Raw genomic sequence first — 288,358 nt, 5'->3', positions numbered from 1 at the left:
GTCATGTATTATTAGTCCTTACTTTTATAAGCCTATAGAAAGCTTCTTGTTTCTTGCTCTTCAATTTATTTTTTTTTTAATAAAAGTGCAAATATCTGATGTAATCTTGCTGTTTATCTCTGTAGTTGTTCTCACACACAGTACCACAACTGTTACTCCTGTAATGGTGCTAAACTGCAGAACAGTTTAGATTAGGTGGTATGTATGGCCACCAGCGGCATGTGAGGCTAAATTTGTGCAGGTACATCAGATAGTGAAAGGCCAGACCTCTGGCTCTGAGGGCAACTCATGGGTAGCACGGATTACATCTACCTAAATAAGTTCTCTTTTTACCACAGAATATCTGGCTTTGCCTTTAATGCCAGCTGGAAAGATTGTGCTCTTACCCAACTTGTGATGGGCGCTGTTTAGTGGAGCACTAGTTGATACAGGCTAAAACTGCTAAAAAGCACATAGCCAGTGTGGACAATCACAGGCTAGTCATGACTGTATGATGCCATAGACCTGTTCCACCTAACAGTAGCTCTTAAAGTCTAGGTCCTGAGTGAGTATAGATAAGGCGATTCAGGAAATTTACACACATTCACTGTAGTCAAGGATTTGGTACACACTGGCACAGATCAGCACAGTTTAGGAAAAAAACATCTATGGATTTGTTTCCATCATAAATTTGTGTTGCCATTTACAAATAAATCACGTGTAACACAGACTTCAGAACCTCTCATGGGCCTCACAATCAGTTCCTTTCTCTTGGGGTCTGCTTGGGATTAGAACTGTGCTGTCATTACTCTAGATGTTATTAATCCCTTCTGTTAGTTTCATTCAATCTCTATTATAGTCATGTTTGATTTTATTGGTTGGAGTTTTTGTGGGTTGAGGCAGAAAGGGGAAAAAGTACCATCTCTGTGAAGCAATTGCATTTTAATAAGCAATACTGTTGCTTATCACAAGAAGAAGAATGCCTAATGTGTATGAGCTAGACCACACCATGTATTTTTATCTCAGTGGGACAAACTACTGAAAGTTTAAAGGTAGTATGTCTAAATTTCAAAAAAAAACCTGCAAAAATATTACTTTTCCTAGAAAATTGTTTGTTTGGTGTAACCACAGATAACACAAGAGATTATTGTAATGTAGAGGGATGAAAAATCTTGGACTTGGGCATGGTTTCTTTGCATATACATTCCCATTCATGCCTTGTGGAGCATATAACGTGGGTGACAGCATGGCCCTGCACCTGCTGGAGTTTCTGGCTAAGTGTGCCTCCACTTGAGCACTACAGGATAGTGCTGAACTAATAATATTCAGCTTGTATACATTTTTTATATGAGAAAAAGGAAAGGAAGAAGCTATAGCTGAGTGGGAAAAAAAGAAAAGAACCCAAAGCATCAAGTGATAGGAATTGTGAGTAGCTACACTATCAGAAAACACTTTGAATTAATTTCTGAAACCTGAATTAAAATGAGTGACCAGAGTAAAATGAAGCCAGAGTTAAAATGCTCTTCAGGTGGCCAATGTCTCTACAAGAAGTGCCATTTACTCCAAAAACCATTGGAGGAAAGAAGCAAAAGTCTTACGGCAATGGTATCAGTAACGAATGAAGGATAATGGCACTGTATTTCATCACTGCCTTTTATGGCAGGAATTGTGTTTATTGAATGGAAAATCGTAAATAATAAATATGTACTGAGCTTCTATAAATAGCACCTTTTCGTCACACCAATCATTTTCAGTTTTCTGTGACTTGCAGATGCCTCAGATTTTGCAAGTGGAGAATGCACATAGATAGAGTGGAAGCTAGTGTATGACTAAAGGTGAAAATGCCAGTCTGATTACTATAATTTGAATTTATATTTAATTTCAGTTTTATTTTAATCTATAGTTACAACACAGTCATAGGAACATTCATTTGATGGGCCAAATTGCTTAAATTTTTTCTTCTATTTATAAGCCAGCTGCTGCCTAGACCTGCACCAAATTCAGTAGATTCATAATCTGTTCCTTAATCTAATTACTAATAAAGGTGTCTGTGGAAAACTTTTTTGGATTGCTCAGTTTTACAACGTTTAATGTAGTTTTACCAGAGATATAAGTTAAAGGCTTCACTGGTTCCAATGTCTGATACAATTAGGTTAATGGCATGAAGCCACTGGAGTGTGGGGATGCAGGCAGACTGCTCTGTGCCCAGGAGTCAGAACCATGGTCATATTTACCCTTGCTGTCAAAGAGAAGAGAATGGCAATGACAACAGTCGCTAGAAGGATCTTTCTAGAAATAAAAACTGTCAGGCTCTCCTTGTATACCCATGCCCATAGGCAGCTGTCCTACAAGTACTCCCACTTCCTAGAAATTTCAGCAGGTTTTTCTGGCCATGGATAGAGAACTTTTCATTAAAAAAAAATAATAATAATTTGGTCAAATGAAAGATATGAAATGCTGTGCTCCTCATGTCTGAGTCCTTCCTTATGTACGTAATAGATGAGAACATAAGGAGAGATCAGAATGAGGTCTCTGTGAGTGAGAACTCATCTCAAACAACTTTGACACCTCTGGAAAAGTCCCCTAACTTGTTAAACTTCTTGCAGTAGCTTCCTAAGTATAGGAGTTTTCTCTCTCATATTTCTTCCTACTCCTTACCTCCATTTTTATGGAGTTTTTTCTTAGTTTCTATCAGCCTTCTTCCAAGCAATGTTTTAATTCAGCTGTAACAAAGTCAATACTAGAATGAGAGGGTAACTGTCATCCTCAGCCACAGTTCTGGCTACGTAATAGCTTACCACACTAACCCTTCTAGTTTGTGATCAAGATCAAAGATGCCAAGTTTGATGTCACATCTGTGCCCTCCTGCCATTACTGTTTCTCCTCTACAAAGATGTAGATACAGGCACTTTACACCTTGAAGAATACCCTCTGTCATGTGGACTTGCCTATGTATTATATGGAAATTTTTACTAAGTGTTACTGAGAAAGAACCATATATATATATATATATATATACACATGAAGCCTATTTTTATGAGGGCAATCAGATTTCAGCTGTTCATAGACTGGTTCTAGATTTTTCTTTTTTCCACAGGGGAAAAAATTACTCTCAGTCATAATCCTGTTCTTGTGTAATATAGAAAAGGAGGTGACAAGGAGGGACTAGAAAACACAGAGCAGAATAGGTGGAACGTCCTCATTAGGGAGATGGATGATCACCATGCAAGGGTCAAATGCTTATTTCTCACTGGCACTGAGGGTCAGATTATCCACTCTGTTAGGGATGTGATATGTTGCATAAGCATGAAAAAATTTCAAGCAGAAGCTTAAAAGAGCTAGAGATGCCTAGAGAGAACCTCTTAATGTAAATGTATCCTGGTTTCAGCTGGAAGAGAGTTAATTTTGCTGGAAGGTGGAAGGAAGAGTATGTGGACATTATATGGCTCGGGTCCCACAGCAGTCTGTGTTCACATGGCACAGTACCCAGTTTCAAAAACCTTGTTTCAGATGCACTGTTACATGACTTCAGTCAGTGTGATTTAGGGCTTGAACTGGTAAGTCCACATGGATTGGGACTGTCCCCAGTAGCTGGTGAATGTCAGTACTGTGCTCCATTTCCTGGAACAGACACACCTTCCAACGTCTTCCTTCCACAGAAACAGATGGAAAGATGTCAGACAAGGACCTCTGTCAGCACCACAAGAGTGGAGGTCACATTAAGGACATTTAATTGTAAAGTGGGAAAGGAAGCACTTAATAGCTTTTTAGCACACAGGCTTAGGATCACATTGACAAAAGCTCAAGTGGATTTCTAATGCTCTACAAGTAGTCCCAGTCTTCTCTTGCCCATGTGTATCTTCAAAGCAGTGGAAAATGAAGTCCATCATTTAAAAAGAGATATTCTTACCACAAAAAAACTCTTGAGCTGCTGTAACTCGAATGCCTCCAGAAGTTCTGGCATGTATGACTCCTTGAGATTTTTGTTGTAAAATGAAATTCAGATAAACACCAGTAGCACCTGATCACACCACAACTGGCTTCTCTGCAGTTGCTTTCTGTTTCCCCTGGCGACCTTGCTGGAACTGACTGGAGACCCACGAAGATCAATAACAGTTCATGTAATAACAGTATACATACAACTCAGCATCTCAACAAACTGCGTCTTTGGTCATTGTCATTTAGACCTGAATCACGTGAATTTTCTGGTTTAGGGCACAAAATCCAGCTTGCAGGTACATACACAGGCTGTTGATTCTACTACCTCTAAGTGTTGAAATCAGTTAAGATACCACCTACTTGCAAAAAGCATGCTGCCTAGTACTTGGAAGGGAACAAATTCCTCTAGAGGTGACTCAGAGGACCTATTTCTCGCCCCTGACTTCGAAGGAAGTCCAGAGGGATAAGTTGCCCAGTCTAGGTGCCTAAACTTCAACAGTTGGACCACTTACCCATGAATCTTCTCCAAGAACCTCTGCTACATGGGAGAGAGGTAGATCTTCCAACACACAGCCAGTCCTCCAGCATTATGTCTCCAGTGCTCTTCAGGGCAGCAGACAGGCAGCCTGCAGCCAAGGGTGTAACTGCAAAAGCCACAGTGATACCCCAGCCCTTGTCCCATAGGCAGGGCGCTCAAAGTCAGGGGAGATCCTTTCTGTTCAAGGGCATTTTGCCAACCTGAGATGTAGAGAAGTGAGGGCTGGCCTCCAGACATTTCATAATTGAAAAGAAAAGAAAGCCAAGCTGTAACCGAGAAGCAGTTCTAAAATTAGTTCAAAAAACAATATGATGAATATCATGGAAAGGTTTCTCCTTATAACCATATCTGTGAGAAAAGCAAATAGCAATGTCTCTTGTTATAGACTAAATAAATATTCTGCTACTGAGGATGCTGTTGAAAGCTGAGCTTTATTTGCAGATAAAGATATCAGATTAGCAGAAGGATTCATAGCCTTTTAGATTTACTAACATATGTGAAAAACAAAGGCAACATTCTTGCAGCAATTTGTATCTTCTTAGCACTGTGTAAATGTTACCCAGCCACATACCTCAATAAACCCCTCAATCTTCTCAATGCCCCAGCAAGATCAAACTTCAACCAGGCAACTGCTCTGTGGGAAGGTTGGCTTCCCTATGTTTCCAGCCTTTTGCCTCCCCTACGAGGATATATATGGCTATGTTCTTCTGTCACTCACAGTAGAAGAGAAACTACAGCAGATAAATAACTATATAGTTATTGGACTGCAAACCACTGCTATTTTTTGTTGGGTGTTGAAATAATCTAGAGCCCATACTCAGTTCCCTGAGCCATGTACTATACTTTCCACAATCATTGCAAAATTAGCCACAAGCTACACTGTAAGCTTCCACCATTATCACCCATTAAAATTCTTCCTTCCTAAAAATTACAGAATGTTTAAACATGTGTTATTATATCATGGTTGATATAATTATGGCTGACGATGTGGGTGAGAAGGTGAATAAGACTTTTGTGGTCCATTTACTTCTTCCCCTGCCCAAAAGCTTTGGCAAAAATACAGGAAAGGAAGCAATCACTCAAACAATCCAATAAACATTTTCTTCATGCGGGTGATCTCATGATACTGCAACCACAGTAACTATAATAGTTACTGAAAGAAACTTTTCTACCTCAGACAAATGATCTTATCCCACAAGAAATGTTTACCTAGCATAAGAAGGCAGTATGCTAAGACAGTTACATTAACTGCAGTTTATAGGGAGCATTACAAAGGTCCTTTAAGAATAAGGAATTTGGGTGTATCTGTAGAGAATACTATCATAAGTCTGGACACAGTTTCCCTCCTATTCATGTGTAGGCTTCTTCTTTAATAATGAAGAGAGATGCCATGCAATGTGAATCAATCACCCTGAAAGTGCCTGTCTTTCTCCATTGACTAAGGAAGGTAGACGACCAGGTCAGCTAAGCTACTTCACCTAACACTGCAAAATTCTGACCTTGGTAAGGTCACTGTTTCCCTCAAATACAAAATTGAGCTGCATACATGTCTTCACTCGATGAACAGCTCCCTGCTTTCACAGTGAGACAATCTCTCCTCTACTCTTTCAAATCTTCTTTCAGACAAATCATTGCCTTTAAATTTTTTCCCAAGTAGAAGATTTTCTTCTATCCCGTGCTTGTCCTCTGCACTGGTGATTCATGCCTCTGATCTTTTATCTTGAAGTTAACACTATTAAGTTCTCTGGACAAAAAAAACCCCTGTTTCTCTCATGTTTCTCACAGACTTGTGTAGATGTAGAATGGAAGAAAAAGGTGACATAGCCCTTGTTTATAGCAGTACACATTGTCCTGTACTGCCTTATACTAAATATTCTCCAAACTTCAGCTGACTTTCTGAGGACAATATGCAGATGATAGAACTCATAGTAAGAGGTATTTTTGCTGTGACTTCCTGAGAGCACCAAGAAAAACAGTAGCATTTTGAGGAAGATGAAGAAACAGGATAGGTACACTGAAAATGAGGTAAATGAGGTCAAGTTGTGGTAGTTAAAAAAATAAAAAAGGATACTTCTAAAAAAGTAATCTCCTTAGGGACAAGAGCCATAATAAAGAACAAAAGATGGCAAATCATATGAAAACTGGAGGAAAATAGAGGACTGGTGTAATCTTGGATGCTGTAAGAGCCTTCTCTACTTTTCTATTAACCACTCCATCCCTTTCTTACATGCTCAAGAGCTTCCTTATCCTCTATAACCAACATTTGAACTAATGGCTCGTATATAGAGCAATAGAAGAGTTGTAGATTTTGAACAATGCAGGGCATCTGCATTGCCTGTTGACAGTAAGCACTGAAAATCCAATCAGTTTTATGTGGGAACCTAAACACACGAGTAGATACCTAACTTTAAATGAATAGGATTGAAAGTTATTGTCTACATGTGGGATGGGATTTTATTTGATAAATCACAGATGAATACAGTTGGCATATTTATCATTACTCCACAAACAGAACTTCTGAGGAGTAGTTTTGGGAGCAACTTCTGTGCAAGCAGAAATAACCTGTAGAACTTACCTTCATATTATTTGAGCAAAGGCAAGTGCTTAAAATAATGTATTTGACTTTTTCCTTTGACAGACTTGGAATAAAATGTTCATAAGTTTTGAGATTTTTTGTGGGGGGAGTTCTCTTAAGTTTTTCTTAGGACTTTTTGTGATCTTCATATCTATAGCATTATCATGGAAAATATCCGAAAAGGAACTGTTTCTGAGATCAGTCCTGCAAACACAGAATGCTGTTCATAGTGCGTATTGAAGAACTACTGGACAGATCCAGAACATACTATGCAGTAACAGTTCCCAGAAGTGCCAACATGCACACACACACATATACGAGGTGCATATATTCAAAATGAAATTTAATATTTTTACATGGCAGTACCACTTTCTGAACAGATCAAAATAATAAATAGTGTTGCCTTATGATTAACAGTGCATTTTCAGACAATGAACATAAGTGTTCCATTGGTTTCATGAATTTCCACTTTGCTCAGAATCCATATCTAGACCATTTCACGTAAGTCACACACCATTTCTTTGAGCATAAACAACATTCCTGAGAGAAGAACATGCTGATCAGCTTTCTCAAATAGCTACTTAAAGAGAGATGATGAATTTATTCCCTATTCTCTGTGGAGTGGCATTTTTTTACACATGGCCATGCTGTGATGAGCACTTTATGATGCATAGCAGACTGGCTCTAATACCACTTGATCCTTCATAAATTAAGAAGCAAGAGGCTACAGCCTATCGTGTAACTCCATTACTGGGATTTGGATTAAGAGTGCCTTGCACATGTTATTGTCCTTCTTTTAGCTGCTATATATTAGGTGCCTTGAGAATAGCTTTTGGAAACCTTTTCTCAAGTCATCCTTTTACTGCCCATCTGGCTCTCTGAAAGGATCTGTTTGCCAGTGAGCTTCATGGGTCCGAGTTTGGGGGAAAAACCAGCAATCAGCAGAGAAAAAAAGTAAGTTTAGAAAAAAACTTTTCTATTTAATTTCCATCTGCATTGCAAAACCTAATCCTGACTACTAGAATAAATTCTTTTATTTTCATCACTAATTCTAAGTTCACCTTTAAAGATTTTACCTCTTATACTATGGCAGTGACTGTTTTCATAAGAGCTGTATTAAATAGGTATAGCAGTGGGTACAATAATAGACCTTTTTCTTTCATCTTTGAGAGCTGGTGTGGTTTAAAAGTTTGAATACAGCTTGCATTATCCTGGGCTATGGAGGCTTTACGGTCCTGTGCAGGGCTAAGGGTTGGACTCGATACGTCTACACTTGTAGGTCCTTTCCAACTCAGCATATTCTGTGATTCCATGGGTTATGGGTCTTTCTGTGTCAGCATAGCCCTCCCACCCTGGATCACACAGCCCCTGTACACCAAGCCTATCAGCCATGTGAAATTTTATAGGAACAAGTAAAATAAATGGTGAGGACAGAAATGACAGTTTAGATCTCCTCCTCTCCGCTGCCACAACAGAGGAGCCAGACTGATGTTGTTATTCCAGCTATGGCCCAAGGGAAACAAGGCAGTGGGCCAGTGGGACTAAGCAGAACCACGCAGAGTCAGGACAAATAATCCTGTAGCATGATGGAGAGAAGATACATTTCAACCTTACTGTGGTGAACAGGAGCTTCTTCCTGAAAGGCAGAATGTTTAAATACAGATGGATTTCCTTGCACTTGTGGGCAAGTTCATGCATCAAATAGCTTAGAGCTGAGTGGTGCAATTGGTGGCTTTGATATCTGGGTGTTGCCTCTTGATGTGTCTTCTATGATGATCTATGTACAGGATGATACGTACAAATCACTGGAGGCCAGCTCCAGGCAGTAGTATTGCCAGTTACTAATGTGGAGGTTTTGGTAGACTCATCAACAAGTTCTGCTACATCACAAAACTCTGAGACATATCAGAGCTGAGGACAACAGCCATTAGATGCTCTGTCACCTACACAGTGCAGAATTGCATGGGGAATGCAATCAGTGTGTAACTGTTACCAAGAAAGCTTTATTATTTCATTAAGATTTGTTTCCCCATCACTAGCTATAACATGATACTAGAATGCTGCTAGAATGTGTAGCAGTCACCAAATCAGCCATATTCTCATAGCCAAACTGTTACCATGATAAGAGGTGGAATAAGTGTACCTATGTTCTGATCCACTTCATGCACTCTTATGATTCCTGGCCTTCTTACATATCAAAGTTGCATCTTGAGACAAATCAGTAAAGTATCATTAAAAGTTATGCTTTTCTTAAACATCTGGTTTTGGCTACTGAATGAGATAGATACTGGGCTAGATGGATCTTGGATATGACCTAGTACAACTATTCTAATAGTTGCTAAAAAAAGAAGATTGCAGAGCAGCCAGGGAATCCAGGAGGCACTGCAGTTCGAAGGAAAGGCATTCATATGCTTCAGTGATGGGCAGCCATACAAAACACTATGGTAGATGGGAGGCAATAAACTCTGGAAATAAGCATATGGCTCTCAAGCTACACAATGAGTTTACAAAATACACTAATGGAATGGCCTTAAGCTATTTTATGTACTTCTTGCAAAATGCAAGAGCCAGCTATTACATGTCCGAGTTTCTTAAACATCAAAGCTGTTTTTCAAAGTTGATTTATACAAGCCAAAAGAACTTATGTAATTTTCAGTTAAAACTTGCAGACCACAGATATAGCACGCAAATTTCTTTCCTAATAATCCTTTCTGGCTAATGGATTTTTGGGCTGAGTTTCTTCCCTTTATACTTTTAATTGGCCCAGTTACGGTTCTACAAATCTTTCAGTGCAGTTTGAGAACAGCAGCTGAAGTTAAATTGAATTTGGGCTGCTGTGGTCCTGTCCTCTGCCCTGGAGGAGCCATCCACTGCCAGTCATGTTGTTCTGTCCCTCTCTGTTGTCTTGCTGCTGGAATTTGTGCAAGCAGAAGCTGAGTCTGTCCAGGAAAGGATAAACCACTTCTTTTTCTGGCTGAGCTGGTTTTCAGTCAAATCAGCTCTTCAAATTCTCCAGGTAGTGTGGAGATGAGCAAGTAGACATGCATGGTCAGGGATAGGAGAGAAGGGTAGAATTTGCAGTCCTTTAGCTGAGTATTAGTTGCTGAGGAGCTCCGCTACTAGTAGAAGAATGAGACATTCTCTGTGGGTCACTGGATGATGCAGCTTTCACGTTTAGTTGAGAACTTTAATTTGATCCATAAACTCTCAGAAAAGACCACCATGGTACAAATGGATGAACCAGAAAACTGGGAAGGTTTACATTCTTTCAATGATTTGCCTGCTCTGATAGGACATGAAAAAACTGCCTAGCTCATATTATGGGGGCAGAGTGTTTCTATTTAAGTCCCAATGATTTTCTTTCTATGGTTCCTGTACAAGACTCTGCCTTCATTCCTTGCCAGTTTTTGGTAGAATCAGAGAATCATTGAATACTTTGGGTTGGAAAGGACCTTAAAGATCACCTAGTTCCAACCCCTCTGCCATGGGCAGGGACAACTTCCACTAGACCATTTTGCTCAAAGACTCATCCAACCTGGCCCTGAACATTTCCAGGGACTCGACATTCACAAGCACACATTTATATCAAGCATGATTTCTCTCTTGCACCTGCCTCTCGCCATGCTGATCATCAGCAATGATGCCTCTGAAACAAAACACTCATGATTCACAAGTCATCGGCAGTCATTGCCTCCTAATATTCTCAGCAAAGGTAGAGAGATCATATACATACAAGGCTGCTCCCAACATGAGAGAAGGGATATAGTAGTCTCAGCCTCAGTCTAACAAGGAAGGGGAAAGGAGTACTGTACAAAGCCACTGGACACAAGATCTCCTACACCAGCCAGAGCAAATGGGACTTTAACATCTCCCTCTACACCAGTAAATTTACTCTTGCTTACAGATCTCAGAAGTGGAAAGTGAATGAAATATCTTCTAGCAAAAACTGTTTAAATTCTTTTTCTGTGATCTACTTCACTATGTTTACCACTGTTTAGATTATGCATAAAAGAGGCATTCCTGCTGCTCATTTGATAAATAAGCTGTTAAAATTCACAGCTACTGAATGAAGAGTTTTAGTAGAAATATTTAAACCTAATAGGACCATCAGACTGCCAATCTTATGATCAAAAATTTGTATCCTGGATTTTTTAAAGTGTGGTAGAACTATTAAGAAATAAAATCTCCTTTGGAGATCAAACACTGTTTTCACTGTAGCTGCTTGCCAGAGTAAAATTTTTTACTCTCATGACCAGCTGAAAAGGAAAAAAACTGAAGATCATTTTCACCTTCAGAAGAGTCCACACGTACAAGCTGCTGTAATATTTACTGCTGCTGCCATAGGGGCTTAATCCTTCCTCTTTGAATACCAATGGGTACAGGATTGGTCCTTGAAAATAAATGTTTTATCTACCTTGTAAAGCATACTATTAAATGAAAAACTGCATTTAATAGGAGTTGTGATGGCTACCAATATAGGTGTGAAAATCATGAACATTCACTTAGTATATATGAAGGGTTCAGAATGCTCACCAGAAGCCAGAACTGACTTATTGATCTCATAAAAGTGACACCAAATCCACTGTTTGCTTTCCTGGTATACTTTCCACGTATGTAGCATGCCATGACACTGGCTAGCACTCCTTTAAATGTGTCAACTGAAACATTTCCACTGTGCTTTAATGGAAGTGTGCCAATACACTCTTAACATTTCCATTAACAGACAAACCATGCAAACACCTGAGCATCACCAAACTCATATTCTGGCTCAAGCACTGCCTCCTTACCTCAACAAGTCCACAGAAGACAACTACATACTCTGTCCATCAGCCTGCACAGACCAGAGTAGTCTCTGGCCAAGTGGGCTAAGAGTACCTGGAAATGTGTGCAAATTTGTAGGCCTATATCCAGCCATTGATATCTTGAAAGCCCCTCTCCAGTCCCAGAGGAGGTATAGACAGCCTTCTTTGGATTGTGCTGGTGCTCTCTCTTATAGGGCACCAAAGAAGAAGTGCAGCATCACCAGCTGGTGACCAGAAAAAGGGGAATTCAACCACATGACCTCCACATCCCTTCAGACAACGGTGGCACATAGCCCTCGTACATCAGGCTTCCCACCTTCAGGGCTGTCCAAACTGGTGCTAAGCTCTTCTACGTTCCCTCACACCAGTAAGGACTGGGTCAAGGTTTAGAGCAAAGGCTCACCTCTTATGCTTTATCTAGGATGTCAGTACTGATCAGTGCACTCACAGAGTTTGGGGACTGATTCAGTATTGCTTGGCACAGAGCTACCGCCCTAAAGTCCAGGCCTGGGTGTTGATCCTGGCACCTACATGCAGCAAACCACTGATTACATCAACTGGAAAGATCTGCCTGAATGGGGTCATTGCAATGTGAGAGCAAGATTAATTCCTAATAGTCCATGATATGGAGTAATCTTGACTTATTTCCCCTGGAAAGGACTTTCCATCATCCAGCTTGGTCAAGCCTCCAACCAGGAGCTTGCACAGAGATAGGGTACAGCTCTGCTTCCCCTTGTACTCCCATTGAATTCTGGGCTTCAGGATGATACAGAAAAGGATTCCAAACAGTCAAGGTTTTATAGCAGTTGTTACTGAGTGCTAGAAGTTTTCCATAAAAATATTAGTATACTAGAATTCAAGTAAAAAAGAGCAATATGCTTATAAAATGCATACTTACTGTACTGTACCATGAATTTTGGTAGGAGTGTGTGCATGCTATGGTTTTCAAATGCAACTTAAAAGAGTGGGACGTGGGAACCAAGCTCCCTTAAGCTTCACTGAAAACTCTTGTCTCGGTGTTTTGAAGAAACAGCTTTTTATTGCATAGTTGTATTTTACCTCAAAATTGTAGAATTTTAGGAGGTTGGGTGTCTGGCTTGAGACCTACCACAAATGAAACTGACCTCATCGTAACCCTTCAAAATCCCAATAACCCAACAGTCTGTGTGAGAAACTGCCACAAATATTTTGGCAACATTTACCAGTCTGAAAGTCAGGGCTGCTAGGGCTGACCTAGCATGAAGACTGAACCACATGTCAAGCCATAATTCTCTTCCTCCTTCCAAAACTGCAATTGTCTCAAGTTTTTTAAACCACAACCCAGTGTCTTAAGTCCGGTAGTGAATGTTAACAAAGCCTTGACCTGCAGAGTGCTAATTTCCACTGGGATCATTAAAGGAAGAAACCTTTTCTATAAATGCCAGATTCCGTAAATTGGGAAGTTCATCACTGCAGCATCCAGAATAGGCTAAAAAGTGCCACGAATGGAATCTAGAATCCTTTATCAGAGATGAGATTCTGCCTCCAGAGTCAGGTAACAGAGGGTGGAGACAGCACAGTTTGAAAAGTTTTAGTTGGGAATGAAAAATCCCATCCATAGACTTTGTCTATGGTACTGAATCCTCTGATAAGCTACATTCTTGGTCTGTCTCTCAAAACTAAGAGGAATCTCTAATTTATAGCATGATGCCAGAAGGAACTGCAGTGGTATTTATCCTGTCTTTTTGGAATTGCACAGAAAAAGGGAGAGATCCCAAATGCTGCATGAAAAGAACAGAATTCAGTGCTTTTTTCCCCAACAGAGTGTCCTTATCACCAGAATTTTAGTTACACAAAAAGAGGAATATTTTTCTCCTCTCTCCCTACCTTACTACACACTTTCGCTCACATTCCATCTTCAGGTTGGCGCAGGAAAGATGATACCCCAGCAGACAGAACTCAGGGAGCAGAAAAGGTATTGAAATTTGAATCCAAGTGTAGATTCATCAGGGAAATGGATGCTTTTGCTTCCTCTTCTGTTTTAGCCCACGTATGATCTGATGCGGTTCATATTTCAGCTTTCCAATCTGCCTTTCTTCAGCTCGAGGCTGCAGCTATCACTCTCCTGCACTGTGTTCTCGGTTACTGAGACCATTATGTGATGGATGAGGAGGAGGTTCTGTTGCCTGTCTTTGCTTCTGCAAGGACAGAGATTACAGTAGCTGGAGGTTGCAGTTGGATGATGCTTGACTTTGCTGATACAAGCTAAAATGGTTAACCTTGTGCAATTTATACATACAGCACCAGATACGTTGGAAGTTTCCTCTGAAAGATAGATATCTCCTTATCAGTGCCTCCTTATCAGGCACTGTGTAGGACTTACCAAGTAACAGATTTGAACACAGTCATAAAAATTGTCTTTACATCCCCTTTTAAGTACCTTAAGTCCTATTTTAGATCTGACTCTAGGTAACTAGGAATAAGAAAGCTGCCTGCAGAACTAACATTAATTTCATGTCCTCAGCATTTGGTTTTGGCAACAGAGTGCTTTATTTTTTTGGCATCTTTGAAGATGTCTCCTGATACTTTTGTGTCTGAGTTCTTGTGACCACTGCTGCTAAATAAAAGGCTTGAAATTTGCAGAAATTTAACCTAGAAATGTTTTCATTATTATCTTTGTCTTTAAACTGACATCACAGCTTCATAAGTATAAGAAAGTAATTAAAACTTAACTTCTTTTTCTTTCAAGAAACCCTACAGAGGAACTAATGTGAAGTACAGGCAACAGAGAAAACCTAAATAAAGGCCAGGACTTAACACCTCATTCATTAAAATCTCTGAAATGCTTGGAATTTAGTGCAGAGAAGTCTCCTTTTCACCATAATTATGTGAAAGACCAGAATAAAACAGAGTTAAATGGGGCAAATATATAAATAAGAGAACCTACACTTTGTGGTAACTTTACTTACTATCTTAATTATATATTTCCTTTGAATGTTTCTTTTTTCCCTATCTGGGACAGATGGAATAAATTAATCTTAAATGCAGCAAAAAATCTATTCCAGATCCCGTCATATGCCAGTGTTTAAACATAACTAACTAGAATAATAAAAGTCAGAGATGGAAAAGATCTATCAGCTGACCACCTAAAATTTTATATACAGAAATGTATCAATTTAACTAAACCTATTTCTAAATATTTAAGGAAGTATGGTTACATCTTAAATCAGCTCAATGATGGCTAGAGTTAGTTTATTTCACTTTGAAATCACTCTTAAAAGCAAATGGAAGTGACCTGTTCTTAAGCATAGTTGCACTAGCCAAATAAATGCATGTGTGCAGACTAAGGATCAGAGAGACAGCCAGGTCTGTCCAATTCTGGTAACAGAGACTATCACACACCTTCTTGGGGGGGGCTCAGAGTCGTCCATGGCCATTGCAGTGATGGAGAATAAAATGTCTACTCAAAATAGAGGTCCAAATTGGGAATCAAAATATACTGACTTGTTGTCTCAATTTTGCCTCTCTCTAGCCTTGGAGAAATCTCTTAATGACACACTAGGTCTGAAAACACATTAATGCCTCCTACCTGAATATGATTATTCAAATACTAGCAAGCTGGGTACCAGACAGGCACGGCATTTTGGTCGCAGTCCTAAAAGAAATTATATTAATTTAATTTTGTGAGTAAATCGTTCTTGATGGTAGTTTACCATTCACAAAGGATAGAAGAGTTTGTTTCCATATGTTCTGAATTACTGTGTAGGTGCCTGTACAGGACTATACTGTATGAGCTCTATTATAGTCTTCTCTCCAAACTAGCATTTAACAACTTGCTAGGGGAGGGATGGAAGAGGAATTGTAATTAAGGGGTCTTATTCCATACCTAAAGCTTTATATTTATGGGAACGTTAATGTGAAATCCTCCACATAAAATGAGAAATCATTTATCTGCTTTCAAAATGACATGCATGCAAACCTAACCAGACAGTCAAAACAGATCAAATACCAACTTTTCTATGTTTTGATTTTTTTTCTAAATCTTCATGAACTTCAGTAGAGGCTGAAAGTTTCCTCTGAAGATCTCTGGAGACACACAATGGTCTGACCGTCTGTGATGCTGAGAGGTTACAACACAGCACATGAGTTCAGTGTCTCTCCTAATAAAGCAGTGGGAATTCACTAGTTTTATAAAAAGCATTTTGGAGTTTAATGCTCATTTGTTGCTCCTATAATATGCCCACAACACCTTGACAGCTCTTCCCAAGGTGTTTTCTTTTTCTTTGATTTTACAATGGTCCTTCTTATATCTAGATTATTTTAGAGAACTTGGACCATACACTATTACAGACAATAGTAGCGTGAACTACACCCAGGCTGTTAAACAATGCTAGATGTCACTATTTGTGCTACTACATACAACTCGACAGGTCAATGGCAAGCTTGAAATGAGGGGAGGGATATCAACGCCATGCAATGTAGAGATACATATAAAAGCACAGGTAGCAAACTAAACCAGTTTAGCACTTCTTATGCCAACGAAAGATTGTTTTGTGTGGTATATTTTTATATTCTGGTCAATTTTATGTCTTAAATGTTGAGATTTTCACTAGTTTTCTTCCTTCTTGTAAGACACAAATAATAAAAAGTAGAAGAAAAAGCTTTTTATTCAAAACCTTTTTATTCAATTTTTACTTCTGATCACTTTCTGCAAGTGGCCATCTCCTGCAGCTGCTAGAAATTTGGTAGTTGTTAGAGATTTTTTAAGAGAAAATTCCAATTCATCAAAGCATTTTCCACAACACATTAATGGAAGAGGTTTCCAGTTGTGGGGTAGATTTAATTATCCCACAATATCTAGATTGTAGGGAACACAGCACCCCATGCCAGTTTTGTGCTGGAAGCTGATTCAGAAGAGACAGAGAGTTGGTATCCCAGCTTGGAGAGACAAGGTAACAAATCAGTTCTACCACCTCCTCTTGTAAAATCTGCCACAGTCTGAATGAGCAGATTAAGGGAAGACTGATTTATTTTTTTTTTTAGCTGAGCAAGATCTTGGTTCACACTCACATGGGTGGATATTTGGATTTATGCAAGTGATGGAGAAAGAGAGGTGTTCATCTCCAAATACAAAACAAGCAGGCATGCACGACATGAACAGAATATGGGAACTCAACCACAACTTTTCCCTGCGTTCTCATGTTATTGACAATACCAGTCAGCTGTCCTTATATCAGCATTTCTTCACAGGCAGCATTCAAAATGCTCCTTTTGCACCATTACAGAGACTCTGTGATTGGAAAACCATCCCCTGCCCGGTTTTGTGTGTAATTTCAAAATCATTGTATTCAATATAATGAGCAAGTGCCAGCCAGGCAGCACTGAAGGAGGGAGACTGGAGAAAGCTCAGCACAGTGAAAGATTTCAAATTAAAAGGCTGCAACAGCGAAATGTTCCAAAACCGGACGGGTAGTGAGGACGTCCATACGCCCAACAGACTCTCTTAACTTGCGCTGAATATGGGGCACCGCACCTTTAGCCCATCTTCCGACTGGAAACGCGAAAGTGATAGAGTGGAGGTGCTGAAGTAGTTTCTGAATTACGAGCCCCTAAAACCCCGTGTCCACGCGTGGATGAAAGGTCTTCTCTGCGGGCCGGGAGTGCTTCGAGGGTAGCGAGCGAGGCGGGCGGTGCCTTCCCCTCGGAGCGGGTGGCGGGAGGGCGGTGGCAGCGGGGCGGGGAAGGGGAGGCCGGGCCGGAGGAGCGGCCCCGAGCCCCGGGCGGGTCGGCCGGTGGCGGCGGCGGGCGCTGCCTCTCACACTCGGCGAGCGGCGGCGGCGGCAGAGGCGGTCGCGGCAGCCGCCGCTCCCAGCGGGAGGGCGGGCTGGAGCCCTCTCCACCGTGCCGCCGCCGCCATGGAGAAACAGCCCGGCGGCGAGGACGACTGCGTGGACTCGGGAGCGGAGACGGGCGGGTGAGTGGCGGGAGTCGCACCTGCCCCCGGGCCGGGGGCGCGGCGGGGCTCCCGCGCAGGCCGCGGGGCTGCACTTGTTGCGGGCGGCCGCCGCTGAGCGCGTCCCGGCAGCGGCGGGGCTGGGGCGGCGAATTCCAGTGCCCGGCGCGGCTGCCCCCCTACAGCGGGGGCCTGCGCCCCGGCACCATCCCGCTCAGCGCCGGGTCTCCTCTCCTCTCCTCCCTTCCCCTCCCCTCCCGGGGCTGGGGGTCGGCTGTGACCCCGCGGGGAGCGCGCCTGCCGCGGGGCATCACGCTCCGGGGAGTTCGCATACCCCTTCGGTGGAGGTCCCCACCGCCCTCTTGCTACACATGGGGAGGAAGACGCAAAGAGATCGTGGCCATGGGCTTTAAGTCTGAGCTCCAAAGCACGCTGTGCTGCCTCAGTTGTGAGGCCCGGCGGGCTGTAGACACACTGGTTAGGGCTTGATGCCCCACCATCCCTGTATCCTAGGGATAGTGCGGCTGGGGATAGTCTGGAAGCATGCCCAGGTACGTGTACTGTCCTTCAGGCAGTGACACCCAGACAGCATCAGGCAAAGAGAGCTGTCCTTAGAAGGACCATTAGAGAGCCACCTGAAAAGCAAATTAGATTTGTAGGCTTCCTGAAATTGAGTTGCTTCTGTCATGATACTCATCATTTTGAGTAAACTTTGCTTATAGTGTCATATCAGAATCAAGGAGAAAGGCTTTTTTTCTGACTTCGTGACCCTACTGCCAGAGGTGTGCTATGTTTGTTACTTGGATTGTTCTCCTAAGTTCATGGAGCTGCAAGTGTGATCCATGGCATCTGCTATTCAGCTTACACCTTCAGCCTATCTCTGCTGGAGAGAGAGGAAAGTGCTTTCCAGCCCGTCCTACATGCTGCTGCCATGGCATCTTGTCAGGAATGGCAACAAGCCTTTGCTCCTTCTCAGTCTCCAGATGAGCAAAAGAAGGTTGCATGCTCCTGTTAAGGTTGTTCTTTCCTGAGTCTTCATTCTCCTCCCTTCTTGCTCTCCCAGTTGTTATTCTCCAACTTCTTGTCTCATGTATCTCCCTTGGCCTCTAGTCTAACTGTTGCAAAACTGTAAAGCTAATTCTCTATACAGTGGTGTCAGGAGCACCGAAGTAGCAATATTGCAAATAAAAAACAAAAAGGTGAAAATTGAATGTGGTAATTTTTTTCATATATCCAGTTATTACTTCAAATTTTTTTTTAATCTCTTCTGTAGTCTAAGGACTTTTTCCATAACTTTGTATTGTGGGCAATACAAATCATTACAATCATTGTAATGATGAAAGTCATGTGACATGAACTTAAAGGAAAAAATCCAGGCCAATTTTCCAAATATTGATTAGTCCCCTTTGGGGAACCTGGTTAAAAGGAAGACAAAGTAATCAGTGAACTCTCGGCCAGTTCAAAGCTCAAAAAACCCTTATGGGTCAAGTCACTCTTAATTTGCTGTGTTTACCTTTAATAGAAAAACCTCGGTTTCCTTGGGACAGGCACTTGGAAGGATTTGACCCAGCTAGTAACATTAGCCTTTAGACCTCAGTGGCCAGCATGACAGCTGCTTGTGCCTGGCGTTGATGAGGTGCTAAAGCTGATGATTTTATGAAGCATCTCTCTCCCGTGCTTGACACTGGAAACTCGAGGTTGGTGTTAGAGTCTGTCTGAGGAATTTGAACAGGGACATATGGCAATTAGTAATTGCAGTGCTTTGCACTGATGTTTATTTTGAAAAGCAATGGGTCTCTGCATTTCAGTTATTATTTTTAGTTCTGTTTAGCAGCTATTTAACTCTGATAAACACGTTGCGTATGTCTCTTTCACAATGTTTATATTTCAGCTTTCTCACCAAACCAACTGTTCACAACACTTGCTTTTCCCTCTTACCAGAAGATCTGCTATTTGCTTTGTCTCAGTCCCCTCACAGCTATTGCTAAATTGATCTGTTTTCCTTTTTCTCCAGTTACTCAATGGTTAAAAAAAAAAGTAACTGTTTTGAAGTTCAGCTATCATGCTCTGAAAGTATAAGGAGAAACAACTGTCAGAGTAATTCAGTAACAGTTTTATGTCGAGTGGTCCCTTTCTGTCACTCGGGGAACAATAGTGGATAGTGACTCTAGTAAATCCAGGCACTGCAAGCCCTTGTCATCTCAATGATTGTATGTAATGATGTGTGAGCTCTAATATAGAGCCTGTACTGCTGAAGCTGCTTACAGCAGCTACCAAATTGAACATATCAAGTACTCCACAGGGCATATGTTGCTTGAGGTTTTGTTGTGGCTGCCAGCCACAAAAGCAAGCAAAACTCTGTGCTAAAGGCAAGATCAATTACAATTTGAAGACTTCATTTTCCTCATCCGTTGGAAAATATGTTCCTCCTACTGCATTTGCCTTGGTAAATAGGGTTGCAAAGAGTCTGATGAACAAAAATAGCATATTTTCAGTTCCTGAATCCAATAAGAATGGATTGAGCTGGTGTTGTCAAGTACCTAAATAAAGGGTGTAGAACATATAAGCCAATTAGTTTATATTGGCTATTTATTAATGAGATTTGAAATTGTTTGTCCATCCTTGGCCTGAGAGACTCTGCCTGTACAAATTGTATCTTCTTGGGAAATGTATTTTTGGGGGGATTTAGTATAAAAACCTAATTTCATCTGCTACTGAAAACTTGTAGCCCCAAAGTATGGGGGCTAGAGCTTTCTCTGGTAATAATTTTAGTAGTGGATTTGTATTATAAACCATGACATTTTAGGAATATTAGAATAGTCTTTTCTTTGGACTTGTATTAGAAAGTGAACAGAGAAGAAAAATAAGTGGAAGAAAGACATTGAAGGGAGGAGAAATATGTAAGTTTACAGAATTGTAGTTAACTGGGAAAGAAAACCAAACAAACGAGGAAAAAAATACTGAGTTACTTAAAATTAATTGTAGAAACCTGAATTTTAAAATTTTCTTCATTTTACAAGCCATGCTAATGCAGTCATTTCACTCTTTAGAAAAGAGCAAAGGGGTTTGAGGGCTAAAACACCCAAGACAACAAACTAAGGCAATTTTTGAAGTTGTTAGGCGTGCCTAATTTTGAAGCAGATTCTTGCTACCACTAATATCAAGCGCAAAGCATCTGCTGAAGTCACTGTATTCAGGACTGATATCCCAAGTGATACATAATGAATATAGAAAATGGGTATTTTCTCAGTTCTAAAGTTCTTAATTTTTTATTCCTGAACTTTTATTGGCTCGTGTTAGATGTGTTCAAGGATTGCTTCTATAGGAATACTCTCTCCTGTTTATCAAGCATACATGCATTAACTGAGCATAACACTTCAGTAAGATAGCTGACATTAATGAAGATTTCAGCATATGTGACAATTCCCAGCAGAAACTTACTTGTTCACTTAAACAGCTGTAAGAACCTAGGCCTTAAAAGGTTCACACTTTAATCGTTAGCTTACTTATTGTCTCAAATTTTGCCTAAATACATAGGTTTTTTTCTTCAAAGTCATTTAAAGATTTCAGAAGTTGTAACTTTTAATTTGTTTGAATTTGCAATTTTCCACTTATATTTCCATTGCTCTTTGGTTATAGCTAATACTCATGGTGCTTGTTCCCTCCTTTAGATTTTCTTCTGTGTTTCTATTCCTCAAATTAATTTTGCAGAGATTATGCTAATTTTTTGACTGTGCTATATTTGTTTGTTGGTTTTCCTTATGGCTCTCACTAGCTGTATGTGTGATCCTGGCCAAATTGCAAATTATTTGAGCCTCTGTTAACTTATCTCTTAAGCAGATTTAAAAAATCCTTTATTTGTTGCAGCTCTCTAAAATGTTTGAGATTCTAAAGCAGAAAATGCAATTGTTAATAGAAGATAAGGAAGCCTATATAAAAAAAAGGTGTTCCTTACTTAAAGGTAAAATACTAAGAATACTGTATTGTGTGTCCTCAGTCAGAATGGGTTGATAAATTATCAAATGAATAGTGGAATGGTTGGGGTGAGAGGTTGTTTTCATGTCTCGTGTTTCTAGCTTAAAGGGATTCAACATTATGACTTTGTCATCGGTATAGTGGTCCTTCAAAATGACATGTCAGTCTCTTGTCACATATTTCATCCATCTATGAGAAACTCTCAGGAACACAAACCAAGGCCCCTTTTTTTTCAAGGCCTGTTTTTACCTTGGGGCTTCTTTTGTTTTTTGCTGAGACTTTCACTTTATGTAGACACATCAGTCCAGATATGTCATGGTACTCAACTTGTCTCTGATTTGACATTGGAATAATGTAAAGTTGAGCTGCTTGTCACAAATTGGGTTTGAAGCACCATTTCTAACCAGATTTACTCACTGGAGTGAAGCTGTTTGGTTGAACCTCAGGGCAGGCATACCTGCTAGTGCCTGGCACTGGGGCTAGACTCTGAAAGCAAGGTTGAAACAGACTTTAAATCACATTCTGGTGGCCATGGGCTCTGTGCTGACACCCCTGATGGCTAGGTCCCAGCAAGCAGTGAGGTTCACTGCAGCTGTGTATGTTTGATGTTTGCTATAAATTAGGCTTCTTCTGTTGCTAATTAAGAGAAGGAGGACCTTGGGAAGATGATGGAGCCTGGCTTTGCATATGTAGATACATGACACCTGATCTGTCCCTCTGGGAGTACTCTGTGAATGAGTGGTGAGCAGAGTGTGCAGGCAGGTGTGTTCACTAAAGCACTGAGTGGTCCTGTCTCATCAGATGCTTTTTGGAAGATTACAAACAACCTTTCATTCTTATATGATAATGATGATGATGTCTCTCATGTGGAGTCACAAACATTGCTGCTGGTAATAAGCTCCTGAGTGTAATGGTTAGAGCTGCATGATGGGAATCCATCATCTGACTTTATCATTCTACTAGAATTCTAGAGCAAGGATTTTGAGACAGGTGGCTCTGAGTTATTCCATTTCAGTCATCTTGATTACACGAGTAGAAGTACAATGAAGGTAAGAGATTTGCATTGGACTGGTATTAGTGAAGCAGATTGTAATCCAACCTACAGGAATTTGGTAAGAAGAAACCCAAGGCAGAGCTACAAAGTCAAATCTTCTAACTTGTGCACGGGGCTTTAACTGCTATTAAATACTCGCATGTGCCCTCTGGAGTACTTTGTGAGGAGGGAAGGCAAAGAAGCTGTTAAACATAGCTCTTAATATGTAACAGTGAAATCTGCAACAACTCTATGTAGAGAAGACATGGGAAACGTGAATCCAGCAGATGCCGTTCCATCAGTCCTGGGCAAGTGAAGGATGCAGACAGCAGAAGAGATTGTAAACTTTTCACTATTTCATTTTGGAGGGGTAGGATTAGGAGCCCTGCTAATGGAGACCATGGGCATATTGGGATGTAGTATTATGTTAGAATTAATCTGTTTGTTTTACACAGCAAACTGCCTTGTGGAAATGCTGCATGGCTCAGAAACCTTAGTTCCAGCCAGTGCATTAAACAGCATGTAGGGGTGTCCCTGAGCACCAGGACAGAATTGTCCATATTGTTGAATACTTAAAATGGTTGATGGCATCAGTTTGGATGGGCCCATCTAGCTCTCTCCCATGTCATTCCTGGGTATGTTTTACCATGGGCCAGGGACTTGTTTTGCCACATTACCGTGGTTCAGGGATCGTTCCCAGCAGGACACTCACCAGTATGTTTTGGAAGGCAAGAGGTTTTAATGATACAGGTGCAGACTGTTTCATGGCAGTTGGCCTTGGTCCCAGACAGTTCTCTTGGGAATATTTGTTTATTACCATAGCTGTCAGTGCTGTATGTCTTAACGTGATGCTGTGCCACAGCTGATCAGTGTGCCAAAGAAACACAAGCACAGAGCAGTGCTGACGTAGCTACATTGCTTGTGTGATTCAGAGCTGTAATATAGCCATGTTTCTTACCCAAAGAAACAGTGTTTTCATATACTGTACTCAATAACTGCAAGCTGCACTAGCAGCTACTTACTGGTATTCCCTTGGTTGTTTCCCTCTCTTGGGTATTTTCTCTGTATCACAAATCAGCAATGAGCAGTGCACATACATCTCAGAGGATTGCTGGAGATCTTTTGTGCTCCTGATGCTATTACCCTCTCTGATAGCACATAGTTGTCATCTTTCAATGGCACTAATGGGAATCGAGGTCCCACCTTTATCTCAAGCTTCTACATTCCTATTTTAGTGTCTTTTGACATCTTCACAACTCCTCTTTGCTGGTGGACTGCTCATTGAGGACAAATTCTTTGCTGACTGGTGTGTTTTTTGACTGATCAGTGAGCCTTCCTTTTCACTACCTCACACTGTTTCAATACCCTTTTTGATAATTTTTATTTTTCTCATTATGTGCTTATAAAAGGAATAGTCCTCTATTTGTTCAGTTTCTGTCCTGAATGTCTCTTTCCTTTTATTTATAATCTAACACCTCTCAGAGGAAATAGCTTGCTTCAAGACCATATAATTAGCCTGGAAACCTCTGAGCCCCAGTATGGCCCCCATCTGTCACCATTAAGGACCATGAGTGTTTTACTCTTAAGTTATCCTAATGGGAAATTCCTCTTCCAAGGGAACTGATAGAAGCTGATACTTGGGATGTTTAAGCAGGAATGCAAAGAACAGGAAGGACCAAAGTAGTTTGATGTCCAGAGAGCCTATATGCCCCAGGTTTTAGACATGTGACAAAGGGTCCTACATTAGGAATGCTGGTTTTGTCGCCTTCTTCACTAGACACAGCTAGAGAGATACACTTCAGACCTCTCCTTTTATTGACAATAGAGGCAGCTTAGTGAAGGTGCAGTCCTCATTTCAGTGTCTGAGGTTGACGTATGCCTTTGAGCTTAATTATCCTTTTTTTTTTTAATTATGTGTATGTCAGTTATGCAACAAGCATGAATTAAATATTAGGTTGAACAATATTAGAATTACAAAAAAAAAATTCTAAAGCCTATTAAAATGTGTCTGTGCAATTAGTCTCCAAGCACACTATTGTCTCCTCCTTTCTCACTCCCCATCTTTTTATTTTTCCTCTTGTCTCATTTTTCAAGTCCTTCATGTAAGGACTGCTTCTCCCTGAGTTCAGGACTCATTAGTTCTCCATGTCCTATAATGTGCCCGCAGCACTTTGGGATAATAAAATAACAGTGTGAAGTAATAGAATGCTGCTACTACTCGCAGTAAGCAAAAGGCAAAATGTTGTCTCACTTCTATCTGAAATACAAGCAGTGCAGGCTCATTTTGAATTAGCTGCCAACTGCTGAACACAGATACATTGAAGGACAGCCCCAGGCTGTTTTGAAACAGAAGTGCAGAGTAAATGAATCCTTGCTTGGGATGCTTGGAGGCAGCTGGATGCATATTGCTTGCCTCTAGGCTTATGAGGAGTGACATGTTACACAGTTTTCACACCCTTCCAAATATACATGGTGCCAAATGACACTGACGTGACTTGCTGCTGAAAATACTATGCAGTTTTATGGCCTGCATAGCACCTTAGCCAGCTCCTGGGATCACTTCCCCTTGGCCCCTGCCCAGCGCTGGACCAGTGATGTGTGTACGTTGCCCAGCAGTAGGAAGAAGCAGGTCTCCTTCTCTGCTCATGCTGATGTGTTAAAAAGATAAATTACTTGTTAGTAGAATTGGCTTGTTAAGGATTGGGACTTGACATGCTTCAGTGATCTCCAACCTAGGGGAAGGTTAGCAAAGCTTGGGGAAAGGGATTTACTGCTGATAGTGGGCACAAAGAATGCAGAATTTGTGGGCCACAAGGACATCTGGCAGAACTCCCAAGATAAGGAAGAAACTAACAAAGCCAACTCAGCAGCTGTGAAGAAATGAGGAGATTGTGAGCAGCGACTCACAGCCCACTGAGTCAAGAAACCCACCTACGCAAGAGAAAAACTGAGCATGTGGACTAATTAGCATGAGATGTGAGAGAATCATTAACCAATAGAAGGTAGAATACTAATCAATAAGAGAACTCTGTGACTTGTAGCCAATGAACAGTGATTTCTTTGTTTACTACAATGTATAAACGGTGTAAAGTTTTGATGATTGGGGAGCCAGCCCATTGCAGGTTACCACCAGCTGCTACTTTGTGCAAATGAGAAGAAATGGAAATACCTTGTCTTTGTGTGTAAATTGGTGCTGTGCACCAGGCAGCGAGCCTACATTTGGAACAACAATGTTATTATTGCCTCTGCCTTTCTCAGCTACACCGGAGTCCTGGAGGCTATAGGTTGAGGGATAGCACTTTATTCATGGAGAAGGTGCTGTGTAACAGGTATTCATGGGTGACTGATAGTGACTACTAATGGCCTAATCCTGTGGTCTCTGCCAGTGTGGCAAAGATGTTTGCTTGCTCCCTGGCATTATCAAAGTGGCTGGGGGTACAGGATTAGCAAAGGAGAGTGAGCGAGGGAGAGCTGCAAGCCCCCATCAGCAACTCTCTCCCCAGCATTGCCCATATCTTTTCTGAAAGTTAGGATAACCTCATGGTACTTGATGGTATTAGTGGATCTTTCTTCTTGAGTATTGCGGAAAATTCAGATTGTGTCATCTTTCACTGATCCAGCAGGCTTGGCAAAAAGACTTGGTCTCGTGATCTTTCTCACTCAAACCAGCAGTCTTGGCATCTGATCTGCAGAATACTGAGTGCTAAGCACAGAGCTGTGAAATATGGGGATGACTGTAATTGCTTTCTTTCTTCTGAAGAGATGTGTCCATATTAAAATAAAAAACAGATACTATAGCTATGTGATTGTTCTCTTGGATGCCTGAGAGCCTAGAGCATGAAGGTATCCTGAGAATATGCTTAGATGGTATCCACTTCCACAGAAATATCTTAGGAGTCAAGGCTCATATGGTTTCTTTAACTTGAAGAAATGTTGCAAACTTGCTGCAACTATTATATAAAAACAAGCATTTAGGTTTGAATCCAAGAACTGTGTTACAGCTCCCTGAGCACTTTAACTGTTGTTTTCAGGGCACCGCAGGGCATAAGTGTGAAATGTTAATTGTAGCAGAGTGCTCTGGAGAGTGGGGTCTGTTTTGAGGACACAGCAACTGGGAGGGTGGAGGCTGTGTGACTGTGAACTCCAAGCCGAAACACCCAGAAGTCATAGGTAGGGTCTCAGAAGTGGAGTTTTTTTATTAATTTTTTTAGTATTCAGTGATGGTGTATTTTATTTACCTTTAGTGTTTCTGAATCTTTAGGACATAAATGGGCTATGCCTTAATCAGCCCAGAATGGGGTTTTCAGGAGATTGGGGTTAGTGCAGCTGAAAAATTAATTCACTATTGCTCAAAATACTTAACTGCTCTAACTTTATCATAGGTAATCCAGTATGCACTGAACTAGAACCAATGGTTGTATAGTTTTATTGAGAGATGTCTTGAGGAGGAAAATGGTTTCCTAAAGCAAAAAGCTTTGTCATCTAAATGTTTGTATTTTAGCACTTCTTTTTTTTCTCTTCCCTGCCATTTGGGACCAAAGAACTATAAAATTCTGCTCTTCAAAATGAGTTCTGTTAAAAAAAATGAAAAAAAAAAATCTACGAAGCAGCATTTAGAGATTGTAAAGTGAGAAAGGTAAGGAGCTGAGTCAAAGTCTAGTAAGACTTCTAGTCCTGACTTGTGTCTGAAGCAGACTATTTTTTCCTTGTAGAGAGCCTTCTGAGCTTTAATTTTAACACCTAAAGTTAGGTAGCATGAATGCCCTAGATAAAACCCTAGTTGCTCTACTCACTTTGCTTACATGTCAAAATTCATGTGAGATGCCAGTTTTTCTGAGTCAGTGTTCATAACTTGTTCCAGTTATTCTCTCAGCACAAAAATAATGCTAAATGGGCATTAAACTGTTTTAATATACAGTGTCTGTTACGTTTGGTAATTTTTTCATGATCTCTTTTCAGAGTAATAAATTCTAACTAAAATCACTGTCTTGCAGGTCTGAGTACAGCCGTATGTCCTCTACCAGCAGTGAGTATAACTTTGATTATTTTTTTTAAACAGATTCTTGTATTTTCTATGTTTCTGCTTGCTTCATATTTATTAACATCAACCTGATGTTATTGATGGAGTTAACTTTGACACAGTAAAGCCCCCATTCCTCCTTTTCTTGGATATATGTCTAGAAACAGCATAGAAAATTAAATTGATTAAATATTTATGACCAAAATATAAGCTGTGGGCAAAGTCATAAATATTGAACTTCACAAGCATGCAAGACAAAATGAGAATAAAACCTGTAGACACTGTTGCCAGTATGAATGGGCCCTTCATCCAAAGGAGTTTGCAGTGATGAATGTCATGAGAGCTGGGGAATGCAGGAATAATTGAATTATTGTAAGCTAATGCCAGTGAAGCACTTCAGAGCAAGTTTTTCTTTGATTTCAAAGATGGTAGATGTTCTAATAAGTGTCCCAGTGTTTCTAGGTATTTACAATAGCCAGTTGAATTTCAAGTTACCCAACTGATAAAAGACGAATTCTGGTGTCTGGATTATTTTTTATTTATTTTTCACCAACGCAAAATGACGGTTTGTTTTTTTTTTGGAAGAACAAGGAGCACTTTTTCAGTCCTCTTTCTACTCACTCCAACCACTTCCTTAGTTGCAGGAACATACTGCATCCTCAGCACTTTGAAATGCAATAGTGCTTATTCATGTATGGCTAGTAGTATCTCTCTTGTCAAAGTGCAAAGTGATGCCTGTCTCCCTGGTTCACACATAGACGTGAGCTTTATTTATGCCAAGCAAGCACATCAAAAATTCATAGATGACAAATTGTGTTTTGTAATCTGGATCTTTAGGAACCATGAAAATCGGAGGGGAAGAAAGCTGTCAGTTTTTTCTCATTCACACATTCTGACTGAAGCGTGGAGAGGGTTATTTTCTGTCTCCCATGGTCTCAGTGAAGGACTTTTATTGATTGCAACAGGAGCTGGATCAGACAGTTTTTGTAATGTCTGGCTCATGAGCTGATGTGACTAGCAGGGAACTTGCTGTCTTTCCTCCATCTGCTCAGTGTGTGTGTGTGCGTGTGTGTGTGTGTGTGAAAAAGAGAATTTAGTGCAGCTTTTTCCTAAATTCTGTTATTTAAATAGGTTTCTGGATTCCCACTGTCAAACATAATTTTTGAACTGACTGGGAGGCAAAATCCAGGCAATCAACTTCTCATGATAGTAAAAGCATATTGGATTTGACTGGTTACACCAGATGTATGCCCCAGCACTTCCTCAGCCCACAGTTCCGGGTGATGGGTTGGGGAATATGCTGCCAACTTCCGCATCTTTTTGGGTGGTGACTCAATTATTTGCCTAGTAGAGGCAGGTAAGTTCAGAAGACAGCTTGTAAGTAAAGTGTTTCTCATCTAAAAATTTGGTTTGGATCCCTTACCAACTTTGCATGACTGCTGCACATTTACAAATAAAGGTAACAAATTAGATTTGTAAGTATTTGTTTTTATTAAATGAGCTGTTCTAAGGGGAATTTTTTTGTTGTGTGGCAGCTACCGTTTGTCATGTTAACTGTGGGCACCTTAGTGTCTTGCTGGCCACGCTGTCCAGTGTATGTGAGGATTGCAGATGTATTTCAACACGAGTAATTTGTCAGTACAAGAAGATATTATCATTCCAGCAAAGACACACAAGTTCAGGAGACAGGACAGTCTCCTTCTTTCTCTTTTCTGCTTCCAATGCAAATTATACTGATACAGCTTCACAAGTAGTATTATTTAACTCAGCTTTTGGAGGGGTTTATGGGGTTAGTTTGTTCAGACAGTGCAAGAGTAACAGAAACAGTAATATAAAAGAATTTCAGTAAAATAGAAATACTTTAATGTCAGAGGCTGGTAGTCAATGGGTACGTACTGTATTTGAAGAAGAGATTATTGGGGAAGAGAGGTTGGGAATGAAAGGTGATTTGGACCTTTTAATTTCTTTGGGGAAAAGATTAAGCAAGTGATATAATTCTCACTACAGAAGGCAGTCCAATCAATGATGATGTTAGGCCCTAATCATAACACAGACTGTTGAAAATTAAGAAGCAAAGAATCTCAGTTATCTATAGCTCCTTCATCTGAAGCTCCTGTTCCAATGAAGTGGAGTTTATCTAAACCAGAAGGATTATAATTTGGTTTTGCGGGGGTCTTTCTAGATGAACTCCACTGGACAACAGTGAATTAAGTACAGCTGCCTATGTCACCGCAGCTGAGCAAACTGCAGGACTTTGCACCAATGCAAAGGTGTATAGTAACCCTAGACCCCTCTAAATCAGAAGTAGAATCTCATTGACTGCTATACAGCAGTGGAGGAATCATTCTGTATATGTGTTTATTTTTAGTACTTCTTTTCCCTAAGCATATGGCAGCAGTTATCAAGTATTACTTCAGCAGTTCAAAGCCCTACCTGGTGGGTTAGTTGGACCTTGGGTCTATGCAACATCTCACTTTTCTTTTTTGCCTTTGTGTCCCAGCTCCAAGTAATCAAAAAATCCTTTTTTACTGTCAACATTCATCTAGCATTTGTGGTTTTGTACAGCACGTAATTTGGGAAAGAGTATCAAAGTTTCTAGAATGTGGGTATTTCTGCAAGAAAATGCAGCAGCTGTCTGCTGTGCGGACTCTGGCTGTTGTCAGGGTGACTGGGCCACTTTGCCTTTTCTTATTGAGTAGAGCAAAAAGGCCGGGCAAACCTGTCCACTGGATGCTGCATTTTGAAATATTGCAGCTTTCAAAGGTTCAGCAGTATGATTTCAGTGAAGAAAAATGCTGATTATTTTTTTCTGAATTCTGATGTGTACAGTCATTTTTCCCTTTGTTCTTTAAGGGGAAGTGTGCTTTGTCTTGTTAAGACGTTTTGCATATTGGTGTGCTCTTCATTAATCTAGGAAATATATTAACCTTCTTTTTGCTCATATTTTTAATTACCTTTTCAATTATGGTTTTCAATTACCATTAGGGATCCCTAATTTTGTATGAGAGAGAATTGTGCTAGGCACTTTACACCCACAGAAGAGACCTTTACCCGAAGTACTTAATACCAAAATATAAAGACCATAGGTGGCATATGGATACAGACAGTTGGAATCACAAAGAAATAATTAATTAGTGTTGGCTAGCACAATAAGCAACAGTCTCTGTACATCATAATTTTAATTATCTTCTGATTGCTTTGAGATATGTGTTTCAGGGATGATTTTCAACCAGGGAGGAGGAGTTTTGATGGGGGCTGCTTATTACCTCCTCTTCATAATCTTTGCCTTTATGATAATAGCTCTTCAGAAAGACCCAAACCAGAAGTGGACATTTTGAAGAAAGTCTTTTGTGATTTGTAACATTCACAAAGGATGAGAGGAAATGACCTCAAATTGCACCAAGGGAAGTTTTATGTTAGATATTAGGAAAAATTTCTTCCCTGAATTGTGGTCAAGCATTGGAACAGGCTGCTCAGGGAAGTGGTGGGGTCACCATCCCTGGAAGTATTCAAAAGACATGTGGATGTGGCACTTAGGGATATGATTTAGTGATGAACATGGCAGTGCTGGGTTAATGATTGGACACGATGATCTTAGAGATATTTTCCAATCTTAATGATTCTATGATTTTAAATATGAAATTTCACCCACTTTCTAGTTCTAAAAATTAAGCACAAGAAAGTTTGTTTTGACAGATTTATGTGGGTTACTGAGCATATTTCTTTTTAATAAATTTTCTGTTTGATATTCTGTTTCTATGCTAGTATAAATTCAGATCTCTGGTTTTGGATTTGGTCAATGTTTGGTCAACATTGTGTCAGTGTCATCTGCATCAGCTCCCTGGGCTGTGACCCTATGGGAAGTCCACACTTATAGCAGGCTCCTGCCAGAACCTGCAGACTTTTGGAGAGAGGAACCCACACTGGAGCAGGTTTGCTGGCCACACTGCAGTAGTGGGTTCCCGAAGGATTGCAACCCATGAAAAGGGACCCACGTTGGAGTAGTTCATGAAGAACTGCAGCCTGTGGGAAGGACTCATGTTGGAGAAGTTCATGGAGGACTGTCTCCTGTGGGAGGGACCCCACACTGGAGCAGGGGAAGGACTCCTCTCCCTGATGAGGAAGCAGTGGCAGAAACAACGTGTTGAACTGACCGTAACCTTGAACTGACCGTAACCGCCATTCCCTGTCTCTCTGTGCCACTGGAGGAGAGGAGGTAGAGAATGGGGAATAAAGTTAAGCCCAGGAAGGAGGGAGGACTCAGGGAAAGGTGATTTTAAGTTTTATTTCTCATTATCCTACTTTGATTTAGATGGGTAATAAATTCAACTAATTTCCCAAAATCAAGACTGTTTTGCTCATGACAGTAATTGGTGACTGATCTCTCCCTATCCTTAACTCATAAAACTTTCATTATATTTTCTCTCCTCTGCCCAACTGAGGAGGGGAGTGATAGAGTGGTTTTGGTGGGTACCCAGTGTCCAGCCAGGGTCAAACCACCACAAGATGCCTTGTAACAACAGCATACAGAGAAATGGCTTCCTGTTACTTCTGTATAATTTCAAAATCTGTCTGTCTTCAATGAACTGTTAAAGATGATGAAAACTAACCAGAAGCAGGAAGAGGAGTGGGTTTGATTTGGGCTTTGAAAAGTCTGTCACAAATCTTGAATATCATAATATAGTTGCCTACTTTAATTTAGGTTTGTTCTAACTGATTCTGACCCAGGCACTGGTGGACTGGGTATTTTCTAAGTCTGTTTCTTCAAACAATGTAATTTAATGAGTGTAAGGATGTAATTATGTTCTTTTATTGCTATGCAAAGATATACTGTAGTCTGTATTGTTTCTTATTTCCATAGAGAACTGAGATGCTTTTACAATGGCTGGCAATGAGCTGTATTAAATACAATTGTAAAAACAATTTACAGTGGGCTTGGCAGCATTAATCTGTATTTCCAGAAGGTGTTATTATAAAAGAAAGACTAATTAAAGTATGAGGAAAAATGCAAGAGGAAATTGGACCCAAATCATGTAGAGTCAGCCGGCAGCATCTATCAATGTTGCAAATTCAGGTGTTCTATATAGTAGTGAAATCTGAAGTGTCAGCTCCTGTGGAAAATACATATGTAAAATAAAATACATCTTCTGCATATCTTGCCTGGCCTGTGTTATAGTGCTAGGTGTAAAGAGCAATGGTGCTTTCCACCATGTCTGGGTGAAGAAGGAAAATGTAATTGTTACATGCCACTTAGCAGTCTTTGGCTGTGCAAAACGTATTTATGTAGCTGGTTGTCATCAAGTTCCACCATGATGAAGGACCAAATGCTTGCATACAGGATAGAAAAGTATGGTACTGAATCACAGAAAGTTAAGGTTGGAAGGCTCCTTTGGAGGTCAGGCACAGTCATGTGTAAGGACGTGCAAAAAAGAATGTGTAACTTGGAATCAAACCTGGATTTGACTTTTATATACCAAGTGTGTGGCAATGACCACAACATGCCATTCCCCTTGAAAAGACTGAAGTTCCTGTTCAAATCTGTACAGCTTGGAGTAACGCATCTATCTCTTTTTATAATTCAGAGTTTCCCTCTTTGGGATCATATAGCATGCACCAAGCTATGTGTCCCATGGTTAAATTATTTCCTACTGGCTTAGTGCTAACTTGGGATTTCTGTAGCGGGGGTGTAAGCGTACCCTAAACAGTTACTGGACCAGAGCTATCAAAACATTGTTTTCAGTTGTTTCGTATAGTCTTTTCCGTCCATATACAGTCAGGATTTTTTTTCCTGTCATATAGATACAGCAGATGAAAATTGGACTAGTTATTAAAAAAGAATAATGTGTATGGATGACAATCTGAATGTTTTTCTAGCTCCTTTTTTAAGCACACAGTCATAATCAAAACCATATAACCAAACACATCCTCTTTTTTTTATTACCACATATAATTCAGAAGCATAGGAAGTCTTTGATTGACTGAGCTATACAGCTCTAGTAAAAACTTAGAGGAAATATTTCAGAGAAAGTTAAATTGGATTATTTGGTGATGTGGGTTAAATTTCCCTCTGTGGAAGTGTTACTGCTGCTGTCGCAGAAAACCACAAGGAGCTAGGCAGCCATTTAGTGAGTGTTTTACCCTGAGAAATGGGTTGCAGGAAATCCAAGTTCAGCTGGTACAGTGATGAGAATGATCTGGAAATCATTGTGATGTCTGTCTGAATTGTTAAAGCCCAAAGAGGGAAGCTAAAAAAATAAGTCTGTCCCATGGCAGCTTCTGACTCAGAGGCACTAGTTGGGGTAGAACAGGAAAAGCCATCTGAGTCACTGAGTCAAATAACAAAACACTTGTGAAGGCTGAAGCTATTAAGACAGTTTCTGCTAAATGTGCACTGCTTTGACAATGCCAACAGTCAGTTTCCTCATTTTATGGTCATAGTGCATTATCATGATGTATTTCCTTTAATGCGAACTTTTAAAAATAAATAAATAATGTTTATTTATGCAAGCTCACTGGGGAGCAGAGACATTTGGTAATTGGTGCATGCCGCATTCTAGAGCAGTAGATGTCTTCTGCCTGCCTTGTTTTTGTTGGTACAACATATTTGTTAATTAGTAGTTTAGAAAAAAAATTGTATCTGTGATTTCTGAAAGGTTCATGAAATATTTACCAGGTGACTCCTGGCTTCCATCATATGGGACCAGGATGAAGCACCAAAAAAAGCATGCTTTCTGCTCCTGTTTCCCTTATCCATCAGATCGTACAGGGTAGATCTTTTGAGCCACAGACTGCTGTCAGCTGAAAAGACTGAGATTCAAGCTAATTTTCCACTACTATCAAGTCCAAATGAGTCCTTTGCTGTAATGCTAATATTGTTTGTTGTCTACAGAGACACAAACGTGGCAATGCTTGACCATGTCTCAGGGTTTGATCTCGTATTTTCTTTGGACATGTCTAGAGTGTAGATGTTTTGCTGTGGCTTCTGCCTGCTCTCTGGCTTTTCTCTGTCACCTCTTTCTGAAAACCAGGAACATTTGTGCAAAAGTGCAAACTCATTAAAAGAAGAGGTCTGCCTGAAAATTAACATTTATAGCCAAAACAGTTTTCTGACTGCCACCAGAAGACACAATCCTTAATACTTCTTGTCTGAGGGCTTCTTTTCAGTATGTTCAACAAACTCTTTCAACTTGCATCTAGACCTGACATGTGGGAAGCACTGGAAACACTTAACTGGGAATAGTAGGGGGAAGAGTGCCAGCAGTAAAGTCTTAAATTGTTTTAAACCCATCATAAAATCACACTCTCAGTTAACTAGAGTACATTGTGTGCGGTATGGAGCTCATTGTTCGACCAAATTCGTTAGCTGCTCAAGCATACAGTGTTTCTTGGGATTTTTTTTAAGGCAATGTTCTTTGTGCCCTTTTATAAAAAACATATTTTTGAGAATCTCAGCTTTACATAGGAGTCAAATTTTAAGAGAACACAAAGCCTGTAATGACAAGACTTTTAAAAGTATGGTGTTGGATGCAGTTTGTACAGCTTTTGATTACTGATGGGAGTTTTACTGAATTACTACACATTGCAACACTATACAGAATTTGGTATTTATACCGAAGATCAGTATCTGGGTTCTTGCCAAATACAATCTTTCCATATCTTCCTTTAGGAAGATTTATGATTGGGAAGAACGTATTTCTATGCAAAACTTTACTTTTCTAAAATGGAAATCTGCAGCCATTTGGAATACTGCTTTCTCTGTTTCAATTTCATGCCCTCTTCCCTTCCCTCCCCACTCCTAAAAAGTGAGATTATTTTTTTTGGTTGAATTCTACATACAATATGAAATAACAATAAAAAAAATTAATGTCATAGTTGAGCATTTATAATTAATGCACCTTCCCTATATCTCTCCACTGGACTGAATTTAGCAGCAATATAGGCTGTTACATGAAGTCCCACATCTTACCCTGATGGCCCAGGTGCATTCATGCCAGCATCACCAAACTCACTGGGTCAAATCCTCTGAGCAGCAGCTCACCGTTGTGCTTCAGTTCCCCACTCAGGGCTTTCTGATTACTGTTTCTTCTTGTGCATTTCTGAAAGACACAGAATGGCAATTGCCAGCTGTTTTCCATAGAGCAGGAATACTCTTCAGGATATCAAAATAAATTTACCGTGCTGTTTCTGTTGTGGGTATTGGGTCTCCTGTGAGAATTAATCTGTGTGATGAAGATGTTTAGGCCCTAGATAGGCAAATGGATGTAGATTGTGGCTTTTGAGTGAAGACAGCTGAAACAGTCAAGACAGTTTGAGAATGCCAAATCATGTGAATCTGTTTTGCAGCACGTGCAGACTGAGACACCAAGACAACTCTCAAATTGTGGCAAACTGTGTGGAAGGGAGGAGAGAAAATTACAGCAGCTTACATCCAGGAATATATCTGTAAAGGTGTATGAGTACACCAGCATTTTGGAGTTCTTGCTTTTCACCAAGTTAGCAGCTTAATCTGTGGTTGAGGAGAGTATTGAAGGCTTCAAGTGCCCTCCAGAGGATAAGTAGATGATAAGGTTGTTGGCTTTTTAAATTGGAATTCTGATTATTTTTAACGCTGCTGTTGCCAATGTAGCATAAGGTGCCAGCAGCATATTTTGAGAGAGGAGAACAGCAGGCGGTAAGAATAAAGGAGCTCACAGAGAAGCTCGTAGCACTGGCAGAAAAATCTTTCTGTCTGGTGGTGTTTGTGAGGAATTGCCAAGCAGTTTATTCCTTGTAACCATGGTGTGAAAGCACCCATGTAAGTTGCTAAGGTTGTCTGCATGAAGATCCAATACACTGTCTTCTCAGAGCTGGAAGTCTTTTTTTTTACTGGGTGCTTAATATACAGTAAGCATAGCCTCTGCTTTAATATGCCTACACGCTCCATAAAGCCTAGGTAAACTACACAGATGCACCACCAAGGAGAAGGCTGAGGGCCAGGGACATGGGATTACGCAGCCAGAAACATAGTATGACATTCTCATCCCTTTCCTTTTACCCTGTTTCTCTGAAGGGAAACGTGATGTGAACATGTGTCATCTCACTAAATTTCCATAGGTTTCATTGGAACTAAATGAAAGGCAGTGGGACAAATTTTTGTCGCCACGGAAAAAAAAGACTGTAATATGAGTTCGAGTTACCTCTTTTCCTAACTTCCAGCTGGACAGTCAGCCCACAGGCAACACACACATCCCTTTATACCAAGCATGAACTGTTTCTTGGCTGCCAGGTAGTTTGGGGATAAGTGAAAAAGCTGTGAATCAAGAGATGTGAGAAATGGGGACTGAGGACATATCTGTGACCTAAGGAGTGTCTCTGACTCTTTGCCTTACTATGAACAGTAAGCTGCCTGACTAAAGGAGCCAAAGAAGTTGGTTTTGGAGGATGTGATGGAAGATATGATAATCACATAGTTCAAGAGTTTTTTCCCGTAACACTTATCACAGAAATACTTCTCATTTGACAGAGAGTACAGCAAGATAAGATACTAGAACAAGAATGATTTTCAAAATATGCACGTAGGCACAACTTACCCTCCATTTTAGTTGGACAGGTGAGGCATCCAAGATGGAAGGATGTACAGTAGAGAGTGATGGGCCTTATCTGAAGGTTTGATTCTGTCTCTCACCTTGGGCTACAAAGGGAACCAAGTACAGCCAGCCTCCTGCTGGAGGGACATCCTTCAGGTACCTAACTCTCCCTGGGATGACTCTGTGCCACAATGATTGTGATTCCTATAAAGAAGATGGGGGCCATATGGCTCTGAAAAGGGCCACGACAGTGATCCTGGCACCACAGACTGTATGACTGCAAATGGGAGAGTGAGCATCAGAGTGCTGTTGCATGATCCATGTAGGACATGTAGCTACACAAGTGCTCAGGCCAACAGAAGGGAGTGAGCAGGAATGCATGGAGAGGTGAAGAATGTGAGATGAAGTGAGATAACCCCGTTCAACAGCAGCTTAGGTTGATCATGCATTACCCTTAGGCAGGTCAGGGGAAGGTAGTATGTGGAGGAGGGATGATAATTCACTGGACCTGTAGCATACTGAGGAGTTTCAGCAATAACTGCACCATCTACATTGCCTTTGCTTGATCTGTGGACATTAAGTATCAGTTTTTTATAAGATTCATTCCCTCAAGGTTGGTTGCATGCTGTACACTAAGGGCAATGATGCCTCTTAAGACTATTCATATTAATATACTGGAGAAGGCTTTTTATCTCCATCAGACAGATAATGGGCTTAATTTTTGAGCTTTATTTTTGCAATGTTTTTGTTTTTGTTGTTGTTGTTGTAGTACAGCAACTGCAGGAGCAGATTGACCATTTTGCTATGCTTATTTGTATGCTGGGCTGTTATGCACTGTCTGTACTACCTTAGTACAGATGGAGGAGTGACCATCCTGACACCATCATAGAACGCTCAACTGCAGCTCCTCAGGAAAATGCTGCTCTGAAGGGAGTGTGAAAAAGGTTCTTCCTCTTGGTTCTTTGCTGTGCAGAATATCCCCTTTCTTCTTGCTTCTGAACATCCTTCATGAGTTAGAGGTGGTGTGCAAAGCAGGGCATGCTGAGAAGCACATTATCCGGCAGCCCTGCATTTGTCAGATGCTATTAAACAGCAGGGAAAGAGAATGGAAGAGCTGGTGAATCTGTCACATCCTGCTTGTTCAAAAGATTATTGATGCTACATAATTCATCAAAGCATGATCTAACAGTGGGTTCTGGTGCCAGAGGTGTCCAGTACTGCTTCTGTTGCAGCTGCCCATAAAGCGACGCTCCTTGTTTATGAAAATAGTCTCTGCCTTTGTGTCCGCCCATGAGCCTTTCAATTAGTACACCAAAAATGGTCAGTCTTGCCTTGGACTCAAATAAAGTGTGAAGATCCTGTTCACTGAGAAATTCTACCACTTTGACTTCTTTGTGTTTTGGAATGTGATTGAAATAAGGAAATATGGACATTTTCTGTGCAACAGAAATCCTGGGAAATTTCAATTGGAAATATTATAGTGCTTTTTTTCTGACATTATTTATACAGTGTTTGGCGCTACTTTACGTTCCCACAGATGAAATATTTTGATTGATTAACAATGAAAAAAAATATGCTGATCTGCAATGTTTGATTCTGAATTATTTCATTACTTCCTGATAGCAGTTACGTCTTGATAATGAAGTACTGCTTGACGGGATTTGCAGTCCAGAAGCTTGGCACATTTGCTCTTACCCTCTCCCATTGCCCGATTTACATCTCTGGTGCTGCATCATGCAATTTAGTCGAATGAAATTTGAAATCTTTCTGCTTGATGTAGCGATAAATTAACGTGATCTGTACAGTGTAAGATATGTTCAGGTGTTGGTTCCCATGAAGCAGCATGCTGCAGTGGAAAAATGGAAGTTAGCATTCCAATGTTCAGGTTCTCAATGCAATAATGCAGGTCAGCAAAAAAAAAAAAGGTCAAGTATTTTTAGGTTGGGTATTTCCTCTGCGTTTCCTGAATAAAAGATTGAAAATCTAGGTGACTAGAATATTGAAAGTATCTACCAAAGTTTGGAAATGCTTTTTCCCATGCACAAACTGGGACCAGGAACCAGTCTGCCTGGACAATCTTTCTTTGTTACAAATTCAGTCCTAGCTCACATACTTTCCAGGTTTGCCTAACCCTGTAGGTAAGGCCTCATTAAATACCTCCTGGCAAGACAGAGAGGTCTAGGTTCATACCTTGTTTCACCAAAAGGAGAGATATTTCAGAGAGACAGATACTTAAACCCTTCCTAAACTTCACTACAGGCTGACTTTAGTCCACTGGAGAAGCTGGAAAATCAGATCTCATTTAGACTGCTGATGGTGACTTCTCCTGCAATAAAAAAGGGGTTGGAACACTGCCCGGAGAAGGACAGGACTGGTTTTTGGTCAAGAGGGAATGCAACCTGGGTCTGTCACAGTGTAAAAGAGGGACCAGACTGCCCAGTCATGGCCATAGTTTTGCTAGAGCAAGCTATGCAAGAGAGCCAGGGCCAAAAAACAAATGAAAGAGGGAGAATTCTCTAATCTAGGATTATGCAGGTGGCATGGAAGAAAACTCTAGGGACATTTTGCCTCTTGTGTTGTTTAGTGTTAAATGCATACATACTCCAGGAAGAAGGAGTGTTAGCTCCAGTTCCCCATGTTTGCAGACGAGTCTAGCTGCTTCCCAGCTGCTGGGGTTGCTGACTTGATGTTGCACCCACTTGAGCCTGCTTTGGGCCAGGAGCCCTGCCTTCCTGGCCAGCTGCTGCAAAAATGGTGTTACCAGATACCTGAATTGTCTTGGCATCTCTCAGGGATGGTGGCTGCCCCCTTGACCACCACCCTAAGGGAGCAGAGGACTTCCCACTTCACCCATGGGCATTTGTGTCACCAGATCATAGAATCATATAATAATTTAGGTTGGAAAAGACCTCTAAGATCATCAAGTTTGACTGTTAACCAAGCACTGCCAAGTCTGCCACTAAACCATGTCCCTAAAGGCCACATCTACACATCTTTTAAATACCTCCAGGGATGGTGACTCTACCACTTCCTTTGGCAGCCTGTTCCAATGCTTGATAATGCTTTTGGTGAAGAAATTGTTCCTATTATCCAATCTAAGCCTCCACTGGTGCAACTTGAAGCCATTTCCTCTTGTCTTATTGCTTGTTACTTGGGAGAAGAGACCAACCCCCACCTCACTACAACCTCGTTTCAGGCAGTTGTAGAGAGTAATAAGGTCCTCCCTGAGCCTCCTTTTCCCCAGGCTAAACAGGCCCTCAGCCCTCCCTCAGCTGCTGCTCCTAAGACTTGTTCTCTATACCCTTCACCAGCCCTTGTCATAGCCATCCAGCTGGGCACCTCTGGCCAGGGAAGGGCTGGGCAGCTCTGGATGCCAAGAAGGTTGGCCTCTGCAGGCACTACTGTTCCCTTCAGAGTGAGGGAAGAGGAAAGGAATGAGGAAGGCAAGATCATCCTCCACAGGTTTTTCAGAGATGGCTGCTTCTCTCCATACACACAGCAGGGGATGTAGGCAACCTGTCCTGTCTGTTCTCTAGCCAAGGCAGCTTCAACTTCAGAGAAGTCAAACCAAAATGAGATAGCTGGCACAGACAGACTTGACAGGACCCACTGCTTCCTGTCATATTGTCTTTCTGATGAAAAGATGGTGGTTTCTGGGCAGGAAGAGGAGGGAAGGAAGAACCACAGGGCAAAACTGCCCTTCTGCTTTGCAGGACTTTCTTTCATTTCTGCTCAGCAATATCTCATCAGCAACAAAATAAAAATAATATATAGAGAAGGACCCATATAAAGCTCAATCATAAAATATCAGGTCTGACAGCCCCACAGCATTTGGGCTGATGCTTTAACCTCTCACAGGTGGTTAATAATACCTAACAGAAGAGTAAAAAGTTTAGAATTGTAAAATACTCTCTCAATCCTGGTAGTAATTACCTCTTAGCAAAGTTAGTGCTTGCCAACTCAAAAAGAACTAATCCCCTTCTGTCATAGAAAGGGGGAAAATGTAACAGCTATGAGAACTGTGAAGCTTATTTTCAAATAGATGCCTCAGCATTTTGATATTTTCTGTGGGATTAACTAGTAACACAGGAAGGCTAATACATATGCAGAGCTTTCATTTGCTTCTGTAACAATTTGCCGGGGGCAAATAGAACTGTGTCATGAGAAATGGTGCTGTTTCCCCTCCTTCTTTGTCAGCTGGAGCAAAAGACTTGTTAGTAACATAGAAACAATTTGCAACTTAATGTCAGTTCAGAGAAAGTTTCCTCTTGCCTCATATTTCTACTTTTCTTAAGTTTCTCTTTTCCTTACCCAAATAGAAAGGGCTGCCATTTTAGAAGCACAGAAACCACATAATGAAAGGTGTAAAAGCGTTACGGGAAAAGCATAACATAAAATAGAACTGAAGCTCTTTCTCTACTGATCTGTTACACTTTTCCCCCCTCAACTGAGTTGCTTCTAACTCAAAAAAAAGATGATTTGTCCTGCTCTGTGTATAACCCCAGCTCCTAATGATGGCTTTGTGCCGTGCCTCTGAGGCTGGTTCTGTGAGCATCTGGTGCCGATGGGTACAGGCAGTGATGGCTGCAGAATACTAATGCTGGCACTGGCTCCCACAAGGCTCTACTTGTGAAAAATGCTTTAGCCATTCAGTGTCCATGCACCATGCTGAGCAACAGGAGGACAGAAAAGCCATGCTCAGGGACTTTTTTTCAATGCAGAGCAAGAAGGCGTCAGCAACGATGGCTCTCTGCTTCACATTGTTATGCCCAGCCTTCTTTCAGAGCTCCAGTCATTTATATGCATAAATATCAAGCCTGTCACTTGTTGCAGGCTTTGATAGCATTTGTGTAACAAAGGAATCAGAGGGAGAAAAGAGCTGAACATCTTCTATTCCAGTCTTAGAGAATGAATGACTGCGTAGCTATGGTGACTACTTTCTTTCTGGTTTTATTAGATCACTGTCCTCTGCAATTTGTTTTCCTTCCTGTCCTGCTGCCCCATGTAAAGGACCATGAGAGGACCTCCCCCCACACAGCCCTTTGTTTTTCTCCCACACTGTGACTACCCCACATGGGGATATCTCCAAGAATTACCTACCAGTAATGATTGCCACAGCAAAACCTCTAGCCACATACTGACAGTTTTTCTTTTTGCTTCATTTTTTTTTTTCCTATTAGCTATCTGACAAAGTCACTCCACATCACCCATTTCACACAGAGATACAAGAACTCTCCTGTAATTGTATTTTTGATTACTTATTTGATTTTTCTCTATCTCCCTTAGGCAAGATGCATGCTTGCTATTTGCTGTGCATACCATATCTTTCTGCAGCTTCAAATTGAGGCTGATGGTATGTTTACCAGCCATCTCTGTCTGGACAGCTATGAGTTGCATCTAGATTTCCTCTGGGTCTTACAGCTATTCTGTATTGAAAGACAACTAAAATACACTACTCGTATAAAGCTGCTTTTCCATTAAAGCAATTGGTGAAGTATCACAAGAATGTTATTCTGATGCCAGGAAGGAGGAGGGAGAGGTTTGTACTGATTGCTAATAGGAGGGGAAATAGCCTTTGAGACAATCCCCCCGTTAAATGTGATCTGCACAATTAAAAGCTTGGGAAATCTTTCTGAGGTTTCACACATTTGGGCTTTGTGCCTGGGCTCAGGGTCTCAAACATGGAGGTGGTTTCAGAACACCACATAAGGGGAACCATTTCAGCAAAAATATCAATTACATGACTAATTTATTAAACTTTCTTGGATCACCATGCACATACATCTTTATTGGCATGCAACTCCAGCAAAACAGAAGTAACAATTTCTACTCAGCCCTCCAACTACACATTGTTTCACTTCTGAGCTATCAAAGAGGTTTCAGGGACAAACAACAGATAGAACCCCTGTGAACATTGCCAAGGCTAACTAGAGGTTTTTTCTTCCCCCGAGTAAGTGTAATTTTTTTGTGCTTCCTGCTTTTATGAGTCTTCCCTAATCTTATAAAAACCTTGAAGCAGTAGTATTATAGTCTTGATAGTCTGAAGATATAAACAGTGGAGGATTTGTTGGGACAAGTAATATGTTTTCCTGAAGAAAGACTTATGTGCCTGAAGGCTTCTCTGCTTTTTTTTTTTCCCACAACTGTATCAGTTGGTGTAATAAAAGATATTACCTCTCCCTACAAACTTCACCTTACTTATTAGAACAATTTCCTCCAGGACACAAAATATTCTTAACTGAGTGTTAAGAAAACTCCAACGTCAGGGTAATAGAGTGGAGTTCAGTGGTGTGATTTCCATGACCGAAGCCAGTTGGCACACATTAAAACAAGGTGGAATGAACATTGTCCACCATGATTATTCTGCGCATCACTAATATCCCTTTTACCCCCACTCTACATCAGTATTTTTATCTTTCCTACCTCTCAGCTATATGGAGCAGCTCTTTTCTAACACATGAATACACATTGAGTAATGTCTTCTGGATGCTACTTCAGTAGAAACAGTAACTCTTATCGTACGCATGATGAAATTTCTCTGCCTTCTGATTGTTTTCTTGGTTGCTGTATCTCTGTACATTTTTTTTTGTTTAATACAGGTGAGCTTGAGAGAGATGAAAAAAAAAAAGCCCACTGTGACTGAGTGGACAGTGTCTTCTTTAAGGATCACCTAAATGTTGTCAACTTGGTTACAAATTACAAAATTAAAGGATTTTTTTTTTAAATATTTCAGGTGAACTTTCTGTGGAAGGCATACAAGACCCATTCCTTGTTAGTGTACATATTATCACAGACCCAGGTGAATCCAAGACTCTTCAGCAAGCCATCGATAAGCTTCTAGCCTGGATCCATCCAGACCTCCAGCTGTTCCGAGTCTCAGAAAGACGAGTGCCCAAGAAGCGCAGGAAGCCAGTTAAGGCTGGTGTTTCTCAGCCAGCCCTTGCCATCATTCTGTTTCTGCAGGAGGAGTATGGAGAAGAACCAATCTTGCAGCTCCATGAAACCTTTCAGCGGCCACCTTGGCATTACCACCACACAGAGCTAATGCATGGGAAATTCCTCCCTTACATGCCTTGCAGCCAAGACTTTTACACTTTGGCTCCAGAGACTCCTCTGTGGGCCATTCGCCCAGTGCACTACGGGAAAGAAATGATCCGCTTCACCATATACTGCAGGAATGAAAACTTTGGGGACATTTTGAAATTGTATGAGTTAATATTGAAAAGACCTGTATGTCAGAAAAAAGCAGACTTTTGTATTTTTCCTGTCTATTCTAACATGGAAATAGACATTCAATTTTCTTTAAAGAAACTTCCAAAGGGCCAGGTGCCAATGACGACAGAGTCAGCAGTGCTGGAGTTCAGAGTAAAAGATGTGGGGCAGCTTGTGCCTCTCTTGCCCAACCCATGCAGCCCCATCAGTGAAGGCAGATGGCAGACAGAAGACCATGATGGAAATAGGATCCTTTTGCAGGTAAGTTCAGTACAAAGGGAAACAGAAGCACATATCTTGCTTTTGTGCAGGAAAGCTTAACCTGAAAAGACAGAAAAATAGCCTTTTTTTTTTTTCCTAGGAGAAAGAGCCAGGACAGTACTGCTAAACAAAGAATCTGAAACCCCTTGCTGTGTGTGTAACTAATCAGAAAAGAGTGACTGATATTATCCAGATATCAGTTAACCTCCGTTTATGCTGAGTGATGTGAGGTAGCTGTTTAAAAAGTGCAGAGAGAAGGAATTATGAGCCTGACTGAAGAAATTATGGCTGTTGAGTTTTGTTTTATAAGAAATATGGGCACAGAACTGATAGAGAGTTCTAAAATAGCCCTCAGTTATGAGATTTTTATGGAAGACAAGCAGAATTCCTGATGGTACTCATTTTATTCTAGCACCACTGGGTGACATACTGCATCTCTCTTTTGCGCAGTGATTATCAGGATGAAGAGAGAGGTGATGAAGGAAAAGAAATGCACCCTGAAGAGCAGCCTAAGAGAGACATTCCCACAGACTCTCCTTTTGAACTAATCTCAAGCGCTTGTAACCAAATCCTGAAAGAGAGTTTATTTGTTAGGACATCTATAGGCACCTTATCTGGGCAATGTATCAGCATGCTCTGCTTCACTACACCACATCCAAGGGAGATAAAAAGATAACAAGTACCAAGCTTTTAATAGCTGCCTGCCCTGCAGAGAGTGTATCTGGCAATCCAGAGCCAGGTTAATATGCATTCTTGCACTGCAGAGGTATTTATTGCCGCTTACATTTGTATCGAGGAGCACAGGCCCTCACCTTTGAAAGACAGTTGTTCAGATTTCAAAGGGTAATTTTTTGGACTGAATTTCATTCATGTGGCTTGTCCGGTTGTCTGACCTTGTTTCTGTGGAAGAAGTGTTGGGGACGCCATCCTTCCACCATACAGACCTCCCAGCATGCGGAGAAGTGTGTACACTGTGTGTAGCACAGTGCCTCGGGATTTGTAGCTCCTGGGATTGAAAATCCAGGTATACAGGGCATCTGTGCTCTGGTGAGTCACATCCAAGTGGTAGTGAAACCTTTCAGTGCTGCTTTGCAGATGCCACTCTCAGAGAAACCCCATGCCAGAGCTGAAAAACACACATATAGGGCTGAGAAGGGCAGCCTCCTTGCCCATCTGGCAAGACAGTCACCAATTTGTCAGAGTTACTGATTGTACTGTAGGCATATCCATGTCTGAGATAACTTGTAAACTGAAGCTGACAAGAGTCATCATGAAAATTATACACAGCAACCACACTCACAAATATCCCCTTTTCCCTGTTCTTTCTCAGGAGGTTTCTGCTATGTGGTTTAACTTTATGGGATCTTGCACCAGTTTCAAGTAAATTGAAGGAAAGGGTAAAAAAAAACAGGGCTTCTAAATAAGGCTTTTGATTTAAAACCAGATTTCAGAAGTAAAAGATGCCAGGCAGTACAGAGGTAAAGCAAGACTTGCTGAGTAGCAGACTGAGGTAAAACCTGCAAAGAAAATCAAAATAAGATTTTAGCCATATGTATCAAAAAAGCAAAAGCCTGCTAAATGTGGCCTTCAACTGAAATTAATTTTCATTTCTATTTTTGGTGAGGATGATGATTCTGAACAGGAGGGCAAATGACAAATGGGAGTGAAGTTACAAAAATGGAATTCATCACATTTGAAGTGTGGTGAAGCAAAAGAATAATATATGCAAAGTGGAAGGAAAACAGAGACTTTGGATCTAACTTATGCAATTATGAAATCCTGAAAACTAGGTCCTGGTATACAAGTTTTAAGCAAGTCTGTACAATTAGAAGTGGAGCTCTACAACTAAATCAAAGGGAAAATGTCCTGTTTATACTCAGGTACCTGCAAGCCACAAGTGCAACATGACCATGGAAAGAAAAGTGCGTGCAGTCTCTGGTGTGTACTGGTGTTACTATCCCCTAAGAAAGGTGCAAAGTGTTTGTGCCCGTGCATTGGGTCCCAAAGGCCTCCCCTGTCTTCAGCTCTGGACTCCAGAAAGGTGACTTCTGAAAGGTGCAGGTACAGGGAAGGGCTCTCCCCCCGTGCAGAGGAATGGTAAGACTGTCTTACAAAGAGAAACTGGAAGACTAGGGTCATCTGAGCCCAGCCAAAGTAAGTTTAAAGGGAGCTCTGACTGTGCTTGGAAAATAGACAAGAAGGTAAACAGCAGGAACAGGAAAAGACTGTTTCACTAAATGGTTGTTCTGACACAGGAACAAAAAAATTGTCATTAAATAGATTTTAGTTGTCAGTGTTCAGATTGATGGCTAACTACATAACAGCCACACAGCAGGTGCCAGCAGGTTAATACCTTAATTCAAGGCAGGATGGTTGGTTAGGGAGAAGGAAATGATGGAGCGTGGGTTGTAGGATACATTGGATTTTGTGATCCAGGGATTTCGTATATTCTTTTAATTCATTCTAAATCCAAAGAAATTGTAGTATATACCTTTGAAAGTGGCAGGCCTACATTTTGACTTTTCACAGGGAGCTGCTATTATTTATATTATCCATGTCACAGCATTGGTAAAATCCTTCTCTTCTTTCCAGTTATATGAACTCAAACAATGACTTTCCAGTATTTTTCAGTCTGCATGTCTGTTGGTACTTCATAATCATCAGAATACTGCACCTCTTTAAGGATTAAAATTACAATTATACCAAAAATGATAGATTTGTATACCTATTAATTTGCAGGCAATGTTTAAAGTTTCAAGTTTGAATATACCTCCATGATTAGGCTAACAAGATGTGACCTCCGTGTTTTTCTTGGTGTCCTCACAGGGACTTGGATACTTGCCAGCTGGATTGATCCATGTTCTTAATCCATTTTGCAAATGCAATTATCAAGGGGCTTAGATAAAGTCAGTGCAAGAGAAAACAAAGTTATTCATGGGTAAGATAAATCTGCTTAATGCCACAGAAACTATTCCTTCATTTGCAAGGAAGCCCTTCAGAACTATTTTGTCACAGTAGCTTTTCCACATTGGCAAATTAGCTCCAAGGGTGCAGCTCTATACCAGCTGAGGCTCAAAGGGTAAGCTTCAGTTGGCTGTAGCAGGAACAAGGCTTAAGAACATGATTGCATCCTGTGGGAAGACACCCACACTGCTTCACCAATGCTAAGCCCAGAAATAGGAGCTCTCAGGAGCTCTTGTCAGAGCAGTGGGAAGAATATGCAAATAGTGTAGCTAATAATCTACCATATACTAGTATACTGAGTATACAGGTTTGCAGGTCTTGTCCCGATTCCTGGCTGTCTGTGGGCATAATCCACACAGAGACAGCTGAAGTTCTAATCAACTTGTTACTCCTGGCAGTGCTACATGGGAAGCAGGAAAGGTTCATAAGAGTTGGACTGGCTTGGCCATGCATGTTTGAAAAGCAGGGGTAGTGAGCGGAGAGAAGAAAGTGCACAGATGGCTTCTTTCAATCATGAGAATAACTTTCAGTAGGATAGGAAAAGTAAAATAATATTTTGACAGAATTTCCTAGCTGCTCTGTGTGAGGTGGAACATACAGACATATTCAGGAGGAAGGTGGACATCACCAAATGAGTATTTCATCTGGGCAGTGGCTCAGCACTTAAGCATAAGACCTACTGCTGTTTTATGTGCCAAAGGGTACCTGAGCTACCAAGAAAAGATGTCTGGACAGATTAGACTCAGGACCTACAGGAAGGCTGTGCCTTCCTGGAATGCCAGACAGGCACCCTAGGAGATATTAGCATGTACCAAACATGTATGTTGAGGCATCTGAGTCACCATGTAATAACTAGTTTCTTGCTGAAATGTTTCTTGCTGCTCTCCTTGATACTCCTCAGCACCAAAAACAAGACAAATAAAAATCAAAGAAATATATGGTTTGCTACCAGTCTGTGGTAGTCCTACATGAAATAAAATAATCAGATCAGCCCCAACTGAGACTAAAAGAAACATTTTACTCTCCTCTGCAGCGTAAGGAATGGTTTGCCCCCCAAGCTTATCTTTGCTAAGGAGAGGCAATTCTTGGAGGCTCGGAATCCACTTATTTTTACATGTAGATTTAGGACTCAGATCAGTGTGGTCATGGTTGCATTTACTTCAGCTGACCAACCAGACCCTTCCAGACCTCAGCTGGCTCTGCCTTTCCTCTCCAACAAAAAAGAGTATTCCTTCTCCTTCCCCTAGTTTCCAGTTTGGGTGCCTTGATGGTCATCCAGCATTCATATGACCTTGATAAAACATGTAAATATTCTAAGAGCATTAGTCAATCTCCTGCCATTTTAGATATGGGCCTTGTGGCACCTCTGCCATGTCCCTGATGGAAGTATACAGCTATTTAGTATCCTGAAAACTGAAATGCTTTCATCTGCCTGCAGTATCAGCAGGCTTTGTAAAGAAATGGCGTAATAATTTGTGAAATGGTTAACAAAAAGTCAGGCTGGATGATAAAATATATGCCTGTAGTCTTAAATACAGTTTAATCATGTCATCCCTGTTACTCAAAGCATTACCAAGAGCAGATTCTGGGAGATAAAGGAAAGAAAACACACTCACTACTATAGTCTGGAGTCACTACAGTTAAGTACAAGTAGAAAAAAGAAAGAAGAGCATCTAAACCAGAATCAGAGGAGGCAAAAAGACAAAAACAGGCAAAAAAAAGGCAATTTTGCAGAGAACAGTTTAGTCTGCAGGAAGGGAAATGGAGGTGAGAAAAGAGCTTCAAGCTTGCTTGAATTAATAGTGCAGATAGAGCCAAACTGAACACAAAGAGGAAGAAAGACAAGAAAAGCATCCACTGGAGCAGGTTGCCCAGAGAAGTTGTGGATGCCCCAACCCTGGAAGTGTTCAAGGCCAGTTGGGATGGGGCTTTGAGCTGCCAGGTCTAGTGGAAGGTGTCCCAGCCCATGGTGTGGGAGGTTGGAACTAGACAATCTTTAAGGTATGTCCAACCCAAACCATTCTATGACTGTTATGACAAGCAAGGATGTGCCCAGGGCATCTTTACAAAAATTACTTTTAGTTTGTTTAGAAACCAGTGAAAAGGACAGTGTTTGGAGCAAAAATTGACTCAGTCAAGGGAGGTGCCTTAAGCTGATCTAATTAGTCTGTAAGTTTAATACTAGTATCCTGTTGTTAAAAGTCTTTAACTCTATTTTTCCTTTCCTTTTTGTGACACAGGTGTTTGGTTCTCCATAATACTAATGACTGGGGTTTTTTTGTGGGGGGCATAGTGAATCAGTCAGTAATTCAAATAGGAGATTTTTTAGTTGTTTTTTTCTTCAACCTAAGGTACTTGATTTTTTTTGTTAGTGCAGTTATGTTTCATGGCATACTAGGATCTCTTATGACTCTATACACCCAGCAAAAACTCTTGAGAGTGAATATATTTTGTGTTACAAAGCACCCACCTTTTCTAGTTTTGTAAACACTCTAAGCCACTTTTGAAATACATTCAACTTTAAATCAAATTTGTGCATTTTGCCTTTTGATATCCTGTGCATTTTTTCAAGTCTTACTTTCAAATGAGACGTTGGTGATACTGAGGACTAACCTCTGCCATTTTTTCTTGTGTTGATTTTTTTCCTGGATCAATCCCACTGGTTTAAATACAATTAAATGAACACCATTGCACTCCTGTTGAGCAAGGCAGGCAAAATCTGGGCTTGAATGGTGATGTCATTGCTGTGCTGGCTGGGTCCTGACCTCAGCAGAGCCTTGCTGGCAGTTCTTAATACAGATAATACTTAAGGAGATCTCTATCTGCTTTCTTAAAAAGGAGATAACTTAAAATAGACTGCAAGAACACTCATGGATTTTTTTTCTGTTAGGTCCGGGCAGCCCAAGGCAAAAGTGCATTTCTGCAAGCTTCGCCACAAGTTGTTTATGGCATTCCCAGATATTCATCATGAAATTCTTCTGCAGCCCATTGTAAAACACAAAGACTCTAAATCCCTCCAGGCTTCACAAAGACTTGTGCAGAGATTATAAATGAGCACCAGATTAGCACCAGATGAAAAAATCTGTTCTGTTAGAGAGCTAATCTGTGCAGTCAATGGCCGGGTTTGTTGCGCATCTCTGTGGCAAGGTCTGACAAACCTACGTCCCTGTATTTGGAATTTCAAATCAGAGTGTCATTTTGGATCATCTCTTTGTCCTTTCAGATGACTCACCCCCTCTCTGGCATCTCTGTGGTGCTTGTGCCTGTTGCAGGCAGCATGGCTGTACCAGGCAAGGCTCTGCCAGGCTGCAGGGAGGTAACAGGCAATGCTGAGAGCAAGCCATGAAAAGGCTGAAGATGAGGACTTGAAAAAAAATTAATTCAGAAAATTAAAGAAAATGCAACTGTTTCCAAAGCCAATGGCAGGTTTAAGGAGGTGGGAGAAGCCTCCTCAAAAAACTAAAGAGAAGCAATCACATAATGCAAAGGCTGGATGCAACACTCCATGTGCCATGCCAGGGTGGCACAAGGGTGCACAGTCAATGGGCTTGGCACAGGACTAGGAGCTAATTTTGCCTGTTTTAATCCTGGCTAAATCACTGAATCCTCTCTGTGATCTCTGACAAGTTAGAGAATGTAGATATAGAAAAGTCTTATTAGTCCACATAATCCAGTTCTCTACAATATAGGATTAGCCTGTAAGCTTTATTCACTAGTATTTCGTGAGATGGAGCTTCTGACGCACTACCTGTTCTACAGTTGTGCAGTCTGGTATTCTCGTAGCCAGGAAAGTCTTCAGTTATATTGCTTTAAGATGAAAGTATTAAAATAATACCTCCCTATTATTTCCCTTTTCTGCCCAAGTAATGAAGACCAGCATCAGAAAATAGGTCTTCTAAATCTGAATTTATCTAAAAAAAATTATTGAGATAAGCAATTCCTCCTGTAAACAGAGCTGTTCGGAAATAAGTTGTGTTAGTGATGTCACTTGGCCTACCCTGCAGGCAGCCATCCTAAGGCAGGCTGTACTTGTCCCCTTCTCCTCGCTGATCCACTGTTACCTCCTGCCAGGCCAACTGAGCTTGACCAGAAGCTGTGACTCAGTATCAGGATTAACAGCAAATACCTTGTATAAAATGAAATGCCTCTGTCTGACCACAGGAACATTAAAAGAGCTAGGGAAAAAAAGTTTAAAATAACAAAACTCTAAAACTAGTATCTTACCTAAAGTAAATTGTTGTTAGTTTTAGCCCAGATACTTAAAGTTATTTGGCTGTTTGGGGCAGGTTGCCCCTTCCAAGTACTTCCACTTAGAAGTGCATTTCCCCTTTCCTTTAATTTTTTACTTTTTATCTGCATTTTGGATAGAAAGTTCCTACATGAGAGCAGGGGTTTTAGCGGGAGTGTTTCATCTCACCTCATCCATTTATTCTGGTATTGCCCTTGGGTTCACATCCTCTTTGATGCCTTGGGTGAGCATCCTTTTGAGTCCTGAAAATTTGGTTGCACCTGTAGTCATTGTGTTGCATATCTACAATCCCAAACTAACACAATCTGATTTAAACTAGAGGGTTTCAAAATAATAGAAGGAGCTCAAAACAGCTGTTCTTATGTCTGTGCTTTACTCCCAAAATGCTTAAGATTTTCCCTGTATTAATAAATTATACATGCCCAGCAGCATTCCCAGTCACTGAAATCCCTGTTACAGAGTGGCCTGTGTGTGTGCTTGTGAGCCAGCCAGGATACAGCAAATATGTACAGTTACACAATTGAATTGGACCAACTATCTCTTAATAGTGGTGACCTGAGAGACCAAATTAAATTACTTTTTCTTTGGAACAGATGTCAGAAGTTATGTCAATAAATAAGAAATTATTACCATCATCTAAATACATGAGATTTTTATTAGTGTGCAAAATGCCTCCTGTATACACCAAAGCCAAATAAATACATGGGAGTCATCTCTGCAGGATTTGGTTCAGCTCCAAATCACAGACACCTAAAACTGATGTTTACTCTCAGGTATTTTTGTGTCAGCTACAGTCTGTGTTCTTACTGTAGTTGGTGGGTATGTTCTCAGTGCAGCCTAAGGACGTAGAAAGCAATTCAGCTAAACAGACACAAGAATTTCTTCAGGGAAAGCTGAATTGCTCGCCAGACTCCATTGGCTGCATTAAGTAGACAACTAAACCCTACCCAGGATGCCTGTGTATATATATATACACATATATTTGTGTGTATATATACATATATGTGCATATATATACATATATACATGTGGACAGGTGGTATAGTCTGTGCAAGGTAAAGGCAAGGCTTTTGTACTGCTCACAGAACTCTCTGCGGTGCAAGTACAGATCTGTTCCCAAAAGCCATATGTTTTCAGGTACAGTTTCGTCTGAGTTGTTACCAGTGGTCCCATCCTTACCTTTCCACAAAGAGGAAGATGAGACTTGCTTTAATCCTTGATTTCTCTGGATGCTTGACCTACCAAATTATCAACTAAGTCTACAAAAATACAAGAATAGCGTGAAAACAAGCCATGGTGGGGCAATCCATGATTTTCTCTCTTAGAGGTAGAAGTGTTCTGGAGGTGCTTCTGTTGATTCACCAAACATGATGGTTGAGTTCATGTAACATATCTGATAACAGAGCTACTGCAGAAAAAAAAATAGTACTTTTGGTAAATGCAAACAAAATATAATGAGAAGTGTTTTCTTAGACAAACCCATCAAAAGAGTGCTCTGGTTGTGTACTTTCAGCGTGTCATATTCTTATTTCTGGGTTATCCAAAAACTGTCTTCATTTAAGAAGGAGCTGGTATTTTCTTCATGGGCACAAGCCTTTTATCTTACTGAGTATTTTTTAAGCAAATTGGTTTATGTGTTGCATAAATAAAATAATGTGTGTAGAAGTCTAAAGTGATTTCTGGCTAATGTTTTATTGACAATTGACTCGTTCTATTTGACTCATATTCATTTAATTCTTTATGGCACTAAGGAAAACAGTTTACTGTATTACACAGAAATAGGTTATGAATTAACGTATTTCATTACAGATATATATGTGTATATGTATTAATCTACAACCATCTAAGTGAATTCTGTGGCTTGGCTTGTCCTATAGATCTCTACCTAACTGATTATGAATGAGCAAAACATTTTTTTGCAGATTGGAAATTCCTTTTTTTTGCCTCTAAAATCACTTCAATAAAAACAGGGAGCTGGGTTATGACAGATATAGGTCACTAAGACAATGTGATGTGCACTAGCAAGATGTTTAAAAGCAGCAATGTATGGAGTTTCTTTTAGAGACAGAGGATACAAAAGACCTCCTTTGTTTGCCAGGTCTCAGCCCTTTCTGTCATGTCATTATAATCTCTTTGCTAAAATGAATAAGCTCTGTCTTTATCCATATCTTGCACCATAAGACTCTTTTCTGTGTTGTTCTTAGAAACCTTTTATTAGTTTGTGGTTCAGTTTTTTTATAGATAGTTTGTCTTTTTTTTTTCCTGTGGCTCCTTTTTTATCAGTCTCAAATTATTCTTTTTTCACATATGCATGATTATTTGAGTCATGGCAGCATTCTGGATGAGGCACTTAGCAGTGTTGTCCATAGTGCATAAGACTTTTTAACTCACTTGAAACTGCCTTCATATCGTGGTTGTCGCACGCCTTGTCACTTTAATAGACATAGTGATCAGGAATCCCAGTTCCTTTCTTCTCCTCTGTTGTTTCCAACTGACAAGTCCCATAGCTGAGATTATTGTTTATCTTCAAGAATATATATCTTGCACTTTGTCGCATTAGTTTCTGTCCCATTTGGGAGAGAGATCAAGCATTTTTTATTCTGCAAGAAATTCCAGTAACAAGAATTTAAATTAAACTTTTTGAAAGGCAAACTTCTAAAAGTTTGCCTTGGGATGATGAAAAACCTTCTGATTGCTCAAACACAGTGCAGTTACCCACGCATCAGTGTCTAATCCCATAGGAAAGCCACCTGGCATCCAGCTACTTGAGAAAGATATTGGCTCCCCCTTTGTCACAGCTGCTTTCCCTGTTCAAATGCTTGAGTATCTGACAGGCAGACAACTGAATCCTGCCATAGGACTGAGATTCAGGTCCAAATTCAGATCACAGTCATCAGTTTCAGTCTTCAGTCTACATACATACAAGCAAATTATATGTCTGTGCATAATGTCACTATGAGCTAGTTAACAGAACAAGTGGGTTCTAGGGTGCACTGCTCAGCTAACCAGATATGAAAGAGAAAATGTGAAAGAGTTGAAAGAAGTAGTAAATTTCTGTTGGGAAGACAGAGAATGAGCTTGCTTGCTGAAGGCTTTCTGATGTTTCAGAGGGGAAAACAAACAAAAAACACAGCAAGGAAGAAATGAGAAATTATCATTTTGGTAACATATATCTTCCATTTATTCATTTTTGTTCTTCAGCTGTCCACTAAGGCAGTAATGTAGGAAGAGAGAATATGAATGAATCTGAACAAGTCAATAGGAAGTGAGAATTTAAAGCTAGCGTAATTCAGCCCCCAAGGCAGGGCTTCTCTACCATTTATTCTTGTTGTCTTTGAGGCTCCTTATGTAAATATTTGGGATTTTGGCAGGGTGGTTTCTCTTTGTTACTGAAGTGAAATGTTTGCTGCAAGCATACTGACTGAAGTCTGCTTCATAATTATTTGCAGTAACAACTCAGCAACAGGGACTTTATGGTTGTAAAACTGCCAATTCTGTATTAATGTGATCTTCTTTTTTCCCTCTCCTGGCTGCAGCAAGCACGCAGTTGGTGTAGGAAGGCTGCAAAGCAGAACAAGCAACCGTATCCATCTCTGTCAACAGATTCCCACTTCACCACTCTGCCAGCCTTTCTTCCTCAGAGCCACCTATCTGTCTCTGAACAACCACAAGAAATGGGTCAAAAAAAGGTACATCCCAAGAACGGCCTTGGTCATTATCTTGGTTTCTCCCAAGAGGACTTGAGACACAGTGATGGGGGAGACTTCACGCACAGATCCAGCAGTGCCTCCAGCATTTCATGGTCATTTCAACGAAGCAGGTCTCTGTTCTGCTTGCCCACAGTGAACTCCTCTTCAGCATCAGAGACATTTCATTTCAGTGAACCATTTCATTTTTTAAATGCTGGGTCAACTGCAACCAGGTTAAAAACATGGAAATGCAGTCCCAAGCTTAACATTGATGACTTGGAAGGTGCCCAGGAGACTGATGTGGATACAGGGATGAAGCTGTCCTTCTCAGACCTGTCTGTGGTTTCTGCATACTCTTCCCTTAATGGATTTTGCAGTGAGTTGGCAGACTCTCTTCCCCTACAGAAACAAACTGTCAGTAAGGCTAAACAGGCGGCCACCAGTGGGAGGCCTGTGTCAGTCATGTGCAATACTTTTGAGTCAGTTGATGATTCATTGCGTTCTATTTCTGAATGGTCTTCCAGCTCTTTCACATCAGCATCTCCCACCAAGCATCACAAACAGTCCTTGAGAGCAGCTCCATGTTCTCTGGACAATCATGCTTGCCCAGCTTCACCAGTTAATGAAGAAGAATTTTACATCTGAGGTTTCTCTATCTTATACCTTCCAGGGCAAATGTGTTCTACTTGTGAATGGCAGCAGTGGGTCCACCTTGAGCATACAGAAGGTTCCTTGCTGAGGGGAAGGTGATGCAGCAGAGCATGTTAAATATTTGAAGAAAATACTCAGAACCCTCTGAGATGGGTATTCCCAAACTAGGTACAGTAAAGCAGTCTGAGCTTGTGCCTTTACCTTTGTACTGGAGGAGATGATCAGCACAGAGGCTTTTCCACAGCACTGCAAGGTGGATGTTTTCTGTGACTGACCCTTTGGTGGTGAAAGAAATGCCAGAAGAGATGTATAGTATTCCATTTTAATTTGGCAGAAAATGAAGATTAATTTGTGATACCAAACTGCTTTAACTTTCTGAGAAATTCCTTTAACTCAAGAAAGACGGGAGAAGAAAGGGGTCTTATTTCCCTTTCACAAGTTCCAAAGGCACAAGTTCTAAGCACAGCGGGTCCCAGCAGTACCTCTCAAGTAGAGTCAGGCAAGAAGTTTCCTGTGAGGAGACACACTATTACTTCTAACCTCTGAGACCTGGCAGTGGTGAGGAGGGGGAGAACAACAGAATCACCAAGATTGTAAGAGACCTTCAAGACTGTCTAGTCCAAGTGTCAACCTAGCACTACCATAATCACCCCTAAACCATATTCCCATGTGCCATATCCAGTTGCCTCTTGAACACTTCCAGAGACTGACTCCACCACCTCCCTGGAAAACTTATTCTAAGGCCTAACCACTCTTTCAGTGAATAATTTTTTTCTAATATCTAATCTGAAACTCCTCTGGTGGGGGAGGTTAATTTCTGCTCATCCTTGCACTTGTGACATGGCGGAAGAGACCGACCACCACCTCACTACAACCTTCTTTCAGGTAGTTGTAGAGAGCAGTGAAGTCTCCCCTGAGCTTTCTTTTCTCCAGGCTAAACAGCCCCAGTTCCCTGAGTTGTTCCTCATAAGATTTTGCTGCAGACCCTACCCCACCTCCATTGCCCTTCTCTGGACTCACTCCAGCACCTCAATGTCTTTCCTGCAGTGAGGGGCCCAAAACTGAACACTGGATTTGAGGTGTGGCCTCACCAGTGCCAAGTAAAGTGGGACAATTGCTGCCCTGGTCTTACTGGCCACACTGTTGCTGACAAAGGCCAGGATGCCATTGGCCTTCTTGGCCACTTGGGCACACTGCTGGCTCATATCCAGCTGGCTGTGAATCAGCACCCCCCAGTCCCTTTCCACTAAGCAGCTCTCAAGGCACTCTTTCCCCAGTCTGTAGCTCTACCTGGGGTTGTTGTCACCCAAGTGCAGGACCCAGCACTTGGTTCATGTTATTGAGCCTCATACCGTTGTCCTCAGCCCATTGACCCAGTCTGTCAAGATCTCTCTGTAGAGCCTTACAACCCTCCAGCAGATCAACACTCCTGCCCAACTTTATGTCTTCTGTGAACTGACTGAGGATACACTCAATCCCCTCATCCAAATCATCTATGAAGATGTGAAAAAGGACTGACCCCAGTACTGAGTCCTGGGTAACACCACTAGTCACCAGCCACCAAATGGATTTAGTTCCATTCACCACCGCTCTCTGGCCTTGGTCATCCAGACAGTTTTCCACCCAGCAAAGAGTACACCTGTCCACGTGCAGCCAATTACTTCAGGCGAATGCTGTGGGAGATGGTGTCAAAGGCTTTACTGAAGTCTGGATCGACAACATCCACCATCTTTCCCTCACCTCCTAAGTGGGTCACTTTGTCATAGAAGGTGATCAGGTTGGTCAAGCAGGACCTACTTTTTGTAAATCCTGGGGACCTGATGCTCTGGTTGTCCTGTACATGCCATTTGATGGTCCTCAGTATGATCTGCTCCATGACCTTCCCTGGTACCAAGGTCAGGCTGATAGGCCTGTAGTTTCCCAGATCTTCCTTCCAACCCTTGTAGACGGGCATTATATTTGCTAATTTACAGTCAGCTGGGACTTCTCCATTTAACCAGGACTGCTGGTAAATGATTGAAAGTGGTTTGGCAAGTTCTTTTGCCACTTCCCTCATTACTCTCAGGTGCATCCTATCTAGGCACATAGGTGTCTGACTGGAACCCTTTCCTCCTGGATTATAGGGGCTTCATTCTGCTCTAACTGTCTCTAACTTCCAGCTCTGGTAGCTGGATATCCTGGGGCAAACTGGTTTTGGTATTAAAGACTAAGGCAAAGAAGGCATTAAGTACCTCAGCCTTTTCCTCATCCCCTGACACTTTGTTACCCTCTGCATCCAGCAAAGGATAGAGACTCTCATTAGTCCTCCTTTTGCTGCCGATGTATTTATAGAAAATTTTTGAAGAAGCTTCATTCCTTCCCTAGGGAAGAGGAAGCTCCACTATATCTCTGACAGACCAGATGCAGCAAGTGCCAAGAGGGAAACATTAGAGAACATTTTGAACCCCTCCCATCCAAAAAGCCTTTCATTTCCAGTTGGAAGGGAGCTATCTGGGCTGTTGTCTGAACCACTTGTGTGGACAGGGGTAACCCGAGTAAACCACGTTTGCTACTTCTAACTCAGGCAATACACAGCTTACTGAAAGATAACCCAGCATTTTTATATAGGCCCAAATGTATGACAACGCCACGTTTTTTAAAGGATTGTTACTTTTCTGTTAAAAAATAATTAATGCAGAAACTTATTCTTTGTATTTCCAGTGCAAGCATACTTCTTTCTGGGCAAAACACATTTCTTCTCAAATACTTTTCTCCAAAGGGAAAACAAGTTAAATTTTACTGGCTTTCAAAAGATGTTTTTAAAATACATATTCTTGATAACCTGTTTTGCTCTGGTTAATTTGGTATTTTTAAAAAAAAAGGTAAGTAAAAAGCTAAGTACCTTCTCCAGGATTTAGGTCAAATAAACAGATTTCATCATGCACGTTCTGAAAAGTATCCCTGATTGCAGCTCTGGTCTAGCCACTGAGAAAATAACTATGTAAAAATGTGTATGTATAATGATGGATGTAGCCTATGTACAGGTGTAGATGCTGAAGGCCTACCATGATGGCATTGTGGTATATGGAATAAAAACTCATTTTTGGAGAAATTACTAGATAATTTTAATCAAAGGAATTACTGCTTTGCAGAAAAAGGGGGAAAAAAAGGAAAAAAAAAACCAGAAAAGCACACATACTCTAAATAATAGTTATGAAACATGGAAGAGCTTCCCTAGCCCATTTAAGGAAGTGCACAGTTTTTACAAACAATTCTGGAAGGAAGCCTGGGGGAAACTGAGTACATGTTTATAGGGGAGGCAGAGGAATTCCAATTAACCTGCACCCCCAGTCCACAAGAGGCCAGAGGGATACTCAAGAGTCAAAATACCTCAAGGCTTTTTCCTTTTGCGGTTGTTTTCTCCACACAGGGAAAAAGGCATCAAGCTGAAGTCTAAGTCTCCCGTCTGTGAGATAGTATCGTAGCATGTACCAGGGGAAGACTTTGGCTTTTGTGCTAAACACAATGAATAAACAGGGAAGTCTATTCAAGCTCTAAGAGCACAGAAGATTATCAGCCTTCTCCTACCCTCTAAAACTCTGTAAGCTTACTACATTTTGGGGTAAACTGTTCTCTTTCTGGGACCAAAAATAGCACTAATGAAGGGTTTGTCATGGTGTGTATGTGTTTACCTTCTCTATGCTCCTTCAGAGCCCACGAAGTCTTTCCTCTGACTTTCATGACCTTTAGATCAAATCCCCCCCTGGAACATGGTGAGCCCAATTTATCTAAAGTCCTCTTCCATATTATTGTTTGTACCCTGCCAAAATACACTGTGAAGTCAGACTAGCCACTTTTTCCATCAGCCTGCAATTCACCATACAAGCAATGATGCCTAGGACAGTCAGGCTCCACAGGTTAAAATTTATGCTTCATTATTTTGTGTCATGTTCATGGTCATACAAAAATAAATGATGAAATAGCATTGTATATTTATTGGACAGACATTTTATCAACACTGGCTACTTCCAGATGTGACAAACAACAGGATAAATTTGATTAAATCTGTTAAAAATTTAAGTATTCCTTATTTGGAATAAGAAAAAGAAAGAGCCTTTTCACAATATTTTAATAATACAGATAAGATTTGATCTGAACATGAAATAAAAAACTCATTTGACCTGATGTAGCTGTCTGATCCTGGCACCATGCCAACACCCAAACTCCTGACAAAAGCTGAGTGGGGGTTTTCATGAAGAGGAGGCTTTGAAACATCTTTCCACCTAGGGCATCCCTCTAGAAGAAGGCACATCTGGGAGCCGTCACCTGATGCAGCAGGAAGCACCAGTACTGGAGATCTACAAAGAAGTACAGGATGCTTCAAGTGTCAGTCCTGAGGTTCATGTGTGATATTAATAAGCAGCTCTGCAAGCATCTCAGCTCCAGATTTCAGCACATTCCTAGTGGGAAGAAAACCAAATGAGTCCCCACAGACTCTGAATTTATGCTGTCTCACTGGTTTTGTCTCCAAGTATTTCTGTTCTGTGTACTGATACCTAACTAAAAATGAAAGTTTTAATTGTTTACATTGATGGTACTTGTAACCAAATTTTGTAAAAAACAGAGTGTCCTACTGTCAGGAAAAACAGAGATGATAGTGTACAGAAAACATTTGGTCTATTAAAAAAAAAAAGCCAGATTATGAAGTGAGTTTCACTGGAGATAGGCTTCATTCATTCTCTTCCCATTATTTAAGAAGGGGCTCATCTCTTTGGTTAGTTGAATATGCATATGTTTCATGGCATTTACTTATTGTTTTGATTAAATTATGAACAATGTCCTTTAAGAACTGCAGGCTTCCCCTGAACTTTCTCCTCACCCCAGAATGCATTTCTTCTGTGAAATAAAATAGAGATAAAAAGTCAGTTGTACTTATTCTTCTGCGTGTTCATTTATGAAGTATTGCAGACTCACACGGTATTTTAACTAGGCTTCAAAAATGACTGCAGTGTCACAAGCTCTACAGCTTTTGGCAGTGTGTGTCAGTGGGATAATTACAAAATAAACATAGCAAAACCACTTTTATGTTGGACTCAGCTTTGCCTCTGCAGACTGGGTCTTTTGATTCTGACTGAGGTGTTTTAAATAATTTGCTCCAGTATAACTGAATGATAAAATAGGAGCTATGACGCATGTTGGTAATCTTGCATGCTTAAATCCCATCTTGGTTTGTTTGATATAAGTTGTCTTCATAATAGTCCTTCCATCTTATTTACATCAGTGTATGGTGTTATCTATTATACATTTCTTTATTCCCCCCATGGGACATGTCTGCGTGTCAACATTACATTGTATATGCAAAGCTGTGTATGTTTGGCTTTGTTTAGTTTTTATGGGTTTATGGTTTAACACTTATATATATTTGTATGTCACTTATAGAGTTGTAGAAACATTGGGAGTTGGAAGAGGCCTCTGGAGGTTGTCTAGTCGAAAGTGCCTGCTGAAAGCAGGCACAAAGCTGCTCAAGCCTCAAAGTTTTGAAATTAAATCGAGTTGTTCAGAACCTTGTCTGGTCAGGTTTGAAAATATCCAAAGGTAGTAATTTCACAGTGTCTCTGGGCAATGTGTGCCAGTGCTTAACCACTGTAATGGTGAAGAATTACTTCCTAGTCTGCAGTCAAAATTTGCCATCTTCAAACCTGTGATCTTTCCCTTTTGTTTCACTCTGTACCTCTGAGATATTCTGTCTCTGTCTTCTCTATAATACCCCATTAGGTGCTGGAAAACTGCAGTTTCTCTTTCAGCCTCTTCTTCCACATCATATGCTGTCACTCCCTGACCATCTGAACTCTCTCCAGTTTGTCAATGTCTGTCTTGTACTGAGGAGCCCAAAACTGTACGCAGCCTTATGGATGTATGTGGTTTGAGGAGTGCTCGGTACGCAGGAAGAATAATTCCTGCCAACTTGATGGCAACTTCCTTGCTCATATCACCCAGTATGCTGTTGGCCTTATCACTGCAAGGGTGCCCCACTTAATCATGTTCAACTTGCTGTTCACCAGGATCCCGACATCTCTTTTTGCAAAGCTGCTGCCTACCTAGTAGGTCCTTTAGCTTATGCTGTCATACCAAGTTAGTCCATGCCAGGTGCAGGGCTTGTATTTGCTTTTATTGAGCTTGGTGTGATTCTCATTGGTACCCTTCTTCAGCTGGTAAAGGTCTCTGTGAGTGGTAGCCCTGCCTTTCAGTGTATCAGTCATGGCCCGCAGTTGGGGGTCATGTGGTAACTTGCTGAGGGTGCATTTCATCCCCTTTTGTGAGACATAGATGAAAATGTTGAGCAGCACTGTAACTGAAAAAAACCAGTGTTGACCTCAGAAGAATGCCATTTGCAGTTGGCTACCAGTTAGAATTTAAGCTGTTGTCCAATGCCCTTTAAGTCTGACAATCCGGTCAGTTATTCACTCATGTTGTAGTCCCCCCATCTAGTCTGTTTCCTTGATTTGGCGACTAGGATACCGTGAAGACTATGTTGAAAGTCCTGCTAAAGTCAAGGAAAGTTAGATTCACTGTTCTTTGTCCATCCATCAACGAAGTGATATCATCAAAGGTGGCAATCAGTTTTGTTTACTGTCTGTACAACATGATGGCTTTTCCAAATCATTGTCCTGTCCATCTTGAGTGTGGAAATGACTTTGAAGATTTCTTGGTAAACTTCCAGGGAACTGAGGATAGACTGATCAGCCTGTAGTTCCCCAGATCATTCTTCTTGCCATTCTTGAAGTGGGCTATGAAATTTTCTTTCTTTCAGCCATCTGGAACTTCACCAGTCACCACAACCCTTCAAAACTGATAGAGGGCAGTTTCATGATTACATTGGCCAGTTTCTTTTGCACTGTCAGCCCCATGGACTTGTGTATGTCCAGCTTACTGTATCCCTGACTCAGTCTTATAGTGTGATTACTAATTTTGTCCTTGAAATTTTGCTACTAGACACAGACATGTGGCAGACCTAACAAAACACCTCGTGAGCGAAGATCTTGTGAGTGAAGACAGAGGTTTTTCCAATTGGCAGGTTTTTCCATTTACAGAAAACAGGAACTCTTCTTGTCTGTCCTGAGTCACTTTCCAGTTGTTCAAAGAAGGTTCCGCTTATCTTCCCTTCTTGATTGAGTGGGTTGTAGGAGATGCCCACAACAATATCACTTTTGTTAGCTTCTCCTGAGCCATGGGCTCTTGATTTTCTCATCCTGTGTTCCCTCACAAACATGCATGCATTCATGCCACTCAGTTGCTTAGAGCACAGTGCTCATCACCATCTGCCACCCTTCCAACCTGTATCCAGCTGTGACAGCTCTGTTTATACAACTGTCCATAACATCTCTAAATCATCTGGTTTTACATCCTGGGAGTGCTGAGGTCCTTCAGGAGTGATTTGCAGGTTCAGCAGCCTGAGCATTGGCACTGGCTGTCCCATCTGCCCAACAGAATGGAGCTACCCAGGTGTTGGTAAGACGGTCCCACGTCACAAAGGGCTTTGGAAGCAGATTAAAAGTGTGTGTGTTTTAACTACTGAAGAAATCACAATATTGGAACACATTGGTGTTTCCCTCTGTTCCATTTTCTCTTTTCAAGCTGAGAAGTCTTAATCCAGTTATTCATTCTTCATAGGAAAACCATTCCATGCTTTTGTTCATTCTTGTTACCCTTTTGTATAATTTTCTCTTCTGCTGTGTGCGTTTTGAGCCAGAGGGTCCATAGCCATGCATAGTTTTTGGAGCTGTAGCTGCACTGTAGATGTATAGAGTGGCTTGAAGGTGTTTCCTATTTTATTCTCTGTTCCTCTTATAGTAGTGCAACTTGCTGCTTTGGCTGCTGCTGAGCACTGAGCTACCCTTTTCTTAGACACTTAGGTAGCTCCAAGGTCCAACTCCCAAGCAGACAATGTCAGTTGAGACCCTAGTATCATGTATGTAAAAATAGATTTCTTTTTTAATAATTAATTTTAGAATTAGCTACATTGAATTTCATCTGCATTTTTATTGCCCAGTTGGTGTTGTTCATCATCTTTACTATCTTGGATGCTTAATAACCTCAACAAACTTCCATCTTGTGACACACTCCCTTTTTCTGGGTTTAAGCCATGCTGAGCAACGTAAGCTTGAGTAAAAATCCCTGCATGACTCCGCTGCCAAACCTCCTTCCACTATCAGAAGTGGCTATTTATTTCTGCCTTCTGTTTCCTGCCTTTTAATCAGCTCTTTATTCACATAACCTTACCTCTTAAAACATCACAGCATGGTTTCTCTAAGAGGCTTTGATGAAGGACTTTGGAAAACCATTCTTAGCTGTATACCTGTTTGTTGATGCCTTCTGAAGCCCCTAAGAGATTTATGAGGTCTGATTTACTTTTATAAAACCATATTGACTCTTCCCAAAAAAATCCTGAAGATTATATCTGTTCAGACAATGACTTGTCTCTCATCTGAGCCTAAGTGTCATTTGAGTACAGAGCAATCCTCCCTGTGGCATTCTTTCCCAGCTTCCAGGATTCAGCCTAGTGCAAATTGATAAATTTACACAGAGTCCAGACTTCCTGAGCCAAAAACTACTCAGATCACTGTGTGACCAACTGCTACATTGTGCTACCAATGGATTTATCCTCCCTCAGTTTGTCAGATTTCCTGTTGAATTCCTTTTAATTCCTCAGCAGTTCAGGGGAATGAACAGCATTGAATTAATTCCCTGCATGAAAAGATAGACACATTTGTTTGAAGCCTTCACCCAGATAATTTCGCTGAGCACTTCCAGAAGTCAATACAGAGTGCTGAGCAGTGTTGCATCAGTAGCTGGGAAGGATTGTGTCCCCCTGAGCTCAGGAACCAACAGGTTGTGGGGTAACTGTGGAGGAGTCCAACTGCTTGTTGCGGACAGCCTCGCAGCCTTCCAAGGCATAAATCCTGTGGTGGGGTATGTCTACAATAGTAAATGGAAGTGGGACAGGGGATAGGGAAGAGGTTTGGACACTGGATCATTTGATTGCTTCTTGTCTCTGTTTTGGACCACTTCAAGCAGCTTTGCCAAGACACTACCTGGTGGTGCCCTTCACCCCAAGGACTGTTCCCACTATGGAAGAGACTACATCAAGCCTGGGACCCTCTGTCTCCAATGTTGTCCCACCAGACTTGGCATCTTTCTGCCCTCGCATGTGCTCTTGGGCATCCCACAGGGCATGAAACAGCCTCTCAGGGTCGTGCTGTAAAAAACACCTCTCAGCTGGGCTGCAGTGCAATTTTCACTTCATTTCAGATAACAACCTCCTGTGTAAAATGGGATAATTTTGTCCTAGAGCTGAAAGGATCCTGCAGCATTCCAGGAGGGAAGCCAGGCCAGCTGCTGTGTGGTATGTCTAGTGACCAATGGGACATTTCTGAAGGGTGTCAAACAGTGCTAGACTGGCCTTGGAGCTGGAGAACAGTATTCAGACTACTTTCTTTTGAGCAATTTATAGATAGTGTTGCATCAATTTGGCTGCAGAAAGGGCATCTAGAGTCTTAGAGAGCTTCACAGGTGCACCCTGGCCCTGCTGTGGCCCAGCCTCTTGCATTAAGCATGGTTGATGTTTGAATCAGTTATCCTTTTTAATCACTTTTCTTCTGAATATATGATGCATAAAATGGAAAACAGCTTGCTAGGTGGAGGCCATTAATCAAATCTGCCTGTCATAAATGAAAACTGCTGACTTAATGAAACATAATGAAATGGCAATGGAAATGGATTTAGCCAAAGCTGACCAGCCGGTAAGAGAAATACCCCATTCCCACCTTCGTGACTGTGGAGTGCCTGTATCCTGTGACAGGATCACAGCAATGCAGTATCTTGGGGTTTTGTGCCACCATCCTGCAAAAGTTGCTAGTGCCATCTCGTGGTTCTCACGCACACAAGAGTGTCAGCACAAAGAGCTGTCAGCCCAAGCGGGTGACACCTGCAGGGCACCTGGCGGGGGAACCTCAGGCTCAGTGCTCTCCTGCCCTTGTACCCTCCGTGCCCTGTATTTCAGCCTAAGCTACTGACAGTGCCCGAGCTGTGCTCCCACCCTGCTGCTGTTCTTTATCACCTTCCTTCCATCACGAAGCTGGGGAGCAGAATAACCAATGGCATGATGACCCAAAAGGCTCTGACATTCTTTTGCTGCTCTGTAGCCAGAGGCGAGGAAGCATTCAAAGCCCACGGGGAGATCACTCAGGGCTGCATTTGGGTTGGAGCCGAGCATCTGCTGTGAACAAGCCCTCAGCACAGCATGGTAAGCTGGCTGGCTGTCACAAATTCCTCTATTTACTTTGATGAAAATTTTAGCCCTCCTGGTACGGAGATAATCTGCTAAGTATGACCCAACTCCTGCCAAGACAATGCTTCTTGTGAGGTTAGCAGCGCTACTGGAGAGCTCCTGCTCCTTAGGTATAATGAACTCGGGGACAGGGCTGCCCGGAACAGATACAGTTTAAGAATGCAACACATAATACCAATTTTATAATTCCTTCTACTTCCATGAATTAACAGCCATCTTTTTGCAGTTCACATGTACTATTGCATGGACAGATTATTTTTTAAACTGGGCTGTAATTAGGAGCAGAAGGGGTTTTTTCACATGGTTTGCCATGACATAGTTATGAGTCCCATGTTTTCCTACTTTTTGGGGGGTTTTTTGGTCACAAGAAAGCAAAGCTTTAACTAATTACTCCGTGGCTCTGCTTATGGAATTTGACTAAGTGCCAGTGTTCCCCTGTTGTGCCATGTAAAGCCAGAGAAATGCACCCTCTACCATTAAGTTTCTCTCCTCAGCACTTTGGTGCCTTGCTTGATTTCCAGAGCTGACTGCCCTGTGGTTTTCCCACGGTCAGGGCAAGGACGCTCATTCCCACCCAGCCACGTGTGTAAAGACTGCAGAAGTTTTGAAGAAAAGACTTTTGGGGCTGCCTAAGGCAGCAACAGAAACAACCACTGCCAGGGCTGCCACTGCACCTGGCTAGGAGATAGTGAGGTGAGAGCTGGCAATGAGGTCAGGGTAGTGCTTGGACAAGCCAAAGGGCAGGAGAGGAGCAGAAAGATAGGATCCATCTTTGGATCCACCTTCCTCCTGTTTTCTAACCCCAGATGGTGCACCAGCTCCAGGTATGTGGGGCTATGCAATACCCTGCTCTTCGAGGGATTGGGGTGAGATATGTGAATGTGGAGGGAAGCCATCAGCCCTAGGGGCTATGGATGCTGGAGCTGTCATGTTGCCAACCATCCTGAGTGGACAGTGTTTTACAGGTTTCCAGGACAATTTTTGCTCTGAAACAACGGGCTGGTTTGCTGTTTCAACTGCTTCCTTTGCCCTGCACAAGACTTCCCCAAGAGTCACACCATGTGCCTGAGAGGATTGTTCAAATGCTTCTTGAACTCTGTCAGGCTTGGTGCTGTGACCACTTCTCTGGTGGTCACCTGTTCCAGTGACCAAACCAACCCTGAAAAAAGGTGGAAAATCTTTTCCTAATATCTAACCTAAACCTCCCCTGGCACAACTTCAGGCCGTTCCATCAGATCCTGTCACTGGTCAGCACAGAGAAGAGATCACTCTTCCCCTCACAAGGAAGTTGTAGACTGCGATGAGGTCTCCCCTCAGTCTCCTCTTCTCGAGGCTGAACAGACCAAGTGACCTTAGCTGCTCCTCATACGGCTTCCCCTCTAGGCCCTTCACCGTCTTTGATGCCGTTCTTTGGACGCTCTCTAAGAGCTGAATATCTTATATTGTGGCACCCAAAACTGCACGTAATATTCAAGGTGAGGCTGCCCCAGTGCAGAGCAGAGCAGGACAATCCCCTCCCTCGACTGGCTGGTGATGCTTTGCTTGATGCCCCCCAGGACAGGATTGGCCCGTCTGGCTGCCAGGGCACTGATGACTCATATTCAACCTGCCATCAACCAAAACCAGACCCCCCGGGTCCCTTTCCATGGTACAGCTTTCCAGCATCTCATTCTCCAATCTGTACAAACATCCAGGATTGCCCCATCCCAGGTGTAGAATCCAGCACTTCCCCTTGTTGAACTTCATCTGGTTGGTGATTGCCCAGTCCTCTGATTTGCTGAAGTCTCTCTGCAGGGCCTCCCTCCCTTCAAGTGACTCAACAGCTCCTCCTAGTTTTGTGTCATCTGCAAACTTGCTTAGTATCCCTTCCAGTCCTGCATCCAAGTCATTTATGAAGATGTTGAAGAGAATAGGGTCTAAGATGGAACCCAGTGGAACCTCACTAGTGACAAGTCGCCAGTCTGATGTAATGCCATTCACTATTATCATGCTGCCTGTCTCCACAGATGCTCCTCTTGCCTGTCCTTTCCTTTCTTCCTTCCTTCCTTCCCTCCTTCCCTCCTTCCCTCCTTCCTTCCCCTAATCTTCCCTTTTCTTTTATTTCTCTTCTCATTCAGCTCATCCCCTCTCTGTCACAAAACCCCAGGCCCATAAAAATCCCACTCAGTACAGCACTATCTCTTCCTTGGCCAGCACCAGCCTGGAGGTGTTCCCTCTCAGCCCACTCCACCAGTTCCCTGACATGCGCTTTGTCTCATCCCTTCAGACAGGACCCAAGTCTGAGGCTGCATTTACAGCTCTGTGACCAGAACAAAGCATGACAGGACCCAGGCTCCTTTCCTTTCCTGCCCACTCGTCTCTTCAGCATCTCCTTAATAAATCAACTGGATTTGGTACTTACCGTATCTCTAGCAGACTGCAGGGGACAAAATTCTGCTTTCAGCATCACTGGGAATCATTCAGTGACACCACAAGGATGCAGCTGCAGGTGTGCTCTGTTATTCTCTGCAATGGAGGCTTGTTGTCTGTTAGACATACCAGGTCACCAGAATCTTTTCTGATGCTGTGATTTTTGGTAGATAGTCCAAAGAAAAATTGGCTGCTCTCAGGACTGTCAGCTAGCTTGCAGCCTGACATGAATGAAGAGCATAGCAAGATGGAACAGATTTTTACCACAAGCCTTCTTTGCTGATGTGTCAAGTTTGGTGGTATCATTTGGAGAAGTGAATTAATCTTCTTGGAGTTGTGTACAAAAGAGACTGAGAAAGGAAAATGGAGAAAAAAAGGATGTGTGAATCTATGTTGATTATTTCAAAGTAATAAACAAGTGGCATCAGAAAAGATTTTGACAACCATATGGACTTTCAGAAGTGTGAAATCTTCTGAAAATTATATGCAATCATGTAAGGACTGGCATAGAAAAAATACAAGATATGGATGGATGAGAAGTACGGACAGGGGACTGCAATCTGTGATACAGGAGCTAAGATTCTGAGTACATAAAAAAATGTTATTGAGAAAAAAGTGTATAAATTAAATTAAATTAAATAACATAAGAGAGTTCTCCCAAAGGTGATAGGAATAACAGTCGATCCTATTTCTTATTGCTGATTTTCAGAACTAGACTCTGGGGAACAGCAAGCTCAGGGACCGAGCAACAGCTTCCCATGAAAATAATTATTGCTTTTCTGGGAAGCTTCTCTGGAGATGCATATGCAAGCTGGATTATACGCAGGACAAAAGCTACAGGTAAAGGGTGCAGGTCCTGCTGAAGAGCATCAGCTGCTTCAGCTGAGTTTGGTAACTGATATGGCAGTGATATGTCTCTCCCCTGATGTTCACCAAGGGGACACTTCTTATCCCACAGCTTGAGAAGTGCTATTGTTGCCCCTGAGAGGCAAGTATGATGACAAGAAACCAGATTTGCAAATTTTGTAACTTTGGTGTAGCACATCTTCATACATGCTGTATGTGCATATGGCAGGGACATCTCCATGGGCCACAGGGTCTGACAGATGAAGGTGCATGATATGAAGTCACTCACACACCAGAAAGGAGTTACCTGCTGCTCTGCTGTGTTGGGGAAAGGGGGGCTATCAGTAGGGGCAACTCATCAGATCTGGACAAGGGCCACCACGCTGCTTGAGGTCTTACCTGCTAGGAGGAGAGAAACTTGAGAGGTCTAGACTCTGTTTGGGGACTAAGTTTAAATGCAGTCACTCTGAGCATGTTTATAACCTGAGTGTTTGACGTGTTTCCGTTTCAAGTTATCACAGTGCACAGTACTGTGAGATATAAGTTGCAGCCAAAATCTTTTCAGGTTACATTTATAAATGGCATCTGATTTTTCTCTGATTTCAGCTTCCCTTCTGGTAGCATTCCAGGTCCAGATACTGGCCTATATTGTTCATCACACAGTGAGAGAATGGGAAAAGCAGATGAAAGGTGAAACACTGAAAGTGAAAAGCAAACCAGCTATGCCATCTTAAAGAAGCTGGAACAAAAGTAGGCTGAATGCTCAAAGGAGAAATGATCTATCATGAGAAAACACAGATCAGGGCAAAAGCTGGCTTTCATGTATCAGCAAAGACGTATGATGGAATGAAATGGATGATGTACATGAAATTCATCTGTTTGCATAGTTTGAACATTAGATCTGATACGTCAGCAGTACTTAGACTGGGAATTTACTGTGGTTTGGAAAGAAGAAAATTAAGTTACCTGTACATCCTGTAATGCACATTACTGTGGCTCACCAAAGCACTGACATTTCGACCCAAAGAAATGCAAAAATGACCAACAGAGAGAATCCCAGAATCAGCTGAAAGGTCCTAGTTGTTCTTTCAAGGGAACGCTTGTGTGATTTTGGAAGCCCTGTAAAAAAATTGCCTACCTCTGTTTTGCTTTGCACCCAGAATGATGAAAGTACAGCATCTGTGTACTGTATACACCATATACTCTCCTATAGTCTGATATTTTGAGTCCCTCTTTCCATTCTGCAATACTTCTATTAGACCCCAATATCTTTAAGAAGTAACTACACACCCAAAAGAGTTCATACACGTCTTTAATTTTTCCATATATGTCTTCTAAGTATACCCTTCCTCTTTTTCCCCTTTCTTTAGGCCATCACGACACCCAACAATCCTTTGTTGTTTGGTGACATTAGCACAGTCACCAGTAAATTTAACGTCTCACTGTCTCTTTCCACCACTGAAGGTGATACTTGAAGTTAGTCCTAAGAGGTTTCAGCAAGAAAGTGTCACTTATGAGAATGTGATGAACTGTACAGAGAAACATTTTTTTGCTATTTAAAAAGAGAACTCCTGAGAATACTTTAAGATGCCATAATCTGTATTTTCAGACTCTGGAGTGACAGGTCTAAAGAAAAGCATATCAAGACCCTCCTTATTTCTTTATTTAATGAGCTATGGGGTTTAGCTGAGGAATTTAAATGATTGACTGAGAAGTATTTGAAATTCTTGAGGGTCATAAAGATCAAGGCAAATGAATCAATCCAAAATAATTAATTTTGACACTGTGACAACTACTAGCTGTTTCTTTTTTCCCCAATCTATGAATATTTTTTCTCTTCTTGAAAAGCTAGAGTCTTATTTTCCAAAGAACTGCAACATTAAATGTCCCCATATTTGACAAGAGCATTTACAGAGAGTTGTAGCTGTTCTATCTCTAAAAGACAGAAAACATCAGAGAAAACCAATTTCTTGATTTTTTGATTCATTCATTCATTAGTTGGTCCTTAGATGCTTTTTCTTAATTAGTAGAGTTGTTATGAGACCAAGCAGGCACAGACACACATTAAACGCAGGGGAAAAAACCAAACCAAACAAACATTAACAAATAAATGTTTTACCTTCAATTGCAACAGTAATGCAAGAATCATATATGCTATGATCCTGCTATCAAGGATCATTTTGTATTGAAGAAGTGACTTTCAGAAAGAGGAATTAGCTTTTCAACACTTTTTCTTTTCTATTATTTGTCATGTTTCTGATGAAACAAGATAGTTTAACAATTTAATTTTTTCTATTTCATATCACAGATTTATTGTTTTCAAAAATACAACCTCAGGGGCTGGGAATACAACAGTGCCTTTCCCACCTTGAAAGGCATCTCAGGACAAGAGCGCACAGAGAGCAACTACAGATAAAATACCAGCAGCCATCCAGTACTGAATGGCACATGCCTTCAGTGGGGCTTCACACAAGACCTTCAACCACATGGTGTCCTGGTCTTCCCAGAGAAAGAATGAGAATAAAATTGTGTTACCAAACCTAGCTCTAATGTAGCCCCACTTACTACAGAGAAACCTAAACAAAACCATATTATTTTATCAGATGCCTATTCCTGCAGACTTCTATTTAAAAGAGGAGAAGGCACTGCTTGTTTTCTGTAAGAACTGGCCCTGCATTACAGCCCTGAAAGCTCAGCTTGAAGTCAGCTCTCTTTTTCTGCCAGTTTCCAGCTATGTCAGAATGAGGATATGAGGCACAGCCTGCACACTTATACAAGAGAGGGCAGCCAGCAAAATTACTGCCACTCTGGGGATTATTTTACCTCTCTTGATCTCCATTAACTGTAATAGCTCAGAGCAGAATGCTCCAGACTTACAAGGAAAAAAAGAAGAAGGAGTGTAGAAAGCAAACAAACTACACTGGAAACCAGCACTTTTTCATGTGAGTACATGGTTGCCTACTCCCATAGCCTGATTCAGCTTTTGGCTCTGCTGTTTGGAGAAGTTTGAACAATGGTAAACCACGCTATGCCCAGAGGACTGCAGGTGCCCCTGTCACTACAGTAACTGAAGAAAGTCCATGTAGCTTCTTGGTGAATTTGTCTAATGTTAGCCACTTCAGGATTAGCAAGTTACTTTTCAGGATCCCATTTCTGGGACATTCGTCTCCCTGACTATGTTCTGCTGCTTCCTCCCTTTTTCCATCTGTACAAACATTTGCAGCACTACAGAATAAGAAATTCAATTTTAAAATTATTTCCCTGAGCCATAAGTGTGATCCTATCAGCCCGCCTTGATCTAATGCGAAAGTCCTAAATGACCATCTCAAATGAGGCAACATTTCAGAGGCCATGGTCCAGCAGGGCTGAGGTTCTGTGAAGAGTCTACAGGCAGCATGCCCTGTTCTGTCCTCCCCAGAAAAATTTTACTTTAATATTTTGGCTCTCTATTCAAATGCTGGTCTGGCCATGCCACTGTTAGGAAGATCAAGAGCCAGAGCTGCTAGCATCCAGCACTAACACTGGATAGGGTCTTCTTTTGGCTCTGCAGCAAGAGCCACCACGTGTTCCCAGTTTTGTCTGTTGCCTTAGCAGTTGGTGGACCAACCCTGGTCCACCTCCCAACATCAGGAAGTCAGAGAATGCAACTGCAAATTACCACTTATTCCTGTGGGACTGAAATCCCACTTTCTAATGGCAGGCACTTCTTACGTATCCCTTCAAGGACTATGTGCGGAGTCTCCTCCCCTGAGTGGCAATGCTCCTCGAGGTTACTCCTCAAGGAGCAGAAGAGATTTGCCCACAGTCATTGGTATGGGTGAGTAACATCAATCTCTAATTAGTAATTGTTTTGCTAGCTTTAATATCACTGTTTCAATATTGCTTCAAAAAACAGTGCACTATACTAGTAGATATATCTGCACTGTGTACTAAATAATTCTGGTTAAGGTCTTCTAGTCTAATCATTACCATCATCACTAAAATAAATCATCTATGTTATTCACATAAATATATTTGGGTTGTCATCCTTAATCCTGAGGGCCAAATTTGCACAAAGTTTCAGCTACATCTATATAACACCTCATACCTGCCTTACTCACTGCTTTAATGGCTACCATGAGGCTGGGGGAGACCTTCAGTGCTCTGCTTTCTGTGTGACATGAGGGCAGAGCTCAGGTGCTTGGTAAGGGAAGATGAGAGCCATGGTGGACAGCATGCAAGTAAAGGCACAGAGTTGCTCATGAATTCACGAAGTTCCATCAGACATGATGCTTGTACACAGAAGGAAAAAAAGAAAGAGAACTTGTATGTACAAAGTTGTGCTCCTTTGTGGCAGAAAAAGAGGAAGAAAAGGATCTTCTCTTTGGATTTTCATGCTTCTCACTTTTGACCCTGTTGCACTGCCATACCAACAAATGCCATCTATAAAAAGGAAACCTCAACAGAAAGCCATTAGGAAGAAGCCTTCTAATTAGTGATTTTCCCTTTCTTAACAACTCCAGCTTGGTACAGCAGTCTCCCCACTCCATGTTTAAAGCTGTATCTGCCTGTAAGTCACCCACAACACAGAGCACAGACCTCCCTCCATGAAGCACATACACTGGCAGATAATCCAGATCAGTTTACCTCTGTGTACCTGGCAGCATGCTACTGTTCAGTGACCAAATATCAGAAGAGTTTGTGGTTAATTAGGATCAGATTAATCCCTGCTGACTGCCTGTCTCTGTGTAAAAAGGGCACTAGAGGTTAGAAAGTATTAAGTACCTTAAATGTCTACTTGCATAATGTAAAAACCTACTGAAGATCCAGACTTTGTGCTTGACAGTGTCGATGTGAAATTATTTACCCCTAGAGGCATTTAAACGTGCTTCTTATCCTATCAAAGCAAGAAAATCCATTAAAAAATTTCCAGAAGAAAATGTAATAAATATTTGACCGCAGAAAATAATAAACCTGCAGCACAATGGAGACAAGACATCTACAAAAACAATGCCTCAGAGATTCTCAGTTATTTTGAACCTCTATGAATTTAGTTCAGTATATGAAGTATAATTCTTATAGCTACAATAAAGCTTTTTGTGTGATACAATTATACCTAGTTTTCAATTTTATTAGTTCCTATTTATCATAAAAATACAACAACTAATAATTAGATAGCTTTGTATATACACCCTTTCTATGGCATTCCTCATGGAGCCCAAGGAGCTTCACAAACAAGACAGATTTCTTTATTCTTATATGGTCAAAGTACTTAATGCATTCATGACACTGAAATGCAGATTATATTTTGTTGAGATGCTTAGCCATCCCTAAGCATGTGGTTATTGGATAGGTCAAAATATGGAGAACTTTTGTGGTTTGCTCTTAATTTTAAATGTAACCATATTGTTACATAGGGAAGGATCCTGAGATTGATTTTAAAAGCTAAGAACCTAGTAGAAAGATTTTTAGAGGCAAGATACACTAATAAAGGTTCTACAGGTCCATGAGAAAATGTCAAATTTACACACACCACATACACTGATAGACCATCAAGCCTTTTTTTCTTTCTTAGTTTTTGTTACTGGCACATTTATATAAGAATTAGGGACATTTATGTAATAACAGGATATTAGCTTATTTTGAGGTCATCTGTTCTTGTGACTTATTCCCCATTTACAGTCATAAGCTTCTCATTGTGACATCACCTTGGCGGCCGTAGCACTACCTGTGATGTCACCAAAAGAGATTATAACCTGAAGTGGAGAGTAAGCCGCAAGAGCAGATCAGCTCCTAAAGAATAAAGGTTTTGTTTCGCCCTGCTAGCAAAAGGAGATGGAAACATCGACCCACCCTTTCTCCCCTACCTATCATGGTGGAGCAGGGTCATTTCACCTCATAGGCTGGTAATGCAAGATTGGGGCTGCCTGGGTAGAAGGATTTGGTTAGCTTGGGCAAACTTTGATGCAACAAAATGGGTGCATGAGAAAATGCATGCAACATGTACAAGTACGTACAACCTTGCTTCTCTGCCCAGCTCAGGGGTACATCACAAGCTGGGGTGAGACACTAGGACAACAGCTTTCTGTGAAACTGCAGTGAGCACAGGGAGGCACACATGGAATCCACAATGGGACACATTGCAGATGTGCTGTTCCTTCTACGCGGGTCTGGTAGCCCCAGAGGTCACTCAAATATTGCTCACTTGGGTCCAATTTGTTTTCTGACCTGATCCCCAGGCTGAAGGGAGGGTATCTGTGAAATGACAGGCAGAATATAAAAGCTGTGGGTCATACTAAGCCAGTTTGGCAATGTGGCTTTCAACGTGGATCCCTCGGTCAGTTTAGGCCATGGGAGAAGTAAAACCACAGCTGATGAACGGGCCTACGCAGAGCTGCTCTTTAAATAATGTTCTTCCATGTTATTCATTCTCTAAGTTCAACTCTTACCTACTCAACCAAATCCCTCTTTCTGAAAACTAGGCTTCTTATGGGAAGTCAGCACAGCAACTTCATAAACATCTTCATGATTTCATCTTCTGTTTGGTTCCCTGTCATTTCAGCCATATCAGCATCAGAAATTGCAATTGGCAACATACTCATATGAGGACCTCTTCCTATGTCATTTACTTGGCATCATTCATTTGGCACTGTGGAAGACTGTGATAGTCAGTTACATAAGCATTTGGGGGTATCAGCTTTTAACTTACTTTATATTCTGTGTCAACAGCAAATGCATTTAATTTGTCAGTTCTTGTAGTCATCTGGGAGGAAAATATGCTGCCACAGTGCTGCTCCCCACACTGCTTTTGTCTCACTGGTATGTCTTGTCTGAGTGTGAATTTCCACCAGGCCCCATGCAGAGTACTGTCTTTCTCCCAGAAGCATTTTAAATCTGCAGATAACAAAAGAATGTCATCTGGAGGCAGAGGTGGCATTTGACACACTGGCAAGTCAACTCTGAATGTGCTGATGCAGCACCTCTGAGCTACTGCAGGCAGCTAAGTAGCTGATCTGTGACAGCAGCCCTCACAGGTGGCTGTGCACTGAGGAAGGCTCTTATCATACATTCAGAGTCCACAGGGAAGAGGCTGTACTGCTAATATCTTCATATAACACTGAAGGAAATATATACACAACTGAGATTATCTCTTTAGAGCTCATGCATATTTTTTCCCGGAGTTCCTTAAGCCATCTTCCCCTGCAAGACATGAATAGGAGAACTTTTACCTTTCACAGTTCTATACCTTAGAGTAGAATCTGAGCCATGAAGACCTTGAAGATGAAGTTCTGAAGAACAGCTGCCTCTGACTGTTTCTTTTTCCTCATCTTTTTCTATTTCTGCATATTTTTGGACCAGACATTGTAGAGCCCTCTATGAAGGCATCTGTCAGCTGAGCAGCTGTGGGTGCTTCAGCAGTCTGTCGCCTTGCCCACTGCCGTGGTCACACAGGAGGACCTCGAGGGCCCATACAGTAACAGCACTGGCACACTGCAGACACGGCATCTAATCCATTGATGAAAACAGTCACCACTTATGGCTTGTCTTCAGTGCTTTCCACTAGTTTGCTCCCTGTTTGGGGGTTGTTTTCCCTCTCAAAGAGTGGTGTTTTTTCTGCTCAGTGAGGGAATGGAGAGGTTGGGACCCCTCTGCAGTTTTCAGAGCTGTACCTGTAGATGCTCAGAGGACCTCCACACAGACACAGCACTCCATGATCCAGGTTCCTACACACACACACCTGTGCTGTGTTTTCTCCAGAAATCCTCAGCTTGTACCTTTTCTCACTTGCTTCACAGGCAGCCTGTTATCTCAATGTGAAAAAGCATTTCTCAAAATACAGCTGTTACCTCTGCCCCTTTCTGACTTTGAAGACTTGTCTTAGGGACTAGTCAGTTGCATGCCTTTTTAAATGCATTTCCAGCATCTTGAAAATAAAATGATTTCCAGAAAATGTATCAGTATGTTCCTCAATACCTTGTGATGCATAGCCAGATTAAGACCAAAGAAGGATGTGATGCCTAAACTAGGACACAGGCATATATGAAGACTCTAAAAAAAAAAAAAATGCTGGAATCCTTAAGAAAGAGCCAGAAACTCCCTTTCTCAAAAGCAGCACAACCCTAATACATCAGTAGGTCCAGGACACCTCTATTTCTAACACAGGATTTCTGTAATTAGCCTATTTGATTTGCAGTCCCCCCCAGACTATGGTCATTTGGACAGCTCAGTTCTTGGCTCCATGGACTCACTTGGCAAACTCAGTCTTCAGACTCACCCTCATGTGGCATCAGCTTCTCCTCAGACACACAGTTGTCAACCTTGGATCCCTGTTTGGGGAAGAAAACTTAAAACTTGGGTTTCTAAACTGAACAGGTGTAAGAAGTTTTGTTTCTGACCTTGATTATGGTAAATATTCACAACCTTCCTCCAGTATTTTATCGCTTTTTTTTTAGCCACAGTAGTTTCACTGATTCTTATTTCTTTCTTACTCCACTGCCTTCTATCATTCTCATCATTCACCAAAGGATTTCTTTTCTATTTATTGTATGTAAAGCACATTTCTTATTTCCCATGGCTGCTTTGAACAGTGTTGATCCAGTTTTAGTTTTATTAAGTCCTCCCTCCTTGTCTGCAAACACTGTTTTTGCTGCTAAGGTTCCTCCACATCTTTCCTTTCCTAAAGCAGGTGCAGAGAGGGAGGATTTGAAACAAACCCCCCAATTTCTAAGTCCCCTTTGTGATGAGACAAGACCCAGAACACATATTGCCCTTTCCCACTGAAACTATGCTGCTCTACACAACATTTATACCAGGTGCAATTTTCAATAACATCTTCCATAAATACATACGACAAATGTGACAGTAACATTTTTGCAAAGTGGCAATTAAATGTTAATTTTTGACAGCAATGCCTAAAACCTTCAGGGACTCCTTATCTTTCTTTTAAATCTTAATAAATCCACAGGATAGTATCAACCAGGGCACAGAGGAAATGTCTTATCAGTTTGGAGCCTCTGGGAACATCACATCAAATCCACACACATAGTCCTCACCAGTGACCACAGTTAATTTATCTGTTGACAGCTCTGAGCCCTTCGAGAAATCACTTGGTGGCCTCTGTTTCATTTCCTCTGAATACAACTCCAGTCCAGTGGACATGTTAATGATAACTTCAGCAGAGAGGTCCTCATTCAGCCAAACCCTTAAGCTCAAATGTAATTTTCAGCATGAGGATATTTTATTGAAATCTCTAGCAAAATCAACACCCCTGCCTGTTGTACTAGACTATGACCGACAAAGCTTTTCCCCTTCATCGGTCCTAGCAGGAATGTGGTCTAAAGCCCAGGATCCTGAAACAGGCCCCAGTATCTGCATCTATTCTGTGTGGCTGTTCCTTACCTGCTAAGGATGAAACAGTAGCACCTAAATTATTGTTTGATTGTAATAAACTTTTTCCCACTGTCTTCTTCCAACAGGAAGGTATGTTGTGAAATAGCTAAGTATATATATATATATATATATATATAGTGTCAAACTCTGTGAAGATCAATAAGCTGCAGTTTTACATTATTTTTTAAGCCCAAATCTTGCTTTAACTGGCATTGTGAAGCTGTGAGGCTGAACTTGTGAATGTGACGGGGAGGATTTTTGACCCCATCACATGAAGAAAGCCGTGAGCAGCTACAACTGCTCCTAAAGCAGTCACAACCACAGCTCTTCTGCTTCTGGTCTATTCAGAGCAACCCCTTCCTTATTCAATCTCCTTCAAGTGCACCATGTTGTTGTTTCTTTCCTTCTGGAAACTAAAGAGTAAAAGAAAATCTAGCTATTTGGGATGGCATTAATTTAAAAAAAAAAGGAAATAAAGACATTTTAATTGCATGGGATTTCTGAATAAGTTTTCAAAGTGGGGGTAAAAAAATAGCTGTGTGCCTGGTACACAGAGAGCCCTTTCTCTTCCCCTTTGTGGCAGAGGAATCAATGGAATTCATACAAAAGAAGGAGGGGGGTGGGAAGAGAGATAGGAGATGCCTTGCTCGGTACCAGCAGGTCACAAGTCTCATGAGGCTCCAGCAGGGCTTGCAAGGAAGTTGCTGACTCTATCTCCATGTGTACCTTTTTGTTCCTTGCCTTGGATTTGCTGGTCAGTGGCATGCTGCTTTGCCTGGCTCTCCATAGAGCTTGTAGCCTACAGGAATTTGGACAGAGTGGTACAGACATCGCCGACAGAGACTCTGATCACTGACTATCCCTTTAAATGCAGTCTCATGACTTAGTCTTTACTCCACTACCTATTAAAGAAGGAGACAAGACGTTCATAGACAGCTTCCATTCAGACACACAGAAGGACACAGAAAGGCAAGACAATTTAACTGTGAGTAAATGCGAAGCATTAGAGGTGTTCTCTAGAGCAAAGGGCATGGAGAAAGATTTGTAGAAAATCCTGAGGTGAAAGAAGGTGCAGTAATTTTTAAAATATACTTGCATACAATCTTCAGAAGGTGAAATTCTGTAAGGAAAGATATTCTGTCATTTTAGCATTGTTCCTTTAAATATGAATCTAAGTGTCTCTTAATATAAAGTTGACCAATGCTTGATTTCCCATAAAAATCCGACATGGTGATTTTGTGCTGCAAGCACCCGAACCTTTTGCAAATACAATCTTATTTTCACTGGGATAAATTTCATAGAAGGAATATCTGTGGGGGAAATTTGAAGCCAGCCTTTTGCAAACTTGGATCTAAAGCCCAGCCTGGAGCAACCAGTTAGATTTCTGCACCTCACGACGGGTGGCCTTTCTTCTGGGAGTGCTGGGGACAGAAAGGAGCTATGGGTGCTTAGCAGCATGGAGACTGCACTAAAGTGCAGTCATCATGTGTGCAGGTGGCTAACTTTTTAACCAAGGGGCTCTTTGTCTCCACACAAGGGAGACAAGGCGCTCTGTAATGGCCAACCATCCTGTATGCTACAGCATTCTGGAAAATTCGATCCTTGTTAGTCAACGGAGTCATCAGCATGTCCCTATGTTTATTTTCTTTTTTTTAATGATAACAGCTACTGAGTAGACCCAGACAAGTATTTTAATAGTGATCGTTACTATTGCAAGTGATATGTCAGCACTGATGGAACGAGAAAGTTCCTCTGTCAGCTCAGCCTATTACTTTTCTAAATATATCTGTGTTATTAATTGCAGGTGTGGTTATCTGGTGGAGAGTGTTCCCAGCTCGCCTTCATGTTGCCCATTTCCTTCTCTGCATTTATCCTCTCTGCTTGCTGCTTAACCAAAGGAAACTGCATCTCCTATGATGAGCTGAAAGAGCTGAAAACTGAATTCGCCATCAATCTCTACCGGCATATATCTGAAGCAGAGAACAGAACCAATCTGGTAGTCTCTCCAGCAAGTGTGGCTGTTTCTTTGGAGCTGCTGCAGTTTGGAGCACAAGGAAACACCTTTACAGAGCTGCAGGATGCTCTAGGATACAACATTCATGGTATGTACTGCTTAAAAAAAAATACTTATTGTCTTACATTTTTTAATAAATTCAGAGCTTAATAAGCAGACAGGAATGGGACATGTCATATTAAACTTCCATTTTCTGTCTCACTGCAAGATCTAGTTTAGGGAGTGTTTTCCTCCATCTGTGATAGGCAGGTATCAGCTGAAACAAAGGAAACTCAAAGGAGTAGTGTGATATACATGTTATCGTTCCACTTTTTCCTGAATCAGTGCTTACTCTCTTATGGCACAAAAATACAGCTACATTTAGAAAGCCGCTTCCATGAACAGCAGAATTGCTCCAGATTCCTAGAGGTTCATCGTGTCCATTGCGCCCTGCTGTCCCCTGTGTGCTCTGCAAAGAGGTGCCAGGCAGAGGCGAGTTGTTTTCTCTCCCATCCCATTAACAAATGAAACCTATAGAAGTTGAATTATCTTTAAGACTTATGATGTTATTACAACTGGCCAAAAAGATGAAAAGTTATCAGAAGGAGACTGGCAGGCAGAGATACACATTGACAGATGGATGGTGCAATTGCATCTTTCCCTAAAAGCAGGCTAAAATAAAACTCACTGGGAATTTGGAAGGGATATGGGAAAGACAGATGTCTTTAAATCCAGCATTAAGTCAGCTTAATTTAAGGATGCTGTTTTCATTTTAGCTTTGGATTATCCTACCATCTCACATCACATGTCAAAAACTATTTTACATTATGGGCAGAATGTTTATGAAAAGCAGATGACTGCCTCATCTTCAAAATTTGCAACTTATATACAAGACTTATGTATAGATGTGACACTGCTATTTCTCAGCATAAAATTCACTTTCAGGGTATGAAAACTAAAGATAAAACCTACAGTAATTTCATCTTCCTGTGCTGTAACCTGACTTAGTTACCATCACCATTCTGTATAAGATTAATATTCAAAAACCAACACAGCAGTAGGAGCTAACTCTGGCTGATAGAGATACAGCTATCAGCTACATGAACTGACATAGGAAGAGTGCATCTATATTATGAGCAGCTGATACAATGAACTCTTGCCTATAATACTCCTATTTCTGTAAATTCAGTTCCTAAACTACATTAATTCATACAAGGATTATACCTTGCTTGATACTTCTGGTCATTAGGGGTTCAGTTATTAAGAAAGAACCTTAAAGAATAACATTTCACAGTGAAATTCCAGCACAGATCTCCACAGAAAACGTAACAAAGAGAAGTGCAGAGGTTGTCAATGACTTGCTAACTCTTTTATGCTCTCTTCTCATGTGGCACATCATAGCAGGGAGACATTATATCTCCATTTTAGCTGTCTGTGGTACAAGCCACATGAGCTTTTGCTTTCAGTAATATTAATGCAGGAATGTGAAAATAAAGTAGGATGGGATCTATTGCTATTGGTCATAACAGCATATTTCCAGAAATGGGGAAGGAAACCACTTCCTCAAATGGTCTAAATCAAATAAATAAGTAAAATAAATAAATCAAATATTGAAATGAAATTTCCTATCAGATGAGTAAAACCAGATTATATAGGTATGCATATGTCACAAAATCCCTTTCTTCAACATAATGTTTGTATTAATGTTTTTGTTGGTCTGCCCTAAACAATAATGAAGGATGAGGTTAAAACCTTAGCAGGTTGAAAACAATGAAACATTGATGGTTATTCACTGTTCACAGAGAAATCTGCTCTTACATGCACTTGTAATCTTCTTTCAATGTTTGGAAGATTTGTTCACTTTTATTCTAATACTAAGAAAAACAGTGCATAAGGTGATGTATCTCTAGACAGCACAAACAAAATGACGTACTTTAAAATGCTTTCTCCTAGCTGATTTATTTTATTAACAACAGAGTATTTTAAAGCAATTTTGAGCTCTTCTCCAAGTAAGAATTCAGGACTTTGGTTAGCTAAGCACTTTGGGGAAGTTACAAGTCTGGGATACCACCCCTCACATCCACATCTACTTCCAGTTTACCATCCTTGATTTCTCACGTCTTCCAGAGTGCTCGCCAGATGCTCCCACACTAATGCAGAACGCACAAGGAAAGCACTTTACACCTCAGACTGTGTGAGTTTTCTAGACATCTGTTCAAGGAGTTCAGTATTTTATCCCTTATAGAGTGATAGATCCAAATTTTAATACCAAACTTCCCATAGGTGATTAGTCTTCCTCCAGGTTAGCTACTTAAAGTAGTACTATTAGGTCAGAAAACACACACTGGATTCTCAGGTGGTAGAACTCAACAGACGTGCAACTCTCTTTTGCCCCACAAAGAATCTGAAACAATGCAGTAAAAGTGTCCTGATGACCTGTCTGGCAGCTGGAGTCTCATGGTTATCCTGCCCTTGACCTGAGACCCTTAACTTGATCAGCCTGGGACAGGTCAGTCCATGTGGGATTCACTTCCCTGGTTAGCCACCCCAAAACACCCACATCCCAGATGGCAGTCCTGACTTCCCTCCTGCTCTGCCCACATCCACAGGTGACTGGAGAAACTGAGTGATCACTCCCTTTGCCTAAGGCCTCTCGACTCAAAACTAAGAGATTTCCAACCAGCCATAATGGTGAGCTCAGCCATGACCATGGGGAGCCAGATACCTATGAGCTCCCCAGGGCATTCCAGGGTTTCAAGCCAAAGCAGAGGAGCATCTGAGCCAAGTACCACAGCAAGGGACACAATACTAACCCACCTTGAAAATAGTGGCAAGGAATTCATGTACAACAGTGAGCTACTGAGGTTCACATAGATATTGGGGGCACTAGATGGTGAAATCAGAAAGTTCCTGTGGTCCCACAAAGCCAAAAGGCACTGATTCTTGCTAAAGAAAGCAGTACTCCAGACATTTCCCAGTCCTCATTGAAAACTTAGTTATAGAATGAGGAATCTGCTGAAAATGTCTTAAAGGCAAGTAGCACATCTTCACAGACTTTTATTATCTGACACTAGGCAAATCTCCTCCAAAATACAACAAGATATGTAGGAAAGGGGCGAACTGCAAAACACGGGAAGTTTGAGGAGATTTGACACAGAGCACATAAACGTTGTTCAGGTGGGGTGAGAGTCCCAGGCCTCAGGAGTTCACTTTGGCATGAACCATTCAATCACAAATCATTGCAATTGAGAAAAATAATGGCTCCTAAATCACCCTTCAAGGGAGTCTATGGGAACGTAGTGATTTTAAAAACACAGGATTCTCTGAGTTTGCGGGACTCATGTTCCTTCTGGGCTCACACCTCAACCATGTATCCATCACAGAAGCCACCACTGTTGAACTACTATGAGCTTTTCAGAAACAGGAGACCAGGGCTTTATTCAACTATTTCTATTAGTAGACAGCAAACTAAAGAGTACACTATTGAATTTTGGAACAACACTGAGCTTGTAATTGCTACAAGCATTTTAGAGGACCAGAAGAGTATTTAAAAGGATCCTGGAAAGTCAGAGAAACATGTGAACTGAATAGGATACAACTCAGTAAGGACAAGTGCAAAATTCTAGATTTACAAGAAATAATGAGTCATCCAAATTGGGGAACCATGAGTCAAAAAATAGTAGTTTTTGGAAAGGATCTGAGGGATCTTAGGATTTAGAAGAAAATAATATTGAATGGGAATACAATTGTACTTGAAAAAAAAGCAGACATCTTGTGGGTTGTATGAATAGACGAGTCGCTTCTAACACATGTGAAGCAACCATCAGTTCTGTTTAGCATAGCCAGGGCTCATCACCATACTGGTGGCCAGTTGGGACACTAACCCTTCAAGAAACAAAACAAGGGCAGCAGAGACTAACCTGGGGCTATAGGGAGATGCCTTTCCTGGGATAGGTGGATAATGGCAAGAGAAGGAGACAGTGGGTACTGTGGCCAGTCACTGCCAGAGGTAATAGATCTCACTACGGCCCAAAACCAAAAAATAATGTACCTTATAAATTGTTCAGAGGTGCATTTGCATAGAGGTGTGAACCTGATGTGAGTTCAGCTGCTTGACACATCTGCACTAGAGTGATTCCTACAGCAACATGAAGAGTGCTTTACCATGCCTAGAGCATCATCGCCCTCAACAGTAGTGCTTGACAGTAATGCTCCATAAAGTCAAGGTGCTCCCGTGCTTAACAATCAGAGGACACCATGTCAGCACTGGAACTGAGAGCTGTGGAGCCCTGGGGCAATCCTTAACCTCAACGTGATAGTTGCAGTTTCTCCCTCTCTCTTGCCTGGCAGATCAAAGCACGCAGGACTTCTTGCGCACAGTGCATGAAGGAGTGACCGACTCGAGCCAAGGCACAGTGGTTCAGCTGGCATGTTCCTTCTTTGTGGATGCTGGCACGCAGCTCTCGCCTCACTTCACTGCACATGCTGCACGCTGGGCGAACAGCAGCCTGCAGCAAACCAACTTTACTGACCCCAACAGAACCACGGCCCAAATACAGGAATGGATCACCAGTAACCTTGCAGGTAACACAGCAACCTACAAGAATGCACGTGAATAACATGTAAAATAAGAGTAATGAGAGAAATTGCATTAAGCCAAGTACAGTTTTTGCCACACTCTGTTGTCCAAACCAAAGCTGAAAGCCAGAAAAAACTAATTCTTGTGCTGACATTCATTTCTAACGTGAAGAAAGAGTGGAATTGGTCTGAACCTGTGAGTATAAATTTGCAGTATCAAGCTGGTAACCAGTTGGCCTCATTCCTCTAATTTTTAAAATGGCAATCCTTTGCAGTGTTTTCACTTTTAATGAGAACAGCCAAATTCCCCAGGGATGATGTTTGTGGCACTGAATGCTTTCATGGTGCTATGGGGAACATGCAGGGCCATAAGCTCAGCAGTCAGACTCCAAGTTTAAAAGTCAAAATGGGAAAATAAAAAGAATTTACTTTCCACATAAGCAAGAAAAGTAATGAAATTAAATTCTGTGTTAATTAAAAAAATAATTGAAAAAGAAATTCCTAAGAAGCAGCAGAGCAAAGCAGTCCCTGATTTGCCCTATCAACTTATGTGAATGTTAATTTGGCCAGCAACATATGAGCTGATGTTAAATACACACATTAAAGCTGTTGAAACTAACGAAAAAAACATTCTGTCCTTCTCAAATGAACACTAAGAAGTGATCCAGCTCCATGACAGAAGTGTATTGCTCTAGAAGCAGGTACTAAAATGAGAGGTCATATTGCAGTGCACACATTGCAATATCAATGAATTAAAAGCGGATCACTCTTTCAGAAATCTTAGAGATACCCAAAGCAGGATCAGTTGAACTGACAAGTAAATAGGAGAAGGGAAAAATTAGGATATAAGCCCCAGGTGACTTAGTTACTTCATAAAGCAGTCTGTGGTCATGCCATGAGGTATTTCTGGTACTAATGATGAACACCTCTGAGATACACCTGGGCATATTTAACCTAGAACACCAGTTAGAGCTAGGGCATAGTGCTGAACACCGGGCTGCTGTCATCTGCACTGTTCAGCAAGTGGCACAGTGCTGGTACAGCTTTGACCCTCAACACTGCCCAACTCAAACTCAGTTCTGGGGAGAGCAGGGACCAGCAGGCAATCCAGATGAGGTCCATGCATAGGTGGAGAGGGGAAGGTAGAGGGTTAATGGTACCTTATGAGTTTTGCCTCTTGCCTTTCGGGATGGAGAACAGCCAAATTCCCCAGGGATGATGTTTGTGGCACTGAATGCTTTCATGGTGCTATGGGGAACATGTAGGACCATAAGCTCAGGTCCCGACTTGCTTTATTTAGTCACACGGACCTGGCCTTTAGTCCTGGGCAAGTAGGATGCATGTGTCCCTCTCCCTGTCTCTTTTCCATGCAGATGGGGATGTGCGTGGCATGCTGTTGGAGACCGCTAGGTCGTCGCTCAGCCAGGTTGCCTTGGTGAGCACCATGTATTTCAGAAGCACGTGGCAAAAGAAGTTTTCCCTTATGGACACTCAGATGTTGCCTTTTACCACATCAGAGGGCTCAACCCTGAAAGTGCCCACAATGCATCATACAGCCGAAGTTAACTATGGTAACTGTCCTTAATCCAGATTTGAGCTATTGTACAACCTGTAACAGTTTTCTTTATTTATTTTCCACAAATACCACACTAAGATAGTGTTATTTTCCTAGCTTAGAGAAGTCTCAGAAGAAATTCCATCAATGAAGGAGATGACTTAAGTGGCCAACTTGACTCCTTATAATGCCAAGCATTGATTAAACAGATTCTGCATTCAGAATGGTTCCTAAAATATCTACTGTCCCTGTCCCATCCTTCACAGACCAACACCTCCTAGCACTCCATAATAAACTTGTCAGCTGTAGCAAACAACCAAAAGGCACCAAGATAATGGACCAGGAGAAAGAAACATAAGAGACTGAGGGTACCACAGTATAAAAAGTCCTTTACAATAGCATGGAGCTTGCTAAATAAAGCTGCTTAGGAAGGGGGGACCATAGGAAGCACGTTTGACCCCATGACAGAGGGGCAGTTAAGACTAGAACTATACCAAGCCAGTTTGATTTGTGGGGTAAATAAAAAATTTTCTGGCCCCTCAGCCTAATCCCTGCTTGTCATTGGAGTGTGTGAGCACCGAGGGAGGATGGTATAACCAGGAACACCAGCACTGCACACCCACCCCTCTTGTCTCTAGTCACAGCCTGTTTCCAAGACTTTAGGGTAAAATTGCAGATCTTCAGGGCCAAATTCTGCAAGAAAAGATAATTTTTTATGGTGCTTAAACCAAATCAGTGGGTGATTTCAGCACAGGCTTAAACCACTATAAATATAGGTCAAACTTTTATTTTTATAATATATGAATACAGTGTAGGCTACTTTCAAAGGCTTGATGTATGTGGGTTGCTGACAAGAGGACTTATGCTGCAGGCTTAATTTTCTACCAACAGGAATTATGCCAGTTAGCTATACAATCTCTTTCAAAATATAAAAAGCTCCTTTCCCTTCTACCCTAAATTTCAGAAGTGCACTTGGGTAAAAACCTCCCTAATTCCAAGTGTAAATTTTCTCAAGACCAATTTATATCTCTTAACATCATGCCAGCTTTAAGTTAAATAGTTTCTCTTCAGCTTTGATATTTACTCCCAAACATTATTTGCAAGTCACCAAGTTGTCTCTCAACTTCCTGTTAGATAAACTGAAGCAGCTGGCTCTTCTAAAGCTATTCGAAATGAGGCTCCAATTCTCTACTAGTTCTTTTTTGCACTTTTCCAAATTTAAATCAATCTTTCTCGAGGAATAAATGATCAGGAATGTACACAACACTTTTAATGAAGCTATATTCATGCTCGCTAAAATGATTTTAGTATTTCTATGTCTTCCTAAAAGTACCTTGCATAGTGTAGCGCAGAACCAGCTCAGGGTGGTTATTCAAGGTTGGCCCCACCTGGGCCTTTTTCCTTTCTGCATTTTTTTCCAGCTGATGAGTCCTCAAGGGGAAGGGGGAGAAATCTCCACCATTTGATTTCCACCACTCTAGTCATCATGGCAAATCACTGTCTTTGATGAAAGTCTTAGTGTGGACAATACTTTGGAAAGCCACTAGTAACTCTTTTCAACCTGGGAGCCCCTCTTTTACATTGCTTTAAGTGTCTGCTTGCTGCTTTTCTTTTCCTGCTCTAATTGCCATCACTTTTACCTGTAAATAGTGCCACAATGAAATTATATTTGCTGTTTTATTTAAAACTAGATGGCTGGATCAATGCCTTTTTATCAAATTAGTTATTGAGTCAAAAAAGGTTATAGATTTGTTTGCTAGTCTGTTTTATATTGCAAATTATCTCACTTTCTATTTCCTTCTGTGACTTGATTATTGTTTTCTCCAGAGTACTTTCTAAAACTTCCCAGATTACTTTCTTTTTCTTTATAAATTAATCCTTTTTTCCAATCATGGGAAACAACTGAATTTACAGTCTATTAAAATTTTTGCTCACTCATTTGCAATTCCACATCCAAGTTCTTCTCATATTTTGGGGTGGTGATCATCCAGGTTCCAGATTATTATTCATCTCTCTAATGTGACGAGAATTTATGATGTGAAGTAATGTAAACTTTGTTTCCATCTCTGGCAGTGTAATTACTCTTTTCTTCATTTCGATTAGGAACCTCACCATTATCTTTTGCTCTATCATCAGACTACTTCTTTGCCACCAGTTACTGTCGCTGATAATGTCGGAACGGCCAATGCGACATAAATATCAGAGTCAGACATAGTCCAGGTGCAAGGTGATCAGGAAGCTGTTTATTGCTCTCAAGTGTTTCTTTTATACTCTTTGTACACTATCGTGCCATAACACAATTGGTCAAAAGTCTCAAGCATAAGACACTGCACACACTCTTATTGGTGACACTGAAGACACTGTGCATGCTGTGACATGCTATTGGTGACACTATACACATTTTGATTGGTGACCTTTGGTCTGGGCTGCATTATGTTTGTTCCATCCACCATTACAGTAAATATTTCCTAAAAGTTGTTTAAATTCCTCATCACTAATTGCCAGGCTGCTGACAGATTCTCTGTCAACCCCGACAAGTTACAACAAATAATTGGCATGAATCTAAAAAAAAATCTAATATCTTATATGGCTTAATAGCTTATATGGCTAAAACATTTGCTGTGCAACAGTCACATCAAGCAGGCAGATGGCAGCTTGTTATTTCTGTGCCTTTTTATCTCTAAACCATAATTCACCCGGTCAAGAAATAATTTCTTCTGCTCTTTGCAAGTTTGTCCTTACAGTTACATCTTTCTTTGTGGCATCTCTTCTTTCTGGACACTCATGGTATGCCCACCATTGCTTCTTCCTCCTGCTGGGACTGCCAGCTCCTGACCACATTCACACCTCTGACTTGACACACTCCCATCCTATTTACATTTGAACCTTTTACAAGTTAAATTACTTTACTGAGGAGTGCAGTTTCCCTTTCCAAAACCCTACACCTCATCTTCCTTGTTGTTGAGCAACATGAACTACATCAACTCAATTTTTTAGTCCTGGGTGATTTTGTATGACCAGCTCACAGTAAGGGCTTTTGCTACCCATGATCTCTTGAATAGCCTTACCCTTCACTGCTTTAAGAGGTAAACAAATAGGTTTCTTGGGAACATACTTGGTGAGCATCATGTATTTCAGAAGCAAGTGGCAAAAGAAGCTCACCAAATACAGCTATTACCTTAAGAATGGACCTTTTCTCCAAACTTTCTCTTTTAGCAGAGAGAAATAAACAAATGAGAGGTCCAAAACAACAGAAGCCAGGGGGCTGCCAATGCTTATACAAGTGGGTATAGTCAGGGAAAGCCAGTGACCAGGAATTCAGCAGCTGAACTGCATTGTCTGACCCCATATTTGCACCAGAATCCTTGCAAACTTGATGCGAAATTGTTAGTTCTGCTTATTTAACCACTTCCCTGAACACAAGAACTCCATCCTATCATCCTTAAGTAGGTAGCTGAAGCACTAAATATTTGCACAGAAAAGGAAGTTACCCAAAATACTAATCCAGTCTGAAGTATGTAAGCTTTTTGCAGCTGGAGAGACTTCTAAGGAAAGCCAAAATGAAAGGGATCATTTAAAATTTGCTGATTGTCAGGCTTGATTGAGCCAATTCAGTCTTTGTCACTAAAAGTGACAGAAACATTTCTAACAAATCAGTTTGAAATAAATGCAAAAGACAGGCTCAGTACAACTAAACAGAGGCCCAAGATAACTTTCTGTCATTATTAAATGATAGTAGCTGTCTCCCACCAGGATCTAAAGCACAGAGTGAGAAAGATTAGCTGTAACCTACTATCAACTGCAACTTTTACAACATTGTTTATCCTTTTAACATTGCCACGAAGAACAAACTAGCCTGGGGATAAGTAACACTGCTCTAAGAAAATGTCAACATTACTGTTCACACGTGCCTCTTAAACACTGCAGCTACTTTACATATTCATTTTTCCAAGCCATTTGTTAACGACATTTGAATTCTAATTTAGCATGTGTATAATCCTTATGGGATGCTCAAAATCAGTTCAAGCAAGGAACGCTAAATGTTCTGACTCAATAACATAAAGTCTTTGATTTTCTTTCTAATTAACAAATAAGGAAGGACTGTATAACCTTTGCACAGAATGTGCTGACTTCAAATTATCAGCACGCCTGCCTATTAAACCACTCATGCCCAGTGCACTACAAACGTAAATCTTCCTTGTTTGCCCATTGGAAAGCAGAACATCTTTTCCCAGCAAATGATCCACATGCTGGGAGTTAGTTTTAACAGAGCAATTCTCTCTCCATGGTGCAAAGCAGGAGGGCTCATCTGAGAGCCTAAGATTTAATCTAGCAGAATAATCAACACTTTACGAATCCTGTCTAGTCCATATCTGCAACACTAACAAATATTGTACACTAAGTACTTGAGACATCCTACAGCTATGTACATATTGCCAAATATTTAGGTATTATGAACATGAGCTACATATATTCTGTTATTTACAACCCCTGGTTCAGAAAGTGTGAGCACCTTGAAGTTACAACTACTACAGCCAGGTGAAGAAGGAGTAGATTGAGTATTTTGGATGGCCTGCAGCAAAGGCAATAAAATATTTGCTTGCAACTTGTATTAAGCTTGCATTTAACTCCTGGTCTGCTAACTAGTACTGAATGTTCCTGAAATGCTATTTATTGGATTCTCAGACGGAAAAATAAGAAGCTAAAATTGTGATAGTGGAATCTGTTCTACTGTATAACAGAGTCCATTAGAAATGCCTGGTTAAATTGTTCTTTGAAATATGGAATTAAAATGGTACTTTAAAATGGTTATTACAAATTTTTGTATAACCAATTGCAAGTTTAGAAACCCTCCAGCTTTTACTCTTGAGACTAGTTTTTATAACCTTCATCTGATTTTGATAGATTTTTGTGCCTAGACTTTCAAAAATTATAAATATGATGCTTAAATAAGCATAAACTGTTGTTTAATGTAACTATTTTTTTCTTGAAATAAGGCTAAAACTGATTTTTAAGGTTACAGAGACAGAAACATGAGGCAAAGTAGATTTCAGTTAATTAAGTGGGATACTTCAATTTGTTTTTGTAACTTCTATCAGCACTAAAATTTTAGTGAAAGACATAAAATTGCATCTTTAGTTAAAGAACGTGCATTGCAGGACGAGTCACCACAGTTACTGTCATTGCCTTGGTAATATTTTTTTAAACTCTGAGCAAGGAGGACAGCTATTATATGAGAAAGTAATAAAATACTCATGCTCTGTTGAGGCGCTGCTTCGGCTACTACCACTTGCACTAGCACTTTTCTGCCAAGATACATACGTCTCTCTCACAATCAGCTCTGTTCAGATGAGAGACTGTTGTGAGTTAATAGCAACTTGAGCTGGCTACAAGAATGTATGTACTAGAGACAATTCCTTAAATCCTACCACAGCTGCTCTGAACTGTCTGCTGACCCTAGCTGGGGTTGTAGGTTTGGGGGGAGTTTTCCCACTTTGATGATGAAATAAGGTCTACATTTGCCCACCCACAGGCCAGTTCCAGACTGCGGCTCTGGAGGCGTTCAGTGTGGTCGAGTTACCCTATCTGGGGGAGAAACACAGCATGTTCCTAGTGCTTCCCAGCCATAAAAGAACACCTTTGTCCCAGATTGAGTCTCACCTTTCTGCCAAAGACATAACCCTCTGGGCCAACAGCTTAAAGAGAACAAAGATGGACATTTTTCTACCTAGGTAAGCAATGTTAGCACGATAGCTTCACTACTTCAACTGTCAGAATTTCATGTGATAGCGCCTTCACGAGCAATGTGTGAGCAAAATCAAGTGACATGCTTTCTGTTTTGTTATTCATCTCACGATCAAAGATGGCCTTTCTTAAGGCACAAACAGGTGAGCTGGGAATGACAAGACTTTCTGGTATGCTCTGTAATGTCTTAAAAAAATGAAGTATTGCAGTTGATCCTACAGGTTTTACTTAAAATTTGTCTGGGATTAACAACCCTTTAAAGACCTAAAAGAGATATGTTGCTGGACCTTTCCCACGCTCCATTTTTCTCTTTGCTTAAGGGAGAAAAAAAATATATAACCTTGTAAAAACACACTATTGTGTGTTTTTTAAACTTGTCAGTGTACTACAAAAAGGCACTGTACAAAGAACTTGTGCACACCCCTACTGTCATAGTCATACCCATCTTTTCCATGCACAAACCAAGCTCACATCATTCATTTTCCACTTTAGTCATTTGCTGTTGTTAGCAAACACGCATACCCCGGAGGTATTTTCTATCATCTATTCCACTGAAATTGCACAGCAGGAGGCAGCAAGTAGAGGAGGCTTTTTGTGGCTGTACCTATTGTATGGATCAGCAAGGAAGGACTTCATTATACATCTCTTACTATGCATTCATCACATTAATGAAGCCCTGAGAAACTGTTTATGCATTAATATTCTTTTTCTCCAAGCTAATCATTGGCAAATGTTTCAAAGTGCCATTTGCTATAACCAAACTTGGGAAAATGCAGAGTTCATATGTCAAGAAGACTGAAAGGCAATCTGAGTGCAACAGATGGTAGTGAGGGATTCCTTCTATTAACAACTTCAGGTGAAGATGAGGTGCTTTTCTGCAAAGTACACTTAAACAGACAGCATGCACTGGGGTCATACAGGAATAGATGGATGAAATGGAAAGGCTTGAAATAAATCGCATCTGTTATGCTTTTAACTCTACAAAATTACAAATCCAGCATTTAAATAAAATCTATCATAATAATTTCAGGTTCAGTATTCAAAGCCTTTTTGACCTAAAGACAGTTTTTTCTGCCTTGGGAGTTAAAGACGCATTTGATCCCATCACTGCTAATTTTAAAGGCATTTCAGGTAAGAGACTTGACTAAATACAAAATGATCCTTGACCCAACAGTTGTAGACTTCTACCTTTGAGTGATTTGGTAGACCTGAGTCTTCTGAATTAGTTGCACTGCTTTCTCTGCAAAATTCTAAAACACAGCTTACACCTCAACTGCTCTATTCTATCAATTGATTTCATCAATTTTGCCAATTGATAAAATTTTGAGCTTTTTTGTGGAAAAGAGGAACCTGAAAAGGACAGGGTTGGTTTGGGTCTTGAGCTTATTTTTCCCTTCTGTTTTCTTTAAGATTAAAACTGTCAAGATAGCATAGGCCTGAAAAATATTTATTCAGAAATTTAGGAATGCAAGTTGTACTAAAGCATCCTATTTGTGTTTTTAAATAGTCATTAAACAGGGATGCTGGACCAACAAGTCTGTATTTCAGCTCCTAACACTACAAACAGTAATGGTATATGCCCAGGTCATGTTATCTTGCTAATCCAGTGATCAGTGGATGGAGTTATACTTTCCCTTTGCTAAAATACTGGTGTTATGACTAAACTCTTGGTTTTGGAAGCCTGAAATTCTTCTGCTCCTTGGAAAATTTTTGCCCCTATTTAATATTAAATACAAAAAGAATCCAAGTTATCAATTTTCTTTCTTCTTTGACTACTTCCAGCAACACAAAGATTTTCAATTTAGTCATTTCTGCTCATAGTAAAGACTCAAGAGTGGTAGCACCCAGAGAGCACCTTACATTCTTGTGCATGTGAGTGAACAACTGGAATTCCTTCAGTTCAGACCTGCTCTTACAGAAAAACTACTTATCTAGGATGAACCTCAGAAGGTACATTTCTCATGGAGTTTTTCATGCCACTTTTAAAATTGAACATAGCAGTGTTCTGTTGCTATGTTCTATATCTCAGACTGCAAAGAGATGCACATTAAAATAATTTTGCTGCTCACTTTTTTGTTAAAGCCTGCTGCTTTGTTTATTGCAAACAAATATCAATGTACTGATGAAGCGCGCAAAGATGTATTTTATAAAGTTAATATCTATTTAAATAAGATACGTGCTTGGAGGAAATGAACTCCATAAACAATATAATTTAGCAGCTTCCTTCCTCTGTACGCAGCCTGGTAGTTTCCATCAGAGGATAAGGCTTGTAGAAGTATTTGACAAGAAAAAAAAGTCTGCCAACCTTCCCTGCTTTCTGCCCTCCACAGTCAGCTGGAGAGAAGCAAGTTTGTAATACTCAGTAGCTTTCTGAAATAAGTTTTTTCCCAAGCTCCATTTTATGTCACAGTCCCATTGTTTCTTCCTGAAGAGTATTTTTTTCCTGTTGTTTTCCTTTCAATGGTTTCTCAGTTCTTGCCTTGTCCTCACTGTGTTAATTAGTTTCTACTTTCACTATGTAACCTTGCCTTCCACCACAACCTGGAGACCTCTCAAACTAGTAACTCCCACCCAGCATTCAGTCCACCGTTGTCCATATAGGGGGAAAACAGTTTAGATGGTTAAAATACCTAACAGTTATATGATCCTTAGATTCTGCAGGAAAAAAAGGCAGAAGCATTCCAATTACTTTTAAAAATAAGTTTGCAATGGAATTCAGAAAATAACTACTAACATTTCTTTTTCAGATCAAGATAGTCTTTACATTTCAGAAGCTATTCACAAAGCAGAAATTGAAATAACAGAAGATGGTACAAAGGCATCAGGAGCTACAGGTAAATCAAATATACAGACCTAACTTCTCGTTTCTGGGGTCTTTTACAAAACTACTAGCCTTTTATTTAAAATAAAGCAAACAAGCACAGTAGCATTTAAATGTATGCCTAATCCAAACTTAAACTTTTCTATTTAACACACTTCCATTTTACCTTTGTAAATGTTCATACGAACCTGTAATTTTTTATCTCAGTCTAACATGTAAAGGCTCTAATGAAAAACAACTTTATCAACCCAGGGAAGATTCTGTTTGAGAAAATATACCACTTATTTTTCTGTTGGTCAAATATGTTTATTCAGACCATAAAAACAAATAATGAGAAAAGCTTGGTAATATTTTATCTATAGTGCCTGAACTGCTATGAGATTTGAAGATGATCTCTTTGATAGCACTGAAAGTAATGATGGGAAAGTTTTACGAAGACAGGCTTGATTCTTACATACTTTGAAGTGTGACCTTCACATGCAGTAGCTTCTGCTACAGGATCATTTCCTCATGAGCAGCTGGGGCTGGGTGAACAGGGAGATTCAGAGTAAAATCTCAGCTACAGACTACACGGCTAGTAAATTACCTTCACCAGCTGAAATCCTTCACGCAATTTACATAAAGCAGGGGAACCAAAATTAATGAGCTGTGTCTTCCTCCCTTTTTTTTTTTAATTGGTCACATGAGCCCTATCAAAGAAGGCCCCTGCTTTTCTTGTTTTGTCTTTGGAAGCCTCAGATGATCCAAGCAAGCATGGAAAGCAACTGTAATCCTAAACCCCTTCCATTTCTTCTCTGAAAAGGCTGAACTTGCCCTCAAGCCATTCAAATATCAGCACAGCAGCAGGGTGATCATTAACCACTTCTCATCTTTCTCCTTCCCTGGGCTGTGCCAACTGTAGACATGCTCCACACACACAGTGCAAATGCTGGTGGTGGTCTTTGACTGTGGATCAGGGCAAGATCTGAGTCTCTCCCACTTCTCCTCCTTGCTTCCAGGAAGGAATTCAAGAGGCACATAGAGAGAGCAGTGAACCTCACTGCAGTGCGCACATTCCCTCACTCAAATGTACCACAGTCACAATACCAAAAGCAATCTGAGCACACCTGAGTTGGTGTATTTATAGCATTTCTCTAGAAACAGTTTTGAATCTGACACATGTAGTACACAGGTGGGTGTACAGTGAACAGTTGATGTAACCAAGTTAACCTTTCTGCAGAGCTGTAGTTTTAAATTTTGAAACTATTTTCCTCTCTATGACTTCTCATAATTTTTCTACTAATCCCTACACAAAATAAAAGCTTTTAGATGGCTTCAATCTGAGGGTAATAGATCTTTATCCCATTGAAACCAATGCCAAAACTCCCTTAACTCCAGTCAGACCAAGCTAAGAAGCTGATTTTAAAATATGTTTGTTTACTTTAAAAGTTCTGGATCTAGTCACTTGGTGGCTCGAAAGCAAAAACAGGCACTTTTTTTATGAGCATTAAAACACTGCCTCTCAAACTAGTTTTACTGTGTCTTGAGTCTTCAAATTAATTCCATTGTCTTAACTTCTCAAAAAATAATCCAAATCTGCTGTTTTTAGTATTGGGGTATTTTGACAATGCATTCTTAATACTACATAGGTACAAGGAATAATTTATTTAAAGACGTATTTTAATAATAGCTGAGCCATCATAATTCTTATGGATTCTTTATTTAATCTAATAATTAACCCACAAACAGAGAAGGGAAAATCAATCATAACTTGAGAATGATATACTTGAGATACTTGAATCTTTGAGACACTACAGTTTTATTCAGAGCTCTGACAAGGGAAATTCCAGGATGACAGATATTTCTCTGCTCCATGTCTCCCAATCAGAAGAGGGACTACATCTGTGCCTTGCTTATCTTTTTCATCAGAACAGCACAGCCAAGAATTGTGACTTAGAAGAGTTAGGGCTGCAACAACATCAAAAATTACATTACCTTTGAAATCCAAAGCCAGAAGGACTCACTTCAGCATCAAAATACACACAAATCACCTGCACGTAGTCTCACGACTCTGGACTCATTAATTCAGACTGATTTCACTGTTGGATAAAATTTTTGGTTTGTAGTTAAAGCAGAGGAGCAACTCAAAACTCAAGGTACTAAACATCAGAGCTTGAGGGCACTGTACAGAAGATGCAAAGGAAAGGGATGCATTTTACTAATGTTTTTTCTTGGTTGCATTACAGCAATGGTACTACTAAAAAGATCTCGAACACCTATTTTCAAAGCAGACCGACCCTTCACATTTTTTCTGAGACAAGCTAATACAGGTATGCATGCTCTGCCTTTCAGGAGCAGAATTCTTCACAAGTAGCACTGAAATCAATACAAGTTCTTTCTAAATAGCCTGCCATTCTTCAATCCAGGAAATTTCATCAAACATGGGAACAGTGGGGTTTGGGTTTTTAAAGCATAAAGACTATGGTTTAATTTTCTTAAAAAGAATGCATGACTCATAGAAGTCAGATTAGCCTCTCCTCTCAATGCAGTATGAGCTCAGAGATTTCTACAACAGCTTTAGGCACTAGAAAGATCTTAAAGATTTTAAATGCCCCAGCATTCAGTACTGAACTCCACAGGGCTATTCAAATTACAAACTGGCCAGATTAACACTGGAAATAGTTAAAATAGAGATCTTTCCCTATAAATGAAACTTACTCATGCCTATACTGATAGCAAACAGACTTCTGCCAAAAAAAAGGCATTTCTTTTGCAACTGGTAACTCTTGACCACCCCCATACCCAAACAAAAAAAATCCAACCAAAAACATAAACAAACAAAACTGCAGAGCATGTCTTGAGAGAGAAGCATCACAGTGCTGCTCCTTTAGCTTCAGTATTGTCTCATTTCAGATGTCCAATCACATTATTCCAGAAACTCTGCCAAAAGAAAACACTATATAGCTCGTTGGCAATAATAAAAATTGCATTATGCACCATTTAGTAGGTATTTGCTCCTCTGAAGCATCGGGCCATCTCCAACAGCTCTTACCATTCTTAGCAACGCAGTACATTTGCAGCTTAAATAAATCCTTCAAACCACCAAGTTTCTCTCCTAAGTGCAGAACACAGTAACTTATAGGGTTCAGTAAAATGCTGGGGCCTAACAAAAAGACCACAGAGAATAGTTTTCCTTATCTGCTTCCAAGCAACACACTTCTCTTAATCAGTGAATACCTGTGTACGCAAAATTCTGCTTTAAAAATCTGTATCTTAACATTTCAACATCACAATGCAAGCAGCTATTTTTTAAAGAGAAAAATCACTACACCTTGGTGGACGTTTTGTTCTAAATATGCTTTGGCAATCATTACCAGTTAATGAATATAAGTATTTTTAGTTGGCTAACGCAGAATTTTAAAATAAAAAGGCATCAATAAGCTCATCTATGAAGCCTGAGCCACAGACTCTTCAGGATTAAGAACAAACTGATTTTGGTGAATAAAATGGCTCAGTTTATAATATATGTTATATAAAGGAAGGAAATCAGATTGTAAAACAAGATTTTTATGTGAAGCATAAAATACTTTCCAATCAACTCAAAATCAGAAGTACATTTCTGTACTTTTAGCTTTTTAATGGAGTCATTTTGTTTGCTCAGACTTAGTGACAATTTTTTCAGGTATGAAAAGGGGAAAGGGTAAACAAGATAGACTGTTAGTATATTTTACCAACCTAGCTAGCTAGAGGTGCTTAAAACTCACTATGTCCATAAGTTCACAGTGAATTTTTATGTAGACCAAGAGTCTTCACTGCATCAATCTTCTAGTAATGCTAGAAATATATTTTCCAAGACTTAAAATGGTATAGTTCTGCTCAAAATAATTAAAAAAAAAGTTTTTTAATTTGAATTTCAGGTTTGAACACATTCCCTTTGAAGGACAGGCAAGGTAACAGCAATACAAACAACAACAAATCCAATGTATCTGAGGCAGTGATTTCATTCAAGGGGTTGTAATAACCTCTTCTGTAACTAAAACACAAACACAAAGCAACGAATTCAGGCTCTGTTTTCCTCAGTTCAGAAGTGATTCTTTAGCCAATGGTTTGGGTAGGTTTCAGATTTTGGCAAACTTCTAGTTTGGGCTACCAACTATTTGAAAAGGTCTTTTTGCTTTTAATACAGAAATGTTCAAATTATTGTAAGACAAGGGTGCAATTGCAGGCAGTTTTTCCATATAAGCAATGAGTGATTCCATGATTTGCTAATTCCATGCTTAGTTTATGTATTTAAACTGAACTACACTTTGAAAGTGAGCCCCTAAATTGAAATAACATTAATATTGTTTTCATTTGCAGGTTCAGTACTCTTTATAGGAAGAGTTACAAATCCTTCATAATAAGCACTAAACAAATAAACTGTCTTCTGTTCCTCCTATGGTGAGCTTTCCTCCAAAGAAATTAAAGGCTACATTATACGTATTTATTAAAACACTGCTTTAAGCAGTAACACTTTTGCAAGAAAAAATGAGAGTAAGCCCTCCACTACTTTATTACATTGTACATACTGTTGGAAACTTATAGCTGTCTAGGAATCATGAGCACTACAACTACAGCAAAGACAGAAAGCATATAAACATTTGAGAAAAAAATGAACAAATTTTGCCCCCTAAATATTTAACAGTACAGGACAACAGCTTCTACTTAACTTCATCACGGCTAAAAGCTTGACTGTTGCTGAGTATGTAGGTCATCTGAATGAAAGCATCCTACAAGAAAGTTTTGTGATGTTATTTTTCAAGCACAATTTCATTTCCCTGTCCTGAAGTCAAAAGCTCAGGAATAAAATTGAAATTCAGTCTGACCCCAGATAGATACAATCCAGCTGAGATAGTAAAGTATCGAGCAAACAGCATGATGCTGTGAAAAGAAAATATAGTTGAAAGACTGTTTCAAAACTGGCACAGAATCATAGAATCATCAAGGTTGGAAAAGGTGTCTAAGATTAAGTCCAGTCATTAGCCCAGCACTGCCAAATCCACCACTAAACCAAGTCTCTAAGCACCACATAAACATACTTTTTGAACCCTCCCAGGGATGGTCATTTCACCACTTCCCTGGGCAGCCTATTCCAGACAGAGCAGATAGGAAGCAGAAATACCCACTCAGTCAGTGACCAAACAAATATTTTTGCCAAAAAAAGTAGCCATACTACTTTTACTACCTTTGAAGTGTATGCAACATAGAATGGACATTCCCAAAGAACACTGAATGAAGCTAAAATCATCTAGAAAATGTGAGTTTTTTCAGCATCCTGACGAAAGCTGGGATACAGCAAGTGTTCAGCGACTCACAGTACAAGCACCAGAACCCAAGGCCCAGATATTCTGGGTGAAGACTGCAAACCACTGACTCCTATGAAAAGCAGAGAGGTTTAGCTCCCACTGAATCAAACAAAGCTTTCTAGAAATTCAGGGCACATCTAGCACAGATGAAAGACAAGGCCAGTAAAGCAATCGGTGATATTTTGTGTCCAAGCAGCAGCACCTTCTGGCTATTCCTGCACTTGTAAACACATAAAAACTTCTGACACAGAAAAACCCTGTGCAGCCTGCTGACTCCTGCTTTACCCCACTCTCTCAGTAGAACTGAGGGGTTTGTCATTGCTGCAAATGTGCATACAGAACATCACCAAACAGTGAAGGGCCAAGATATCATCCTACTGTAGCTGCAAATCAGCATTAGCTTTCTTTCACCCATTCTCTGATTAATGGAATACCCAGTAACACAAAATGCTTAATTCTTTAAACACTGGTACTAGAATATATAAGCTCTGAAAAGGGAAGGTAAAATTAATCACTCCAACAAAAACTGTACTCAAACCTACACAAAGATTAAAATAGAGATTTTATTGATGGAATAACAAAAGTGCTTTTCTTAAATATTTTTCAAAATACATTTATACAACTTACAATAATATATCCAAAATAACTGTATATACAAAACATTACCTTGCTTAATGTATGTGCTTTTTTTTTTTGAAAATTACAAAGCAACTTTTTGGCAAAGTTCAACCTTAAGAGGTGATAGTTTTGAAGGTTGGATTAAGAAAAATAGAACCTGAGGGAAAGTGACACTTATGTCCATGACAAGCAAGAAGTTCTCCATTTAGTTAAATAAAAGTGTTTTCGTAGTATTTTTCACATTACAAAAATAACAGAAGTGAAGAAAAAAAAAGAAAGATGATGGATACTCTTCTCATCATTTTATAGAGCAGCTCATTCTTTCAGGTACAGGAACTTGGAGATAAGAGTGCATGTCAAAAATGAATGCAATTAAGGACAGCAGTGCCCTGCTGTGGCTTTCTCTTGTGTGCAGTTTCTTAGCTGCTGTTGATATGGTTGACCTGATTGGATCTGCGATGGATTTCTTCCAGAAAACTCTCAAGCTGTTCTATTAGCATCCGTTTTTTAAACCTGTATTTAAAAGAAAACATGATAATGGATGCACACAGTAATACATGAAACATCATTCAGAAAACTTCTCCTGAACTCTGGAAGGTTCAGTTATTACCTTAGGACCAGCATATGGTGAGACTACACATATCTCATATGTATATACACTGTTCTCCTAACATTCTGGTTAACTGCTAACTTGCTTTTCCATTTAATGGAGTACAAAACTATGTTTACTACAGTCTACTCTAGCATATTGCTGAACATCACTCAGCCCTCATAAATCCAGGTAAAAGCGAATTAAGCGTTTGCTTTTTCTAGAAGTAGTTCTGAAATACAGAAGTAAAATATCTGTCAAAAGAACTGTAACTCTAAAGCTGGCAAAAGCTTTTAGGAATTATTTGCATGCCTTCATGGTGCTTTCATTCACAGAAGGTTAGTGAAGTTGGTACTGGTGAAGGAACAGCCATTGCACAATGCAGAGCAGATTTCCTGATAAAAATACAAATTAGATTTTGAGAAAGAAATTAAAGAAAAATACAGGCATAATCCATACATCTGGAGTCTCTGCAGTTCTATTCTGTATAGATTGAATAAATCTAAACAGTAGGTCATTCTGTCACCTTTGCTTACACCCCCTGCCTCAACGAGTAAAACTCCTTGCTGTTTCCAGATAGGTGCAGAAGAAGTGTCACAAGGGGAAGTGACTGAAAAGCCACTTCTGACCAGTGCTTTGGTAGCCACATGTGTGCTCACAGATAGGCAGCAATGAAAACATTCTGAACTATACACCAAGTTCAGTTCTCTGGCCTCGCTAAAGCCCAGCAAAAGCCTCTAGGTTCCAGTCAGGCATCCTGGTCCATGTCGTTGGCTCACAGAGACATGGTATCTGCCTTAATTTCCCTACCACAGGAATCTCCACAATCCCAGCTTGACTATGGGGAAAACAAGCTCCCATTCCCAACCGCTATGTCAGTGAATACCCATGCTCTGGCCTCTTACCCATCTTTCTTAGTTGTCCTCAGTATCCCACAGACATATCACATTTAAGTACTGCTTCCCCCCCATTTTTCCTCATTGCCTCTCAAAAGTGATAGATTTTCTGCTGCCAAAAGAGGAACTGTGGGCCAGTCAGTTTCCAAAGGAAGCTGAAAGCTGGAGACTGTTTTACAAATCTTCCTCTCCCTTTACAACTATAGAGGACTAACCTCCAAAACTGAATGGGGCTCTTTATAAACACATTTTGTTGCTGAAGTGATCCACAGCTTTCCCTAGCCTGTATTCAGAGACAGAGCTTCTTGGAGCAGGGAACAGAAAGTAGTCATCCCAAATTTAAATTCCATTCCATGGCATTGTAAAGTCAGCTATCAGTTAACAAAACAAAACTAGGTTGACAGCTCTGGAAGGCCTAGAGATGTTTCCTGCAGGGAGCAGGAAACCTGGGTTAAATGTGATAGCTTGCCTGGATAAGGAAGGAGGCAGAGAAGTGAACAGGGTTTGTAGGCAGTGTTATCCAGGTGGATAAAATGATCACACTATAAAAATATAACCAACAAGAGAAGAGGAGGAGGGAGATCAAGCTGTTCCTACACTCAAATCAATAAAAACTGAAGTTAACAACAATCAGAAACAAACAACAACAACCAGAAACAAAGAAAAGCCAGCCTTTTCCACCAGTAGATACAGAAAACTGTAGGTTATGGTAGCAGACAGGATTTAATTCTGATGCATTCAACAGCAACACTCAATCACTACCAGAGGTTGCAGGAAAAGTGTCAACTCAAGATAGGTGTAACAAAGAGATTGTGTAGAAAAAAAATGAGTTACAGGTGATCTTAAGAGTCTAATTTTACAGACTCAAATATTCTAACCCCACTAAAGGCTGCCACAAACTCCAAGAGCAACACTATTTTTTGATGTGCCATGACAGTGAGGAAGCATGTTTAACCTGCAAGCTATGCAACAACTCTGACAGGCAACATATCAACCAGACAAAAGCACAATAAAGTAATCGTTGCTATAGAAAGAGTATGATCTATATAAATTTACATGCCTTGCCAAACTGACAATAAAGGCTAGAGGATCTGTACAAATGTCCAACATCCAGTGCACCTTAAACTGTTAGCATGGTTTTATCCAAAAATTACTTTGTCTTTTGATCATAAAATTTGTTCAGTAATACCACAGGAAAAAAGCTGCCTGCTACAAAAATAGAACAGAGGAAGAAAAAGCAACTATTCTTTGAGGTTTTGGAAGTAAGCTTTAAAGTTACCTATATTTATGATCCAAGCAATCTGCTGGAATTACTAGTTCCCTGCAACTCAAACATTATTGGTTCTAATATGTTTTTCATTTCTTTCCTCTTAGTTAATATGCAGAAGGTTAAATTTGGACAGTCTAGCTACAGGATACTGTAAGGAACACTTTCTACCTGGATCAACAACACAGGGTTTAAATCCTCAGGAAGTCTCTTCTCCAGTGAAAAGCTACCTCCATTTCCAAAGTCTCAGACAGGACTATAATACCGGAATTAAATGTCTAAAGAGTAGACACATGTTTACAGAGCATACCTGGATGTCAAGACTATTTTTAAGACAAGATTTTGAGCTGATGCAGAATAATTAATTTCAACTGTTTCTGAAAGCCCAACTCACAGTAATATGCAACTCCATCAGATTTTCAAATTAGCAGTATACTCACACCTGAACTTTGAAATCTGAATGATTTTTTTAAAGTTACCTACTCTTTCTATCCCATTGTCCATCTACGTTTACAGTGACTTGACAGTTACAGTTGCTAAATTTTTAAGACAAAATCTGAGGGGAAAAGGTAAGCTTGTGCAAACAACACCTCAAGAAGCTTAAGCATTTCTGTTTTTTCATAGGGAATTACTTACTTGCAGTGCATTGTTTCCAAACAAGTAACTGCATGGTTGTCAAGCAGTTATGTATAGTACTACATGGTGCAGTTCATAAGATTAATACAATTCAGTTACCTACCTTGAAGCTTCTTTAATAACATTTTGTAAAAATATCAATCGGGTTTGTAAGCTTCCTTGTACATGTTTCAGTAAAAAGAAGATTCTTTCATATTCTTAGAGGTAAAGAAAAGAGAGAAATCAGTTATTTAAAAATGCCTATACAGATATCTGTTGAATAGATCTGAGTGAAATACAACAAACTTTGAGTTTCTGTAAGCTTTCAGGCTGTATCTCCTATCAACCACAGTTTAATGAAAACTAACATGAAACAATAAACACAGATTATTGCAGTTCAGGGTATTACTGGAACACCTAACAAGTTAAGTCTAATACTGATGATACAAAAACCACAGCTTTCATGAACATTGATAGGTATAGCAATATTTTAATCACTCATACAGGAAGTTTTTGGCAGAGATTTTAAAACAAACCTTTTCAGCTTTAAATGTATTTTGCTTCAGTCTTATAGTTCAGTACATTTCTAAAATGGTAATCTAATATGAATTCTTCGTTTAATCCTCATGTCAATCATCTGAAAGATATCTGGTATACTTACTCCTTCCTGGTTTTCGGATCTCTTTCATAATTTGTGCTCTTAGGTCTATATTGATCTCTCTGGAACTTCTGCAATGAACTGGTTTTTTCCCTTTGCTGGGCGAAGACATTGGCAAGTTCTCTTCAGTACTTTGTTCTTTACTACCTGATTCCTCATGATTCTCCAAAAACCCATCAACATTCAAATTATTCCCTAAATGCTCACGGACCACATCGTCTGTATGAGCTGTTGGTCGATCCAAAGAATTGAATGGCGAAGAAGACAGTGAAAACTCCGAATCCGCAGAATTTGGGAAAACATCTGATGAAAGTGGGCCTGTAACATGATTCTCAATGACATCATCAACTGCAACTTCATTATTTGTTTCTGATGCTGAAAAAACAAAGATTACACTTGCCAGTTTTACATTCTTCATCATCTGATAGAAGTCAGTGAGTCAGGTCAGTATTGGACTCTTTTAAAATTATGCTCCAGCTTGTATAGTCAGTCTACTGTACACACCAGGCATAAGAAAACCTGTTTGTGGATTATAACATTGAGTCCATCACTACATCTTCTGGCAATTAATGGCTTTTAAAATAAAAATAAAAAAGGAAATTACGAACTACCAACAAAAACCACCTGTAAGACGTACTTTTATGACATGGTGTTTTTTCCTATTAAATCAAACTGAACAAGCTTATATTAGTACTGCAAGCAAGCAAGACTGTTAAACAGCAGCTCAACTCCACAATAAGGGAAGTGATTTCACTGCATTAGAAGAAAATTCAAAATAACTTCATGTTGTGATACTTGTGAATGTGAACTTCCAGGCAAAGGAGCAACACCTTCTCCCTGTTTACATTGTCTCTCCATTTAGTACAGGAAATATATTGTTTATACCTGGAATTCATACAAAAGAGACTTCTGTCTGAAGGACTGTATGAACTCTTTCTGTAATTAACCCCAGATGCACACTTAAATACTTCATTTTCAAAAACGAGGTATAGAACTGCCCTGATAAATCACCAGCAGTATTTTTACACAAACAAGTGTTTTTGCATAAATTAAACAGAAAACTCTGAAGTTGAAGATTCACTTACTTTTGTGAATAGCAATAGGTTTAACAAGGTCAGGCTGTGCTTGTGCAATTGGTGTTGGTGGCCCTTTTCCTCCAATGTGGTTATTCACAACCGGAGGAGTTTGTGGTCGGCCTCTGAGCAGGGGGGACATACAGCGTCGTCTTTTTGGAATCCCCTGCATATTTGGTTCTCCAGGTCTTTTATGTTTATTCTGAGGTCCTGATACAAATTCATCTGCTTCATCTATCATCATTCCCTGTAATTAATTAACAGGAAGAATTCTTAAACTTTACACCAAAACTACAAAGTACAATTAATGCTTTGATATTACAATAATGTTTAGTATGTATAAGGTAGCTACATACAACATGCCATTATGTTTGGAATTATAAAGTGTCAACCAAATCCTTCCAAGACTAAATCAATGTGCTTAAGGTCCTTATCCAACAGTCTGCCAAGTAAGACAGAGTGGGCCAAACTTCCTTTTCAGTAACTCCAAAGCGACTCACATTTAATACAAAGGCTCTAAACTATACTGGCAGTTTGGTCAATTCTAAGAAAGATTTGGACAGAAGGAACAGTCCAGATTCCTGAAGTTATGGGAAGCTTTTCCTGGTGGAAGCTTGGTAAATAAAACATGATTAAATATTAGCTATACTACAGAGACAAATGTATTTCATTTATAATATAATTTAGAGGCATAACACTGGTTTTTCAATAAAGACTGCCCTCTATACAATACTACTGATGGAAAAACATCTGAAATGCTTTCTTGTAAGGAGTGCTTTTAAAAATATTTGAAAGAGTTTATCCAACAGACTACTCAAGAAGAGCAATGTAAGTGGCAGTACACACAATCACACATTTTTTAAAAAGCTTTACAGAAAAGTCACCTTTTTGTCCAATTTGAATGGATTGCCAAATGTATGAAGCCTTCGTGGTTGATCAGGATCAAGTTCTCGGAGTGGAGAAGGTATTTGTTTTAGATACTCCTGGTAGTTTCCCATTTGTGCTATAGGTATGCTGTGAACTTGATCTATCATAACAGAAAAGTTTATTAATATACACCACTGCTCGCCTTATGAGAATTCAGTCTATACCCACTTTACACCTCAGTCTTCATACTTTCATCAAATGCATTAACAGAACAGGTGTGCAAAACACCATTTCTCTTGCCTAACTGATATTTATAACACTGTTTTCACTGCAGAAGACTTGCTTAAATGAATCAGTATATGTCTTGTGGATTTATTATTATGACAGGAGATAAGCAATAGTTGTCAGGCATGGATGTTAGTTTTCCCATGTGTCCTGTAACTTTTCAACAGGTTGATGGGTGAAAAAACAGACTGGGAACAAATCAGAACTAAAACAATAATACAAAAGACATTAATGCAAAGTAGTCATGCCATGCTGTACACAGCTTTGACATAACTGCCCAGTTTTAGCTAACCAAAATTTAATTGTTAAGACTAGCATTTTACCAAAGCAAGGGTGATTTCTGACCACTGTAGTCAGCAAATTCTTAAAAATCCATACAACCCAATTCTAAACTTGTTATGGCTTTAGATTTGCCAAGGCTTGATCCAGAAAAACATGCATCAGAAGAACTAGCAGAAAAAAGCCCTAAATTGAGTTTTTATGTAGTTTAAACCCCTCCTCAAAGAACTACTCTGACAAAGTGATACTGTAATGTGAAATGCACAGACGTTAATCTGACCTAAGCAGTGGCAGGACTAATATAACATATGTGTTCATTTGCATTACCCTTCTCATCTTCTCCACTTTTTTGACCTTCTGTTAGATGCCATAAAGCAGTGCCAGAAGACACAGGAAAAAGGTAAAGAAATAAATTAGCAGACTACTGAACTATCTGTTGTTGGCCTAACAGGCAAAAGAATCACGCTGGCAACAACCAGTGAGCTAGCTTACTTTTCCACTGCTCACAGTCCACTTCTATGGAGAGAGATCATAACATTCAGAACTGCTGTGATTTTTTTTTTCATCCGATACATCCATGAAAGTAAGAAAAAAAAAGTGAAAAAAGAACTGTCTGTAAAAGCCCAGGTTTCCTCATATGGATTGAAGGACAGAGCAGTGAGTGTGCAGTCTTCTCTATCCTCACCATTTTTCCTCCAATGAGCTATCTAAGGGAAAACTATCTAACAAACCATGCAGTTTAATGGCAAGAGACATCCAAGTTTTAAAGAACTACACTATTTGTTACCTTGTTTTTAAGTAATAATCATATCACAGGTAGACAAAACAAACTGTTATCTAACCTTCATCTTGTCCTTTCAGGAACTTGCGAGTACTCTTCAGTAAATTAGATCTCATTCGTGTTAACTGATCCAAAAGATTTCTTCTGGGTATGTCATAAGCATTTCTAAAAGTCTGAGGTTTCAAATCCTATGGTTCCAGTAAATGAAGTCCCAATTAATGCCATGTAAAAAACAATATCTAGCATTTCAATGGAAGTATATTGAAAATAACAACATTACACACAGTGGTGCTTACCTTATTCAGCAAAGCTATTTGGAACCCAGCATACTCCTTCATATTGAGGTCTAGAGGTCTATGAGGAATTTCCCCAGTAATCCCCTGTAGCAGATGTTGAAAATCGTTCCTATGTGCCATAGACAGGTTGTGTGATCTGCTTCTGACCTTAATTCCAGTCTCTTGCGCTACCTTTTTGCCTACAGAGCCAATGACTCTATCGGACTCTATTTTGGCCTTAATTTGAAATAAATAAATAAATAAAATTGACAATATGCTCTTAAAAGGATTAGTCAGACTTATTCATTTTAAATTCCTACCTACAAGATTCAACAACGTGCTAACACACTATGATGACCATAACCAGGATGAGTGCTTAAGGAGTACTTAATACATAACCACTTAATGCTTACTACAATTCTAAATATAGTGAACAGTTTGTGCCTAGGTCTTCTGCATATTTCTCCTCTGCTGCCCATTATGGTATCTAAGCACCAATATGCATGCAATGCTTTTATTTTCATAAAATGCCATAATTTGACTAGTAATTCTCTGAAAATCTACCTGTACTCATATAGGGTTCAGCTGTTATTGTAGAAAACAGTCTCTCACAAGACTGATTCTCCTGCAACTATAGTTGTGATCAGTCACCCAATGGTATCAACTTTTTAGAAGCTTAATACAAATAATCATAACATTATTAAAAATGAAATATATTATAATACCTGATTCTGTTTGGCTAGACAGACATAACCTTCAATATCATGTTAGATTTGCACAAAAATTAAACATTCATAAATGCCAGCTTTTTGACAAAATACAGTGGAACAAAGACCCAAAAGGAATTTAGTAATACACCTGCCAATTTCGTTTTTCCAATTTCACAAATTTAGAGACTACTCAAAATTTGAATATGTACTTATTGAGAATAGTGAGTCTTTACTGCAGGGCCTTCCAGAAGTTCAAAAAGCTTTAAGTACAATTTGCAGTGCATGTCATCACATTTTAGAGAAGTCAAAGATGTCTACGTTAAGACATCAGTTCACAGAGTACTGAGCAACATGACTGATTTAACAGAACACGCTGTAAACTTCAAGACATTTGCTTCCTCAAGTAATCATTTATATTAAAGTTTTAAGAAAAAAACTGATCCATAAGAGCTCATTAGCTCAGTTACAAGTACTTGGCACTACTATTTCTTGAAGTTTCAAGTCTACTACGTTATCATTTTGAACAGAAAGCTTAACATGCACAATTGAATAAAAGTGGAGGTAGCAGGGCAGAAATGCTTTAGCTGGTGCAGGAGACTAGTCAAAGATACGGGCACTATTCTGAACACAGTCAACAATTTCAAATAGTCACTTGTCACTTCTACATCTGTATCCTCATTTGAGATTCTGAATTATGTCAGTTATCTTATTTACTGAACACTTTCCATTTCATGTCACAAGTCAAAAAAAGGACACTGATTCAGATGCATGAAGTAAAATTCTCTATTTCCTGAAAAAATCCTAAAACATCTTTAATATCTAAGGTACGACAACATGTTTTCTTTTGGACAAAAGTATGTTACTGTCTGTACAAGTAAAAACGCTCCTTAAGTAAATAAAAAAAAAAATCACAATTTATACTTCCATATCTATCTTTATAGTCCAGTTTACAAAGTCTATATTTAAATGTTATGTTTTCCTGCAATTCAGAAGACCAAAATTATTTTTTGCCAATTGCTTACGGGAAGGTATTGACTTCATCTTTCTGCTATTTTCTCCTTCAAACCCACTGAACTTCAGTATTTTAAGATTATCCTGATATTAGAATAAGTTTTCACTGCTCTTTTGCTTTAACATTACCTGCTGACTCAACTTTTTGAGATATGAAATGACACTGTAACTAAGTCCATATTCCACATTGTCAGCTATAAGGTTTGGTGCTCCCATCATTCTCACAGCTTTCTTCAAAGGCTGAAATATGGAATATATTTATGGTCACATTTAACTATATAGATACTTCAACCAACTGTATCCATTTCAAATAGAACCTGAGGTTCTCAAAGTAAGAAAAGAACAAAGACTCTCAGGGCAGCATTTTGTGGGGTTTTTTTAAAAACATAGTGCCATTCATACCGAATCACTTATTAACAAAGATATCATTTATATACAAGTCACAGTGTATTATGAGATTATGAAATTTTCATAACATTCAGGTCTCAGGTCCCCCACAGGACTCCAGTGAAAACACTATCACTAGCTATGAAGTTTAACTATTCTCTCTAGAATTAATACATATTTTATTTGAAATACAGACCACATCCATAGTGGAAAGAAAACCATAAAATAAAAATTTTAACACAGTAAGTCATCTTACCCCAAGATAATAAGGAGGCATTGTCTTCAAATAGCTTTCAAATGACTGACGCCATTTCAATGTAGGCTTTGCCTTGTGTACTTTAAACAAGTCATCTAAGGGTTACAAGAAGCAAAGAGACAAAATGAAAGGCATATCTAGTATCTAGACAGCATTACATTATTTTCTCAAAAAAAAAGAAAATTCTAGTAAAAGAAACTATTGAAGAAATGCAAGTTCCTTAATACCTAAGTGAATACCTGTAAATTAGTATATATACAACTGAACATACACACACAAGATAAACACTGCAGCCAAAAGATGGAACCTGATAAGTTATTTATCAAAATGAATTGGCATTGATACAATGGATTAGGAAAAATGGCTCCTAAAACATTGAAAGTGATACCAAAACATATCAGAAAATGATGATTAAGCAAATCTTATAGTCTGAGTCATGAAGGTCAGCCAATTGGAGACAAGTGAAACAAGTTACTGATTCTACCTTTCTACAGGTTTGTGATGAATACCTGCACTAATTGCAGTAATCTGTTTAGATGACATCAGTGTTTGAATTGCCTACTGCATAAGAAAATTTGTATGAAGTGGTATTTACCTAGCAGTGGAAGGAGGACTGGATAATTGTAAGGCATCACAAATAAATTCACACAATTCAGTGCTGTACTCGCTTTCAAGTAACCAAAAGGATGACCAAGTTCACTGTACTTTGCACTATTGCTCACATATACCTGCAATAAACCACATCACATTGCATGTAAATACAAAGTACTGTGTTCTGAAATTTAACATTCTGTTTATAGAATAAAGTCTAGGAAAAAAAGCATTTTATAAAAAACTTCGATTCAGCACACACTCTACTTACCTGCCAGCAGGTCTGAGGAGATTTTCTTTCCAGGATAAACTGGGTCAATGGTGAAGGTTCTAATTCATATTTATCAAAAGGCAGTTTGTCAATGACCATTGGTTCACAGTCAGTACAGGAAAATTTCACCACAGGATGAGATGTGCGAGGTGGCTAAACACAAGTATTCCACTGTTAATAAGTCTGCACAATTAAAATGCAATTGCACTATGAAAACTAAAGCAACACAGCTTCTTCGAAAACAGATGTATTTAAGGAATCTATTCAATACAGGATTCATAGTTATTGTTAATGAGACCTAAGCAATAATTTATGATGTTAGCACTACCTTCAAATCTGAAGCAATCTTATTTTCTAAAAGAATGCCAATTATTTAATTATGTAAGTCTAGAGCAATATGCAACTAAGACTTCTTGCATTTACACCAAAACTTTGCAAATGGAAGTAATTCTCAGCAGGGACAAAAAAAAAAAAATCTACAATCTACGTGCTATTCTAGGGCATGTCCATTTTCATTCTCCACAGAAGCAAGTGTTGTACTTTTGCATTTGCTGACCTCCCCCAGCACTTTTCCTTCTTGGCAAATTTAACTGTTACAAAATTTAAACTGAACTACAAAGATTAAGAGCATCAAGAATTCACAAAAAAACCCAAAACTTGGGAAGAATTCATTTTAACTAGGCCTGAGAAAAAGACTATTTCAATTCAAGGAATTTCAATGTTTGGATTTTAATCTTCTTAATGCAGAATTCCAATTGATGTCAACAGGAATTTATCTGCACGTGACAGGGCTTTATGGAATTATGAGAGCTATACATACTACAACTGAGAGAAAAAATCTCTCATCATCTTGCCATTTGGGTAAGTCAACCTCATACTTTTAGAAGATTTAGTTCAACAATTCTTCACTTGGCAAGATCTATTTTATCAATCAAGATGTGCAGTAGCAGACAAACTGTACTGACCCTTCACAGCAAATGGAAGCAGATATGCCATTGACAGTGATTACAAGGAGTACGCAGAACAGCTTTCCTGCAGAACAGCTTTTAAACATCCTCTACACAATTGTGTTTTTAATAACTACACAAGATTTACTTTTATTCATATATGCTAGCTTGCTCTGTTGTTCACAAGGGCATCCACATCCTTCAATGAATGTAGCCACAGATGCCATCAATATCAAACTTGTAAATATCACTAAAATTTCATACTGGTATCACTCCTGTATTTCAGAGGACTTCATATGTTTTTCAACCAGAAGAGGTAAAATTTGTGAGAAGGTCAGTGAACGTACTACTCAGCACACCCATTTCAGATCAAAAGAACACAAATTCAGTAAAAATAATTATGGAAAGTATGTACCAATTATGCAACTATATTATTTCTACTTTAATAATTTTCAAATATTAGTAGAAATAAAAAATACACCATACTATACTAATGATTAGTTCTCAGACCAGAAGGCAGTGGGCATATACTCTTTCATGAAAAAGAACACATAAATTCATTCTTTGGGTTATAATTGAAAAAAACCAAGGTTTTCTCAACTTGGATAAATTGAAGGTATGGCTACACTGCACCTACAGCAGATGGAACTATATTCACTTGCTAGGATGACAACTACCAAAAGGATTTAAATTGAGAAGATCATACTATCTTCTATTAATGCCATCTATGAGGCAATAGAATTCAACAGGGTTTTACCAAAGTACCACCATTTGATATTTAACAGGGTTCAAAGCAGTAACACTCCATACATGTACTAGGGTCAACAAATCAATCTGTTACAGGTAGTTTCCTAATGCTTCAAAGTTACTAAAAAGCAAACTCTATTATTAGCTCATCAATAATTTATAAGAGATAACTGCAACACAGGTTTACATGTCATTCCTTCTAGGGTCACACTGCTTTTACAGTTGCTACAACGAAATATGTAATTCAAGATTTTAGAAATATCAGTGAATAGAAAATCTTGGAATATTCCCACATGCACAAACCCTTTGCTTTATCTTCAGTACGTACCAGCGTTGGAGAATTCTGATCTGGCCAAAAGGATTCAGGAACAGGCCAGTGACCTATAGGAACCCCAGTTTTAGGGTTTGGTCTGACATAAATAAGTTTGTGACAGCTGTGCCAAGGTTGGGGTCCAAAGGGTCTAGATATCTCCACCTGCCCATCTACAGAAGAAAAAAGCTTTATGAGCCAAAACAGTGTTAAAACTCAAGAAGAGTATTAAACAACTTCTGTGAGGAGTTCAAGAACTATAACCTCAGGAAAGTTCTTCCTGCACTTAATATTATTTCTAAGAATAGTAGATAGTTGTCAGTAAGCATTCCCGCAAAAGCATAGACTATGAGAAACCTAATAACCACTGAATGTTTACAGGATCATAGCTGAGAAAGCCAATTATCTCAAGCCCCTCAAAGTCATCAGTTCCTTTCTCCTCCATTGTTACTAACAGATAACGTTCAAATTCCTGCATTAAAAAAGTGATATACGTGACTAATACTGCTGGACTAACTTTTTATTGTAGCAAAATAAGATTAAAAAATCCCACAAACACTTCCCAGGAACATCCAAAGAGGAACCCAGCTAAGCCATTTAAAATGAGAAGTTAACATTGCACATTTGTATTTGCTATTTTAACTCTTAGTGCCGCCACTTTATTACACTGAACAAAAATGGATAAAGTGTATAAACCCCCAGTCTTTCCATAAGTTATTCACATTTCTAGCTGGCTGAAAACCACTGCTTGAAACTCATGAACCCATTCAACTATGATTGACATGAATAACTGCACTTAATACTACCTGAGTAATATGAACAAATGTAGATATGTCTAGCAACTGCAGCCAGTATTTTGAAACACAACAGAATTTCAGAATTAGCAGGTCCTTTTTGTAGTGATGTCTTTGAAATTGCAACACTTGCGCTTTTGTCTTGGCAACTCCTACATTAACTTCACTAAATTATATTCACAGTCATCCCTGTTATTTGATGCCAGTGTAAAAAATGTCAAGTACCATCAATTGGTGAGGGATCCGGTCCAGCTTTTTCAAAGTTTATTACCACTCCACTTTGCACTTTTTGCACCAGCGACTCAAGACACTGATTCAGCATTCTTGGAGAGCACACACAATATGATCGACCTACAAAACAGTTAAGGTTGAAGCTGTTCAGTGTTTCTGCCCTTATTTTAACTTGGATCATTTAAAACTGTTCAACCATCACACATGTTGAATTATGTAAGATCACTGATTTAAAGCTTCTCCTGAAGAGTCCCTCCTTGTTTAAGCACCAAGGCAGTCTAGTGAAGCAGGGACACATACCTCATCAGAAAGGCTTGGATCTTAGACCCTTAATGACTAAATCAAATTCCGGGTTGCATTCACGGAAAATGGGCTCCCCCTTGTGACATTAACACTTAACTGTCCTCGAATTTCAGTCAAAGTGCTGTTAGTACAGCCTACAGACAGAAACTAGTGGAATCAAATCCTTTTGGAATACTTCTTAAATCCCTTTACTCTCTATCACACCCCCTCTGATGCATCAGAAAAATCATTATGTTCTTAAAATGTGATAAAATCAATGCATGAGTCTGACCTGGAATATAATTTCTAAGAGATTAAGAATACGATTTCTGACTGAGAGAAAAGTATCAATTCTGCAGAACTGTTATATGTTCTGCATGCTCTGGAGGGAAAAACTCCAACCAACCAACACATTTCCTTCCCTTTTGGTTCCTTTAGGTTAGAGTACAACAAAAATTTAGCTAAACTGCACTGCAGAACAGACTCAATTATTACAATTTCTAATCGCAATACCAAGGTGCAGTAGAAAGAAAGCAAGTACTCTTCTAAAAAATTCCCAAAGTGAGTAGATTCATACTTCCTAGACAGGTTACATTGTCTGTAGCTTTAATGGAGTGTTTTTAGCCTATTTAGAGTCTTCAGAGTTTTTAGACGTGCTGTAAGAACTTGGAAAGTGTTATTATTCCATGACATGGAATCACAAGATTAATTGAACAAGATTAATTGAACTAAACTGAATTGATTTACATTTTTTAAGTAATAACTTGTCAAAGGAACCGAGGGCACTCACCTCCTGTGACTTCACACATAGGTGTGATTGCAGAGTCATCCACTGGTACTCCTGTCATTTGCTCCGATTCTGGTGCTGTAATACCAGGCAAACGAAGAACCAAAGCAAACAACCTCTGATCCCATCGAAAGGGTTCCTTAGTCAACTCACTTCCAGGTAAAGGGGAATTGAGAGGTAAATGGAGCTGCAAAGGAATTTAAATCTGTGAATGCACAGCTTTAGAAAGAAACAAAAATTCAGGTCACATAGCAATGGCAATTCACTCTATATAAGCACACATCTCTTGTATATGTGTGTATATAACACACATTTATAACTTTATTCAGGTACTGTACATGACAAGCAAGACACCCATTATTTAATCAAGATTTCAAACATTTCAAAGCAACATGATACGTAATGTTGAGAGCTACAAATCAAGCAGTAACAACCACTGTTAAAAACTGATCCAAACTTCAGAATTACTAGAATATTTTCTTTAGAATTTCAGCAGTAAAAGCTGCTTCACTGTAGTGTTCCTTTGTTCAGTTTTCTATGGAACAGGGCCATTCTCAGTTCAGTATTTTCCTCAGTTCTTCAAGATAAGCACAACTGAATGAAAAGATAATGTTAATCTAAGACTACCCCAGAAGAAATATAGCTCGAGTGTAGATGTCACGATTACCTACTCCAAATAACTTAGCTTCAAGTGAACTATTGCTGTAGTTATGTTACAGAATCAGAAAGCAGATTCTATGCAAGTCAGGTACATCCCACAACTAAACTCATGTCTGTGCTTAAAGGGAAAAGTGGATGTTAAAATTAAAATCAACACTGAAATGCAAAATTAGTTCTCACTTTTAGGTAATAGATAACAGCAGCCACAGCTACCCATACAAAGGAGAATTGCTTGCCCTGTGTCATTGTGTTGCCTCTGTCTGGGAAAAACTACACAAAAGTTTTAGTTCAAAATATTGAAGATACTAAATACATGGGAGCATTTCTTTTACTGTCTTTTCTGTGAATTAAAGCAAAGAGATTCAAGTGTCAGACTTCAAACATGATGCAGTAAAAATACAGCAGTGGTCAGAGAGTAACAGAACATCTAAAATTTCAAGGATAGCAGCAGTTTTATACCTAGTGAACTGAAACAAGGTGTGTCAGCTTGTGAGGGACAGCAGAAGGCATTCAGAAGATTCTATCCTCTCTTCTTGAATCCGGATACCTCACACAGATTAGTGGGGAAAAAACAGCTTACTCACACGTTCAGCTACAGAAGCCCTGACCAGATAATCTAAATTTGTAACGGTTACAAGGTTCAGAAAATTCAATAGATCCCTGGCTGATGATAACACTGTTAGCACAAGCAAAATTCTCATTTCACTTGGAGCACTGCAGCCATTAAAGAGAAAGAAAAAAATCCCTGAAGCAATGACTCAAGTGGTGCAAACAGTTCCATTACTGCACCAAATACAAGAGTTAAGCCCAAATGCTAAAGCAAACTCATGTCTCCTCAAACACTTCTCATGCAGCACTCAAAAAATCCCAATTCTCAATCTCAGCTCAATATTAGCAAGAAAGTACTGATCTTTTCCAGAACTCGATGCAAGTCCACATAAGCACCCATTATATATTGCCTTCATTTTTAGTTCATAGTGGTTAGTTGGGGAATTTGCAGAACACTGTTAAAGCAGTTTTTTCTTGTTTGCTTATTTTTAAGAGATAGTTTAAAAGCATTAAACCTGATTTCCACACCAGCCATCTCATCTATTTCTATTTACATAATTGCAAGCATCTTTTATTGGGAAAAATACAGGTCTTCATGTTCGAAAAACAACTTACTGATACAATCTCAAAGCTAGAACAAACATGACAAATTCATTCTCATAACACGTGGCCAAGAATCACAATATTTTGGACTTTTAAGTACACCTGATGATCCCTTCTGAATTTCTGTTTTTACTGATGCAAGCACAGAGTACATGTGAGAACAGAACTATTTTCCCCAAATGTTTCACATGAAACTGGTCAAAGGGAACTCAGCTATGTACCTCGTTTATTACTGATTGACATGCATGTCTTTCCCCTTTTCACACAAAGGGCCAGCAAAGACTGCCTGAGAAAAGGAAATTCAGTTACAAGAACTGCCACATTCTTAGCAAACAGCCTGGAATCCTGACTGTAAGGAGACTCAATTACAAGTACTCCACTGTCCTCCCCTGTGGCTATTAAGGAATGCCATTCAAACTTTCCTACTTAGATCTGACTAAATGGAAGATTTACTAGCTCCTAAGAGTGTACTTGATCTGCAAAACATACCTATGTAACATCATTGTTTTACTTCAGGCAGTATAGACACATTTTTTACTATATATATGTGAAGTATCCCATTGGACCCTGCACCAACACTATCCTGAGTTCAGTTTCTCTCAAGCTACAAAAGCTTTCTTTGGCTCAGCTGGTTATAGGGAGATAATCCCAAAACCAAACAGTACTCAGGAGCAGGCCATTGCATTACGTACATATTACTATCAGAAATATTTTGAAACTGACACCATGAAAAGACACCATGCAAAGCAATCATCAAGTCAAACGCCCTCACTTTCCCACAATTTAATTCCGGTTTAGTTTAGCATCCTTTATTTAACTTTTATACTAGCGAAGTTACAGATTCAAACCAACTCATTCTCCATAGACATCAGTAACTCTGTCTTTTCACCTCCAGTTAGTTTTTCTTTTAAACTGGTATTGTATTACCATAGCAACTGCATACCTAGCAGAAGGTGAGCCTAGAATTCTATATCTTGCATTTCCTTTCTTTCCCCATGCATATTTCAATACGAAGGCATGCACATATTTTCCTCTTTGTCTTTCATACTGGCTGTTCAGAAAAAGGTTGACTGAACCATTAAAAGGGAGGTTATTTACCAGCAACGGTCTTCAAAGTGTCGTCTATGCACATCACACACAAGTGTTCTCCCAGCTTAGTACTAGAAACCAGCTGTTTTGTCTCAATACTAGTTTGTAGGAGCACACACAAACCCTATCACCATGCCCAAATGCCACAATGATACAATAAGACAGCAGTGTATGCTTTATTCCCCTCTTCCTTGCTTTTAAAACCACTAAAATATTCAAGAGGGGGTGGAGGACAGCATTGTATCGAAGAGATCTTATAGAGTGCTATTACTGGTGAGCAGGTCGTTTTTTTATTCTCAGACCTTGTTTCTACCTACATTCATAAGCAGCAGCACAGTCTAAAAACCTAACAAAACTAAAAAAGGATCCTAAAGACCCTAGGTTGAAAAAGACAATTAGCATCAGAGCATTTTGCACTGGCATGGCAGTTGTTGAACTGAAGACAGTAATGATCTTCTGGCAGAGGCTGCACATACCAGCTCGTACATTAGAATAGGGCAGCACCAGCACTACTTAAGCTTTAGTACCCAGATAATTACAGGCAGCTCCATCTTGGGAAATCTCACAAGATTGTTACACATCAGGCACTGAATGAAAATATCCATACAGAGATAGTCACCTTTCCTTTTTGTATCTAAAAAAAAAAGTTCTTTAAAAAATAATCTACCTTCAAGTAACCTTCCTCGCATGCTTTTCTGCTACCCACATCGTTAGAGGACTTAAGGATGGGTAACTCTATTCAAGTCCAACTAAGAAAACCAGCTCTTGATAGACTGAGAAATTCTACTTAGTTATCAACAACATTAAGTTTTCCCCATCTTTTTCCATGCAGTTGTAACACACAGATAGAAAGCCACAAATTGTTCTTCCATAGGAGATAACTTCAGACCACAAAGAGACACCGAGGTCAACTGACATACCGTGTCATGGATATACTCCACGGTTCCAATGCCAGCATTAACCATGAGCCAGTGCTCACTGAGCTCATGGTTACACATCAAAAATGCACATATCAAGACCTTTAGAGCTGGGTCAAATGCTGCAAACACCAAAACTGCTAACAACAGGAATAATAAGGTTGAGAAAGAATGGGAATGTACATTTAATGGTATTTGCCACACTTCTTGCAGAATTTTGTTTTCAAGTCTAGATTTCTAGCTGGAGGAACTAATGATTAAAAATATAATGGATCATTTAGAGTTCCTGATTATTCCTGGAAGTAAGCAGGACCTTGCCACTTGTTGCAGTTGTTACAACAGGGATGCAAGATGATTGACCCTGGGAAGGATCAATGTGACAATGCCAAACAGTTCAGGGATGAAGACATACGAAAATCACTGATTCCTCCTGTAAGAGAGTCTCTTGTAACTGAATGATCATAGGAATGGCAACATACAGAAACCAAGCAGCACTGCTCATGCTTTTTGCTGGCATAATCATTCATCAGAATGTATCAATAGGCCAATAACCCAGCTTTAGTCTTGCAAACAGGAGTTTAATGCTTCCTCTTAAAACAGAGGGTATGTAAAAGGAGGACAAGGGAACATAGCACCTGTAAAACTAGAGAAGTATGATTTTTTTTCATAATATAAAGAGGAATAAGAGAAATCCCTTCAAGAAATTAAACATCTGTTAAAGGAAAGATGAAGAAAGGGCTAAGACCAGATCTGAGGGATCAGGAGAAGCAAAAGTCACTCCATGAGGAATCCATAGCATGAGACCAACTAATTAATGATGGTTTGCCAACAGTATGAGCCTGTCCCCTCCTCAAGTTATGACTGGGACAAGTGAGTCTGGTCAACAACTCTTGCTGAATGTAGACCTGATGCTGGCATTCCTTAGTACCTCAGCACTAGCGTATTAGAAAGCACTGGCAGAAGGCACAGAACTGGAAGTGTTACTAACTTGTGCAGGTGGACATAATTGCACAGACTATCATTTCAGTCTTCAACCTGAGGAACTGCACAGAAGAGACAAATCACTGAATAGGAAAGGCTCTTTATCTGCAAAATCCATATTAAAATCTACAAAGGAACAGGACATCTGAAGAATTCAGCAAGAGCTCTGAAACAGGGTTTAAGCTTGACTGCTTCACACTAGGGCAAATGACAGTGTTCCCATAGTGATAAACTGATTTTACCAGTAAGAAAGCAAATGTTCAACTGAATGACAAAGGTTTGAGAAAAGCTGCCTCCAGGTTCCATACTGGCTTCACAGGCTTTCAAAAAAAACCCCAAACGCCAACATTCTGTTAGTTGTCTTGTACACAACTTAAAAGAATTAAAAATATACTGCCTTAGTCGATGTTAAGAAGTAAAAACATCTGTCATAGCCAGTGGGATACAATCACTTCCAACTCTGAAAAGCCTTCCCAAAGTCAAACCCGAAGAACAAAACAGACATTTGAAAGTGACTGAAAAGCTTTGTTATTGAACCAAAGAGCAAGGACAAACTTCTCTATCTCCAGGGTGGCATTACCATACTAATTCTTGCTCATTTCTGCAAGCCCCACTTGAGAGATAACTGTAAAGGACACAAGCTACACTAAGAAAAATTCTGACCAATAGGACACATACTGACAAAAGCCAAAAATGAGCCCTGAAGAACAGAAGCACCTTTGATGCTTTGTTCCTCTACTCTCTGATACTGTTAAAAATATTCCTACCAGTACACCTATGGCAAAAGAGGAAAAAAAAATAAAATCACTTCCATTGCTGGGTATGAAACACATACCCAGTACATACATATGGAAAAGCACTCAAAGAAACTTGTATTTTGTCTTGCAGGAAGTAAGAGCCATGGTCACTTCCCATTCCTCCAGAAGACAATGCCTCATTATCAGCTTATTTACCAAAAAAAAAAAAAATCAGTAGTTCACTATCATTAAAGCAGATTCTGCATTTCTAGAACATAACTGAACAATTGGCAAATTATGCATCAAATTTGGCCCAATGTCACAATCATACTAAAACTCTAGGTGTAGCATGCTCATGACCAGTCAGCACTGCTCATGAGCCAAGCCTAAATTTACTAGATTAGAGCAGTCACCAGAAAACCCTTTTTCTCAATATAAGTTATAACAGTTTAAAGATGTGACTGTATGACCAAATGGTTGCCTAAGAAAATATCTTCCTGGGAAGACTAAGGTAAGAAAGTTGCACCCACATTTAAAGGAAAAGGTAGGAAAAAAAAAAACTTGCAGGCTATAAAAAAGAAATCCTGACTCTTGCTGTAAAAGAGCTTATGACGAACAATACAGCTTTCTTATCTAAATCATTTTGGATAACAAATAAGATGAAAGGAAATGTAACAGAATCATAGCACTGTGTGCATTAGAATGGACACATGAAGGCTATACAGTCCAGAGCCTTTTGACTGCTCAGGGCGTTGTCCAGTTCAGCTTTTACTATCTCCACAACCACTGGACAACCTATGCCAGTGTTCAATCACCCACATAGTTAAAGTTTCTTGATATCCAATCAGAATTTCCTCTTGTACAATTTGAAGTTGCTGCCTCTCATTTCACCCCTGTGTACCTCCAAGAAAAGCCAGGCTCCCTGCTCATTTAAGTTGTTGCAAATGGTGATGAAACACTACAGGTTTCTCTACCAAAGGTTGAACAAACCCATTTCTCAGCCTCCACCAAGATGTCATTTGCTTCACCCTCTGTGCACCTTGGTTTCCGTAATTCCAGACCGTCCATGTCAGATTTTACAAGTTAGTCATCTGGCAGCAAAGAAAATGCTTCTCCTCAAGAAACATAGTTAAGAGACTACTCAACAGTACTCTGTTGCTAACACCACTGTATGTTGTAGAACAGTGTGACACTTCAGTGTCTTCTATTGGACCGCACCCATTCAATCACCAGATTAAGCTGCAAATAGCTTATTGGGTAAAAAAATATGATGGAAGTGAAGTTTTTATACATATAACCTACTTGTTATCATGGATCCAGGAATTCCCTTTCAGTTACTGGCTATGCTCATTTGTTAGTAGTCCACATAGAATTATGAGGTCATTCAACTTTCTTCCTCTAAGTCAGATACATTACAAAAACACTCAAATACCACTTTTCATACAGACAACTTCTGTAAGTGCTGTAAGAATGTAATATAATAGATTATTAGGAGAAATTTGAGTAAGTAATGAACAGCTATGTATGACAAGCTAATCTGTATAGTCAAATGTGCTGTAGCACAAGCAAAAGTCTGAATCCTCCTCTTAAGTTTTAAAACAGACCTTTCAATATTAATCTTTTCCCTGAAAAGGGAACAATCTTAGGGATTTGTTTGTTTTGTTTTGTTTTGTTTTTATTTGGTTGGGGTTTTTTTACTACTCCATGGAATGGGCATTGACCTGGCCAGACCAACCCTACCCCTAGTGACTTCCATCTTTTTAAGGAAAGAATTCAAAACAGTCAGTAATTTAAAAATAGTTCAGTGCATCAGTATAGCTCTGAGTTTGCCAGATGTCTGAGCGGGTACTCCAGTACATTAAGATCTTGATTTTAAACTGCTCTACAGATTTAATTTGAAATACATTTCTTCAGCTCTTATCTTGGACTATAAGGACTACTGATTTGATTATATACATTATATACTTATTTTTAAAAATCCAGTGTGAAAGTGGTACGTTTCACACACTCTCTAGTGACCACATCCTTTGGAAAATCAGTTTGTTAACTTGGGTCTATACACAAAAAGAACTAATATCTAGACCAGTTAAAGACACACACACTTCATAGAAATCAATTTCTTCTGCTAACAACATCTGAAAAGCCATGAACTCCCTGGACAGAAATAGCAAACCCAGGTTACTAAACAGATACAACTAAGCAGTTGTATCACAGACTTCTGTCACACGATGTAAGTAAGAAGTTACTCAGTTTTTTGTAGTACTGTTGCATAAAAATACTTGAAATTAAAAGCAAAACACATGCAAGTTTAAGCTATTAATGAGCATTTATGCTCCTACTGTAAACAGTATTGTAACACCATGTTTAGTACACATTGCTGTAAACAGAGGTCAGACCTTACCTCTTCCTGTATCCCACTGGTAGTGGTTAATTTACTTCCATCAGTAACTGTAATAATTATTGCTGGCTCCAGAAAAAAAGGGTTTCGACCCTAAGGGAAAAAAAAAAGCAGTTTCACTTAAAATGGTATAACAAATTCATAACCTTCTGTTCAGTCATTAAATGCCACTGATACCCAGTAACAAAACAATGAAGCCCAGGGTATTTATTCTCACATACTACATAATACAGTGCAATGGACTTCTGAGTCTTTTTACAGTTAGGTCATGAAAAGTTAGATACTTAACGTATCTGTATGTAATAAAAACACAGCAAAAGTGGGTAACACAGCACTTCACAAGTAATGTGCACTGTAGTTTTCTGACAAACTAGCAGCTGTTAGGAGAAGCAACCATTCCCTCCAAACATATACTTTTGATTCCCCCTATTGCAGGGTTGATTTTGCGTGATTTAATTATTGTGTGTCCAAGTAAAGCATTACCATAGTATCCTGGGATCATGACTCCAGGTTAAGAACTAATACTCTATGTATTAACACTGACATAAACAGCATCAGTTACATTTTGATTACAGCGGTTCAATCAAACATGCAAAATTTACTTCAGAAACAAATACTTAAAAACCAGATAAACTTTCCATATGAATCATTTAAGACAAACACATACAGGACAAGACATTTTATGATCCCATGACATTCAACTAGCCCAGCTGTAACAAAAAGACTTGGTCAGTTACTGGCACTTCTTTTTCCTACTGCCAGTATTCTAAGAGCTTTCAGTCCCTCCTGAAAAAGAGAATTCCAAAGTAATCCAGGCACATATAAATTCCAAGATCAGGTAGCACATTCCACTCTACCTAGGGTTAAAAAGGACTGAATAAAAGTCGCCATAATATTTTGTTTAGTTAGTCCTACCCTTCTTCTCTTGCCAAGATCAAAGCCTTGTTTTCCTTCTTCAGAAAACAAAGAAAAATATAACTACAGCCACAGCCTTGTTCTGCTTATAAAGACAAGCTAGTTCATAAATGCTTACAACTGGCTCTAAAAATATTAGGAGAGAGCTAACAGGTTTTAAGAAAAAGGTCTTGAAAATCCATTTTTTTAGAACCCGTTAAATATAAAGGATCACCTACTGACTGTGTGCTTAGAATAGAAATATTACCAAACAATTTCAAATATATTTGGTGAGGGGTATGCAGTTTGACTACTGTGGCAAGACCACATTTACAGTGATCAGTTTATTGTATGCCAACAAAAAATTAAGTTATTTGCTCAATATTTTTTCAAACCTTAGTGAAAAATCTTAATTTCTTTTAAAATAGCATGCCATTACTACAAAAATTATGAAAGAATAAAATCAAAACAAGACAATCAACCTCTCCTATGAAAGCTAAGCTAGTTCATAAGCCAATTTAAACACTTACTTAAAAGAATTTAAGGACTCTCAAAACCAACTCAATTTAATTAAAATAATTTTGTAAGAATTTTTAGCCTTATTTAATTCTTAAAAACAGTTATGGTATGTTATTTTGCCAACTAATAGTTTACCACAACTGCAAAACATCAGCTGGAAGTTAATTACATTGCACTGAAATACTACTGAAAGGATTTCTAGCTAGAGGAAAAACACACTGTTCTAACAAGTACGAAACAAAAATACTTTAATCCTATTGCTAATAAATGAGTAAAAATTAAATGACATTTAATAAAAATTGTAAGATTCTTATATTTAGGATGTCATAAGCAATGCTCTGTGTCAATATTGTGGTGCTATTTGAAATTAAGTATTAAAAATTTAGTCTCTGACAACTCCTATTATCTGAATATTCCTCATTATCTTTAAGAACTTTTTAATTTCTCAACTGTACTTTTTCTCAATTTTACTCATCTGAAATTTAAGCCTTAAATTTAACCAGTTTGGTCTTAGAATGATTATAAAATCATACGGGAAGAAACAAGAGTTTCTGAACTTGAGCTCCCCCAAGAAACACGTCTGAGGGAGAAACGTCTTCATCCTCAGTCTGATTTTTATAATTCCACAAGCACTCTACCTGTAAAAAGGATGATCACCAACATATTAAGAATCAACTCATTCAGAAACAGAACACATCAGGAAGATTTTCAGTTAAAATGCCCATTACTGTGATCTACTATTTTTGACTAAAAATTTCCATGTCTCTAATTTTTAAAGAACACCACGGACTCTTCTGACCATGCTCCCCACCTTTGCTTTATGAAGGCACACAAAACCAGGAGTAAGCCAAGTATTCCTAAAAAAAAAAAAAATCCTCTTATTTATATAAGCTCTCAAAACTCAGACATTTTTGTAAATGTCACAAAATTAAGTTCCAGACACCAATTTTTTTAACTAAACTGCAGCACTTTCGCCAATAATTGGTTGAGAATTTTACATCAATCTAATTAATCTAATTCTACAGTAATCAAATTGCTTTCCATTTCTCTTCCTCTAGAAGTATAACACTTGGAATTTACACATCTTAGAAACATTATATTCTTCAAAATACATAGTAGCACTACTGACTGTAAACACATAGGTAACCAATTCAGTCCAGCCCAATTATTTTGGACATGCAGTGAAATAGTGGGTGACAGTGTACACTACCAGCTCTTTGGCAACTCACAGGTATGCTGCAATGCACTGAAAAGCAGCTCAGGATAACAAGGTGTAAATAATAAGCCTGCTCACAACTTATTCGGACAACTAACTTATCACCATGAGGTTTTATTTCGAAAGCAAATTCTTTTCAGGAAATTGCTTTTCCTTCTGAAGGTTTGTAGCAGCGGTGAAAGAAAGTACTAGGAAGCACCCAGCTGATGATTCTGTTCAACCACCAAGTACTGTAACATGGTACAAGGAGGACTTTTTCATTCACTTACAATCCACATTTTCAAAGACAGATATGCACCAAGATGACAAAAAAAACCCACACCCCCCTTTTTGGAAGAAAGTTATTTAAAACTCAGCATCAATATCAGGGTAAGCTTGCTTGGCTAAGAAAAGAACAAGCAAGATATTCAAAGCCTTAAAGCTAACTTATCTATTACACAATACTTTCATTTGAACAATTAGACAGCTTCACAACCACTTGTTCCAAATCACAAAGCAACTCAGTTGCATTGGTTGCCATTTCTTTGGTCTCCAGCTGAAGTAGCTGAGATAATACAAAACAAATAGAGCTGTGAGCACCACTGAGCTTCACACCATTAACCAGGCACCACAGTGAGAGGCACAGTCATTACATCTCAACTTGTGTGATGCTCTCAGATCAAGCCAGGAGTGTATCAAATTACTATCAAGACATATTGTTGCCTAGTTAAGACTCTCACAACTAAGAATTCACTTCCATTGGAAAGTAAGCTTAGCATCAAGTTTCAGCATGACTGATTAACACATGCATGATTTTTTTCCTTCTTCCAAGTGTACACATAAAAGAATTCAAGAGCTACTTTGACCTTACACATGCAAGTATACAATATTATACATGCAGTAAGAGAAGACTGATTTAAGACTACTGTTATTTCAATGCACATATTTAAACAGTAATTTCGGAGTCAGAAGTGCTGAAAAACTCAAGAAATAGATGGGGTAGAAACATAACCAAAACACACCAAATCAGAGACTAAAAGTGATGTGTTCAACAAGCAACTACTGTTAAAAAAAAAATATTTAGTGGTACAAAAACTTCATGCCCAAGAAAGGCTAGAAGTTGAAAATAAATGTGAACTGAAATACAGCGTATATTTTTAACAGATTACTAATAATTGGAAAAAACACATTGAGATCATAATAAACCTCCAAAAGGTACACTTTCATTTCAGTAAATCACAAAATTTAACAGAAGTTGTACTGCACATCCATTTCCCATCATATTATCTCAGCAGAGCCTTTTCATTTTCAGAAGTATCAGCCCTAAATGCCAGTAAATTCAGATATCTGACCAGGAAATACAAAAGTGCACTATCAGTTTTTCAGTTCAATAATTTTTTTTTCTAGAATTTTAAAGGTCAACATTCTCATCCATGCTCCTGAGAATCTGTGAGCAACCATTGTTCAAAAACAGTAGCTTAAAATGAAATCTAAAAGTAAGAATGACAGCAAAATTATTAGCTTTAAAGTTATTTTTAACTGATAACAGCATAAAAAAATACCAAAACACTGAACTTGAATTTCAAGCTAAACCAGACAGTCCAAATCAATCACGGTTTTCACTTACTTTTTGTATCTTAGAAACTTCAGTTGCACTTGAGCAAAATCATAAAGTGTCTAAGACATAAGTTAACATTTTTAGACTTTACCCTTCATTGCTCAAAGCAGAACACTATCAGTCAAGTACACAGAGGTGCAATTATGTAAGAGTTGTAGCATCTCGTGCAACTTTTTACTTGTCCTACTCACATTTTCAGCTTGTCCTACTCACTATTTTCTATTGTGCCTGCAAAACCAATCAATATAGCTGTGAAGACCTATAGAACCAATTGTATTTTATGCTTTCACACAACTGTTTCCCAAGTCACAAACACGGAGCTCCATAATTCTGTAGTCAGACTGAAAAATACAGCACCTCTAAATCTATCATGGTGTTATCCAAGTGGCTGAAACTGCATGATAAAAGTAATACTTATTATGGCTGTTTTAGAATTGAAATTGACTCCTTGAACAGGAACATCTTCAGTGTCAGAGAGATTTCTGTGACTTCAACCTGAATAAGAGCTGAAGAACATACTGGAATTCTGTCTGTATGGGATTAAGATCTGACAAGGCAGACTTCATGCACAAAGAAAGCTTCTAACTCATCTCTGTCTTGCTGTCCATAAAGATTGATATATTCCCTTGATGCTGTTGATTATTCAATATATAATACAGTTTTGCAGTGGTAGCAATTCTGTCTTAGTAGTAGATTATCAGGTATTTGTACAGCAGATGTATTTCAAGATCACTTTCATAAGGCTCAGAAGAAACTTCGATGAAAGCTACAGCAACCAGTTTGAGTTTTACACAAGATAAGTGTTTTGAAATCTATTACCAAGATTTTAGGTCATAAAACAGATTTTAATGTAAACCAGAAATCTCCCTTGATGCCTTATTAATGGAAAGACAGACACCAAATCACTCACAAACAGCAATCTTAAGAAACAACCTAATGAAAGCCCTATTCCAGAAATTACACTACCACCAAGAAAAAATGCCCAGTGTTTTTCTGAAATGGCTGAAGGACAGCAGGAGGATTCTTACTATTAGTGCTAGTCCACAAACATCTACAGTATGGACAAACATTTTCTATTATAATACTGAAATCTTCTAGCTCTCCCTGCAGTATCCAAGATGCGAGGACTTCTGCTCTGCCTTCCCTTCATGATAGGCAGCTGGGAATACTACCTCACCCACAGACAGGTTTCAGAAAGAACCTGTTAAAAATAATCTCAGAGATCTGCTTACTACAACCAAAATAAGAGAGCTCTGCATCTCAAGGGGAATATGACCATCAGCAAGGCAGGTTGATAGTAGCAGCTTTTAGAAGTCCAAAGTATAGTCCTCTGTAGTTCCAAGAATCATAAGGATCTAATTCCTCTATAGAAGAAACAATATACACACACAGAGTGGGTAAAGACATCAAATCTCTTCAACTGAGGGATGAGGGAAAGAAAAAATGCTGAAGTCTTGACTGTGCCTGTAACAGTCTATGTACTATGTACATAGTACAAATGTACTATGAAAACACCAACTCTCAACACCACCACTGATTCTCACAAATCAGAACTCACACGGATTTTTCTTTAGTTTTATTTGCATAAAAGGAACATTTGTAAATTGATATTTGGCCGGAATAGCATATCAGAGGGAACCTCATCTACGTAAACTTGTATTTTACTTTGTAATTGGAATACTAGCCAGTAGAGGGGGCACAAGTTAACAAAAGCTATCCTCATGAGGTGATTTGAGTAACAAGATAAACCTGAGGCATGCTCTGTTTGCATACCATCTCAAAACTGTATACCTAAAACCGCTAAATGTAATTGCGTAAGTATAAATAAGAAGTAATCATTAACTGAACTCTAATTTCTTAATCTAATTCTGTTTAATCCAACAGTTGGTTCATGGTTTTATGGCACCAGGGCAGCACATACTATATCATTCCACTTCTCCATTTTGCTGCCAATTGCCCATCTTTTGGAAGGCTCAGCCACAAACATTCATTTTGTCTTTTGGAGAAAACCTTGAAAACAGAGTTTTAATAAAGTCTGCTAGAATTTATCAAGATCTGAACTCATGCTTCCAGTAACCCACCATCTTTCTCCCTAAAGAAATGGAAAATGCTGTTCAAGCAGTAATGATTTCCCCTGCACTCATTCACTGTGAAAGTCAATGTATCAACAGCAGTCATTTCACAGTAATGATGGCTACCAAGAGAGATCTTTCCTCCATGAGAAGAGATTACAGAACCTGAATTCAGCTACGTACAGCTGCCCTTCTCTATAGACTACAGCAAGGTTATTATAGGCAAACTAATTCTCCATGTTCTAGAGAATTCTTTAGTTAACTACATTACAAATACTTAAGAGTTACTACAACACCCAAGACACGCACCAATCACAGTTTCTTATGTGGAATATCTATGAAGGATTACGAGATAGTTACGTGGTTTTTGCTTCATCCCTTACTGGCACTACAGATTAGCAGTAGACGGAAATTTTTCCACACCTAGTTAGGACATTTAGTGGTATGAAGCTTTCTGTATTTCAGGCAACTAGAACAAATCAGTTGCACATTTAAACAAAAAAAAACAAAAACAAAAACAAAAACAAAAACAAAAAAACAAACAAACAAAAAAAAACAAAACAAAAAAAAAAAAAAAAAAAAACAAAAAAAAACCAACCAGTTAGCAAAAAGTTTTCGAAGCAGAACAAAGCTGTAACAGCAGACTTTTTCTAAAGTTGAACCAGAGATCAAATTCCTCAGCACATCAGTTACAGAAAATAAGAATGAAGGGATAATTCTTGAAACAACCATTATTTCCATAACACAAGTTACCTAAGTTCCATTTATGACAAGAAAATTTAAGGTAGTTGGGAAAATAAATTGGATTAAAAAAATTAATTTGCTTCTTGGTATTTCGGTCCTAAGCATTATTTTCAAAAATCTTCAAAAAAAATAACTATTTATGGCTTCAATTAACTACTGATCCGCCAAACATATGCCATCTTACACTAGCCATGCCCAGTCTGAGAGCTGTAATAAAAATCAAAGCTCCAGTTAGATATCACTTCTACAATTAGAAATACTACAGAGACAAAACATCTGAACTGCACAAGAAAAAAGACAAACCCATTTTCAAAAATAAAAGTCACAGAAATATATTTAACCATATCAGCTGTTAGCTTTGCTTGAGCTTGCAAGTGTGTGTTGTATAGGCAATGATTTCATTGCCTATCCATCTTGAAACATGTAACAAAAAAATTCTGTGCTTAATATCATTTTTATAGATGTTCATAACTTTACACATTCTGGGTTTCCAAGTCTGGCACTGAATGTACTGCTTAAAGACTATTTAATTGTGCAACTTCAGTCATTTTGGAATTCTCTCAAAAAGTCTGTGCCAAGAACAAAACCAAAACTAACAGCAAAAAAAAACCAAAAAAGGCAACTCAAAGCAGTCTGAAAAGGAGATTCAATGCAAGAACTGATCATTTGGAATACAAAATCTCCATATCAAATAGTGCACATGTGAAGACAGAAGGCATATGTCAAGGGAACAGTTTAAGACTCTGTTCATGTTGAACAATGATGAATATGTGGTAGAATTTACTTAGACATCAAGCTTAAAGCCTCAAGATACCCTGATGTCTTCATGTGCCTAAATCACAGAAGTCCCAACATTACTAAGTCAGAATTTCAAAAATTACAGTTTAGTATACAGGTTTGTCCTGTTTCTTTCATTTAAGAACAGATTTGAGTTTTAAATATCATATTAAATAAGTGATAACTGCTTGATTAACTTCTAAGTGCTCCAATTTAGATAAGGTCCTTGCTAAGTTTCAAAAACAATTCAGTCCTATCTTTCACAATTATGTGACAATCTCAAAAAAAAAAAAGAGGGAAAACATACATAGAACATATTTCATATATTAAAAAAAAAAGCCACCAACATTTGGAACATTTAAGTACTTACATGACAGATATATGTTAATCTCGCAAAGGAAAGAACTTCAGCTCTCTCCAATTAAATTAATTGAACTACATAAGCAGCAAAAGCAACTGTGATCACAACTTAACCTTATTTTTAATGTAATAGAAATTGTCAGTTAAAGAAAAAGATGCACTTTATCAGTTAGTTACAGATTAGTAACTGAATCACTATTTCAATCATCTGAAATTGGATTAATTGACCAACAAATCCTTGCAGTTTTCAAAGTTATCTGAGTGAATATAGTAGATGCAAGCTGCTAAAAACAGGTTATATTTGAGCTTTATAAACTTTTTTTTAAAAAGATAAAATAATCAACCATACCAAACATAACTTTGAAGTCCAAAGACTCTGCGTTTCTGATGATTTTGGTCATATTTCCTAAAAATATTTCTGAACATTTTATTCCAAATATAACTGACCTTGTCAAGTCTTGGATCAAGTCCCTAATTACAGCTGCCTTTCTGCTTCACAGCAATGACTTTACATAGCTGGTCCTGGCTCAGTCAGTGCAGTTCACAGTGCTAAACCAGGTCTGTTCTCCATATACTGGAGAAAGGTAATGCGTCCTACAGTTGTCAGCGCACTGAGTAGGGAAAACACACAAAACCCAACCAGAACAAAAAACAAAACAAAACAAAAAAAAAACAAAACCACCAAAACCAAAACACACTCAACCAAAATACACACCACCAATTGGAAAAGACAGTTCTGTACAAAAATCTCCACACCTTCTTGGGGGATTAACAATCCAGAGGACTGACAAACTGACTGAAAGTAGTTTATTGACCTACAAACACAGGGCAACTCTTCTGAGTAACTTTCCTGACTCCCTCACAATTCCCTCCTTGAGGGAATCACCAATACAGCAGGAACAACTTAGCTGTTTTAGAACAAATTCTGAACCAACAGAGTTCACAATCCAGCTTATTAATCATTACTTGATCCCTCACTGATTTATTTTACTACATAAAGTCACGCTCACAACTTGAAGCAAGTTTGGCACAACTATGAACACATGAGAGGTTGTAAGTTCCAGAGCAGAAGAGGCATCTAAGTTGAAGATGTCTTACAACAGACACATACAATCAAGTTGGCATTCTGGGATTCAAAGCAGGGATGGGTAGAACTGTTGGAGAAAGAGATGGCCACTTTTCACTCGTTCTGTATACAGAGCATTAAAATAGAACATCAGTGCCCTAAATTGATTCCGATGATAATTACTCTGAATTTGTTCAATCTAGCTCAACAAAATGCATAGTGTATTCAGATAATATATTGTAAAACACTACTCATGGCTAGGCTTCGCAAACGAATATTTGGGAAGCAAAACATTACTACTGAATGAAAGATTAAGACCCTGCTCTCCACAGGCAGTAGCAGTTACACGTAGATGGGAAAAAAAAAAACAACAAACGTAAATTAAGGGAAATGGGAGTGGCTACACTGAGCAGATGGTTTTTCAGATGAAAGTTTCCTTGCCAAGTCAACAAGACATTAAACATTACTTTCAATTTGTATGTCACTGAATCACTGTCAAAATCCCATACTAAAGACCTCATCTGCACTGAGGTTCCTGCTAGATCAGTCTTCTAAAAGACCTCTGAAGTTCAAAGCACAGAACTAAATTACACATAATAAACACTTATTTGCTATTTTAGTTACCTACCACTGCAATACTGCAAGATCCACACTGACCACCCATGTTAGAATAACTAGAGTAGGATTAGATTTTGACAAGTTCTCTTATCCTCTCATACAACCAGAAATCTTATCTACTCAGCGTCCAATAACAATCATTCAAGGTTCCTGAGAAGGTTAGTACTATATCTTGCAGCTAGCAACTTCTTACCTGCATATTTTAACTTAACTGTAAGCACTAACTTAATTTCCCCACTGGAAAATTCAGGTTTCAATCTGTACTGGACTATAGATTCACGCAAGCTAGGGCAAATCAATTAACTTAGGCAGAGACACTATCTCTAGAATGAAAACAACAGGTGCTTAGATAAGATACCTGATTTCTCAATAATGTATGACAAATTGCCAATACATTTTTGAAAAATCTAGTCCATTGGGGCCAACTTGATGGTATTGGAGTGATTAAATAAATCCCTTCTATCTTTTTTGTAAAATACACTGGCAATCCGGAAAACTTGAAATCCTGCTTGCTGTTAATATTCAGAATTACAAGAGTAAAAATATACTGATACATAGAAAATACTTCACAAACGTGATATCCTTTCTAGACATGACAGAAATACTACAGAATCATCAGAAATCTTACCGCTCACAGGCTAGTTCACCTTAAAAAAAAAAAAGTCAAGTATCTTTTAACATATATGAAATATCCTACATACACATAAAACCATTACCTCCTAATGCGGCATTCATTTTTCCTTCAATGAAACTGGTCTAAACTTTGGAAAATTAAAATTAGCAACATAATCACACAATGAAAACTGGACATTTAATAAAGAGTTCTGCATTAGCTAAGATAAAATGCTCAAAAATTACATGAAATTCCAAGCTGTTACATAAACAAGTGAAAACAACCTGGAAAAAGGGCCAGACAATATGATGCTAAAAAACACAACAGGAAGTTGTGTCTTCACTAAGTCTTCAAGTGGGAGACACAGATATGAGAATATTCTGTGAACTAAAAGACTATGTTGTTAATGGTACAGAATATACTTGAAGAAAAAAGCAACAGCAAGCAAGCTCTCAAGACACACAACAGTTTCAACTGAGCCTCAGCTGAATTACAACTCAGACACATTCAAAAGTAATAGTTCTTCCCTTCAACTTTCAGAGATATGGACTGTCTACAACAGAAAACCAAGACTAAAAGTAACTATTTAGTAAGAAAAGTGAAAACAACCTTAAAGAAAATAAACAATGACAAATACTAGCAAAAACAAAACAACAAAAAAACCAACCACCTTGTATTTCACAAGATAATCAAACTCCTGGCTCATTATCCATGGGTATTTGTGCTGCCCCTCTGACAACTGGTTGTGATGAAATGCAAATACACTTCAGCTATAGGAGCACCCAAATAACAAAGGTTAGCATATCCAAGGAGTCTATAATGACCTGAAGCAAAAAGACTGTTCCAGAAAGTCGAGCCAAGAGATAAAATTTTGGTACTCTTAACTGTCCTCAGACTTCCTCTGATGACTTTTTAGTGAATCCAAGAATATCAGCCACAGACAGACATCTGTATCATCTGCTAAGCTCTGGCAGTGCAACTGTGCTCATCTGACACCCTAAAAATCAAAGCCACAATGAACACGTTAAAGCACTGCCCCTTCCAAATCACACTGAATCTTTAAGTGCTTAGTATTTAAAAGTGGTCAAAGCACATTTAGAACGTGAAGTACCCCACTTCTTTCTGCTAGTGGAACAGACTGATGAGATTGCTTTCACTTGAAAAAATAAAGTACTTTGTACAAGCTTGTTTTAAATTCTTTAAAAAAATACATTGGATTAGAACTAAAAATGTGATTTTCAGAACACTTATTATTGAGACTTTCAGTGAGTTTTGTTGTGCTAGCAAGGCTGAACCGCAAGCAGTTTCACCTCACAATGTGAAAACACACTTCAAGAGTGCCTGCTGTAGCTCTCATTCAAGGTGTTTATAAAACAAAACTATCTAAAAATTACAAAGATTCCAAGGGTGGACAAGATGGCACGTTTAAAGTTACGGCCTAAAAGGTATAAATTCAAACCAATATGCTTAATTTCATCATGCAGCAAGTGAGAATGGCTTTCACCTGCACTTCACATACAGCTCCTTGACATTAGCAGGCATATAGGTGTATGTTAAAACCATTTGTATTCCACAAAAGACTATGAGAAATCGTTTCTTATATATACTTCTGTCATGCTTAAGCTTGCTTTTTTGTTTACGACTCCCATTTGGTTTTGTTGGGGAATGGGAGAAAAAAAAAAAACCAGAACAGAACTACTCTAGAAGTGTAAACCTCTGCCTTTACCAACATGGGAAGTAAACTGCCCATGCAACTGTGCCAACATGACAAAGCAGGAAATGTTAACCTAAACTTTGGTTCCAAATCTGGAGGCAGACTCAACACAGGCCATTTCAGTGCAGGGTTTATGATCCCACAATGCCGAGACAAAAGCCATGCTCTAAGGACTTTTCAGAACAAGGAAATCCAGTAAAAATCCTCAAAAACCTATTGGGAAAATAAAATTGTTCAACAACTTAAAAGAAAACAGAACATCACTGCAAAAACATAATGCAGTCCATGTCAGGGGACAATATTTCACATGTGATTGTTGTGGGTTTTATAAGCTCAGAAGATCCTAGACATGGCTAAGCACACAAGCACGGAGTCAGCCTACAACGCATGACTTAAAGCTCTCTTGTGCCTACAAGGATGATTAGACTTGACCTCCTAGGTATGCTATTTACCTGTATTTGGAATACTGTAGTATTTAAGTCATCATGGCAAAGCATGCTGATCTCTACAGACCAATGTTAAGTTTTACTGTGTGAACACATCAGCAATTCTGCTACTGTAGCTATGAATGGGTCTAACTATATATTCAGAGAGAACTATAAAGTAGCAGTTAACTTAAGATTGTATTGTTTGATGGTCATATGTGGTATGAATAAAACACTTGGAAAAAACTTAAGGTGTTTAAAACAATGCCAACAATACAGAATACCTTCCAACTTCCAGATCAGAAATATCTCTTTCCAGCCCTCAGCATATTTTTAAGTTCCCAAAATACTCTTAATCAGTTGAATTCCATTTGGATTTTAGTTTGTCTCAATATTTCTTAGTTATGCTTCTGTTCATATGTGAAAAGCACTGCAGGAAAAAAAAAAAAAAAAAAAGGGCTTTCACCAAGACTGCACACAGCCTGGTAAGTCATCCAAACAGTGTTTCATGTATTACTCTAACTCCAGGCAGCACTGTGATTGAAAAATACTTATACTAAGTCCACTTGTATTACAGAAGCATTATGGTTGACTGTTCTGTTGCAAAACAACTAAGTTAGCATGTGTTTTTTTTTTTTTTTACATCAAATTTCTTTAAAAGTCAAACTGATCTCTAAGACAGTTTTACTATATCAATAATAATTACAATGCTGAAGAATATGTGCAAGATACTCTAAGGGAATAAAAAGCTCATAAAAAGCTTATGTTATTGAAAAACACTCTATCTGCCGTATTAAAACAAAATTTTACCCTGAAATAAAATGTCTAAAAATGCCTTGATGTATCAACTCAATCACTTTGAAATCCACTTAGATAAGTGTATTTTAGCCTCTCAAAGCTTATTCTGTGTAATACTGCTGAAAAAAAAATAGGAGACCTTCATTCCACAAATAACAACGAGCAAGGTGAAATACATGGGGTATGGGAAAATCAGAGCTTTAGCAATTTCGAACATCTGTCAGATTCTAGTTTCGTCAGTGCTGTGTTGGTCCTTTGCATGTGAATATCAAAACTGTATTGAAAAGTATATTTTACCTACCTTAGATTCAGTGCTTAATCTTCAAAATCTCACTACAAACTTCAAATAATTGAAGTACACTGACAGTTCATTTCAATCATTTGTTTACATTTTTACTATAACAGCAGCTACCTTTTCCATGTTTTCTGTTTCCACAGAAACACATCTATTAGTATTTAACCCTTCTATCAACGATTACAAACTGCACATTTACTTCACTCAAAACTATTTAGTTAAATTGTGACTATACATATACTGCTGAACAAACCATAGTTGTAAGGCTTAGTGTATTCCAAGAGGACAAAAAAAAAAAAATCTGCTAGTAAAAGGCTATGTATTTCAGACTACCTAAAACAATGGAGAAGCTTAACTGGAGAAAAATAAGAGAAGTCAATTAGCTAAGTGCAAACTGGGCTAATCAAGTACAACATTCTGTATGACAGTAAACAATTCCTGAAATTCATGTGTTTAAACTGCTTTCTTCCTGAAGACATCCAAATCCTGTATTTTTCCTAAGCTCTCCATAAAAATGCAGAAGGTGAGAAGGACCGCTATTTTTAGCGAAGGCTAAAAGCTGACACCCTATTTGAACATTCATTCTTCTGCTATCATAATCATCACAAAGCATACTATGGGGGGAAAAGCTATTATTGGATTCAAGCAGTATAATACTGAATTTATCAATCTCAAAGTGCTGCAAAAGTTAAAGGAACAGCCACTTTAAAATATGTGTACTTTCCAAAACCTTTTTGTCTTGACAAAAGTCTTCACAAAAACCTGGATCTACCAATTCTACCTAAGATAAAGTGTTTATAAAGTCATAACATAGCATCAGTAGTAGAAATAGCTTTTGAAAAAAATCTTCCAGGTCCTTAACAATCTAAATGTATTGACAGTGTCCCTTTAAGATCTAAATGCAAGATGCAGTGATCAGCTGACCACTTGATAACTCAGTCTTTGAGTAACTGAGTCAGTACTTATTTACTTAAGTAGTATGACAAACGCTCATAATAAAAATCCAAACATTAAAGTTGCAAGAAAATACGAAGCAGGAGATTTTCTTCAATTTCAGAATGACCGTTCAGCCATCACTCTTGTTCAGGATGTCAGCTGATGGAGAACTCTGGCCGACTTTGGAAGAAATCAAGTAAAGTGAGTCACACTGCCATTCAAACAAAAAGTTCATACTCAGCAGGGGGACAAAATATCATACTGCTAGATGACATAACCAGAGAATCCCATCAAGCTTGTATCATGTCTTGTCATTTGCATGTATAAGAAAAGTCAGTTTTACAATTCAACCATGTGAAACAAGTGGATCTTGGTAAATATCTTAGAAGCTTGTCAGTACACTAAAATACAAGAAAGTCAGTCAAAAGATCTTAAGCCAGAAAGACTTCCCACAAAAAAAAAAAAGGCGCTTAATAAAAGTTTGGATTTATTATGTCACATAATACCACACCTAAGAGAGTCTAAATTGTTGCTTTTTTGTAAAATTATCTCCTCCCACTCTAAGATAATCATTCGTCAAACATCTGCCTGCTATATTTTAGTTAACCACTATTTTGTGATCTTAATATTTGCGGGTGCTTTAAAAAAAGAGAATCAGCACTTGATGTTCTGAGTGAAAACTACTTCAAATTCAAGTGAACATTCTGATCACTTATTTTCCTGAATTTTTAAGTTTCTCAGACTATGGTTAAGTACCCATTCATCTGGAGCCAATTTCAGGTAGCAGACACGAACAACAGGAAGACAGGATAAAAAGACATAGTGCTCAAAGACCAATGTGACAGGACAGTTAACTGCCCTGGATCTCACCCTGCAAATGCTGGAGGACCAATTAAGTGCTCCAGAATCATATCTGATTTATCTAAAAAAAAAAAAAAAATGCTACTTTGATTAGAACAGCCAAAATGGGAACCTGTGACTTCAGCAGCAGATGACCTGGCACTTGCAATATATTCATCTATTTTTGCAGACACTAAAAAGAGTTAGGATTTCTATTTAGTCACCTGACTGCACATGTGAACACCTCTTCAACAGCCAGCTCCACATATGGAATGGAGCAAAAAACATGCATAAGCACGGGTGAGTTCAAGCCCAGAGATACTTATAACCAAAACAGATAAAAGTCATCGCTTCATAGAAAAAAGGGAATATTGCAGTAGTGAACACTACCTGTGAGTTAAAACAATCATGACAACTCAACTGCCCACTTGATTGAGTAGCTGAGCACAACTGGTTCACTTAGAGCAAATTATTTGATGTGAATTAGAATAATTACCAGTAGCAACGGGAAAGAGTAAGTATTCTGTGTATGTGCCTACAGTGGTTAACTGTTCAAAAAGATTCGTGTAGTTCATATAACTAAACAAAAAACATCAAAATACAGGGAAGATTACACACAGATGTATGAGGACATCAGATGGTAATAGGAAAAATATAACCATGTGTGGAGCTACCACTTTTTTTTTAATTTTATCACTGAATTGGGATTTTAAAAATGTTTAGGCTCACTTGATCATCTAGTGGCAAAGCATTACAATGCAGCATGACAAATTTCCTTCCCAAACAAACGTGGCATGTTATCACACAGACTCTGCATAGACTGGAAAGGGGAGGGGAAGAAAGGGACTTATGTTCACAACCACATTTCCATGTTAAATACCAAGAGCAGTAACTAATCCTCAGATAGTGAAGGAAGCATTACATGAGAATAACAACCAAAAAGGGCAGATTCGAGTTAGTACATCCCATGTGAAAAATACATGTTCTACTTTGCCCAACACTAATAACATCCTTCAAGTGAAACAAATCCAGGCTTTGATCCAGCGCCAGAAAGAACTCTGTACACTTCCTAATGCACACATTTAACCTCCAGTTTCTGTCTTTTAGCAACTCATATTGATGAGCAAAAGAATGTTGGCCCACCCCAAACAGAAGTCCTGCTTAAAAGGGATAGTCACATTAGAGGTATTTAAAAAGCACAACTTCTCAAGGCTCTGGTACAACAGGCAGGTTTATAGAGATACAGGTATGCAGAGAAATGCTGTGGTAGACTCACTGGAAAAAAATGGTTTTCAAAAAGTCGTGCTCCTTCTAGTACTTTTGGACATGCAGTGTTATTACAAAAATGGCTCATCTCCCAAACTGTAATTACTTAATTGATTATACAGCACTGTATAGAGAAAGCAAAGTTCTCATAACCTTATCAGGCTCCCTAGCTAAGGTACTGAACATAGACTTGATACAAAAAAAAAAAAGTTACAGTTGAACTGAGAATGTCAGCTTCGAGGTTATGTCACAGCTTAAAAACTGAGGAATAACTGAATTTAAAAAAAGTTGGGTACCAAACTATGATCACTGACTATTTCTTCAAGCTATTTGAGCTCTGCTTATTTTTGAAGAAGTCCCCATATTGAGTACTTCATGAAGATGCCACTTCGTACAACTAGCTAATTGCTACCTCTGGGAAGTTTGTGTTATAAGATTTTTTCACCTATTAACAGTCAACCTACCTGCCCATAGTTGTCTATGCCAGTTACTAATCTATTTAAGTTTAATAAATCAAAAGCTGTCCTTAGGGACTGGCCAAGAGTCGTAAGTCCTTCAGCTTGAAGGTTCTTCAGTTCATTCATAAACGTTGCATGGTTTTCCTTCCAGCCAGCCTGTAAAGAGAAACATGAGAAGACTTATTCTGCAGATACACGTTTTACTTTCCTGTTAGGTTACAAAGTGCCTTCCACACTGCATACAGCTCACTACAAATGCTAATAAAACAGAAGTTACTTTATGTTTAATGCTGTCAAAAAAGCCCGAAAAGATGCACTCCTCTTAAACCTTAGAGTTCCTCACTTATCAAAGAGGCATTTTGTTCCACAGGACAAATTTCTGTGAAGTCACCGGTGCCAAAATCTTATAATTATTTACACCACCCTCCCAGAGCCCTTTTCAGATGGAAGTCAATTACACTGTGAAGTGACTTCCAACAGGTTCACCCTCCTCTGTCATGTGGACCCACCACCCTCTTCCCCCGCGCGGTGAGCCTCCCCCTCCCGACCCCAGAGGGGCGAGGGAAGTGCCGTCCCCTTCCGAGTCCGGGCCCTCCGGGCTGAAGTCGGTCCTTCCGCCAGCTCGCCCCTTCGCAGCCGAACTCTCCTTGGAGTTGCTGTCACTTCTCCCAACTTGGATAAATATCCCCCACAGTTCATTGCTGCTCGCACAGACCGCACAGGGGAAAGCGTCGGCCATGTTGATGTCAGCGCCGCCGCCGGAGCCCGTGTGTGCCGCGCTGCCCGGACCGCCGGCAGCTGGGCCGAGGCGGGCGGGGGGCGGCGAGGCCGGAAGGAGGCCGAGGAGGAGGGGGGTGAGCGGGGGTTACCTTGATAGCGTAGGGAGGCTCCTCGAAAGTGACCAGCATGTACCTGTCTCCCCTGCTGGCCGGGTCCCGGGCTCGGAGCTGCGGCACGGGGGACAAAGCAGAGGGTGAGCCAAGAGGCGGCGCCGCCGCCGGAGCCCCCCGGCTCAGCTCGGCCCGGCCCTCCCCTCCCTCCTTGCCCGCACACACACGCACTCGCCCGCTCTCTCCCCGCGCCCCCGGCCCAGGCAGCCCCCCGCTCCCTGCCGCCCCCTCCCCTCCCCACGCAGTCACTCTCGCTCTCTCTCTCTCGCCTCTTCTCGCAAGGCAGAGCCCGGTACCTTCATGAAAGTCTCTACAGCGCCTTTGGCTATGTCCAGATAGGTGGTGCCCAGATGGGTGCGCTGGTTCATGGAGGCGGACGTGTCTATCAGGAAGAGTAAGATGGGCATAGTGCGGAGGGGCCGGCGGCCGGGCGGCTACATGGACAGCGGGCGGGGGGCTGAAGGGAGAACCGTTGGGCGGGGTGGGGGGGAAAGGGGGAGAGAGAGAAGACGGGGGACGGGAGAGGAGTAAGTGGCTGTGAGTGCTGTGCACGGGGAAGGGCGCCTCCCCGCTGCCCCTCTGCCGAGGCGGGGGGGAAGGGGGGGCAGCCCTGCCTGCCCTGCCCTCCTTTGTGTGAGGGGCCTGCTCAGCCCAACACAGGCTGGTTTGTGAGGGAGAGGCGGATAGGGCTGCGCTGCTGGCTAACCTTCCCCCCACCACCACCTTCCTCCTCCTCCTCCACCGCCGCCCGCCCTCCCCTCCCCCTGTTGATGTTACTCAGAAGTTTCGGGCGGAGCAGCCGTAACCCCGCCGCCCCAGCACTTTCTCGCTCTGACTGAGGCGCTTCCTCACTCGCCGCCCGTTTTTAAGGCAGCCTGGGCAGGTCGGGCTCCGCCCTTCAAGGACACGTCCCTGTCCCACGTGACCGCCTGCTGGCCCCGCCATAGGGCAGCCGGTACCCGCCTCGTTAGCATATTCAAATCGGCGGGGCGGGGCGACTACGGCCGCCGGGGGAGCGGGCGGCGGGAGAGCGCAGGCGCAGCTGCAGGGGACGGGGGGGTGACGGGGTGGGGGGTGGCGGCCGGGCGGGGGACACGGGGCTAGGCGGGGGGCGCTGGCCCTCGGGGGGACGTTCTGCATGGGCGTTTCCATGGACAGTCTCCACGGGCATTCTCTATGGACACTCTCCAGGTGGCGGAAATATGGAGAGGCAGCGCGGACGGGAGGGACGGCGGGCTCTGCCGCCGCCGCCCCCCTGGCCGGGCTGTCCGAGGGCTGCGGGGTGGCGCGTCCCGCGGGGCAGCGCCCGGCCCGGCCGCTCGGGGAGGGCAGTGGCGCGGCCCCGCGGGAGTGCCGGGACGGGGCGGTGACTCCGGCGCTGGCAGCTTGTCCGCCGGGAGCGGGCGGGTGAGTCATGGGGGTGGGAGGGAAGGGGGCGGGCGCTGCCCCCGCCCCGTCTCCTGACGCCGCCTCTCTCCTTGAGACTGCGGGAAGATCTCAGGTTGCCCCCACAGCTGGTCCGTCCGGGGTGCCCTGTGCTGCGGCCAGGTGCCAGCGCAGCCTCTGAGGCCCGGGGGGTGGCCGGGCAGCCCCGCCGGTGCCGGGGGAGCGGGGGGCTCGCTCCTCAAGGGAACTTCGGCTCCTGGCAGACACCAAATGGGCCGCCTGTCGTACCCACTGGGTTTGGGATGTAGAAAACGATCCAGTAACATTTTGGTGATGAATTCCCAGAGACACGATCTGGCCTTTCACTCGATCCTTAAAGGGAAAAAAAAAATTGGCTAGCTTTAGTTGTGACCTTTTTCCCTACATACGGGCAGAGATTAACACTAAGGTTTCTTTCGTCCACGCTAAGGCACTCCAGATTTACTTCCTAGAAATAATACAACTGTTGAGTGTTTCCTACCAATTAATGATGAAGATCTGTGTTCTCAGTTCTTTGGCAATTTGTTGGACGTTGTTTTCCCAGCAATTGAGTCTGCAGTTTCTGCTTTCATAGTCTTGGAGCAGTAACTCCAGAGCCATTTCTTAGCATAATCTGTTCAGGAGATTGCTTTGTTTCCTATCCAACTGGTATTTTGGGTTTTTTCCTCCCGATCTAGCTGAAGTGCTCCCGCAGCCACTGCTCTAGAAGGTATGCAGCCACTGTGCTCCTGCCTTCTCCCAAGATAAAATTGGCAGCATTCTGGTTTGATTCATCTTGGTCTTACAGGCAAGATTTGTGTCTTGTTAGGCAAGAGCTGGTTTGGGCTTTTTTTTTTTTTTTAAGATTAATGAAAGATTTGCTTTTCTAGAAGAGAGAGGAATAGAATCACATTTCCGTTACAAATTGGTATGCATTCTTATGCCTTCAAGCAGCTTATTTTGGCTTTCCTGTTGGTGCTGCACCTGTGACCTCTGCCAGCCCTTCTTAGACTTTGGAGTGAAATCAAGGACACTTCCTTTCAGCCAGTTCACCATTCAAGGCCATTAAGGAATCTCTAGTCTGAAGGATCCTGTGAGAGCTGGGAAGGAATCTTTGGAGTCAATGCAGACCAAAATACAGCAACTGGATTTCTTTGGAAGTAACATCTTTTACTATGAGTGTTTCTCAGTGTGGATCCTGCTGGTGGTGGCCAAGCTCATGTGCACCCACTGGCTCTTGAGCTGCTTGTATCTTTCCAGCAGTTCAGTGTTAGAGCTCTAGCACTGGTGCTGGGTCCTATGACCTGCAGCAAGGCTGTTCTGGTGCAGGTTCTACTGTTTAATCTGAATTCCTGCTGTTAGAGGGTGCAAACCAACAGGTGCCACAGAGGCCACATTGCTGGGCTGCCCTGGAATCCAGCTGCTCACCAATCCCCATCAAACAGTAAAATATTTGAACTGTCCAAGAGGCTTGGTTCACAGTAATTTTCTCTCTACAGAGGTATTTTGGGACATCTTTTTTTCCCTCAACTCCCCACAGAAGGTGGCAGGTATCTTCTGCAGCTCCTAAGGTCAGCAAGATTGGCTGCTGGTAGTGTAGTAATTGTCTCCCTAAGGTGGTGGGATTCAAGTTATTAAGTAAAGGCTGCAGTGCTGCTTTTAACAAATTAGCCCTTGGGATTAGTAACTTCATTTGGGAGAAATGTTGACTGAGTGTATGATGTTGGCCTTTGATTGGCTTCCTTTTAATCTCTAGGATAGGTACATTCTTCAGGCATGCCACCTTCTCTCCTGTTTGTATGTTGTTGATGTTTCATTGATCATCCTTTTGCATGTCAAACATCATGCATCTTCTTGTAGAGCATCTGAAAAATGGGAAACTTCTAGAATGGTTCCTTCCCCAAAATGCTGGAAAAGAAGCATTTTAGAGTCCTTGCCATACCAAGAAAATGTCATAGTGAAAGGTAGTCTGGGCCATGAAGACTTTGCATAAATCCTGAAGGGTTGTTTGGAATTTTTAAGTTTTGTTGCCAGTAAATGAAGAGAGAGGAGGGGAAAAGCCATGTTAATTCATGATGGTAGAATTGGTCATAAACCAGCATGAATTCTGCATCATCTTTGAGTGTTGTAAGCTGTAGGCACGCTGCAACTTTCTCTGCCCAATACAAGAGGAAGGTGAGACCGAAGCAGCTGGCCCAACTCTACCCCTGGTCCCTCAGCCTTGGTGATTACCACTGATGGAGGAATCCTACAGACAGAACTTACACACAGTTACTATGGGATTTATACAAGGCAAACCACTTTACTGTACTTTTCCATATATGCTTGCTTCTTCTTGTTATCTTTGAGGCCATTTGGAACAGCCAGTCCTTCCCGCTCCTGTGCACCTTATATTAGATCCCTTACAGGACAGAATTAAGGCTGGGTGTGTGTTTTCTGTGGTACACATTAGTACTCTTCTGCGGGGAGCAGGGCAATTTGATTAATTTTGAGAGATTCTTTCAAAGACAGGTAATCAAGCCAAGCCTTAAGTGTGCCTCAGCCTCTTGATGTCAGAGTTATAATGGCTCGTACTGCCATTGGAGTTGCATTTATAATTTACTGCAAAGGAACAAAACCCAGTGATATTGGTTCTTATGCTCATTACTGGCAGAACTGACAGAGCTGAGCAGGGACACTGAGGCTGTCAGTGAAAACAGATGCATCTTTCTTTGGGTTTTTTTCCTTTTTGTTTTTGTTTGTTTATTTGTTTTTACATTTTAACATACAAAGTTTTACCCCATGGGTAGTCTAAATGAGCCGGTTCTATTTTTTCTGCTGAATCTAGATGAATTATTTCAGCACGATTCTGGCTGGAGGAATACTGTTACTGTCCTGATGATGAAAAAGATTCCAGCTACTTTCATACTGGTTTGTATTTCTTGTACATCCATGAGAAAGCATGAATAGCTATGTGTGTCTAAGACTACTCATCTTCTGATCTTTAGAATGGGTGTTGTTCATTTGGAGGCAAATGAGATAGCATTGAAAATGCAAATTTGACTTTACATTTGAACGCTAAGTCAATAAACCAGAAATCAAATATAAGTGTGAAAATATACCTGAAAAAACCCATCATATGAAAAACATTGAAGAGCATTTTTGGTATCATTTCTTGTTACTATGTTTTTCCTTACACAGCTTCTTCTCCAAGTCTATGTTTGTGAGACTTTTGTTGTATTATCACATAGTGTTAGCCTTATTTTGTCCTAAACTGCAGGCTTGAATGGAAGATGTTGTGCTAAAGACCTTCAAGCAGATCTGAGAAGTAAAATTTTCTAATTGGCTTTCTCCTCAGTATAGAGTATTTCCAGATCTTAGTCAGTCCAGGTTTTAATGACACACATGAATTTGTTAGAGCTTCCTTCAGAATGCAATTCTGTAGCCTTTTAGATTGTCATTATTAAACTTCTTTCCCCTGTTTAATGGTCTTATATTTTCCTTCTCATAATTTTATATTACTGTATATCATTAAAATATATATCTTTATACAGCATTCCAAGTTTCAATTTGTTTTCTTTTAATACTTGTGTCTTTTTTTAGTCTTCCTTTAGCCAAGTCCTGTGCATTGCTTTTTTTCTATAAATAAAATTTTTTTTGTCACTTGTCTTGCATATATGGCAGCTTATATTGTTGGGGGGTCTTGTTGTTGTCCTGTTGGGTTTTTTACTAGTTTCAGTTCGGCGGGTTTTGACCCAGTTTTTTTTCCTCTTCCTGAAATTGTTACCAAAGAGAAAGTGATTTAATCTTATAATTCAGGTAGCCTAGGGAAACATATAAAACTCATCCTAGACTGAGTAATTACTGAGAAGGCTGGGATCAGATAAGATGTAACCCCAAAATGTTTTTCAGAAAAGTGACCTTAAGATAACTGGATTCAGTTTTTTATGTATATTCTAGGACTTGAACTGAAGATGCCTATTTTTCCAAAATTTGCAGAGGCAGATGCCTTCCTTTGAAACTGTTCAGCACCTTTTAGAAGCCTGTACTTTGGCTTCCCTAGCACCAGAACACAGTGAAATTACATCCTTCTGCAGAATGATGACATCTGAAAGAAGTGGCATTCTGGCTTCTCTTCACCCATCTTCAAAGACTGTCTCTTTTCCCTTGTCCATCCATTGGGAAGCCCAGAGGATAGCCTTTGAAGCTTCCTAGGGATTTTTGTATTACCCACCACCCCTCCAGTCATCCAAATCCCTTGCTGTTTCCTGGCTTAGGATTTGGAACTGCAGTGAACAGCAGTGTACCGTCCAGGGGAAGAACAGTTAATGTGAAAATGCAAGGTGCATTGATATAATTTGTTTTCTAACTGGGCAAACTGAGCAAGGAGACTAAGTTCATAAGTATTTATGAAATACTCTGGTACTTTCAAAGAAAGTTATGGAAGTGCACAATAAGGTTATTTCAGAGGAAAATTTGATCTCTTCGAGATCTGTGACAGCAGAATCCAGTCCATTAATGATGGAGAGGTTGCAAGGCACCTGAATAGAAGACAAGGAGGCTTTTGTAATTAAATAAATAGTGTGTTTGATACACACTTTTCCTTTACTTTTACTGGTCTTAGATTGAAAGGTCTTCTGGACTATGTCTTCACATGCATTTAACAGGGTTTAGCAGAGCAGGTCCTCTCCTATTTGGTACTATGGGGAAATATTAAATCTAACATGGCAAAAACTACTTAAAACAAACTTTTCAAAATTACAGTTCCAATAAGGGGGTACATATGAGAATTCAAATAGATGTACAGTTCTTATTTATCCTTCCTGATGTGTTACATTGCTCCTTGCACTTGAGTTAGGGTTCTGGTCAAGAATAAAAACCTGTCTCAGCTCTGAGCCTTTAAGTTTATTCTGTCTCTTGAGGATCTCAGCTGTTGTGTCAAGACCCAAAGGGAGCAGAAAACACTTCTAGAATACAAAAGCTAAGATATTTTATCTGCTCTTCTGTTTTTCCTTCCCATCCTCCCCTTCCTCCGCTTCCTTCTTTCCTCTTATTTTCCATCCTTGAGATGCTGGTAGCAGCAGACAGCAGCAGTCCATTTGATTACTGGTAACACCAGAGTACCCAGGGTAATCTGGGTACAGACTTCACAGCTTCCCGCCAGCCACCTCCTGGCCTTGAACACAGGAGGAGTCTTCTGCATTCACTAAAACAAGTCTGAAGAGACCTTTGCTTGTTATGCCAGGGGGAAAAAATAAATCCTCTCTTGCTAGGATGGCCAGACATATCATTATGTCTACCCGAAAGTTTGAGAGCCACCATGTGTAGCAGTCTGCCCTGGCTTTGTTTAGCTCTTCTCGTAGCCTTGGTTAAAAGCTCCTTCGTATGTGGTAAGGGGTTAATGCATCCTCCACACAAATACCTGTAACAATGTTGCCAGGCAGGCTTTCCTCAAGGTGACAGGAATTTTTAGACTCTTCCCCCGCAACACCACTTTTAAACAGTCATTCCAATGGTTGTGACATCCCTCACAGGGAAGCTTTCCTGGGGCATTGCTGCCCTGCCTGTACCTGCTGACCTGAGCAATCCCCTCCCTGTCACTGTTCCAGCGATTGCTGTTGTTCATTCCTCCAAGCATTCCTTCTTGCCTTCACTACCAAGTTTCATTAGCCCTGGAAATCATATCCTTCTCGAAGTGCTGGACCCTCCCGCGCATTTCATAGCTTAGCAACGTAACTCCATTACCATGGATCCCAGGCACAAGCATGCAGAATTTATCTAACTAATCAAGCAGCTAAGGGACACCAGTTTCAGCTACAGTCAGCTTGGATTATAAAGCACTTGCAGCTAAAAGATAGCCTACAAGCACTTCCCAGAAAGGCAAAGCAATGAGGTAGTTTGTTTTGGTGCTTGGGGTTTTTTTTTAATGGCAAATGTAATGCCTATAGTCTTGGTAAACAAGAGGACAGAAATATTCATTCATCCCTAAGTTGCTTCCCCCTGAGGTATCACACCTGTGTGTGGTATTTGAGAGCTGGAAGTTCTTTGTTTAAAATATTGCCACACTGTAGAAGTTCATTATCATTATGTCATTAATGTCATTAAATGTCATTATTATGCCTTGCCATCTTTTGCCCAAAATCAAACTGCACTCTGAAAGAAAGATGCACTCAGTTGCTCCCTGCAAAGCAGCTGGAATGACTGATGTGGAATGAAATACAGATCAGTTGGTCCATCTTTTTCCACTTAGCAGTTAATAAAAACTTATCAAATCTCAACTAGTAGCTGATTGGAAACCTCTACAAAAGCCATCTATAAAGCAGAGACATAAGTCTTCTAGAATAAAATAAACTTGATAAAGCCTCTTTCATCCAGGGAAGAAATCTATTCTTCTGTATTCCATGACTTCAAGCACCTATGGCAAGGTGCTTGGGACTGTTTCCTGAATATATTATTCAAAAGATGCGGTTAAAATTAAGTGAAAGGATTTTTTTTCCACTGTAATGTACACTCTGAAACCTTGATGTAAGGCCTAGTTGTCATAGAAAACTTGAATGGGTGCCACAGCAGGAAAATCTGTCTTGCACCAATTTGCAGAGAAATAGTGTCTTTCCACCTGAAGTCTGGAAACATGAGGGCCTTGCCCTCCACACCAAATTTCACGAGTTCGTGGTGCGCTGCTGGGAGCTCGGTGAACTACCATCAGACCTTCGTGATGCTGTCATCATCACTTTGTATAAGAAGAAAGGTATTAAATCTGACTGCTCAAACTACCGTGGTATTACTCTGCTCTCCATTGCTGGCAAAATCCTGGCAAGAATACTCTTGAACAGACTAATACCCACTATAGCAGAAGGGATCCTACCTGAAAGTCAGTGTGGTTTCAGAGCCAACAGAAGCACCACAGACATGGTATTTGTTCTCAGACAACTGCAAGAGAAGTGTAGGGAACAGAACAAAGGTCTGTATGTAACCTTTGTGGATCTCACCAAGGCTTTTGATACTGTGAGCAGAAAAGGTCTGTGGCAGATTTTGGAATGTTTAGGTTGTCCCCCCAAGTTCCTTAAAATGATTATCTCACTCCATGAGGATCAGCACGGACAAGTCAGGTATGGCAACACACTTTCTGAGCCCTTTTTAATTAAGAATGGTGTAAAACAAGGCTGCGTTCTCGCTCCTACCTTATTCACAATCTTTTTTAGCATGATGCTCCAAAGGGCCACAGCAGACCTCGTTGATCAGGACGGTATCTACATTCGATATCGTACTGATGGAAGCCTGTTCAATCTAAGGCGTCTGAAGGCCCACACCAAGACCCTAAACCATCTTGTCCGGGAGCTGCTATATGCTGATGACGCCGCCCTTGTTGCCCACACAGAAGCAGCTCTGCAACGTTTAACATCCTGCTTTGCAGATGCTGCTGAGCTCTTTGGGCTGGAAGTCAGCCTAAAGAAGACAGAAGTTCTCCATCAACCTGCACCTCAGGAAGTCTTCCATCATCCCCATATCACCATTGGCGAATCAGAGCTCAAATCAGTCCAGCAGTTTAATTACCTAGGTAGCCTCATCTCCTCGGATGGCAAGATTGACAGGGAGATAGACAACAGGTTGGCAAAGGCATACAGTGCTTTCGGAAAACTCCACAAAAGAGTATGGCGTAATAAACACTTGAAGAAAAGCACAAAGATCAGTGTTTACAAAGCCATAGTGTTGTCTACTCTCTTGTATGGTTCCGAATCATGGGTCCTCTACCGCCACCACCTGCGTCTCCTAGAACGCTTCCATCAATGCTGCCTCCGTACAATCTTAAACATCCACTGGTCAGATTATGTGACCAATACATCTGTTCTTGAGCAAGCAGCAGTCACAAGTGTAGAGGCCATGCTGATGAGAACACAGCTGCGATGGGCAGGGCACGTCTCCAGGATGAAGGACCACCGCCTCCCTAAGATCTTGCTCTATGGTGAACTTGCCACTGGCTGCCGCAAGAGAGGAGCCCCGAAGAAAAGATACAAGGACTCCCTGAAACAACATCTCAGCCTTGGCCATATTGATCACCATAATTGGTCCACTCTGGCCTCAAATCGGGAGGCCTGGAGACACAACATCTATAACGCTGCGGAAGCCTTTGAGAACACACGCAGGATCACTCTCGAGGAGAAAAGGCAACGCAGGAAGAACCGTGTCTTGCGGAATACACCATCTAAGGAGTCTTTCTGTTGTGCCTTTTGCAACCGGATATGTCTGTCACGTATTGGCCTCATAAGTCACCAACGTGCCTGTAACAAATGTGGATAAAGCCTTCCCAAATCTTCGTTCGCGAAGCCCAGCCATGATGAGTGTCTTGTTTTAGAAATACTTCAAATGGGAAGGAAGGACAATTAAAACACAGCTTTGAAAGTCACAAAAGGATAATTCTTACTGAGTTGAGATTACAAAAGCATTTATCATTAGGAAAATTTTAGAATTGACTTGAGACCAGCTTATAACAAACCCTGAATTACAAGTGTAACCTTTTTTCATAACAACAGTCTTCACCAACCAGTTCTGTTTTGGTCGGTGATGAGTTGTTTTGTTGTTGGAGATGGCTGTCAATGTCATGATGTTGCAATCAGAAAGCCTTGAATGTTTCAGGATCAGTTCTAATATTTTCCTGTTGGTAAGCCATTTTTAAGGCAACGTACCATTTATGGTTATTTTCCAAACGTGGGTCCAAAGCAAAAACTCCAAGAAATCCCATCCCATAATTCAGGTTGACACTAAGTGTATGCTTTTCCAGGTTTGGCAGAGTGTGTGTGTACACTGGTTGTATGATAAATGTAACATTTGCTCTGAGTTTATCCTGTTCTTTCCCTCCTTTAAAATATTTCTATTTTCTATTATTCTTTTTTCCTAGGACCTTGGCCCTGTGTGCATTCCTGTTCACTGGTTTAGGTGAGTTCTGAATACAGCTAAGAGTGATTTATATAACTGGGGTCTCAAAGGAAGATAAAATTTAACAATCCAAAGGAGACAACCTTCCCCCCAGGCTTTTAACTATTGTATCCGTTCCATTACCTTTCAAGGTATTGCAGGGGTTTTTTAATGTATTTTATTTTCTTTGATCAAATCTTATTTTTCTTCATGTCTTCCATTCCAGGTCCTCTTTATCTTCCCTTTCAGAAAAAGTTACAATATGTTTTTCTTGACATTTCTACTTAGTTATTCAGTATGGCTTTCTTCAGCTGTCCAAGGGAAAAAAGCCAAAACAACTCATTTACCCTGACAAGTGTTTTCACTCTTCATGTTTTCAGTGATTGGTGTGCTGTGTACTGGACTTCTGTAGCAGCTAATAAGTAACTCCTGATGCCAGACTAAATCCTGATTCCAAAGGCTAATAGATATCATTTGAGGTCTCGTAAGTAAATGACAGCCCTTTAACCCAATTATAGTCCAGTGCAGCATAATTGGACTCAATTGTGATCCTCTACCAACTGGCTACTACAGTTAACTTATGGGAAATGGGACAGTATTCCTTTTTCAAGGGGAATGAGAGTGTGTTATGCTTTATATTATACATTGTTTAGAATGTTCTAGCTTGTTTCCAACATAGCACAAATTTTCCCATTTCTGCATCTGCTTATTGTTTCCTAATTCCCGTTTTATTATACTGAAATTTATTACTTGTGTGCTAACATGTTTTACCAGTAGTTTTCACTGAGACATTTGAAGTTTACTTTTGTCACAGTATCCCTCTAATTACTACAGCCAATTTTGCTATAATGTCAATTACTTTGTGGAGTATGTAACTGTAATTGTGACCATTGTCTAAATCTGCTCCTTATTCTACTGCTAGCAATCCAGCAGGCCACTTCCACTAGCACCAAACTTTCCTGTAATTCTGACACTGTAGTGAATTCCTTCCCAACTGGCAATAAGAAGGTCTTACACAGCTCTTTCTCTGCTTGAATTCTCTGGTTTCTGGATTGTGAAATTATCCTCTGCATAATTCAAGAACCATTTCATGATCTATGTTTGGCAGAACTTGTTACCCAACAGATGTCCGAACAGTTAATGACCTCTGTAAGTACAGCCCTGTGATTTCTTGCTACTGATGGTCCAAGAATTTTAAATCTATTCTACTACAAGTCAGCACTAGGGCAGCATGTCACCTCTTATTAAAAAACAAAAGCATAAAATGTGTATAAATTTTCCTTTCAGAATTGTTATGCTTAGTCAGAAGTGGTATTTTCCCCCTCATTTTCTTTTGAATCTTTATGTTCATGAACGTGTGCATGCATTGCACACATGCACATAGCTCCATATCTTTCCTTAGCCAAAAACAAAGTACATGAATAAAACCCTGTGAAATTAATCAAAATATAGTTTCAAAGAAAAAGTACTTCCATTAATACAAGTCAGAACTGACATTGCCAGTGCTCAAGTTGGGGAAAGGGTAGATGTCTAAAAAAGTCCATGGTAACAAAGCCTCTTTGACTGTCACTTTTGCACATATGGCAAATATAGTCTTACAAGAGGATTGAAGGCACTGGAGTCATGTGTTCACAGTATGAAATCATGCTGCAGCTGCACAGCCTTTCCCTTTTTCCTCTTCTCCATTCAGATCAGGCCCATCCCTGCATAGGAAAGTTGTCCTAGTTTCTCTTCTGGTTTTTTTTCTCTCTCTTTTCGGTTATCAGCACCTGTGAGAGGAAAATTGTCAGGCAGGATTGTATCAAAGAATAGGTAAGAGAGTCCCTAACACCTGGCACTCATCTCCCAGAGGAGGGAGTCAAGGAGTTGAATGCTGATTGATATAGGTCCAGTCAGACATCCCTATGGAGATATTCTGCCAGCCAGGTGCTGAAATCCCTAGAATATAAATCTGCACAGTGAAGTGCTTGAGAGGATGGCTTGTACTTCACTGTGTACCACTGCGAAGGAGAGAAATTGGGCTGCCTGCTCCTCTAGCAGTCAGGGTCCTGGCAGCTGCCTGGGACCCTCACCATGTAGCTCCTGAAATGACGAAAAGTTTGTTACGTGTTCTTGGTACCTGCTCCCAGGATGGGAAGGAACCAAAACCCTGAAGAAAGACTCATCACTGGTACGGTGCAGAGGCCAGTGCTCTTGCATTGCTATGCAGAGCACTTAAAATTGAAGTATAAGCAGATTACTTGGCAGTTCTGGCATGCAACTCTTAGCAGTTTCTCAGATTGTATGTGGACATGGCTTGGAGGACAGCATGGAGCAGCGGTCATTTCCCCAAAAGTGATTTTACATCATCACTTTTGAATGAAGAAGAAAATGTAGTTCTGTGATACAAGCTGGGACACACTGTTTGGCCTCAGAATACAAAGAATGATCTCTGGTCTGTTTTATGAGCTAATAGAGCTGGAGCAGATACCAGAATTTCTTGCTACAGTTTTGGCCTTGGTCTCTGTAGCTTTAGTGAAAGGTTTCTTTTTCAGTTTGGTTTTTTGAGGGTTGTTTGTTTGTTTTAATGTGTTTAGGTATGTGCACACATGCATACCTACCCTTGTGACTTTTCAGATTTCCAACACTTATTCATTACAATTTGAGGATCTTTACATGTTCTTTACCTATCCTTTCTCTAATGTTTTCACACTTGAACACTTTGGGACATGTGGCCAATTCTTAGTGTTTCGTGTCATCGTTCACTGAAAATTAACTATTGCCCAAGTCCCCTCTTGTTACTGGGAACTGAACTAACACAGCAGACAAGTTCTTTTGACCTCAAGAGCATCACTTGGCCTGTTATGGAGTCTTTTGAGCACCTTTTTCTTATGACACTGATACCTGATTTAGAGCTTCTGTGTGAATATTGTCCTGTGCTCATATTTAGCATACAGTACAGAGGCTATTCTGGAGGCTAATGAAAACAACTAAGAATGTAACTTGGTTTTTTTTTCCTCTCACCAGTCAGTCCTAGATGGACTGACTCAGGGGCTTTCTTTGTTTTCCCATTTGGAGTTTCCTCATCCACTTGCAGAGGTACAAGATGTACATATGTCAGTTCCTTAGTCTTCACAGAGGATTTCTACTATCTTGTCAGATCATATTTTTATACAAGGAGGTCACTGAGCTACAGATGAGGACATCACTGAATAATTGGGTTTGCCCTCGAAATCCATGTACATTTTATATTTTACAATAAAGAGTATTTCTCACACTTCCATGAATTTTCTCATTTGGTGGATGTCCTACAGTGGGCCAGTGCTTTCACACCCACTCTAGTCACAAAGGATGTCTCCTTACAGCAGCTAAACCTGACTCAGATATGGTTCTCTCTTCAGAATCAAAGGGCACTGTGTAAATTATGATGATAGACATATGGGCCTACTACTGTGCAAGATGTTCAAAGCAATCAGATGTTCTGGCTGTAATCTATCTAGAAAAAAAATTATGCTTATCAGGAGTGGCCATGAGGTAATAAGAGAACCAAATGCTCCACAACACTATTCGTGATAGTGCCCATCTAAATGTGGCATTATGTATATATGTGCTAACACGCTGAGGAACCTCATCCTGCTATGATGGCCAGAAACAGTGACTTACCTGCTAAAGTGAAGGCAATACATAATATTTGCACAGAATAAGACATGCAAAGTTTGATTAGACAATCTGGGATTCTCTCTTAACTCCTCAAATAGCCCTGTGATACTGAGTCATAAGTCCCTGCATACGCTGAAACTTCTGCAATTTTGCTCTCAAGCTGCTTCTTGGGACTTCTTTGCAGAAATGATTTGCCACAGAAAGGATGAGTTCAGCCACTCTGCTTCAGGAACAACAAGCTTTTAAAGCAATCTTTTGTCACAGGTTTTAGTTGTCAAAAATTGGCAGCTTTAGTGAGGGTCTACCTATTTTTTTAGAGATTCAGATGCTTCATTTATACAATACGGAGCTTTCCATGTAATTGCAGAAAGAGCTAATCTATAAAAATCTCCAAAAATTTTCTGTTGAAAAATGTGTATTAAAATGATGTTAGAGCATTGTTAGCAGTAGCACTGCTAGGATCTTTTTGGCCATAAGTTGCATCAGACCTTTTTTTTTTTAAATATTCCTGCATTCTTTCTTCAAAGGTACTTTCAATATTAACAAGCAATGAACCATGGTTTGTATTTTAATAGTAGTTTTCTTATTTGATTTTTCTCATTCTGGACTCAGATCACAGAATCACAGAATGGTTCAGGTTGAAAGGGATCTTAGAGATCATGTAGTTCCAACCCACCTGTCATGGGCAGGGAACCTTCCACTAGACCGTGTTGCTCAGAGCCCCATCATGTTGCATCAGAGCCCTGGCTTTGAACACTTTGAAGGATGGGGTATTCACAACTTTTCTGGGCCACCTATGTTAGTGTCTCACCATCCTCCTTGTAAAAAAAGTTTCTTCTTATGCCAAATCTAAACCTACCTTCCTTCAGTTTAAAAACCTTGTAGTGACTTGTCCTGTCACTACAGGCCTCAGTACAAAGTGTCTCGCTGTCTTCCTTGTAGGCTGTCTTTATATATTGAAAGACCACAAATAAGGTTTCCCTGGTGCCTTCTCTTCTCCAGGCTGAACAACCCTAATTCTCTCAGCCTTTCCTCATAGGAGAGTGTTCCAGCCCTCTGACTATTTTTGTGGTTCTCCTCTGAACCGTATCCTTCTTATGTTAGGGACCCCAGAGCTGTTGAACCCCACAGTACTCCAGGTGGGGTTTCACCAGACTAGAGGGACAGAATCGCCTCCCTTGACCTGCTGGCCATGCTGCAGCCCAGGACATGATTTGATGCAGCCCAGGGTATGATTTGCTTTCTGGGTTGCAAGTGCACATTGCTGGGTCATATCCAATCCCTGAACTTGTATTGATATGGAGAATTGCACTGATCCAGGTGCAGGACCTTGCACTTGGCCTTGTTGAACTTCATGTGGTTTCAGATGGCTGAAAGCATTTTGCCAACCTAACAACATCCACTGTAGGCCCATGTGTAGTAAAGGTGAGAAAATTAAAAAAAAAAAAAAGAAGCTAAAAGACAAAAGTATAAGTTATTGTAAGAAAAAGTTCCTTGATATTCCCTGGATATTTTCTTAATTGCACACTTTAGTTGAAAGAAAAGGAAATACTTCAAAGCTTTCATATAGTTCATGAATTATGTAAGAGAAATTTATTTACCTTTCAAGCAGGTTACATAGGTGATTTTAATGCATTTTCCAGATACAAAAATGTGTTTACTGATGATACTTCATGATTCTTCAATATCACAGAGGGAAGGAAGATTTAGGGAAGAAAAAAACAAGTTCTGAAGTCCTGAGTCCTAGAAAAATGCAAGAATAATGAGCTTAGAAGAATTAGTGGTCAGAAAGTTCCACCAAAAAGACAGTGAATTAAATTACAGAGGTTTTTTTACAGCAAGTTGGGAGCCCAGAATGTGAGTAACACTATAGCAGGATCAATGAGGACAAAGGAAACAGCAATAAGACTGCATACAATGCCAGAATTGCTTATGGGGCAAAATGTATGAGCCAGAAGTTCTCATTTGCAGCCCACACACTGACACAGCATCCCTTTTTTTGTTCTCACATGTTCACAGTCAGTTACAAAGCCAACAGCACTTGCATGGCAGCTAAAAATGAGTGTATATCTTCTTGATAAGGTGCTACACAGTAATACTGCCATGCACATTTTTTAATGCTAATCTTTTTCTCCATAACTTTGACCCAGAGCAGATCCAAGCTCTGTTTATGATAGATCCTCATTTTCTGGATCCCTGCATAAATTGAAACTAAGGAAATGTAGAAAATACCTGTCACAATTAGCATGCAGGGCTTATTAATATACATATGATAGGCAGTATACTATTTATTGTGCGACTGATAAATACCTGGAGCAAAATAAGGAGCAGTGATTAAATTCGAGTGTGCATTTTTGTAACAAGTTTCATATTTTTAAGCAAGAACATTTTGGTACTCCATGAAGATGCCTTTCTATATAAAGAGCTCATTTATATTTGTTTCCCACATGCTTCCAAGAATGATGTAGCATCTGAAACTAAAAATATTTTTCAGTTACTATCTTATGAAGGCTGTCACTGATGACAAAACAGGAGAAGGAGAGAATTTTAAGCATGAATTTTTGCAGTTCCATAGAAGTACAGGTGTAGAAGAAACTGTAAATCCCATATATTGTAAAGCGGGAAAACATTTAGTTTACAAACAAGCAGAGAAGAAAACCATAAGAGTAAAACACTACTGTAATCAATGGCTATTGAGAGGCAGCTCTACTTGTTGCCGAGTGGTTTTACCTTTTATATGTGGCTGTCTTTTTTGTACATAAGTTTTTTGGTTTTACATGGGTGATTGAGGAAGAGGCCTCAGAAGCTGAAATCTGGCTTGCTGTCAACAGAGCAATTTTAAATTTAAGCACTGAATCAGTCAAAGTGCAGTTTTGCTCCCACAGTAGTTCCCTTCTTGCAGAGTGGGAGCAACTAGAATCAGATTACTTAATGGCTCCAAAGGGCATATGTTGAATAGTTCAGGCCTAAAAATGAATCACCATAAACCAGTTTTTCTTTATTAAAGGCCTGGTTTGGGGACTTTAAATATTACTCTCATTATTGTTGAGCACTTTGTAAAAGGGCTGTTTTATATAGCATCCACAAAGAGGCCAAACTGTTTATTAAATTGTCCTACACATACTCAGTGGCCCCAGTGCTTGCCAGTTTTAGCTGAAAGGTATGAGGCATGTCACTTATGTTTCCAGATCATGTAATGATCATAATTTTGCAGAAAAGTACAGTCACACCAGAACAGAACATATTGCTCGACCTTTTGGTCAAGGGATTTCACATCCTCTTGTAATAAGAGTAACAACTTCGCAGACAGGAGTATCTAAACACCAGGCTGAGAGCACAGCTGGGGACCCTTCAGATCCCTCCTCTCTGGTCCAACCCTTCCATCTGCTGGTCGGGATTCTCTCCTGCTTGTTTGAACTGTCACAGAAGATGTGATTACACAGATGTGGTTTTTTGAAACAAATTTAGTTTGTAAAACTTAGAAGAATCTCACCCTGATATACCAAAATAAATAAAGACATAAAAAACCAATCCCAAACCCAACCAATCAAACAGAAGATGGAGCCAGAGAGCAGTTTTTAAAGCAAATTGCCAAAGATGAGGAATTCGGTTTGCTCCAACTCCTAAACTCCAAACAAGGCCGCAGATGAGAAATTGGAGAAAGTCCTCCAAGGCTCTGGTGCAGTATGAGGGCATGGAAAGAGGCTCTGCTGTGTGTGAATGCATCAGTCCAAACCAGCACAGCTTCCTTCCTGAGGTGGTCTGTCCTCACCCCGCACATGAATACATAGGCCACTATTACTGCTCTTAGGCAGCCAGCCTAATTCTGCTCTATCCAAATCAAAAGAGTGAAAGTCAACCTGCATCAAGGATACAAAGGCCAAAACTAACAGACATTTCATTTACCACGGTGTCATGCCAAAACGTAGAGTAAGAGAAATGACACTAAGAAACGAAGACGAGGTAATATTAATTCATTTTGCATTTTTCAGCTTGTTTTTCACTCTGTGTTACTGATGGATATACTTTTCCAAGAATGTTCAGATAATCCAAGCATACCTAGTAGCCACCCTTCTTACTGATTCAGAATTTATGTTAACAAGAAAAAGATCCTTTAAATGGTGTTGTCATATAAATTTTCTTCCATGTAAGTTTTGCAATTTCCTGCAAAAAGCAAATACTAGAGGAGCATCTAATAATTCTTAATCCTACGATTTTTTTTAATCCAGAAAAAGAACTGAATAAGATTGCTTTTCTTGGCTTCAAATTCAGTTACTAAGTTGTCTTGCTTTCAGTCCTAGCAATATTTTTAATCCATGCAATCTGACCTGAAAGCTATGACAGATAATGAAAAAAGATCTTCTAGGAAGTATTTATAAGATTTATCTCCTTAATTTTTTTCCCCTTTACACAGGGAAACACTTTTCTACACTACTCTAATTTTGCTTCTGTAGGTACTCATTAAACTTGATGTCTACAGCAATTCTAACTTTGTCTGAACTGTCATGCAAGACATGATTAGCTACTTTTTAAAACAAATGTAGTTTGTAAAACTTCTTACTAAAGTATTTTTGTCCATTAGTTTTTGTCATTATAGGAAAACTGTTTTTTAAAAGTTTTTGATAGTATTGTGTGTGACAGTGGTAGATCTAGTCTTATTGGTAATTTCAATGCCTTTTCCACCATCACAACAATACCCTTTTAGCCTGTCAGGTAAAATGGAGGATGAAGCTTTGGGTTCTCACTTTGAAATCTTTCTTCTTGCTTCCCTTCCTCCTCTCACCAGGTTTCCATCCATTACTTTTTCTTCCCTCAGAAAGAAATAAAATTGCTTCTGTGTGCAATAATTTCCCAACAATATTTCCCCGTCTCATCAGGGAGAGTAGAGCAGTGACCTCAAGTTTGCACACCTGGTAAAATCCTGGACTAGACCTCGAGACACCTTTCTATTATTCAATTACTTTCCTGGTTTTGCAGAGGAAGTCACCATTACAGATAAGCTTTAAAAAATGCCCTTAAGAATTTTATCTTGAATGGCTGCTGAATCCTCACTTGCATTGTGTTGTCCTTTTTTTTTTTTCCTTCCCCTCTCTCTAAAAGGTAACTTATTTCTGAAGATCAAACACATGAAGCATATATTTGATTTCAGCATATTATTATTTGACTTTGATCCAAAATGGATGCCCAACTATCAGTGTTTTCCTCCAAAGAGTGTCTTAAACCTTGAAGGACTAGCTGGACCTGAAATTGTTTAAGAACATAGGAAAGATAAGGTTAATAGGGAAATGTGATGTTTCAATAGGCAATTGAAGAAGATCCAGCTGATTTGGGGAATATGTAGGACCTAGTTCCAGTCCTGTGACCCACAGCTTTGCCTGTCAAGACATTTGTTTTCTCAACTACTTTCTTCCTTAAAAGTGTGTTTGGAAAAAAGTATTCTGGGTCTCCCAAGAGCCTGTAGCCTGTTGTCTCCAACATATGCTCAGCCCCTTATTATGTATCAGTGATGCACAGTGCCTAATCTCAAATGCAAACAACTGCAAAGTCAGCAGACCTTGCCAGACTTCAGTTGTAAAAGACAATTTTAGATACATGTCCATTCTGAAGACTATCAAGCATGTCATAATCTTCAAAGAATATCTCGCTCCTCACCAAGTAGTGCGACAAGCATTTTTATCTGTAGGTCTAGCCTAGGACTGCAGGATCATCCACACCAGTAAGAAGGTGGGGTCTTTGCCTCTTTAGTAGTAGTTCCCATCTAAGAATTATGAGAAAGAGATGTTATCTAATCCGATCACACATCCTTAGGGAAATAGTTTGAGACTGCCGATTCATTTCCTATAAGATGTTACATAAGCCTTTGGCTGTTGCTGACCAGACCTTTCCCTCTACACTTATGAACATCTCATAGTTTAGTTGAGAAAGCTTAAATGTCTTGCTGTGGTCCTGCAGATACTGCTTGTTTAGTATAACAGAGGTTACTAAATATCTTGAAATTTTAGTTTTTGTCCCAAGGACTTAACAATATCTTTCCTCTGTTGCCTACATCTACTACGTAGGCAACATGAGTGTGAGTGGGCAATCAGGATTTGTTCTGTAGTTGACGCTGCTGCATGTTACTCCTGCAGATAAATTAAACTCCTGATGGTGGATATTTTCATACCTGATATTTTTCATGGAGAACTGCTGCTCATTGGCTTAGTGTGGGTAAATTTAGAGTTACAGCTGAAATAACACTTTCCAATCTGCTGACAACTTCTGCGATGTCGGACAACACGTTCAGACATTGAGCATGATTTTCCATAATCTTTCAAGACAGATTATGAAAGTTTGGCATACGCCTCAGGAGGAAGTTGCTTTTTCATTGGCTTTAGCACAGAGCTCTGGGCAAATTTTCTCACTTTCTTAGACCTCAATGAACCTGTCCGGAAAAGAGAGTGAAGAGTAGCCTCTTGATGAAAATGAGCTGCTGGAAGTCTGTTTCGTTTCCCTTAGGAATAAGCTGTCTGAAGGTGAATTTCTGATGCCGTCGCGTTGCAGCCCTGCTGCCAGCCCTGCCTTCCTGCGCCCTTGTCTAACATAGCAGCACAAATCTCGTATTTACCTTCAGTTCCGAGAAAAACTCAGATAGAAAAACGTAAACAGAGGGAAGCAGACGCCCCTCTGTTTAATCTTTACGCCCCTTTTTTTCGCCCAGCGGTCACCGCAGTGCGGCCGCGGGACGGACCACTCGGCAGCAGCACCGTGCTGACAGATGATACCCGGGCATTACTCGGGAAAGGGACTCGCTCGCCGGGCTGCCCCCAGAGGACAGCCCGCAGCCTGGGAGAGTGGCCATGGCAGGAGATGTGTGGTTGAACCCCCGCCTGACCGAAGAATTCCCCTCGTGAAGGCGCAGCGCAACAACCCCTCTCAGCGACATGGCGGCAGCTGCCGCCATTTCCACCCCCAGGCCCGAGGGCCCCGCCCGGCCCGGCCCTGCTCGGGGGCGGTGCCGCCACCGCCGCCGCGCTGGTTCCTGATTCCCAGGGAGAGCCCGGCTTCGGCAAGTCCCTCCTCCGCCTCGGCAGTGCGGGCCGCCTCCCTCCCCTCCTCCCTCGGCCGTAGCCTCCTCCGGCGGCAGCGGCGGTGTCCGCCGGCCCCATGGCGGCGGAGCCCCAGCCCAAGGCGCTGACTCGCAAGCCTCTCCTGCTCAACAAGGTGGAGGGCTCGCAGGAGGTGGTGAACATGGCAGCGATAGTGCCCAAGGAGGACGGGGTCATCAGCGTCTCCGAGGACAGGTACTGGGAGCGGGCGTCTGGGGGCCGCGGTGATGGTCTGTCCCTTCCCAGCACCGCTCGCCGGCGATGGTGGCAGTGGGGGACCCGCGCCGCGGGGTCCTGGGTGGTACCCCACCACCATCACCGACGAGCGGTGCTGGGAGGGGACGGGTCCTGCCGTGGTGGTTCACCACCACCGCCGGCGAGTGATGGTGGTGACAGACCAGCAGCATCTGTGACGGGACTGTACACTCCACCACCGGAGCCCGGGCCAGCGTCAGGGTGCCGGTGCTCCAGCATGGGGACATTGGTTTAGGCAGCCACATCAGGTCCTGGAGGGGAAGAAGCTTGGAGCAGGAGTCTCCAGCTTGGTGTACCCCTTCTCCACCGCAGTATGGGTCGGGGCAGCGACTGGGCTGGAACGCTGCTAAAACTTGCAGGACTTGAGTGACTTTTCTTGACGTGGGTAAAATGGGATTTGAGATCCTCTTCATCACAAGGATTGCCGGGGAGGATAGAGAGATCTTTGTCCTTGCCTAAAGATTGTGGTGGCATTGGCTAGAGTAGTAGTTTTGGTTCCCGTTTCCCCTCTCCAAACGTTTCTTTGTAATTGTTTAAAAATACCATGTATCAGTGATAAGATCTTGAAGCTGCCAAAGAGGAGAATGCTTTCAGGCCGTTTAGCAGGGCCGTGTAGGGTCTGAGGCTGCCCAGAAGCAACTCTGTCTCTTCTGAAAGATCTCAGACTTAATTCAGCCCTGCAGCTGGAGCTTCAAAACTCTTCAAAACAGATTTTTACTTTAACGGCTTGTTTTTCTTGTGATGGCCATAAATATTTATTTTAAGTGGATTTTCTTCACAACTCAGGTGCACGGTGTAACCTGTGTCCTAAGATTGGAAGACACAGTGTGTCAGTGTTTGGATACTCAAGGGTATTTTGATGGGCTGTTTCTCATGGAATTGAGTATCTGCTTTTCTGTGTCTGTGAGCTTTCTGAGAAACAGTCAGTATTTCTTTCATCTTGTCTTTGTCCCCCCGTGACTTAGTTTTTAGCTAACTGTCAAATATGTGCAAATTTAAGATCATTTAAGTTCACCTAGGCTGAGGTCTCCAAGTGAACTCATGCCTTGTAGCAAGAGGAACTAAGATACTTAAACAAATACGCTGTCAAAGGGACTTTAAGCAGACTTTTACATTACTATGTGGTCACGATTTTATCGTCTTTACACTTTTTATGTATTTGATGTGATGTTGAACAAAGCTTGAGCTTGTTTTGGTTCACTGTAGCTTGTTAGGCTTACTTGGCCAATTCTTTTTATCTCTGAGAAGGTATTCCTGAAATTCCTTTCCTCTCGTATAAGTGTCTCTCTCAATCTCTGCCTCTCCCCCTACCTTAGAAAAAAATAAGTAACTTTACTTGTTGATAATAGGTTGATGCTCCAGACTGATATTTCTGTGTAGAGAAAGGGATTGATCAGACATATTTGTTTTCACTAGTAACTGATACATCAGGTTCAAGAAACAAACAGTGAAGAAGAAGCCAGGGGTTTCACACTAAGGAACTCCCTAGTTCATGAGCACCACCCTCATCCTTCCCATCCCACAGCACATCCCTGGTGTAAGTCAGTTAAGTCCTGCTTGCTGATGAAAGTGGATATAGAAACCTTCTGCTAGAGTTGCTGATAGATGTCTAAAGTTTTGCTGGTGATATAGGATAGCTCTACAGACATTAAAGTACTGGAGTAAGTCTGGAGGTTCTGGAGGCTGTTTTCTGTTTCAAGGCATTAACCAGGTAATGTGCTTGCTTGTGGGGCTGTTTTGCAGTGTCCTTGAGATGCTGTAAACTGTGATCCTGCCCTTTATTTCTTTAGGCATGAAGATGCTGGTTGATGGCTCTTTCTTTCATTTTCTGCCTGCATTAGCATTTTTATTGTAATTAAAAGGTTAAGAGTCTAAGACTTATTTGAAAGGAATAGCAGATTGGGAGTCTAATTTGGAGAATTTAGGATACCTGGGGTGTAAGCATAATTTACCAGACTTCAATACCTGTGTATTATGATTAGACTTGTGCAGATTCTTATGGTAAATTTTCCTTCTGGTAAATTGCCTTCTAGTGTTGATGTTGACTTGGTTGTTTAATGGCTTTGGAATGTGAAGGACTTTTAGAGCTTCCTAGAAACTGCAAAGGACTATGTTATGGAGATGTTATCTGTCTCTTTACTTGTTAGCCAAATAAGTGAGTTTCATCCATGTTTCCCAGCCTGTGATATGCACTGCTCATATGAGAAATGTTCTGAAACTTTTGCAGAGAACTTCAGCTGAATGACTCACCACCTCCAGCATTTACTTCAGGTTGGGACATCTTCTGTAGATGAAGGAAAAATTGTTTTGCTGGCTAATGACTGAACATATCATTATTGAAGTTGCTGGTAGTCTTAGCATACGCAACAGCTAGGTATCACTTTAAAGGTTTCTTTTGCTGCATGATGTGGCCTTATACCCCTAAACCTTTCAAAACATGAGCTAGCTTGGTCTCTGGTCTCAATTTTGTATGGCACCAATGGTTTTATCTGGTTTTAAACAACACGGAAGTGGTTTCAGCTATAGCTTGCAGACATAGTCGTGCATTATACAGCCCTGAATCGTATTTGTAGCACACGCCTGCACATATTTTAAAAAATTAAATGAAAACTGAGTAATAATAGAGGGTGTGGTTGTTCCTCATAAAAAGTGGCATAGAGGGGAAAAAGTACAAATCTCAGGGGGGTTACATATTTAAGTAGGTTATCTGAACTTTACATACCCTGCAAGGTTGGAGTTTCTTTTTAGTGTGTGTCATCTGTATGCTCTACAGATTTTCTCTTCTGAATCATGGTCAGTCATGTTAATTGAGTGATGTGTATTGTGTTCTAATCTTGGTGGGTTTTCTGGTTCCTTACTAGGGCAAAATAGACTGAGCCTCTATCTCTACAAAATCACTGGTGTGTATAGGGAGGGATAAGGTATTTTGTGTTTTTCTTCTAGGGAAAGGAATGCACCTGTCTAGGCAGGTGGGAGTTAAAGTAGTGGCAACATTTGTTATCCAAGAATGTATAAATCTGATGCAGGATGGCTCTAAGAAAGAAGTTATTAACTTTCATCCATGCTCTTTCACCTACCAGTAAACATGTGGAATTAACAGACATATGTAGCCTAACATAGAGTGTCTTGATTGATCAATAGCATTGAATGCCCATGTGAAGCTAAAGTGGAATTTTCCTAAAGTGCACAGCTGACCCTAAGTTGTCATCTGTTCCTCTGTATTAAAGGCATGTGCTACTATTTCAAAATTACTGAGAGTCCTTGTCTTTTGTTGCCTTCAGAGGGAGATGCAGTTGTTGGGCATGTCTGAAAAGTAGGTCACTGGCATGTCAAGTTCAGACATGTCTAACTCTATGCTCCAGAGAAGATTTAGTGTCATTAATCTTACCTGGGCACAGGGATACAGTGGGACAAGTGCACTGACTCACCCAGCTTTCAGTGCAAGCAGTTCTGATTGATGTTGACAAACTTCTGTGTTTCTCAAGAGCCTGCCAGTGATGTGAGTGGTAATTCAGCTGGATGTCTGATGTGCTGATCATGTGTCACCGTGAAAGACTAGCAGGAGGGGGCTGGGTGTGTCGTGGTAAACCTGCACTTTGCCACTAGCCGTCTTTTTACCGCTAGCTGTATTGTAGGTGAGGAAAGCTTAGACATGGGCTGGTGTAAGTAGCTTTCCTGGTAATTATGAACTCTGGTCTATGCCCTTTTTCGGATGGGAGTTCTGTGCTCACTTCCATGCTACAGACCTTGTAAATTATCTGTATATCAAATGTAAGTGTTGCAGTCAAGAACTGTTCTCCCTAAAGTATTCACAAGAAGTAAAAGTTTTCATAGCCAACTGAAAATTGTCAAAATCCTTTGTTTTTAAAAAATGGGCATTCTAGTCTCTTAGAAGGTGACAAGACCTAGGAGAAAAATATTTATGCCATAGGTTTTTTATTTTTTCTTTTTAAATAAGGGAGTAGAGACCTTTGTCTTCACTACCTTGTATCATCTTAAGTTCCTTTTGAACTCAGATGTCTCAGCTTCTTTGTATGGATCACTGTATAAACAGTGTCTTCATCTCACATAGAGGAAACTGTGCAGAGCTTGTGTTGCTAGGTATGCTTTACAGTTTGAGGTTTCTAAATACAGATGTGCACTTAAGCTGTTGTTCAAGACTTGTCTTCTGGGTATGCTAAATAGCAGGTTTTTAAAGGGGCACAAAAAATTAAAGTCCATCTCGTGTAAATGAAATATCTTTGCTAAACTAGTGGTGAACTAGGCATGGGAATGTGCATATGTGACAAGAAATGTGGGACTTGTCTTTGGCTTCCTGCTGACATGCCTTCTGGCCTGGAGAACTGTGATTTTTCCACCCTTAAGTATATCAAAAGCAATCTTTTTCTCCTTGTGGTTTTCTTGTCCAGATCCAGAACATTAAGCATATAGCATTATAGTTCATGCCTGTGAAAAACCTCCAATGGAAATGTGGGATTCTTTACAGAGTGCTGCATTCAGGCAGGGTGTGAGGAACTGCAGAACCTTGGTAAACTCTCTGGGTTTCCTTTCTTCTATGGTGGAGTCGTAGAAAGTGATTGCTTTGCCCAGCAGTGTGGTTGCAGTACAGGTCTGTAGTTCTTATCTAAGCACAAGGTTATGTCACTGATACCTGCTTTGCCTTGTATGTGGCTGTTGCTTCACAGCAGAAGTGCAGGTGGCGTGAGAGCTGATTTTGATACTGGTTTTGTATGTTCATTGGTCTAAGCCTGTAGGTTTCACACCCCGTGATTGCAGCATGAGCAGTAGCTCAAGCAGTGCGGAAGGTGTGGATGCTCTTCACAGGTGTAGAAAGACTTGTCCCTGCCTTGAGGTTTTTTAGATTTTGATAAAAATATCTGTCACTGATAAAGTTGTTGAAAGGGAATGAAGAGACCTATTGCTGTAGATGCAACTTAGTTGTTCTGATTTTTTTTTTAAGCTAAATTTTTTGGATATGTTGTAATTTGATGACTGCGTTTGGAATAAAGGTCAGGGTGGAGGTTAGTGCTGGCTGAGTGAAAGAAGTGGATGCTGGCAAGAGGTTTAAGAGAAGACAGAAGATCCAAAAGCACTTGGAATCAGACATTGTTGCAGATGTTGAAAAGTAACTGTTCCTGATTTGACTAACATGTATCCTGTTGAGATGCCAAAATGTGAGACTAGCACATAAAATGTCTCGCTCAATGCTTGTTGGGAATGATAAACTCCACTTAGTAACTTGTGGGAGAGGTTGCAATGTTTTGTTTTGTGGTTTGCGTGGGGTTTTTTGTTTTTGTGTGGAGGTTTTTTGTTTGTTTGTTTGTTTATTTGTTTGGGGTTTTTGTAATTTTTTTGGAAGGGGGAAGGGTTTTTTTTGTTTGGGGTTTTTTGTTGGTTTGGGGTTTTTTTCTGGTTTGTTTTCTTGTAACCTTCTGTGGCATTTTGTGCCACCAGAATATGACTTGTTGAAGTTTGTCAGAGCTTGTATATCCCTTACCTTGCAATTTTCTCCCATGTGTGTCAGTTAAAGGTTTAAAGCACAAGCATTTAATCTTATCTTTCTGATTTGAGCTTTCCTGCAACTACTAGCTCATGTAGGTCAATGCACAAATTAGTGGAACTCCTGAGGTTGTATTAAGTTCATGCCTTAATTGCAAGATGACAGCTGCAAAAATGTGCTATGGCATGACTTGGACCTCAGGTTGTACAGACCCAGCTTCAGCAGTGCATCAAAATAGAGTGGAACATTAGGTGCTTTAGCATTTAAAGTTACAGGTGTAGTGCATTTTACTCACCTCTCTGTTTAAGAGATTATTCTTTATATAAAAGATGTAGGTGAATGTATCTTATTATACAAGCATTATTTGGAATAATAAGAGCTACTTAGTACACCTTCAGTTTGCCTCATGGTAGCCTCTTTTTCTGCCAGCTGCTGAATACTGTTCTTGCGTTGCAGCAAGTTTTGGAATGGTGCATCTGCTTCCCATATTAACCAGTTCTCATTTTTCTTGTTGTCTTCCATGATCCCATCTTAATTTCCCTGGCATCTGCTTACACAGAGGCTGGATCTTTCATCAGTGTGTCTCATGTCTGTCAGGCTTGGTGACCTTCCCCTACAGTCTCTCCAGTTTTGCAGCTGAACAATGCTTCTTGCCAAGAGGGGACTGCACAATGCCACCTCTGTGTGTGGGCCTGCAGACCCTGGAAAAAAAACAAATGCCAATTATAGAGCACATGCAGTACAGAGATGGCATATAAGCAAAAATGTACTGATGCAGGAAACTTACTTATTTAACTCCTCAAGCTAAAAATGTCTAGAGGAGGCAGAGGTGCTGCAACATTAAGCAGCCTCAAAACCTTAAACTAAAGGAATTGCAACACTTTTGAAGTTACCAGGCTAGTTAAGTAAAGCTGGCCTTTCATTGAGGGTCACTTAGCAGACTGAAGGTATCAAATAATATGTGACATTGTAGCACAATAGAAATATGTCAATAGCTCATTTGACCTACCTTATAGTATTTTGTTTACTAAGACAGACTCTTTTTTCTTTCCCTCTGTCCAGCTGCACTGGTTTCTGCCGGGCATCTGCTGACAGTGATCTGTGCGCAAATTTCCAAGTTACATCTTTCTATGTGATAATACATGAAAGAGAACTGCAGGGAAGTGGCACGAGTTTTATAAAATGCTGTTTGTAATAGCCCTGACAGAAGTCAGAATATACATAGCAGCTCAGAGATGAAATAGAAAGGAGAGAATGGGAGGACACAGAGTAAACATGTGGGTGCTTCCGTGCTCAGGAGCTTTGAAAGCTTCTTAAATGATGTGCAAAGCCCTAAGGAGAGCAACTGGCTTTTGCACAAGTGTCCTCTGTGCATCGCTGTGTTCTGTGCCCTATAACCTCTCAGACGCTGGAAGAGCATTCACATAAAAGCACCCCTGAAGCTGTGTTTAACTGCTTTGCCTGTGGTGCTTTATCACACACCTGCCAAATATGAGTGGTTTTATATAAAACTGCCAGTATCTGCATGAATTTGCCCAGGGATTTGATAAGAATTGCAGTAGTCCCTAGTGTAGTCTGTGGCAGGGCCAGGAGCAAGAAAAAACACATCTGTTTCCCTTCTGCATATGGTGTGAGGGAGTGATGGTGCTGCTGGATGCGGCAGGGTGGGATGGGGCACCCTGGGAGGGAATGGGAGCAGCGGCTGTGGGGTACTGAGAATAACCACACAGAGTGGGATGCATCCTGTTTGGCAGAGCCTTGTCCTGCATGGGTCATTTCAGGAAAGAGAAAATAAAACTTCTCTCTCTATACTTTTGTGAGGTAAAGAAATGACACAAATGGGAAAACTGTAAAATAAAGATACACGCAGGAATGGCAAGTATTTGACCAAGCAGGTTGGACAAGTGGCTGGAACAAGCCTGAAGGAAAAGGACAATTTCATGAAAGGATAAGTAGGAGAGGGCAAGTTTATCAGTCAGCCCTCCAGGGAGGGAGCTTTACATAATCATGAAACCATATGGATCTCTTGGGGTTCTTCATATGTCACAGTCTGTGTGCCTGATGGCTTAGAACTGTGCATAAATAATGGCCAAAATGGATATTTGGCTATCAGAAGGTGAATAATAAATTTTACAAATTAGACTGTGCCCAAATTATAGATGGACAAAATATGTCCTTCATCCTCATGAGAGGGAGAACAGTTTTGGAGGCTGACTTAAGAGAAGTAGTGTTTTAATTTTACTCTTAGTCAGACTGCAGGAAATAGTGTTGTGTAACTAACCTTGGCCAGACTTTGAACATATGGGCTTTGCTTGTCACACTATGTGTATTCACCACTTCAATTAAGTTTTTCGGGGAACTCTTAAGGTTTTAAGCACTGAATCGAAGGCGATGCCAAGGCACAGTTCTGGGTAGAAGAGCACTGCTGTACTGCTGCCAAGTTTACTGAAAAGTTTTGTCTAACGTCTTTTATTCTCCAAGTCCTGTACCATCCCTATTACTGTGAGGTAAAAGATCAATGTACTTAACAGGTTTTTGCAATGACAATAGTGATCGATCAGCCCCAGAAGGCAGTGCTTTTGACCTTTGCAAGTCTGTAATCATGGTTTGCTTAGGAGTGGAGTCCTGCGGAGAGAAATCTGAGAAAAGGCTGTCCTAATGTGAAGTGGCCTATTTTGCCACCAGGTTGAATTATTTGGATTCAGGTGATAGAGCAAGTACAGTGCTGTCTTGAAGGGATAAGGAGAGGAGGTCCATGCCTGTATTTAGAACGTGACAGATAATGAGATTTTGCACCTCCAGCAGTGAGTACAAATTTGAAAAATTTACCTTTGGCTTCGAATTCACTTATAATAGGAAATAAAGGCTTAATTGTATTCTTAAGCGGGAGGTGCACCACCCCTGTGAAATACTTTGGGCCTTAAAATAAACAGCTTTTTTTTTTTTTCCTTAAAGCTCTAATAAAACCTAATCACAAATGGGTGCTAAAGCTTTTATTTTAGTTTAAAAGGTAATAAGGTATAGTGAAAATATAAGTACATTAGTGCAATCAAATGCATGCTAGAGGATGGGAGATGAGAGGGTTTTGGTGTTGATTCAGAGCAGTGGTACGTATCCTGGTACAATGGTTTCAAGATTTAGATATCTAAGTACCAAAAGTCTCTGTCTTCCACACTATTAACTTATCTGTGGTTTGAAATAAAAAAACATATAAACAATGACAGAAAAAGGAAATCCAGTAGATTTATTGTGATGTAAGATAAGATGAAGTAGGAGAGCACTGAAAATTGGTCTGTTCTGTTGCTTTCCTTGTCACTGGTTAGCCTTTCTGTGCCAGTACAGCAAAGCTTATCTTATGTATGTCTCCTCTGATTTGGATGCTTTTCCGAGAACATCTACACTAATCTTTTCTTGCAGATGCCATCTGGCATTGCATGGTCAAGTGATGAACTAAATATTCTGTAAGGTATTTGTCTATATGCATGTTTCTAGGCCAGTTTATTAATACAAAGATCCAGAAGGTATTGCCTTTTCACTTAAACAAATGCCCCTTATCTCAGAAAACCATGTAATGTAGTCCCTTTTAAGAGACAGGTCATCATTAAGTACTTTGCCTTCTTTCCAACATACATACACTGTAGGAATCTGCTGTGAAACTGGAAATGATGGCCTACATTTTGTTTGTAACTAGTTTGCACTCATTTTGCTTATGTGCTGAATTATCCTTACTTCACCTTTTTTTCTTGATCTTTACCGTTATTAAGCTGTATCTTCTCATTTCTATACTCCACCCCTTTTTTCCCATTTGATACAGAGAAACTCTGCCCCTCCTCTCAGCTCTGTGTTTTGCTAGAGCAAATGTGGGCTATGGAGTCATCCACCCTATGAGTGTTTCAAATTGACATTTCAAAGGCTTCATGTTTTGCAGCACCATGTGCATTCTATGGGATAGAAAGAAAGTAGGATTTCCAAGGAGGTGCTTTCTGCTTTGATGGTAAGGACATAGCCTGTGGTCCAGCCTAGCTTCTACTGCATGTAAGGTTGACTAAAGACAGCTGCAGCATTCTAGTGGCAGGGAAGATCTCCACACATCTTGACTGGACTTACGAATCTTGCCTTTGCTTCACTGACTGTTTCAGCAGCTGTACCAACAATAAACTGTTGTCATAGGCTGATTGCACTTCTGCAATTACTGGAAGGCAAATAGGAAAGCTCATGCCTGTGCTGTGTTCCAGCATCAGACATATAGCCCTTGTGCCTGTTCTTGTCCGGTTGGTCCCATTGCTTCAAACCCCTGTGGCACAGGAATCCTTGATCAGGCAGCAGCCTCCGTGTAGCCTGCTTTTTGCTGTCCAGGAGATTAAGGGAAAGTGGAAGAGTCTTTGCTGAAGAGTCCCATATTTGGCTTCTAGAGATGAATGTTCTCTACGCTTTTAATATGCCATAGGAACAGTTTATGTTGTCATAGGCAGAAGCAGATACTGATAAAAACTAAATATCTAAGTAATACAGTGCAGCAATACTTATATGGGGAAAAGTGGACTAAAGTAGTCTCAACATTAATTGTGCTGAGGGAGGAGGGTGAAAACATTATGTATCTGTCAAGTCAAAATTGACACTTTTGCCTTTATTGTACCCTAGGCCTGGAGTGAAGTTATTTAATTACTGGAATTGAGAAGTTAATACTTTTTGCTGCAGTGAAGTGATAAATTTTATTCTGCTCCACAGACCCCTTTGTCCTATTCAGTCGAAATAACTATAGTTAAGCCCCAAAAGTGCATTTTACATCTACCGGAGACTTACCTGGACAATTTTGTGGGCTGCCTTAGCAGCTTAGGCTTTTAGTACTGTCTGATGAGCAAAAGCCTGTCTGGTAGTACCTCAGGTTTTCTAGGTTGTGTTGCATCTGAAGTCAGGAGTAATAGGAGTTTTTGAGACTGCATTAGCTGGTGTCGGCGGCTAAGAATGGACATATGCTGGATTTCTTTAGGCAGGAGAAAACTGGGAAAGCAGCTAGTTTAAGAGTATCAACTGCGATGGGTGGTAGATCACTGTATTTGGCACAGTGTGTTACATACAGAGATTGGTTACACAATGTATAGGCACTAATCCATTTCTAAAGAAGAGTGCAGTCTTTTCCTTTCAGGAAATGAGTCAGACTTCATAAGCAAATCTCTTCTTGCTAACTTCAGGAACTGCCAGTAAATGAGTGGGAATAGATGAATCCATCATCATGCTTTCAAAATATCAACTGGTAAATGATCCTTCCAGACTTCCAGCAGAGACATCAGCTCAGATCCATACAAACACTGAAATTCTACGTTCACATTCTGATCCCTCTTGTTGCTAGGTTTATTTGTAGTCAAAAAGCAAAAGCATATAAAATTTTGGAGAGCTTGCTGTGGTGCTTGGAGTCCTGTAGCAGTCTGATCTGTGACACACCAACAGATGAGGAGCCCTGTTGAGTGGGATGGACTGTTGCAGAGGCCTTCTCTCAGTCTTGCTGCAGGCAGGATTTCTGCAGATATTGCTCTGGGGGAACGTTTGTGACCTGTGTCATTTGACATTCCATATTTCGCTTTGTACAGTCTTTATGGTTGCTAATATTGTTGGAGAGCACATGAGCAGGAGAAAGGGAGGAAATCCTTCAGTAGTTTGTACCACTAATTCAGGTTCCAAAGTGTTGGGTTTGCAGTGGAAGATTAAAAGCAAAGGTAGAGGATTTTTTGTTAAACAAGAAATGCTATGAATGCTGGTGGTCATGATCCTTCAGTTTCCAGCAGTAAAAATTTCCTCAAATACTGTCACTAACCTGTATTATACACCAGAGAAAGTAGGGGAAGGGAGCTATGAATGTACTGATTGTTTAAAAAAGATTTACATGCTGTAGTGGCTGAAAAATGCATGAACTTTATCTGAATTCTGAAAGCTCCTCTGTGATTTCAGATGCTTTTACTCCTTTCCCTCCTCTTTGGTAGATAAGAGAGAAGCTTGGTAAGCATTTCCTTAATATGTTTTTGTGACCAGGAAACCAAGCCAAGAAGTTTCCGTCCCCAGCTAGTTTCATCCAGCATCCTTTTGATCACAGCTTATATTCATCCTTCTGAAAACCTGATGACCTAAACCCTGTTTTTCGAGGAATCAGGAATGAACATCATTGTCTGCTTTTTGCAATGCGTGAACACACCTGAATGGATGGCCCAAGGACTGCAGGTATTGAAGTCACCAGCAGAAAGCATGGATAAACCTAAAAAATGGCTTGGTCTGCCTCAGTCAGTGTGTCCCCATGGTCTTTCCTTTGCTCTAAAACACAGCTTGTGTTCACATGCACTTTTTGACATGAACAGACATTTTTACATGGTTTTAAGAGCAAATTCTTTTAGAAAAAGGTGTAGTTGTTAATCAGCTCTTAAGCACAAAGCCTGAAATATTAACTCTGTAGGCTAGTGTTTTGTATACACAATGATACAGGAGAAGCAGATAAATAACCATTTTGACAAAAATTCTGGAGGTGGGAAAGGCAAATGACATGGGTAATCGCTTAGTGATCTGTGTTCGAGTATTTTGCATGTGGATTAAAAACTGCAAACAATGGTTTCAAAAAGCAGTGTGTGCACATGTATTGACACCTCAGACTCAATGGTATTTTTCCAGAAATAAATAATACTGCCTGTGTTTGCAGGCAGGCTCCTAATTTGCAAGCTGGTCATTGTGATACTCTGAAGCATTATCCTGGCAATGGTTGTCTTTTTGAGATTCATTTCCCTTTACTGCTGTGTATGATAACTCTAAGCCAAAAAATGGTGTTTATCCAATTGTTGGCCAACACTGTTACACTGACCTCAGGCTAATAAAAACGAAGAATGGAAAGTGGGAAAGTATGGATCAGCTTGAAATAGTATTGGAGTGTACAATGTAACAAGAAAGAAGAGCTCTTATGAGCAGGAACAGCAAACTCCTTGTTGTTCACACTTTCCAGTTGGGAGAAATGCACAGTTGAACCCATGGCCAATTGCTATAATGACTGTACTTCTAATAAATAGCATGAGAGTGTGTTTTCAAGCATGAGTATCTGGCTGGCTGTACTGTATGGCTGTTGGTATCAGGAACTGTTCTTGCCATAAGCCAATTTACACAGCATCAAACAGTCCCCAGACTGTTTGTCTGGGCTTGGGAGTCAGCTTGTACCAGGAACTGTTTGCAGTACATAGCTTGGATGCAGCTACTGGTTTCTATGCCAGGTGGCCTCATGGCCATAGACTGCTCCCAGGCCTCTGTTATTAATGTAGGTATGTTTCACATCTCTGGAGCACCCAGATCATGTGGCTATTCCTGCTGGTAGGATGTCAGACTGCCTATGGGAAATTGGTTCTATGATTTAAAAAAAAAGACAACCAAACAACAGAACAACTAGTTCACTGGTTTAAACAAGACACAGCCCTTAAAACTAGTCTGCCTGTAAACATTTCTGCTGGTTGGATATCTGTAACAATAAGTTTAAAGAGCCTGAATTTGAGAACAGAAGTTGTTTGAGATTCTTAAGGTAACTTCAACCAGACGTCCAGAGGAGGACAGGCCTCCCAGGGCCCCAGCGCTGAGCAGAAATGCATGTGCTGCCAAATTCCTGTGTGTGACATTGGCCAGTGACCTGCAGGGCTGCAGCCAGGGCTGTAACCCAACTAGAGCACTGTTGCACTCTGTGGCCAAGTCCTCCGGTCAGACCCCTGTGTTCACTTCATGCACCACTGAAGGCCCAAGCATTGGACCTGCAGTTGATGTGAATACACCTTCTCATATTCCCCAATAGCTGGTAGATAATTTTTCTCCATGAGCCTTTGTTTCTAACACGCAGGGTTGTATCTTTGGCTGGTTTGAGTGGAGCACTGCATGTCCCGTAGGTCTGAGAGATGGGACACACATGCTTCCTTACATGCCAGCTTGTTCCCTGTTTACAGCATCCTGGGGTGGCATCATTTCAGTGGGCTCGATGTCATTGCAGATGCACTGGGCCTGCTAGTAAAAGAGCCCAGATTCATTCTAATAAGTGTAACAGTCCCTCCACTGTTTCAGACCACATGAAAGCTTTGATCCTATATTTTTCGAAGTAATAGTACAATGCTAAGATGTAGTAATGACCAGTTTTGAAATACAAGTCACTAATCATCTGCCCCTTTGAAACACAGACAGTTGGGCATTACGTGCTGAAGAGAGAATTCTTCATCAGGGTGATCCAAATCTAGAACTTGGAGAAGGTCAAGGAAGTCCTGAGGCCCTCTGCAGTGAAGTTTTACCTAAACATTTCATCTTTGAAAAAACCTTCAGTCATGAAAATGACATTTGTGCTCCTTTCAATTCCTAAAATACTTGAAATAAGCTGGGCATACAGTTACCACAGACCTTACTCTAGGCATTGTTTTCCACCCGTACATTTGGTGTTTCTGCCAAATGATTATAGAAAACTCAAATAGGATATGTAAATTGTATCAAAACTTCAAGGTGGACAGAGCATAAGAAACTTTCATTTCCTAGTAAAACAGGAACCAGGAAGAGGAAATGGACTACTTCAATAGCTTGTGAGCTTTTCTACCTAAGAAGAGCAACTTCAGGTACAATAATTAAATGAATCTTCAAAGCACATTTTCAATAGAAAGTATTTTACAGGTAGAGATGCCTACTCTGCAGCTATCACATAGGTCTTTCTGCATTGTCCAGTCTACCTGCCACTGACAGTGTAACAGAAGTTGCATATGCTGTTGGGGCAAAGTCTTGTGGAAAGAAAGTCTCTTTTCCCTAATCTTACAGTTTTTGTAGAAGCCGTTTCCATTTGGGTATCTGGTTGGCAACTTACATGATATTTATTTCAGTCCTTCTCCTTTTTTTTTTTTTCCCTTCTCCTTTACCCACTGTTGTGAGGACAGTGATTTGTCTGTCTCCTGTTAGGAAGCTTGCTTTTGCTTCAGTATATATAAACAAACATCAAAATTGTCATGGCTGGTTTCATCCTGCTCCAGTGTCATTTGAGAGTTTTGCTGCTGACCTTGAGAGCAGGATCAGATGAGCGTTTCGAAAGTGCAGGTGATATTTGCATTACTGGAGGAGTGCATCTACAGCTACTGTGGTAGGCAGAAGGATGATAGATATCCCTTAGCTATCACTGCCACAGTAATTGGAATGGGGCAGTGACAGAGTTGGAAAATACGTGTTGGATGTAGCATCATCGTTCTGACACTCTTTGACGTGGTGGTTCCCTGTGACAGTTGTGTTCTTCTGTTTCTGAGCTTGGCCCAAGTTGCTAAGTTAGGTTTTGTGTCTTGGAGCCACGCTTGCCCGTCTTTTACAGCATGTTATTGCTGTTCCCTCTTGGATCGTGAGGAAATTTATGTATTCTAATTAGTTTCTTGCCTGGAGTGTCTTGTTGTAGGAACATTTTGTGTTTCTATGAAAAATTTCTTGTTAGTTTTTAGTATTACTCTAACTGTTCTCAGGATGGTTGGTCTGAAATTGTCCTCTGATACAGATCCTCTGATACCGAGGAAGTCGTGTCAGAGTATTTTAGCCCAGCTCTAAGTTGTTATAAGATTATGATTGCCTTTTTAAGGCACCAGAGGATCAAGAAAGCAAAAAAATTTCCTTAAAATCATATGTACCTTGAATACCGAGGACATAAGAGTTTTATAACAATCTTTACTGCATTTTTCTACAAAATCTGCTGCTTTTGCTTTACCACAAGATTGCACTTTCTTACTTTGGACACAAATAGAAATTCTGCTTGGCCTCCATTGCATAAAATCTTATGGAAACAACAATTTTAACCATGTAGTGAGAGAGAGAAGCATATGTGGAGTCAATTAACCTTAAATTATGAATAGCTATCAATTATGCAGAAGTAACAAAAATAAACAGAACAAAATGTCTGACTTAGCTCTCCTTCCTGTAAAAACTAAATTGATATTCTTTTCTGAAATCAGATAAGAGTGACACTGATATTGCCATTTGGCAAGGTATTATGGTTATGTATTATCTGAAGAAATTAGGCTCATGGGAAAAAATCAGCTGCTAAAGCTGAAAGTTGAAAAGGAAAGGTTTCCTTGTAGAGTGAAAGAATGGGAAGAATGTGTGATTATCCATCCTGCCTTCAGAGAAGTTTGCTTCTTGTTCGGTTGGTGCATATCCAGTCTTGATGCTATCAAAAAAATGTAACTGTTACATCTTTGATAAGCCTGTTTAGTGGTGAGTTGCTGTTGTATAATTTAGCAGGTACAGGTGATTTCTGAGCCTACTACTGGGGAGAAAATGGCCAGCGTTCGTCCTACCAAGGGACCTGGCATCAATTGTTTGCGTAGTTGCTTCCCTCCCAAACCCCACTCCAGACTCATGTTTGAGATGAGATTCTGAGGAGGGTAGTGCCAATCCCCTCATGCTCAGGAGATCTTTTAACCTGCCATGTTCTCCTAGTTGAGTCCTTTTTATAGTTAATCTGTTAAGTAGTAAAAATAGGTGTCTGAAGTCTGGAAGTATGGGGACCAAGCACTCCATGCTAAGTTTCATGAGTTTGTGGTGTGCTGTTGGGAACTAGGCAAACTACTATCAGACCTTTGTGATGCAGTCATCATCACTTTGTATAAGAAGAAAGGACATAAATCAGACTGTTCAAATTACCGTGATATTACTCTGCTCTCCATTGCTGGCAAAATCCTGGCAAGAATACTTTTGAACAGACTAATACCCGCTATAGCAGAAGGAATTCTACCTGAAAGCCAATGTGGTTTCAGAGCCAACAGGAGTACCACAGACATGGTATTTGTTCTCAGACAACTGCAAGAGGAGTGTAGGGAACAGAACAAAGGTCTCTATGTAACCTTTGTTGACCTCACCAAGGCTTTTGATACTGTGAGCAGAAAAGGTCTATGGTAGATTTTGGAACGTTTAGGTTGTCCCCTCAAGTTCCTTAAAATGATCATCTTACTTCACAAGGATCAGCGAGGCCAAGTCAGATATGGCAATGCACTTTCTGAGCCCTTTCTAATACCAATGGTGTGAAACAAGGCTGTGTTCTTGCACCAACCCTATTTACAATCTTTTTCAGCATGATGCTCCAAAGGGCCACAGCAAACCTCGATGATCAGGACAGTATCTACATTCGATATCGTACTGATGGAAGCCTTTTCAACCTAAGGCGACTGAAGGCCCACACTAAGACCTTAAACCATCTTGTCCGGGAGCTGCTTTATGCTGATGACGCCGCCCTTGTCGCTCACACAGAAGCAGCTCTGCAGTGTTTAACATCCTGCTTTGCAGAGGCTGCTGAGTTCTTTGGGCTGGAAGTCAGCTTAAAGAAGACAGAAGTTCTCTATCAACCGGCACCTCAGGAAGTCTTCCTTCATCCCCGTATCACCATTGGTGAATCAGAATTCAAATCAGTCCAGCAGTTTAGTTACCTAGGTAGCCTCATCTCCTCAGATGGTAAGATAGATGGAGAGATAGACAACAGGTTAGCAAAGGCACATAGAACTTTCAGAAAACTCCATAAAAGAGTTTGGCAAAATAAGCACCTGAAGAAAAGTACAAAGATCAGTGTTTACAGAGCCATTGTACTGTCTGCTCTTTTATATGGATCCAAATCATGGGTCATTTACTGCCACCATCTGAAACTCTTAGAATGCTTCCATCAACGCTGTCTCCGCACAATCCTAAACATCCACTGGTCAGATTATGTGACCAATACATCTGTTCTAGAACAAGCAGCAGTCACAAGTATTGAGGCCATGTTGCTGAGAACCCAGCTGTGTTGGGCAGGGCACGTCTCAAGGATAAAGGACCACCGCCTCCCTAAGATCTTGCTTTATGGTGAACTTGCCACCGGCTGCCGCATGAGAGGAACCCCAAAGAGAAGATACAAGAACTCCCTGAAACAACATCTCAACCTTGGCCATATTGATCCTCATCACTGGTCTACTCTGGCTTCCAATCAGGAGGTCTGGAGACGCACTATCTATGATGCTGCTGCTTCCTTTGAGAAAGCACGCAGGATCACTCTCGAGGAGAAAAGACAATGCAGAAAGAATCGTGTCTTGCCGATACCATCCAAGGAGTCTTTCTGCTGTGCCTTTTGCAACCAGATTTGTCTATCTCGCATTGGCCTCTTTAGCCACCAGCGCGCTTGTAGCAAATGTGGGTAGAGCCCTTCCCAAATCTTTGTTTGCAAAGCCCAGCCATGATGATGATGATGATGAAAAATAGGTGTCATGAGGCAAAAGTTTGGGATCCAGGTGCTTAGGCAGTCCAAGGTAGGATTGCAAGGGCGTGTTGGGGGCTGAGGAAGATGTGGGATTTCACACACCTATTTGGCATTCTGTGTCGGTTGGCTTTCACTATGGTGTTTAATGAGAGTCCTATCTTTTAGTACATACCTCTTTAGTGGAAGCAGTGCTTCCTGTGCACTTACCTGAGACCTGCTGGTGTTTAGTATCATTGTCCTAAGTTCTCTTGTGGAACTGGATCGTGATGCTGCTTTCTCTATGTGTCTAGGGTTGATTTAGAAGCATCTTAAACACATGGTTTTTATATTTGACTAATATTCATATTTTGTAAATATTCCCTAAACAGGACCAAGTTTGATTCCGTGTGTTTGTTTATTCAAAAGCTAAGCTGCTTTGAACACAAAAATGTTTTATTCTAGAGACCCAGTAATAACTTGACTCAAGTTGCAGAAGAAAAGAGAATAGGAATTTGTTAAGAGCCAGAGCTGAGACTTGAAACTTTCCATGAGCACTGCAGAGGAAGCCCAACTGAAGTGGAGCTTTTTCTCTTCCTGAAAAAATGTACAAATTTTGCAGTGTGCAGTTGGGAAAAAGATTACTTGACATTGAATTCAGATAGCCTGCATTGGTCATGGCTTCCTTTTTCAAACTATTGTTTTTCTCCGCTTATTTCACAGAGATAGGTAATGAACTTTGTTTGTCTTAAATGCCAAAACTGATTCCTGTCTGTTAAGAGAAAACTAATGGATTTAGTGTCCAAAGTAGGAGAGCAAGAACTTTGTATCTGTGAGGTGTCGAGGTAAGTGCAAGTGCACAGTCTGGAGAAGCCTTAATGTGGGAAATATTTTCCATGCTACATGCAGGGAAGTGCTCAGCTGTCAAGTGCAGCTGTAAGAGTTTTCACTGCCATATCTGTCACCAGGCTACTTCATAGATGCAAAATGCGGAACTGACCTTCTCCTTTCATTCTGGTGAAGGACAGTGTGCGTGGACAAAGCTGCCCTGATACCACAGTAATTGGGGTGACAGGAGAGTGTTGGGGTTTGAAGGGTTTGTCTTCAGCCTGTTACCTCCATTTGGATAGACCTGTTATTACCAAAACACTGTGCTGTTTCAGTTTTCTTGTCTCAGATGTTCACTGACATCATTACTGCAGACTATCATTTGTACTTTATAACCTGTTCCCTACTGCTTATTCTTCCCATTCATGCTTTACCTCTAACACAACTCCTCTCAGCTCATTCTTTCATTTCCATACCTTCCTGCTTATTAATTCTTTCAGTGACCCTCTTATCAATTTGGAATTCAAAAAAGGCAGGCTGTCTCCTTCCTGCCTGAACTTGGAGCAGCTGCGTATCCTTGCCTAATGATGAATGCTGTTAAATACCAATATCCAACAGTCATCTGATATGAAAGTGAAATGGGGCAGCTTAGATCAGGAAAATCACTAGAAATTGGTAAAAACCACCTTGCACATTGGTAATGTGAAAGGCATTTGTTGTGTTTAGCTGTTTTTATCTGCCAGGTGTTGCCTTCTGAAAACCCGAAATACACACTGTGGTTTAGCAGCAATCCATAGTAATTCCCAGTTTATTACTAGATTTTTTAAAACCTGTTTAAATATTATTAAAATGCATTGAATTGTTTTGAGTAATTGAGAGAGTGAATATCTGATGCCTCCCAGGCATGGGAGAGTCAGCTGGGATGCTACAAGCAGTAGAGAAAGGGAGATGAAATGGGAAGAGTTTCTTGCCTTTGCAGTGGGATGAAGGGAACGGCAATATTTGCTTTTGCCTCGCTGCTTCAAAGCTGCAATTGACTTGGTGAGGAAGACAACAGATGCTTGAGCAGGTATGTGGGCTACCTCTGCAGTTGCTATACTGAAGGCTTGCTATTGCCAAGGAGAGGTGACCTTGGTAGTCTGGTACCCACTGCTTAACGGATGTTCCTGAAAACAGAAGAACTGAGTATCTGCAGCTTTCCCACACATACCCATCTAAAGCTTTATTCTTGCCAACGGTGTGAGTAATTGTAAAAGGCCAAGTCTAGCAGGACTTGTAAATCTCTGTCAGCTCTTGCTGAACCAGAGTGCTGGAGCCAAAACTGGGGAGAGAAATAGCGTGGTTGCAATGTGTGTAAAAGCAAAGGGTACCAGAGGAAGAGATAGTGTGAGAGGACAGGAGGAGGTGATGGGAGTACAGAAAAATGTCTCTAAGCTTTTTAGTGCATGATTGGGAAGCAGGCTACTGGACTGTCTTCTTTGGTTCCTGTGTCCTAAGTAGAGTTTACTGGTTGACCACTGGGAAAGTTAGGACATAGATCCTCAGCTTTCAGTGGCTTTTTAATTAGCTTGTAGCTGCCATACTGTGAACTTTTGTTTCCTTTTACAGAAATATTTTCCTTTCAAAAGTTGATCAAGCAAAACCATTACATGTTCTGGGGAAAAAAAAATGAGTAGGAAAAAGAAAGACAAACCTTGATCTTTCAGACTTAAATGAGTGAAGCAAGTTTTTAAAGGTACAGTGCCACACGGAAAAGATGTATTTGTGGAATGATCTGGTTGTTGCATTTCTAGCAGCCTTTGTTAGCTTGCATTTATTTCTACTATCCAGTGCAGATGATGAAAACTTGTATTTCAAAGCAACCCATTTGTTCACTGCAGTGTTCAGGGTGATAACTGTTCTGGATCTTGGTTGTAAATTTAGAAATAACTTGTGTTATTTAGAGCAAACTGTCCAGCTGATCTGCTTTAGGGGCCAGATGCTGTTCACGGGACAGCTCTGACATGTTCTGCATCTTCCCTTCCAACTGGAATAAAAATTGGTTATAAATATTGTTACCTGACACTGACCCCTTAGTAAATTATTAAAATACTGCCCTCCATGTGCACTGCCTCCCTCCAGGTGCTCAGTAGTTGGGACATCACTGAATTAAGTAAACTGCTTAATCTGCTGCAGATTGTTAATAATTTACATTTCTTGTTAACTGCTCACAAATTGTATACATCTCTCCAAAGCTCACTGTGTGTGTTTGATGACACAATTTACTTCTATCAGCTATGACATGTGGAAGAGACTTACTGGACTGTCAGGTCATTCCACCTGGATGTTTTCAGCGTGTCTCAGATACCAGGACAGGAGAGTGGGAGGAGGAACTACTTGACACAGCAGAACTCACATGGATTTTGAAACCAACAGAGTGGGGTTTAGTTTGTGGGACATGTATCTCATGGCTTGAGGTAACTGGACATATTGTTTCAGCCTTTTTGCATAGTAACTTAACCACCTGTAAGGAAAGCTGTTCCTCCCCTCTGTTGTGGAAGAAGCAATCCTGTCTGACCTGTAAGTAGCTGAGCCAGAATTGCAAGCCTGAGTTAATTTTTCAGGCAGTGCTGAGCGTGTAAGGCCACACGATCAAAAAGGATCCCTTCCCTTACTTACTGCCTTTACTCCATCTCAGCTCATCTTTTTCCCTGGCAGATGCTGTGAGCAGATTTTATGCTTTAACTAATAGCAAAAGGATTTACTTACCTAGTGGGTTGTCTCTAGCTGTCTTCTATCTTGTATTACCATCTAAAATCTGGTGTTCTCTGGCAAGACCAGCAATAGATATAGTCTGCTTCAATCTGCTACCATTCTCTGCTTACAGTGGCACTTGAATAGCCCAAAGTCATTACTTCAGACACATTATGCCTGTGCTAATTAGTAGTCTTCTACTGGAAGGCAACATCTGTAGATGTGAATGCCCCAACCCTGACAGTGTTCTGGGCCAGGTTGGATGGGGCCCTGAGCAGCCTGGTTTAATGGAGGGTGTCCCTGCCCATGGCAAAGGGTTTGGAACTAGATGGTCTCTATGGTCCCTTCTAACCCAAACCACTCTGTGATTCTATGATTTCTGAATAAAGTGGTATATAACAAGTTGTGTTGCAACTTCTCTGTGGGTAACTCAGGCCACTGTAAAAACATTACTTAACTCAAAGATCATTGATGTGTAGTTATCTTGGTTAACGCCTATTTACCTTTTCCAGACAAGAAACACTACAAATCCTCCTCTTGTTACTAGTTTAGTCTCTAGATCTTTACTATTATTATTATTATTTAAATAGGATTCCCTGGTTTATTAATTATGGTAACAGCCATGGCACCATCCTGATCATGACAGGGATGGGTGGTGCAGTGTTTACTCACAGCATACCCAATCTCTGGTTATGTAGCACCGTGATTGATGTGTTCTTCATACCTGTATATGCCCTGTGCTGCTGTTGAAGGCCAGCTCTGTTGTTTGTGTTATAAGATACTTTATGTCAGTTTTAATTTCCATACTTGCCAGCATTCTTTGATGTGCTGAAGAATCCTTATCTGTCTGAATTGGTAGGCTGGTGCAGGAGCTTACTGAAAGGAAGCTCCCCAGTAGGGAACATCATCTTTATTCAGGATGGGGAAAGCTGATCAGTTTTTTCCAGTGATCATGTACAGTTGCTCACTAGTTAAATCAGCAGTGACTTTGAAAATCCTCGCTTTGAAAATACTCAATGTTGAATCCCTAATTCCTGTGAATATACAAATATTGACACCTTTATTGAGATCACCCTGTCCAGCAACACAACCTAGTAAGTACTTAACTATTTTTGAACTTGAGGATGTTGCCTTTTGTATTAGCTTGAAATAAGATTTAATTGTAAGAGGCTGCCAGAGAAGCAGATCTTTAGAGCTGATTTTATCTCACAACCTCAAATCTATTTCTTCCAAGATAATACTGATACTTTCCTATGAATGGCAGCAGTAAAGATCTGGAGAGCGCAAGCTGAGACAGCATCTGGACAGGAATTGCAAAGGACTCTTCTTGTAATCCTCTAAAGAAAAATACCAGTAAAGTAAGCTAGTAATAAGGTGCCAGCAAGGAGGTTTAAATAGTGTTTGATGCTTTTACCGTGAACCTGAATCTGTTCCTTATAGCAAAGAGGAAGTTACCTGTAAGGCAATGACTAGGTAATTGAATGGAAGTTGCTACAGGCTTTATTGGTTTGGTGGATGGGTAGCAGTCACCTAAATAGTGGTCACCTGTCAGGATACAGTTCCGTCAGGCATTTTTACAAAGCTGCACTGTAATATATTGCACCATTTCACATATGTAAATAGTGTAATTTTTTTGTGCCTGAGGAGAGAGTTGGTCTTGTGTCCTCCCTACACTTCTGCAATAGACATGGCTTTCCTGTCCTGTCTTCACAAGGCAAAAGTTTGATGCATAGTGGCAAGATTTTCCCTGGTATCTGATAACGTCTACCCATTGCTCTCCTTTATAATTTTCTTTTCACTTCTCTTCCCAGTAACATGGGGTTCTGGGATTGCCCCTGGGAGCTGTAGATGACGAAACCTGTATTCCTGCCCCTAACAGTGCAGTCTGGGCTAGTCATCTACCCAAAGGAGCAAATAAGCTGATTGGATCTGGAGAGATGTGAAATAGTACAGGAGAACTTAGCAAGTGGATAGCAGTGTATTGCAGAGAGAATTTAATATTGATAAAATATACACTTTTTCTCTCATCCATAGTTGGTTTCTAAATCATGCCAGTGTGAATAAAAATCGTGTACAGCTGCTACCAAATAATCAAACACTGCTAGGGTACATATAGGAAGAAGATGGATAAAGAAAACAATGATAACGCTCTTATAATTCAGCAGGTTTGTCTGTGTCTGGATTCTTTCATTTAGTACGGAAGATGCCAGTTCAGACAGCATATTGCATCATTAGAGGGATTGGAAGGCAGGTAAGGAGAATAGAACACATGAACAGCTTTTCCAAGAGACTGGAAAGACTGATTACTTTAAGGAGGAAGCATGTAAGTAATAATACAAGTATACACGGCAACTAACCAGTGAAGAAGGTAGAGACAACAGAACTTCTAGTCTTGTAACAGGACAGCAAGAGGATGTTCATTGAAATTTGCTGTTATAACAGAATAAAATTAGCACAGTATGAATTTGAATGCTGAAGAATGGGAAAGTTGTAACTAGGCTATATGAAAGAAATAGCTGGATGTGAAGAGGCACTGCATGTTTGAGATGGATTTCTTTAATAATAAAACCTAAAGTTTAGGATGGGATATTCAGTCTTGCAATACAGGTTTGAAGACAGTTTCTGTTCAACAGTGTTGATTTCCTTCTCCTTATGGAAAGTTTGTCACCCTGTGGGAATGCAGAAGTGACAAACTGGCTGTCTTATAAGCCCTTGAAAGTACCAGATCACCTCTAAATTACAGAGTCAGAGGTTTGGGCCTTGCTGCACCTCACAGCACTCAATATGCATGATAAGAAGAAATCTGAGAACCCCTACAAAGGCGCTTCAGGGCTGCAGTTCCTTTGCAGATAAAGAACAAACCTTTCAGAAAAAGGTTGGATTTGCACAGCTTTGCCCTGCTTTCTTCATCCCTTTTTGCTGGCACTAAAGCTGTTGGCCTTGCTAGTTTCCTTCCCAGAGAGTGCTGTGACTCCCCAGTCAAGATTGTCCTGCTGGGTCAGAGCAGCAGAGTGGCTACTTGCCTCCTCTGGAAGAAAATAGAGTGAAAGGACAGTGAAAATACCTCTGAAGCTGTCCTGAGAAGAAAACAGCAATGTGCAAAAAAGCTGAGGGAACGTTATCACCCATGAATCATTGTTAAAGCTCAGCTGGGGGAACTGGAAATGGGATTCCTCTGAAGAAAGCCCTTGATGTCTCAAGGAGAGCATTTCCAGAGGCATCTTGATATAGCACAGAGCACACAAATACATTCCAAGTAGATATGTTTGTTGTCTCTGAAAAAACAGTGCCATAATTGTTCAGCAGCATTTAAAAAACAGAAGCCTATCTCTTTTTAGGGAGAGTGTTTCAATAAGCTTTCAGTACCTGCAGCTATTGTGACCAGCTGATTGTCCTATTCATTGGCTAAGGAATTTACATATACAGTGCAAGTATGGGGGTTGGGTTTTGGTTTGGTTTTTTGTCATGGTTTGACTCCAGGCAGCAACTCTGCACCAGGCAGCCACTCACTCAGTCCCCCCACCCTGTATTGGGATGGAGGAGAGAATCAGAAGAGTAAAAGTGAGAAAACTTGTGAGTTGAGATAAAGACAGTTTAATAGGTAAAGCAAAAGACATACACACAGGCAAAGAAAAACAAGGAATTAATTCACCATTTCCCATCAGGGGGCAGGTGTTCAGCCATCTCCAGGAGAGTAAGGCTGCATCACACATAACTGTTACTTGGGAGGACAAAACATTATCACTCCAAACATCCCCCCCTTCCTTCTTCTTCCCCCAGCTTTATATGCTGATCATGGCACCATATAGTATGGAATATCCCTTTGGCCAGTTGAAGTCAGCAGTCCTGGCTGTGTCCCCACCCATCTTCTTATGCACCCCCAGCCCACTCGTTGGTGGGGTGAGTGAGAGGCAGAAAAGGCCTTGAGTCTGTGTAAGCACTGCTCAACAACAACTAAAACATCTCTATATTATCAACACTGTTTTCAGCACAAATTAAAGTCACAGCCCCATACCAGCTACTTTGAAGAAAATTATCCAGCAAAACCCAGCACAGCTTTTTGTTTTGTTTTTTCACAAAGAAAAATCCAGAGAAACAATTAATTGAAGTGAAAGTTCATATAGCAATAGAAATGAGTGTGCACATTTTAAGGTAATGACTTAATGGGAAATGTGTGGATGTTGGGACTTAACAACTGCTTGCTTCAAAAAGGGGTTCATTTGCATTATATTTGAGATATATATGATTGATGGTCTTCTCAAAATCTAAGAGACACTGGTTTTCCCCTACAACTTTGTTTTGTATGAATTAAATGTTGGGTGCTTTTTGACTGAGTGATAATACACTATCAAGGCAAAATAACACTTTTAGAGGTTGTGCATCCTCTTGTCTCTCTGTATCTAGGAGCCTATTTTCCTTACACCAGGATTCTGAAATATCTGCAATGAATGGTTATACTCTTTTTAATACATCAAATATCCTCCAAGAAGCAGTGAAGTAGTTAATGATTTAATTTAATCTTTTGCAATGGATGGTGCGGATGACTTATGTCCAGAAATAAAAATGCTGAGAGAGGGCATTATCCTATAGATGTGGAAATGTGGTTCCTTCTTCTGCAGTAAAGGCATAATTTACTAGATGCTATACTGGATAGTTAACCAAAGAAAACATTTGTATGAAAAATAAATTGAGGCCTAAGGGAATGACTTAATTTAGTGTTTGGAATCAAATATCAATCTTTTCCTGTAAATTAACCTATTTACGAATATAATTTATTAGAAACACCATACTGGTGGTATGTACATTGAAAATGGGTATGTTCAGCTTTCACTTCATAGATTCAAAAGCACAAATTTACTTTTTTATTGGTTGAGTAATGCATTCATTTTTATGCAGAGTAAAGCATGCATAACTTAAAAAATTGTCACTAACTTAGTTAGGAGCCAATAGCAGCTTTGGAAAAAAAAAAAAGTGTTGTGTTCTGCTGGACAGATGTTCCAGGCAGCTGGAAGCTTGTTGGTTCTAGTCTTCATCTTTGCCACATGGACGATTCAGAGGGAAGCAGGAGGGTTGCTTTCTTGCAAATTCTGGATCCACTAGGTATTTTTAACATGGTTCCACTGAGTCACTTATTGCACAGCCGGCCTGTATTTTAATCTAACAAAGATTTTTCTAATAATTTCCATTACTGAAACATTTGAATGTGGGAAGGAGGTGAAAGTAGTTGGATTACAATAATCAAATCATCCAATGCAATTACCTTCAAAAGCTTGTGTATTTATGCTTCCCGACTGCAAATGGGAATTGATGCATCTATTCTTAAGGGAAATCATTTGGTGGGGTGTAGGTGAGGACGTCTGTGGGTAAGAGGGAGATAAAGTTCGTTTTGTTACCCTAAACCTCTGTAAGGAAGACTGGTGCACAGTTCTTAATGAGGGAGATAATTTTGAAATTTTGCTTGAAAAAAGTCCCAGTGTGATATAATACTCTTTGTTTAATACTTTCCAAAGCTGTAAGTTGACGCTCACTGAGAATTCTAGTCCTGCATTTAACTGCATTTGCAGAAAAAATTAGCTTCCCTACAGCATTTTTGCCTGAATGTGGTGTAGTCACTACACTGCTTCATATGATACACAATGAGCACTGCCTTTGTAGAGCTGCTGAAGACCTGAGGCAGCTCAGCTCTCTGAACCTTGTTTTAGTAACCTCAAGGTAACACAGTATTTTTTGGTGATTGTGACTTCTGGTTCATTTTTTGAGTCTCTCTTTACTTGCCCAGAGTTTCTGCAGTGGAGACTGGTCAGAATCTGGTTTTGGTCCAGTGCCTGAACAGCAGGGCTTGCACTGCTTCTAGGCTTGTGTGCTCAGGTAGCTGGAAAAATCACTGAACTGCATTGCTCATTCATTTCAGACCAGAAAACTGAAAAATGAGTGGAAACAATTTCACAGCTGAGTAGTAAAGCTGTCATGTCACTATCAGCGTTTTTTGAGTCATAAAAATCCATTTCTCCTGAGATTGTCTCCTATGAATCTTTGTTTTCCAGTCACTTCCCACAAAGTACCCAAAAAGCTTTCTATGTAAACCAAAACTGTGTTAAATAAAGTGATATCTCTTTCTCTGAGGTCTAGGTACAACTGATGGTTATAACAGTTTTTCCCTGACAAACCCATGCAATTCTCTAGCTGCATATAAACTACTAAAACTTTGACATTTTCCCTATTATGCAATATGCATTCGCATTTAGTTAAAGCAGCATGAATTGAATGAGAAAACATAAAGCATGGTTTGAGTTAGAATGTTTAGTAAGCTTTGTGTGAAAAAAATCCTGCCTTTCAGTCCATCTGCCTGCTTGCTTGGTATTCTGTTTTGTGCAATGTTTTTTTTATGAAGATAGGTGATAAATGTATAGTACTTCAAGCTTTCAGTTTCTTTCCTATTGTACCTTTGCACTGCACTTCATTCTAAGATATCTCCACTGCATTTCTACTAAGCAGGAAGAACTAATACAGTGTTCTGCAAGATCATTAACTTCTGAGCTTAGTTTACACAACACTTTGTTAGCTCATTCCCTGTATCCTTTGGAGGTATTAGCTCAAAGTGAGATTATTTAGCTCAAAAATTGTGTGTAACATGTTTTTTAGTATTCATATGATCCAGGGCCTTGGTGGGGTCCTTGGCAGGAAACTTTTCTAGTTTCCTGAGAAAGGATGAGGCAAGAGACATTTGTAGGGGATGATTATGAAGAAGAGCAAATAAGACTATTTAGATTTAATAAGGAGAATCATTAAAGGTAGCAAAAATCAGCTTTGTTGCCACCAGACGATGGTCAATAAAAGTCAGTGAGTGACCCGCCCCCTTGGGCATTTCTCCCCTATTCTATCCTTTGCACCAGACTGCAGACTTGCTCCTGAGGTTCCTGTTCAGAATTAGGTGGGATACCTGCATTGTAAATTCTGCATCTGGTTGTTGTGTTGCAAAAGGAGAAATGAAATGTCAGGATTTCTATCGCCTCATGTCTGACAAGTGCTGTGTAGATCATTATCGTAGAGATAATCCATGTAGTGATGAACCTCACCTAAAACGTTTTCTGCTAGCCTTAGACATATATAAAATCAAAGCAGTGATGTTTTATATTGCTGGATGGGATTGATAGTGCCTTTGAACATATAAGTGCTCCTGAGACTCCTTCCTCCCTCATAGCTGGTACCTGAGCTACTGCTTTCAGATCCAGCTGCCTCCGCATGGGTTTTTGGTGTTCTCCCTGTGCTGTTCATATCTAGGACTGTGTGCAGCCCATGTTTGGTTCACCACCCTTGCTGTGATCATATTTCTTCTGAGCTTTGTGCATGAGAGTTGCTGGACTAGCAACAATATCAGCAACATTCTGGATACAACAGTTTGGATACAGCAAAGGGGATGGCTGTTGGGAGCCAGCCTAGGTTCCTATTGAAGTCAGATCTTACTGCTCCTATGGCTTTGTTGCAGAGCTTGAGATATACAGAGTAAGGAGTCCAACTATTGCTCAAAAGGCTTTTATTTTATAGGAAGCCTGACGATGAGTTACAGACCAAGATTATAATGAGGATACCGTATCTTCTATAAATGCCTTTATGTAATCGCTGCTAAGAGACAACCTCTCTAAAACAGCCTTGAAATAAAGTCCATTCTTCAGAACTCTTTTATCTTTTCCCTCACACTTTTTTTTTCCTGAATTTGTAGCTCTTCCACTTAATTTTAGAAACTGAGCCTGTTCTTTTCTAATACGAAAGAACCTTGACCAGATCTACAGTGATCATAGAATCACAGAATATCCTGAGTCAGAAGGGACCCACAAGGATCATCAAGTCCAGCTCCTGGTCCTGCACAGGATAATCCTAAGAATTGTACCATGTGTCTGAAAGCATTGTCCAAATGGTCTGTGAACTCTTGTCAGGCTTGGTGATGGGACGACTTCCCTGGGGAGCCTGTTCTACTGAAGAACCATTTACTGACATCCAACCTAAACTTCCCCTGACACAGCTTCATACCATTTCCTAGGGCCCTGTCATTGATCACCACAGAGAAGAGATCAGTGCCTGCGCCTCTGCTTCCCCTCCCAAGGAAGTTGTAGACTGCAATGAAGTCTCCCCTCAGTCTCCTCTTCTCTAGGCTGCACAGACCAATGACCTCAAGCTGCTCCTCATACAGCTTCCCCTCAAGGCCCTTCACCATCTTCATAGCCCTCCTTTGTGTGCTATCTAAACAGCTTAATATCTTATGTTGCCTAGCTGTGCACTGTCTTGTAGTCTCAGAAAGAGTCAAGTGAGTAAATCCTTGATTAGTTCAGTTTAAATCACACATTTCTTCATCAAAACCATTGAAAAGAAGGTAACACCTGAAATGTGCCCCAAAATTGCAGGGTTTCTGCAGAACCCTTCGTCATAGTTGTGTGATGGGCTTCTTGGTGGGAACTAGTATGGGTGAGCCTGAGAGACACAGTCATGCACTTCACTGGGTCTTTGGGGTTGGGTTTGGGGGCAGGAGGTGGTGTAAAAGTATTGGGGGTTTGTCTTGGTTTGGGTTTTTTTAGGACGATATAGGATGAGGACTGGTAGATTAAGTCCTCTTGGTACCTGAGGTTTTGGCACTCTGCTATTAAATTTCTTTTGGTTTTTCCTGAAACACAGGCTGGCTCAGAAACCAGTTCCGGTTTTGACTTTTGCTTTCATATATTTTCTTTCAAAATTTATTGGAGAAATGAAGCTCCTTATCACTGGTTCCAGTGCACTGGCGGTGGTTCATGAGCTGCCACAAGGCATGAAAGATCTTTTATTCTTTCAGAAAATCACAGTAGCAGTCCATGTCATTAACTGGTGGGAGCCAGAATCTTTTCACATCTCTTACTCACAGAAGTCTCTGGAGAAGCTGAGGGGTTTATAGTACTGTATAATGCAGTTTAATGCAGTTGTTAAATAATTTTCCTTATCCTACTTCTAATGACAGTGTGTCTCTGCTAAAAGCAATAAAACTGTCAGTGGTGTACTTGGACTTCAAATGCTACTATTATTATGTTTATTTAATGACATCAGCTTAAGCTTTTGCTGTTACCAATGCAGATATTTAGTTTCTAGAGAGACATATCTTTTGAATACTTCTGAATTGTCTGTTATTGCATACTAGGAAGAGGTGGAGTTTTTAAATTTCTTTTTCAACACTAAAGAAGTCTTCAGTATATTGATGGTGAGAATATGTGCTAATAGGCCATTAGGTATGTCTTGAAACCTCATAGATTGCAATAACCCTGATATAGTATTATCCTAATATGTTTTCCTTTCTTCTCTCAATAGCTGAAAGAGTGTTTTAAAGGATTTTCCGGAATAGCTTAGTGTCCTCCTTTTCCTATTTTGAAACTGTTGTGAAAATGTGTTAAATCAGTTCTGTGGCTAGAACGGTGGACAGTAGGGAATGTCTTTATTTTTAACCATGCAATGTCATTTGCACTGTTGACATACTCCCTTTTCCCAAGGAGCAGTAATGTTCACAGAGTCTCTGGCTAAGCCTGATATGACTTTAGAAAGTGACAGATGAAAATTTCTGTACATCTGTAATTTCTGTGCTTACTACGAATAGGAATAAAACTCATTTCAGATCTTGTGCTGAATTTGATGCTTACCCTTCCTGGTCACTCAGCAAGACAAGAGATAAAATAATCCCGCAATATATGATCCAAGGTATAAACAATAAAGACTGTGTTAAAATGCCATTTAAAATGTTTTCCTGAAGTCCAATATTACCTACAAAATAATGTAGTACATTGTATGTTTTTAGGGCTACCTCTGCTTTAGTATACGGTTGGTGTATGCCTGGGGTGTGAAGGTGATATTATGTTACAGAAGTGCATCTCATCAAAGAGAAATATTTATAAAGACAGAAGTAAGAAAGGAAAAAATTCACAAACTGGAGAGGAGGGAATCTGTTAGGGGAAACTGATATATCAGATTTCTTCACTCACACTGTACAACCAGAACTAGTGGATTTATGGATATTCTGGAGAAGTGGAGTGTTATAGGGGTAACTTGTTTCTCGACATAATGGATCTCCCTACAGCAGAGTTCACGGTATTGTAACATACAAACATCTCGAGACAGTGCTTACACACGTCAATCTGTCTGTACTGTATGCAACACCAGTGTTTGTCTTTTGCATTAATTTCACAGAAGACACCAAGGAGAAAAGACGAGCCCTGCCTATGAGTCAGGCAGATTCACAGAAACTTAACTCCACCACTCCAAGTGATACTGACTCGTGCAGCAGTGAGGTGATTGCTCAGGCCAGAGTAGGGATGGAGTAGAGAATCTTGCATGCAGCCTGGCAGAATTGTGTGGACTTTCATGGAGCACAGTACAGCCTAAATGCATAAACTATGGTTTGTATGAGCAAAACGTCTTTATCAGAAATGACATACCAGTGACTGAGTAAGTTTCTGTGGATGATGCAGCACAGAGCTGCCATGCCAAGGTGGATGTGCCACTGTTGACGTAGGCACCTCTGTGAGCAGCAGGCATTCAGATGAAGCTTGCCTCCTACACATGTACACAGCCTGGCAGTGTGCTTGAGACCTGCTGGTACATCGACAGCCACTTGGACTTGAGACACATTCTCTTGGGTGTACCAGAGAGAAGCAATTCTTCTTTTAAACTATACATTTTTCACATTCCCTTAATATTTGAAGGCATAGTCTGTCTTTTATATGGCAGAATTATTTCTGCATAGCCCATCTCCTTTAAAAATAAATCATCTCTGTTATGAAAAGACTAGAAGAATATCCATTGATTTGACAGGTTCTAAAAATCTCTCCAAGTCAATTTACTGATAGCAAAGTGAATGGACAGCTCATTTCCATGGTGACTGCATCACTCTAGTGCAGTTGAAGAATGGATCCTGAGCTGGATAGGTGCTGTGTTTAAGTCCAGTAACCATGCAAGCAGCAAGTACTCTTCATGCCATATATCTATAAAAAAAGCTTGTTTTTGTTCATGTTTGGGTTTTTTCCTTGCATTCTTTGGAAGCTTCAAGTGCTTTGGGTTTCTCATCTAGTGGGTAGTGTTCTTTAAAGAAGTATACAGAAATGTACACAACTGCAGCTGAAAAAAGATGTGCTCTTCCAAGAAAATGTGGCTTCTCCCAAATTCAGTAGTTGGTGCTGTTTGCTCTTTAGCTTGAATCTACTTTGAGAAAAAGTTACCTAGAAAAGGTTAATGAACTCAGGTCAGTTTTTCTTCTTTCAATAAAATGTTTTATCTATTCCATTGATCTTAAGAGAAGAAACTTATGGGTCACCATTATATAAGGAAGAATTTTTAGTCTTTTACATCATCTTATACATAGATATTGGAATTCCATTATAATGCTTAACATAACTTTTAAATGTTTGTTTTAAAGATATGCATGGTAATTGTCCTTAATTTTAAAATACATTGTTTATAAGGTATTTTTGGTTTTCTTTATTTAGAATTATTTACTGAGGTGGTGTTTCTGTAATGAGTTACATGAATTTGACTTGCCAGTTATGTACCTTTTCACACACCTTACAGTTAGATGATGTCTTTTCATGGTATTTTTATTCTTAGAATGCTTTGTTTCTCATTTTGCATGAATTAGTCATTGAATGGAAATATATTTGACTACATAAAGAAATGATCATACTGTGTACCTACAGAAGAGGCCTGTACTAGTTAAAGTAGTTTCATTCTTAACTAGGAACCTCCACCAGTTTTTTGTTTGGATTTTTTTAACTTAAATAGAAAATATTTTTTGTTTCAATATGATTTATCTAGAAGTCTTAACGTTGACATAATTGTATACTGCAGCTTAAAAAAACAACAATAAAACCAACACATAGTGTCCAAATGATTGCCATTCTTGCAAATAAAGGTCATTTTTATTTCTTCCAGTTTTTGAAACATCTGTTCTTCTACATAGTCCTTTTCAAGCAAGTTGAATTATCTGTAAGATGTTGTGCTGGGTTTGTTATTTGCCAGAGCCTTAAAGCAGAGAGGAGAGGCAACCTCGTCAAAGCCTAGGGATTTTGAAACTGATAGGACTCGAATATATAGATTGGGATGGTCAAGAAAGACAGGTCTCTCACAGGATATTAGTGCACCTCCTCAGGGCTGTCTTGTATTGAGTTATTTCAGCTCCTTGTGATTCATCCTGTTATTTTTTTGTGCGTATTCATTTATTCCCACAGTCACCTCACTTGTCGAGGATAAACACATGGCTAAGATCTCCTCTGTTTTGGGAAATAGAGAAGTTGACATACTTCCATAGTTACAATGACCAGCTTCTTAGCAAAGGTGGACCCAAAGGTTTTGCACCCAAACCTTGAATACAGTCCTGTGGCTACGGATGTCTTCCCAGATATGCGTGCTGAGATCTGGATGCAGAGTACCACTCTGACAACAGCTATGGTTAGCTACAGGGAGAAATGACAGGAGGATTTGCCCCTGTCACAGTTAAAAATGTGGCAGTGTTGTTATAGGCTGGTGAATTGTCTCTTATAAAAAGTATTGGTGGTTTTATTTCATAGCTGCTGAAGATCTGCTGATGTGTTTGACACAAAAAGGCCATTAGACTTAGGAGATAATGATACGGAGTGTTGTATGTTCTGAGTAAGTTGTGAGAGCTTTCTAACCATGGGACTTGTTGACCCAGTGAAATTTTAGGTTTTGGAGCAACATACTGTGTCGAAGTGTATGCACGAGATATTTCTAAAATGATTCAGCTTGTGTAATGCCTAAATAAACAAGGTCTCTGAATTATTTGCTGTAAAAAGGATTTGAATGAAGGGTAAGATGAGCAGAAACTTGCTTTTGGAACATATGGTTGTGCAGCCTTTGGCTTGAAGTTTGAAGGATAGATTACTAATTCTCGAACTGCTTTATTATGTTGCATGGCATCTCTGTTCAGACTGCATTTGTGTATGTAATGTCTTAGATCAATTTATATTATTTTATAATGTTATAGTTCTGAACTTTTTGTCTGACCAAAAAGGTCTGCAACCTGCTTTTCCATGAAAATGAGGTAACAGTACAAATGACCATGTAGTCTCCTCAAGAAGCTGTATTTCCATATTTCATATACTGTTTCTTTTTCCATAATAGTATCAAGTGGAAGTTATAGAAACAATAAATTTTTTAGATCACTCTTGTATCTGCTGTTGCACACTAATTTTGGTGAAGAAGACTAATTAGAAGTGGGTGATGGATCAAAATCTACTGTCCTATGCTAACATAATGCTCTCTTGGATAACGACATTTTCTAGAGAAGGTTGATACATTTGGTGTAAATCAGTAAAGCATGGAATACAGTATTATATGTAGGGTTTACTAGTTAACATTGGATATGATAAAGATTCGAGGAACAGTAAAGCAGGTAACAGGTGGCTATAATTGAGGTGACCATGGGCTATGCAGGAACAGGCAGGAGATTACTGGCTGCCTGCTTCTTTAACTGTTGACACTGTTACTAGACATGTTTTGATGAAATTAACTGATGAACTGAATTTAAGAGAGAGCTTCAATTAGAAAGAAGCTTCAGAGATTGGACCAAAGCAAGCAAATGACAATGAGGACTGAAATAATAAATATTTAATGAACCAGGTGGTACAGCATCAGTCCAGATCCTCTGCTAAGGAAACAAGCAACAAATATCTCAAGTGTCTGAAGGGCATGGATTTAGTGTCAGGGCATGGGAGCTGACACATTATGAGAAAGCAAACGTAATCCTGAGATAGATTGGGAAGATCTTCTAGCAGAAAGGAAAATGCCGATGTGTTTGTGTGTAGCAATGTTTGGTTCTAAGTGCCCCTATTCAAGGACAGCAGCTGCAAACTGATGGGGCAGAGAACTGCAAGGCTGCCTGTCACCTTAGTCGTCCTCTTGAGAGAAGGATAAGAGTTTGGCTTCTTCATGCTCAATCGGCATTTCATAGCATCCTGAGTGCACTGAGGAGAGAGGAAGGTCCTGAAGCTGAAGAGATCATTGTTGACACAGATAGATGTAATCTTACTAATTAGAAGCTGAAAATCTCAGAACCTCATTCCTTTTCTTAGAGGTTTTCCTGAAGCAGAACAATGAAACAACAGGCAGCAGATGGACCAAGGCCTACCCTGAGTGCCAGTGGGGAAGGCTTCTACAGAGCACTGGAAGTGCTGATACAGGAATGCTTTCCTGGTCCACATATGGTGTCCCAAATCCTCATGTGAAGCATTGAATGAACAGTCATGTTCAAGTCCTTGTAAAGACAAAGAAAAAAAAGCATAGCAGTTTCCAAATACTGTTGTGGTATGTTCAGACAAGATGTTGAATACTACATGGAACCAAAGAGTGGTCTACCCTCATTACCTTACAGGGGTTAATCTGAGTTTGTTGTATCAGGCTGCTGTAGGATTTTGCACGTTTATTTTCCCTCTTAGCAAAATACTTTAATTTTGAAGAAGGTCTTGTACATTCATCGTCACCACTTTGTTTTCATTCATGGTTGCTTTTCCATTCTTCCTCACATGTATGTTGTGTTTTTTCTTTTGTAGAACAGTTCGTGTTTGGCTGAAGAGAGACAGTGGGCAGTACTGGCCCAGTATATACCATGCAATGCCATGTAAGTATAAGGAGAGGTTCGATATCAACTGTGTATTTGCAATCTGGCTTTTCTGATTTTGATGAAGCTTTATGCTTATGACCATTTGCAAGCTTACCTCTCTGTATTAAATGTTATTCTTGAAAAATTCTCATGGTTTTGATGAAGCTTTACCAAGTTACACGCTAATGCTTCTGAGGGGCATCAGAGGTTACAGCAGCAAAAGGACACAGACATGTTAGCAAGGGGTGAGCCTTTAATGCAAATATAGATTTTAAAATGTGGGAGCTCAAAATGTAGTCTCTCATTCTGCTTTGTGAGTCTCCAGTATAAATCACTCTGCCCTTCCTACTGCATGTGCTCAGTCCATTAGAGTGCAATGGTAAATGGTTTTATTTGGTAAGAACTTAATATCCTGTTGCAGCTAATATGATAGAGAGGATACTAGACAGGGAAGGCAACTCTTCCAGTGTAGAAGCAGAATCATTTTACCTCTGCAATTAAATGTGGAAAACCAAATGTCTCTAATGGATCCTTCCATTATTGTGTGCTGTATGCCTTCTCTCTCAGAGAGAGTGTACATGCTTTAAGAGAAACTGCAAATCAATGTCCACTTTTCCAAGAGACAGTTGAAGAAATCACAGCCCTCGCTGTTTGCCTTAAACCCCTGTATTGATTGCAGGAATATAACTTTGCAGGTCACCAGAGGCAGGCATGTGCTAATGCTCCTCAATCAGCTTCAGATGTGCTGGGTTAACCTGTCTTTGGAAAGCTTGTAAAGCTGACCTTAAATCCAGATTGGGGAGCACATATCAAGTCTCATTGAGGTATTCTTACTGTCTGGGGAAAGACTTATCTTAAGCTAAGATAGGTAGATTTGGAAGAGACATCTGTCTCTGTGATACGTAAAATATTTAATAGATACAAGTTTCAGTACTACAACAACATCAACTTGGGACCTTAGAGCAGCCATGGTGTTTGCCTGCTTTAAGAAAACAGGAAGATCTCTCATCTTCCTTTGGTAATGGACTAGCTCATAAGAATATGTCAATCCTCAAAGGTACTTTCTGCTCAAGTTTGCACAAGAAGGTATTGGAAACTAGCTAATGATGTGGCAGTCTATGGAGCTCCATCATGATCGCTAACAGTGGCCTGAGTTCCCTTGACCTGTCCTGAGAGGTTTGCTTTCCCCAGTTAAACTGTTATGAAATGGCTGTTCTAGCAGTTTGGCATTGATACTTCTGTTTTTCCATGTGGTGTTTTTTCATACATTTGCATTTTAAAATCTCTTTAGGTTCTCTTCTGGTCTTAGCAAAGCTATGTTATTGCCAGTAATAACAACGTCAGTGGAAATGATGGAGTAGATCCAGATCCACTGAAGGGGGACTATTTTAGAGCTCCTTCATTTCGAAGGCTGGTAAGCTTTTGAGGCACAAGATGTTAAAATTATGCTGTGTTATTCACCAATTTCAAGAATGATCAGGTATAATTAATGACTGGAGCAATGCCAATTACATTATCAGCCATGCCTTTAAGCTTGGAAATCATAGGAAAAGCTCTGAGTCAGCATCTCCATGAGTCTGCACTTGACTGCAAATGATCATTTTGTCTGTTTCTGTGTGAATCACCTTTTTGAGGGTGCTCTGTTTTAAGTCCATACTGGATTTTATTGTTTAAAGAACGACTGCTCAGAGGTTCTCTGTGTAAAATTGTAGGAGAGACATTAGTGCCTTTGTGCTGCTTAGCAAGATGTGACTGGCAGTCCTACCTTATAGGTACCTCATCAATATAACTTGTGATTTGACTATGGTGGTGCATGACCTAAACTATTTTATGTTTTGATATCAGGTAGCCTTAATAACTGAGTCTGTACCCTAGATCCTCTGGGATGAGGATGAGGAGTTGGGCTGAGTCAGCTATGTGCTTTGGTTCTGCACCCAAATAAGGTCATCAGTGCTTTCTGAATGTGAAAACCATTAAATATCTGGAAAAAAGATATCAAGATCATAGATCTCTTCTGAGTAGGGACACTTGCTGCTCTTTAGAGGTGGTATTTCCCCAATTGCAAACTTTTATGCCCTTTTTATGAGTGCTTCTGTAGTCAGAAAATTCTGTACAGCACAGTGGCCACATTTTTGATCATCTCTAGCCCATGAGAAAGAAGAGAGCTCTGGGTGTCATTCACAGTTATACTGTTAGTATGGTAACCTAGGTAAGCTGGAAACCTCACTGACACACCTCTTTCACACCACTGTTGTCTCAACAGCTCATTAACAACAGATCTCTGATAAGCATATTAACCCTCCTCATGGATAGATGTGTACTCTTGGTTGCTCATGGTTCAATTTGTGACTTGAGCAGTGTCTGTACAGGAGGAAAAAAAAACGACTTTGCAGACACAAATTCATGAAAGGCAAGGGAATTGTAGTCAAGAGTCAAGTAAACTTTGCCAATAAAAAAAACTCTAAAACACCCAAGAAGAACCAAAAAAACCTCTTGCAGATGGGGAATGGAGTAAAGGATATATTGTAGTGAGGAACAATGGAGTATCAAGTCTTTGAGGCAGATAATACACTGCCTGTCTTACGATAATTTTCATAGCTAACACTTTGCTTTAAACAGGAGGCTAAAAAAACTGCAAGGCAAAACATACTCCTTTGGTCTTAAACTGTGTCATATATAGGCACTTGAAAGTTGCCTAAAGACCCTGAAACTGCTACAAATTTTGTATTTCTCTTTTACTTCTGTCAGCCTCTAATAGAGGTCACACTGTTGAGCATATGAAGTATGTAATAGGGTTTTTCCTCCAAAATTCACCTTTCAAGGGCAAAAATCAGTGTGTATTTGCCCTATATTTAAGATAAGACTACAGCCAGAGTTCTGCATCAGAAATATCCTGTTTGTCCTCTATAATAGCTCAGATCAACCTTTTCTCAGTTTGAAATCCAAATCATAGCTAGGTACTCAAGTAGAGCCTTCAGAGTGCTGTTATTTTTCCTGGCTTTTATTTTAAAAGGATCCTAAATATCTCAGAAGCTTAAGGTTTCAAATTTTTGTTTTGTTTGATTTTTCTTTTTTTTTTCTTCTTTTTTTCTTCTTTTCTTTCCCTCTTTTTAATGAGCCTAAGTACTTAAGTATCTGAATGTCATCTTATTTTTGCTAATATATAACATGCTTCAGTCTTGTTACAATTGGCATCACTTTAACAACATTAGTGCAGCTAGTGTGGACATAATTTTAGTGATGACATAATGATTTTTGTAAGAGTACATGTTACTGAAGAATTCCCTTATGAAAATGATTATAGCAAAATAAGCATCTTTATACTACTATGACTGTAGTAGTACACACGCAGGTCTGGAATTAAGAAGTTACTTCTTTTGTAATCAATTTGTGTCAAGCAATTGCTTGAACCTTTTGCATCTGAAGTGTTTGGAAAAGCGCACTTCAAATAGGTAATTTACCTGAGACTTTTTATCTGTGAGTTATTAGTTGCCTTCAGACTTACTAGTATCTCTTTCAACGTATGCACAGTGTCAAGCATTAAAAGCTGATGTGTAGAATATGTCTGTTCTGGATTTAAGTCCTTTAAAATTACTTGATGTTTATTTTTTCCTGTTCATTTTTTCTACAACTGTCTTGTTCTGCTACAACCCTAGAAACCTCAATTTAATAGTGGTGCATCACCATCTGAAGGGATGATTAAAGTTTGCCTTTCCTGAGGGAGAGGTACAGGAAGGAGAAATTTTGTCACTGTCCCTAGGCCTGATTTAATTTTCCTGTTTTCTTTATGTCAGTTTCCTTGAACTGAAGCCTTTTCTTTGATTTAATTGTCAACCCTTCCAGGAAAGATATAAGCCAAAGTGCCAGCCTGGATGTGGATCTGGTAGGCTTTCTGCTTACGGTTAGTTCTCCTTCAGGAAATGTTTCAAGGGGGATTCAACACTGAAGGTAGAAACAGTTTTATTAAACAGTCGACATTGACTCTCCTGTTCTTCATATAGCTTTGCTGCCAACTAAACTATCAAGGAAGATTTGCTAAGATATGGACTGTTTAGTCCCAAGTGTGACATCACACAAATTGAGAATCTACTAGATTACAATACTAAAAGAGAGGACTCCAAACTTGTTAGTAACAAAACCACACAAGTAATCTCAAGGGAGAGTAGAAACCAAGAGAGGGGGAAAAGCAGAACTAAAAGTGCATCTGATTGTACTTTATCACAAAAATATGGTTTTAAAAACACTCTTACCATTACCAAAGGAGCAAGAATGCCTGCTCCTACCTGCAGTTGGCAATAGCTCCTGAAAAATAATTCCCGAAGATTTCTGTTGGGACAGGAGGACTCCTAGCTTAGCTTCATGCTGCTGTGTTGAGCAGTAAAAGCAATTCCTGCTTTCTGAATGCAACTTTAAACCAAGCATAACTCTTGAATTCTTGCAAGAAAATTCTGGTTTTAATCTTGGTGCAAACCCTGCCAATCCTTGAAGGAGCACACTGTGATTGACTTGTGTGCAATTTAGGAGTATATCATGGTGTTTGAGTAACATCAATGTAATCAAGCAATGAGTAGTTTAAGAAACAAACTTTTATTTTGGCCACAGTATGTGATACTGTCGTAGTGCTGTCTGTGATGCAACTGCACTAGGGGACAGTTGGACTTAGTCCTTAGTATCAGGTGATATGTTGACTCCTACAGGAGAACTTTCTTACTGCAGGTGTAGGATGCAGGCCTCTTACTAATACAGTGTTTTGTTTTATTGTCAGTAAAGTTCACGCAAATGTAAAAAACTAAATTATTCAGCTAATAATTCTCTCAGATTTATCTCGCAATGTCAGGTGCTCATATCAACACCACCACTGCTCTTGTATGAAATGCCTGTTTTTAGATAACTAGTAAGGAAAAATAAAGGAACTGGAGCAAGAAATAGCTATTGTTCCGTGTCCTAATAGGATAGGGTTGAATGAATTGCAAGAACACATTTATTTTAATGCTTGTCTATTGCAAGGGGCAAAATGCTGAACAGCATCATAAAGCATGTTAGCTAGTTTAAGGCTTTCCAGAACTTCAAGAAAATGAGAATCACAGTTTTGTTAACTTCATCAACATGTTCATTTTTTTCAGCTCCATGTTCATGCATGTCTTTTAACCCGGAAACCAGAAGGCTGTCCATAGGTCTAGACAATGGTACAATCTCAGTAAGTACATCCAAAGATTTCTAGTTGAAATGCTTCCCTTTTGAGAAGTATGTGTGTGATGTTGTCATGAGGATATTTTTGCTAGTGTTTGGGAAACAGATTTTTTACTGCTAGTAGAACTGAATCTGTAATGTAGAAAATGGCAATTATTAAAAATTTTATTCCTACTGCCACAAGGATATTGAGTAGGCTTCACAATATTTATTAGGCAACTCAACAAATTGTTCTAATTTACATATCTCTTAAAAAATAACACAAAACAGCTGTTATTTTATTAAATTTAAATGCCTTGTTAATCACACCATACCAAAGTTTTCTGAAAGCAGCAATTAAGAGGGGGGAAAATCATTTTCTGAGAGGCAGAAAATTAATTTCTGCTCCGTATCTAGCTGCTTTTCCAAACTTCAGAGTTCAGATTTTGTTTTCCTCTCCCTTGGGAGGAGTTGCTCCTAACTGGTAGTGCTGTTGCTGAGAGATTTGGTTCATTAACATCTGAGATATATATGTGTGGAAAGAAGCAGAGTATTAAAAGAAGAATGTGTCTGTTAGGTCTGTGACAGAGGGTAGCACTTGACTTTATTAATTGGATTTTTCTTGTGGGATGATGAGTAAAAATCTATATCACTTTGTGAAAGAGTTATGGGTCAGAGGTATTTTTCACCTATGCTTCGTCAATAGATTCCTCTTCCAGTTTAAGGTCATTTTACCATCATTTCAAATTTTTACTGCTGTTGTCTCTGCCTTATGGGCTTTTTAACTGAATGAGTGTTTTCAGGTTGACATAAGGGCAGCTGTCTGCACTAAAGCCAGTACGGCATTTGGGAATGGGTGTGTGACCCTTTTAGCTGTTGCCTGTAAGCTCTATCAAAGAAGTAAAGGGTTTGACCTATAAAGCTATTAATGGCTAGTAGCAGAGGGTTTTTTGTGTGCCTGTGGGAAATTTCTCCTTTTGTATCTAAGAGATGGAACAGCTGCCAGAGAATTCCCTGCACCTCTGAAATTCTCTTCTTCCCACTCCCTGAAATAGCTGTAATTTGCCAGTCCTACGAGGCACTTTTGTTTTCACCAGGCCTTTGAGGAATCTGAAGGCAACTGTAAATAAGGTATTTAAATACTCTGGCATGATGGGAGATGTGTCCTTTGTCTTGGGGGCATTTTGCCCCCAAGAGTCAGAGGATCCTTCAGTCTGAATGGGATCAAATATTTTCCATTCCAAAGCTAAAGAAGGTAAATGAGATATGCAGGTGATAAACCAACACGTGACTTCGGGTACTTACAGGTATATATTACCGTGTCTAAAGCAGATTCTATTTGTTGCTAAGCTGGGCTTTTCTTTTCCCAGTTCTCTGGATACAAGCACCTAGGAAGGGGGAAGGGCTTGTCAGTGTCGATTGATTGATTTAGTCCCCTGTAGCTGCAGGCAGTTGTGTGGTCGGGGACTGTGCAGAAAATGCACTCCTCAAACTTCCACAAGTGATAAAATGTTTCCTTCTGTAGCAAACCTAAGGCTTGTAAGAGAAACCACAACTGTAATGTGCTACAAGAAGTGGTGGAGCTGAGAATGGAAGAGGAGCAAGAGGAGCCTCATTTTCAAGTCTCAGGGTGTAGAGAAAATCCTCGGGTACCTGGAAATGGGTTACAACCACCCTCTGGAGGAAAGGACAAGTTTTCTTTCCTGGACACAGCTGTGATGATTAGTTTAATCCAGGAATATACCATCAGGGCACATTGGTCACAAAATAACAGAACTCACAGCAACAAGGTGACCTTAGTATCCTTGCTTTTAATTGTGTGGTCCCCAAAGGGAAAGTACAGGCAATTTACTTGAGCAGCTTGAAATATTTGGGAATTAGTCAGCTGCTCCATGTTAGCACTTCTGTAATGCCCAGCACTCTTGTGTATGCTGGGTGCAGGGCCAAAAAAAAAAAAAAAAGCTGGAAATAATTCTGCATCTTCACTTTGGGTAGGAAGAAAGGATTCCTGGCAAGGGCTGTGGCACTCATTAGAGTGCCACATAATCTCAAATGAATTTTTTTTGAAGTCCAAGGAAGTACTTTCAGATGTGAATAGAGATAAGAAAGTGGAACTGCGTTTTTTATTCTGTGAAATTTTTGTAAACTGGATGGATTTTGGTTATAAGCCTGGCACCTCAGAAATGCATATAGTACAGTTTGAGAAGGACAGCCAGCAATGCTATTATCACAGAAAGAAGTTCCAGCAAAGCCAGCATGAGGTAAGCTTGTATGGCCACCTTTCTTTATGAAACAGGGTGACAGTTTTTGCTTCTACAGAGATTGTTTTTAATCTTTTGTAACTTCTCGACATGAAGGCTGCACAGACATTTTTGCGGCACAACACACCATTCTCTTGCATGAAAGATTGTCTTCTTACTTAAAGAGTGGTGGAACCTAATGTAAAAAAAAAAGTTTCTGTGATTTTTTTTACACTTTGCAAACCTTTTTTTGAGAAGAAATTACGTCATAGGGAATGCTTTTGGAAGTTAAAAGATTTTATCATGAACATCAATTCCCTACTCTGAAGTGGAGGAAAACATGCTCTAATGGATGTATGACTCTCAAGATACCACAACAAGAAGAAACATAGGAAAGGTCTTTTACTTGCAATAGACAGGAGACTTCCACTGCCAAGATGCGACTCCTCACATCATTTCATCCATCTGAAAGCTAATTTCCTAGATAAAGTTAATCATTAGGTTCTGCAGCCACTGGAGGAAAGGTGAATTGTCTTTGGATACACCCATGTTGCTTGCCCTAGAAAGTGTTATAAAATGGCATAATTTTTTCTTCTCATTTCTGGGGAGATTGAAATGAGGATTTTGTTTTTAGGTAGCTGAAGCTGAATTAAATTGGTCTTTTTTGCTGACCGTGCTTGTGTCTATATGAAACTGTTACTTTGATCAGAGCCACAGGGACAGCAAGGCACCAGAAAAACCTCTTCAGAATTCTTCCTTGGGTATGACACTTAGTAAGATAAATTCATCTTCCACCCCATCTGGTCTTGTAGCTGTCTACAGGTTAGGCCATAAACAGCACTTTGAATACCTGGGACTGAGTTGGCCTCTACCCACTGATCTACACCCTTCCCCTCTGCCATTGTGGGAAGTTTAGTATTTTTCCCCCAAGAAAACAATATGATGTTTTCTGTCCTCTCCCATAACTCTCAGAAATGGATTCAGTTGCTTAAGCAGAGTTCTCTGTTTTGGGATACATCAGTTGGCATCCACCTGAAGCTCTGGAAAGGTATGAGTCTTCCTTAGATCCCATGGTCAAGGATTCTGAATAATTTGAAACTAGATGCTGATACTATTTCCAGGGTGAGGATTTAAAGAGGTCTTATGGTCAAGGGAAGTTTGGGGGGGAGTATGTGTATTTGTGTGAGGGAGGTGTGCTACATGAAGCAATATTTGAGAGTCTTTTTACATCAGTGGACAACTAGATTTTGACAGTGTTTTTGAGACTGCTTTGTGAAGGCTTTCATGGTACTAAGTCATTGTTGTAAAAATAAGTTTACCTGAAACAGGCAAGACTGAGCACTAACATTTAAATATGGTAAAAAAAAGTATTAAAGTAGCTCCACAACTACCTTTGAAGGGCAAAGAGTGATCTTGTCAGAAAAGTTATTTTTAATCCCTGCAATGAGGGTGTTTGGTTTTACCATCCTGAGTGCTCTGATATATCCCAGCCCCTCCTGTACAAAAGGGGCCTCAGAAATCTTTCTCTCTTCTGCTGACAAGCACCGACTGAGCTACGTGGGTGACCCCGGCTTCTGTGGCTCATTAAGAAGAGTCAAAAACCTGCCTAATGAGAAGTGAGCGTCGGCAACTCTGAGAGGAGCAAAACACCTACGTACGCAATGATAAAAAAAACAGTTTCTGCTGGTACAACGTTAAAGAGATGTAATCAGTGGTTTTGTAGTGCAGATGATATAATGTATGTGCAACAGGGCATGAATTTCTTGGGCAAGGTGCCCTGTGCTAAAATGAGTGTCTAGTGACGCACTTAATACTTGGCCTCAAGAGGGAGAGGGCAATAAGTGCTATGGAAGGACACATGAGAGTGTACAGGGGAGCAGGGTGTAAAAGACCTAGAGAAAGATTAGAAGAATGAAAATAAGAAAATGCATCACAAATTATCATATGCTTTCAAAGAAGAAAATGATAAGCAAGAAGTCTTCAACAGAAAAAAAAAAAAGAAGAAATTATATCCAGTTTTCAGGTTAATTGAAACTGTGTATATCTTGTACTGCATTTGTTTATATTTTGGATGCAGCAGTGTACTAACAGTACATAGCTGTGGTTTGTATTAAAGCATACAGTGCTAAGCAATACTTGGATAAACCTTACGAACTGCACTTGTGTTGGATTCACTGTATTATAATGGAGAGATTCAAAAGCCTTTTCGGTCTTCTACTGAAACTGTGGGACTGTTTGGATCACAGAATAAAATGGCCACACCAAATTTATTAAGGGAAAAAATGCAAAGAAAAGTGAGAATGCAAACCATGCTCTACATCCCACCTTAAGTCACAGCATCTGTGTGCCACCACAGTCAAAGTCAGGGACATCCACATTGGTGGGAAAGGCAGATATCCCACCAGGGAACAGTAGCACAAAGTTAGCATTAGTAGCAAAGGGTCCTGCTTCAGATAGGCTTTGTAGCAAAGCACTTTGTGTGTGGGTTAGTATTCTTGAGATAGTAGTTTATAAACACTTTCCCCAGTAGGTAGCTGGAGAAGTGTAGCAGATTTTTGACTTTCTGTGGTTTGTAGAGTTAAGGTGACCCTGTATAGAAATCCAGCTGACTTAATTGATTTGTTACTGCTGTTTAAATAACACTCCCCACTGTAGTCCTCAACTGCCAGGGGAAAGTTAATGGGAGGTGGAGCAGATTAAGGAAAGGAAGATGAAGTGAAGCAATTCAAGTGAATATATTTATGACAATTTTTTGAACAGAAACCTAGAGAGAGCAGAATACATAGCTGCCTCAAATCACTCACAGTTGTTTTCCTAGATCTGGAATCTGTAGATGTTCCACAGATAAGTATTATAACCTCTCCACCTTGATGCCAAGCAGTAGAAGTGATGTATTAGGGTTGTTCTGGTGCTCGAAAGCTGTGCAGATTACCTGCAGTGACCCCACAGAAAATACACCGACCTTTTTTTTTTAATTCTGGTTTGCAAACTGGGGGTAAATACTGGCTTCTTGATGGTTTGAATGGCTTATGCTTTTTTGCATTAAACATTTGGTTTGCCTTCAGTGTAGTCTATAGGGTCCTGAAGTCCAGTCTTCTCTACTGTTGCACAGTGCTTTTGGCATGTGCACATAAACATTTCACAACTGTATGTTTTTAAATGTAGCTTATCTTGTGTTTGTAATGTTTATTTCATTTTTTCACCCTATTTCAGGTTAAATGAGTTAAGTTTTACTTCTTCTGTCCTCTAGGTAGATTAGCTTAGGGAGTTTCTGTGTAGTTTGCTATAAATTATTAATATGATGTCTTTTTACACTCCTTTTTTTTCTTCGTGTTTTTCTGAGTATGTGATGTATGCATTGTGAGAAATATCTCTAATTAAACTTTCAAAGACGGCCAAATAACATGAAACAACGAAGTTTAATTTCAGCGCACTGGGTGTCTCGACCTCGTGACCAGGTCCGAGCACACCTGACTGGGAGGGGACAAGCCTTTTTAAGGTCTCTTGATTTACCTAACCATTCCCTCACACTTCCCACGCCAGGCCTCGCTCTTTTCTTCCTTAAAAGGTAATCTTTGCCTTTTGGTACAGCTCATTGGTTTTTCCCGTCCACCTATCAGGTTGTTTCCCTGGCCGCATGGTCCCTTGGCAGCAAGACCAAATTGGTCTTATTGCCTTTACGTTCCTTCCGATTTGCCTAACAGTGGTCAGAACAACAAGAACAGTAAGTAAAGCACTAAGCAGCAGTAAGTAACAGTGACCACAACAACATGCAACTCACCAGCTCCTGACCATAAAATGGCTCCTCAATCTCCCTAAATAAAAATGACCTCCAGGTATCTCAACATGGGGTAACCATGGAAATCCTTGCTTGTAATAAAACCGCCTTATTTACTTCTCACATGCATGTAGATCCTTGACAGCAATCTGAAAGCTAATTCCTGCGGTGGTGCCACAGAGCCTACCCTTTGCTTGGGTGTTTCCTCCAGAGAGATGTTGCAGGAATTTTGTTGTGGTCATTCTGTTTCCCCAATTTTGTGCAACTCTCCTTTTCAAAACAATCAACAGGAGCACCCAGGTGCTCAGTCAGTTTAACCACATGGGGTTTATTCAGGAGCCGAGGCCACCGTGCAAACTCTTAGCTGCTGTTTTCATCATTTCCCCATGCAAGAGCCATATCGGCAATTAAATAGCAGCACCAAGGCAGCAGGACCAAAGAGCCCGTCCCCATAAGTGTGCTATTCCCTGGCCACAGGGACAAGCCTGGCTGGACTCGCACCATTCCTCTCTCCCCAGGCAGTCACAGCCTGTGCTAAGCCACTCCACCCCACACATAGCTGCTTGTTAGCTTCAACAAAGCAGTAGCAAAGAAAAAAGTCTGCTTCTGAGGTGCCAGAATAAATATTAACTAACAGTGTAATGAAATCAAGGCGGGAAAAGGTCTGGGTTCTATTTGTCTGAAGCACCAACAGGCTTTTTAACAGGAACCTGAAATGTGTTCCGTTCCCATAATGGTTTATTGGTACCTAGTCTGGACTGAGCAACTTCAAGGGTCTCTTACATATTAATATAGCATTTCCTGAGTGTTCAGGGTGGAAGGTAGTGTATGCACAAACATGGATACATGTGTATACAGAAATGCACATGCGTGCACACGTAGCTGTGCACACACACAGATTTCTGCCCAGGCTGTCCTGAGCAATAACTGTTGCCAGATCTCATGTCCTTCATTTTGTGGCACCTCGGCTCATAAGCAGTCATCTCTGTCAGCATTTTGACTTCTTTTTAATACCATTTCTTTTATCTCCACCATTCTGTTCAGCAGAACTCATGATGTTTTTTCTTAGGCAACTTTAAAAAGAAAAATAATGTAGATTTTTAGATGGAGGTACTCAAAATTAGCAAAAGTATAAACAGGGCGGTGGTTGTGAAGAAGGGAGAGCTTACCTAAGTAAAGAATTAAAATGAAAACAGTCTCAAACATTTTACATTTCTAAGCACTGTTTCTTTTCTTTTTTTCTTTCCACTCCTTCAGGAATTTATTTTATCTGAAGATTACAACAAGATGACACTAGTGAAAAGTTACCAGGGTAAGAACTGTGTTAATTGGTTTATATTGTTGTTAATTTTTGTTAATATTCTCTTAACGAGTGTGAATGGAAAGAAGTCTCCTTAACAGTGATTTTTTTTTTTTTTTTAACTCACTAATGTGAGTGCTGATTTTATCAATAGGTTTATAATGTGCTTTGTTCTGAGATTACAAATATTTTAAAATAGTTATTTCGTTTTCTGTTTTTCCTTTTAATTTTGTCCTTTGGAATATCACTCTAGACAGCCGACTGACCAAAATCCAGACCATGTTTTGGGAAGAGGAGTTTTAATTTTCAGTCTTTAGTAATCCTATGTAACACCTTGCCTAGTGACTGGTGGGCTATTGATCATCTCCCACAAGAAGGTAGCTGAGGCTGCTGTAGGGATTAAATAACATCAATCGTGTCTTGAAAGGCCATGAATATGCCTGCCAAATGATATGCTAGTGACAGGGAATGACAGCATGTGTATAGGCTTTGCTTTGGTGTTGGTAGGGGTGTGCAGCCAGGTCCAGTGACATATGGCAGTCTGGCAGCGGCAGCGTTATGTGGCTGGATGTGCTCTGTGGAGGTTTTGCTGCAGCACTGTATCTGGAGTTGTGAAATCTTAATTCTTGAAAGGGAAACACTGGAATTAGAGATGTAACGCAGTGTTAAGACAGGACTACGTAGTGGCTCTCAGAGCATTGGCCTCCTGTAGGCACTGACTCCTTCTCTTGTGTAAGAAAGGGTAGTGCAAGCATTTGAACAGTGCCATTTGAGATGCTCTGGGAAGTTAAACTTTTCATTCTGTGTTGATCTCTCATAACTATCGCCATCCTCTCTTCTTCAGCCACAGCACCAGCTGAAGGCATGGACAATCTCTGCTCACACCCTCCACTCTTTCCCTGGGCAGTTACTCACATTCCTGCAAAACTATGGGTGTTGAAGAAATCTTTCCCTCCCCTTAGCAGCCTTGGCTTCCAGCCCCTCACAGGCTGGTCCAACTGCATGGCAGTTGCAGCTTCCCACTCTGCACAGCCTTTTCTACCCTGCTTCTTGAAAGTGCACCATCTTGCCAGGGACCATGTTTCCAGTCCCCCTCTGGATGAGATAACAGCTCCTGTGTTTTTTTACTTTTTACTGATTTGTTTATATGATCCACACTTTTTCTGCCTAGCCAGGTTAGTAGACCTGCTTCTGCCCTATGCTTTGTGCAGCCTGCCTATTTTGAGGGTGTCCCCCTGCCCCCTTGCTTTCAGGCCAGCTCATGCTTACTTACGCTTTCCTCTATGGACAGCCTCTTCATGTGAGCTTTTCTTGCATATGCTAAGCTATTTTTCTTGCTGTTAACTTCCACCTCTCTTTTGGTGATGCTTTTTACTGTTGTAACCCCTCAGCACAGCTTCTTGCCCCTGCACTGTGCATGGCCATGCACTGACTGTGCTTCTCAGACCTTTGCCTTTACACATAGCACACACCCTCCTTTTCCCTGTGCTAGTATCTCGGCGTTCACCTCCTGGTTGCAGCTTCTATTCTCTAGGCACAGACTTTACAGCCTTTCTCCAACCTGTTTTTTCCACACTGCTTGCTGTTGCTTTCTCGTAGAAGGAGAGCAGCCCCCTTGCTGCTTCCCACTCTCCAGCTGCAGATGTACCTGCTCCCTTCTCTTCTCTGCTGCTTCTCTACCTTCTGTACAGCATAATCTTCCTCCTAAAATGGCTTCCTTCTGATGCTGGCTTACACAGATCTACTCTTGCCTGGTGCTTGCCAAGGCTTTTCCTGTACTGTGAACACATTCAGCTTCTGTCCCCCCATCTCCATCCTGCTGCAAATGAACAGCTTTGGAATTGTTTGCTCCACATTTTTTTCTGTTCACAAATGGTGATCAAACCTTCCATGGATGAAGGATCAGTTTTTTGTTTATTGCTTCAAGACCCTGTACCTACATTAATCCTAGGGCCCAGACTTCTTCCTTGCTCTGGTGTCAGCTTCCAACCTTCTGACATTTTAATTCTTTTAGCCTTAACTTTTTTTTTTTAGCCTTGACTTTGATTTATATTTGTCTTCTCCGTCCTCTGTTACTGAGATGATCTCCATCATGCTCTTTCACTTGGTTCAGATATTTCTGCCATCAGCATGTGTGTTGGCACCAGCTAATATGTGCAAGCATACAACAGAGTGCTGAATTGAAAGCTCCTTTTGAGGAGAGAGGATAAGCAAAGCTATTGTGTACACTCCTTCCACCTCTTGTCAAGTAAAGTTCTTCAATGTCTACTTCTTACTTGCCAGAAAGAGCCTGCCTCAGCATCCACAGGCAGTACTTCTAGCAAAAGTTACAAGCCCTGCCTTTTAGAAGTTTTAGGAGATAGGAATTTTAAGAGAGTTGGGTGGTGCCAGCTATCCTTACAACCAATTCAAACCACGGGAAGCTGTCACTAGCAGTAACATTTCTGGACAGGCCTTGAACAGTCTGACCTCGGCCAGCTTTGGACATCCTGTGAAAGTACATGGCCTTGTCTATGACCTTGCTGGTGCACACAAGCCCCTAGGACATGTTTACAAGCCCATCAGGTGCTTGTAGCAGCATGCAGATCATCATGACCCTCTCTCAGTGCACCACTCCACCAGCTAGTGTGGATGTTTCCGGAGAGACCAGCAGAAAGGTAAAGACAGGCATGAACCACCTATGGGGTCACTGAATTTCCCCCCAAAGAAAACAAGGGCCGAGAGGAGATAGGATCTATTTGAAAGAGCTCAAGTGACTCCTTGGTGGTCCCCATCCTTCTATCTGGAATGTAAAAGTGTATGGAAATGACAGCCAAAATCTGACCCCTTCTATGGGCAAGGGTGAAAGCACCTGGGCACAAGTTCATGTCTGACACTGTAAACTGGTCTAGCTGCCAATCACAGTTGTGGCAACTTGTGTCAATGCATCTTTTGACTTTTCTCCTCAGGGAATCTCCATCTAAAAAAGCAGTGTGGATCAGGGCAGGTGTTGGCTTGTGTAAGCCACCACTTCCTTGCTACAACTGATTCCTCTTATAGGATTTGAACGCAGTTCTCATTTGTGCTGTATATTTGTGCAGGGCAGACAGCAATATTCCAATACTGTTCTGAAGAATTTCTCGCATTTCAAGTGGAGGCTTGGGGCTGGTGTTTAAGCTTCCAAACATATTTAATTTTTTTTTTTTTTTTTGGTGTCAGCTTTTGCGCAAACAAATACAAGCAATACAACCAGCCTGTTTTGTGCAATACATGTTGGCGGGTCTCAGAACAGACAAATCAGCAGGGCTATAGATTCAGGAGTATGGCATTCACTGCTAAGTTACAGCTGGGAATAGTTCTGCAAGTCTTTCCAGCCACTTGTTTTATTAAAAAGTCAGCTCAATCAGCACTTCATGACCAAGCCCACTGGTCATTCATACAAAAAACTGTCTGTACAAACATGCATTCCCTTGTTTTAATGTAAAGCTTTTGATGGCTTTATTTTGGTAGCAGTAGAGATTTATTCCTTCAGCTGTTTTATTCATCTAACACAGCTGTGATATTTTTCTTTTTCTTTTGTTTTATTCCAATAACTTTTCTATCTGGTTTACGTGCAATGCTGAAACTTTCCTTTGGTGCAGCGTTGTCCCTGTAACTCATCATTCTGCTGGGGTACCACAACCCAGATCCACCAGACTTCACAGCAGGAGGAGTGGCAGGGTAGGCATCTGTACTGCTGTCATAAAACCGGCTCAAAAGAGCTTTATACGAAGCCCCAAGTCCATTCCACAATGGCAGTTTTGTTAGTGATGATACAATCATGGAGGGAAGACTTGTGCTACTGTGGAAGACAAATGGCTGCAATAGGCATGGAAGGAGTTAAGTCTTGCTTCCACTCTTTCTCATGCAAACGCTGAATATGCAGAGCAGGGACCTTACAACCTTGCATGCTAGCTGATGTCAACTGGATTATTAAATACCAGCTGCTTCTGTAGGGAAGGGTGAGTGGAGGAGTTGGGTGCAGTTGGTATTTGCAGTGTTATTCTGCCCCCATGTTTTTCTCTGCAATGTGATTATGTGTCTGTCTGCTTAATTTTCAGCTCATCAAAGCAGGGTCATCATGATTCTCTTTGTCCTGGAAATGGAGTGGGTGTTAAGCACTGGACAAGATAAACACTTCACATGGCACTGTTCAGAAAGTGGCCAGCGGCTGGGAGGGTACCGCACCAGCGCAGGTGCCTGTGGCCTGCAGTATCCTTTGCTGAGCTCTCAGTTTTATTTCTGCTCTTTGGCACTCAGACAGCCCTTTTAGTTTATTTGTCTAGCTGTCCTCCAAATTTTGTGCCCTGTATAGATTCAGTGTTTTGTGAGAGAAACTGTTACTTAAAGCCAATTTAAAAAACTGCCTATTCTCCTTGCTTTGTCTCCTTAATGCATTATGGCATATTTAGGTCTAAGCATTTTTAACCACCACAATGAGTGATCTGCAACCTATTGTGGACTGCTATTGTAATAAATATGGATAGGACCTTCATTTAAACATGCAGTGCCTGCTTTCTTCAGAGAATTAATGGTAGCAAAGTAGGTTGGTGATCAGGTCAGAGTGCCTGTGTGCATGCATGGTAAAAATTAAATGACTTTAATATAAAATAATGAGCACTTGTCCTTCACTCTGGAACTGCTCACTATGTGTTGGGAATTTGGGTTAACCGAAGAGTAAATGACTCCAGAAATGGCACTCGAGTGGCTTATTCACGCAGAGCTGCCCCAGCCACCCAACAATAAAAGAAATATTAATTCAGCTTTACTGCAAATGAAAAGGAAAGTAGAAAAGTGTGAGCTCTTAGGCTGAAAACAGGGGTTAGCATTAACAGACTTTTTAATGCCCCAGAGTGTACGTGGTATAGATGTGTGTTTTGCTAGTTCAGGAGAATTGAGACCTTCTCAAAATTACTGTTCCAATATGGACTTGCTTTATATTATCTGGTCATTCAGCCAATATAAATGGCATAAAGACTGGACTTAATTTTAAATTAAATTATAAATGTTTTTGAAAGCATAATGCAAGAATTTGTCCTGTATTCTCTAAATCTCTCTAGAGAACAGACCATTTTGAGTGAACTTTTGGAGGACACTTTAATTTGAGTCATCTGCTCATGATGGTGGAGGGCAGTGGAAGGAAGAATCATTGGCAAGTACTGCAAAAATATTTGGCACAACCAGGAACATGTTTGGGTTTTCTTTTTTTTTCTCCTATGTCCTGTGTGCTTAAAATCAGTGTTTCTTAAATAGCACTGCTCTTATGGAGTGCTAAAAGCAGTTGCTCCTTAAATATCTGGTATGGACTCTGAATGTGGAATTAATTGGATGAAGAGGTCAGAATCTGTCCAGTTAGGTGGTTCCAGTAGGTGGTTAAGTGGTCCAGATTTTATTCAGTTTAGAATATGATGTGTGAGGTGTCTGATGTAGTCGACACTTCCTCAAATATGACATGAAAAAATACTTTTTCACTATATTCATGAACTTGACTATAATGAAGAAGCATTGTGGTGGGTTGACCCTGACTGGGTGCCAGGTGCCCACCAAAGTCACTGTGTCACTCCCCTTCTCAACTGGGTGAGGGAGAGAAAACATAAAGAAAGGCCAAGATAAGGACAAGGAGAGATCACTCACCAGTTACTGTTTTGTCACAGACAAAACAGACTCAACTTGGGGAAATTAGTTTAATTTATTACCAATCAAATCAGAGTAGGGTTATGAGAAATAAAACCAAATCTTAAAAACACCTTCCCCCCACTCCTTCTTTCTTCCTGCCTGGGCTCCACTTCAGTCCTGATTTGTTCTGTCTCCTGGGGGGTTGCAGTTGGTCCATTGCATGTTGTCTTTGCTGATCCTTCTTCCTCTAAGGGAGGACTCCTCACACTCTTCCTCTGCTCCAGCATGGGTTCCTTCCATGGGGTGCAGCCCTTTGGGAACAACTGCTCAAACGTGCGTTCCCACGGGGTCACAAGTCCTACCAGCAAACCTTCTCACAGAAGCCACACTGTATACCCCCCACTACCAAAACTTTGACATGCAAATCCAATACAAACAGAAAACTAGTAATAGTTATTTTAAAGAAGTTTGGGAAGGAGAGAGTAGATACCATTCAACGCTAATACCTAAGTTACAGAGCCCAGGGAGACAACTCCTATGTTTGTGGAGAAGGGCTGCTTCAAAGGTGTTTCATAACAAAAACACAAATTGTGTCTTCTAGAATAGTCTAATTTTTTCTCTTTGGTTTACTCAGGGATACTGCACTATTAGTATGAACAGGTGCCTAAAAGTACACTCTGAATACCTCCTTGAGACTGGAGCACTATTCACAAGGTTGCAGTATGCTCATGTTAAAAGAATTAGCAAGTCATGAAAGGAATGCGTAGCTTGTGTAAACAATATATTTCCCTCAGCATTTATCCATCAGATTTGATGTGGAAACCCGGCATGTGTTTGTTGGTGATCATTCTGGGCAAGTGACCATACTCAAACTAGAGCAAGAGTCCTGCAGCCTTGTTACAACATTTAAGGGACACACAGGTAAGGCCTCAGGTGGAGACCCAGTCTGGTTCTTCATCTATGTTCAGCATTATGGTGGTTTAACTCTCCTGTGAAACACTAGGATGGCTTGTGCCAGTGCATAGCATAAAAGGAACACAGACCTTAAACTGTCACAGCAGTTCAGGGAAGCTGTATTGGTAAAAACAAGAGTCATCAGAACTCTGAGCAGAAAACATATATGGCAGAAAATGCCATAATCAGTAGCTACCAATTAAAGCAGAGAAGACTAGAACAAGTTGTGGTAGTTTTTGGAGAAGAATGGGTGCTCATAAAGGAGAGACCCATGCTAGTAGACACTTTTTCCCAAAGGGAATAGGCACATCTTGGATGCACTAATTGCTTGTTTCACTGCTGGAAGTTGAGCCCCATCACCCTTTAAAAAAGAGCAATTCTGGATAGGATCCTGCCATCCAACAGAAGAAATGGTGGTCATTCCTCAGCATTTTCTCTCCATATCCCTCCTGTCTGACTAAATGCTAATAGCTCAATCACAAGGTAGCACAATCCTTGTGCTAGGATACTGAGAAGATGCCCATAATATTCCACACTTATTTCTCTTTTAATCTCTTAAAAATCGTGGAGATGAAAAGCTGTATAGTCACACTGTGACCATCCTTCTACTACATTTTACTATTCAGTGCAAGTGGCAGTGGAGCCCTCTGCCCACAGAAGAGCAGCTGGGCTGCTCTCAGGAATCTCAGTAGGTTTTCTAGCCTGTTAGTTTTCCACTGGCACACGGCACGTGGCTGCATGGCCTTTGCTAAAGAGGCCTGCATTTTAATCGCTGTCTCTGTCATTTTTATTTAGTTACATTCTGGTCTTCCACTTTCTGTAACAAAATGACTGTTGTGTCCGCTCTTATTGCAGGTGGTGTCACTGCTCTCTGTTGGGACCCAATACAGCGAGTTTTATTCTCAGGCAGTTCTGATCATTCCATTATAATGTGGGATATTGGAGGAAGAAAAGGAACAGCCATCGAGCTGCAAGGACATAAGTACGTTCAAAGCCCTCCCTCCTGCTTTTATGGCAGAAAAGCTAAAGGCAGAACTCACATCTGGAAACAAACAGCCCAAAGCTTACAGTCTTCACAAGCTTCAAACTTGTATGTATGACTCCCTATGGTTCATGTACATCAGGAATAATTTGCTTATAGTAAGTTTCTCAGTGTTGAGCCCACAGGCTGATTTGAGAGTCTGCAGAGGGTGGTGAAGGGAAGCACAGTATCTATAATCCCAAATGTGTTATGCCAGAGCCTGCACCTCTGTTGGAATGAGGAATGTCCTCAAATGAGAACAGCTGCCGAGAAATTCTCGAGTTTTAGGTGTCAAGGTCTTTCCTTCCCCTAGAGGGAGCATCGGGCTTGAACAATTAGTCCCTTTTTCCTCCACACTAACTTTTTCCAAGCCACTTTACCTACAGCCTGAATTCTAATTAATGCATTTCACCTGTAGGAGCCTTTACATCTCCTCAATGCAAGAGGCATCATCTTTGCATGTACATTTGTGCAGCATAGTAGATGTCTTTGAAGAAGACTAAGTCCCTACTGGGTGTTGATTAGAGGTCAGAATGGCTCTAGTGGCAATGATCTCCCCATCTTTTAACACTGGCAATGCAACAAGTTTGTTTCAGAGTATTGAGACAGCATATATGTGGGACTTGTGTCCAGGCTTAGGTCTGGAAAGGCAAAATCCCGTGGTGGTTTTGGCCTAACAGTTTCTTACATGTTCATACAGTGATGCTGCACTTGCTGAGTGATTTGCATGCCTCTGGGATTTCAGAGCACTGCAGAGCTCTTGCTGAAGTTCCCAGATCACTCTTATACCCTTCCAGTGGTGCTTGCTAATGCATTGCTGCTAGATTTATTGCTGTGGAAATTAGTTCTCCTAATATAAAATTAGCCTCTGGATCTTAATCTGTGGCATGGCTGTCAGCTGGAATAGTACAGCATAAAGTCCTAAAAGAATTCCGATGGTGCCTCTGGTGTCAGCAAGCAGGCACTGTGAAAGGTGGCTGTGTTGTACCAAACTCTTCCATAAGTGCATTTCCCTCTGCAGGTGCAGCCATGTGCAAAAGCAAATGTGTTAGCATGAAAGTCCTTTGGGCAGACAAGATCAGTGGTGGTAGCAAAGAAAACCAAATATTGTGGATTATTTCCAGTCACGGTATTCTCAGTTACTGTGTCTTCATAACCTTGGTTTTTTCTGTAACAGTGTTATGTGGTCTTTGTTCCCCAGGTTGTAAACAGTTTGAGATGAAGCTTGGTTTTCTTTCTTTTATGAAGGATCGAGCCCATCTTTGGAGGCTTGAGCAAATTATTTTTCCCATGTTGTTTTTTTCCTTAAAAGAAGAAACAGAAGCACCTAAATTTTCTACCTTACTCTGAGAAAGCTTAGGAACAATTTAGTGATTCCTATATTATTTTTGAAACTCTGTACTTTTTAGTGCTAAAAGAAAATCTTCAGTAGTTCCTCAGTGCTTCATTTCTAGATGATGGAGGGCTTTACAAAAACAAAGTTGTTACGGACTCTTTGACAAGAAGGTACCTTACTAGAGCTTTCATGCATCCAGTTGTGCCTTCAGAGAGGCCCAGAGCTGCAGCTCTGTTGAGGCTTCCTGGTGTAGCTGGAACCTCCCATCTCAGGGGCAGCAAAACCAGTTATCAGAACAGGTCTTTGCTTTTGTGGATGCTGCCCAGATAAGCCACACTCTCTTTCTGGTCCCAGCTGGACAGCAAAGACTGATTTGCATCTGATGGATGCCATGTACAGTGAATGGGGGAGGGAAACATATGGGCAAACAAAGCAGTTTGTACTGCTTTATTGTATATTCTATGCTTACTTGTGCACTAGCTATAGATGGTTGATTAGTAACTGTCTTGTTTCCTTTTCAGTGATAAAGTTCAGTCTCTCTCCTATGCTCACCACACTCGGCAGCTCATCTCTTGCGGAGCAGATGGAGGAATTGTCGTCTGGAACATGGATGTTGAGAGGCAGGAGGTAGATGCTTAATTCTCATCAGTTTGATCTGAAACAGTCTTGGGAAGAAGGGGCCTTTCTAAAACGGCAACTTTCAACATAAACAAGATCATGCCAAGCTCTAAAAATGTTTTTGGGTATGCCTCAGTTGTTATACAGCAATTATGCCATGCCTTTGATAATATGGTACAGGGGAAATTGACTGGCAGAAAATGTGTATTAAAAAGACTGCTAAATGACTCTTACTCTTTACATTACTGCTCTGAAAGACATCCTGTAAGGAGGATATTGTGACATGCTCAGCTTTGTTTATCCTGAGAAATATCATCAGTTCAGATGTAAATGGATGGATTAGTGTTGTTTTTAAGAAAACAAAACAACAGAGCTCTTTGTCATCTCTGGAAAACTGCAACCCAGTGTGATTTTTTCACTGTTTTTGATAAAAAGACATTTAACTAGGGCTTCAGTCACACCTGCTACTTGGTCTTGCTCTGGTGTAACAATGTAGAAGCAGGGTAAATGATGGCTACTCTGATCCAGACTAAGATTTCACCCACACATTTCTAATTGCTTTTGTGCTTCACAGCCAGCAAATGTAAGCGGGTGCAAAAATGTAGCCCATGTCTTTGGCACTGCAGGAGCAGCCTCCACTTGGCAATTCCTGAGCCTTGACTCAGAGAGGGGGAGCGAGCACTGTGTTGAGTGAGTGAGGCGCCAGCCCTGCTCGACAGCCTGGCAAATGCTGGTGACATGTGTCAAACCTCTGCCCTCTTCCTGCAGAGGGTACAAAGGCACCCCAAGTCCCTGCAGTGGATAGATCTGAGCAAGGCTTTTCACAGGGTGAGCTTTCATCATCTTTGCTGGTTCTTAAGAGCTTTGGCCTCCCTGGATTTTGTGGGTCTCCCTTGAGGAAGGAGGAAATCTAAGTGAAAAACTTGATTTTAAAAAACTACTGAAGTAGGTATAGGCAGGAACTGAGCTCCCTTTTTAATGTGAGTTAGCATTCCAGTTGGCTCTCTTTAATTGCTAGTCCAATGGCCAAGTATGTCATCGGCCCCTAAAGTGGAATGAATGGAGAGTGGTTTCCTCCTTCCCAACAGATGTTTCCTTTTTGCTGCAACTTGAACATCCAGAAATTAAAATCTTTATTTATTTGCTGCCTTCAAAAGGCTACAGTAAGGGTTTGCTTGTCACAAAACATGCAGCAATGCTATGAGAAGGCTGGTTTAAAAAATAGAGGAGAAATATAATTAGCTAAATGAAGGCCTAACAGCGGGTGCTAATGGGTGCTCTGCTTTCTCAGCCTATGGCTATGTGGGCTTGTTCTTGTTATCAGTAGCACAATAGGGTGTTCTTGGTGCCAAACCACTCCCAAAACATGAATCTTTGAGATTTTAATACCAAATCTTGGTTTGGGGTCCTAGAGCACCTTCTGGATTTTGGCTTTGGTATTTTTGCCCTTATTTAAAGATTTTCTCCATGTGATGTGTCCTCAGTACTCACTTTATTGTATCAGATTTTCCCACACCTTAGAGATTGCATTAGAGTGAATTAAGCCATTTCTTCATTTTCAACTCTATTTTTAAAAAGCTGTAAGAAGACAACATCTGAAAGATGCTAGAAACTGTGTTTTTATTTGACTACAAAGTGGTTACTTGTCACAAGCAAAATGTCTTCTTCCTCTATAGTATTCAAATGCTTAAGAGATGAAAAGTTATACACACAGTAAATCTGTAGGCATTAAACAGAAAGACTGTTGTGGGTAGAAAAGACAAAAATTTGCCCCAGCAGAATGAACTGCCTTCAGAATAACTGGCAGAAGAATATGAAGCAGGTGATTGCTTTATTGCTGGGGATAAAAGATATCCTTGGAGCTGAGGGTCTCCATTTGCCCTTAACTCATATCTGTCTGGCTTTTCTATGAGTATTAGTTCCTAATCTCAGCAGCGTGTCTTGCCATTTTAATTTGCAGCACGTGAGAAATAAGTGGCTCTGATACGACAACTGAAATTTGCTAATTGTTTCCTCACAATGTATGAAACATTAGTCAATGTTTATTTAATCTCATGCATTGATAGTACTAGTGGGAACATGTTGCAGTGTTGCAGACACAGCATTGGCAGGGCTGTCATGGTCTGCCTGGGCCTGCTCCACTGGAGACACAGGATGGACCAACTTACCAGGACCAGCTTTGGATGGAGCTCTTGCTCTTTTGGGGCAGAAAAAGGAGCAGAAGTTGTCTGTCAGGGAAGAAGTGTCGTTCTCACTAGGCCAGATTAGGACAGAAAAACTGCTGCCATCTGGAGAGGGTTCAAGAACCAGGACTCTTCCTGAGTCTCATGTCCCCTGGAGGGTTTCCTAAACACTGTGGGGAGATGCACTGCATGCCCCTCAGCAGCTCAGTGCAAGACAAGTGTCAGAGGACCCAAAGGTAGTGGAGGACAATGACTGACCCTTCCATGTGCTGTCCTGCTACTTCAGGCATTTCCTGAGCTCTTTCAGGATCTGGCAAGACTTACTTCCCTACAGGGCATCTGATCCATGCTACTCTGCACAGCAAAACCTGGCTGCAGGAGAGAGAAGTGCCTTTAATATAGTCTTTATTTTCTTTAAGTCTTCTTACCTGCGTTATCCACAGCATGAATGCAAAGCTACACACCATGTTAGGAAATAGGAGACCTGCCTTCCCTTGTCTTTTGTAAAAGTAGAGAAAAGAGCTGGTTTGGGTCTTAGAGTTGTTCAGATGAATCTCATCTTTCTCACCCCTATGTGTGATTTGTAGCACAGATACCTCTGACAGCAGGAACACCTCTTACAGTATTAAAGAAAGAAAGAATATGAAAAACCTCAACCACATCAGTATTTCCAAGAACTCCCCTTTCCTTTCAGATGAGTTTCTTGGCTATTGGAAATACTAATTGCCCCCAGTTTCCATCAGAGGCAATAGCAGGTGGTAAATGCTGTCCAGATAGGACAGGACAAAGTATTCTTACATGCTTAATTCCATAACTGGAGATACGGGGGAGGCTGATTTGTTCCCGGGTTATTTCTGTGGTCTTATTATCAAACACTTCTTCATGATTTGTGTGCAAAGTGTTCCTCCCATGTCCTTCAAAGCTCATAGATAAGCCAAAAAAGACATCTCAGGGAACAGTCAAAATGGCATCCTGTGAAAATGGAGATTTTAAATCAAGTTTAGCTGGCCATATTGCCACATCACAATACATCTTTCTTGTCCTGCCTTTAGGCTCCATTGGAAGCTTTTCTGTTTGTTGCTCAATTCCACTTTGTGTTTATGTGCATGTGTGTTGCAGACCCCTGAGTGGCTGGATAGTGATTCCTGTCAAAAATGTGACCAGCCTTTCTTCTGGAACTTCAAGCAAATGTGGGACAGTAAGAAAATAGGCCTCAGGCAGGTTTGTATGTGTCCTTTGATGGGTTCACATATTGCAATTAGGCTTTCCTCTCATAATAGATTGTGGTAACCTTTTTCTCCCTAAAGCTTTGAGAACTTGCACTTCGTTCTTCCACTCAATGCTCAGTAGTGGGACAGTGAACGCCCCACTGATGAGGCTGGGTTTTGGGTTGTGAGGAACACACTTTTGTTTTTCCAACCAGTCCCAATAGCAAAGGGACTGGTTGGACAATAGATTGTTTTGGGGCCTTCCATGGCTTTAGCCACTTGGGATTTTGCTTATTTTAATCAAATATGTTACAGAAAGAAATTTGCGGCTGATTTTCAGAGATTGTGCTGGAACCAAAGCTGTTTTCAAACAGTTTGGGTAAACGTGTGTAACTGCTCAGGCTGTACTGGAAAAGGCTTATTGGTCTGCTTGAAACATGCTGCTGTGTTTTCCTGCTCAGCAGGAGAGGGCTGCAGACGGAGACTTTTGGGAAAGAGGTGAAAAAGTGCTCCATGTTCTCCTGGAATTTGAGAAACTTTCCTGTTTGCTGCAGCCTTGGCTGGGTCTTGCTGGAATGAGATGGTAGAACCAGTGGGACCTGAGCAGTGACCTGATCTGGTTTTGTGGCTTAAGATGTCTTTCTGCATGTTGTCTCCTACAGCATCACTGCCGGAAGTGTGGAAAAGCTGTGTGCGGCAAATGCAGCTCCAAGCGCTCCTCCATCCCGCTGATGGGGTTTGAGTTTGAAGTGAGGGTCTGCGACAGCTGTCACGAGTCCATAACAGATGAAGAGTAAGTGTGGACACTGAGCCGGCTTGCACTGGAATGGGGCAAAACTTCTGCATCTGGAAGGACCTGGGCAGATGCGAGGCTCCAGGAGGGAGCAGCCCGGCATGGTGATCCCTGGGCTTTTTCAGCAAGATAAGCCTCTGGGGTGACTATCAAGCTGGGAGGGATAGAGGAGCCCTCCTCTACCCTGTTCTTTTCATGCCAGAAAGGGTCTCATGGTAGAGTTTACGGAGTGACTGCTGAATTAATGGCTTACAGCAGCAGACAGATAGTTATTCCCTCAATAGAGAAAAATTTGGGGGAAAATCCTGCAGTTGCAGTTCTTGTTGATTTTTGGATTTCTTTCTTCAGGCGGGCGCCTACAGCTACTTTCCACGACAGTAAGCACAACATTGTTCACGTACACTTTGATGCCACCAGGGGATGGCTGTTGACCTCGGGGACAGACAAGGTTATTAAGGTAGGAGCAAGGAATGTTCTCTAGCTCCTGTATTTCATTTCCCCTTACTCTCCCATGTGGCTGCAACTATGTCCTGTCTGCCTTCTTCTACACAAGAGGCTTCTCACTAGTGGATTTTTGCCCAATAAGTACCAAGGAGGTCTTGGTCTATAAAGTTATTGCCTGAAGGAGGCTGGGACAAGTTCTAACTGTAGCTTTTCCTCCAGGAAGACCAGCTTTCTTTCAACATGGCAAATCTCAGTGTGGCTAGATAAAGAAATAGTTAAAATAATGAATACGTTTATAACAGCTTAATTAATTTAAAAAAGAAAAATCCTCACAATGTGTTATGAATATGCTGATCATTCAAGTTAGCAATGTAATGGGAGTTTTTTGGTTTCTTTTAAGGTCAACTATGAACCTGACTCATAGGGATAAAACATAGTGACATACAGAGTGTTGTTTGGTCAACCTCCACCACTGACATGAGTGCAAATTATTTAAAGATTATATTTACACTGTATTTTATTGTCTTTAACCATTATTCACTATGTTGTTATATTTTATTGTATTGACAGTTGTGGGATATGACACCAGTAGTGTCTTGATGTTACATCAGTGGAACTGGAAAGGTGACATTTACAGATGAAACCGATTTTCTAACCCTAATCATACTGCAGAAGATAGATAACGTTGGGTGCATACAGCAGATGAGAAAGGAACTAATGCGTTTACAATTTTATGTCCTCTGCTTGATCAAGGCTGAACATTTGCACGAAGACTCTTTCCACTTCTCAAAATATTCAAGAAGGTATTTTTTTAACTAACGGTTTGTACAATCTGACTTCAGCTGTCTTGAATTCGTTTGGAAAATCTGTGTGCAGTGCAATTTTTAGTTTTTATATTTAACTATGTCAAGACACTTACTGCTTTGTACAGAGGGTTCTTGGGTTGTGCCCTACCATGTGAGTTTTTGGTATCAACAGACTGTATTAGGCAATCAGCTCTCCCACAGCAAGTACCTATTGATTTGGGATATTTCTGCTGACCATGCTCTCTTCAGTGGAGGAACCCCAAGTGCAGTGTTGCATGTTCTCTGGGTGCATCACCAAGGAGCTGATGGACTACTGCAATTCCTAAAAGGGCTCTACCATCTACTTGTCCTAGTGGGCATCATCCAGAGAGCATTTTATTGGTCTGTGTAATCTTCCTGCCTCTTCCTTTGCTGCACAAGTTGCAAAACCAGGGGGCAGGTTGCTCAGCAACTAATTTCTACAGAAAACTGAAATAGTTTTCCAGCTCAGAGCATTACAAGGAACACACAGACTTGTTTGAGTTTGATGAAGCTGACAGGCTGATTCAAATGAAATTATTGTCAACAGGAACTTTTGGGAGTGTGTGCATGGAGGGTGGGCAGATCTAAAACTGGTGTAGGTTGGAAAAGTCTGGTTAACCTCTACCTCTACCTCTACCTTGCACAGCAACATTTCAGCATTTATATCTGTCTGAGTTGTTGAAGATGATTTTTGTTTTTCCTGTTTTCCATATGGTTAGTCATATTTTTTTTAAAATGCTGATGTTTTTTATTAATTTCCTCTATAGACCCAAAACTGATATTGCTGAATGACGCCCATTGTCCTGTTGTCATATTTTATGGTTTCTTTTAAAAATAAACAGTATTTAAAAACCTGGACTGACCAAAATTACCTTGTTCGAAGGGCATTGTCAAGATGAATGATTGAAAAAAACCCCTTTTTTTCCAAAGAGATCTTCTCTGAAGGGTCAACTCTCTGTTCCATTAATCCATTTCAAATTTTAGCATGGTACGGCTGATGCACTTCAAAGAAAGTGGTGTAGAGAGTAGAACTGCAAACCAGACCAAGGGCTTTCCTGTATCCACTGTTTCAGCAGGCCTTGTAGTCTGTAGCTGCAGTGACACAGGACATTGGTGGTGCTCAGTCTTGCCCCATTTTGGACTTTACTTTTCCCTTCTAAAGTGGGGAGGCCATGATGTTTACCACTACAGAGCTCATTGCCACCTAGAGAAGCCTGGTGTTCTTTCTTCAGTTAGAACATCAAAAGAAAGTAAAGCTTCTCCTTTGTTTATCCAACACTAATTCACTTTTGAGTTAAAAAAAAAGGTTAACACGATCCATGGCATTAATTCTGGTCCGGTGAGCTGCTGCAGTAAAGAGTGAGTGGACTTTCATGTGTGCATCACAGGACTGCTATGTATTTTCAAGGAAAATTCTCTTTTTAAACATCCTATAAACTGTGATGAAGCATTTTGCAGTCACATTCTCTGAAATAATGCCACCTTGGCTTTCCTGGTCATACAGCCTGTTGATAGTTCCCCTCTAGGCAGCATATTTTAAAGCATATTTTCAAACATAATTCACACAGCACTAAAAATATTATTTTTCCAGCTTGAGTGTTAATTGTTTTCTAAGTCCTCCCACTTTCTCTCCTGGAAACTAGAAACTTGTTTCCTCTTAGAAGGCTTTTCATTACAACTTGTGCATGTTTTCTGATGACTGAAGTGTTCTTGGCTGTTGAAGCTATGCAAGATGAGCAAGTTGCCTGCCAATATTTCATTCCAGCTTGAAAAGATGTACAAAACTTTGCTGCACTTTGATGTTCTGTGTTACCTCGGACTCAGGGCCTTCTGGCCAAAGACCTGACTTGCTTTGCTGTGCAGGGAGTGTATCTCATGGTGATGGAAACATGGGCACACCAAAGTGGATTTAAAGGACAGTTTAGTGCTCTGTTTCTGAGGAGACAGCATTTGCAACAAATCTGGTACTCCAGCATGAATTGTGCTTCCGCTGATGGAGTGGTGGAGTCAGCAAGCTGAGGATCTGCTCCTGGGTCAGCACCTAGTCCTGAATACATAATGTTCAAACAAAGATGAGGAACTGACTCCGAAGGAGACTAAATATGGGAGGTACATGTGTTTGGACTGTTCTGCAGTAAACTCTTGGCCACTCCCCCATTGTCTTCCAAGGAGTCATGGTTTCAGTGTTGCTTGTTGAGTAGATGTTGGGTATATAAATCCATTTTGCAAAATTTTCCTGGCTCTTCTTTCTGACTGAATTACCTGCAGGGTTATCTGAATTTAAGCTAAATATCTCCTTATCTTGCAGTTGCAGGACAAACTCATCTGGGTTTAGAAAATTATATAAGCTGAAAAGTGAAGCTGAGGGGGGAAGGGAAGTTTGTCCCTTTGCTATGCCCTTAAAAGCTATAATGTAGAGATAGGAAGTGAAAATAGATGTCTGTAATTCAGTAATTCTTTTACCTTCCAAATGAAGTAAGGAGGATATGACACTGGGAGAGTTAAAACACCTGCCTTCCTCTTCTATTACTTTCTTCTGTCTACTAGATCCACCCAAAAAGTGATCCCTGTTGCCTGGTCATTTTCTTTCAATTTTACTGATTAACACACCTGAGCTATTTTTATGAATTGCATTATTGGAAAGAGGGTGTCTTTTGATACAGGTGTAAACTGTGCAGCACCACATGCATACACACATCCACACACACTCAAATGAAGCCAAGTGCCCTTTCTCCAGGGTTCCTGAAGGGCAGCTGCTTTTAGTGATACCTCCTGCTATGACAAGGGGTGTACAAACAATGCTGTCCTCCCTTTGCTCTTCACATCAGAAAAAGTGATTTTCATTTCTCACTTAGCTGGTGTTTCCTTGGGGGAGGAAGCAGTGTTCTTTAGAGCATCTCCCTGCTATTCTTGGCTTTACAATGAACTGTGTCCGTAGTGCTTAGGCAGGTGATGGGGCAGGCACTGGTCACATACAGAGTGCTTGAGCAGGTGGCTTGATCCAGGTGGGACAACCTGAGCCCCAAACTTCAGTCTTTTTAAACTGAAAATATTTGTATGAAGGGAAAAGAATGCTTGCAACTGCTTGCAATGATGGTCCTCCAATCTACAAGAAGACTAACATCATGATTAGATGTGGTTGAAACAGGGTGGTGCAAAAGACTAAAAGTCAGCCAGTCTAACAAAGAATAATCCTGAATGGTGACATTCATGTGCTCAGCTATTGGCACCCTTGTCTATAGCTGCTTTTTACAATGAAACCCAGGTGACCTCCATACTTTGTCCTCCTGAACTTGAGGCCATCACCTGAATGTCAGCGTGTTGACTCTTAGCACATCAGTAATGATAACTGCACTTTCCATGAGAGGGTGGCATGAGTATCTCCAGTACTGGGAATAGAATAGATATGTTCCCTCTGAGTGGGGTTGGTTCCTGAAAAGAAGGGGGATGGCTGGTTGTGCAAAAAAAATGATGCAAAGCAAGTGTAGGGAAAAAAAAGTTTGCTTTATGCCTGCTGAGGAAATCATTGTTAGAAAGGAATATGCAACTTTTTTTTCCATCTGTGTCCAGTTCTGTGCTCCCCAGTAAAAGAGAGAGATGAAACTACTGGACAGAGTCTCATAAAGGGCCACTGAGATGATGAAGGTACTGGAGCATCTCTGGGAGAGATAGAACTGTTCAGCCTGGAGAAGAGAAGGCTCGGAGGGATCTCATCAATGTGTATAAATACCTGAAGGCAGGGTGCAAAGAGGATGGAGCCAGGCTCTTTTCACTGGTGCCCAGTGACAGGACAGAGGCAATGTGTATAAACTGAAACACAGGAGGTTCCCTCTGAACATCAGAAAACGCTTTACTGTGAGGAGGACCAAGCACTGACAAAAGCTGGCCAGGGAAGTTGTTTGTGGGTTCTCCATCCTTGGAGATATTCAAAAGCCAACTGGGCATGATCCTGGGCAACTAGCACGAGGTGACCCTGCTTGAGAAGGACCAGATGACTTCTGCAGGTTCTTTCCCACCTCAGTCATTCTGTGATTCAAAGTCCACTTAACATTTCTGTCTACTCTATGGCTTAGGGAAAAAAGTATTAAGTATCTTTTTTTAAATCTAAACTACTAACAAATTAGCAAATATTACCTATGTCTGTCCTCGCTGGTACTAACAGGATTTGGATAACAACGACCAAAATTCTGTTCTGTAGCACAGAGGAAATAGGCCTATTTGGCCTATGTGTGGTTTTACAGACCATGTCCTTTCCCGAAGACCACATGGAGCACCTGGCATGTTTTCAGTTAGGGCTTAGAAGACTTTGTTTCTATGTGTGACAATTATATGTAACAGTAATAACAAACTTGATCCTTTTTTCAGGATGCATTGTCCCTTCAGTGAAGACCTCTTGTGTAATATTGAGGAAGACAGATTTTTCTCTTCAAAACTGCATCCTGTGAATTTTGGCAGGAACTCTTTGCTCTTTGGAATTAAAAAAGTGGTCCTTAGTTTGACAGTAACCTGAAGTTCTGGAACTTGAGATCACAGAATCACAAAATATGCTGAGTTGGAAGGGACCCACAAGGATCATTGAGTCCAACCCTTAGCCCTGCACAGGACCATCCCCAAGAGTCACACCATGTGCCTGAGAGTATCATCCAAATGCTTCTTGAACTCTGTCAGGCTTGGTGCTGTGACCACTTCCCTGGGGAGCCTGGTCCAGTGCCCAACCACCCTCTGGGTGAAGACCCTTTTTCTAATATCCAACCTAAACCTCCCCTGACACAATTTCAGGTCATTTTTGTGGGTCCTGTCACCAGTCACCACAGAGAAGTGATCAGTGTCTGCCCCTCCTCTTCCCCTCATGAGCAAGTTATAGATGCAATGAGGTCTCCCCTCAGTCTCCTCTTCTCCAGGCTGAACAGAACAAATGACCTCAGCTGCTCCTCATACGGCTTCCCCTCCAGACCCTTCACCATCTTCGTTGCCCTTCTTTGGATTAACTTTGTGCGGTCACATGTGACTTTTCATTGCATTTTCCCAGTTTGGGGATTTTCCCTTTTGACCTGTCTTTGGCCATCTCTGAAATTTTGTTTGCTGCAAGGACACATTGTACTGTTCAGAACAGAAAGAGATTGAGTTCAATAGAAATTGCTGCCAAGTGGGGACATTAAACTCAAACCCAAATGAAAACAAAAGCGTGCAGTCTCCTGGCAAAGTCTTTGCAAAGAACAGATACCAGGAGAGAAATGTTATCAGCATATAAAGAAAAAAAAAAAAGCCAGTAGTATAGAAATGAATATTCATCAGAACTGTACAAAGCCAAACCATCCCCATCCCAACACTGTAAGCTGACTAGCAGCCCTGGTCAGGATCCAGAAGCCACTAAGAACATAGAGTTCTTCTAGTAGATTGAGTCAATGAAGATCTGACTTCAATTTCTTGTTCTTTGGTTTAATAGCCAAATAGTATCTCCCTCAAGCAGTGTTGTGAGAACTGCATTAAATGCGTAAGCACTTAAACATTAAAACGGTGAGGAAGAGACACATCACTACTGAGATGGTGCAGAAGAGGTGTTGGGCCTTACGAAGACAGTTTTGCCTCTCTCCAGTTCCAAAACATTAAATAACTTGCATTTATCAAAGAGTTTATCACCTTGGTACTTATATTTTATAACAGATCAGGGCTTCTTTCAGATGTGAAAGACCCATTGCTGTCACCCCTATTTTGTCCCATCTCAAGAAAATTCTGTGGGGTTGCCATGGCCAAGTAATTAAGAAATTTTCACAAATAAATAAGTGCACAAACTTACTTGCTACATCCTTGTCATTAGCACTAGTTTTAGGTGTGGTTTACTTTTCGAAGGGCCAAGCATTGCTTTTGACTCTTCTTGGAAACTTAAGTTCACCATACTGACCAATATCTTGTGGGCTTTGTTGTCTTTCAGATTAGAGGGATTTTATATGAAAAAAAAAGTCTTACTGGCTTTTGTTCAGGTCACTGTTTTGTAGGAGTGATGCTCAGCAATTTGGCCATCTTTTCCACTGATTTTATTGTAACACTTTCCAGTTCTGTTCCATTGTGTGTCTCCTTCGCAGCTGAATAAACTGTGGTATCTTAAACCCACTAAATTAATTTCTATCAGCTTCTGGCTATTACTTTTCCTTCTCTATGTCTGTAATAGGGAATTTGGTTTGTTGAGTTTTGATTGGACTCATTCACCTGCCTCTTCCGTGAATAGTCATAAAACTGACAACTGTTCTATGGATGTGTCCTTTGCCATGATGAATTCTCCCCCCAAGCGCCTGGCAGGGGGTGAGCAGCCCAAGGGAAGCAGGGTGCTTGGGCAGTGGAGGAATTGCACAGTTTATGCATCACTTCAAGGCTCCCTGTGGATTCTGAACTGGAAAGTAAAGGGAAGATGCTCAAGATTTGTAACCATCAAGGAAAATGGCACCTCCTGGGGCCTCTCTCCCTGAAGTTTGAATCAGTGCAGGTTTTACTGCTCTTCCTCTGTTTGGACAATATTTTTACCTGTGAAATAGCACTGGCACTGCTGGTACAGCAAAGGTTTGAGTTGTTTCTCATGGCAGCAGGGTAGAAACCTGTCCTGCTGAAGAGCTTTGGCCAGGCTAACGCTGTTTATCTTTGTAAAACTGAGCATTAGCTTTTGTTTTGAGAGAAAACAAACTTCCTTCACAGGAATACATCATTTTTCCTCAAGTTTATCTGATGGCTCCCTCTAGAACATAAATACTGACCTACTTCACAAATTGCAGTTCTTGGATTTGGTCACATTTAGTCCCAGAAGTGTTTTTGTTGCACTTGCTCCTCATCAGACTCAGTGCCTTTTCAAAGCTTGCTTTCTTTGATTGTCTAGATAAGTGCTTTTTTGGATGACTGTAGGAATATGGAGTTTTCAAGTTGTCTTATTTGCATTTCAAAATTATCTCCTGTAATCAGTCAATGCATCTGCCCCAGTGTGCCCAAACAAAGCAAGAGATGTAAGCTTGAGACAAACAGGGAAAATACCGTGAGCTGAGCCAGGAAAGATCTGAAGCTTCGCTCTGCCAGTCAGAGTGGTAACAACCAGTTTAAAAAGACAGTGGGTAGATGCTGACCAGCATTAGTTCTACTAAGTAGGATCTCGTGTCATGAGATGGGGTGCTTTATTTTTGCAGGGAGGGTGAGAGAGCAACACAAGAGGAACTTATGGATTAAATTGCGTTATAGCTGCCCTCCTCCACTGGAGTCAATTACCATGAGGTTGTTAGAATAACTCCATGTTCACTATCCACTCACCAAGTTAAATACTGGTTAATGAAAACTACTACTGCTCCAACTGTCATGTCTTTTATAGAAAGGCTCTGTCATTATAAAAATACAATCAGTGACTGGACTGACAATTGAAATGGCTGGGACTGTCCTCCACCAAATAAATTTACGTTGAAGTTTGCAGCACTGACTTAAGTCAAGCTACACTGAAGTCTATAGCAGAACTCCCTTCTTTGAGCCCAGGCAGTGCATGTTCAATATGCCACCTGAGTTGTGTTTATTGGCAAGCGGTGTCCCTGCTCACATCTTGTTCCTAGGGAATGGAACACAGAGGCTGGTGCATGTGTTGGTGCAAATGCAAACAGTTGGTATTTGCATTTTACTCCAAAATAGCGAGGTATGTGTGGAAATGCCCTGCTATTCAAAGGTAAACAACAAACATTTGTTTATACCTTTAATCAATCACAGGTTGGTTTTGTTCAGGGTTTTTTTAAACAGTGAATAAACATCACCCCAGAAATGTAACTTAAGAGGAAATGCAGTTGAAAGAATTGCCCGATAAACTGACCTCCTAAAATTTTCATCCAAGACAAAAACCAGAAGTTGCAGTTGCCCCACATCACTGCAGTCAGTCCCACTGTCCATGGGCAGTACCCTTCCATCAACACAAGGGGAAATGACTGGCTCCACATGTGGTCTGTGGCGATACATTCCTCTGTGCAAAGTCCAGGAGAGCAAAAACTTCCCAAATACGTGACTTCAGCAAATGAAGAAAAATGCGAAAGCCTTCAGAAGGGGAATAATTAACAACAGAGGTCAGAATCATACGAGCCTCAAAGCTGCCACAAGAAGTATTGGGTTGAGTGTGGACAAGGAAGGGCAGCAAGAGCAGCTGCTGTGCTTGTTCTGCTCCTATAAACCAGGTGCGTGCAGAAGTCCCCAGCATGCACTGCTTAGCAAGGATTTGTGCCACCTTCTCTTTCTGTTCATCTGTCACTGGATGCCATTTTTCTTTTGCCCATAAAGCTTTGTAAGTGGCACTAAATGTATTTACTTTCATGAAGGTACAAGTCATTCTGAATTGCATTAACACAAAGCCTCTCGCCGGCTTACAAGCCACATGCTGCGTTTGCTCTTGTGGAATCAGGCTGAAATAAAGCATCATCAGGACCATTATACCAAAGTGTGTAAGACTCTGGATTTTGTTTCTAATTGCTGCTCCTGTGTTCTAGTTCTTTTTAAATCACAAGCGCTCTTAAACCATAGCATGTTGCTCTTTTACACTGTGACCAAACTTTGATTAAAGCAGTTTTCTGAACTCTGGCTTCATTTTTAAGCTGTGACTAAAATGAAAAACATAGGCCATTCAAATACATCAGTGCAGAACGTGGACTAAAATGTGTTATATATATAGATAGATATATATAGCACACTTTTTTTATTTTTATGAACTATTTAAATACCAGTCATTAAACTTCTTCTGTACTGCAGAGCTGAGAAGCAACTTAACTACTTGATAACGTAAATGTTTTTATTAGCCTTCCAGCTACTGGATTAAGAAATGTAGTTATTATATATGCTTCCAGCTATACTCTTGTTTTGGGTAACTGTATTTAACAGCTGGAACTATAGAAAATGTTAATACCAGACTTGTAGTAAATAAACCTCTGTACAAGCCTTGCTGTTGTTTTCTTTCACTGTAGTGTAAGAAGGAGTTCAGTTTACAACAAAGTTATAAGTGAAGCAATAGTTTGAACGCTGACCCAGCCTCTTCAGGAAGAGTTGTGACAGCCTCACTTGTTTTAGCACTGCTTATCATGGGAAAGCTTATTTCAGGGCCTCTCTGACAGTAAAGTCTTTATTTCCAAGGAGACTGATAATAGGCTGAAAAGAGAAGTTTTTTCCTAAACTGATACTTTATGGGAGGTCTTTGAATAATTAGTAAATGCAATCAGCCAGGAGGGTATCTTTGGGGAAATAAAATTATGTAAAGCAGATATAAGGAGCTCTCCCGCACCCATCTGCAGGACCTTAGCTACCAGTCACTGCAGAGACCTCAAGAACATCTGTGTTATATTTGTGTCTAAGTTGTTTGTCCTACCACACTGGTCTGAGCCATGTGTGAAACAGTGTGACCAGCTGGCTGAGTTCTATAGGCAGTTGGCTTATAAACACAGTTCATGAGAAAATGTGTTACCACTGCTTTGCAGTAAATCTGAAATAAGTAAGACAAAATGAATCCCACCTGAGTGTCTTAGTCTGAGCTGTCTTTACCATTAGTAGAAAGATGTTGGACTGTAGGTGATGTTTCTTAAACTAGATTCAGTAAATCCCTCTGAAAAAGCCTGTTTTCTCTCTCCGCACTTTACAGTGAGAATCCCAGTGAGTAATTCAAATGTCCACAGATCAGGTAAGATGAATCCCATCCTCTGGGTCTGAAAGTAAACAGATGTAGACAAAATACAACCCTCTCATCAGGAGGTGGACTTAACCTCTAAAACCTGTGCCCCACAGTGTTCCTTTCCCCCTCTTAATCCATCCATAATGATATAGCAATTCCCTTTAATCTTTTGCAGAAATGGCAAGCATATACAGCTCAGTGTGTTATTTCTTTTCATGACGACAGTCATACAGCCATTTCCCTGCTGGATCCAGCCCTGTCTGGGTATGTTATGTGTTGAAACCTCCTACTTCATGGTATCTTAACATAAATGGGATAATGTTCAGCCCTGGCTCCATAAAGTAATGTGGAAGGCGTTTGTCAGTGTTCCTAAATTCTTGCTGTTTAAACATGAGTAAGCATATCATTTCTGCATAGCAGCACTGATTTATAGAAACTGAAGGCCGTGAGGAATTCCTCTATTTAAACTAAGCAGAGACTGCAAGAGAGTTTCTGCATTCCCAGTTATAGGTTTGAGCCCAGTCAATCCTCATGCAGTGAATGACGCCACCAACCCGTCAAATACAGCGGTTAAATGTTGTTTAAAACATTTCCCACTTCTTTCCTGAAGTCTTTCACAAAGGCTACTGAAAGAACACTCCTCTGCATTTCTCTGTGCTGAATGTTTTAAATTATTCTGGGTAACTTTACGAAGTCTTGGGTTTTATTTTAATGCCTCCCAATTTTTCTTCCAATTCAAAGAACACAACCTGAGTGCGTCTTGAGACAGCAGGTGCATATTCACAGTAGGAGAGACTCGGCAGCAGAAAAAAATGACACAGGAACCGCTCTCCCCCATTATGAGAACACCTGAACCCAATTCATTTTTAACAGGCCTATGGCATCCTACTTCCCCTCAACAGCAGGGGTGTACTACAGCAGGTGTGTTACTGTGTAATTAGAAGCTTTATCGTTACACTGTGTCAGGAGTGACACTAAGTTCCTGGTGAACTGGATCTAAAATTCTGGGAGAACTCTTCCAGCACTGCCATTAGCTTCTCCTCATCCTCCAGTGGACTGTGGGTGCTTGCCAGGGGTAAGTGTGTAGCAACTGGCTGCCTGTCTGTAAGGAGAAAAAAAAAAAATCCAGATGGGTACATTTAACTTTCTCTTCTAGCAGAAAGGATATTTTTCTGCTAGACTCTGTACTTCTCAAACATACCTCACGGTTTTGAAGCCAGGAAACATACCTTCTAGGAACCTGAAATTAAACTAATTCAATTTGTATGCTGGAACTATTTTTCTTTAACACAATGTGACAGACAGTGGAGCAAGATCCCATTTGCAGCTAGGAACAGTACAAGAAAAAGGTGGCTATATAGTAGGTTTGCACCTGTTCCCTGTCACTAGTGCAACACCTGTAGGCAAAGAGCAATAGCTGGAGACTTATTGCAGGCAGAGGATACTTTTGCAGCATGAGACGGGGGTTTCCTTGCCTCCTGGTTAATGTTTCTAATGCTACTCAAATCTCCAGCTGGGACTTAGTAGTTAGGATTATTTTCAATTTTAAAATGCTTACTTTCATCCTTAGAAATAATAGTTAAATTCTAAATGCCCAGAAACTTGAGCTGATTGATCAGTTGCCATAAGTAACACGTATCCAAGATGTCTGACCAAATTTGCTCAGTTTGATGTTTTACTTAGTTTTCCAAGTCTCATACTCCTCACTCCCTCTGTGTAAATATAGCTGTATCACCACCCATTCTAAGGGACTTTTCACTCCAAAAACATGGTATCTAGAGCCCAGGAACCTTATGACAATGCCATCAGGTCTCTATGGAACAACAGTCAGAGCACTAGTGAAGCACCGTTAGTCTATTTAGCAAGTCCAACTTCCAAAGCAGCCAGCTGAGATGAATTGAACAAGCTGTTGCAACCCTGTGCTGCAGATTTCTCTGCAAACCTATCAGGCTGCCATCAGGCTTCCCAGGAGAGCAGAGACATTTGCTCTCTTAAGAGCAAATGTTGTAACTGGCTGCACACACCACATAACTTCTCATGGAAAACTGAGGAGAGAGAAACATGCAGAGGAACATTCCCTTCTCCACTGAATATGAACTGCTTCCTACCTAACCACAGCACTTCAAGTAGACTGTGCTAAAGTTTGGGAACTATGTGCGAAAGCCAAGTTCAGCATCACAGAGAGGATGCTTCTAGTCTTTGGAAAGCAAGTCTCTGTCAAACATTTTTTATTTATTTTGGCACATGTAGATAATTCTGGTAGTACTAGTCATGTTCTCACTTCCTTTTATTTTTTCCTCAGGGAAAAAAAAATGCTGGCTTTAGTTTGGTCTCAGAGGGAACAGAATAAAAGAGAACGGAGAAAATGGAGGGAAGCTGTGACTGAGTTGGAAAATGGCTGCCTAGGACCAGAAGCACGGCGTCTGTGGTAAAGTGCTCCTGCACACCAAACCCTTTACTGAAAGTGCCTGAAAAGTGCCCATAAGAAGCTGTGGCTTCCAAAGGGCAGCAGCAGAGAGAAATAAATTACTTCACTATTTGATAGGCATGGGACACAGACACAGGACCTCTCTTGCAGCCTTAAGAGCAGTCATGTCAGGACAACAGCTCTCAAAAGTCAATAGCTATAGCTAAAGAGCCAAGGTGTGTTCCCTAAAGCTGGGAGTAGAAAAAGGCCAAAGGCAGAGCCTGGTGGAATTATGATCTAGAGAAACAACAACTGAGCAGAAGCATCAGAAGAAGGTGATCAGAGAAAGAAAAAGGCAAAGCCTAGTTCTACAAAGAAGGCTGACCAGCTGGGATGTGTGGTTTTCACATGCACCACATGCTGACATGAAAAAGATATGGTTAAATTTCTGTCAGCCAACCCTGTGTGAGTGTCTGTGGGACAGAAGGGACAATGTCAACCCAACTCTGGAAGTCTGAGCTTCCTGCATGCTTCATATAGAAATTTGGTGAATCAGGATTTGAGTGCCACATCCAACAAAAGTACTGAGCTTCTGTAAGCAATTACCCTGACCTTTTTCTTTCTGGACTGATCTGCTTCACCGCTGAGGCATCCATACTTCCAGCTGCTCCTACAAAGATGCCTGTCATTTGCCTGAGAGAAAAGAAAGGCTCTACCACACTTTTCCACTCCCTATGCTCACAGTGCCAAAAATGCCACCGTGCTCAAGTCTCTGCCCAGCATTAGAGAAAGGGGGAGCCGTCAGTTTTAGCTAGCATGGAATGGTAGGAAGAACAGGTCAAAGCAAAGCCATCTCCCAGTGCTCTTTGAGAAGGATGCTCATTTCCTAGCATTACAAAAGATGTTGTTTGACTGCTGTGATTCACATTCCCTTGGCACAGTCCTACATACAGCTATTTTGATTTAAAAAATCCCCAACTCTCCCTAAAGAAATGCTTTGAAGTCCCTATCAGCTACTTTGGAGGACAAAAGCAGAATCATAACACAACATTCACCTGAACCTTTGGTCTTGTAAGGATTTCGAGAAATGCTTTATCCTTCGATCAAGTTGCCTGGTCCAGCCTTCATCCTCTTCCAGGTCAGACAGGGATCCTACAGTTCAGGCAGCTGAGGGATCTCCACTGCTATTCAATGTAAGACACTGCCTCCTTACCTTGGAAGAACAAGCCGCTCGGTAACTTGATTGCCTCAGCTGATACTGCCAACCATACCACAGTGTCAGCTCCCTGGGCCTCTGTGCGCAGGGAGTTCTTCATCCTCTCGTAGAAGTCTGGCATTGACGACCTCACGGCTAGAAAGAATAACAATGGAATGGTGGTCTGCCATGCAAGGCTTCTTCGATTTAAAAAGAAAAAAAAAAAAAAAAAACAGCTTAAAATTGCCATTCTGAGCGTAGGTAGAAGAGAAGGCACCTTGCAGTTTTTGGAAGAAAATGAGTATTTCCCCATAGCAGGGAGTATGATGGCTTGCGGGAGAACAGCGCTAAGCTGCCACATGATCCATCAGTTGTTTGTTTGGGCCAAATGACAGGGACAAAACTAGTAGGAGCTGAGAACAGGATCAGTGAGAGGTTCCTGTGCCAACTCCATTCTAAACTGTAAAGACTACAAACACTGGCAAAACAGAAATTCCAAAAAATGAGTATTCTGATGGGATTTTTAGCTCTTATTTTCTCATCAGTTTTAGGAAACCAGTTGCAGCATTGCATTAAAAAACTGTATGGTGAACACTACCTAGACCAACTGCATAATTCCTGTCTAAACTCTGGTTTCATTTCATTGTGTCCAACAATCTTGCAGGTGTTTATTTTTGGGGGTTGGAGAGTTTTTTAACTTTAAGGTGGGATAACTTCATGGTTCATTAGGTTTGAAATTCCCAAAGGCAGTGCAAAAATAAATGTATTTTAAAGAAAAACAAATACCAGGATATTTAGTTGGAACAGGTAATTTTCAAGCATAAAGTAGACAGGGTAAATGCTTTCGTCATCAAAAGCAAATTTGGGAAACTGCATCCCTATAGAAGACCTAGAGATGGGACTGCTATTCTGCATCCCAAGCTTGGGCGCTGGGGGTGGTAACATACTGGGGAATGCAACATTCATACTGGATAACTGATGCTGGCCTACCTGCTGAGGCACAGTCACTGAAGAACAGCTGCAGCTCAGACAAAGAGCTGTCTGGACAAACTGCTTCTTGACAGCAGTAAATGTTTAGAGGAAGAGTAGAGGAACAGGGCTTTCACAGGGGTGCATTCTCCATTTTCCTACATCCCCTCATGAATTCCCAATGTCTGCATGTTGGTACTTAGAGAGTGCATTTAACATCTGTGCATTTAACAGTTCCACTACAAATGTAACTTAAAGGTTACCTTAAAGAACTATGGCTCTGCTGTGCATTTGTGCAGGGCTGGAAACATTCACTGCCCATTATTATTCTCTGGATGTACAGAGATAGCAGACACTGTGCAGAATAGAGCTTCCAAGGGGATACAAAACTACCGCTAGCACCAGTTTGGAGAGAAGAATTACTGCACCTGTTGGAAAAATCTACCAGGAAGTTTCACGTCTCTTGCTTTTAGACTAATCCTGAAAAGAAAAAAAATATAGTCAGAATGTGAAGCAGATGTTACCTGGAGTGTCTGCCCAGCCGGGGTGCATTACGGAGAAATGGATGTTTCTGTGAGCTTTTGCCCACCGTTCCGTCAAGACAACTTGCTGTCTCTAGGATAGAGCAACAAGAGCCAGACTAGCATTGAGTTCAACAGCCTGTCCACCTAAGTGGTTCCCAGGGAAATAAACTACATCAAATGTGCTGTAAATACCAGAGCATTTATGTATACAAGAAATACACCCTTGCTCATCCTGACTAGATTTACTGGCTAATTTCATCAGAGACCACCACAGCCGTTGCCATCCATATCCTGGCCACAGGCTTATTTATAAAGCAGTAGCACTGCTTTTTATGACCACATCTACTTGCTGCAGACTGTAGGCAAGAACTAAGCAGGCAGACAGGGTTCATCAGCTAAAGACAGTTTTCCCCCTTGAGACTTTTATCACATCAAATGAAAATTCAGCCATGCTCTTCATGCAAGATGTATGCACTCACAAGGGTATGCCAGCACACTCCTGAAGATTATTGCCCATGTGCCTCTGTATGGGTTGGATGCAATGGGAAAGCAACAGGCTTTTTGCAAAGCTGATGGTCTGCGCTGCTTAGCAAACACGTGCTGGGCTTTGCTTTCAATACCATGGACTGTACCTTGTTCTGTGCATACACCATAGTTCCATCAAATGTCCCATTTTCCGACTGCAAGTCAGATATGTTTAATTTTTGAACTAGCATGCCCCCAGAAGAGACAGTTATCTGTAATGAAATGAATGAAAAGCAAATGAATGAAAAGCAAAACCAGGCACTCCCCACAATTGCATTCATGCATGAAATGTGGTCTTCAGGCCATATTTGGAAGTCCATAGGGAGCAGGATTCCTCTGCACACTCTTTGCACTATGCTTGTGCTCATGTGTGGAGCATACCTGAAGATGAGGTGGAAGAAATACAATTTTTTTTAGGAAGTGATTTTCATTCAAAGTGGTGTTGATTCATTTGGGGGATTCTGTGCTTCTTCCTTTTGAAAAGTAATGGGGAGAAAGAAAGTAGCAGAACAGCACTATTTGTATTTTATTTCTTTAGCATTTACAGAAGCTAACTAGAAAACAAGAGGCCATACAAAACTTGGGAAATATAATTTTAAAATATGCACTTGCTGTCTTATTTTACACTAAGATCTGTAAAGTTCTTTTAAGCCTATACTCCTGTTGTAGGTATTTTGCACCCTGCTGCAGGAGGTAACTTGCCTTGAGGAAAGTAAAAGGGTAAGTTTCTAAATGAAGTGTTTTATTCTGATTTCCAATGGAGGGTTGAGAGCAGCAAGCAGGAGCTTTGCCTTGGAGAAGGAGGTGGTTGTTAGCAAAATCCGAGCAGATTCTGAGATGCTTACAGCGTTATAACTAATTCTGCATTCCTAGTACAAAGAATTGCTGTCACAAACCAGAAGATAAGCACTATAAAACACCCTGTTTAAACAGTATTACAGACTCACCACTCTGGCATCAGCTTCTTTTCCCAGGAGGGGCAGTAGGGCAGTTGTCAGGATGTATGTACCTAAAAGACAGATAGGCACAAACATTAACTTTTCTTTTTAAAAATGCTTTCTTCTCCCCCCACCTTCTATAACAACCCAAAACCCAAAGTCTCTGAAACCTGATCTGAATTTGACAATGATTTTTTTTTTTTACTGCTTTACCTGCAATGTGCCAACTCAACTTGTAGAGGTTCACGTTGCCGTTTACTTAGCAAAAAGCATATCCATTATTTTGTAGACTTGTATGTTTATTGTACCTATAGACCAAACTGTTCACTACATTCAGTCATGAATCTGAAGGCAAAATGGTTCAGATATGGAATTCCTTGGATGGGGGGAGGTGATGCCAGTGAAGAAACAGGGAATGCATTTCCCTCCCACCAAGTGTGGCAGATATACACAGATCTCGGCCAGGTAACAAATGAGAGAAGAAAATTGTGCTTCACACTTGCATTTCTTAGGGCTCTGCATATGCACTTAAGATTCGTCCATTTTTGCTCTCTCACCATGAAATCACTCAGAGTACACTGACACTTGATTTGTGTTGCACACAAAAACCACCTCTTAAATCCCCAGCATGACCATTATAGAAGATAAGGAATCCTTGGGGGGAAAAATATTAATGCTGCTTGCCCAAGGTTAAGCTAAGATTACTTGGGGAAACTTAACTGTGTCCTTGCCTGCTTTAATCATGTTTGTTTAGCATAGAGTTGTACACACCACACAAATATATTCCATTACAGCTGTTACCATGACCGGCAAAGTTTGTTATTCCCAGCAGTGTACAACTGTTAGCATATTTGACTCAGACACATAGACACACCTAGTGATGTTTCATCCACTCGAGTGCAACGCAAAGATTTTGCTTGGTTTTATCTCTTCGGAGATTTTTTTCCCATTTAAAATATATTTTAAAAAATTCTGTTTAATTAAAAGTTAACCAAGCCCCATTTAGTCTAGCATTTCTGCATCTACTTCCCTCTCATGCCTTTACAAATGGCTCTAGTTCAATAATTCTATGTCAGAGATAAATGCATTTTTTTCCATGAGCGACTGAGGCCATGTTTTTCATTAGGCCTAAAGACTTGAGCATGTCTTTATAACTTCTCTTCCTCACAGACAATGAGATCACCCAAATAAAATACAGGAAAAAAACAAAAGAAAAAAAAAGAAAAAAAGAAAAACTACCAAAATCAAGCATGTCACATGCTTGGTGAACAAACTGTTCAGTTCCCCTGTCAGTTACAGCAGTCTTCATTTTCTCTACATAATCAGAGGCACGTCCATAGGCACATAATATATTTAAAACCCTGGCAAATCAAACAAAGCAAATACGCAGCAGATGAGTAAACGCAGCCTGTCTTCAGCAGAAAATGCAAGCAAAGGCAGTTGCCAGTGAATAACGAGAGCCTGAACGTCTCCCCTGGTGGTGGCGGGGAGACTGAGCGATGACATCATTAGGACAAGAATTACCAGTGACTGTCACGGGAGACTGCCGTGCCGCCGCGATGGAAAAAAAAAAAAAGAAAAAAATCACTTCAGTACAAGTTGAGAGCCTGAATTACATGTTGTTTTGCTATGGATTCTTCAAAATGCAAAGTAACATTATGTCTTGGTTAAATAAGCTGCATCTCCTAAAGGCAGAGCTGCAATGCACCAGCTATGTATGACGATGCTCGATTTTACTGTCCTGCAGATTACTTTACACTTTTAAGGGGCTTCATGTTGATTTGTTAATTCCAAAAAGCTGCAAAGATGAATGCATTAACGTTGCCTCATTAACAACTGAGTTTTGTTTTGCTTTGTTTTCCAGCTGGAGGAGAGAAATGCTTCATGCCAGAAATCCTGCTTAGAGCAACTAGAGCTTGTCAGAAGTTTATGTGCTTATTTAAAACCACAAACTAACTGCAATGCCAGAGTCCCCTCTCTTCCTCAAGTTTATTAAGAATTTGGTAAATCCCACAAGGCCAGAGCATTCTATCTTTTTGCCCCACAAAACCACTTGCTCATTTGCTTTGAGACAGAGCACAAACAGAATAGTTTTGATCCCAGCTTCCTATGCTAAGCAACAGCATCTCAAAACACCCACAGATGTGATGCATCAGGCATTAAGGCTGAAGCATCTAATCTCACCCACTACTAAATATTTCACCAACTACTGTCCCCGTTTTAAGGGTTTGAACACAAACTCCTTACTGCTTTAACAAATATACTTGGATGTTATACATTCTTATTTGCCTAGGCTGCTCTGTTAGGCAAAACAGGCTGCACATGAAATTAGAACAGTAATAGCAGAATAGATACACCTTATAATAAGGTTTATTGTGGGTTGGAATATATCATGATCACTTGAAACTTCCACATTTTTATTCAGGCAGATAGGAAGGACACTCAGTAGAGCCAGTGCAGAGCCTGTGCAGTGCACAGCAATGTACCTCACAGCAGGTATTTTGTCAAGCACAGCTATGCATGCAGCAACACAGAAATTAATTTCTAAGTACAAGGGGAAGCTGCAAATGAATGCATTGCCTGCCACAGTCCTTATAAAAACATGGATTGTATTAACACTATAGGAAAAAAAAAAGAGGAAATTTTTCTGATTAAAAAAAACCCCAAACAAACAACTTTGCAAGCAAAACCAAGACTGATTTGGTAGAAGAAACTAATATTCACCTCTGCCCCTACTTAAGGAAATCAAGGTAATATCCAAATTGTATATCATTTTGCCAATAGTTGATTATTAATACCAGTGTACTAGATATCAGCCTTTCCAAAATGAACACTTGAGCATTCTAGTACCTTTCCTTGATATAAAAATAATTTTTGTCTCCCATGGAGCTTAGTTAAAAAAGGTAAAGCATATGAAATGTAACTAATGCTTAACTATCACTGTGTTCAAACTGTACAGATTTTTTGAGGTTTCTTTTTTATTTAATAGTTTAACACAAAAGTACGTGAAAGGAAAGGTGGCGATCAGTGGAGATGTGCCTTGCACTAAAAGCATTGAGCATTGGGTATCTTGGTGATCCTGTTCCTTCCCTGAGAGGACCTTCATGGTTCTGTCAGAAACAAAAGAATACCTTTTTTTCCCCAGAAAAAAAGGACAGCCAGTACTCCTGGGGGATTCTGGAGAAAGCACGTCCCCATCTTGAGCACATACTCTGTGAATGGAGATGCTCAACCTTGAGGCCACCACATTTCCCAGTGCCTGTTCCGCAGCAGTTGTATCCATGACAGAGGAGGAATTGAGAGCCCTCTGGGATACATAGCAACTGAGAGCAGAATGTTTCTGTCTGAACAGTTCTCCCGGACTACGGCTCATTTCTTGCACAGGTGGTGCCTGTGCAAAAGAGCAGGCTACTTTGAATTACAGCAGAAAATCGAGCAGCAGCCTCTTGCTCACACACATCTCCAGCCCAGCAGCAGGCAGGGAGCTATGAGTGCACCCACAGGCAGTGCTGGACATATGGCTGCAATACCTGCATCTAGGACTGTGTGACATCATCATTTCCTGTCATTGGAAGGTATAATGTCTACATGGCCCAAAAGATTGTCTCTCACTCACTAGTGTAACAGGGGAAGGGGCAGGGGCGGGGGAGAAAATCAGGGAAATGGTATATAGCATTTCCCCTTGAAAAGAAGTATTTTCTGTGACACAAAGGAGTCCAACAAGATGAATTTAGGAGTTTGCTCAGAAGCAGCAGGAATGCAGAAGGTGAGTCCAGTCTATTACACTCACATACAGGATTTTGTCTTGCCCTCAATGAACTCTGCCAAGGTGAAGAGCTCACTAGCAAAACCTACTGGACAAGGTTCTGTATAATGAAGTTTGACACAGTACCTGCTTGCCCTGTTCTCTCCAGTTAAAAAAGCTCCTGGGATTGATGTACAACTTCTTTTAAAAGATAAACAGCCTCTGCAACATCAGCTTTGCTTTGGAAAAATTACTGTCAACTCTGTGTCCTGAAGCTTAACCCACATAATAGGAAATCATGTATAATATAGTGTAATTAAAACTTTCCTATAGAGCAACTCCACCATTACACATCATTAAACCAACTGTATCATATGGTAAAGTAGACAGCGTGGGTTGCCAATCTATGCATTACACATAGTCATTCCACATAAAAGTATTGAGCATGGCATTTTATGGGAACACATTTTGTTCATACACACTCCCTCACAACTGCTGATCACATTCATGTTTATTTAAGTTTCATATTTACTTGCTAAATAAAAAAAAACAAAACAAAACACCAAAAATATTGAATCACCATACATTCCCTTGTGGCCTGTTTTGTAATTGCTCCACTTGCTCTGAGATCTTCTCAATTTGTTGAGTAATCCAATACTGTGCTCTAATTAATAACTCCCATTTTTGACTCCACAGAGTGAGCTATTCTGTCAAGCTGGATAAGTACTAATTCACTGGTTTCACAATCACAGAGTGAAACATTAATGATTTAAGTGTAGAAAATGAGGCACTGTTATAGAGATAAACATTCAATTCATATCATCAGTTGTTTTAAAAAAAGCCCAAAAACCTATAAAAACCAGCCTGTCTGCTTCATAAACTCCTAAACAGAATTATACTACCTTTCCCATGACCTGATGTAGAAGCTGAAGGGACTCTATGGAAAACACTACTTGTAGGTCTTGAGGAAAGGTAGCTCTGCATGTTCTTGCAACAGTTATTTCACTGTGGATCTCACAACATGAACAAACCGAAAGCTATCCTAGTGCAAGGGACAGCAGTCTACCGTGTATTAGACACTAGTCTTTCCCTCAGAAGGCTACAAATCTAGAACATGAAACCAAGCAAAATAAAGAACAGCCCTAACAGAAAATACAAACAAACACTGTGAATGTAGATTTGCAAACTGCTGGTGTTGTAACTGAGCTTTAGTCTACTAAAACCTGGAAGCCTCCTTAGGATTCACATATTTCAGACTTAAAAATCAACAGGATATCACATTTAATAACAGTACATCAACACAGTCCGATCTGCTTTACAGATTTAATGTGACCCTAAAACCTGTACTTTAGAAATCCATTTTAAAGAAAATTATGGTTTCAGCAGAAGTAATATTGTAAAGCCACTACCTGTTTATAACACCAAATTAATTGATGATGCAATTATTCTAGACACAAGTGTCTTGGTGGATTCTAGAATGTTTTTCGCTTGATGTTCTATCTGGCAATCAGTGGCAAATTGCTGGTGAGGTTTCTAGCCTGCTAACATTCAGAGAAGGGCAGGCAGCCAGCACCATACTCAGTGAAGTTTTTCATTTGCCTGAGCTTTGCAGTATTAGTAGGAACAGTGTTATTTCGACTGCGAAAAAAAGTGGGAACAAAAAAAAAACAAACAACAAACTACCAAAAAACTTCTATTGAACAGATTTCAATGGCTCATTCATCTGGTAAAAATCAGATAAACTGGCTTGCTTTTCTTGAGTCCAAGTAAAAATACACAAAAAACCCCTAACAAACAAATTGACATTCTTCCTTGACCTGGTTATCTTTTCAAGCCTACAATTTATGCAGTTCTTAGTCTCAGAGATCCCTGAGTCTCTTTCCTGAGTACAAGCTCAGGAATGAAGATTTTAGTGTGCTGTCTCTGAGGGTCAATTCCAATGCACTAGCAATAACAGAGTATATAGGAAGAGTCAATAAACATGAAAGACAAAACAAAGGTTTACATTTCCCTCAAATTACAAAGCTCAGCTCAATAAGGGTTCCTCTGTGTCCTGGGAACCTAGGCTTTAGTACAGTGGATGTGCAATTATATTAAACCTCATCCTTTCAGGTGGCATCTCTCATCTGTAAGTCTCAAAGCTCTTTAGAAAGAAAACTGGTATCACACTCTCCTTTTCACAGGTGAGATTGTCTTGCCAAAGATCAGGCACTGAACTTATGGCAGACTGGCAGCTGATATCCAAATTGTTTGACTTCCAAGTAATTCAGAACACAGTTGATCAGGCTCCACCGGCTTGTGTGAAACACCAGTTAGATACGGTAACTGTGTAGGGAAGAGACTGACAAATACCCATACAGGTTGGGGAGTTTGCCATAGATGGGCTGTACTGCTACTGTGATAGATAAACATCTTATTTCCTCTGGCTCTACTGCTTCTTGCACAGAGAGTAAATGTATATGTCTATATATTATTAAAACATGAGAGCACATTAGATTGAAGAAAAGGTGCATACTGGGAGCATCATTTATTTATCTCTGAGTGTGTTTTAGCATCCTCTTGGCTGGTAAGTAGCAATAAAAATGTAACATATATGCCATTTTTCCATGTCAAGAAGGAAGATGTGTTGAGTAAAAGTAAAGTGAGGCAGGCTATAAAATAGAGGAACAAAGATTGTTTCAGCTAAATGTCTGATGCTTCAATAAGGACATGCTGCTTTTGCCGACACATGCTTATCAATGCTGACATTTTTTTCTAAAATTACTAAATAGGGCCATCTTTAACAGTCTTTGCTGGGAGTTATACTAAAACAAGTAAAATAAAATTAAATTAAAAAAAATGTTGACTCAGAAGCTTGGAAGTCTCATCAGATGAAATGATTGCTTGTTGCTGCCCAACTCCCAGATACAACCCTGAGTACATGGTCAGCCCACAGGAAGAAATGTAAGGGCAACATCACAAACTAAAGAATACAAAAATAAAAATCTGCCCGTCAGGATTGGCAGCTCCTCAGGAAACCTGCCCACATCACCCCAAGCCAGTCACTCCATTTCGTACTGAGGGTGTGTTTCAATCAGCAAAGTGCTATTTCAGACTCATCTGGTTAGTGCTCCCACATTTGAGTCTGAGTGCTCCACAGCTATTCTGCTCTCTACACCTTCACTGAGCTCCAACAATCAGTCAACAATTCTTGAGGCTCTAGCAGGGAAAAAAGGAACAGTAGTACTTCATTTGACATCAACAACAGAATCATGACAAGCCACACAGTGTTTGAGCCTGAGCCCCATTCTAAGGATGCTACAGGCACCAGCACAGACACAGCTGCCATTGCCTGCTCAAAGCAGCTTACAGTTTGAACTTGAATATCAGACAAACCATACAAAGCCAGAACTATCAACCTGCATTTTTCATATTCCTGACCTTCACCCACCTGCATATTCTGACAACATTAGAGAGGACTGTACACATCCTATTTCAGTTGCTGTCCTCAATTAGCCAGTCAGCAGTGTTTTACATTAAAGGAATTTTACTTCCTATTCCAACCAGTATTAAATTTGTATATATGCAGTCCTTTTTGTCCCATATACGTCCAAGAAAAGATCAAGATATAAAATGTGTTTCACAAGGCACATGACCAATTAGAACTGAACTCTTAGCATCCATTATGCTCAGAAATGGACTAACAGATCAGTTACGAGGGAGATATTCCTAGAGTGAATCTAAAAGCTCCACAGCATTTCAGACACCTAAGTGAGTAAATTTACCGCTTATAGAAGTGTTAATCAGATATCAGATAAAGAATTCAAAGACTCTGTTGTGCATTTAAAGCATTTGATATTTCAGAGTCTTGCATTATTAGACAGTTACAACCTACATGCTCCTTTACTAGACCAGAGCAGAAGTAAACAAAAGAAACATAGAAGGAACACCCTGAATGTGAAGATCTGCAAAAGATACTGATATAATTCTATCTTGTTTCTGCAGAGAACATTCAAGCATTTCCATGCTGCTACCGAGGGGAACAACTGCAGATTTTCTAAACAGGGGTCTTGAGCCCACATCACCCTTGAGGCTTTAGTGCTGCTGGGACAGAGAGGGGAATTTAATTTGTCCTCTCAGACCACATGCTAGTTTACAGCCAACCTATATACCAGCCATACCTAATTTAGCCAAGTTTTTCTCTGGGAACCTATAACAGCAGGTAGTTTCTAACACAGAAATAATTTCTCCAAAGTGAAGCACACCCAAAGGCATCTCATGCTTGGGAAAATAACACAGCATCTACTCTAAGAGGTGTTTCTCCAAACAGCTTTCTCCTACTATGGCTCCAGAAGTTACGATTTATTACCCCATCTGCAATTTTGAACAAAAAAGCATGCAGTTTGTAGCATTGGTCCTTCATGTGTGTCTGACCTGCAAGCACAGAAGCTTCCTCTTGTACAGCCAGCCTCTTCCAGCTCAACCAAGTCCCACTCTGTTCTAAGAGATTCAAAATTTAATCCTTTTGTTGTCTAGAGAGAACTGGTCTAAGCAAAGAACCCAGTCCTTGTTTGAACTCTAAAGAAGATGGACAACAGAGGATGCCTCACCTCCTTAAACTTCTTATACAACCATGCAGCAAGTGATACACAAATAAATAAAGGAGATCTATAAGTAATATTCACAAAAGATAATACAGGCATTTTCCTAGTTTGCTACAACCATAATTCAGCTTCCTCTGTGCAGCTGTATATCACTAGTGAGGCTGATTTACAGCTGGGAAAGCAGAACTTGCTGCTTCTACTTTTGCAATAAAATATAATTCAAGTGATGCACTAGTACGGTTCATCAGCAATTAACTTCCTCAATGTTTAAAACTAAACCAAAACAAGCTTTTGCATTCAGACTGTAGTATTCGTTTCACTCTGCTTCTCTCTGAAAGAACTGTACCTTTGCACACTGCTGGATTTTTGTTTGAAAAACCACAAGAGGGTTAAACTAATTTAAGGCGAATACGTTTCTCAGTGCAGAAGTTCTTGTACTTCTGCAGCCAGGGGAAATTGATGGCAAAATAAAATAATTATGAATTTTTTGACTATGGGAAACAAAAGAATGTTAGCAGAAGATTAGTTTGAAGGAAATGAATCTGTGCCTTTATTCTCGATTTGTCAGTTTAATTTAGTCAGACTAGTAGAAAAAATAAGTTGTATACACCATATCAGCAAAGCACAGGACATTTATACCTAAAATGTTAGTTTACAAAGCAACACAGGAAAAAGGCTAAGAATAAAAACCAACGGTGGTTTCCAGGTTATGCTAGTTCTATAAATGCCTTATCTTTAAAGCCTAAGCTTTCCCCTTCCTCATTTCAGATGCTGATGAACAGGAGAAAAACACGAAGCACCACAGTTCCTCCTTAATGCATCACTTTTGAATACATTAAAGGCAATTTCTTGAGAGAACCACCTACATCGCACAGAGACAGAGCATCAGGACTCTTGGTTGATGCAAGCACCACATCTCTCTTTGCAAGAGGTGCAGCTTTCAGCCCTACAGGTATCAGCAGCAGCAGCTCTTCCCTCTGCTGGCTCATTGTTTGCTCACATCTTTTCCAGGGCTTTTATGGGGGAACATTCCACTTTGCTTGCCATCTTCCCTGCTCATCCGCATCTCCCCTTTCCTCTTGACTTGCTTCCCTTCACTTGTGCCTCTTATACCACCACGACACAGTTGATAGGTTAGGCCCCTTACATGTGGAGTGCCCAAGACTTGCCCACTACTGCTCTATCACCTGACTAGAGATTACATCTCTTTGAGAGAGTGCAGGGCACTGTATACAGTACAGTCTTCCTACACAGTGCCTGTCTCACCAAACAGGGCTGTGCAAGCCTACTGACACATTTGAATGTCTCTTTAAATACCTGAACATGCTCCAAGCTCTATCCAAGCCACAGAAGCACACCTATTACAAAGAGCATCATTAGCAGCACTGCTTGGAACAAAATTTCCTAGCAAATTTTGAATTATTTAATTAAATCTTATCTGCAGTTGTCCACTGCTGCTATGGTAAATAAAGGTGCTGACAGCAGAACAATTGAAAAATTGAGAAATTAAAAACAATGACACTCCAAACAAGCTGTAATATTTCTTCTTTTCCTTCCCTGCTCCTTCCCTGGCTTAGCAATGGTACAATCCCTCTTTAAGCAGGAATACATTCCTCATGAATCCAGCTATACAAACACACTTCTGTAACCAAAATAAGTATGTTCCCAAACTAAACAATCCATACTCACCCAAAGTGTTTGTTGCAAAGTTTTTTTCAAGTCCATCTTCAGTTAACTCTCTGTTATTCACCATACATCCTGCATTGTTGATCTGTAAAACAACTCCTTTAAACAAAATAATCTACACAAATATCTACAAGGAAATCCACACGTACAAGCAGTCAATGCTAGTTTGCTGGGTTTTGACACTGCAACACAAAGCCACAACCTGTTTCAATAAACCATGCTATTCCAAGTCACTCTATGGCTGATCATAGAGGTTTCTCACAAAAGAAAGAATCCCCAGAGAAATGGCTCACCACAGATGTATTACACTAAGAACCAACAGTCCTCAGTGCCTTACCCCAAGTTTTTAGACTCTTTTTTCACAGAAAGTAATATGCAAGCATTTTTTTTTATTTTGTAGAAAAAATACTGGAACTTAAATATGCATAAGTAAACTGTACAACATGCAGTAGAATGACCCACGGGAACTCCCACCCTCAGCAAAAAAAAAAAACAAATAAGCTCCAAATTTGGCAGGTTATCCAGGTCAGCAGGTTGCTGCATCATAGTTAGCCCTGAGAAGAGCAGAGCTAACCAGCAGAGGTGCTTCATAGTGACTTGGTGTCCTGGTTGTAGGATCCCAGCTTTTCTGTCTACCTGGCAGTCCTGCCCAGATGCCTCACCTGACTCACACATTGCCAAGAATAGTGCTGCACCACACAGTTGGTATGTACTGTAAGGCACATCCTCATGAACAGCCAGAAGCCTACAAGCTGTGTGCAACCAGCATAAGCTCAGACACACTTCCTTCCCTATTTTACCTTCCAGAGGGAGCTCGAGCTTTTCTTTCTCACCTCAAAAAAATATCTGTCCCTACATACCTTCCTGCTTGTTCACTGCCACTCCTCAAAAGCTGTTTTCCCATTTTTATCAGAAGTTCCTCATCTACTAAGCAAGAAAAGAACTGCTCCAGGTGCCTCAGCTTTAGAACAGCCCCCTGAGCAAATTTCCACTACTAAATAAAGGGGAAAGTGTACTGAGCCCCTTACCAACCTCATATTTAACTGTTTGCTCTCTCCCTGGCTCTGTTTTAGACTTGTCTTTAGACTTTTCATAAAAGTTTAATCTTTAGGAAGGTCTAGTTTTAAGAGGGACAAAGTAACTAGTAATGGAAGTCAAACAGAAAGTGTGTGATAAGAGTCTCAAAAGATGCAGCTAAAAAAGTACTGCTCTTCTCTCTTCTTGTAGCATATCTTTGTCAACTGAGAATGGACAAGAGCAAACAGACCATGAGAACGCCTGAAAAAACATTTAGAAAAAATTAAGCAGAGAATTGGAAGACAAATTGTGACATCTACATGACCTGTTGGACAAATTCAGAGGCTATGCACTCCAAAGACAGACACAAGGTTTAAGTATGTAAACTTACCAACACATTTAATTTATGTTCATTTCTGAATTTTTCAGCAAACTTCCATACTTCCTTGGGATTAGATATATCCACAATATGCAAGAAGATATTCTAAAAGAAAAGAAACTAACTTATAAATAACAGGGACAGTGAAGAGACCCTTTTCACTGCTTAGGCTTGTCTAGGTGAAAAAGTACTTAAGCAGTATGAAAAAAATATTGTCTCCAGAACACAACTAAAACAGGTTAAAATGCACAACTGGGAAATATAATTCTAGTCCTTAAAACATGCTTAGTCACTTGATTCAGCTGCTTCTGAGACACAGCTTTTTAATGCCAAAGTTATTAAGAGAGAGTCCTACTTAGATAAATACGTGACAGACAGTCAGGCATAGCAGAGAACTAGGAAAATACTGCAAAGCTTGCAAAACTTCAGTTTAAACAATTCATACAGTAGCTTCCTCTTTGGCTGTAAGGAACGTTCCAATGAAATGTTCAAGGTCACAGCATTAGAGAATAATTTAGCTTGGAAGGGACCTCTGGAGGCTGCTTGGCAAACATGGAGATTCAACAGCCTGTTGAATCTCCATGCTCAAGTGCTTGATTACCCCCATGGTGAAAGTTTTTCCTACTATCTACTCAGCGTTTTTTACCCTGTTCTAATCTGTGTTGGCTGCCTCTGGTCCTTTCACTGTAGATCTCCAGGAGAAGCCCAGTACTGTCTTCCCTCCACACTCCCATCACATGGCTGTAGACTACAGTAAGACCCACCTCGGCCTTCTCAACACTGAGCAAAATCAGCCTCCTAGACTCACACTGTACATCACATGTACCATTTCTCTTGTCACCTGGGCAGCCCTCCACTGGACTTGCAAGACACTGATGACTTCCTCAACTTGGGGAGTCCAAAACTGGGCACAGGACTCCTGCTGTGATCTCACAAAGACTTAACAGAGAGGAAGATACACCTCCCTCTGCCTGGTGGCTAGACTCATGTTCACACAGCCTGGGGTGTGCTGTCCTTCCTTGCCGCAGGGCACGCTGCTCACTCAGAAACAACTTGTCACCCCCACGTCCCCTTCTGCAAAGCTGCTTTCCAGCCAGCTAGGCAAAGACTGCACTCCACGCCATCACCTGAGCTGTTAAAGAGATATCATCAATTTTTGCCCCTGTATTGACTCATGGGGGTTGCCACTAAAAATCATTAACAGATCAGCTTTGTTCTGCTGATTGTTACTTTCTGAGCCACATGTTCCAGTTTTCCACCCACCTTGTCATCCACCAGTTCAAACTCCATCTCTCCAAAATGGCTACAAGGATAGCATGTAAAAAGCCTTGTCAAACCTCAGGAGCACACTGCTTCCTTCTTGTCCATAGGCAGAGCTATCTCATTAAAGGCAGCAATCAGGACAGTCAGTCCAGGTTGGCCCTTGAAAAATTCACACTGTGTTTTCTCAATCACCTTCCTGTCTTTCATGGCTCTCATGAGGATTTGCTCTGTAGTTTTCTGGGGAGCAAGGTGAGGCTGATCAACTTGTAGTTCCACAAATCCTGCTTGCCTTTTTTGAAGATGAGTGATTTGTCTTTTTCCAGTTAACAGGAAGAACTTCCCACTTTGAAGAGCTTTTCTTTGAAGATCAACCAGCTTTTCCACAGCCTTTTGCTACCAAACAGCTCCATAAAAAAACAAAACAAAAATCTTCTTTCCTAAACCCAAATACTGTCATTCTACTACTCATCCTTCTTGTCTGTCTTGATCTTAAATTCCACAATCTCATGACCTCTTCCACCAAGGCAGCTGTTCAAGACTGCTACTGATAGCAAGTCCAGCAGAGATCACCTCTAGTTGGTTTGACCAACACTCATATCAAAAAAATCATCTTTGATGTTCTCCAGAAATTTCCTGGGTTGTTTATGCCCTGACATGCTGCCAGCAGGTTTCAGGGTGGTTCAAGAGCTCCATGAATACCAGGACCTGTGACCATGGGGCTTCCTCAGACCTCTAAGAAGACTTCATCTACTTCCTCTACTTCATCAGGCAGTCTGAAGCAGACATCCACCATGATGTCACCCACACTGCTATGACCTCTGTACCTTACCCAAAAGCTCTAAACTGGGTCATTACCCATTTCAAAGCAAAGCTTCATAAATTCGAGCCACTACCTTGCAGAGACCACTCCTCTTCCTTGACTTTCCAGGTTGTGTTTCTAAAACAGTGTTGTGGTTTAACCCCAGCCAGCAGCCAAGTACCACACAGCCACTCCCACACCAGCAGGACCGGGAGAGAATTGGAAGGGTAAAGGCTAGAAAACTCATGGGTTGAGGTAAAGACAGTTTAATAGGGAAAGCAAAAGAAACATACGCAAGCAAAGCAAAACAAGCCCATGGCCATTCCACCCTGAGAATGCCCAATCTCATCTGATCTTACAAGCTAAGCAGGGTTGGGCCTAGTACTTGGATGGGAGACTGCGTGGGAATACCAGGTGCTGTAGGCTCTTTACAAGGAACTAATCTCCTGCTTTCCAAGGGCAGGGAGGTGTCCAAGAGTGCAGGGCCACATCACACGTAACTGTTACTCGGGAAGACAAAATGCCATCACTCCAAACATCCCCCCCTTCCTCCTTCTTCCCTCCACTTCATAAACTGAGCATGATGTCACATGGTCTGGAATATCCCTTTGGTCAGTTTGTCAACCTGTCCCAACTGTGTCTCCTCCTATGCACACCTAACTGCCTTGCCAGCATGGCAGTATGAAAAGCAGAAAAGGCCTAGGCTCTGTGTAAGCACTGCTCAGCAATAACAAAAACATCTCTATATTAGCAACCCTGTCTTCAGCACAAATCCAAAACACAGCCCCATACTAGCCATTGTGAAGAAAATTAACTCTATTCCAGCCAAAAGCAGCACAAAGGGCAAGGGAATACATCTACTCCACCACTCTAGTAATGTCAACCATTTCTCTCTAATCCCAGTGAGATCACAGCTCTGAAATCACGCATGGATTCCTGTGTTTCCTACATCATGTGTATTCATGTATAGGCATCTGAAATGGGCTCCCAGTCATGCTGCTTTCACATGAAAACTGTGAGAGCTTCCTCCATTTTGCAGTCCCCTAGACATTTATTCACTGTCCCTGTGATTACTACCTAATGAAACCAGTTTAAAGTCCTCCTCACTAGCTTAGCAAACCTGCTGGCAAAGACACTCTTGCTCCAATTTGTCATTGCTGCTCAATAATACTCACTTTTCAGAGGTCAAAGAAGTCATAAAGGCCATAGACAAAGTGACAAAGGCCAAAGTGACACCAGAAGCACATTCAGGTGTTGACCTACGGGGTGTGTATGCTCCTACTCAAGCCCTTCCCTTTCACTGTAAGGATTTAGAGGACCACTCCTTGGGCCCCCATGCTCTTGACTCCCTGTAAGCACTCTTAAACTCCAGGTCACCCCTCACAATGTCACGGGTGCCCACGTGGCTGGGCAACAGGAGGTATTGGTCCTAGGTCCAGACCAGCCTCAGCAGACTCTCCACAATACCTTAGATCCGAATTCCCAGCAAGTTACAAACCTCTCAAGACATCAAGCCAAGACTGCAGATGGGTGCCTGCATCCCCCATAGGAAGGAGCCTTCAGCCATTATCACCCACCACTTCCTCCCACTGTCAACAACTGTTCAGGATCATGTGTCTCTAACACCTCCCCTGACAGAGCCTGTTCTTCCTCATCTGTTACCATGGCACTATACCTATCTTACAAATGCACATCTGCAGGCAGAGAACGAGCCTGCCTCTGTTGCCAGCACTCACAAGCTTCCATTCCTCCTCATCTTAGGAGTCTCTACCCTCTGCTTACTCAAGCACAGCTTCTAGCCATCCTTCCTTCCATACCATGTGCTCTTTGGCTCTCTGTAAAGACCCTGCCAATCTCCTCTTTCTATTCCCTATGGCTATGCAGCCTGCTCACCTCCTGCTGTAGCTTCACCTGGCAGCCCAGCACCCTGATGACAGCAGAGCCCAGTAAATGAAGCCACCATCATGCGCTGCCCCAGGCTCAGGGAAAAGTACCAGTCACTCCCTGCAGCCCAACATCTGCCAGATTATTCCTCTGGAGCTCTGTCTGGGCCGGTCTCCCATGTGCCAGGCACATCTGCTCCAACCAGAGTGGGAGAGCATGCTTTCAGGTGCACCACTGCACCCACTCCAGCTGTCTCAGAGTATCAGGTGCCTTTTGTACCCCCTTCCATGCTAACTGCTGCATTAAATGCTAAGTTCTTGTTAGTCATCCCATGTCACAACACTCTTGCAAGTTTTGCAATACTAAGGCCAGGAATGGGGATGCAATATGCAATAGAATTTAAAAAAAAAAAAAAAAAAAAAAAAGATTGACATATTGACATAGAGCAAAGTTATAATCTTCTAAACCACTAAAGCTACAAATAATGCCTGCCTCAAAAACACCAAAAACCTTTTGCTGTTTGTTACAGGCAATTCATTTTCCTTTTTACAGAGTTGTGTTCTACATAGTACAAGCACAGTGGCATTTATCTGCATACAAAGGCATGTCAACTCCTACTCTTCTCCTAGTCTCAAAGACACACCACAGATAGTCTTATGACGTATCCCAGGAAAAGGCTGTTTTAAAATAATTATGCAGAGGATGTGTTCTCATGCAAAACAACAAATAATCATTAAAGGGCCTCCTCTCTTTCCAAGCTGTTTCTTTAAATACTCATTATACAAGCAAATGAGATAAGAAGCTGAAAAAATTATATGGCATTATTCCCTGCCTATAATTCTGCTTTCCTGAAGATAAAAAGCACATGACTCTCTCTAGCCATTGGATTTCAGCTCTTTAGCTGAATTAGGGTCAGAATTTTCTCCTTGTAATAAGGTACTCTAGGATGACCTTGCTTGATGAGGGAGATTGGACCAGATGACTCACTGTGGTCCCTTCCAACCTTACTCATTCTGTGAATCATTCTGGACCACAAACTTGACACTGCTCTACTGTTTCGAGCTGGATACCTCTCTAAAAGTTTTCTACTTTTAAAGCTACTACTGTTATCAACTGGTAGAGAACAGCTAAGGTTTTTTAGGCAGATGTTCAATATTACAAGGGATTTCAGAGATTCAAAAAGATCTAATTCAACACTTATCTCCTGAAGACTGAGTCACAGTGACTCAGGAAAAGGACACACATGCCTGTTCCCTATAAAAGTCCTCAGTGGTAGAAAAGCCATTTTCAAAGTGAAACCTAATCTTCGTGACTGGATCTACTTTAACAGATTAGGAGAACTTTCCAGTTCCCAGGTCTAGGTGCAGGTGCCTGCCAAGTAACTCCATTTCAGCATTGAACTCAGGCATGTGTTGTAGAAAATGGAAAAAATCTTTGGTTATACACTTCATTATAAATGAAGCTTTGTTATATACTATAACAGGATCTCCATCCAAACTATCAGGAAAAGCAAGTTCAGTCTGGATACAGCTTGTCAAGTTGGAGATAAAGCATTATATTATCTCAGTGGATTGCTTCTGAATGAGTACTTATAAAGAAGGATGTTCTTGGGGACTTCTTATTAAAATGCTCTTCCCACTGCAACGTGTCCCACAGGGCCTCTTGTACAGCTCATCTAACACTTCACCGAAAGCTGTTCTCTATACAAGTGCCCCCTCCCCAGGGTCACAAACAAGTCCTGCAGTGCCCTTGTACCCTTTCATGACTACAGAAACTACAGGTTTGCAGCCTATCAAAGAGTGGGAATGCAGTAATTCATCTATCTTTAAGGGAAGAACATTATTTGCCTCAAGTTTTGTTTCACCAGATGACAGAAAACAGAACATGAAGGAACCTTCAGAGGTCAAACTCACCTCTTTTCCCAGACTGTCTGACTGCAGTTAGCAAGGGAGGTAGTACAGATAATCACCAGTCTTACTATAGCCATGGGATTACACAGCTATAGACAGCTGGGAAGTATTTATTTCTACATAACAACTGATCTAATTTACCTCCATTAAGGAACTGAAGTGTAATGCTGCTTGTGTCACACTAGGGAGCTGAAACCTAAAAGCAGAAATTTAGTCAATAAGACATCTCTAGCCATAAAATGTCTTCAGAATTTTTGATCCATATTAAAAACTATTACTGGAATCAAAATCCTGTGTACAAGAGCCAAGTCATTATTTTAAATGAAGATAGTCTCCATCCAAGTGCTGTGGATTAACCCTGGTAGGTAGTTCAGCCCCATACCACCACTTACTCGCTCACTCCTCTCCCAGTGGAAAGGGGTAGACAATCATAAAGGCAAAATAGATAAAACTTGTGGGCTGAGATAAAGACAGATTAATAAGTGAAGCAGAATTTTGTGTGTAAACAATGCAAAATAAGGAATTCATTCACTACTCCCCACTGTCAGGCAGGCATTTAGCAATCCTCAGGAAAGCAGGACTTCTTCCCATGCATCAGTGATTTGGGAAACACCATAACTGTGAATGTCCCCCTTTACTCCTTCTTCCCCCCAGCTTCTACTGATGATCCCTTTGGTCAGTTGGAGTCAGCTGTCCAAGTGATCCTCCTCCCATCTTCTCACGCACCCTCAGCCTGCTCATGGTGGAGCAGTGTGAGAACCAGAAAAGGCTTTGATGCTGTGTGAGCTCTCAGCAATAACTAAAACATGGGTTGTCAACACTGGTTTGGTCACAAATCGAAAACAGAGCACCACAGGAGCTGCTATAAAGACAATTAACTCTATCCCAGCCAAACCCAAAAGCTAATGACCTGTGCGCCTCTCCATAATCACACTCTCCTGAATAATTAGCCAAAACAACAGTGACAGCTACAGGGGTGTACTGCAGAATGATGCATACAGAAAAAAAGAATATGTAACAAAAGGAAGGAGGTAAGGAAGAGGTATTATAAGAAAATGAGATGGAAAGGCATGTAGAGCATGGAACTAGGACCACACACAGGACTTAACAGAGCAGCCAACCTTAGCAAACCAAGGGCATGTTATTCAGACACATAAAACCTTCAGCTCCAATGCAGTAGACTCATAAACGTTGCTGCAAGTGTTGCAATACATTAACTTTTAAAAGCCTCAGCCATGTAGTTAGGAATAGTAAGTAGGACACCACAAAACATATCAACAACAAACATTAAATAAAACAGCATGCTGCTAAATGATGTTACTTATCACAGACAACATAATCTAATGAAATGAAATCACTTCAAATCATATGAATGATAAACTACAAGATGTTTCCACATCCGTATGAAAACACTATTAAAAACACAAGAGTAAAACGTCAAAACAGTATCTCAAGGCCTCCAAGGTCTTTAATACTAACAATTTTTCTAAGAGTAAAACAAGAGACTGAAAGGTAACTCACCTGATTGCCCGTTTCTGTCACTATTTCTTCTTGGGCAACCTCAGCCCGTTCCTTATTTCGGCAAACCAGATGAACTGTGCCACCTGGTGGATTGAGACAAGAAACACATTTGATCATTAATTACTAACTGCATTTGGGGGAGACATCAGCACTTTAATTGGGGGAGATTTTGCATATAAGAAGAGAGATGAAATATTTCTGCTTTGTTCTGGTCCCTATGAAGGCAGGCAAGGTGAAGAAAGTATCATGCTGTAATAGGGTCCTCACACAAGGCTGCATGTATGGAAAAGACCACTGCACTCCAAGTACTGTCTGCTCAAACCTTTTTCTGTCAGGTCTGTACATCATATTTAGTGGATGAAATACCGGAGCCATACTGGAGATTGAAGCTAAGGCATCTGTATTATAAATGCTTCTTTTGATACACGCCTTAGAAAGTTCAGTAAAGGGCTTGAACAACACAAGTGACTAGAATTGCTCTGTGAAAAGGAAATAAAAATGCCAGATATAAGAATTTTTCTCAGCAGTGGAGATATGACAAGGACCATGGCCTCAAATTGCAGTTTAGGAGGCTCAGGTCATCTACTAAGGAAAATAATTTTCATTAGTTTTCTTCTAAAGAGATCAGGCTGTCCCAAGAGGATGCATAACTTGCATCCTTGCAGGTTTCAGGTAGCGAGACAAAACAATGACTGGTTTGATGTAGTGTTGCCAACAGTTGCTTCAAGTGAGATGCTGGACAAGGTGACCTCTACAGGTCTCTTCCAACCAACTTTTCATTGAAAGGAACACCCAGGGCAAGGATTTTCTCAGAGACCTGGATACTTCCCATGATCTCATCACTTAGCCACATTAAAGAAAGCCTTCAAAAAGAGGACTAAAGTAGGCATACTTTTTATTTTTATGCCTTGTATTCTCTGATCATTACAAGTCATGCTTTACTCTCAGTCACAGGAATACCTGTACTCTTTACTTTTACCTATTTTTAAAGGTGTCTTAGGGATTGCTAACAGTTCACCACTAGAAAGCTCAAGGAACGTAATCCCAAAGGATGCACAATAGTAACAACAGTGCCAGGTCACTCTTCTAGTGCCCAGAACCCAAATGCAAAATACCAAGACTATCCTAGGGATAGTGCAGTCACACACTGCACAGCCCAGTCTGGGGGCTGATAACGAAATTTTCTGTTTACGAGAGAGGTTTTTCCCGTGAGCACCACAATAGCAAGTATCCTTGGCATGCAGCTGATGGGGCAAACAAGCCTCAAGGTTCTTCTGAAGTTTCCTAACAGCATCTAATTCCTCCACAGCACTTCCCGAGCTGTCTGGGTTACTTTTACCAAGTGCACAATCACAGGCAGCCATAGGAAACTCCTGAATCTGGGAAAACAATACAAATTACACTAACTGATGTTTAACACAGTTAATCTTCATTTTGTGTAACACAAACACCATCCATGGAAGGGACTGTGCACAGACAGGCATTGAATATGAACAGATCAGAATGAAAGACAGTCTTTGCTGCAGGGAAACAGATCTCATGAGTGAGAGAAAAGCCAGTCAGAAGGGGCAGTGTCCAAGGCTCATTTCTTTGGCCATTCTCACAGTGACTGCAGAGTTCACTGCAAAAGAGGGCTCCAATTACAGACCTTAAGGCAGTTAAGAATGTGCATTTGCAGATGTCTAAGAAGCTCTTCCCAAAACACAAAGGACAGCACAACTAATGTGTGCAGGTACAAATTAAACACATGGAAGAAGCAGCTGGCCTTCAAGCTGATCAGGAACATTCTACAGTAGAAAAACATTCCACAAAAAGAGATGCATTTTTAAGGACTTTGAATATAAACTTTTTTGTTGCCTTTGAGGACACAGGGGAAGTTTTGGTGTGACCTATGGGTTAGGAAAGGAATTTGAATACATTTTCCACAGTAAAGATGAAACTATTTGAACTTAACACATGGGAATTGTCAGAGTAATTGGGAGAAGACTGTATCAAGCTGGAAGTGCAGTTCACAAGACACAGAGGAAAGCCCAAATCTGCATACCCATAAGACACCAATTCAGAGAAAAGCTGAACTCAGACTACAGAAATTGTCATCAAGATCATTATTAGTTAGAAAGGTCTGAGTGCTTGAAAGTAAAGCCAACATAGCTTGATTATTCTTTTGCTGAGTTTGAATCCTTATTATCTTGTCGTGGTGTACTTTAAGAGATTCAACTAGAAGCCAGGGCCGCAACAGCTGACATTGAGTTTCAAAGTGACATGTTTGAGAACAGGATCAGGAAGGTATTTTAATTTCATATGAAACAGCACTGCCCATACAACGCATCAGACACACAGTCTGAGCCCAAGGTTGTTCTGTTAAACATGGTGAGCAAATCCCATGCAGACCCAGCCAGCCTTCCAGCTTGCAGAACCTGGCAGGCATATCCATTTGTGAGCAAAACAGTCACCAGACAAAGCAATAGTTACGTAAAGCTATTCTGTATAATATCAGTAGTGGGAACTCGATATCAATCACATGCTGGTACTGATGAAGATCTTTAACCCAAAGACTCTTTGATGCTAATAGTTCTGAATTAGTTTAATTTAACTGAGTCGCACTTTCCTTCCTAAGATAGTTATGAAACCTAAGCACGCAAGGAGAGAGTAAAGAGGCACAAGCTCCTCCTTTTTATTCTACATGCCAAAACTCCTATCACTCTTGCACAACAGGAATTATTTTGTCAGCTCTGTAAGGGATTACGTTTTTCCTTTAACAGCAGTTAGGTCCAGTTCATACCATCTCCTTGCGTACAGAGAGCCAGATAAAAAAATAATTACAGGTAATCAGCCAAAAGGCACAAACTCCAAGGTATTATCATTAAGATCAAGCACAACTACATTGCTTCTTCTATACTCTCCCATCTCAGCTTTGCAAAGCCAATTGTTTTCTTTCATAATATGATAAATTCACAAGTTCTTCAAAATAGTTCAAATTCAGCCAGGTGGCTACTTGTACTGAATCAGCTTTAAAAAGACCATGATCCATCACCAACATCCTTAGATGCCACAATAACACAAATAGTTTTGGTAAACATGCACTTAAAAAACACTGCAGATCTTCTCCACTTATTTGGTTTCATTATGCCAGTTTTCACAGCACCAATTGCACTTAAACCTGTAACCCACACTAAGAGCCCAGTAAAATGACCCCTCATCCCATGCATTTGTGTGTGTTTATGCTGGAAGGCTAAACCTGCTTCCTTCCATGTTATCTGTATCAACGCCTCAGAGCTCCACGGCATTCCAGCTCACCTCTCCTCGCTATCTCCTTGGCTGTGGCCTTGCCAATGCCACTGTTTGCACCGGTGACCAGGAAGGATCTCCCAGCCACATCCACCTCCATATCAGCTGGATTGAAGTGCTTGGAAGCAGATTCGTAGCCACCCCTGAATAAACCAAGACACACCCGTAAGAAACTAGAAGAGAGCCCTTCTGAAAAAAAAAAAACAACATAGGGGAGAGTTGAAAAGCACTTTTCCCTCACAGCTCAGCTGAATGCCCTCCCTTGCCCTGTTACTCTCTGTACTCGTGGGACAGGCCACAAACAGTGCCAGTGACACTGCAACCAGCTATGTACCACAGAATCATCAAGGTTGGAAAAGACCATTAAGATCATCAAGTCCAACCATCAACTCCAGCACCACCACCCCGTTCACCTCCAACCCATGTCCTCAAGTGCCGTAGCCACATGATCTTTGAACACTTCCAGGGGCGGTGCCTCCACCACCTCCCTGGACAGCCTGTGCCAGTGCTTTACAACCCCGTCCACGACAGCAGCTCCTCGTGGCGTTCGCCCGCCACAACCACCCAAGCCCGGCCTTGGGCAGCGGGGAAGGGATCCCCCTGCAGCCGCGGGGCGGGGCGGGCCGTGCAGCTCTCACAGAGAGGGGCGGGAATCTGCTTGGCTTGGCGGGGTGGGGAGCGGTCGATTGAAAATACAAAATAAACTCGAGCTGGTTGAACTCCCGCGGGCAGGCAGGAACGCCCCGGCCCGGCCCGGCCCGGCCCGGTCCGGGAGCTGCGCCCGCCCCACGCCGCGCTCCCCGCCCGCGGGGGCCGCCGCCCGTACCTCGTGTATTCCCGCAGCCCCTTCACGAACCACACGGTGTTGCGGTACCAGGACATGGCGCTGCTGCCTCCACCACAGCGGTGCCGGCCCCGCCTCTGCCCTTACATAAGGTCAGCCCTGCCCGCGTTAGGTAAGGGCTGGGGGGGGGCACCGCCCGGCCGTCCCCGCCGCCACGGACCGGCAGCACTGATGGAGGGTGCGAGGGCGGGCGGGCAACAAGTTTGTCAGTCGGGGGGAGCTGTGCCACGTTCCCCCTCAGCAGCAGTTTGTGAGTTTTTTCTGCTTTTCTGTTTTTTCCTTTTCTTTAGCCATCAAGAACAGCCGCAGCGAGCCCCTGCCGCGCCGCAGATGGCTGTGCCTGGTGATGGTGGTGGCAGAGGAAGGATGGAGAGTTTCCCATGGCACCTGGTCGGGACAGATGCTGCTGCCAGCTGATCCAGGACTGCAAACGGGGTGTTGTGTTTTGGGAATGGGGAGCAGAGTTCCAGGATCTATGCCTGCACCCCCTGCCCTGGAAATGTCAAAGGGATACTCTCACAGAAACATAACCGTGTTGTGCTACACCAAGGAGCGTTTTGCATAACAAATCCATTAAATATCCAGCTCCTACTAATGGAGCAAAGTATACTAGTAAGGAAAGGGTACACGTATGGCTGTTGCAGTAGGGGAAGTGAAACTCAAAATGTGTTTTCAGTTCCTCTGGTATGTGCTTTGGAGCTATGAAGCCCAAGAGAATCACTTGGAGTTGTACATCTGGACAGCCCATGTTAGCCATAAGGAAATTGTCATTATAGGTATAATTATACTTTTAAGTACATGAAAGGACTACGCACTTAGAAAGTTCAGTATGCAAGTTAGATAAATTCATGTATTTTACGTGGTGTGGAGAGGTCATATGCAGAGAACCCTATCTAAGTTTTCAAGAGCTTAAGTTGCCTGGTTTCAATAGCAAAGATAGGGGAGAAATGGGAATATTCTTTTTTGATCCTGTATGATAGTCTGATACTTCTTTTTCTAAATCTTCACTCTGGCAAAGGCCTCATACTAAAGTCTTCCACTTTCTCAGCACATTGTGTGAATATTAGGCTCATACAAAAGGCACTTCCCACTATCAAGTTACACTTTTGAACTCGCTGAACTCCTCACTGTCCGCTTGTACTGTGTATTGTGTGTGAAGTAAGAGTTTTCAGAGGGCAAAGAGACACAGTGATGTTTTCTTCCATGCAGAGACCATCCAGCTACATGTTGTGCTTTTGCATGAAATCTAAAAATGCTTGTTCTTATTAAAACAGCTGAAAGACTCTATTAAAAAACCAATAGCCTGAGTCAGTTTTAACTGATCTTGTTTTTGGAAATGCCTAGGAGTTTGTGACTAAAGTATTCCTAAACAATTCATCCTGATTCTGTTGCTTGAAATGGAGACTTTGGGCGCAGAAAGGAACAGCTTGGCAGTAGTGTGAGTGGCAGAACGTTATTTCATATAGCGGAAATTGAGTGGCAGCCTAAACTATGGACATGTGCTGCGATGTCTGTGAGTATATGGAAATAGTTTTGTGATCATCACCGACAACATGCAATTGGCAACCAAAACTGTACAGCCTAAACTGCTGTGATGATGTCTGATAATCACACTCGCTGTGAACAGAGCAGATGTTAGGCTTGTGCAAGTCCTGCATGCAGGCTGAGGTAATGTCCCCTCTTCCTTCTTTCTGTCCCATGCCCAGGAAGCCCTTCAGCTTCTCCCTTTCCCTCACAGCCCAGAGAAGTCTGCATGGTTACTTTCCTCAAACCCTGGCTCAGCAGGGGAAATCCAGAGAATTATGTGGGCATGCCTGCTGTTATGAATATCCGGGCAGAAAACTGCAGTGCTGCTCCACATTTTCATGCTAGTTAGAGACTGCCTTACCTTGGGCTTCATAACCCTCTCTGCATCTCAGTGTGCTGTTAAGAGAACAATAATGTTCCACAGCTGCTTATGCCACAGAATTAGCTGCATTCTTTACAGGAAATATGGTTTCATTTTGAAAAACATTAGCAAAGCCCAAACAAAACAATGGAAGCTCCTGTGAATAAATGCAATAAACCAGGTTGTGTTTTATTCCCTTGTCATTTCTGTGTTTCTGTATTTATTTCTTAAGTACTGAGACTGTGGCTAGTACAAGCAGAATGGGATGATGACTCTGATGTGTTGTTTGTAGTCTCAGCCTATATTCTCATAAATTAAGGAGTGCATCCCCGCAGTCTGCTGATCTCTGAAAGTAAATGAAGTGTATGCAGATACAGCCAATTCCTTGCACGCTAAACCATTTGGACTGTGATCAGCAAGATGCTGGATGATGCAGCCCTGAGGTACTAACTAATGTGAGTATGCATGACAGAAGCTGTCCATGAGTCAAAAAATAGATTATGGCAGCCAGACAATGGGAGCAGCTCATAATATTTTGGGGCTAAGTAGTAATGGGCAATTACAGCATATTTCTTGTATTAACATTAGAGAAGATGTTTTAATGTAGAGTTGAGTACCGGAGTCATCCTGGTACACACAGAATTTTCTCAGAGGATATTCTATAAATACTGTAATGCTAACCATGCCCTTCTGACAAATGCCATTTTAAGGAGATTTTGTAAATGCTCAGAAACTATGCCCTTGCCAGCATGCAACAATCCCTGAGCACATTCAATTTAGAGATTTCTGCTTAGAAACACTTGCTTTTTCTTTACTGAGGGCCTAAGCTTACACCCAGAAAGGAACTGACACAACACTCTATCTATCTGAACAGCTTCATAGAATCCATCATTAAGGTTGGAAAAGACCTCCAAGATTTTCCAGCTTTCACATCAGAAGGGACCTGTTGCACGCTGTCCTAACACCTAGATGTGTCTGCTACCTCACTTCACCCCCTGTGGTGTTGTGCTTTTGTATTGTTGTTCCAGAGGGAGACTGTACAGATCCTGTAAGTGCTCTCTCCTAACTCATTTATCATGATGATGAGGCAATATGGGGTCATGTGCAGGAGAAAGGCAAGATGTACCTTTGCCAAGAGTTGGGTGGTGCTAATGGTGCTAATGAAGGGTCTGCATCACAGTATTCTCACAGGGAAATTTCTGCCCACATCAAAAGTTTGGCTGCATGTGTTGCTTTTGGCACTTAATTCTAAGTTGATGCATCTAGTTAGCTGAATTAGAATACATCTTGGAGCTTTGAAAAGTGAGAAAGTTACATCTTTTGGTTTCTTGAGTGCTACTAGCTTAGCAATAACTTCTGATAGGACACTGCTCTGAACATGAGGGATTTTTTTAAACAAAGAATTTTTCTCATAGATTGGCAGACAACATCTCAGATAGCTGTTACAGCCAGCTACTGATATATATGTGTAATCTGGCTCTCCCACTAGAAGTGGGAGAATCAAGAGAGCCATGAGTCTCTGGAGCTCCTGACATTTCCCTCATTTGAGCAAAGAACAAAATGGCTTCACCCTGTATAATAAACACAATGCAGCGCTTAGCCTTGATAAAACATACTAAGTTAACTCCTTCCCTTAAGGACTGCAACACTTCAGGTATATCTGCACTATCAAATACTTCCCAGGTCCCGATCCTCTTATTGCCCATAGTAGGCAAATTATTGTTGATGCCGAGGCTCCCAATAGCTATTAAGCAAATACTTCTGTCTAAAACAAGCTCAGATATCATCAGGATAATAGTTTGCTCAACAATAATTTGTTCCCAAGATCTATGGATGAGGCTGCACCAGGATTCACACTGCACAGCTTGGCACTGGTGATCCTGCATTCTGTTAGATGCATTTACCAGTGCAGAAACAGCCCCCAAGCCTGTTATGCAGGCCCTGCATGAATTCAGGTAATCCTCAAAGCAAAAATTCTGGAGTATTGTGGCTGTGAGCTTCCAGATGTGAGGACTTTTCATGCAGTAATGAATTGAGAATCTCAGTATTTTCTTAAAACAAGAGCTGGTGAAAAATAGCTCTCTGGCATCCAGCTGGACTAATATAAAAAATACACTTTGGATTTGATTCATCTTTGTACCTGTCAAAGAGCAAGGAGTTTTAAGCAAAGTGTTAATTATCTCCAACACAAAAGAAAAGTTGAAAATGCCGATTGCTTTCAAGGGCTGTATGTTTCAGAATGTTTCATATTTTCTTCCCAGAGAACAGATCTAAAAGGTAGACAGAGTACTTGAGAGCTGAAAAACAATTATATATTATACAAGATGTTTAAAGCAGCTTCAAGGCCATTTAGCCAATCTCTTTTATTATCCTCCCTTTTTTTTTTTTTTTTGAGGGTTTTTGTTGAGAGGCTAAAATCTCAGTCTGAAGAACAACTGGCTCCTTTGCTTGCTTCATGCCAGAGATCTGGCAGGCTGTTGTACATTCTCTCCTTTCCTTGCAGCTACTAATTTTCTAATTAAGTCTCTGTGCCTGCCCCCATTAAATCAATCAGAACTGATTTGGTCGCCACTGACTGCAGTGGGAACAGGCACAGGCTTTAAGGCCCAGATTTGCAGAAAAGCTCAGAATCTAGAATTGGGGCCAGGTTTCCAAAGAAGTGGCAACTGTGTGCAAGCCACTGTTGCTGTGGGAGCCACTCCCAACCGTGCTTTTGCCATGCTGGCCTCAGCTCTGGAGGCAGAACACTTGAAAACTCCTGCTTTAGAAACTAGCACTGCCCCAGTCAGTGTACCAGCAACTAAGAGCAGTTAGCAATTTGTGGACAGGGAGGCTATACTTATCCCGTTACTTGGATGAAGCAGAGTTTGGTGAGTGCTTGAAGAGGAACACTCATGCCCTGAGGTCTCAGGGGCATGTCTGAAGTGCTTATGGTAGTAGCAGGATGAGAGAAGCAAAAGCTGCTCGTCCCGAACGCAGGGAGGGGTTAAGTTCTGGCCCGTGCGGTGTTTTTGTGTACAGTAGGGTGCTTGCTTTGTTATGTACCCCAGTCATCACCAAGATTGCCAGCTGCTGTCATCAAGTGTTGTTTCCAGTGAAGAGCTGGGCTTTCCCCAGACCAAATAGCCTTTTGTTACCGAGAAACAAATGTGGCAGTATGTCATCAGCATAATCACTCCTTTTAGCTCAGGGGCCAGTAAAAGGAATCTCATACTGTGTCTTATCATAAATCTAGGTTTGCTTAATGCCCTGGTCTCTGAGAGCCTGTAGGGCTTCCCGGGGTCAGAAATGTCCTGGCAAGAAGGGCTACTGAGTATCCTCCCAAAGTGAAAAAGAGTTGGCTGGGAAAAACAGCTAAACCTGCTGCCAACCTAATTAATCTCCAATGTATCAAATAGTTTATGCGTGCTTAAATATGTAATTTTTCTAAAAATAATACGAGCTTTATAGTTGAAATGCATCGTAGAAAATAATTTTTTTAGTCAGTAAAATATAATTTTATTATTCCCATGACTGAAAAATTCTTTGCCGTTACAGTAGGCAACATACTTGAATGCATGTGTTTGTTGCTAGGCTGTGAAAGTGATTTTCTTCAGCTACCTGTTTTTTCCTTACTGCTCTTCTACTAGAACTTACTGCTCTTACTACCAACTGTTGGACAGGAATGTTCATGGGCTTATTGACTCAGGTGACTTCTGCTACACTCCATTCTGTTATTTCTTATTCTTCTGCAAATCTTGCTGCTTATTAGCATTGATTATTCTATAGCAACTGTTACCAAATTGCAGATGTTATCTGATAGTATGTATCCTCCGAGAAGTATTGAAAAGCAGGGCAACAATCACACCTCGGCTGACATGGTTGTTGTATGTTATGTTCAAATACAAAAGGAATAGACTGAAGTTTTGTGTCTCCAAGCAGTCCACATACTGTTATAAGAGAACCCACAATGATGTGTGAAACTTACCCATGCAAAGCTGTGGAGCTAAACCCTCCCATGTAAAAAAGCACCACACTTGTTTAGTAAAAGTCTTATTTCACCTGTTGTTCAGGACAATTTTTATTTTTTTTGTTTAATTCCAGTAAAAATACTGAAGCAACTCTTTTTCTGATATATTCTGATAAATTATATTGATGAACTACTATTGTGAAATCCATGCAGAAGTAGAATAGTGATACAAAAAGCAAAAGTAAGCAATGATAATAAAAAGGTATTTTCTACAACAACTTGTGAATAAGTGTGCATAGTGGGTTTTTTTCCTCCACTGTTTGCACCCTGTGTATTCATTTTATATTGGTACTGAAAGGTTTGTTTGAGTTTTTTTTCCAAAGGACTGAGAATCAAATCCACAGGATATCATAGAATTGTAGAATGCCCTGGGTTGGAAGGAACCTTAGAGATAATATAGTTCCAACCCCCTTGTCGTGGACAGGGTCACCTTTCATTAGACCAGGTTGCTCAGAGCTCCATCCAATTTGTCCTTAAACATTTCCAGGGATGGGGGCATCCACAACTTCTCTGGGCAACCTGTTCTGTGCCTCACCACCCTCACAGTAAAGAATTTCTTCCTAATAGCTAATCTAAACCTACTCTCTTTCAGTGTAAGTCCATTCCCCCTTGTCCTGTCACTACATGCTCTTGTAAAAAGTCCCTCTTCATCTTTCTTGTACTCCCTTCAATATGCAGTTACCTAACTCATCTGGATATCAAGAGGACCTTGTTAAAAGAAAACTTTCATGTATGTTGGCCTACATACCCACAGTTTGCATCTCAGAGGCCCTCTCACATTTGAGCTGCTGTACTGCAGGATGTGGAAAGGTATCACAGGTTCTTCCTTTGCTTGAGTGCTAATAATCGTACAGAAGAGTCACTATGGCTTAGATTCAAATCTGTGGGCGAAATCAGTCTCTGATATAGTGAAATTCATCTCAGTGAAATTGCAGCAGGGTTGATTATAATTAGCATGACTGGTAAATGTAAAGTACCTTAATTTTTAGACTGCAGTCACATAGGCTCATGCACTTACACTTATTTTTATTCAAATAAGACATTTGGTAGAAATTCAGTATTACAAACACATATACGTGATTTCTGCGTTTCATACAATTTGTTCAGAAACCTTGCAATATGACATTGTTCTTTTTAGCAGTTTCCTTCTACTTTGTTGTCTTGTACTATGCAATATTAGATGGCACTTGTCAGCCTTTTTTATTTTCCCTCAATATTGTACTTTCTAAAAATGTCTTCTGTTTCCTCCCATGGCTAACACCTGTGGGACTTTCATCTACTCCAGTAGTAAACAGGAACCCGAAGAAACTTACGCCAAGAAGCAACAGTTTAAAATTGCAGTCCTGATATAGCAATCCTTTCTATATTATATATACAACATTCATGGCTCCCCATTGTGATGCAAGATCTCTATCAACTAAAATATGGAGAAGGTGAATACTCAGAGATAAGATTCAAGATAACTTATAGAAACTGATCTGGTTTAGAATGTTGTACAATATATACTAGTTATCACCGTTTTAACCTTCGTAGCCCTTTGCCTCTAAAGTCAAAACATTTAGGGTCTTTTACACCAACTCTTCACATTTTAGGATCTGAGACATTCAAAACAGCTCTTGGCACAACTCAGAATAGCTTCTGCTTCTTTATTTTTTTTCTGCGCAGTCACCTTGTAGTTTTAAAGTCTGATGTCTTGGGATCTCATGAAGCTCACAGCAAGTGCTGTGTGAGAGATATCATCTTCTCTGACAGCACAACATTCCTATTTCCACTCCTGAAGAGATGAGGTCTTGATATGTCTGATGCTCTTCTTTTCTCTCTTCTTTGGGTCAGCAGGTAGAAGCCATCTGTGTTCAACATTTGGAATGAAGGAACAAAACATTGCCTGTCTGTCTGCAGCTTCTAAAATAGCTGTGGGAAGCTGCTCTCTTGGAGCTTTGGAATATTATGCTCATTGCTAAAGAAGGTGGAGTAGTGGGAGAACAAATATACCGTGGGCAATAAACTGTAATAAGTGCAACTTATTTCATGAGTACTATGATTGCATTTATGATATGTACAGAGTCAGTGTGTGCATACAGAATTGCCTTTATATCTTTATATTATTAGATTTCTGTAGTACTCACAACTAGTGGTGAGCAGGGTATCTAATTTGTTGAAATAATGTACATTTTTTCCTTTAAATGCTGGAAATAGACCTTGCTTTCTCAAGAAGGGGAGATGATTTAACTGAAACAGTTACAGCTGGTTTGAGTTCATAATAATTTTGTTCAATTTTCCTAAGAAATTTATATTACTGTGAAAAAAAAATGTTTTCAGTTTGTCATTTTAGTCTAGTGGCAAAATACTATATATTTTAAGGTGTAGACTGTATTTTCAGCCACTTGACCTTTGGGCTGTAATGACTTAATTCCCCCACACTTGCCTACTTCTCCAGGGACTGAGCATATGTCTGTAACACCATCAGTTTGTAGCAATTTAAAAAGCTGGTGCTTGCAAGTTAAGGTGCTGTGGCCCATGCACATGTTCCTGGCTTACCCCAAAGTGAGATCAAGTGCCTCCAGCTAAACTAATAGGTTTAGGTTGCCGTTGTGGCGACTCAAGAGAAACTATGCTGCCAATGGTGTGTCAGGAGTGCTAACTTAGTAAGTCAGTGTAACTCAGTTGTATGTAATGACATGCCCAAAACCAGGTGTCCCTGCTCCACATCTGCATGATTCCAATCTGCTGAAGGAGGCCTTAACAATGAAAGTGCAGAAGGCATGCTTATATCCCCTGGGTACAGAACTGATGGCTCCAGCAGTTCTGGAGGTGTTGATGTTCACACTTGCATGTGCCATAGCTTATTGATGTACACAAGGTAAAGGTAAATATCAATGCAGATTTTTTCTGTCTTGGTCCTAGCTAAGTTCTTTTTTTACTTTGTATAACTTCAAAGTATTTCACGAATACCTTTTGCCTCCTCTATAATTTTGCATTTGTACTGACCAGGTACTGAACACTAGCACTGGGATTTGGCACCACTTTTCCTAGATGTCAATGGATGCACTGGGTTCTCTTATCTATAGAATTAATCCTCCATGTCAGACTGTAGAGAATCAGTCAGTCTTAGCCTCCCATGAATTAAACATAGGCCTCAGCCTTATGATTGTGTGGCTGAAGTTTGGTAAATCATTGCACATGTGCTGAGCTGCTGTAACTATGCTCACACAGGCAAACAGCAAACACAAGGGAATGTGGTTTAGCTTATGTCTCTTCTTCTCAGAGCTGAACTAAAATGATCTCATATTTGCTCAACTAGGAGCACATCATCATTTTCTGTGGGATCACTAGATGAACAGTGACACAGGAATCAATTCAGACTTAAATCAAGAGTATTAGCTTTTAATTCCTTGTAATTAAGAATAATTCTAGCAGCATTTTGCAAGAACAAGGAAGTATGTACTGGAGTCCTGTGGGTGGAGTTACTTTCTTTTTAAATTTCTTTTGCATTATCAACTGAGTATAATTTTCTAGTTTTATGCCTGTTCCAAGCTTCTGGATAAAATTTTTGTGTAATGATGAACAGCTGCTTTGCTGCGTTTGAGTGATGGATGGAGTTATACCTGCTGATAGGCAATCTCTTAATCACTTTGGTATCTTAATGAATGAAAGATGCTCTCTACTGAAGGTAAAATCCCTTAGATCAGTTCAGAACTGAAGACTGAAATCCAGGAGCTCAGTGCTGAGCCAGTGAAGTTTTTGGGGTGGAAAAGAGTTCTTGCATTTCACCACTGGCAGCAGTTATGTTTTAGAAAAGTAAGGTACCACTAGAGAGGCAGTGGAGAGCATGTAGTGGAGCAGCTCTTTGGGAAACAGAGCCAGTGATTTCTCGCAGATCCAATCTGAGGCTCACAAATAAAAGGAAAGTTTTCCATTGGTCTTATCTCCCTACATACAACTGTGCATGGCCTAGGTCAGCCAGCAGTGTTAGTAATTCCTATTCCATTGGTTTCAGAACAGGGGCAGCCTGACTGTGACTTCTCCTGAGGGGGAAGCAGAGCAGAGGAATGTTACACTGATGCTGCCCTCGTGTCAGATTGTTTCACCCTTTATTCTACCTTATTTCTAAGATTAGTTTTCTGGAAATAAACCTTTCTTAAAGCCAGGGCCTGAATTAAAATCCTTAGGGACCAAATATACCCCTAGTTACCTATACAACAACCCGTGAGATAAATGTTCATGGTTGAAGACAGGTAGTTCCCACTGTGTTCAGCCTCAGTCCCAGGAGGGATGGTTGAGCAGACCCTATTCACCTGTGGCATATTGTTGAGCTCTTTTACAGATCTCACCCTTCCACAGGCATTGTATATCCCTTTTAGGTTTCTCTAAAACATAGGCTTCAGCTATGTTTTAACAGAAAAAATACACAAAACGCACATCCACTTCCTGTGCCTGGGGCCACCCTTGTGCTCTTCTAGAGGGGAACCATTCCATTTTGACCATATTAACAGAAATGCGTAAAAGCAAAAGCAGAAAGAGCACTTTTACACTGCATTCATCAACACATGAAAAAACAGTCTACCAGAACCAGTTCTGGGCTTGTTCCATTGCGTCCACAGACACAAAGCAGTTGTGTTTGTGCATGCTGGTACTTTTAAAGCTGACGCTGCTGTTGACTTAAAAGCTGCTTGCGTTACATCTGTCCACTGAAGTATAGATTTCCACATGTACAGCACCAAGGTGAACAAATCAAATGTATGCTCCTGCCACAACCAGAGAACTGCTGTAGTGAACACATCCCTGCCAATGTCTTACTGGGTTTTTTTAATATTTAAAATACCAACATAACATCATGAGTTTTTCTATGGACTTGATCACAATGGTGTGACAGTCATCTTTGTGTTAGTGTGGTACTGACAAATTACTGCTATAGAAAAAGTAGGAGGAAGAGTCTCCCCAGACTGGGAAATGCTGAGCCCTGGTTGAAGCACCAATCTGACATTCAGTAGCTCAGTACCATATTCTACCAAAGCAGCCTTGGCTCAGTTTGGATGTATTGGATGTATATGGATATATTCATACTGCCTGTTTTAGCCACAAGTTAGATATAGATGCTTTCTAGGCCAAGTTTAGAAGAGACCTGAGGGCCATATTCAGGCTGCCTTTTATACATGTTTGTACTGCTATCATGGCTACTTCCTGGCTGGTCTGACTGTGACCTGAATTGCTCTCTAGCAAGCAGCTAACTTACTGTCAAAGTCCATGAACCATGCAAAGTGGCCTGAATACAGCCCTTTGTCTCCTTGTCTCACTCCCTCATCTCTATGTAATGCAGGGACAGAACAAATCTCAGCAAGGTTATGGAGATGCTCAGATTCCAATGAAGAGGACAATATGGCTACTTTTACAGGCAAAAATGTACTATGCTGTACTGTGCTGTATATACAACATAAGGAGACCTGGTTTTTAGAGGAGTTCACCATCTGCAGGAGCTTGCTCCAGATAGAACATCCAAGAGTTAAAAAAGGGATGTAAAAGTTAGCAAGAGTGCACCCTGGCATCTGTAGCAGCAATTTTACATAGACTGTGCTGTATTCCAGCATAGCTATTTCCAGATGGCACTATATTTTACATTTTCCTCTTGCATTTGACTGCTATCATACATACATATAGTACAACAAAGATGTACCTAAGGGTGTATTATTGCCTATTCGTTGTTGTACACTCTTGCCCAAACATCTAGGGCTTTATTTATGTGACATTTAGTCTTCCTCAGAAGAGAATCTTTGCCTGGAAAAACAATATATGCAGCAGCTACAAAAGATAAGGAGAAACAGAACAGTATGGCTAATAATGAGAACACCAACAGCAAAAATGTACAGGGTTTTGTCACAGTAATCCTGAGGCTGATGAAAAGGCGGGATGAAATTTGGCAGGTACACAGAAAAAACCCAGAAGTTCCCAAGAATGAACCAGAGAAAGAGGAAAAGGCTGAGGGTTAGATGGATGTAGTACTTGTGAGCATTCTGCCTCCAGGGATATTCGTCGTCGTCATCGTCATCAATCACAATAGACTTGGAAAGCAGCTGCCTCATCCTGGTTGAGTCATACAGCAGGAGAGTCACCTGGAGGCATTGGGGGAGAAAAGGCAATAGGTAAATTGGCTGCAGAAAGTCTGAATGCCTTCTGGCCACTGCCAGTCTTTGGGCCAAATAAAATTTGGTGAGGGAAAATCATGTAAGAGAAAGCTAAGGAGCCACAAATGAGGCAGATCCTGCTGGACAGTAATGCATTTTTTCCCTACAGTTTATTCACCAGTGAGATTTAGGTGAGACATTGGAAAAAACTTGCCGATGGTAAGGATGGAAAGGCATATGAGAACAGATTGTGTAGGGAGATGGCAGGAGCTCCCACACTGGAGACTTTTGAGAACAGATTAGAGTAACTGCTAAATTACTTAAGTAGTGTAGTTCCTGCCTTGTAGTGGGTGGATTTGTCTCTCCCAACTCTGTTTTCCATGTCTGTATAGGTAAATTATGAAGCATCTAGACTGTGACCTAAACCTCAAATAAATTGCTTCAGATACTGTTGTCAAGTTTTCTTCAATTAAGTGTCATTTTCTCATATTGCTCCATTTCTGCCTTCAGTCAGAACTAACAGAGAAATAGGTGGAATACCACAATGCCGTGTGGTTAGGAAGGTCTGGTATACAGAGAAATGCAGCAGGACTCATCAGTGATGCTTAAATTTCTAGTTTAGTCTTGGCAATACGAAGAACATCGGTAGATTGCAGTATAGAGAAGCTTTCATATTTCTGTCCCCTCAATGACCTTCTTAATTTCCGTAGATTTATAGGAGACGTATAGACAGAGGCCAACAAGGATTTTGGCCAAATGTTGTGAAACTTGTGTTATTTCCTATACCTGACATGCTTGGCCCAGTCCTCAAGGTACTAGCTGTTGTAATTGCAACTCCCCTTTTTAGGTACTCAGGTTCCTGTGCAAGTCTCCTTGCAGTGAGCTGTGTCTTTGGGAAAGGGACTCCAAGAAACTAGCTGAGCAGGAAGCTGCCTTGGCCAACCAAGAATGAAATTTAGAGGTAAAAGATGTGGTTATGGGGAGAAATGTACTGTCCAAACATGGTTCTCAGCCATGCTCTCTTTTACAGAATTATGATCTGTGCTCATTTTTCTGATTGAAATGAAAGAGAAAAGCATCCCTCATTTTACACTCTCCCTTCTCCAGAACCCTGGCCAAGAGAAACCTGTTTGGGTATATGTTCTCGTTCAGATTTTAGTCCATGTGCCCCATTTTCAAGAGGCAAGGCTTAGCAAGAGAATCCAGGACATCCTGGGAAGAGTTTTCTCTTACTCTTCCCTGTAAAACTGTTTGATTATTTATAAATGATTAAATATTTGTCACAAAACCGACTGTTTTTCTAGCCCAGATGTTGCTACCATGTGAGAAACACAGATTAAAGTCCCAGCACCAAGACAGGCAAAAAAAAAGGTGTTTCCACTGGTTGTTTCACTTCCAGCTGAGCCCTCAAACTGATAGACTTGTTCAAACCAGCAGAGCATCTTCCTCTCAGGTGAACATTTAGCTCATGACACACATGAGGGATAAACCTACTTGGCCAGTAGGTCCACGGTTTCTGCATGGGGGGACCTGTGAGTCAACCTGAAGCCCCATGCAGCTCATTAGCTTTGAGATGAGCTCAGCACATAGATAGCTGCCTGTACTCAAGTTTCACGAAGCTCAGCAATGGGAATGGGATTAAATGGCAGATGAGTATTCACTTTGAGGAAGTCAGAGAAACATCCCATGTAGATTTATGGATCTCAGCTGCATCTAACCAGTTCACGGAAAGCACATTTAATTCTTATGGATATTGCCTTGCTAAGCTGTGATTGAAGCAATTTCTGTCAGTTGCTCACATTGTTACTAACTGCTGAATATACACTTATGGAGCAGCATGACCTGAATTCAACAGGCCTCTCTGGATGCCACAGAACAGTTCAGTTGCCTCGGTGAGCAGTTGTAGGTTGCCATTGCCTTTTGAAAGACTGGAGGTGGTAAAGAAATAGGTGAGGAGCCTATAAAACTGCACAGGTCTGGGCCAGAATGACTTGCCATTAAATGATGTCCAACACACGACAGCATTCATTCAGACTTCATCCTACACCCATTCTCTGACCTTTTAACCTTCAGAGGTCAAGTGATTGTGTTGCTCAGTGAACTCGGTGCAGTCCAACGGACATAACAGAGGGCAGGGTTGAGGCAGGAATTCGGCTACAGACCAAGCGCTATGAGATGACACATGAGTTAGGCCAATCAAGTTCTGACCAAATTTATTGCCAGAATGCAAAATAAGAAGTCCTGTTGTCAACTGAAGCAAAATTCAAGCCATTATTTGAAGTCATAATTGTGAGAAATTAATAAGACGGTTTTATTATAAGCAGGGATTTCCATGGTTACCTCATGTTGAGATACCTGGAGGTCATTTTGTTTGGAGAGATTGAAGAACCATTTTGTGGTCAGGAGCCTGGTGGGATGTGTGTTGTTCTGGTCACTGTTACTGACTGCTTTGTTTGCTGTTCTTATTGTTCTGGTTGTACTGATCACTGTTACTTACTGCTGCTTACTGCTTTCCTTACTGTTCCTATTGTTCTGGCCGCTGCTTTGCTTGCTGTTCTTGTTGTTTTGATCACTGTTAGGCAAATCGGAAAGCATGTAAGGCAGTAAGACCAATTTGGGCTTGCTGCTAAGGGACCATGACGCCGGGGGCAGGGAAACAACCTGATAGGTGAGTGAGGACAACCAATGGAGTGCACCAGAAAGCAAAGACTGCCTTTTAAGGAAGAAAAGAGCGAGGCCTGTTGTGGGAGGTGTGAGGGAGTGGTTATGTAAATCAAGAGACCTTAAAAAGGCTTGTCCCCTCTCAGTCAGGTGTGCTGGAATGAGGCCATGAGTTCGGTGCACCCAGCGTACTGTTAAAGAAAGTTCTTTGTTTCACTTTATTTGACCGTCTCCAAAATTTTAGAGATATTTCTCACATAATGAATACTAACTGGCCCATTTACCACCTTACTTGGAGTGAGAAAAACTGTCTTTAAACAAGAAATAGCTAAGAAATAGTCAACGTTTTTTGTGGAGAGTTCAATCCATTAGCATCAAAATTTCCTTTAAGTTCTGCTGTAATCTTTTCTAAACCATTATTAAATGAACCTTGATTATATAGATAAGTCCACTGGTGTGATCGAAGGACTAAGCATTTGTAAGTAGAAGTCACTTGTTACATTCCTTGTAACAAGATTAAGCACTTCCTTTGTTTCTGCATTTACTTATTTGCTGACCAGAGGTCCTTGTGGGGATGATTCATATCCCGGTGAGGTACTGTGGTTTGGTTACCACTGTGAAAGAGTGCATGGAATGCAGAGACCTGCAGAGGAATATTCTTTCCCCATTCTTTCAATCCTGACATAGAAAAGAGGCTAGAAATGTTATCAAAGGGAAATGTAGATAGCTCTTGTCTGCACTGTCTGCTGGCTGCAAGATGCAGTGCTGTCAAGCCAAAGACTAATAGGTTCCCTTACAAGGGACAGGCTGTGTGTACTGAAACATTAGGCCACAACTCATCAGGTCTACCCTGTCTGCTCTGCCGGTGACAGGCTCCTGGGAATGTTGGCTGGGTGCTAGGTTGCTGCTGGTCAGCTCTGCAGAACAACCAATGCTACCAGTACAGATGGTCCTCCAGCAGCACCACTTGCTGCTCTTAGCCTTTCATGCCCCAGCGTTGCAGTTTCAAAGCTTCTGTTTCAGCTCTGCCCCTCTTCCTTCCTTTTGTACAAACATCAATGGGACAGCAAAAACCAGTTGAGAAGCCTTAAAGTAGCTCTTCAGCTTGTTGTGACAAGGCTCTTCATGCTTCCTAGCAGCCAGTAAACACCGTCTGCAAAGTGACTGTCAGAACAGGGTGATCCTTTGCCCTAGAGTCAATGCAGAGTTACAGCTTTATAGTGACCGGGGTGTAACATGGATATGAGAGTGTCTCTACTGGTCAAGCAGCTAGGCTCTGGCTCAGCAAAGATATAAGTGAGCACAGCCCACTAGAAGACAGGTAATTGTGGTTAGAAATTACTGCTCCTAGATTGATAAGCCCTGCTGTGATGTAGGGATATATTTACTCTGCTGCACAGTCATTACTTCTGGCCAGGTCAGAGTGGGAGTAAATTGAACTTGTGAAGGATTATGTACAAACACTTGTAGCTTTATAGTATTCCCAAAGCTAGGAGAGTAACTTAACTTTTTGTCCAGTCTGTGTGTGAAAATGAAGGCGAAAGGTTTGGCATGCTTGGAGGACTGCATTTACCACAGGCATCCATGGTTAAGTAGTCATTTCCCTCAGTAGGGATGATAGCACAGATACTGTGATGTAGGAGAAAGTCACACCACAATGTGTGGGACAATGCTGAACTCATTAGCATCTCACTTGATTGAGGGGTGCTTTGGGTGCTGGAAAAAGCACAATTCAGTCCCGATAGCTCTCTTCAATACTGCATGCATGGCTGTCTGGAGCCATCATTATGTCTTAACTAGCAAGTCAAAGTCTAGTCATACAAAATATTTTTCGCACAAAGAAGGCACATTACCTTTAAGCTGCCAATCACTCCACCCACCAACAGATATAATGGAATTAGTGGCTGAACTGGGCAATCTTCCAGAAACTTCATTCCTAAACAGCAAAAATGAATGTTATCTGAAGTGATCAAATAGTGCAACAAGCTGTACAGTGCAAACTATAGATGCTGTTAGTGAAGCATAGAGCTTATACCTAAGACTTGTATCCAGCATCTGTTGAAATGGGGTCTGAATTAAAGGGGGTTTGCATCTCCCACTACAGGATTGAAGGCCATGAACAAGCAAAAGGCAGTAGAAGGAGAAAAGAGAGCAAAGGTAACAACAGCATTACTGTTGTTATGGCATTACTGATTGGAGCCACGTATCGAGGTCATTTAGCCTCTGCTATTTGTTAAATGAACCATTGACTGATCTGGACAGGAAATTTTCATCAGCAGTAGAAAATTCACTGAAAATGAAAACTATGAATATAAGGAATTCTGATAAGCTTCTCCCAGGATTTTCCTGCTCAATAGCTCACGGGGGTGTGGCATGTTCCTGAGTGAGATGCCTCAGAGCTTGAGCCAGTGCCTGTGGGAGCACCTGGAACCATTTCAGCTTCCCAGGCAGCTGATAGGCAACTGCAGAAGCTCAAGTTTTCAGGCTGTTTGGGTTGCTGGAGGATAAAAGCATTGGTTGTTATGGAGGTGGGGATCCTGGCAACCCTCAGATCTGCTGGTAGAAAGAGAAAGCTGGATAAGTTTTAAAGGAGTGCATGGCTGTGTAAGGATGTTGCTGGCAGTAGAGACTGAAGCTTGTGATACAGGTCTGTGGCAGCGAAACTCATCTATCCAAATATAGATGTCTGCAATGCGGGCATCCATGTGTGAACTAGTTTCCTAGACTCTGTAGTCAATAGGGAGAAATAGATACTTGTAAAATTTAATTCATTTATCCTGAGATAGGCGTTTGAAATGGGTCAGGTGAGCTGGGCCCTGAAAGAGCCTGTGTCTCTCCGTGGCTGTACAAGGAATCTAGGCAGCCAGCTGTAGGTATCTAAAGTTAGCTGGGATGAGTCCCCCTGCCCAAGTCTCTTACCCGGTGGCATCCTTAGAAATTTTAAACTGTTCATTACACTGTAATTTTACTGTTATTGTTCCCATGTTTCGACGCTTTGACTGATCAGGTGCAGAGGGCAGGAAGGATTTTCTGTTTTCTTCTTGCTGTATAAGTAATTTTCAAGGAGATATTTTGACTTTTCTCTGAATAATTGGGGTTATCTCAATGCAGGATACTGAAAGCAATGTGCTGGTCTTAGTGCAAAACATCTCTCATGCAGGAGGTCTTGTCTGCATCTTCAAAACCACACTGAATAGGAGAAATCAGGAAAGAAGTACCGGGGTGTTTTGGTTTTGTTTGTTTGTTCGTTTGTGGGAGGTTTTTGGCCCTTTCTATAGCTGTAATCCTCTTCAGCTTGTCAATTTGCCTACCAAATCCACTGGTATTGCTGGTCCAGAACATTGCTGATGTCCTGAATCTCTCCTGTGTTCTTTGCATAGCATAATACAAGTGTTCTGGATTGTGGTTGCTTGCTGTAAATCTATATTAGTCATAGGACACAGTGTTTTGTGATCTGCTGTGTGTGAGTGCTGTGGGGTCCAGTGAACTCTTCTGTACTAAGTATTTGTTAGCAGCCTTCTCATAATTGAAAATGGCTGGACTTAGATGGATTTGGACTCTTTCCCTTTTTGTCCCTACTGCAAGGCTGTAATTTTTTTGTCCATTTTGCCACTATGTACTGCTAAGACCTGCTCAGACTCCCAGTTTTACAGGGGTAGGCAGCAGGGAAATTGTCACAAATATATCATTTTCAGAAAGCTGCTGTCAGGGTTTTCAGAGTCCTTGGACCTGTAATAGCCTGCCACAGAAGCAGCTAGCCAGGGATAACTGGAAATATATTTCAGTTTAAGAACCTAGGCAATTTCTGTTTCTAGTGTGTTACTGAGATTTTGATTGGAGGCCAAAAAAAAAAAAAATCAAGAAAAAAAGCCTCTTTTTTTTTTTTTTTTTTTTGTCCTCATAGTTCTATGATTTTCTTTCCCAGATAAATCTATTATGGAGTCCTTTCATATATGTAACATGACGGCAGTCAGTCTTGGGAAGGATTTGAATGACGGGCAGTGGTACACTGTAGGTTTTGGGAGAATACTGCAGACAGATATGACAGCAAAAGAGTAGGTCAAAGCGGGTAATACAGTAGTAACTTTAAAAATACACCCCAAGGTGTGAAGAGGAAATATGGACCTACAGTTGACAGATGGGCACTGGTATTTGTTGCAGTGAAATCAGTGAATGTGCCATTCAGTTCTCACCCAGTATGTGTTTGATTTATCTGGAAACACCAAAACTAGTAGGAAAGCAGCTTCTTCCCCAGGAGCATCACAGAACAACACTTCAGCGGGATCCAGGACACAAAGTTCAGCAAGTGGAAAGAGCACTTGTGAGCAAACAGGATATGAGCTCTTTAAGGACACTATTTTGGGCAGTGTTGCGGTGTGGCCCACAATGGATCACTACTAACCAAGTGAACCTGTGATTCACGATTATCCATGAGATGAGGGGTCACAATGAATGAAAGTCAATGCAGCACTGGCCCCATTTTACCTGCTTTGCTCTTCTCAGCTGAAAATGGCTGAAGTGCACCCCACAGTAAAGGAGGGCTTCTGTATAGCAAGGCTAATCTGGTGTTTGGTGCCTGCTCCCCACCTTTTCTTCCAATAGGAGGCAGAGGACACAACATGCCAGGCCATTTTCAGTTGTTTCTGGTGGGTGACTGCAGCTGTCATCATTTAGCACAGATCTCAGTCAAGCCCTGACTGTGAGCTTTACACTGGGATGCTGGTGCTGCATGGGTTTTATCTTCAAGGAATTGCTTTTGGATACTGTTTTATCAGAAAGCATATCAGCCAATCAGAAGAAACAGAAATGGTGAGTGGCTGAAGGACTGAAATGCAAGGAGAGATTGTGTCAACAACTGCTAAAGCACAAGACTGGTTCCCACCTGAAGGGACAGAGTATGAGAATAGGCTTCAGACAACTACTGGGAGCATTTGCGAGTTGAGGAATTATTTGGTGTAGATATGAGTGTGAGGAATATTAGTAGGTTAAAGTTGTACAGGGGGAAATTTAGATGGCTTATTGAGAAAATGATGTCATCAGCTTTCAAATGTGATTTAGCTACCATTGGGGAATACTGTGTATGAGGGTATTCCGGACAACATACAAGAATGTGTTATTGGGAGCAATACTTTACTGTCCCAGAAACTAAAAAAAACAACCAAACAAAAAAAACCTCAAACTCTCTGTATTTTTGGAGTGTTTAGTGAAAAAAAGGAATCATCTCTGACAGTAAGAGAGTTAGAAAGCTGCTAAACAATACATGGCTTAAATGATGTCACAAGTCTGGAAAATTTGCTGAGTTCCTTTATATGTATTTGAATTATACTGTGATTTACAGTGTTATCAAATTTTAAGAGTGTATGATGTTAGTGTGTAATTATTACCAGAGCTGCCAGTCATTACTCTCTGAGTTTTAGCAAATATTATATCTCAGTTTTCCGCTGCAGAAAGCAGGAGCCAAAAGGAGTGGATGCACATCAGCAAGTTATTCTCTGAGATCATGGTAACAGAATATTATGAGAAAATCAGATTAATTTTGCCTAAATAATAAATATCTGCATTTTCCTTGATATTTCATTTTCCTAAAAATACTTTGCAGATATGTAGCTGCAGGAAACCAATATCCTCTGACAACACTATTACAGTGACATTATCTCTTAATTTCAGTAAGTTGTGAAAAAGAAAAAGGCTCTCTATCTGATTCAGGAGATAACCAGAGCTCCAGGCTAATATCTTACCATACACTTTCCACATCTCACTGATCTTAAAGATATTATGAAATATTCCTGAGAAATTATATTTATAAGTGGTCAGATTCCAGCCCTGAATTCATTTTCAGAAGTCTGGATGTCAATATGCATGGAAGTTGTGCCACATTTTGAATTATATCTTCCCACCCCTATTTCACAGCTCAGACATATTCAGCCTGGGGAAAAGATAAAGCTAAAATCCTCTTAAGGGATAAATAGCAATCTTAAGTCATGGATAAGTATAAGAGCCAAAGTGTTGAGATGTAACAGTTCTGTCCATTTCCCTACTTCCTAATTGCTCCTTAATCCCTCATTAGAACTCCCTAATTCCTAATTAGGACATCCTAATCAGAATCCCATCATAGTCATCACTGATACCTGGAAGGCCCCAGATAGAGGGAACAACACTAACCTTAAGCTGAACATTTTTTGTGGGTTTGGTCAACTATACATACCAACAGTTTAGATCTCCTGACTGCCTTAAAAGTCATCTTGTCTCTATGCAGACATCTAAAAGGGTGTGGGACTCTCACTGTCAGGAGCACCCATTTCTTTTAGCGGCTTGCAAAAAGCGGCTTTCAGCTTGGTTACACATGCATACAGTCCAAATCTGGGTGGGATGCATCTTGCCCACAGCATCTGCATGTAGAGTTTACTTGCACCATCTTTCATGAATAATGAGGCAGAAGGTGAACAACTTCTCAAGGACACCCATCTGGAAGGATTGTAAGTGCTCTTGAGGATGGAACTTAGAATTCGAAGTTATCTGGATACACTGGAAAAAGACGTTCAAAATCTACACAATGACAGCCCACAAAGCTGAACACTGCTTATAGGACAGAAAACTTCAATGCAAATAAAAAATGAGAAATGTCTGATAGAGAACAGCACTGCCAAAAACCATCTGGGCTTACAATGCACCATAAACTAAATTGGCACCAATGAGTTGGTGCAGGGAGAGCATCTTTCATTTTGAGGTGTGTTTACAGAAATCCTGCATGCTAAACAGAGGAGCTAATTATTCTGCACTGCTCATTTCTCAGGTCTCAGCTGGAGTCCTGTGTTCCATCTTTCATTTTTTTTTTAATGGAAAAAATAGTTACATTGGCCAGAGGCCAAAGGAAGGAGGCAAAAATACAAACAAACAAACAAACAAACAAACCCAAAACAAAACAAAACAAAAAAACCAAACAAAAAACCTGTAGAA

At 40.6% G+C, this 288,358-nt stretch overlaps 6 protein-coding genes, 1 long non-coding RNA gene and 1 pseudogene across 23 annotated transcripts in view; 4 read left to right on the top strand and 4 right to left on the bottom strand.

The window, feature by feature from the left end:
- The first annotated feature begins 17,657 nt into the window (after positions 1 to 17,657).
- FAM124A (family with sequence similarity 124 member A) lies at positions 17,658 to 61,440 on the top strand. 6 transcript variants are annotated; one of them, XR_004355440.1, is made up of 5 exons: positions 17,658 to 17,786; positions 27,768 to 27,799; positions 44,093 to 44,832; positions 55,582 to 57,270; positions 60,652 to 60,727. XR_004355440.1 is itself a non-coding variant. In XM_032680260.1 (5 exons), the coding sequence occupies exons 1-5, from the start codon at positions 17,728 to 17,730 to the stop codon at positions 60,772 to 60,774; spliced, it is 1,107 nt and encodes a 368-aa protein (XP_032536151.1). In that variant the 5' UTR covers positions 17,658 to 17,727; the 3' UTR covers positions 60,775 to 61,440. The 6 variants fall into 6 exon arrangements, 4 of the variants coding, with proteins under 4 accessions (XP_032536151.1, XP_032536153.1, XP_032536154.1 ...); XR_004355439.1 differs by having other exon boundaries at positions 55,582 to 58,162; positions 60,652 to 60,718; XM_032680260.1 differs by having other exon boundaries at positions 55,582 to 55,734; positions 60,652 to 61,440.
- An 18,743-nt stretch (positions 61,441 to 80,183) lies between these two features.
- On the top strand, positions 80,184 to 98,457 carry SERPINE3 (serpin family E member 3). The gene is made up of 8 exons (XM_032679103.1): positions 80,184 to 80,321; positions 81,141 to 81,438; positions 85,680 to 85,913; positions 87,281 to 87,478; positions 92,996 to 93,194; positions 94,238 to 94,338; positions 95,955 to 96,041; positions 98,254 to 98,457. Exons 1-8 carry the CDS (start codon positions 80,205 to 80,207, stop codon positions 98,379 to 98,381), a joined length of 1,362 nt encoding a protein of 453 aa, XP_032534994.1. The 5' UTR covers positions 80,184 to 80,204; the 3' UTR covers positions 98,382 to 98,457.
- A 3,434-nt stretch (positions 98,458 to 101,891) lies between these two features.
- On the bottom strand, positions 101,892 to 143,777 carry INTS6 (integrator complex subunit 6). Of its 2 annotated transcripts, XM_032679087.1 has the most exons (19): positions 143,689 to 143,777; positions 143,208 to 143,368; positions 142,891 to 142,968; positions 142,028 to 142,177; positions 124,817 to 124,906; positions 116,883 to 117,066; positions 115,805 to 115,930; positions 114,804 to 114,958; positions 112,782 to 112,934; positions 112,515 to 112,647; positions 111,920 to 112,014; positions 111,406 to 111,516; positions 109,577 to 109,792; positions 109,342 to 109,468; positions 107,953 to 108,095; positions 107,081 to 107,315; positions 105,999 to 106,370; positions 105,462 to 105,555; positions 101,904 to 102,483 (listed from the first exon to the last, which is right to left on the bottom strand). In XM_032679087.1, exons 2-19 carry the CDS (start codon positions 143,316 to 143,318, stop codon positions 102,390 to 102,392), a joined length of 2,667 nt encoding a protein of 888 aa, XP_032534978.1. In that variant the 5' UTR covers positions 143,319 to 143,368; positions 143,689 to 143,777; the 3' UTR covers positions 101,904 to 102,389. The 2 variants fall into 2 exon arrangements, with proteins under 2 accessions (XP_032534979.1, XP_032534978.1); XM_032679088.1 differs by lacking the exon at positions 109,577 to 109,792 and having other exon boundaries at positions 101,892 to 102,483; positions 143,208 to 143,755.
- Positions 143,778 to 144,072: 295 nt separating this feature from the next.
- Positions 144,073 to 232,871, top strand: WDFY2 (WD repeat and FYVE domain containing 2). Of its 2 annotated transcripts, XM_032679090.1 has the most exons (13): positions 144,073 to 144,102; positions 153,191 to 153,228; positions 200,032 to 200,099; positions 205,205 to 205,278; positions 212,526 to 212,580; positions 216,648 to 216,798; positions 219,011 to 219,123; positions 220,012 to 220,138; positions 222,035 to 222,140; positions 225,434 to 225,535; positions 226,185 to 226,315; positions 226,664 to 226,772; positions 227,330 to 229,658. In XM_032679090.1, exons 1-13 carry the CDS (start codon positions 144,088 to 144,090, stop codon positions 227,357 to 227,359), a joined length of 1,119 nt encoding a protein of 372 aa, XP_032534981.1. In that variant the 5' UTR covers positions 144,073 to 144,087; the 3' UTR covers positions 227,360 to 229,658. The 2 variants fall into 2 exon arrangements, with proteins under 2 accessions (XP_032534981.1, XP_032534980.1); XM_032679089.1 differs by lacking the exons at positions 144,073 to 144,102; positions 153,191 to 153,228 and adding an exon at positions 163,790 to 164,126 and having other exon boundaries at positions 227,330 to 232,871.
- Positions 228,432 to 266,890, bottom strand: DHRS12 (dehydrogenase/reductase 12). 8 transcript variants are annotated; one of them, XM_032679093.1, is made up of 10 exons: positions 266,707 to 266,885; positions 265,890 to 266,023; positions 262,593 to 262,675; positions 255,228 to 255,320; positions 253,823 to 253,904; positions 243,815 to 243,876; positions 242,975 to 243,079; positions 242,343 to 242,433; positions 240,868 to 241,005; positions 228,432 to 228,678 (listed from the first exon to the last, which is right to left on the bottom strand). In XM_032679093.1, exons 1-10 carry the CDS (start codon positions 266,760 to 266,762, stop codon positions 228,656 to 228,658), a joined length of 867 nt encoding a protein of 288 aa, XP_032534984.1. In that variant the 5' UTR covers positions 266,763 to 266,885; the 3' UTR covers positions 228,432 to 228,655. The 8 variants fall into 8 exon arrangements, with proteins under 8 accessions (XP_032534984.1, XP_032534982.1, XP_032534990.1 ...); XM_032679091.1 differs by lacking the exon at positions 228,432 to 228,678 and adding an exon at positions 237,308 to 238,349 and having other exon boundaries at positions 266,707 to 266,884; XM_032679099.1 differs by lacking the exons at positions 228,432 to 228,678; positions 266,707 to 266,885 and adding exons at positions 237,308 to 238,349; positions 266,294 to 266,311.
- LOC116782434 lies at positions 250,627 to 252,129 on the bottom strand. Its single transcript, XR_004355237.1, has 2 exons — positions 251,964 to 252,129; positions 250,627 to 250,748 (listed from the first exon to the last, which is right to left on the bottom strand). It is a non-coding gene; the product is annotated as an uncharacterized LOC116782434 (long non-coding RNA).
- Positions 257,589 to 257,703, top strand: LOC116783527 (annotated as a pseudogene).
- An 8,659-nt stretch (positions 266,891 to 275,549) lies between the features above and the next one.
- The window catches only part of TMEM272 (transmembrane protein 272), a 25,292-nt gene continuing 12,483 nt past the window's right edge, over positions 275,550 to 288,358 (bottom strand). For 2 of the 3 annotated variants that reach the window (XM_032679101.1, XM_032679102.1), the window contains exon 3: positions 275,550 to 278,728. In XM_032679101.1, the coding sequence (XP_032534992.1) occupies positions 278,366 to 278,728 (363 nt within the window). In that variant the 3' untranslated portion in view covers positions 275,550 to 278,365. Of the gene's footprint in view, positions 278,729 to 283,254; positions 283,338 to 288,358 lie in introns of all 3 variants that reach the window. The other variant, XM_032679100.1, reaches the window with a different exon arrangement.

Source organism: Chiroxiphia lanceolata, chromosome 2 (genome assembly GCF_009829145.1).
Source record: "Chiroxiphia lanceolata isolate bChiLan1 chromosome 2, bChiLan1.pri, whole genome shotgun sequence".
Lineage (NCBI taxonomy): Eukaryota > Metazoa > Chordata > Aves > Passeriformes > Pipridae > Chiroxiphia > Chiroxiphia lanceolata.
The sequence above is the reverse complement of the archived record's forward strand: the minus strand, read 5'-3'. Positions and strand labels throughout refer to the sequence as shown.

What these genes read in the sequence shown, in the direction of transcription:
- WDFY2 (XM_032679089.1), top strand. Translation starts at nt 163,990, where the DNA reads ATGGCGGCGGAGCCCCAGCCCAAGGCGCTGACTCGCAAGCCTCTCCTG. An exon ending in ATCGAGCTGCAAGGACATAA is followed by an intron (nt 220,139 to 222,034) that starts GTACGTTCAAAG and finishes TTTCCTTTTCAG; the next exon opens with TGATAAAGTTCAGTCTCTCT. An exon ending in GAGTCCATAACAGATGAAGA is followed by an intron (nt 226,316 to 226,663) that starts GTAAGTGTGGAC and finishes TTCTTTCTTCAG; the next exon opens with GCGGGCGCCTACAGCTACTT.
- DHRS12 (XM_032679091.1), bottom strand. Translation starts at nt 266,762, where the DNA reads ATGTCCTGGTACCGCAACACCGTGTGGTTCGTGAAGGGGCTGCGGGAA. An exon ending in CAAGGAGATAGCGAGGAGAG is followed by an intron (nt 262,676 to 265,889) that starts GTGAGCTGGAAT and finishes TCAATCCACCAG; the next exon opens with GTGGCACAGTTCATCTGGTT. An exon ending in GAGCGGCTTGTTCTTCCAAG is followed by an intron (nt 238,350 to 240,867) that starts GTAAGGAGGCAG and finishes TTCTCCTTACAG; the next exon opens with ACAGGCAGCCAGTTGCTACA.
- SERPINE3 (XM_032679103.1), top strand. Translation starts at nt 80,205, where the DNA reads ATGCAGTCTCATGACTTAGTCTTTACTCCACTACCTATTAAAGAAGGA. An exon ending in AAAGGCAAGACAATTTAACT is followed by an intron (nt 80,322 to 81,140) that starts GTGAGTAAATGC and finishes TATTAATTGCAG; the next exon opens with GTGTGGTTATCTGGTGGAGA. An exon ending in TAATTTTAAAGGCATTTCAG is followed by an intron (nt 94,339 to 95,954) that starts GTAAGAGACTTG and finishes TTTCTTTTTCAG; the next exon opens with ATCAAGATAGTCTTTACATT.
- FAM124A (XM_032680259.1), top strand. Translation starts at nt 17,728, where the DNA reads ATGGAGAAACAGCCCGGCGGCGAGGACGACTGCGTGGACTCGGGAGCG. An exon ending in TCGGGAGCGGAGACGGGCGG is followed by an intron (nt 17,787 to 27,767) that starts GTGAGTGGCGGG and finishes ACTGTCTTGCAG; the next exon opens with GTCTGAGTACAGCCGTATGT. An exon ending in GAAATAGGATCCTTTTGCAG is followed by an intron (nt 44,833 to 55,581) that starts GTAAGTTCAGTA and finishes TCCTGGCTGCAG; the next exon opens with CAAGCACGCAGTTGGTGTAG.
- INTS6 (XM_032679087.1), bottom strand. Translation starts at nt 143,318, where the DNA reads ATGCCCATCTTACTCTTCCTGATAGACACGTCCGCCTCCATGAACCAG. An exon ending in AGTCCTCCTTCCACTGCTAG is followed by an intron (nt 112,015 to 112,514) that starts GTAAATACCACT and finishes TGTAACCCTTAG; the next exon opens with ATGACTTGTTTAAAGTACAC. An exon ending in GATCCGAAAACCAGGAAGGA is followed by an intron (nt 105,556 to 105,998) that starts GTAAGTATACCA and finishes TTTACCTCTAAG; the next exon opens with AATATGAAAGAATCTTCTTT.